This window comes from Mustela putorius, unplaced genomic scaffold (assembly GCF_011764305.1).
Source record: "Mustela putorius furo isolate JIRA1106 unplaced genomic scaffold, ASM1176430v1.1 tig00003845_pilon_pilon_pilon, whole genome shotgun sequence".
NCBI classification, from domain to species: domain Eukaryota; kingdom Metazoa; phylum Chordata; class Mammalia; order Carnivora; family Mustelidae; genus Mustela; species Mustela putorius.
The window spans coordinates 47,693,889-47,978,961 of record NW_025421998.1 but is presented as its reverse complement, the minus strand read 5'-3'; the positions used below and the strand labels follow the sequence as shown (position 1 = coordinate 47,978,961).

General features: G+C 35.4%; 1 protein-coding gene across 1 annotated transcript; it reads left to right on the top strand.

Annotated features, from left to right (window-relative positions):
* Positions 1–61,821: 61,821 nt before the first annotated feature.
* On the top strand, positions 61,822–274,136 carry AGMO (alkylglycerol monooxygenase). Its single transcript, XM_045089729.1, has 13 exons — positions 61,822–62,177; positions 63,603–63,733; positions 75,818–75,969; positions 194,358–194,461; positions 208,269–208,364; positions 231,764–231,830; positions 234,502–234,567; positions 234,659–234,738; positions 238,109–238,243; positions 240,396–240,512; positions 254,582–254,664; positions 266,969–267,074; positions 273,927–274,136. The coding sequence occupies exons 1-13, from the start codon at positions 62,055–62,057 to the stop codon at positions 274,134–274,136; spliced, it is 1,470 nt and encodes a 489-aa protein (XP_044945664.1). The 5' UTR covers positions 61,822–62,054.
* The last annotated feature ends 10,937 nt before the right edge of the window (positions 274,137–285,073 follow it).

Here is a 285,073-nt window from a genome sequence, read left to right as displayed (position 1 = left end):
ATTTTGAAACTTACATATAATAGATATGAATCCATTGATTGTTCCTAAGTTAAAACATCCAGAGTTTTTGATGTGAAAATAAGCTAAATAGGCTAATCCAAATGCTCAGTCCTAATAGACATTACCAGTGTAAGAAGTTAAGGATTTACTAATGTATTTTGTTTTGTGCATGGTTGCATATGCATTAGATATCTAAGTACTACTAATAACTTTATAATACTTTTTCATTTGTTCCCTATTGTAACCTAAAATGTTTAGAAATACCCAGAAACTCTCTCTTCCCACAAAGTAATTCGAAATAGAAATAGAGAAAACTAATCAGTAAAAATTTCCAAAACCTCATTATTTAATTTCATTTGCTTTAGAATGGTGAGATTGAAAAACAAAATGTGAATGATTTCCGTTTACTCTAGCATGATATATGGAGAGTATTCAAGAAATTTTTTAAAAATTACATTGTTTATATCATTTTTTCCTTTGTGTAATAAATATTATCACAGCAATTAGCAATATTTCTAGATTAACTGGGGGCGAAGACCATTTACATTGACACCTTCCAGGCGTAAAACAAACACTCTTCTATTAATCACTTGAATGAATACAAAGTGTATTTGTACTGATGACATCTACTTGGGTGGACTGACTTTCTTTATTTTAAGATTTAAATTCAAAACATCTTGACAAATAGGAGAAGTGGGAAGATATAAATCGAATTGAGTTCAATAGGGACAAAGTGGAGGATAATTCATTGCGGCAGGAAAATAATTTCCAGAAATAAGAGGAAAAGACTGCTTAAGAGTAGCTAAAGAGAGAGCCGACGGTTGTGGCCAAAGAGAAAGATAAAAGAATTACAATTTTGTATGATAAATGAAGTAGGAAAAAGTGATTCTGAATAGATAATGACAGTTAGGAAATGTGAGGCATTTGTATTGTGGACTTTATTAGAGTTGTGAGCTCTTCTAAAATGATGTAATGAAATTTGACTCCAGAGACCATGAAGAATCACTAGGCAGGAAGGACCACTGGCTGACCAAAAGGGGGCATCATTTTATTCATTATAGATTAAAATGATCACCATAAAAGATGCTGGAACATGTTTGCACAATGACAACACATCGACAAGTAAACAAGCAGGCTAGATTAATTTTAAGTAGAACTTGTCTTTCTGGAGTATTTTTGTACTTCATCTTAAAAGTGGTACATAGGTTTGCTAGATAATACCTCAACATCATTCTAGAATTAAAAATCCTCTGAGGAAATTTAAGATATTCTTATGTACTATCAGGTTTAATTTACTCTAGAAATGGCAAAATCTGAAAGAACACTACTTGTTTTTATTCTACACTAGGATCCTGACTTTCAGTGGTATCTGTTCACACAATGCCCTTTTCATGTAATTCTGTCTCAGAGCTTGTAGCTCTGTGGAAATTTATAATAGCATAAAAGTACCCTTCTCTGAAAATAGTATGGAATCATGCTTACAACGATTTTTCCAGCAGGATTCAGAGGTACGAACACTACAAAGTTTTTCCAAAAACGGATCCACATATTTTTAACCCATTATTAACATGACCCCAATTAACCCTTACTTCCCATATTTACCAAGGGTTGTCAGCCCATACTGTCCCTTTCAGGGACCTAAGACCTGAGTACCACTCTCCCTTTTTTTAAAAGAACTACCTGCACTTAAAAGAACACCAACACATTTTAATACACTCTTGAAACACTCTTTAATACACTCTTTTCGTGCTACTGGTTTCCAATAACCTTTTAAAAAATTACTAGCATAATTATAATGGCAAATGCTGATTTTCTTTTTAGGGAAGTTTAGAGGAAACTATGGAACTAAAAATCCGTTGCAAGACAGTAGAGTATTAAGTTAGTGACTAGAAATATTTACTATGTTTCCACCTAAATTTCTAAATATAGTTAGGCTGATGATTTTTAAGAATAGGTCACTTATGCCATGACTTATTTTATACTAAATTGTCATTAAGAAAACTCAGTTAATATTTGAGGTGAGTGGTATGTAGATTATAATGCTATCAAGCATGAATACTTAATTGGCGTAGTTCTTTGAACCATTTGGGGGATATTGTAATTATATTTTCTTGCAGCTCCTTTTGTTTTATTTTTTTTCAGTAAATTGAATCTATAAATAAAAATAAATTCATAGCTACTTAGAACTTAACATTTAGTTTGATACGTAAAACATCCCAAGTAATACACATATTAGGAATCTGCAGTATTGATTTGCAAGAACAAAGTGTTATAAAAGTATTTTTAGAAGTGTTATAAAAGTAGGGTTTCTTGTTATGTTTCCCTATTTCCTACCTACAGCTGACCAGAATACTGAAGAACAGCCCTTCCCATGGATGCCTCAACATTTCTGCTTTCAGTTCTTGCAAAATAACTTAGAAGTAGTAGACAAAGGGATAAAATGACTCCAGAAAAAAAGATCTGCAAACCTATAAATACATATTTCAGGATTTAAATACAGCTTTTCTTTAAGTAATTTTCTTATCATATATTTTTACAATATTCTCATGTTGACATTTAAAATGGTTAAACAGGGACGCCTGCGTGGCTCAGTTGGTTAAGCAGCTCCTTCAGCTCAGGTCCTGGGATCGAGTCCCACACCATGCTCCTTGCTCCTAGGGGAGTCTGCTTCTCCCTCTGACTCTGCCTGCCACTCTGTCTGCCTGTGCTTGCTCTCTCTTGCTCTCTTTCTGATAAATAAATAAATAAAATCTTAAAATAAATAAATAAATAAAATCTTAAAAATAAAATAAAATAAAATAAAATAAAATGGTTAAACATTTTAAGGGTACATTTCAGAGGGTAAACAGTTTTTCTTTTATATTTTATTTTTCTCCTCAGTAGCTTTTATTCAAATCCGGCTTCAAGCCATGGTCAAGAAAACATTGTATTACATTGAATTACATTGTATTACAAGGAAACAATCATTATAATACAGTTCATTACAATGTATTCAAGTAGTTCGGTGAATAATACAGTTCATTACAATGTATTCAAGTAGTTCGGTGAATTTCCATTAAAATTGTTAAAGATGGCTTCCAGGGGCACTTGGGTGGCTCAGTTAGTTAAGCTTCCAATCTTGATTTCCGCTCAGGTCAGGGTCTTAGGGTCCTGCAATTGAGCACCATATCCCACTCCCCACTCAGCAGGAAGTCTGCTTGAGATTTTCTCTTTCCCTCTGCCCCTCCCCCGGCTCCTGTGCATGCACATGCTCACTCTCTCAAATAAATACATAAATAAATAATTTTTAAAAATCTTTAAAAAATGGTTTCCAGAAAAAACTCCCCAAAACATGAATTTACAAATAAAAATTTATTACATCTGCTTCATATAAGGAGTGATACAGTGATTTGAGTATATCATAATATCAAGTGTGGGTTGTACTTCATATTTCTGTCCTTTATGAACCAATGAACTGTGTAAACATGTATTTGATTTAAATGAAAAAGAAATAATGTAGTTTAGGACTAATTCACTATCCTAAAATTATTTAAACTGATTGTGTTTTTTCATATGTATGATATTGATAGTTGAAAACATTAAATATTATTTTGTTTAGTACAAATATTAATTTTCAAACTATATCACTACTTGCCCAGTTTGATGAAATGTCACACCTACATTATATACTTAAAATCAGACTACTAATGCTGGTAAATAATTTGCACGGCTTTTACTTTCTTGAGGGCAGGGTTTAATTTTCTTTGGATTCGCAAACATTGTATCCTACTTCAAAGTTCTGATATTGCAGAATTGGTAGGGTAGCTCCCCCTTAGGCGGTTTTGCTTTCCGCAGTTACAGTAGGATCCCCGCAGCTTGGGGCCTGAAAGCAAAGGATCCGCCTTCTGAGGAATCATCAGAAGGTCGATAATAGACTTACTTTACCGCAGGATGCCTGCGTCACTCACGCCGGCTTGTGTCATGAGGTAGGCGCTTTATCATCTCACAACGTCACAAGAAGGGTGAGTACACTCTAATAAGGAACATGGAGAGACACTATATTCACATAACTTTTATTGCGGGAAACTGTTAAAAGTGTTCTGTTCTATTATTACTTGTTAATCGCTTGTCATGCCTAATTGTAAGTTGAAATTTTACCATAGTTGTGTATGCCCAGGAAGAAACAGCGCGTGTGTAGGGTTTGGTACTATTGCAGTTTCAGACACGTACTGGGTGTCTTGGAATGCAGCCCCTGTGGCTAAAGGGAGACGTATGCAAATCAAAGAACTTGTTCAAAATAATTTTACCTTACATTTTCTTTAAATGATGTTTCCAGATGGCCTTAGCAAACACTTCGGTTAATGTCGATTCAGTTCAGTTCGCTACTTCAGTCAACAAATATTTGTATACTAATTATATGTAATGCTCTCTCTCTCATTTTATTTATGGTGTTACTGATTTTTGTTAGCATATTTCTTAACCTTAAATCACATTTGGATTGATTGTGTATTCAGCATTTTTGTGTAGTTATTCAATCCAGTTCCGGTTGGTCCATGAAGAAACTCCCTTACATCCTCGGAGTGGTGGGTGAGGGCAGACATAGCTATGCTGGGATCATCTTTAAGACAGGAAGCACTTCACAAGGGCTGGCTAACATTTACGACCCACCATTTCTGTGTTTTCAACGACCATTTTATTTCTGCCAGCAGATTTTCAGGCTACTGTGGCAAATCCCATGATTCTGATCATTTATACTCCATATTTGGAAATTTATTTTCATCACTGATGTGGGAAATAAAGACAAAAGAAAAATCAGGGACTGCCTGGATGGCTCAGTGGGTTAAAGTCTCTGCCTTCCGCTCGGGTCATGATCTCAGGGTCCTGGGATGGAGCCCTGAATCGGGGGAACCTGCTTCACCCCCTCTCTCTCTCTGCCTCCTTGTGATCTCTGTCTGTCAAATAAAATCTTAAAAAAAGAAAAAGAAAAATCAAATTTCCTTACTACTTATACCCCACTGAGAAGTCCTTGAAACAGGCAGACTGACATTCCTCTAGGAACTCAGCTGCCTCAATGTTAATATTTTGCTAAGGGTAAGAGGCAATCTTAGCCCTACTCCCAGGATTATGTAAGTCTACTTTAACATATAAAGATTCTTTTGGAAAATCCCTTTATCTCTCTCCCCCAAGATACATTTTGGCAGTTGTCCCCCAAGCATATGACCCCCGATATACATCAGAATGGTCTCATGACTCAGGTTTTGTTAGACAGTAATAAATCACCTTTCTGCAACAATAGCTAGCCCCTTCAAATCCTGGAAACCGTAATTCCAAAATTTCTTAGAAACTTAACGCTATCCCTAACCCTTTCCCAACTTGGAAGTATGTAATGGGCCACTCCTCATAACCCCAATGCAGTTCTGCCCACAGATCCTGTCCCTATGCTTTAATAAAAGCACCTTTTTGCCCCAAAGATGTCTCAAGAATTCTTTCTTGTCATTGGCTTCAAACCCTAACATCTTTCCTATCACTAGTTATGATTTTATTGCTGTTTCTTTGAAAATACATATATTTTAAAAGCTTGTTAGACTATTGCATGGAATTTTACTAGATCATTGTTGGGTGCATGGTCAAAGGAGCGAGACTGATACAAAGCGAAGGTTAAGCAAAGCTTTATTTCATGCCAAGCATCAAGAATCAAACTGACCGGCCAGGGACGTCTCTTGCAAAGAGGCGACCCCTCCCTGCCTTACAGACTAACTTTTATAGAGCAAAGGCCATGTGGTTGGGCCTGGCCACACCAGGTGGCCAATGAGATTGTAACACAAAGAGAAAGCTGCACACTCGTGCTAGGTTCCACATGGGTGGCCAATTGAATTATAATTCACCCCATAGTAGCTATTTGAACTAGCCTATCACCTTGGTCAGAATTGGCACCCAAAAGGCGGGCCCACACTCCTTGATAGCTAGGGAGACAGTATGCACGCTTTACAGATTGGATAGTCTCCGCCTGACCAGACTCATCTCTGCATTCAGACCGTTATCTCCACCTGCCCTGCCCTGCCCTTGTATTTGGGCTTTGTTACCTGGGACCTGTTTACAGGACTTGATTTTTAAGTAAGTTCCCTGTGGGGGGAGGGCAGGGTCAATTTAACATTTACTGCATAAACAACAAAATGGCGTTCAACAGAGGTGGGGCCACTCTGGCTAAATAGGCCCTTACAATCTTAAAGTGTCTTCCAAGTCATTCTTTCAGAAATTTGAGTACACCTGTGGTTTTCTGTGTCATTCTTGCTAACCAATAATTCAGTTATAAAAGATAGTGGGTTTTTTTTTTTTTTAAGATTTATTTATTTATTTGACAGACAGTGAGAGAGGGAGCACAGGCAGGGGGAGTCGGAGAGGAAAAAGCAGGCTTTCCATGGATCAGGAAGCCTGACACAGGGCTTGATCCAGGATTCTGGGATCATGACCTGAGCCGAAGGCAGATGCTTAACGGCTGAGCCACCCAAGCACCCCTAAAAGATATTTTTAAAGATGTTCAAAATAATTGGTGAGTATGTTCAAGGTTAAAGAAGGACCATCTGCAGTTGGAAAATAGTGATTTCATGAATAAAGCTGTACAAAACAGTGATTCTTTGTCAAAGAACATTTGATGTTCTAGGTGGTTCCCTGGGCAGGACAGAAGAATTGGTCCTGTATTGAGTCCACTTAAACCTTTTGGGAAACCTGACTCATGAAAATAGCTGTCCTTGTTTTCTTTCTTCTGTTGTAATCAATTCTCTACACCGCAGCTGGAGTGGTTCCTTTAAAATGCAAATCAGATTAATAAGCGGTTCATGGTGACTTTGCAAATGTACCATTTCAAGTGAAAGCTGTAGTCCATAATGAAACACTTGTAGATATTTTAAAAAGGCAGTCAGATCCTGTCCCTCCTTTACACAAAACACCCATATGGCTTAGAATAAAAATCAAAACCCTTACCTGGGCCTCCAGACAGTCAGATCAGACCACAAACTGGTAACTCCTCTTGTCTGTCAATACTTCCTCTGTAGGGCCTCAGCTCCCATCACTCTTGCTTCCTGCCTACGCTTAGCCACCCTTCTCTCACATTTAGGTCTTGCATTCCCTGGTCCTTCTGCCTAGAATGCTTTTCCAGGCTCTATTTCTTCTTAGGCAACCCATGATCTTCTTAAACTTAGGCACTACTTATCTCATTCTACCCCTTTAAGGAATATTGCTTTTTCTTGTTAACTTTAGGTAACTTTCTTGTTAGTTCCTCCTCTTACTGATTTCAGCCTTTGTGAGAGCAGGAACTTTGTCAGCTGTGTGCATTGCTGTGTGTCTGGCATCTTGAACAGTCCCTGGAAACCCCAACCTTTATCTTGAATTTTTGTGAATTAGAAAAGGGCACGCCTGGGGTGCTTGGATGGTTCATTGGGTTGGGCCTCTGCCTTCGGCTCGGGTCATAATCCCAGGGTGCTGGGATCGAGCCCAGCATGGGGCTCTCTGCTCAGCGGGGAGCCTGCTTCCCCCTCTCTCTCGGCCTGCCTCTCTGCCTACTTGAGATCTCTTTCTGTTAAATAAATAAATAAAATGGCACTCCTGCCTCAAAATATTAGGATGCCAACACCTGATAACCACAGTGATCATTGTGAGGCACAGGACACCCCCTGGAGATATACAGTGCATAACATGCACAATTATGAACACTGACTCTGCTCTTGACAGGTTGTAGCGATCAATAAATATTTGTTGAATTAATCTGTTCAAAGAAATACCTGTAAATCTCAATTACTTGTAAAATGTAGCTCTGAAACATGTTTTTAACGACCATTATTATCCGGGTGTCACAAGCCAAAAAAAACTTTGGTTGTAGCCTTTGAAATAGTATGAAAAATGTATCATCAGATGAGACTAAATAGAAAAGTTAAGGAGAATAGGCTCTAACAGATGTTCACTTATGGTTTGAGAGAAAAGAGAAATTTTTCCTTTTGCTCAGATGTCTGTCTTGAAATTCTCACAATTTTTTGCAGACAGTTTGGCTGGCTTCCAAACATACATCGTTGCTTGTCTGGTATGAGGAATGCCATCTGTGCAGTATGGAAGTCCTTTTTCAGAAATGGACTGCTAATTATGCTCTGGGCAGGTGCTGTTAAAGTAAAATCAGGTGTCAAGCTTACAGTGGTCTAAAATGACTATGTTCTGTTGAAAAAGAATGGCATAATATTATAAAATGGAATTTAAGCATGGCATATAAGCATTCCATTTTGGGGTGTTGCAGAGGTCAGATCGCATAGCAAAATTATAAGATTTTCAAACGACTTCTACTATCGACAGTGGAATGAAGCTTTACATTAAGTATACTGGAAGATTCCCAATTATTTTTCCTGAAAAGTCCATGAAAGAAGAACAGAGAGATGGAAAGTATAGCCACCAATCCCAAAATATATACATTAATTTTGCAAAATTAGTCAAAATTAGATTTAAGTAATTATTAAATGGAACTCATTTTATTATCAGAATAAACATGCCTCAGTGGAGTTTTTTAGCTTCTTCCAGAACAAAATGACTGATTTATTTCCTTTAAATATATTAATTAAAAGGAAGTATTACAGGCTTTCACAGTTTTACCGTAGACTCATGGTGACACATTTATTTGATACAGTGCTAACTCATATCAAGCAAGGTAGAAAATCTCAGACAATTTTTAAAGTATGAGTATAGAGATGTCTACTACAATAAAAAGTCTTCATTAGCATTTTAAGAAAATAGATTTGTCATTGCTTATTGTGTGTGACCTATCTGCTATTTGCAATATAGTTAATACATTGTGTTATTTAATCCTTACAACATCTCCGTTAGAGTCAGTTAACTCATCTGTCCTGGGCTACAGATGAGATCATTGTGTTCAGTAAATCCAAGTGTCCTGCCTAAACTCACATGCCACCAAATGGCAGAATTGGGGCTCATAATTAAGGCTTTTGAGCCCCAAAGCCCGTGTTTTAACTATTTCAAAAGTAGCCCCTTTCCAAGGCAAGTATAAGATAGAAGGATTTCTTTTATTACCTCATCTAATCTCAAAGGAAAAGTCATTAGCATAGTAAAATCTTATAGTTTACATACTACTTGGTTTCAGCTAGAATTTCAGCCACTGTAGGCAGCACAAACAGGGCCACAAACAGGAAGTTTAAAAGGCTTCTTCATCATCATGAATTTAATGGGTCTGTTAAAGCCAAGGAACTTAAAGCAAGAAGCTTATTCTTATAACCACTTCAATTGCTCAGTTGTCTTATTTCTCATCCCACAGAGGATTAGAATTATCAAGTAAGACATGGGAAAGATATTATTGCCAGACACAGGCCTATGAACTGGATGCTTACATATCAAAGGAGAATACAGAAAAATAATAAAAGTAATTGGGAGCCATTAAAAGATACACTGAGGCGGATTAAGAATTATAAGGGTCTATTTGAGCAAGAAGTGATTCAGATGGGGTAATGCCAAACTGAAAGTGGTTAGGGGCATTCTACTGACAGGAGCTGGCCAGAGACCCTCTTATGGAGAAGAGAAGAAAGTGAAGTCAGAAAAATAATTGATTAGATACAGGTTGAATTCCAGTTGGCTGTTTGTGATTGGATGGCCTTAGCATTTTGATTTTGTAACCTGGAGACATTTACAGTCTCAGGGTTTCTTTTCCTTGCTGATGTGGGTGGCCACAGCATTAGACCCACATCAGTCTAAAGGCCTCGAAGTTTAAGTAATTTAACAGAGCTAAATTGCAGTTATATGAAAAAATCTGGATTATGGTATGATTTGGTTGTTCAGATGTGTTAAAAACAAGACAACAGGGCCCAGATGAAGTGCTAAGCCCTCTGTCAGCACACTGGGGTTTAATTACAGTTTCAGTTCTCCCAGAAATGGAATCGTAAACCGGTCAAAAAGGAAACACCGGATGGGCACTAGCTAGGTCATCTGCCTGATAGATCCCTGCCATCTCCTGAAGGAGAGTAACTTTGCAATAACAACCTGCTTTTTGACCTCTTGTAGCTTCCTTATTCCTGCTCCCTTCTGCCTATTAAAGTCTTTCACTTTGTATGTGTCCTCAGAGCCCTTTTTTATCTGCTAGATTGAATGCTGCCAGAATAGAATTAAATTTGATCAATTTGACTCTTACAAATTTTAATGTGCTCAGTTTACTTTTTTAATAGCTCTAGGGTCAGAGAAGGAAACCAAAGGAGACCCCCCGTGGGCTTGCAGGAGCAATGGGCAGCTAGACACAGGTAGCTGCTGGTGCCCTGAGCTCACTTCTCTTTCAGACCCTGGCGGTGGTGGGTAGGTCTCTCTCAGGCCCAGGCTCCTCAGTTTTTGCCTTTTGTGCATTCGGGCCTTCTTTTTCTGGACTGGATCCATAAGCTGGCCAGAGTCAGCATGGATCCAGCTTAGAAACCACATTGGGGGGGGGGGGGTGCCTGGGTGGCTCAGTGGGTTAAGCCTCTCCCTTTGGCTCAGGTCATGATCTCAGGGTCCTGGGATCAAGTCTCATATCGGGCTCTCTGCTCAGCAGAGAGCTGCTCCGCCCCCCCCCCCCCCCCCCCTCTCTGCCTACTTGTGATCTCTCTCTGTCAAATAAATAAATAAAAATCTTAAAAAAAAAAAGAAAGAAAAGAAACCACATTGGGTCTGGTGTCAGATGGGGTCCAACTTAAGCTGGAACTGGCTTCAATGTGAGGCCTCTGGTAAGTAAAATTTTGTCTTAAGGCTGAACAAGCTGTTTAACCTTAATAGAGGTGATCTTGAATTACACTGGCCACGGTGGGGAACTTTTTACCTAGATATGCTTATCCATTTATAAGGTGCCCTAGAGAAAAAGGGGTCTTAGTCAAGCACTCACTATAAAGGGTAGAGGGGAAATTATTTTTCCTTATGTGTAGTTTTTGGTGACTAGGATGATATCCACTGAAACACCCAACTTGCACCAGAGCCTGCAGAGGGCATCCTGGGAAAACTGTAGAAATCAACAAAGGCTGAGAATTCTTCCAAAGTCAGTTCTCCCAGACCTCTATTTGCGGTGCCAGGTCAAGAGAGAAGGGTAAAATTCTACATTGCTCGTTTCATATTGGCAAGCAAAAAACCATCAGTAGGGATCGGATCTTTGAATTGGGACTTGTGATTTTGCTTTCTGGTACTCGTTGGTTATTGATCTTTTCTCTGTCTTTTCATTTGTCTTATTTCCTGTCCTAAGAACTTGCTGCCAAATTAGGGCATGTGGGTTCTTGCCTGTGCAGGCAGATCACCCATTAGGTTGGTGGCTCTCAAAATATGGGCAAATAGAGTTTTGGGTTGCACTTCATTTGTGGTGAGGATCTAACTGGCTGTTGGTGGGGTGGAAGGGATGGCAGTTGTCTAAATCTTTCCCATGGTTGTCTTTGGGTGTAGCTCTGGATGTTGGAAGGGTAGCATCATTTGCACCTCTTTGGGGATGCCTCTTGTGTATGTTGGATTTTTCAATACTGACGGGAATATTTACTTTGTCTCAGCTGAAACTGGACAAAATACTTTAAAGAATTTTTTAAAGTGGTTCTATGGTCAGAAGCTGGCCAGATTGGAAGCTGTTTATATTCAGAACTCGATAGGAACTTTTTAAAAATTTCTTCTCCCCTAAATCTCAATGAAACTATGTACCCAGAGAAAAGGAAAAATATTCTGAAGCCTTTGTGGAAGGATTTACTAAAACATTACAAAGACACAGAGTTATAAATCTAGAAAATAGGATTCTCTTGACTTCCAACCTAGTTGAAGTCCTCTCCCTGATACAAAGAAGCAAATGGAGGATAATATAGTTGGATAGGTGAGTTACCCAAAATATCATTCAGATTGCAACCCAGTTCTTTGAGGAATTAAAAATAACTGTAGTTATCTAAACAAATAGAATATAAGGACAGAAATGCAGCTCTAGAAATAATTCAAAGTCTACCTGTCCTTTTTTTTTTTTTTAAAGATTTTATTTATTTATTTGACAGAGAGAGATCACAAGTAGGCAGAGAGAAAGAGAGAGAGGAGGAAGCAGGCTCCTCGCCGATCAGAGAGCACGATGCAGGGCTTGATCCCAGGACCCTGAGATCATGACCCGAGCCGAAGGCAGTGGCTTAGCCCACTGAGCCACCCAGGCGCCCCTCTCCTTCTATTTTTATGTTATTTTATTTTTCCTTCCCTTCCCCTATGTTCATCTGTTTTGTTTCTTAAATTCTACATAGAAGTAAAATCATGTGTTATTTCTCTTTCTCTGACTGACTTATCTCACTTAGCAAAATACACTTTGGTTCTCTCCACATTGTTGTAAATGGCAAGATTTCATTGTTTTTAATGACGTGTACACACACAACACACCCCACATCTATATCCATTCATAAGTCTGGACATCTGGGCTCTTCCCATAATTTATCTGTTGTTGATAGTGCTGCTATAAACATTGGGGTGCTTTCAAATCAGGATTTTTGTATCCTTTGTATAGATACCTAATGGTGTAATTGTTAGATTATAGGGTAGTTCTATTTTTAACTTTTTGAGAAACCTCCTCCATTCTCTTTTTCAGAGAAAATGCTCTAGTTTGCATTCCCACCAACAGTGTAAGAGGGCTTTCCTTTTTCGGCATCCTCACCAACATGTTTTTTCCTGAGCTGCTAATTTTAGCCATTCTGATGTGAGGTGGTATCTCATTGTGGTTTTCATTCATATTTTCGTGATAGTGAGTGATGTTGAGAACTTTTAGCTATCTCTGTTAGCTATCTCTTTGTTTTCTTTGGAGAAATGTCTGTTCAGGTCTTCTGCCCATTTTCTGACTGGATTATTTATTTTAGGGGTGTTGATTTTGATGAATTCTTTATACATTTTGGTTACTAGCCCTTTAACTGATAAGTCCTTTGCAAATATTTTCTCCCAGTCTCTCAGTTGTCTTTTAGTTATGTGGATTGTTTTCTTCACTGGGCGGAAGTTTTTTATCTTGATGAAGTTTCAATAGTTCATGTTTGCTTTTGTTTCCCTTGCCTTTGGAGACCTGTCTAACAGGAAGTTGCTGCAGCCGAGGTCAAAGAGGTTCCTGCTTGCTTTCTCCTCTAGGATTTTGATGGTTTCCTGTCTTACATTTAAGTCTTTCCTCCATTTTAAATTTATTTATTTATTTATTTATTAAAGATTTTATTTATTTTATTGACAGAAAGAGACGCAGCAAGAGGGGGAGCACAAGCAGGGGGAGTGGGAGAGGGAGAAGCAAGCTTCCTGCCGAACAGGGAGCCTGATGCAGTGCTCAATCCCAGGACCTTGGGATCATGACCTGAGCTGAAGGCAGCCGCTTAACAAATGAGCCACCCAGGTGCCCCAATTTTATATTTATTTTTGTGTATGGTTTAAGAAAGTGGTCCAGTTTAATCCTTTTGCAGGTAGCTGTTCAGTTTTGTCAATACCATTTATTGAAGAGACTGTCTCCCCCCCCCCCCAATTCGATTTTCTTTCTGCCTTTTTTGAAGATAAGTTGAGCATATAGCTGTGGATCCATTTCTGGGTTCTCTGTTCTGTTCCATTGATCTAGGTGTCTGTTTTTTCACCAGTACCATAATGTCCTGATGATTACATTTTGTAATACAGCTTGAAGTCTGGAATTGTGATGCCTCCCACTTTGCTTTTCTTTTTCAAGATTTCTTTGGCTACACTGGGTCTTTTGTGATTCTATACACATTTTAGGATTATTTTTTATAGCTCTGTGAAAAAAGTTGATTGTATTTTGATAGGGATTGCATTAAATGTATAGATTGATAATACATTCCTTTGGCTATTAGGGGTCTTTTCTGGTTCCACACAAATTTTAGGATCATTTGTTCTATTTCTTTGAAAAATGCTGGTGTTATTTTGATAGGTATTGCATAGAATGTTTAGATTGCTTTCGGTAGTATAGACATTTTTTCAAAATTTTTATTAACATATAATGTATTATTTGCTCCAGGGGCACAGGTCTGTGAATCATCAGGTCTACACATTTCACAGCACTCACCATAGCACATACCTTCCCCATTTTCCATAACTCAACCACCCTCTCTCAATGGGTCGTATAGACATTTTAACAATATTTGTTCTTCCAACCCATGAGCATGGGATTTTTTCCATTTCTTTGTGTCTTCTTTGGTTTCTTTCAGTAAGTGTTCTATAGTTCTCGGAGTATAGATCTTTACCTCTTTGGTTAGGTTTATTCCTAGGTATCTTAATTGACTGGAGTTAGATAACAAAAGCCCTTCTTGGAGAAACTTGCATCCTTTCTCTGTGCCTTTGAGGTGCAGTCTCCTCTAGGAAGCCAGAGCCATGAGATCGGTGTGTCTGTCTATATATTTATGTATGTCTATGTATATAAAACATGTGATTTTTTTTCTTACCTCCAGATGGTATTGCCAAAACTAATTTATAAAAAACTCGATTAAATTGGCTTAAAGAAAGTGATTAAGAATACTCTCAGGGTGCCTGGGTGGTTCAGTCATTTGAGCATCCAACTCTTGATTTCAGCTCAGGTCATGATCTCAGATTTGTGAGATAGAGCCCTGCTGGAGTGGAGTCTGCTTGGGATTCTTTCTCTTCCTCTCCCCCTGCCCTTCCCACTCCTGCTCTCTCTCTCTCTTTCTCTCTTTCTGTCTCTCTAAAATAGATAAATCTTTTAAAAAAAGGAATACTTTCAGAAATATAGAAACTAACCCAAATGTTTTTCAACTTCATATAGGCCAGGATAATCTTCAGTAAATAAAAGTTAAAGTTTGTTGTTTTAATTCAAACAGGCATATCTTTAGAACCATCAATATTGAATGTAATGTAGGCATACAACTTTTATTCTACTTAAGTTTACTGAAATTCAAATAAGTTCATGTTACCTCCATTATAGAATTTCTCATCAAGAAAGAGAATCTGTGATGGTAAGCATTTAGTGTCTTATAAAGCTTTCATGAATAATCTAAGCATAGTGTTAAGAACAAGTGAGTAGGGGCACCTGGGTGCCTCAGTTAAGCAGCAGCCTTTGGCTCAGGTCATGATCTCAGAGTCACTGACTAGAGCCCTGCATCCATCAGGCTCCCTGATCAGCAGGAAGTCTGCTTCTCCCTCTGCCTCTGCTGCTCCCCCTGCTCCTGCTCTCTCTTTCACTCAGTCTCTTCTCAAATAAATAAATAAATTCTTTTAAAAAATGAAGTAGATATAAATAATTTTATTAATAAGCTTTTCAACAATAATTATGTTTTGTATCTACTTGAAAATAGTTTCCAGAACCTTTTTCCTAATTTGAAACCTTATAGTTATATTGACATAAGTTAAATGATGAATATTCATTGAGTATTCATTTCCAAATAAGACAAAATGCTGAAGCATTAATTACTGAATGCAGGTTCATATACTTTGGGACTTCTTTTTACTAAGGAGCTAACGCTATTTGGGCCTACTAGTAAGCATGTTTTGTGTCACATTGGAAAATTTACTATGAAGAATATACTTCTAGAAATTATAAAATGCATTTATAAATTTGCCAATCCACAGAATGCTGGTATACCAAACAGTCCACAATTGCTTGCTTCTTAATTTTCATTAGGAATTAGGTTCTAATGGCTAAAATTTTACTCAGTATGTTTAATTAAAACTACTTAGACGTAGTAAGAGTGAAAGAAATCAACCGTGTATAAAAAGTCGGAAGGAAAGTAAAATTATTGGTTGTTCCAGAATGAAAAAAAGGGAAAAAAAAAAAACCTTTAGGACAAAAACTGAATGGATATAAAAAAGTTGTAGAAGGTTTGTGGAAAAGGAATCTTGGGAAAGAAATTTTATGTGATGTGATCAAGCTGGCTAAGATTGGAATAGATTTATTTGTTTAAAAATGAGTTTTAATATCAAAAGCACACTGGTGGGGCGCCTGGGTGGCTCAGTGGATTAAAGCCTCTGCCTTTGGCTCAAGATCCCAGGGTCCTGGGATAGAGCCCCGCATCAGGCTCTCTCCTCAACAGGGAACCTGCCTCCCTTCCTCTCTCTCTGCCTGCCTTTCTGCCTACTTGTGATCTCTGTCAAACAAACAAACAAATAAATAAATAATAAAATCTAAAAAACAAAAGCACACTGGTGCAAAACTAGAATCTGGTTTTCTCTCTGTTAACAAAGTTTTCTTAGATTATTGGTCTGCTCTTTTTTTTTTTTTAAAAGATTTTATTTATTATTTATTTGACAGAGAGAAATTACAAGTAGGCAGAGAGGCAGGCAGAGAGAGAGAGAGGAGGAAGCAGGCCCCCCGCCAAGCAGAGAGCCCGATTCAGGACTCGATCCCGGGACCGGGAGATCATGACCCGAGCCGAAGGCAGCAGCTTAACCCACTGAGCCACCCAGGTACCCCTTGGTCTGCTCTTAATAAGAAATTGTAAACAAATATTTTTCTTTACCTTCTAAGTAATCTGTCTGCACAGTAAAGATTTTGTGTTTTACCAAAATAATTTACTGCATTTCCCATTGTCTTCATCAGACCTCCAATTACTTAAGAAAACCCAGCCTTCTGTTGGAAGAGAGCTAAGTTTCATTCACAAATGTGTAATCTTCTGTTGTCTTTTTGGTTAGATCTCCAAATATCTCCTATTTGTCATTTTGGTTAGATAGAAAATTAAGTATTATTTCATAATGATTGTGTAGTCTTCTACATGTAGTTTAAAATTTTAACAGCAAAGTGAAGCTATTGTACTGATATATATTTTTAGTGAGTGATTCAGTAGCAAATAAGCCATAATACATATTTAACTAACATAACCTATCGCCCTCGGCACACAAGGACGACAAGAACCCTGGTTCGGATGCATCTTCTCTCTCTTCTTCCACAAGTCTACACACTTATATATGCTTACATGACCAATCAGCGAGCAGGGTACAGGAGGGAGCTAATCAGGCTGTGCACCTAAACGAACAACTTCGCTAGCAACCAATGCTGTTTACTTCCTCTTAGGGCGTTCCGCTTTGTCTCACGAGGCAATCCTAACCTGGCAACTAGCCAGGTGCCATCTTTTAATGGCGGAGGTCGCCCTGGCCAGGGGCCTGCCTCCGACAATAACCATTAAAATATGCAATTCAACAAAACTATGTAGAATAATAAACATTGCATTTTACCTAGCAGTCATTAATGAGTGACTACTTTTATGACAACATAGGACTGTTACCTTATCTAGATCCTGTTATATTATCTGTCTAGAGACTCTAGTTCAGTGACTTTGTTATGTGTGTTCCTTAGCTTATAACTGAATATTTAAATTAATTTATATTAATCTACTTTTCTCAGATAAAAAATTTTTTTAAATTTTTAATTTCTTCTAGAAGTTTATATCAAATTCAGTACCCCATGGTCCTGCTCTTATAGATTCAGTTGATTCCAAATACCAGTGGATTTTCCCAGGCTTCCATTGAGTATATAATTAGGAGCATTCCCACCTATGACATCATAGTAAGTTGTTGCAGGGACTACTTTCAGTAATCCCGGCCTTTTGATGTTTTGGGTAAACTTTAAAAAAGACAGAAACAAATTTGATTTATAATATAGTTTATTGTTCTTCTGTATCCAAGGAGGTAATACAGTGTCTGAAACCTGTCTCAAAGTTTTTAAGTTTTTTCGTCTGCACTTAGTTATAAAACAGCTTCCCCTAGCAGAGTGTTAATAGTTTTTTCCCCCCATTTTTAGTTATCTCCCCCGCCAAAATTTTATCAGCCACATTGCATATCAGGAGACTGGAAAGAACATTATCAAGAGAGAAGGATTCAGTCAGTTTCTGCTGAAATCCTTACCCTTTCATTGCGAGCCCCACCCACTCTCCTTATAAACATTTGGCAATTTGTGACATTTCTTTTTTATCTTACTGATTTATTATTTTATTAAATGTTCTTTTTGATTTTACAAGTATTTTTTTAATTTTTTATTTTTTATAAACATATATTTTTATCCCCAGGGGTACAGGTCTGTGAATCACCAGGTTTACACACTTCACAGCATTCACCAAAGCACATACCCTCCCCAATGTCCATAATCCCACCCCCTTCTCCCAACCGCCCTCCCCCCAGCAACCCTCAGTTTGTTTTGTGAGATTAAGAGTCACTTATGGTTTGTCTCCCTCCCAATTTTGTGACATTTACATACATTTACATACATTTACATACATTTAACATATAGAAGATGTTAACATATCATTGTGGCTTATCTCCAGCCACTCCCAGTGGCACCAGTCATTGGAGTCATGCTCTACTTTTTCCACGTGTATTTCCATATCTTTAAACCCTAGGGCATGGTTTTGCTCTGTTGCTAACATTTTAACTCATGCCCCGCAGTGGGTTTTGATTCTTTGTTTGTTTTTGTACCTTTCAGGAGCACTTTCCTGGCAGAATTCATTCCTTCTTTTGCTAGAACTCCCTTTCCTGTTAGTGTTTTCCAAGACTACCTCTGGTCCTCTTCAAGATACTCAGGCGCTGCAGAGTTTCACAGGTTTTGCTCTGCATTAAGGATCTAGCTGTCTGAGTGGATGACATGTGTATGGGTTGAAATCAAAGCAGTTGAACTGAGATTCAGGAACAGTTATTGATTGATTCTTACTCTCTTTTACCACTTTTCTGAAAATGGATATATTTTAATTAAAAATATATATTTTAATTAAAAAAAATTAGAGAGTGTCCAAATTAAACATTTGGCTTTTCTTCCAGAACCCATGGGTAAACTTTCTCCTTCCAGATTGCTTTATAACCCCTATTCTTACTCATTCTTCAGTGTATTCAATATAAACACTATTTTTAGATCTTTACCATACTTTGTTTACTATTTTGAATGAAATAATATATTTATAAGGTATATGTTTTTGTATTGAGGGTAAAACATGAATATTTTACTTTAGATAATTTCTAAGTGAATTAATTATTTTTACCAATTGTTTGCTTCCTTATATGGTTCAGGGCTGCTTTGTAAACCATTTTTCTCCATGGAAAACGTTAAAATTCCCTGGAAAGGGATTTTCATGTAAAAATGCTCATACAGTAAAAAGAAAGAAAATAACAGATTTTAATGTGGTTAGGGAAATATAAATTAGTAAGAGCTTGCAAACAATAGAAAATATAATTTTTTTTAGTTATGATTTTCTTTGTTTTCAAGTATTATTAGAACTTTGAATAAAACTTGAAATTGAGATAGGAATGTTTTCTGTAATGTTGCAAACTGAAGAGGGGAATGTATTTCCAGTATATACTGATATTTCAGTAGTGCCAGGTTTCCAGTTGAATGTGATAACTATAGTGAGATATAATTTTTTAAGTTGACTGAGTTTAATTAATTCTACTTGAAATATGTACAGTTAGGCTTCCATTTCACTTTTATAAATTTGTTTTTCCTTTATGCACTCAGAGAATTCATGCCTAACATGACTATTTGTGCATTTTAGACTTTCACCACATAAGCTATTTCCCATGAACGTTAACAGGTGGCATTCACATCATGCGTATTCAGGTTGCCCGGTGATGGCAAATGCAAAGAGTCGGGTCCAGACATATAAAAAATATTGTTTTCCTAGACACTTTTCCTGTAATAGGACACATCTCCACCTGGAACAAATCCACAGATACTTCAAAGTGTAATAAATCCCATCCAAACTTATTAGCTCTTTCATTTCCTAGACTGACGTCTCCTGTGTTATGTCCCACTCAAATTATACCACTGCACGTTACAATTCTAGGTCAAAATTGCATCTTCCTTCTGACTCCTTCTGTTCCTTCACACTTGGATTGATGGTAGATAGTTAATTCCTCTGTAATCTTTGCTTTGCCACTCCATCTTTTTTCTTATTACCTTGACAAAGAGATTCATTTTTATTAGATACCTGGGTGACTTTATCTTTCTCCAGAAAAAATTCAGGTTTGCTTCTGGCATTCTTTTAGGCTAGGAGTACATAGCCTTCATGGAGTTAGAAATGAGATAATTTGTCACGAAGTTTGTCTATTTAAGGATGATCTATTTCTGATTTATCCTTATTCCAGGGTATGACTCTTCGAGTCTCTCTTTATTGGAAACAGAACTCTAATGTTTATGCTTTTTTTCCCCCATATTCCACACCTACTCGCTTAGCCCCTTCAGATTATAGAAAGTTTGCTGAGATTTGATCCTGTCAGTCACTTCATTCAGCTCACTTAGCTTCTGAGCTGATGCTTAGAATCAGCTAGTGGTTTGATTACTTTGTTTTTCCTCAGGACTGAGGCTTATCAAGTCCTACCTTTCTTACTCTCTAGTGTCTTCAAACTTATTTTTTTTTTTATGGTAAGTGCACATAACATAAAATGTACCCTTTTAAAGTGAACAGTACAGGGGCGCCTGGGTGGCTCAGTGGGTAAAAGCCTCTGCCTTTAGCTCAGGTCATGATCCCAGGGTCCTGGGATTACGCCCTACATCGGTCTCTCTGCTTCTCAGGGAGCCTGCTTCCTCCTCTCTCTCTCTCTCTCTCTCTCTCTGCCTGCCTCTCTGCCTACTTGTGATCTCTGTCTGTCAAATAAATAAATAAAATCTTAAAAAAAAAAAGTAAACAGTACAGTGACATTTAGTACATTCATAAGGTTGTGCAGCCGTTCCTTCTACCTTATTCCCAAACAACTTATGGTCCCCAAAGAAGATCCTAAAACCATATGCCCTCACCCTCCCTGGAAATCATCAATTTTCTGTGTCTATGAATTTACCTATTCTGGGTATTTCATAGGAATGGAATCATACAATCTGCAACCTTTTTGTCTGACTTCTTTCACTTAATAGGTTTTTAAGATTCATTTATGTTGACAGTGCATTCATACTTCATTCATTGTTGTGGCTGGATAATATCCTGTTGTATGTATAGATGACATTTTGTTGACTTAGTCATGGATTGATAGACATTTTACCTTTTGATTATTGCAAATAGTGCTGCTATAAACATGCATGTCCAAGTATTTGTTAAGTATCTGTTTTCAGTTCTTTTGGGTAGATACCTAGAAGTGGAACTGCTGGGTCACATGGTAATTCTATGTTTAGTTTTTTGAAGAATTACCAAACTGTTTTTTACAGTAGCTGAATGATTTTACATTCTTTTTTTTTTTAAAGATTATTTATTTATTTATTTATTTGATACAGATTACAAGTAGTCAGAGAAGCAGGCAGAGAGAGAGGAAGGGAAGCAGGCTCCCTGCTGAGCAGAGAGCCCTATGTAGGGCTCAATCCCAGGACTCTGAAACCATGACCTGAGACCTTGACCTGAGCCCAAGGCAGAGGCTTTAACCCACTGAGCCACCCATTTTACATTCTTACCAGCAATGTATGAGATTCTGATTTCTCTACATCCTTGCTAACAGTTGTTATATACTGTTTTTTGTTGTTGTCTGAATAGCTGTTTCTCCAAATAAGATACACAAATGACCAACAATCACGTGAAAGGAAGTTCAACATTAGTCATTAGAGATTAAAATGTCTACTATTAAAAAAAAAAACAAGTCTTTGTCTTATTTTTAAATTGGGCAGTTTGACTTTTTTGTTGTTGTTGGATTGTAAAATTTCTCTGTATATTCTGGATAGTCTACACTTATAATATGATTTGTAAATATTTTCTCATATTCTGTAAGTCATCTTTTCATTTCTTAGCAGTGTCTTTTGATGAATGTCCTTTGATGAATGAATTTATCATTTTGATAAAGTCCAATTTGACTCTTTATTCCTCTTCTTTCCTTCATGTTTTGGATGTTGGATCAGAATCCACTGCAAATTCAAGGTCATGAAGAAACAATCCTGTGTTTTGCTATAACAGTCTTACGGTTTTAGTTTATGGTTTAGTTTTTGTTTAGGTTGTTAGTTCATTTTGAGTTGTTTCTTTAGTATAGTGTGTAATGTAGGGATTCAACTTTATACTTACATCAACTTTATTCTTATATATGGAGATACCTAGTTACCTTAGCACATTTTTTTTTTTTGGTAGTTTCAAGTTTTTATTTAAGTTCCAGTTAGTTAACATATGTCTAATTTTAGTATCAGCAGTTTTTGAAAGGCTTTTTAGGTTCCTGGGTGACTTAGTAAGCTAGGCATCCAATTCTTGATTTTGGCTCAGGTCATGATCTCAGTCATGAGATTGAATTCCACGTAGGTCTCTGCTCTCTCAGATTCTCTCTTCCTCTCCCTCCTGCTCACACTCTCTCTTTTTCTCTCAAATAAATAAATAAATAAATAACAAAAACTTTAAAAACAAGAAAAGACTGTTCTTTTCCTATTGAATAATCTTGACACTCTTTTCAAAAATCATTTGGATATAGATATATTTTTCTGGGTTTATTTCTGGACTTTCAATTCTTTTCTGTTGGTTTGTATTTATAGCCCATATTAGTATTATACTATTTTGATTACTGTAGCTTTGTAATAAGTGTTACCAGTTAGAATATGAGTCCTCCAACTTTTTTTTTTCTTCTGTCTTGTTTTAGTTCTTCAGGGCCCTTGTAATTCTATATTAATGTGAGGATTTTCTTTCCCTTTTCTGCTTAAAAGATCATTAGAATTTTGATATAGATAGTGTTAAATCTGTAGATTCTTTGAGTAGTATTGAAGTCTTTTTTAAAAAATTTTATTTTTTTTTATTATGTCCAGTTAGCCAACATATAGTACATCATTAGTTTTTGATGTAGTGTTCAGTGGTTCATTAGTTGCATATAACACCCAGTGCTCATCACATCACATGCCCTCCTTGACGCCCATCCCCCCATCCCACCCCTCCATTCTGTAACCTTCAGTTTGTTTCCCAGAGTCCAGAGTCTCTCATGGCTTTTTTCCTTCTCTGATTTCCTCCCATTCAGTTTTCCCTCCCTTCCCCTGTGGTCCTCTGTGCTATTCCTTATGTTCCACACATGAGCGAAACCATATGATAATTGTCTGTCTCTGCTTAACTTATTTCACTTAGCATAGTTTCTCCACGTTCATCCGTGTTGATGCAAATTGTGGGTAGTTATCCTTTCTGATGGCTGAGTAATATTCCATTGTATATATGAAGCACATCTTCTTTATTCATTCATCTGTTGAAGGGCATCTAGGCTCCTTCCATGGTTTGGCTATTGTGGACATTGCTGCTGTGAACACTGGGGTGCATGTGCCCCTTCTTTTCAAGTAGTATTGCTTTCTTAATAATATTGTCTGCCAATCTGTGAAAATGGGATGTGTTTCTATATATATTTGTCTTCTTTATTATTATTTTCAGAAATATTTTATAGTTTTCTCAAATAAGGTTGGTTTAAATAAACTTTATTACTTTAGAGCAAGTTTAGGTTCACAGTAAAACTGAGTGCAAAGTACAAAGAGTTCTCATATGCCACCTGCCTCTTCCCCAGCCCCTTCAACTCCCCACTATCAACATTCTCCCCCGGAGTGGTACATTTGTTACAATGGATGAACCTAACTTGATATATTTTCCCCATTCAAAGTCCATAGTGTATATTGAGATTCACTCTTGGTGCTGTACCTTCTGTGGATTTTGACAAATGTATGATGGTATATATCCATCTTTGTGGTATCATACAGGGTATTTTCACTCCCTCTGTGCTCTGCATGTTCATCCCTTTCTCTCCTCTAATCTCTGGGAATTCTCCATTTTGCCTTTTCCAGAATGTCAAATAGTTGGAATTATACAGTATATAGCCTTTTCAGATTGGCTTCTTTCACTTACTAATATTGAAGTTTTAGTAGTGTCGAAGTTTCCTCTAAGTTTTTGCATGGCTTTATAGCTCATTTTAGGTATTTAGTACTGAATAATCTTCTTTTATATAGATACATCACAGTTTTGTTTTGTTTTGTTTTACCTATTCTCATTTTAAAGAACATTTGGTTGCTAAAACTCACAGGTTTTAGCAATTACGATAAAGCTATGATAAACATCTTTGTGCAAGCTTTGGTGTGGACATAGTTTTTAACTCCTTTGGGTAGATATCAGAGAGCACAATTGCTGGATCATATGGTAAGATAATGTTTAGTTTTATAAAAAACTATCAAACTGTCCTCCAAAGTGACTGTGCCATTTTGCATTTCCATCAGTGATGAATGAGATTTCCTGTTGCTCCATATCCTCACCAGTATTTGGTATTGTCAGTGTTTGGATGTTAGCCATTCTAACAGGTGTATAATAGTATCTTGTTTTAACTTTCAAATACATCGAGTCTGCTTACAGTACTTGCTCACTTTTTCCATTAGATAATAAGCTACTTAATAGTAAGCTTATGTTATTACAGTAACATAATATATAGTAAACTTTGTATTGTTATAGGTAAATATTATTTACCCAATTTGTATCAGTTATATACTGCATGTATGTGGTATTTGGCTACAACAAGAAAACAAAATTTGAAAAGAAAATGGTATTAAGTTACTTTACTTTTCTAGTCAACATTTTCTTAGTGTTAGTTATGAGTTTACCAAAGCAAAACGAAGTGTATGGCAATGTCAAGTCTGAGCTGTAATAACAGCCTGAATGAAATTATAATGTATCTGAAAAATATAAGAAATAAGCAGATGATCTTTAAAGATTTTATTGTCAGGCATCTATTATAATGCAACATATTAAGGATTGGACTGCACTAAACCAACCCTAAAATACAGTGCCAGCTTTCTAAAAGTAAAATGTTTTCTAGTCACAGGAACTATTGGAATGATGGATAAATTTATTATCTCTATTTGTAGTGATAGTCTCATGGGTATGTACATATGACAAAAACTTATCAATTTTTGTGTTTTTAAAAAGTGCAGCTCAACTGGGTGTTATATGTAAGTGATGAGTCACTAAATTTCATTCCTGAAACCACTATTACACTATATGCTAATGAACTAGACTTTAAATATTTGGAAAAAATTTAAAAATACATCTCACTATATATTAATTTCATCTCAAAAAGCTGTTAATAAAAATAATTTAAAAACTGAGTTAGATTTATTCCACGCAAACCCTTTCTTTTTGTTTTCTTCTTAGATACCCTAATTGTCAAATACATAGTTTTTCAAAATGATAGACCAGAGGTAAAAGTAGAATTTATTCTTTTACACATCAAAGCCAATTATATCAGATGCATTCTAACTTTTAACTTTAGCTTAATTAAATCATTACTCAGGCTGAACTGGCTAGCCTGCACAGAGGCACTTTGAAATGAAGGTATTGAATGCTAAAAATAGGAATATTTAAGCAATCATATTGTTTCAAAGCTATATTATTCTGGTCTTACAGAAATCAGTGCATGTGCAGATGTACAGGTTCACTTGAATATAATCATACAGACTAGTCCTAAATTTAGAGAATTGTTCTTGAATCATGCAATAAAATCCTAAGTATGAGCATAAAATAAAGCTGGAAAACAGAGCAGAACTGTGTGCATTTGATAAAGAATGCCTATAAAAATCTACTGTTAATATAGTATTTAATATTGGGAAACTAGATACTTTTCCTTTAAGCTTATAAGGAGGGCATGTGTTGTGATGTGCACTGGGTGTTTTATGTAACTACTTCAAAACTACATCAATACATCAAAAAACACAAAACACTACTTCAAAAACCAAGGATGTACTATGGCTAACTGAACATAAAAAAAAAAAAAAAAGAAGAAGATAAGGATATCCCTTCCCTCTACTCCTACTCAAAATTGTCCTGGAAGTGTTAGCTAATACAGTAATACAATGAAAATGCATACAGAATGGGAAGGAAGATATAAACCTATCTTTTCACAAATGACATGATTGTCTATGTAGAAACTTTCAAAGAATCAACAAAAAACCTTGTAGGATTAATAAGCTATTAGCAAGTTTTCAGGATTATAGGCCAGTTTACAAAGTCATTTAATTTCCTATATATCAGCAATGAAAAATTGGAATTTGAAATTCAAAACATAATACTATTTACATTAACACCAGAAAAATAAAATAAAAAAATAAATACCTATCTTTATGAGGAATAGTATAAAACTCTGAAAAAAGAAGTAAAAGAAGTTCAAAATAAAATGAAATGTATTCTGTGTTCTTGGATAAAAAGACTCAATATCGCTAAGATTTCAAATCTTGCCAAAGCATCCTACTTAATATAATCTCAGTCAAAATTCTGGTAAGTTATTTTGATTTTGAAGGTAATATGGAAATAAAAAGGCCTAAAATAGCCAATATGGTGCAGAAGAAGAAAAATGAAGTCAGAGGACTGACAGGACCCAATATCAAAACTTAATATAAAGCTAGCATAATCAGAGAGTGTGGTATTGATAAAAGAATATAAAACTGTATCAACTGCTCAGAGCAGCCCAGAAAATAGACTCACACAAATACAGTAAATTGATCTTGGACACAGGAGCAAATGGCAGTTCAAAGGAGAAAAGACAATCTTTTCAACATATGGTGCTGGAGCAACTGGGCAACCATATGCAGTTGGAAAAAAAAGCAAAAACAAAAACAAATCTAGGTGTAGACCTATACCTTTTACAAAGATTAACTGAAAATGAATCATAACCTAAATATAAAGTGCAAAACTGTAAAATTTCTGGAAGATAAGCTAGGAGAATATCTGATATTGGATTTGGCAATGATTTTTTAAATGAAACCAAAAGTGCACTCTATGAAAGAAAAATATGATAGGTGGGTCTTTTTAAGATTAAAAACTTCTGCTCTGCAAATGACACTATTAAGGGAATGAAGATACAAGCCAAAGAGGGAGAGAAAATATTTGCAAAACACATATCTTACAAAAATTTAAAATTAAAAAAAAAAAAACACTTATCTTACAAAGAACTTCTTCCCAAAATATACAAAGAAATCATAAAACTCAACAAAAAGAAAGCAAACAACTGACCTTAGAAAATGGATTAAAGATCTGAACAGATACCTAAAAACAAGATACACAGATGACAAGCATATGAAAAGATGCTCAACATCATGTCATTAGGAAACTGAAAGATGAAACAGTGAGGTGCTACTATTAGATATAATATACACTTACTAGAATGACTAAATCCAAAAAAAAAAACCTGGCAATTAATGCTGACAGGAATACAGAGCAAAAGGAGTTTTTTATTTCTTACTTATTTATTTCTGGTGGAATGAAGAAATACTATAGCCACTTTGAAAGATAGTTTGGAATTTTTTTTATGAATCTAAACATAGTTTTATCATGCAATCCTGCAATCATACTCCTAGATATATACCCAACTAAGTTGAAAACTTTGTCTATATAAAAAGCTGCATATACATGTTTATACATGTATAACTATACGTATAAATATATACATATTTATAGTTGCCAAAACTTAGAAGTAACCAAGGTGTCCTTCAGTAGCTGAATGAATAAACAAACTGTGGTTTATCCATACAATAGAATGTTATTCAGTGATAATGAGTTGTCAAGCCACCAAAAACAAAACAGAACAAAACAAACTAAACCCCCCCAAATAAAAAGAAAAAAGAAAAAGAATTGGAGGAACCTTATATTCATATTGGTAAGTGAAATAAGCCTTTCTGAAAGGGCTACACACTGTAAGATTCCAGCCATATGACATCCTTAAAGAAGCAAAACAATGATAGAGGCAGTAAAATGATCAGGGGTGGCCACCAGGATGGGAGAGGAGGGAGGAGTGCATAGGTATGATAAAAGAATAGGTTTTTAGGCCTGTGAAACAATTTTGTGTGATGATGTAATGATGGATCTATAATAGTATACATTTTTTAAAACTCATAGAACTACAGAGCACAAAGTAAGTTTTTTTTTTAATTTTTTAATTTTTTATAAACATATAATATATTTTTATCCCCAGGGGTACAGGTCTGTGAATCGCCAGGTTTACACACTTCACAGCACAAAGTGAGTTTTAATGTAAACTTTGGATGTCAATTAAAAGAAATGAATAAGAAATAAAGCCAAATATAATTTTGTATTATTCTTAATCCGTATTCAAAGAATTTTGTTTTCATTTATTTTGTAGATTTAAATTTTATTTATTTATTTGACAGAGAGAGAGTGATCACAAGTAGGCAAAGAGAGAGGGGAAGCAAGCTCACTGCTGAGCAGAGCCCCAATGTGAGGCTCAATCCCAGGACCCTGACTGAGATCATGACCTGAGCTGAAGGCAGAGGCTTAACCCACTGAGCTACCCAGGCGCCCCTATTTTGTGGATTTAATTAGGCCTTAGTTTGTAATCTAATATTTGCATCTTTCTCCTGTGTTTGTTTACCAACGTCCAGCTAATTACTAATCTAATGCCCTATCTCAAGTTTTATTTCCCCCTATACTCTTTAACTGCATATACAGTTGTAGCAAATGAAGTATCATTATTTGCTTTACATTATACGAAAGTGTTCTAATTTTTTAGTCATCTTTCCAGCATATTCCCAAGGTTTCTACTCTGTCTCTATCCACATAAATACAGTCCTGTACTTATCTCGTGCTCCCTTTCTCTTTATCTCACCTGACTCCTGTGACTTCATGTGCCAGTTTATATAGTTCAGTGTTCATCATTGTCTTAAATTTAAATTTCTGTCAGGAATGTTTGAAAACTCCCCATAAAATTATTTCTATCTGACCTTTCCCCTCAAAATTCAACATGTTTAAAACTGATATTTATTATTTTTCAAAGCGATTACCTTACAATTCCAGTGAAATGTCCCTTCATTGTTGTAAGAACTTGATTTTGAATTGTTGGAATAATTATTTCAAATTTCCTCTTTCCCCATAGTTAAACTTGCATTTTTTCTAGCTCTTTCATCCATTCTTTTTCTTTTTTTTAAAGATTTTATTTATTTATTTGACAGAGATCACAGGTGGGCAGAGAGGCAGGCAGAGAGAGAGGGGAGGAAGCAGGTTCCCCGCCGAGCAGAGAGCCCAATGCGGGGCTTGATCCCAGGACCCTGAGATCATGACCTGAGCCAAAGGAAGAGGATTTAAACACTGAGCCACCCAGGCGCCCCTCATCCATTCCTTTCATCTGATTCCCATCATCACCACCAGGTTCTGACCACCTCATATCTGAGTCCATTGTTGAAGTCCGCTAAATGTCATTCTGCTTCTACCATTTATTCCTTCCAATCCAACTGTCAAATTCTGCTGAATTGATTTCCTGTTAGTACCATTTCCACACACCAGTTTTGCCTCATAAAAAGAGTTCATTTGTCATAATTGGGCATTTCATAGTCTTTCATAATTCAACAATTAGATACCTCATCTGATTTAGCTCCAGTACACAAATGCACCAGCCGCACCCAGCAAAATGCAGCTATTGATTTGTTTCCAGAACTTGCCTCCAAGACTTTAAGATACACATTCCCAATTGTTATATTTTGTTCCCTTTCTTACTCTAACCCATATGTCAATATCCTAACTCGCATCTTACCTTCTCTCTGGTCACTTTTCTCAATTTCTGTAGCTCTTATTGATTTTACTCCTATATTTTATGGTAAACCATCTTTTTATGTCCCTTTTTACCATAACACTGTTGCAAGTTCTAGTCTGGGATGTGAGGGGTTTATACTATCCTAGCCCAGATAATTGCTATGATTTATATGCTAGGGTACAATGTTTCCTACATGGAATGGTAACCTTGCAGACAGGAGAAGTCCGAAGAGAAAATTCATTGAATTTTGGAAAGATGGTATGTTTTGACATTTATTGATTCAAAAATGCTTGCTGAGATCTTACTCTTCATAAGAAACCAAACTAGGTCCCAGGATACCACCAATGAAGAACACGCTTTAAACTTTTTATTAATTATTGTTGTAGGCATACTGCATTATGCTTTTTTAATTTTGGGGGAGGGACCTTTACTTTTATCAAGTATATGCTTTGTAAATATTTGCATGGTTGGGAGGGGGGAAATCCCAGTACCTCAAAGCAGGAAGAACATTCATTAAGGAAAAAAAAACTACTTAAACTAGAGCCATGTGTCCTTCCCTTTGTGGTCATATTATGCCAAGGATACAGGCGTTTAACTCTGCTTTATACATCAACCATCAACACAAAGGAGTTTTTCCAGGCAGGCCACTGTCTGTGCCAAATTTGCCACAGTGAAATCTAAAGAACAGGCTTTCCTATGTTAAGAATTTATTATAAGCCATGAGGATAGAAGTCATCCAACTATCTCCATTTTCAGAGATCATAATGTCAGTATTTCTTTCTGCTTCCTCTAAATTACTTCAAAATAGGTTTGCACTTTGTGGTGATGCTAAAAATTAGTTAATTGTGTAAAATCATACTCCATTGTATCAGTTCAGCCAAAATTTCTTGGGATTTTTACATATGAATCAACAAGAAGCCAGTTATGCAGTACAATACTTGTTTTGAACAAGAGTTATAAAAAAAAAAAATGCCCTTTACATTTTTGTTGGAAATTAGCAATTAGTTCACTTTGAATTTTTTATATTGATACCCGCAGCCTAGTAATTTAATAAGGATTGCTAAAATTTAGAATGAATTGATTGGCAACCTTAATAATTACATGGGATTAAGTGTCTGCAAAGATAGTAATATCAACCTCTGCTAATAATCACTAGAACCACAATTATGTCAAACATAACTACAGAACTATGGAGAAAAAGAAGGGAAAAAAACCCTCAAGGGGTGTCTGGGTGGCTCAATTGGTTGAACGTCTGACTTTTGAATTCAGCTCAGTTCATGATCTCAGGCTGGTGGGATTGAGCCCCATGTCAGGCTCACGCTCAGCACAGAATCTTCTTGTTCCTTTCCCTCTGCTCCTGCCTGCTACCCCGTCTTTAAATAAATAAGAAGAATAGGCAGAACATGCAGAAAGTATATAAAATGATAGACTTAAATCTAGCTATATCAGTACTTATTTTAAATGTCAGTGTTTTGTGTACCACAATTATCAGGAAGTATTTGTTAGATTGAATGTAATAGCGAAGCCAAATGGCAGTGTATGGTTATAGGAAATATACTTTAAACAATATGCAAATAGATTAAAAGTAAAAGGATAGAAAAGAATATCTAATGTTAGCACTAACCAAAGGAAATCTGGAATGGTTATATTAATATTAAGCAAGGTATATTTCAGAGCCAAAATACAACCACTGCTAAAGAAAGCTATTTCTTAATGATAAAGAGTCTGCATTAAGATGAAATACCAGTTTTCCATATTTATCACCTAAATATGGTGATTTTGCACAGACTGCAAAATACATGAAGGAAAAACCCAATAGAACTGTAGGAAAGGAAACAAATCCATATTTATACTCAGAGATAGTAATACCACCCCCTCAAAAATAAATTGAATGAGCAGAAATCACTAAGGATGTAAAAACTTAAATAGCAACTTTGTTTAGTATTTATACACCATTTCACCAAACAACAGCAGAATACACTCCTTTTTTATTTTTTTCCCAGAGCATAGGGAACATTTAGATAGAGGATCTTGGAGGCTGTAATACAAGTCTCAATAAATGTAAAATTTTTCAAATTTAACAAAATGCATCCTTTAAACACATTGTAACTAAATTAGAAATCAATAATGGATCTCTAGAAAACATTCAGGTATTTGGAAAATAAAAAATACACAGCAATAACCAGGTATCAAAGCCTAAATCATGAAAGGAATAAAAAAATATTCTTAATAAAAACAAAAACAAGGGTACCTGGGTGGCTCAGTTGGTTAGGCATCTGCCTTTGGCTTGGGTCATGATCCCAGGGTCCTGGGATCGAGTCCCCACCTTGGGCTTCCTGCTCTGCAGGGGACCAGCTGCTCCCTCTTCCTCTGTCTGCCACTCCCCCTGATTGTGCTCTCTCTCCCACTATCTCTCTCTCCCTGTCAAATAAGTAAATCTTGAAGAAAAACCACACACACAAAAATAAAACATCAAAATAACATCTTTATTCTTAATGACATGTAATATTTATGTATAAATTTTTTTCTACAAATGCCTACTAGAAATAATTTAGCAATGTTGTGGAATATAAAACAAGATTAATTGTATTTTTATAGGCTAGCAGTGACAACTAGAAACTGAAAGTTAAAAAGGAATAAAATTTACAATAGCATCAAAAATTATGAAATAAGGATAAATCTGAAAAATTTATGCAACAACTATATGCAAAAAACTATAATACACAGTGGGAAAAAAAGAAGTCCTAAAAAAGTAGAAAGATGTGTCAAATTCATAGATCAGAAGGCTGAAGATTTTTAAGATATTAATCCTATCCAAATCGGTCTACAGATTCCATATAATACCAAATTAAAATCCTATTGGTTTTTTTTTTTGTAGAAATTGGTGTACAAATTCTAAAACTTATATTCAAATAATCTAGAAGAGGCAAAATAAAATTAAATAAGAACAAAGTTTGAGAATTAATACTACCTGATTTTAAAACTCACTATAAGTCTATAGTAATCAAGAAAATACATTGTTGTAAAGATAGAAAAATAAAGTAGTGGACAGAACACAGGATCCAGAAATAAGCTTACACATATATGGACAACTGTTTTTTAACAAAGAAGACTATATTTTCTCCACTGAATTTCTTTTGCTTTAAGGCAAATATAGTCCTTATAGTATATGATGCGGGAACAATTGGGTTATCCAAATACAAAAAAAAATGAAATGATCTATATCTTGCACAATAAACAAAAACAACAAGATATTTTGTATACCTAATATAAAACCTAAAACTAAAATTTGTAGAACACAGGAGAAAACATTTGTTTCCATGGCTTAGACAAAGTTTTTTTTTTTTTTGAGAAAGATTTTTCTAAATATAACACTGGAGGCATAATACATAAAACAAAAATGTTGATTAGCTGGACTTAGTCAAAATAAAAAAAATTCTGTTTCAAGAGATACTGTTAAGAGAATAAAAAGATAAGCGAGAGATGAGGAGAAAATAAATTCAAAACACTTATTTGATAAGGGATTCATCAAAATATGTATCAACTCCCAAAACTCAATTAAAAAAACAAACTAAAACAACTAAAAGAAAACCACAATTCAATAAAAAGATGGGCAAAATATTTGAACAGACACTAGAAAAATTAACACAGGTGGTGAATAAGCACATGAAAAGATATTCAACATTAATGTTCATTAGGAAAATGTGAAATAAGACCACAGTGTGATATCATTACATACCTATTTTAAAGGCTAAAGTTAAGAAAGACTGACTATACCAACTATTGCAATAGGTAGGAATTCACTCTTGTATACTGCTTGCTGGTAGAATTTTAAATTGGTACACTTACTTCGAAAAGTGGTTTAGCTATTCTTTTTTTTTTTTTTAAGATTTTATTTATTTATTTGACAGACAGAGATCACAATTTGGCAGAGAGGCAGGCAGAGAGAGAGAGAGAGGGAAGCAGGCTCCCCGCTGAGCAGAGAGCCTGATGCGGGGCCATGACCTGAGCTGAAGGCAGAGGCTTTAACCCACTGAGCCACCCAGGCACCCTGGTTTGGCTATTCTTAAAAAGCTAAATACACACTTACCGTATGATCCATCCATTCTGCTCCTAGGTATTTTCCCAAGAGAAATGGAAACATATGTTCATACAAAGATGTGCAGATGAGTGTTCGCAGAAGCTTCATTAGTTACAGCAAAAACTGCAAAATACTCAATGTTAATCAACAGATGAATGGATAAGTAAATTGTAGAATATCCATATAATGGATTTTGTTCAACAATAAAAGTGAATAAACGTGATACATACAACAAGTTGGATGACTCATAAATGCTGAGTGAAAAAAGCCATGATGAAAAAGACTGTAGCTCCTACTACATTATTACATTCAAAGAACATTTTAGAAAATGTAGACTAATTTGTAGTGATTGATGGGGTTGGAATTTGGGGGCAGAAATAGAATAATATAAAGGTCGTGAGGAACTTTGGGGCATGACAAGTGTATTCATTATCTTGATGGTGGCGATAGTGTCATGGGTATATAAATAGATATGAATAGTGTAGTTTAAATATATTCAGTTTGTGTACTAGATGATACCTCAATGAGGTTTTTTAAATATGTTGATCTGTGTTGCACTTTGAATCATTTGTCTGTGCATGCTTTTGCAATGATATGCATTAGTTATTGGAAAATACCTGTCACAGAATTAGACTCTCAAGCTGATGGTGGCCTATACAAATTTTCCAAGATGATGCTTTTTATTAGGAAGCTAGAATTATTGTTGAAGTGGCAGGCTTATTTAGTTCAGTTTCTTGAAAATGTCTCTAAGTACTATACCCTGATTAACTGTAATTTTCCCATTATTCCTTGATTTCAAAGATTTCCATGAAAAAAATGGATATTTAATCTCACAAGTCAATCACAAAAATTATTTTTCTTAAGACATCTATTATACTTCATGATGCAACAACAGTGTTTTGTGAGCAGTTCCCATTTTGCCAAACCCAATACTAAAAAGGTATGAACTCGAGGATTGAGATTTAATAAAATTAACATTTTTAACTTCTTGAGCAAGGACATTTTTCAGTGTAACTGTTTTTTTGTTGTTGTTGATTTGCACTGCCAGTCTGTTGTGCCCAAGAGTACAGTGATTCCTACCTAGCATAATTTGTTGTCAGCAATTTTACCCATTGTTCATGGGTAGTGTTCATTGCTTTTACACACAATGAAGAAGACAGATAATGTTTCAGAGCTATTGTGAAAATAGTTTTGACTTTTCAGCCCCTGAAAACGTCTTTGGGAACTGTGGGGTTTTGCACCCCATTTTCACAACTGTTGGAAATGATTACATAATTAAAGGCTAAGAAAAAAAAAACAGGTATTGTAAAGGCAAATAGTACAAGAAACAAACAAAAAAGAACAATTAAAAACACCTGGGAGAAAAAGAAAGGAGTAAATTATGTTCCAAATATGAAGCAAAATAAAATGTGGCAAGATTTTAAACAGTTGAGAGAGTATCTCAAATAAGAATGTCAATAACATTTTTCTTGCATAGTCCAGAGCTTCTGACATTGGAACATATGAAAAAGAAATGTAATTTTCACCTATTTTTTTTTACCCAGGAATAAACAGTATTTGTATAGTTGTATAATCCAGATCTTATTTATTTATTTCTAACATTTAAAGTAGACAAATCACATAGTACTTGGTTGGGATTGCAATCTAGATCAAACTGTTAATGTTATGCAAGAGAGAGGCTCACTAAGGATGCGACGTGGCAGTGGAAACCCGTTGGCTGGAAAGGTGGAGGAGAAAACCGACTTCTGAAAAATAAGAGGCAAGGGCCAATATTGAACAAGGAACACTGATTTAAATAAATTACTTAAAGTAACAATTATAATGCAGTATAAGCCTTTAGATAGTGGTTTTTAAAGAAGACTGAAGGAGTTTGATGGTATGAACAAGCTAAATCTTCAGTTTTCGGGGCAAGGTAATCAATAGTTAACTGTTGAAACTGATAAATCAATATTAGAGTTGAATAGTCTTGAAAGCCTCTAAGAATTAAATTAGACACAATAGAATCCTGTTTCTAGGAATTTGGACTGAAGTAAGGAGGAAGAATAGTGCTTTTCAACATTGTCTTCAATAGCGTTTTCTCAAATAAAAGCAATGATTAAATAATTATATAATAGTAATTATATAAATAACATTGTACACTAATGAGTATTTGATATATAGTCATAAAAATTATTTACATTTATAAATATGTACATGATATATATAATTAATTACAAAATTAAAATTAATAAGTTAATAGTTTACCTGTGGTTTAGCTCACACACATTGCTCATCTCTCATAATGATGCCTTAAAGTTTGATCTCCTTGAGTGTATAGCTTTTGTTAATTCTTTATATTCTAATGCATAGTACAGTATCTAGCCTATGGTAGGTGCTCAGTAAATATTGAGTACATGTCTAGCTGCCATGTATTGTTGTAGTCCCAAGGAATACTGTGACATCCTTTAAAGAATTTCATCTGATACCAACTTTACTTTTCTCCACCTGTCATTCTAGAGAATTCTGGTATACAATGAAACTATAGTCTGGTGGAAAGTTTCCTTTTTCAATAAATAGAAAGGAAGAAAGTAATGTTTTTTGAATACCTGCTCTTTGCCTCCTGCATCATTTTGTTTAATTAATCTTTACCACAATCATACGTATGAATTATAATAGCCAGACCATTGCAATCATCTTGCTTCTCCTGCTTGTCAAGTGTTGGGCAAAATGGAAGAGCGTCAATAAATAGTCATTGAAGAAATAGCATTGAAAGTTAAAATTATTTTAGTGAGAAATAGAGAAAACAAAGCATCGGAAACTTTAAGCAACTTTTTTAGAGTTATTCTAGAACTAGTAATTGGTTTGAAGTATATGCCTGGCCAAGCTCAGAACATTGAGATCTGTGTTATGTCCTAGTGTGGTACTGGGAAGCAGACTTCCAACTCTGTCTGGCAATTCAGTATTGTGGGTTTTCTTTTTTAAAGTATGTAGTTTTATTTCATTTCAAGGGAAGACTTTGTGTCTGACCTTTGAAAGATCTTTTAGAATAATGGTGACAGTGTCAGTTCCATCCCTGATTAACAAGTTAATTCTTTGTAGCTACTTTCCTAGACCATGCTACAACTTCATGAGCAGAACACTAATGTCATTGAGTACCTGATTTTCCCATAAAGAAACTTTCAGGAAATTGAGGTACAAGTGATAGTAACTGTTATATTTAACATTCTTACAACCTCCATGAATCTCATGGTGTGAATTTTATCATGTAGCGTGGTAAAGAATGAGATTAAATTAAGCTTCGATTTAGCATTGACTTCTATGCTTTACCAAGCAACTTTGTTCAGTGATGATGTCCTAATCCAGGCATATTCCATTGTCTGTTAAATATGTCCAAGCCATTTTTTTAAGGTATGACACATACCAAGAGGAAAAAAAAAACCACACACATACACACCTAACCTATGGATGCTGACCAAAATTTAGCTTTTGATTTGGCATTCTCTGTACCAAGAGTCTGTGCTATACTTAATAACCAGACTAATAATAAATGTCACACAAATCCCTAAAAATAGACTGCTGCCAGTTTTGATTCCAAATAGTTGGAAAAAGAACATGAGTCACTCTTTCAAGGATGTTCTCTTTTTTGTTAACTAGTTTTAGTATTCCAAGATAATGTTAAGTGATAGAAATAAATTGCATTGGCTCAGTTCTCAATAGCATTCCTATCCAATAAGTGGCTGCTGATTTCACATTGTTCTGTCTAGCTTCTCTTCAGCTTGCACTTTATGAGTTGTGTTTGCATTAGGTCCAGTATTCAGAAACCCAAACCAAAAGCATCTGGGGAGTGTCTGTTTTAAATTGTATATGGATCAGAAATAACTTTGGGGGCGTTTGGGTGGCTCATGGGTTAAGCCTCTGCCTTCAGCTCAGGTCATGATCTCAGAGTTCTGGGATCAAGCTCCACATCTGGCTCTCTGCTCAGCTCAGCAGGAGCCTGCTTCCCTCTCTCTGCCTACCTCTCTACCTACTTGGGATCTCTGTCTGTCAAATAAATAAATAAAATCTTAAAAAAAAAAAAAAGAAAGAAATAACCTAGAGAGGTTACTATAAGCCAGCTATTTTTTTTTAATTTTTTATTTTTTATAAACATATATTTTTATCCCCAGGGGTACAGGTCTGTGAATCACCAGGTTTACACACTTCACAGCACTCACCAAAGCACACACCCTCCCCAATGTCCATAATCCCACCCCCTTCTCCCAAAGCCCCTCCCCCCAGCAAACCTCAGTTTGTTTTGTGAGATTAAGAGTCACTTATGGTTTGTCTCCCTCCCAATCCCATCTTGTTTCATTGATTCTTCTCCTACACACTTAAGCCCCCATGTTGCATCACCACTTCCTCATATCAGGGAGATCATATGATAGTTGTCTTTCTCTGCTTGACTTATTTCGCTAAGCATGATACACTCTAGTTCCATCCATGTTGTCGCAAATGGCAAGATTTCATTTCTTTTGATGGCTGCATAGTATTCCATTGTGTATATATACCACTTCTTTATCCATTCATCTGTTGATGGACATCTAGGTTCTTTCCATAGTTTGGCTATTGTGGACATTGCTGCTATAAACATTCAGGTGCACGTGCCCCTTTGGATCACTATGTTTGTATCTTTAGGGTAAATGCCCAATAGTGCAATTGCTGGGTCGTAGGGCAGTTCTATTTTCAACATTTTGAGGAACCTCCATGCTGTTTTCCAGAGTGGTTGCACCAGCTTGCATTCCCACCAACAGTGTAGGAGGGTTCCCCTTTCTCCGCATCCTCGCCAGCATCTGTCATTTCCTGACTTGTTGATTTTAGCCATTCTGACTGGTGTGAGGTGATATCTCATTGTGGTTTTGATTTGTATTTCCCTGATGCCGAGTGATATGGAGCACTTTTTCATGTGTCTGTTGGCCATCTGGATGTCTTCTTTGCAGAAATGTCTGTTCATGTCCTCTGCCCATTTCTTGATTGGATCATTTGTTCTTTGGGTGTTGAGTTTGCTAAGTTCTTTATAGATTCTGGACACTAGTCCTTTATCTGATATGTCGTTTGCAAATATCTTCTCCCATTCTGTCAGTTGTCTTTTGATTTTGTGAACTGTTTCCTTTGCTGTGCAAAAGCTTTTGATCTTGATGAAATCCCAATAGTTCATTTTTGCCCTTGCTTCCCTTGCCTTTGGCGTTGTTCCTAGGAAGATGTTGCTGCGGCTGAGGTCAAAGAGGTTGCTGCCTGTGTTCTCCTCAAGGATTCTGATGGATTCCTTTCTCACATTGAGGTCCTTCATCCATTTTGAGTCTATTTTTGTGTGTGGTGTAAGGAAATGGTCCAATTTCATTTTTCTGCATGTGGCTGTCCAATTTTCCCAGCACCATTTATTGAAGAGGCTGTCTTTTTTCCATTGGACATTCTTTCCTGCTTTGTTGACTGTAGAGTTGAGGGTCTATTTCTGGGCTCTCTATTCTGTTCCATTGATCTATGTGTCTGTTTTTGTGCCAGTACCATGCTGTCTTGATGATGACAGCTTTGTAATAGAGCTTGAAGTCCGGAATTGTGATGCCACCAACGTTGGCTTTCTTTTTCAACATTCCTTTGGCTATTTGAGGTCTTTTCTGGTTCCATATAAATTTTAGAATTATTTGTTCCATTTCTTTGAAAAAGATGGATGGTACTTTGATAGGAATTGCATTAAATGTGTAGATTGCTTTAGGTAGCATAGACATTTTCACAATATTTATTCTTCCAATCCAGGAGCATGGAACATTTTTCCCTTTCTTTGTGTCTTCCTCAACTTCTTTCATGAGTACTTTATAGTTTTCTGAGTATAGATTCTTAGCCCCTTTGGTTAGGTTTATTCCTAGGTATCTTATGGTTTTAGGTGCAATTGTAAATGGGATGGACTCCTTAATTTCTCTTTCTTCTGTCTTGCTGTTGGTGTAGAGAAATGCAACTGATTTCTGTGCATTGATTTTATATCCTGACACTTTACTGAATTCCTGTATAAGTTCTAGCAGTTTTGGAGTGGAGTCTTTTGGGTTTTTCACATATAGTATCATATCATCTGCGAAGAGTGATAATTTGACTTCTTTGTCGATTTGGATGCTTTAATTTCCTTTTGTTGTCTGATTGCTGAGGCTAGGACCTCTAGTACTATATTGAATAGCAGTGGTGATAATGGACATCCCTGCCGTGTTCCTGACCTTAGCGGAAAAGCTTTCAGTTTTTCTCCATTGAGAATGATATTTGCGGTGGGTTTTTCATAGATGGCTTTGATGATATTGAGGTATGTGCCCTCTGTCCCTACACTTTGAAGAGTTTTGATCAGGAAGGGATGCTGTACTTTGTCAAATGCTTTTTCAGCATCTATTGAGAGTATCATATGGTTCTTGTTCTTTCTTTTATTGATGTGTTGTATCACATTGACTGATTTGCGGATGTTGAACCAACCTTGCAACCCTGGAATAAATCCCACTTGGTCGTGGTGAATAATCCTTTTAATGTACTGTTGAATCCTATTGGCTAGTATTTTGTTGAGTATTTTCGCATCTGTGTTCATCAAGGATATTGGTCTATAGCTCTCTTTTTTGATGGGATCCTTGTCTGGTTTTGGGATCAAGGTGATGCTGGCCTCATAAAATGAGTTTGGAAGTTTTCCTTCCATTTCTATTTTTTGGAACAGTTTCAGGAGAATAGGAATTAGTTCTTCTTTAAATGTTTGGTAGAATTCCCCCGGGAAGCCCTCTGGGCCTGGGCTTTTGTTTGTTTGGAAAATTTTAATGACTGTTTCAATCTCCTTACTGCTTATGGGTCTGTTCAGGCTTTCTATTTCTTCCTGGTTCAGTTGTGGTAGTTTATATGTTTCTAGGAATGCATCCATTTCTTCCAGATTGTCAAATTTATTGGCGTAGAGTTGCTCATAGTATGTTCTTATAATAGTTTGTATTTCTTTGGTGTTAGTTGTGATCTCTCCTCTTTCATTCATGATTTTATTTATTTGGGTCCTTTCTCTTTTCTTTTTGATAAGTCGGGCCAGGGGTTTATCAATTTTATTAATTCTTTCAAAGAACCAGCTCCTAGTTTCATTGATTTGTTCTATTGTTTTTTTGGTTTCTATTTCATTGATTTCTGCTCTGATCTTTATGATTTCTCTTCTCCTGCTGGGCTTAGGGTTTCTTTCTTGTTCTTTCTCCAGCTCCTTTAGGTGTAGGGTTAGGTTGTGTACCTGAGACCTTTCTTGTTTCTTGAAAAAGGCTTGTACAGCTATATATTTTCCTCTCAGGACTGCCTTTGTTGTGTCCCACAGATTTTGAACCATTGTATTTTCATTATCATTTGTTTCCATGATTTTTTTCAATTCTTCTTTAATTTCCTGGTTGACCCATTCATTCTTTAGAAGGATGCTGTTTAGTCTCCATGTATTTGGGTTCTTTCCAAACTTCCTTTTGTGGTTGAGTTCTAGCTTTAGAGCATTGTGGTCTGAAGATATGCAGGGAATGATCCCAATCTTTTGATACTGGTTGAGTCCTGATTTAGTTCTGAGGATGTGATCTATTCTGGAGAATGTTCCATGTGCACTAGAGAAGAATGTGTATTCTGTTGCTTTGGGATGAAATGTTCTGAATATATCTGTGATGTCCATCTGGTCCAGTGTGTCGTTTAAGGCCTTTATTTCCTTGCCGATCTTTTGCTTGGATGATCTGTCCATTTCAGTGAGGGGAGTGTTAAAGTCCCCTACTATTATTGTATTATTGTTTATGTGTTTCTTTGATTTTGTTATTAATTGGTTTATATAGTTGGCTGCTCCCACGTTGGGGGCATAGATATTTAAAATTGTTAAATCTTCGTGTTGGACAGACCCTTTGAGTATGATATAGTGTCCTTCCTCATCTCTTATTATAGTCTTTGGCTTAAAATCTAATTGATCTGATATAAGGATTGCCACTCCTGCTTTCTTCTGATGTCCATTAGCATGGTAAATTCTTTTCCACCCCCTCACTTTAAATCTGGAGGTGTCTTTGGGCTTAAAATGAGTTTCTTGGAGGCAACATATAGATGGGTTTTGTTTTTTTATCCATTCTGATACCCTGTGTCTTTTGTCAGGGGCATTTAGCCCATTAACATTCAGGGTAACTATTGAGAGATATGAATTTAGTGCCATTGTATTGCCTGTAAGGTGACTGTTACTGTATATGGTCTCTGTTCCTTTCTGATCTACCACTTGTAGGCTCTCTCTTCGCTTAGACGACCCCTTTCAAGATTTCCTGTAGAGCTGGTTTGGTGTTTGCAAATTCTTTCAGTTTTTGTTTGTCCTGGAAGCTTTTAATCTCTCCTTCTATTTTCAATGATAGCCTAGCTGGATAGAGTATTCTTGGCTGCATGTTTTTCTCGTTTAGTGCTCTGAAAATATCATGCCAGCTTTTTCTGGCCTGCCAGGTCTCTGTGAATAAGTCTGCTGCCAATCTACTATTTTTACCATTGTATGTTACCGACTTCTTTTCCCGGGCTACTTTCAGGATTTTCTCTTTGTCACTGAGACTTGTAAATTTTACTATTAGGTGACGGGGTGTGGGCCTATTCTTATTGATTTTGAGGGGTGTTCTCTGAACCTCCTGCATTTTGATGCTCGTTCCCTTTGCCATATTGGGGAAATTCTCCCCAATAATTCTCTCCAGTATACCTTCTGCTCCCCTCTCTCTTTCTTCTTCTTCTGGAATCCCAATTATTCTAATGTTGTTTCGTCTTATGGTGTCACTTATCTCTCGAATTCTCCCCTCGTGGTCCAGTAGCTGTTTGTCCCTCTTTTGCTCAGCTTCTTTATTCTCTATCATTTGGTCTTCTATATCACTAATTCTTTCTTCTGCCTCATTTATCCTAGCAGTGAGAGCCTCCATTTTTGATTGCACCTCATTAATAGCTTTTTTGATTTCAACTTGGTTAGATTTTAGTTCTTTTATTTCTCCAGAAAGGGCTTTTATATCTCTCGAGAGGGTTTTTCTAATATCTTCCATGCCTTTTTCGAACCCGGCTAGAACCTTGAGAATTGTCATTCTGAACTCTATATCTGACATATTACCAATGTCTGTATTGATTAGGTCCCTAGCCTTCAGTACTGCCTCTTGTTCTTTTTTTTGTGTTGAATTCTTCCGTCTTGTCATTTTGTCCAGATAAGAGTATATGAAGGAGCAAGTAAAATACTAAAAGGGTGGCAACAACCCCAGGAAAATATGCTTTAACCAAATTAGAAGAGATCGCAAATCATGAGGGGGGCGGGGGAAGAGGTTCAAAAAGGAAGAAAGAAAAAAAGAAAAAAGAAAAAAAAAAGAAAAAAGAAAAAAAAAGAAAAGAAAAGAATTAAAGAAAAGAAAACAAATAAGAAAAATATAAAAAAGAAAAAATATATATATTAGATAAACTAGTTAAAAAACGTTAAAAAAGAAAAAGGTAAAAGTTAAAAAAAAAATTAACCAGAAGTTGAGAAAAAAAACAAAAAATGAAAAAGAAAAAAATTAAATTAACTGCAAGACTAAAAAAAAATCACATGGAAAAAGCCATGAGTTCCGTGCTTTGCTTTCTCCTCCTCTGGAATTCTGCTGCTCTCCTTGGTATTGAAACCGCACTCCTTGTTAGGTGAACTTGGTCTCGGCTGGATTTCTTGTTGATCTTCTGGGGGAGGGGCCTGTTTTAGTGATTCTCAAGTGTCTTTGCCCCAGGCAGAATTGCACCGCCCTTATCAGGGGCCGGGCTGAGTAATCCGCTCGGGTTTGCTTTCAGGAGCTTTTGTTCCCTGAGCACTTTCAGTAGAGTTCCGGAGGCCGGGAATACAAATGGCGGCCTCCTGGTCTCCGGCCCGGAGGAGCCGAGAGCCCAGGGCCCCACTCCTCAGTGTGCCCTCAGAGAACAGCGCCCAGTTACTCCCGTCTGCCTGACCTCCGGCCGCGCTCCGAGCTCACCGAGCCTGCAACCGGTTCAAGGTAACACCGAGCTGCGAGCTTACTGTCGGCTCTGTCTCTGTAGCTGGCTTTCCCGTTCCAATACCTGCAAGCTCTGCGACACTCAGACACCCCCGATCCTTCTTTGACTCTGCGGGACCTGAGGCCACGCTGACCCCACATGGGCTTCGCCCCGGTTTAGCCTCTGGAGCGATGTCCCTCAGCGGAACAGACTTTTAAAAGTCCTGATTTTGTGCGCCGTTGCTCCGCCGCTTGGCGGGAGCCGGCCCCTCCCCCCGGGGTCTATCTTCCCGTCGCTTTGGATTCACTTCTCCGCCGGTCCTACCTTTCAGAAAGTGGTTGTTTTTCTGTTTCCAGAATTGCTGTTCTTCTTCTCTTCTATCTGCTGATGGATTTTCAGGTGTTTGCAATCTTTAGATAAGCTATCTAGCTGATCTCCGGCTAGCTGAAGTAGTCTCAGCCTGCTACTTCTCCGCCATCTTGACTTCTATAAGCCAGCTTTTAAAGTGGGCTAAGTTTCATCAAGTCTGATGAATATCATTAAGTCTTTTAGATATTTGAATATATCTCACCAAATAGAATGTAAAAAGTATTTAATGCAAAGCATTCTGAAGTTAGTATGTGGGAAATTTTCCTTTTTTTACTTTTTAGTTCATATTTTAAAATATTCCTATTGTTCGAATCAGACTTCACTATTTCAATTTTCACAACTTCCCTAGCTGTTCAGGAAACTACCTTCTACCTCCTCTTTCTTGCCCCTTTAACAGTCACTTTTTGCTAAGGCACCAAACACATAATGGCCCAACGGTGGTTCACCTGATTGTCCTTAAGAGGAGTGCAGGTTTCTCAAAGTTAGGTCTTTGGTTAAATGGTTAAAAAAAAATGATTTAAAAAAATGTTGTGCTTACTTTCAGCATAATTATCTTGACTTTGGTCACATTTTAAATTATAAATATGACCTTGAATAATAATTATAGACATGACCTTTCTGCACCCAGTTCCCTAATTTGTAAAATGGGATAATATATTCCTCATAAGATAGAGATTAAATAAAATAATATAATATTAGTCAAACATTATATAGTTATGTAACTATCAGTTTTGAAAATTTTTTGCTAGACTGATTAATTATTGAATGTCTTTAATTTTACTTAAAAATTAATACAATTTTTATAGAAGAAACTTTATATTATAAACATAAATGAATACTCTATAATATTTTCTATAGATGAAAAGTAAAAAGTAAAACAGCAAAAATAAATATCATTAAATATTTAACATTTAAGAAAAAAATTAATAGAAGCTTAAATGCAAATAATGAATATTTAATTATTTATAAATGCATGAATGAGAAAATTTCTTGAATGAATAAAGGAAACTATTAAATATCAGTTGGCTAGTAATTCAGCATTGGACTTAATATTGCTTTCTTTGTGAACATGAGCTTCTTCATCTATAAGACATTTCAGTGTTTTTACTTTGATATTATTTAGCATAAAGATACCCAGAGATATGTACATGTAGCAGGAATAAATACTGTATCATTACTCAGATTATCATTTAAAATTTTAATGGAAGCAGGGAGCCTTAGTGTCCACGGAGGAGAGGTGCCATATTTATTAATTTACCTCAAGATATGTTTATCCGAAAGACACCACATATCTATGTATTTGAAAATTTTCAGGAACATTCAGTGCTTCAGAGGTGAAATATGAAGTACCTGAATTGGTAAAGATGCTTTCTGAGAAAGATGACATCTAAGAAAATTCACAATTTTTTTCAGGAATATTACAAATAAATTTAAGAAAAAAATACTTAAATGGAAAATTTAAACAGAACTGTCAGATATCTTAAAAGTATATTGAAAAAGGTAGTTTGAAGACAGAAAAAGACTAGTACAAATCATGTATTAATGAATGTTACCATTCTAATTAACATAAAGTGTCATATTGTTTTCAGGTGTACAATATAATGATTTAACAATTCAATACATTATTCAGTGCTAATCAAGATAAGTGTACCAATCACCTTTATGTATTTCATCCCATCCTGACACCCATCTGCCTCTAGCAGTCACAAGCTTTGTCTTTTTTTTTCTTTGTCACTTCATTTGTTTTGTTTTTTAAATTCCACATATGAATGAGATCATATGGTACTTGTTTTTCTCTAACTTATTTCACTTACTGTTTATACCCTCTTGGTCCAACCATGTTGTTGCGAATGGTAAGATCTCATACTTTTTTTCATGGCTGGAATTATAGCCATATAGCCATTGTGTATATAAAGCACTTCATCCTTTTCCATTCTTCTATTTTTTTTAAGATATTTTAAAAATATTTTATTTATTCATTTATTTGAGAGAGAGAGAGCACAAGCAAGCAGAGAGAGAGAGAGGAGGAAGCAGGCTCCCCGCTGAGCAGAGAGCCCGATGCAGGGTTCGATCCAAGGACCCTGAGATCATGACCTGAGCCAAAGGCAGAGGCTTTAACCCACTGAGCCACCCAGGTGCCCCTAAGATTTTTTTTATTATTAGCCACAGGGGTACAGGTAGCACATACCCTCCCCAATGTCCATATCCCAACCACCCTTTCCCTCCCTCCCTCCCCCTGACAACCCTTAGTTTGTTTTGTGAGATAAGAGTCTCTTATGGTTCGTCTCCCTCCCAATCCCATCTTGTTTCCTTTTTCCTTTCCTACCCCCAAACCCCTACTTTGCCTCTCAAATTTCTCATATCAGGGTCTATTCTTCTACTGATGGACATGGGTTGCTTCCATGTTTTGACATTTTTAAATATGCAGGAAACATAAGGGTCCATGTATCTTTTCAAATTAGTGCTTTTGGGTTTTGGTGGGGAGGGAGTGGCGTTAATACATAGTAGTGGAATGACGTGATTATATAGTAATTCTATTTTTAATAGAATTTTTTTGGGAATTCCCATACTGTTTTCCACAGTGGCTGCACCAGTTTGGATTCTCACCAACAGTGGATTCCCTTTTCTCCATATCCTCCCCAATACTTGTTTTTTCTTGACTTTGATTCTAGTTATTCTGACAGGTGTGAGGTGATATCTCATTTTGGTTTCGATTTGCATCTCCCTGATGAGTGATGTTGAGCATCTTTTGATGTGTGTGTTGGCCATTTGTATGTCTTTTTTTGAAAAATGTCTATTTAGGTCTCTGCCAATTTTTAATTGGATTATTATCATTACTGGTATTGAGTTATATTTGTTTTTATATATTTTGGATCTTAACCCTTATCAGATGTATCTTCTTTGCAAGTATCTTCTCCTAATCAGTAGGTGACCTTGTTTTGCTGATCATTTTCTTTGCTGCCCAAAAGCCGTTTAATTTTGCTTTTGTTTCCCTTCCCTGAGGAGATGTATCTAGAATGTTTCTACAGCAGATGTCAAAGAAAATAGTGCCTATTTTTTTTGTTTTGTTTTGTTTTTATTTGTGTGTTTGTTTTTTAGGAATTTTATGGTTTCAAGTCTCATATTTAGGTCTTTGATCCGTTTTGAGTTTGTCTTTGTGCATGATATAAGAAAGTGGTCCAGTTTCATTCTTTTGTATGTAGTTGTCCAGATTTCCCAATGCCATGTGTTGAAGAGATTGTTTTTTGCCCCTTGTATAGTTTTGCTTGTTTCGTCATAGATTAATTGACTATATAATCATAGGTTTATTTCTCAGCTCTGTATTCTGTTTCTATTTTTCTGCTAGTACCATACTGTTTTTGATTGCTACAGCTTTATAGTTTATCTGGAAATCTGGGATTGAGACACCTCAAGCTTTGTTCTTTCTCAAGATTGCTTTGGCTATTTGGGAACTTCTGTGGTTCCATACAAATTTAGGATTATTTATTCTAGTGTGATGAAAAATGCTGTTGGTCTTTTGATAGAGATTGCATTAGATTGTAGATTACTTTTGTTAGGATGGACATTTTAACAATATTGGCTTTTCCAATCCATGAGCATGGAATGCCTTTCCATTTGTTTTGTGTCATCTTCAATTTCTTTCATCAGCGTTTTACAGTCTTTGGAATACAGGTCTTCTACCCCTTTGGTTAAGTTTATTCCTGGGTATTTTATTATTTTTGTAATATAATGGGTGTATTTTCTTAATTTCTCTTCTACTTCATTATTAGTATATAGAAATGCGTCTTATTTCTGTGTATTAATTTTATATCTTGCAACTTTATTTCATTTATTCTAATAGTTTTTTAGTGGAGTCTTTAGTGTTATTACCATATTAATGAATTTTAAAAAGAAGAAGTTCAGCAATGCTGCATACTTGTAGGAGACTCTGCTGCAGGTTGGAACTAATTTGAAACTAGAACTTGGCAGCTGTCCTCCCTTTGCTGTTGGGCTGGGAGGCCTCTGCCCTAATGCAGGAATGATCTGGGCTCCTAAATCACTGCTCACCATGAACACACACAGTAGGACATTGCATAGTCCTAGAGATAAGCAGGGATGCTGCAGATTATGTCTTAGTATGAAAATAAGATCTATGATGTTCAAAAATCCTATGAAACTGTGTATTTCAAACGTTCTCTCTTTTTCTTTCTCTCAATCTGTCATGAGCGAAAAGCTGATATACTCAGAATGTAGCTTAACTCTATAGAAACATGTAAAACTCTATAGAAAATGTAAAAAATGGCAACCTTTGCGGAGGTAATAATTTAGGAAAGATCACAGCTTTGACAATTGTGATAGGAGCAGGGGGGCAGTGATAAACAATGATGATTTCAATATTGACATGTCATATTCCAAATATGTATGTAGTATTCAAGTGAGATATTTAGGAGTCAGCTTGTATTCAAAGAAGACATCTCTAAGGAGGACATGTTACAGTATTCATGAAGAGTGAGAGGGATCCAAGGAGACTAAGAGGACATGAAAAATACTTAAGGAAGAGGCCAAAATAAGCTTAAAGGTGCTGAGGTTCATTTGAAAGACTGACAGAAAAATCACAGGGAATGAAATGAAGGAAGTGGATGCATGCAGTGAGGTTGTTGCTGGGATTGCCAGGCTCTGGTTCATGTTATTATACTCAAAGCCAGATAAGGTAGCCATGGGAATTTGTACTTTGTTCCAAAATCAATGAAACAGAATATAAAATTCTAAGGTGAAAAATGATTGATATGACTTACATACTAAAAAGATTTTTCTAATTGTTATGTAGGCAGTAGATTCAAAGTGTGTTGGGAAAATACCAGATAGGTTGGGTAATTATAATGGTGCAGGAAAGACAGAAAGGAGGCTTGATGGATGGTATCAAGAAGTCAGATTTGGAGGTAGATTTGAAGTATGATTTGGAGGCATGGTCTTCGATTTTTTTTAAACTGCAATTTAAATTTAAACAAAAATAAAATTTCAACTGGTAAGATATGTGTATTAATGTATGGTTTTTATGTAACTAATGAAATTTCATAAAATTATACTTATTTATATACTGATAAGAAATGTTGACATTTAGAAACATTTTAATTATCTTTTCTTCCTGATTTATTTTATTTTAAAATTCTGTTTGTGACCCTCTATTTGACTTGGCAGTTTGCAAGTAAGTCCAATACCAACTTGTTTGCTAGTAGAACTTACAGGAATTAATATTAAACTGATTATGGAAAGTAAGAAATAGAAGAATCAAGGTAGATTCCCAGGTATAGGCTGTTCAGTGAAATATAATAGAACTTCTGATTATTCCCTGGAAACTCAATGTGGTAATGGTGACATTTAGCATGTTACATAATGAACCGATGGATTAGTGTGAGTTGTCTGTCATAAATACAAATAAATGTGCTGTGAATATGTGTGTATAAATATTTGCATGGGTGGGTAGTTTCATTCCTCTACATACATTTTTAGGAGTTAAATGGATAGACCATGATGTAAGTGTATGTATAAATTTTTAAGGAATCTGCTTGACAGCTTTCCATCATGATTTGTTTCATTTTCCATTCTCATCAATAGTTAATGAAGGTCTGTATCCTCGCATTTTGTCCATATCATTACAAATACTGGCAATTGCCAGTCTGTTAAATTTTATCCTAGAATGGATAGATGTGTAGTGGTTTTAATTTGCATTTTCCTAATAACTAATGACATTGATTATTTAGGTGCTGATTGGTCATCTGAATAATCTTTGGTGAAGTGTCTATTCAAATCTCTTTTTAAAGTAGGTTGCTTTTGAGTTTTGGGCTATTTGTTGATCTTGGATCCAAGTCTTTTCTCATATATAAGATTTGTAAAAAAATTTTCCCAGTCTGGGTCGTCTTTTCCTTTTCATAACTTTGACTTCTGAGTAGTAGAAATTTTAAATTTTGATGTAATTCTGAGACATTGGGGAAGGTGCAGAAAGTAATGTGACTTTGGATATGTTTGTGTGAGGTGTCTTCCCTTCCATTTTGAAAAACCCTATGACTTAGGAGGAGTTTTTTTCATGAATGAAAAAAAAGCGTTAAGATCATGAGGGAACCAATTCATTCCTCGGAAGAGGGTGATTCATTTTCCAGCAGTGGCAATAAAAGTGAACAGTTATCTTTCAGATACTTCTGATTTCAAATGGGATACAAGGATTCTTTACTAGGTAAGAGCAAGAATACCACAGTGATTCATTATAGTTCAAACAAATTCTGATTGTGTGGTAGAGTCATCAAGCATCAAAGACAAAGTTATACATTCAGGTTACATCAACAACTTGGGACTGTCCTTTTCCAACAAGAATTCCCCTCCCCAGAGGAGGATTCCTGAACTTCCTGGAGAAGGAAGACATGGGGAGACCATGCGGAAGCATGTTTTAATAGCTTTTTTCTAAGGCCATCATTGACCTTTATTTGCTGCATCCCAAACTGAGGACTCAGATATCCCCGTTGGATATTTGAAGTGCTTAATGGCAAGGTTCCTTTCTTATCCAAAACACATAAGAAGTTTAATCTCCTTCCACCAGGAAGAAGGCTGAAGTAGAAGTCAACTGTGATTGAAAAATAGTGATGTGTGTTTATTTGGGGAGATAATTCTTAAAATCAAAATTAAATACAGTGAAAATTCACGAGTTTGGATTTGGATCATGAATTAGTTCCTAAACATCTTTAGTTTTTGACACTTGCATCACCAGCAGGCTGATCCCGATGGATATTGCCTCTTCTTAATTACAGTATGTGCTTCGGTGAGGATAATGAAAATTTACAGGTGTCTCCTGAGAATGCCTCTTAAAATGAAGCACTAACTAGAGAATTGCTCATTTTACTCATTAAACAATCTATTAACTTTTTTTTTTTTACCTCACAACAAGATGGAATTAAATATCTAACACCCATATACTCAATAAAGCTTAATTCAACAGAGAAAAATAGGTGATAAAAATTAAACAAGGAAAATATAGGCAGGAATTAATGTGGATCCAGGGGTGAGTTTGGTATGCTACTATTTGAATGCTACACACTGGCTAGATTTATGCCATAAATTTGGCATTAAGCTACATATTAAACCATCTGAAGTGGGAAACATGATTAGGTAGGTGATTCATAGCATCCATAAAATTAAACAGCACCAGTGCTGTTCAGGAGAAACACATTATTCTTGGTACTGAAACTAGGGAGAAATTCCTAACCACATGTCCTAGAGAATGATAAGACCTGGATTTATGTCTATGCTGAATTGCTTCAACTCTGCTTCATAAAAGAAGGTTCACAGGTCCTTTCATCAGCATACAGCAGTTTCTGTGATGGATATTTAGGTAAAGGATTTTGTCTGATCTGCTGGCATTAATAGAAACACACTTTCGTATGTAGTATAGAACACTAATCTTGCCTTTTTACTTATTTTGAATCATACATAAGTCTTTCATAGTGATTTTTCCCTTAGATTATGAGCAATAATTACCATGACCAAAGATAAGTGTCCATTCTTTCCCTAAAAGAGAAGTGGCCATATAGAGACCCTAATTTAACTAGCAGTCCCCAAAACAAGAAGTATATAATACATGTTCTACAGGTTATTCACAAGTGTGAGAGTAATATGAATTCTGCAGCAAATTACAATTGAGAAACTGCAACTTGAGCAAATTAAAATAAATTTATTTGCTGCTGGACTTGTCAGAACCTTTAAAATATTTATTACACATGAGAGCAATCTCTAAGTGGTATATGCATTATTTTGTATTTTCCAAACTTATTTTCCAAAAGAAATTCTTCTCTTTACAGAGAACCTCATGAGCTATTTCAAGAAATACTCTTGAGATCTTCCACATTCTTTTATTCTGCTCTGTGCAGTTGGGTCAACTCCAACATTGACTCAAAATCAATCCTATAAAGAGCGAGTCACATCCATTCTGACACTGATATGTGTGCAGCACTTTGAGTTGTTCTTTTGGCACTGACTACTATTAAAATAACAATGAGATGTATTAGCTTGATGGGATTTTAAAGAAATAACTTCTGAAATACTATTTGTTTTTTATGCTCTGAACTCAAGTGTATGCCATAAATTTCTTTAGAGATCATGTTCTACCTGATCTTTGCCTTCTAAGTTGTGGAAAGGACTTTGGCCAAAAGTAATAAAATCTGATCTAAGAAAATAGAGATTGATTTAAGTTTCATATGGTGCCAGTTTCTAATGAAAAGTATTAATACAAAGGATTCAAATACTCTTAGAGACAATATTAAAATTTTGGCAACAAATAGCTGTATTCTTTTTTTAAAAATGCCCTCAAAACATATAGGAATAAAAATAATGAACATTTTATTGTGATAATATATTCTCCACAAATTATACAGCCTTTTAGATATGAAAAACAAAAATAAGTCTGCATATACCAAGGGCTGGAAAGCATGTTGGGCAACTGAGCATCTCATACTGGTGGGAATACCATGCTAAATGGTACATACACTTTGGAAAACAGTTTGGCAGTTTGTTAAAATACATGCTTTCTATACTGTATCTTAAAATAGGAATAGGATAGATCATTTCCATTGCTTCTGTAATGAGACTATTCATAGTAATATGAAGATTATATTTTGTGTTTTCTGTATTTGAACTACAAAAATGTCATGCAAATAAAATCAATGTAACAAAAATGGTCTTCAAATTAAAATTAGGATTGTTTATGCATACAGACATGGTTGAAGGGTCTATACATGGAAATCATCCTTGTGTTTGGCTTGTAGCTCTTCTATTCTTGTCAGCACTTCTTCTTTCTATTCATAGCTGAATAATCATAGTTGAGCTTTCAACTCTAGATTTATATATCTAACTGCTAGACCCATCTCCACTTAGATGCCCACAGACATCTCGTATCATGTTTAAAGCCAGATCTCTCGGTTTGTCTGTTATAGTAAACAAAACTCTTCTTCAGTTTGCTTAAACCAAACTTGAAAGTACATGTTTCCTCATCCACTCTGTTAGTAAACCTTGTCAGCTTTACCATCAAAAGGTATCCAGAACCTTTCCATTTCTTACTATTTCCACTGAGGCCATCCTAGTGAAAGTCAGTCACCAATATGCCATGCCTGGACTACTTCAGTCACTTCACAGGGAAACCAGACTGATGATTTTAATACTTACCTTGGATTATGTGATGCTTCTATTCAAAACCCTCCAGTATTTTTTGTTGATATTAGGGCACCATTAGCCTCAAAGAATAACAACTGAAACACAAAAGACGTATAAGTTTAAATTTTGCTTATCTAGTACTCTAAATTGTATGAATTCTTGAATACTACATCTGAAATTAATGATGTACTATGTGTTGGTAATAGAATTTAACTTAAAAAATAATATTCTAAATTGATAGAGAGCTCTCCCAGGTAGTGATTCAGAGCCCCAAAATATCTGCCATTTTTAGGCTTTGTCACTCATCATGAGGCTTCCAGTTTTTAAAAAGTGCACCTAAAATTACACATAGACTGTGGACTCAGTTATGTAAAAAAAGAAATGTCTCTGAGAAAACCTTAAACATGGATGTATGTTAAAATATTAATAAGGCACTAATCTGATGGGTGGGATTATGACTTTTTTTCCTAAGTATGTTCTGCATTTTTCTCTATTTCTATAGTGAACATAGTTTTTATAATTGCAGAAAAAAATAAACTTTTAAAGATGGTGGTATAAGAGAAGAAATTGTCTCAAATGGTGAAAAAGAAGGATGTGTAGAGACGTATTAGGGACTGAATTGTGACTCCCCAAAATTCATATGTTGAGGCCCTAGCCCCCAGTATCCCAGGGTTTGGAGATAGCTAAGGTTAAATGAGGTCACAAGGGTGGGATCTGATAGGACTGATGTTCTGATAATGAAAGGGGAAACAACAGGAATGTGCGTCATTCTGAATGTGGGTCCCCTTTCTTGCATCCCCCTTGAAGTTCACCTTGATGTGTTATTATTAGCACTTAGTAGAAAGATGACAAGGTATTTCTCCAACCCAGTTTTTCAGAAGCAGAATTCTATCCTTCTGCTGTATTAGATAAACCCTGTAATCTGCAAATGGTTAGCACAGGTGATAAGAAATACAGCTGAGACTGCCTCACTCTAATAGGAGTGATTTTGGCCTCTAGGGCCAGTGACAGCTCAGGAGGATGGAACCATCTGAGGTGGAAGGGAGGATAGAATTTCTCACAGAAGAGAAAAGCCAGGGCCCGAGAAACTTTTCTGTAAACAAATTATTTTGTTGTTATATTGTCCAAAATCAAAAGGCAAATTTTTTTTTACTGAAAACCCTCCATAATGAGCCATCAACACTCCGCAATCTCCGTAAATAGAAATTACAGAAAGACTATATTAAATGGTCTTTTTGTATGACTGGAGTAGAGGAGGCTAAAGCGCAACAATCAAGAGAAGGAAAGTTGGCCAGAAATATTTCCAACCCACTAAAAAAGCATGCAGAGATTGGTAGAGACCGACCATATCCACATCCCCTCCACGACCTCTTTAGGTTGAGCTGATGAGATGAACCTAAATTCTGATATGCCATATATACCTGGAGGTATATTGCCAAGAAATAATCAATATCTTTTAGGGGTGGGAGAAGCATACAAAGACCTTTATTTATTCAAGAATAAACAAATTGGGGGGTGCATGAGTGGCTCAGTAGGTTAAAGCCTCTGCCTTCGGCTCGGGTCATGGTCCCGGGGTGCTGGGATGGAGCCCTGCATCGGGCTCTCTGCCCAGCAGAGAGCTGCTTCCTCCTCTCTCTCTGCCTGCCTCTCTGCCTACTTGTAATCTCTGTCTGTCAAATAAATAAAATCTTTAAAAAAAAAAAAAAGAATAAACAAATTGGGGATGAGGGCTGGGAAGGAGATTACCAAAAGTAGGTGAAGGACTTCTTACCATCCCCCAAGATAGTAAGAATAATTTTAGGCAGAACTGTTTTATGCACATAAAGAAGTTAAATGGGAAATAAATTTGAAGGGAAATGAAATGATGTGATAGGAAATACACATAATAGGGGAACTGAGTTAAGGGAAGAGTTTAAGAAAAAAAATAATAATGTAGAATTTAAAAAATTTAAATATAAATAGAACCAGAAGGAAGGAAGAAACAGTGAAGAAAAAATATACCAAAAGTATTGGTTTGAACAAATCAGTTAGAGAATATTAGAAAAGAAAAGATGAAAATGCTCAGAGACAATATGTGGATATGGAAGACAAATGGGATCTGATAAACAGATAAATCACATTTGTGAAGAAGTATAAAAAATAAATAGAACAAAAATAATAGGAAAAACAAAAAAGCAGAAATTTACTTTGAAGTAAAGGAAGGTTGAAATATGACCTTTAAGAGGCTTACTTCTTCTATAGGAAGAAGTAACACACCAAAATGATTTAATTTCAAAGGCACAAAAATATTCCACAAGCATCCAAGAGGCAGAACTGAGTAACCTAAGTGGGGGAAAGGCACACTGAATTCGGAGTTAATATTACTTTGAAAAGTTAAATGCTAAATGAAAATACATAATAGTATGTGGAGAGATTCTCTCCCCTTCTCTTACAATGAGCATCACATAAAAAAATTTTTTTAAATATTTTATTTATTTGTCAGAGAGAGAGAGAGAGAGAGAGAGCACAGGTAGGCAGAAGCAGAAGCAGGCTCCCTGTCAAGAGAGGAGCCCTATGGGACTCGATCCCAGGACACTAGGATCATGACCTGAGCTGAAGGCAGCCACTTAACTGACTGAGCCACCCAGGCATCCCCTAAAATTTGTTTTTTTTTTACTGGATTTGTAATTTTATAAATATTAAGGCTAAATATCACATGTAGAAGAGACTGTGAAGAAGATTTTTATAATTACTAAAAAAGTGTCATGTCCTGTATTAGTTAGGGGTTTATTGCTTTTTGGGGTTACTGCATGACTCAGTTAGTTAAGCTTCTGACTCTTGATTTCAGCTCAGGTCATGATCTCCAAGTTGTGCAATCCAGCGCCATGTCAGGCTCTACACTGACTGCGGAGCCTGTTTGGGATTCTCTCTCTCCCTCTGCCCCTTCTTTCCTCCCCCTGCTCGATCTCTCAATCTCTCTCTCTCTTTTTCTCTAAAACAAACAAACAGACAAACAAAACAAAACATCTCCAAATTCATACATTATTGGCTGTGAAAATGGATCTGAGTCTTTTAAGTATTTTTTCTATGCTAGCCAAGATGATATTAAGCTTTGTCAGAACCAGGCCCGGGACAGTCATTGTTGAACACACAATTCTGTGGGCATACTGGGCAGATTGTGCATTCCATGGACAGGGCAGAGTACAGTCTGATGGTCAACTAGTGAACGTGGTCCTCTCACTGACCTCTTCCAACACAATTTCCAGTAAGTTCCTCAGTCCAGCCCTGAGGGTAGTAGCTACTCCTTACTTCTGCCATTCCCATATTTTTTAGAGTTTCCTCAATTTTTATTAGGCACTTCCTCATTACTCCAATTCCCTATTATAGCTTACAATTCTTTTTTTATTTACTTGTGTGAACTAGAACTAACATACAGTGTTATGTTACTGTTATGGTATTGTACAGGTGTGCAATATAATGATTCAGCAATTCTCTGCATTACTCAGTACTCATCACAGTAAGTGTATTCTCAGACCCCTTTTATCTATTTTACCCATCTCACCACCCAACTCCTTTCCAGCAACAAACAGCTTTTTCTCCATATTTGAGTCTCTTTTGTCTTTTTCTTCTGTTTGTTCATTTCTTTTGTTTCTTAAATCTCGCTTGTAAGTGAAGTCATACAGCATTTATGTTTGCCTGCCTTACTTCAGTTAGCTTTATGCCCTCTAGGTCCATGCATGTTGTTGCAAATGGGAAGATCTCATTCTTTTCTATTTCTGAGTAGTGTTCCATTTGTGTGTTCATTTTCTTTATCCATTCATCTATGGATGGACACTTGGGTTGCTTCCATAATTTGGCAATTATTAATAGTGCTTTTGAACATTGGGGTGCATATATATTTTCAAGTTAGTCCTTTCATTTTCTTTGGGTAAATATCTAGTAGTGGAACTACTGAATCCTGTGTTAATTCTATTTTTTATTTTGAGGAGCTTCCACACTGTTATTCATTGTGGCTATGCCATTTTTTATTCCACCAACAATGTGCAAGAGTTACTTTTTCTCTACATCCTCACCAACACTTGTTATTTCTTGCCTTTTTTATTTCAGTCATACTGACAGGTATGAGGTGATATCTCACTGTGTTTTGACTTGCATTTTCCTGATGACTGGTGATGTTAACATCTTTTCATTTGTCTGTTGGCACTCTATATGTCTTCTTTGGAAAGATATCTGTTCAGATCCTCTGCCCATTTTTTAAAAATTTTTTATTTTTTATAAACATATATTTTTATCCCCAGGGGTACAGGTCTGTGAATCACCAGGTTTACACACTTCACAGCACTCACCAAAGCACATACCCTCCCCAATGTCCATAATCCCACCCCCTTCTCCCAAACCCCCTCCCCCCAGCAACCCTCAGTTTGTTTTGTGAGATTAAGAGTCACTTATGGTTTGTCTCCCTCCCAATCCCATCTTGTTTCATTTATTCTTCTCCTACCCACTTAAGCCCCCATGTTGCATTTGCGACAACATGGATGGAACTAGAGCGTATCATGCTTAGCGAAATAAGTCAAGCAGAGAAAGACAACTATCATATGATCTGCCTCTGCCCATTTTTAATTGAATTATTTGAATTTTTCAGTGTTGAGATATACAAATTTATACATATATACATGTATATACAAATTTATACACCTATATGTATAAATTTGTATATATATAAATTTGTATATATATACATACATGTACATGTTTTACATATTTATATATTTTATTATATATTTTAAATTTTTTAATATTATATAATATTTATTAATTTTTAATATTATTATAATATATATTCTTAAAATATCCTCTCTCTATATATAGGATTATAACTTGTTATTGGATATATAATTTCCAAGTATCTTCTCTGATTCAGGATGTTCCCTTGTCATTTTGTTGATGATTTCCCTTTCTGTGAAGAAGCTTTTTAGGTTGGTGTAGTCTCAATGCTTTAATTTTGCTTTTGTTTCTCTTGTCTGAGGAGACATATCTAGAAAAATATTTCTACAGACTATGTCAAAACTAACAATTCTTTGTATTAAGTTTCCCCTGTTCAAGTTACTGTGATCTCTCTTTCTTGACTGGACAGTCATCAGTATCATTAGAAGTCCCATATCAGTTTCATTTTTTAAAATATTTATTTATTTATTTATTTTAGTGTCCATTCAATACAAGAAGCTTCTGATGTCTTTTTGTTCTGATTTATTTGCAGATGAGAGCATAGTGCCTCAGGTTGTCATGTCTTGAGCTCTCATGGGATGCTTATCACTCACATCAGGCTCTTAAGCATTTCCACTTTAATTAGGTGAAGGAAGGGACTGCCAACAAAGCCCCATTGACTAGGAATCTTTGGATAGAAACCTGACAGAAAAGCATCTGGAACTATCTCTGGCTTTTTCTTGCTGATTTTGGTATAGGCTTTAATCCATCTCTTCTATATGTCTTGTTTCACCTGATGGGTTTCTAGCCAAAGCGTTTTATCTCTGTTGATTTTTTTTTGGGGGGGGGGATTAATTTTTGAGTAGAGATTTTATTTTTAGCCAAGGATTTTTTCACATATATAGGTAAGAAAAAATTATGGTAAGATATACAATGATATGTATACCTTCTGGTGAAAAATAAGAAGAGAAGAAAGACTGCCATCTGTGCCAGTACCAAAGAAGAGGAAGGAGGGTGAGAAGGAGGGTGAGGAGGAGGAGGAGGAGGAGGAGGAGGAGTTGGATAGGGGTGTCTGGCTGGCTCAGCTGGTGGAGTGCGTGACTCTTGCTCTCAGGGTTGTGGGCTTTATACCCATATTGTGGGAGAGATTATTTAAAAATAAAAAAAAGAATGGAGAGGATAAGGAATTGGTAGTTTGTATTGGCATCACTCAAATACAGAATGAGGTTTAAATGATGGTAATGTCTATGTTCATTTGTTCCACACAGGTTTATTGAGTGCCTGTGATGTCAATTCTTCCAAATCAATCCATGAATTCAATGAAGTTCCACTTAAAATGCCAATAGGATTTTTTTTAGGTTTATGTTAAATAGATCCATTAGAACAAATGTGAAAAGTAGTTTAAAATTTTTGAGAAACAAAACTCACAAATGAAAAGTTGTTCTACAAGTTACTAGAATTTATTATGGTGGTTCAGTGATTAAGACAACATGATACAGTACAAGAATAGATACATGCATCAGTAGGACAGAGTGGAGAGCCTGGAGATGGTGCAGACATGTCAAAGAATAGTGTGGAAGGTACGACTTTAAGTAATGGTATGGGAAGAACTGGGATCATCCAGGGTAGATAGGGAGGGTATAACATGAAATAATGACTTCATAGCATATACAAACTGAACTCCAGATGACTAAAGGAACAACTGAAAAGTCCTGGAAACATACTAGAAGAAAACACAGAAGGTTATTTTTGTAGCATTCTGGTGAAGAAAACAGTCATGAATAAGACCCAAAGGCAGAAGTAATAAAATGAATGAGAGCAGGAAGCAGGACACACAAAGTTACAATTGCTGTATGAAAACATATAGGTAACAAAGTTGAAAACAAATAAAGACTGAGAGAAAATTTGCCATATACAGGAGCAAAATACATATATATATATACATATGTAGAATACAAATACTGTATAAATCAGTACAGAAAGAAAATATAAAATCACATGCAACATATATTTAAAAATAAATCACACACAAAGAAAAGCAAATGACTAATAAGTATATTGCCAAGCTTTTTAAAGTCACTGGAAAAATGCAAATTAAGGCAAGATGTCATTTTTCCCAATGGGCTTAAAACTATAAAGGACTCATAGTAGCTAGTGTTAACAAGAGTGAAAGGCAATCTCGGAGGTGCATTTGGCAGCCACTCTCAAAGCATAAATTTTACATACCCTTCAATAACATAATTCCACTGCTAGAAATCTATTTAATACAAAACATACATAACTGTATGAGATATTTATACCATGATGTTCACTGATGCATTAAAATTATTAGCTAAAACTGAAAAACTAGACTTAATTGCACTGCAGTGGAGAAACAGGTGAGTAAATTACAATGGTGTGCTGGTCCTTGATTGGCTTTTTCCTTGGACGCATTCCTCCCCTTCTTCCCTCTTCCATAGTCCCTTCAGGCCAGAGACTTCTCCCAGGCTTTTCTTTTAACTGGCTTTGACTCACTTAGGCCAATGGGAAGTATTGTTGGGAGGTTGGTTGGCTGTAAGGGAGTAGCCATCATACTCTTTCCTAACTCTCTTTGCTTTGGTTATTGTTTTGGGGGTTTGTTTCATGGCCAGTGATCTTATTAGGCATATTGCGGTTAATACTGCCAGGCCCTGCACAGTATTAACACACCCTCCCTTTTTTTTTTTTTTTTTTGGTCCCTATAGCTTAAAGATGCTATGGACTTCCTATCAATATTAATCCCTAGATTTCTTTTTTGCTCTTATTTGATTTTTTACCTCTTCTACTGTTTCTGTAACTAATTCTTGGTATTAGTGTTCAGTCACTTTAAATACTTAAAATGATTTTGTATTCCTGCTTGGAATGTATACACACATACCTCTGTAGCTGGAAAAAAACAATAGTAAAAGAAATTTAAAAATGAAAAAGTCTAACCATATACTGAGTGGAGGGAACTTCTAATAAATTGATGACTCCACAGTAACTCAGGTTCTGCCACTTTTCCAGTGCCCACCTCCACAAACAAATGTCAGGTCTTTTTCAAGATGAAGCACCATACTTACTGTAGTGTACATTTCCTAACCATGTAACATGCATGCATAAAAGTGTAGTACAATTTTTATTAGGTCTTTATCTTCTTTTTCTTCCTTATGGATCATTACAAAGTTTTCAAGTACTATACCCAAATCCCATTTTTCTCATCAGCCTCATGGTTTTTATTGTACAGCTTTGAAAATTATACTGATTTTTAGCAGCTTGTATGTCATAAGGCAGCAGAACTGACTATTTATATACCAAAATGTTAATAGTGTCTCTTGTTAATATTTATCTCCTGGTAACAATTTATTTATTGTTTATCTGTAGTTTCTATTTTTTCTAAAATCATCATGTATTGATAATTTAGTGAAATCTATATAAACATGTTTAAAAGATGAGTTGGTAGCTAAGGGGTGATCACAGCCATTCCAGGTGAAGGGCTGAAGTTGTTCAGGAAACCTCCACTCATTCACTGATGATGCAATCAATGAAGTGCCCTCTAACCTCCCTGAAAGGCATAATCAACTTGTGCTCCTCCTGCAAAACACAGATACAGTTTTGCAGCAATATCTTGACAGCTTCTTTGATCAGAGAGTCCCCATAAGTGCTCAGAAAAATACAGATATGATTAGTCAAGGTTCCATTAAACATGGTGGATCATGTAACAAGCCAAATGCCCTTAAATTGGTTTGCAAACATTCAGAAGTTAATACTGTATAAGTCCAGAAATCTATAGGCAATAACCAGTGTGATATAGTCAGTGCTTATTGACTTTGAAGCTTAGCCTTACTGAGATTAGAGCACCCTGTCCTTTGAGGAAACAGGACTCTAAGAAGAAAAAAAACAGAACACAATGTGAATTTAAAAAAAAATAAATAAAGAAGAATTTTCATTTTGTGCTCTGAGTCTTGGAATAGCTGTCCACTTTTTCAGAGTGAACTTTCACTTGTTAGCACTTTTCTCTTCCCCTTTCTAAGGCTGTACCATGTTTTTGTTTTGTTTGTCTGTTTTTCTTTTTTTTTTTTTTAATGTTAAGTTACTCCACCTACAGTCAAACTCCAGTGTTTATCTTTGTTTTGGGCATGATTCCTCCCCTTTCCCTCCCTCCTGTGTCCTGCACCCACTGAACTCTGAACTCCTTCTTGGTCCCGGTGTTTTCCTGTCTCTCTACACAAACTGCTGTTGGCTGTGTTCTCCATGGAGCTCTGTTCCTAGCTGTTCTCTGACAAAGGGCTTGTTCTGTGTAGCACAGTTCTGGTCCTCTTTGTTCAGCCTCTGGCTTCAACCACTGAATCGCAAATATTCTCCAGCTGGGAATCAGACAAGGGCAGACATGAACCCAGAAGCCCAACAGGATGTTTCAGTTTCCCAGGGAATTCGCATGATGTTTTACATGGTGAAGCCCAATGAAACGTCATTCCAAACCCTGGAAGAGGTGCCTGATTATGTAAAGCAGGTGAGACTATATGGGAAGAGGCTACTGTTGCGTTTGTCTTAGTAAGAAGTATGTTAAACCCATCCTGGGGTTTTGTTCACATTTGTTCTTCAAATTATTAAATTCCAATAAAAATAATTCAGTTTTATAAAGGCATGGAGCCATATTAAAATTTCTACTTGAATTGAATTTCTGTACAATATCAAAGACCAGTTTCTCCTGTTAAACTCCTTTCCTTGGTTATGTCACTGCAAAATATGATAAAACTTTACAAAGTTTTCCTAGACACAGTGGTGTTAGAAATTTAGTTGTCAGAAGCTCAGTGTCAAATGGTTATATGACATCAGTAAACTCTGTAACAGTTTTGGTTTTAAAGGGCAAACTACCTCCCAGGAAACTATTTCCTCTTTAATTTGGTAGAGCAGTTCTGCAGAATGGATATAGAGCTGACGGAGTCCAACTCTGACTTCCTAAGTTTGAACTTCAACCAAGTTTTCTTTGAAATTCTGAAGTGTTCAGAGGCACTTTTTACTTCTGGTTCCTGGCTATGATTGCAAGTGGAAATATCCAGAATTAGAACTTGAATACCTAAGTTCCCCACCCTGTCAAAGTTGTTCCTATAACACTTACGAGTTCAGACCAGAAATAAGGAAAAAAAAAAAATGACATCAGACATTATGTTCTTGGGAGTTCAGTTTAGAAACCTTCAGCACTCATGACCAGCTTCCAAGTGAGTATAACCCATAACTTTTTCAGGATTTGATATTACTCCTTTCTGAGTTTTTAAGGACAAAATGTGATACTCCCATCTTTATAAATCATTATTTTTTGTATTATAACATCAAACTTTTTTCAGCATTTGTCATCCAGAATGGAGCCTAAAAATACTTATTATAGCACAGAGCTAAAACTGAGTGAATAAAACTTGAATGATGTTTTAAATACACATTTTAAACAATCATATTCTCTGAAATACTTGGAAGAAAATGTTTTGTTCCTACAGTTTCAATTTTGTCATTCCTGTAATTTTAATATGAAAAACTAGAAATATGTGTATCCTAAGTGAAGCCTTTTAACGAGAGTCTTAGTCATGGAGATAATAGACTTCTGATTATTGTGCTTATTTTAATTTTTTTTTTCTGGTCTAACTTGAAACCTATCCCTCCTAAGCTTATTATTTTCTTGACAGAATTATCATGGTTACATCTATGGTTATATTTCATTTCCAAATTGGATGACAGATTTTGAGCACCTGTTTAGTATATGTCTGAAATAATCAGATTTCTTTGCCTGTTGGGAGGAAGTGATCCTCTAGGATAAGTATATACCTTCTCCTGCTATGAGATGTCACCCTGGGCCTCCTACTTCTGGAATGACTAATCAGGAAATGTGGAAGAATTTTATACCAAGCACAATAGCATCTTTTTTGTGCCATTTCCTTTCCAGGCAACTCCATTTTTCATTTCCTTAATGCTTCTTGAACTGGCCATCAGCTGGATTCTCAAAGGGAAGCCATCAGGTCGTTTGGATAATGCATTAACATCAATATCAGCCGGCATTTTTTCTCGGCTTCCAAGGTGAGTTAGTTGGTTAGCCATGCTAAATGAATAACCTGAAATTATCTAAGTAAGATGGAAGAGGAACCCACTGTATGGGGAGTTCGTCTGTTTTCACATATATACATATATTCTCAAAGTATCCAGTTGCTGTCATTATTTAAATTCTTGATATTTCATTTACCATGGATTTGTTTTTGTATTCATTTTTAAAGATCCTACTCTAAATGTTATTTATCTTGATTACCAAGTTTATTGCTGCCCCCTTAAATTTTGTGCCCAAGGTTAAGTGTTTCACTTGCCTTTGCCTAGTCTGATCCTGAGTTATATAGTCTAGTTATCTACTAGAAAATTAATTTTGCCTCAGCCAAATTCATGTGCTGTGCAATTTCTGGTATAGATACTCTCTAATAAAGATCACAGAAAGCTTTGAATCACTGCGTGGTCTCCCAAGTGGTCTCTAGTCCTCTCTCTAATACTATCTCATTTTCAACAAAACATTTCTATAATTTGGATCTGGTGAAAATTCTTCATAGGTTCCATATTGCCTAAGGATAAAGTTTGAATTTTTTTTTTTTCCTGAACTGTAGAAGCCTTTGTCTATCTATGCTTACTTTTTCTCCCTTCATTCTCCTTACCCCTTTGCAATATTTGTTCCTTTCATACTCTACCACTTCCCATTGCTCAGATGTCATACATGCTTCCCTTTGCTTGGAAAGGGAAGCCATTACTGTGGCTAACTGATTCATTTCTCAGGTCTAAGGATAGACTTCTCTTGAAGAGTCACACTGTTCAGCAAATCTTCTCTGTCTTCCAACCCTACTTGAGGCATCACTTCACTGTGGTCCCATGGAATCTTGTGCTTACCCCAGTTGCAGAATTGTCACATGGCATTATGCTTACCTGTTATTTTACCCAGTCCTTCCTGATAGATTGCATGCAACTTGAGAGTAAGAGGGATCTTTCTTCATAATTTTAACCCCTATGCCTGGAATGATATCTGGTATATTCTAGATTTTTAAAAATTTAATATTTTTGTAGTGTTATGTTGGTAAGATTAGATGATGAAGGTACCAAACAGTGAATAATAAATGACCCACTACATTTTACAAAGAGTAAATTATAATGTAGGCAGAGGTAAAGCAATGCATGGGAGGCTCTTTAGTACATAAGGATTTGCCAAAGGGGCAGAAGGTGAATCTTCCCTTAGAACTCTGTGCTCTGCATTGCTGATGAATGTTCTCATTCCTACTTCCCACTCATTACCTCTTTTACTGTTTTAAGAGCTTTACTTCTGACCAGTGTTCATTGCTTTGGAATGTTTCTGAACCACCCAGTGGGAAACCAAGGTGGATTTTTTAAAAATAAAAACTTAAAGATATCTGAGAAAAGGTAGAATAATTTCATGTAATTGCATAAAATTGTTTAGATAGGGAGTAAACTTAAAGGAAAATTTCTTTCATAAATGTTACCATGGAAAAATAGGCTAATGGGTATAAAATAATAATAGTAATAATTCTGATAATCATCATAATAATAACTGAAAATCTGAAAATCTACTCATATGGTTGCACATTGCTGTCAGAACTAGAGGATAATATCCCAAGTTATTTGTAGTTAATTCCCCTAATATGCTAAATTGGAGTTTATAACTGTGCATAATTTTCTCTATTTCATGTCTCCTTTGATCAGACTTGAATAAGAAATACATTAAGCATACTGAGAGGATACATAGATTTGATTATTGAAAACTACCCAGTTGGTTACTGTAGTTTATTTTGAGGAAGTTAAGTGTACAGACTCATGGAAATCAGACAAGTGATGAACTTGAAGAATAAGTTGATAATTGAGAGGTGCCCTGCCCCACATTAGGGATCACATATTGTGTTGAGTTGGAATGAATTTATTAAGAACTCAAGGAAACATCAAGCTGACTCAATGCTTCAGCCTGACTTCTACTTTTTCAAGTTGGACTTTGGTCACAAGTGGAATTAGTTTATTCTCTTGCCATAACCTGATAACTACTAGAAATAGAAACTGCATCCTTAGCACAGTGTTTCTGTTCAGCAGTGTGATAAAAAGTTAACAGAGTTTTAACAGGTACCCCAGAACCAAATATATATGTGTGTATGTTTGCTATAAACAAACCCCCGATGCATAAGGGAGAAGGGAGAGAGGGAGAGCAATTCTAAATTTTGAAATGTGGATAATTTTGCAAGGGTTGCAAGGATTTGATCTTTTACAACCTTTTACCTAAAACATTTCAGCAAAGCAAATTATCTGAAAGAGAAATGTAAAAATATTTTCACTTATTTGTTCCTATTAAGCGTGTGCACATGCACACACACACACACACACACACACAGAAGAAGAGAAGAAAAGCTGATCCACAGGATCCACTCTACTCAATCCTCTTTCAGTGAAAGACAGGAAGGGGGATTTAACAGAAACTCTTAAAACAATATTTCAGCATCAAGGGGAATCCTCGTGCAAATCATTAACAGCTGAAGGTTAGATTAACACGGCATTGATCATATCCTCTCCAAGGGACTAATTTCATTTTCTACAGCAACAACAGGGACTTTCCACATCCTTAAAATACATAATTGGGAGAAAAAATGGTACTATACCATTTGTTAATCTGCTTGTGAGGAATTGCACTTAGGATAATAATTCCAAGTAGGCATGTGGTCTCTGACGAAAGAAGTTGTAGAAATCAAAGTGAAACCATGAACATGTTTTTCCACTTTGCCCTTCATGTAATTGAAATGCTGTATGCAGACTTTGAGGGAAAATAATGTTTGTTTGAGGATCTCAATTTCATCATTACATAAAATTCAAAGTATCTTGAAGATTAGTAGCGTACTTAGCATATTGATAGAAAAGATACATACTGTGTCTTTCAACTATTTATGTAAGGGAAAATATTTATCATAGACAGGATTCTATCTTGTTTATAAGCCTGTCAGACAGACCATGACCTGTAATAAAAGTCCATCTGTCCTAAGATCCAGATTCTGGGCAGACCTGCATCTGTTTTGCTCTTCTGGAGTCTAGTAGGCAGACTCTTCCTTGTTAGGATCTAGTTCCAAAGTTATAGACAGATATTTTTATTTATCATAGTTAAATGAAGTGGAGCATATGTAGATAATCTGCTTTTCTATCAATTACTTGCATATGTGACTATAAAAATTAAGCTTAACCAAATACTTACTAAATCTACTTAAAAAATGTATCTAAAACTTGTGAAATATCCTGCTACTGACTAAAATGCTAATGAGTGAAAAATAATCACATCTTTTTTTTTCCTGCTTATTTAAGCAGAACTCAATTTCCAATTCTTCATTAGAAAACCAGGACCTCAATTTGTTACTTCCTTCCAATGTTTCTGCTTCCATAAATTGCATCCTCCCCAGAGAAATTTTATTCCCGATATAAATATCTACAGTATGTTTGTTTTTAATGGGTTCATTTAGTTTGTTGAAACAGCAGATTATAAATCAAATTGCAATAGGTTGAGGGATAATTTAAGTAGGTAAATTTTCAAATAAGTTGGGGACACTCCACTTTTAATACATATGGGTCCTTGCCAAATTTTAGTATGGAGCTAGCTCCACAATGTTGAACCATACATATGCACCGTTTTACAGGCCATGACTGCCACGGAATTTTCCATTCCTGACAAGAAAGTTTCAATTCATTTAAAAAAAAAAATTAAAGAGGAGGAAATTAAATTTCTTTAGGATACTTTGACTCCTTGGGGTGGGATTGGAGAATAAAGGAAAATTGTATACTGGGTTTTTATATTAGACCATAGTATCACAGGCAGTAGTGCCTTTGGCGATGTCAGACTACTAACAAATCAGTGCCTGTCATTCTGGATGAGGACCTTAATAATTAGTTATTCATTGTCCAAAATCAAGGATAAATGCATTTATGTAATGTTAATAATGGTATTTTATTATTAATATTAACATCTCAATGTAACTTTTTATTAACCCCCTCGGTGAAGAAAATATATTTTTAAAACTTACTGGTTTGTTCATGATATTTGCTACGGAGAATGCTTCATTTCCTCTTAACATTTACCTCAAACTTTATAAATATACTTTGTCTTTGTTGTGAATTGTGGAACTTCAGAGATTGCTATTAGACTAACCTTCCCTAAACATGCGAGCAAGCTTCCTTGTACTTACTCAATAGAGAAATGGAATTCTTAAGTAATTTACTTCTTGCATAGTAAAGAATGTAGCAAATTTGTTTCTTCCAAATTTGCCATATTGTATTTATAAAGGTCTATGGTTTTTGTGGTTGTCGTAAAAGGAAATTAAGTGATTACTTCGTCAATGTAACATCATTCACAGTAAGAAATAGCAGTACAGATGTTACCTGTCTTTAGGAGGTAGAGGTTACGTTATGTATTCTGTTAATACTGAGCAAAAATCAATATTCCACTAGATGGAGCAAAAGTGGCAGTAGCTTTACAGATAGGGCACATTCCTGAGCTAGGTTTAAGAGATTTTGAAATAAATAAACAACAAAATTTCTTGGAAAAATCAGTATCTAATCGTTCAGCTGTATTTGTTTATAACTTCATGAAGCTTGTAAGGAGATTAGAATGATCCTATTCAAATATTCGTTTATTTTCTAATTTATAAGACAGGATTATTAGGAAAAAAAGATGTCCTACTGATTTTCTTCATTTTTGTGATATCTGGCCAAATCAGACAGTACACACAGCTCTAATGACAGTAATGAAATAGTAAAAATTGGCATATATCCAGGAGTACTGAGTAAAAAATTTCACTTCGAAAGTCACTTTGAAATTTTAAGTTTACAATAAGAGCATTACATCAAATTTCACTTGATAAATGATTAGAGCATGGGAGTATTTGAGAATTAGAGAATTTTAGGGCCAAATTTTCTCATATCTTAAATTAACACTGAGATTCTGAAGAGTGGACAACATGTTCAAAGTTAACTTTCTGCTTTTGGTGATGGGTACATTCATACTTAGATGACTTTGAGAACTGCAGAGCTTTGTAATTCTCAATCTTCCATTAATATTTATTCCAATGAACTGATCATTTTTAAGTCTCAACTTTATAAATTATAATTTATGAACTAACTTCATCTTTTTAAAAACATCACAATCAGTCCAGGGATAGCAATTTAGTACCTTGCCAGATTTTACAGTAACTAAACATTGGCAGGATAATTTTCTAGTTTTGAGAGAAATGTTAGTAAAGGGCTACCTTTCTTTTACCAAAGACTTACCACAGATGCAAGAGAAAGTAACTATTTGAGGAGAAATTATGAAGAAGAAAGACAATGGGAGGAAAGCCTCTATAATGCAGATTGTTGATTAGAGGATTCTCATGCCTCCTTATATTTAGGCCATTTTCTTTGTCTTGCATTCAAAGTTATTGAGTAAAAAGGATCTAGTATTTTATTACACAGAGTCCCTCTGCCTCCCAAAATTTCATCTCCACATGATAAAATAAGCTCACTACATTCATACATATTACATACGTCTCTTCCCACAGGATGGAGTTTAGAGAGTTGAAGTCTGAATTCCACAGAGTCATATGCTGGGGGTCAGGGCTGGGAGAGGATGGAGGAATTGGGAAGAAAAAGAGGAAGGAGCTTTGGTTTATGATTCAGGGTCTGGTGGGAACATTTTTGAAAATGTAGGTGCTATTTCCTGCAATCAAGGGCTTTCCAGAGCTTGATAATCATTTCCCAGATGTATCCCTTTGCTGAATCGTTTTTAGTTGTGGGTACTCCATGGCTGTTTTTTCCCATTTATGATGGAAGAGGATCATATTCATCTTGCTGATAGAAAGCAGGGAATTTAACTCCCACAGCTTTTCCCCTCTTTCCCTTTGCTTTGGGGAAGGTTTGGCTTCTTGCTAAAGTGTGAAAAAAAAAGTCTTGACTGTAGTATGTCAGGCATATTTCAGCTCGATTTGTGTCAACCCTAATAAGTAAGTTGACAGAGTAATGAATTGGGTGTCTGCTCAAGACCTGGCACCTGTACAGGAAATAAAAAAGTATTTCAATTGCAGGCAGGTTCTCTTTGTTTTGTAAGTGGAAGTTTTCCAGGGACCCTCTTTTATTAAATCTTAGTATCTTTAAAGCCTATTTCAATTGTCCGTGGAACTGAGAAAGGAGATAGCACCTTTTAAAAAAAGATTCTGAATGGATGGAACATTGATGAGACAGGTGATTATGAGTGCCCTGTTCACCAGTGTGTCCTCCTAGTCTTGTGTTGTACCAGCAGGCTCTTAATCTGAACTTATTGAATGATTCAGTGAACCCATAAATGGATCTGCTTTAACAGCATGTACTAAAGCTTAAGTAAAAAGCTATAGATTATTTCAACGTTCTGTTGTACCTTCTGAGTTTTATTTTATTTTTTTCTTTCTGGATCAATCTTTTTTAAAAGGGTTATTGAGTGGGACAATTCTGTCCTTCAAGAGATATTTAGACATTTAATTATAATAACTAGTTTGAAGGGCTCTATCTAGTAAATAGAAATCCAGGGGCGCAGCTGGGTGGCTCAGTCAATTAAGCATCTGACTCTTGGCTTCAGCTCAGGTCATGATTTCAGGTGGTGGGATTAGCCCTCCATCAAGCTCTGTGTTCAGTGAGGAGTCTGCTTGGACTTCTTTCTCTCTCATTCCCTCTGCCCTCCCCACTCCCTTTCTCTCTCTCTCTCCCTCTAAAATAAATAAATATTAAAAAAAAAAAAAAAAAGGAGACCCAGGGATGCTGTTGAGCATTCTACAATTCACAGGACAAGCCCTCACAACAAAGAATTATGTGGCCCAAACAGGAATAATACCAAAGTTTAGAATCCCTATTTTAGAAAAAATTATTAGATTTAACCAAACAAAATTGATATTATTCACCATTTTTTTACCTAAAAGTTGAATTTTTTATGGTTAGTCCTCTATTAATGGATAATAGGGAGCAATTTTAAGATTTCATAATTTGAGTAACTCCAGCGAACAGGCCCCGACAACAAAGAACAATCTTGAATAAATGTCAGCAATGACACTGTTAAGAAGCCATTGTCTAAATATATAAAAGTTGCCAACCAAGCTGACATGCTTTAAGATAAAATTTGTTCTATCCCCCACCTTGATAAATGTTGTGTATTAGTTTGTCATGATTGCAAATCTGCTTGTGAAGTTGCTTTGATATAAGAGTAAATTTCTTTACATTGAGGAAGCCTTGTCAGGACAGTGTCATTATAATTGCTGTGCTACTGAGTGCTTTCAATTTTTTTTTTTAAAGATTTTATTTATTTATCAGAGAGAGAGAGCAAGCACAGGCAGACAGAGGCAGAGGGAGAAGCAGGCTCCCTGCCGAGCAAGGAGCCCGATGCGGAACTCGATCCCAGGACGCTGGGATCATGACCCGAGCCGAAGGCAGCTGCTTAACCAACTGAGCCACCCAGGCGTCCCTACTGAGTGCTTTCAATATAAACATGTGATATAACAGATATGTAAACCTTAACTATCAAGAATTTGTGAGGACTTAAAGTCCTTTAAGAAGGAGAAATGAGAAAGAAAGGAGAAATAAGAAGGAGAACATAAAGAAAATCTTCAGCTTGCACAAGGCTACTTTTTGCTGACCTAAATCTCTCACTGAAGACCATGGAACATTTGCTCCTGCCATGGTGAGGCTACTCTTTGCTGGCAGTGGTAGAATCTGCAGCGGCTCCATAAGAGAAATCATCTTGCCTACCAACACTGGTGCCTTTGTTCTGCCAGCACTAGCTAGCAACAGGGACTTTCAATTTGTGCTGGCAGCTAGACATCAACTCATGGTTGCCTCCGCTCATTCTTCCAAGAATCAACCCATAGAAAGGTTTCACTAAATCTGGACTTTCTTTCTTCCATCTCCCCTTTGCTTAAAACAATAGGTCTAATTAATCTATCACTGGTTTGGAGTTTTTATTTCTTTATTGACTTATTAAAAAGCATGATCCCGTATGCTACTGGCTTGTGAAATATTATTATTATAAATTATAATTCCCACAGTAACCTACCTTAAATAAATTATTAGCAAAGACAGTCTCTGAGCATAATTTGCCATAAAGACAATAATAAATAACATTGATAACGAATTGGATTCCTCAGAGTTCCAGAACAGTGTGGGAGCCCCTGGCCCACAGCCTGTTCTATCTCATGACAGACCCCAAACACTTATATGTGAACATTCCAGGATGCTTGTCCTAGTTATATCTGCATATCTAAAAACCAAGGATTACATTGTCATGTCTAGTTTACATACCTGCATAGGTTGGCTCTGTGGAGGACTGGACCAGGAAGGAGGCCCATGTAGGTCCTACAAGCAGCTCAGAGCCCTTTGATAGGGATTCTGAAATATCCAGGGCATGGTCTGGGTTGTGACAGGAGTTCTGCCTAGGCATTTCCATTTGGTCAAGACTCTCACTCAGGGACAAAACTGCTTTTTCTAGCCATATAATTGTTGGAGAAGATCATTGAGAGAATGTGTCCACTGGATGATCCTTATACTTGGACTCGGGCAATCAGTCTCCTTATCTTCTCCCATGTCCTTGGAATGTATATTCTGTACTCTTCCCTCACTAGCTGCTGTTTTAAGGATGAAGCCTAAGAGAGAGTAAGGTGTTGAGATTGTCTGGACTGAATATATGACTAGCAGGCAGGTATAGAGATCTATTTACCTTGAGGCTGCCCAAGCCCAGCCTTCTGTGTAAGTTTCCTTGCTTATTAAAACTACCACCCACCATTCTGGAGTGGTTTGCCTTTTTCTTTGGTTTCTCTTTACTCTCCATATAGAGGGGCCAGCTTAAGAACCAACAATTATAAAATATTGAAAATTGGATTTTAAGATCTGATAATGTGTAGTCCTTTTAAAAAATGTAGGCATTTGACATTTCTATTCATTATTTGTATTGCTATTGTGAAGTAACACAGCATTTTATATTACAGATTAATAACTTGAGGCAGTCAACACATGAGACAACTTTAACATTATTACATCATAGTTATAGTCATATCATAAGGTCAAAAGTAGATTAAAATTAAAGGCTCATAACTTCAAAAGACTCAGTTACGTGCTAATTCATAGATACTCACTATGTAGAGGGCAATACTTCTAAAATGGTGAATTGTAATAATAGACTAATTTGAGTTTCTTCTTTAGCTTTTATTTAAAATTAGAATGTTTAGCAATTTCATCATTTGCTCATGGTCTATAAATGAATCTTTATTAAACAGAATGATTAATTTATTTTACACTTTAAAAAAAAGATTTTATTTATTTATTTGAGAGAAAGAGTATGTGAGAGAGCTGAGAGGCGAGAAGGTCAGAGGGAGAAGTGGACTCCCTGTGGAGCTGGGAGCCCGATGTGGGACTTGATCCAGGGACTCGGGGATCATGACCTGAGCTGAAGGCAGTTGCTTAACCAACTGAGCCACCCAGGTACCCTATTTTACCTATTAATGATAAATATAAAAGAAAAAGTCCATTTAACTAAACTTATAGAAGAGATGAATGATTATTTTTAGTTTAAACTTAAATTTGATCACAGATAATTTCAAGAGAAAATGCTACACTTAATAAAACTAAAGTATATGATGTATTTTTGAGGAAGTTCTTGAAATAATAATGTATAGAAACTTGGTAGCATAGGTGATAATACATATTCTGGTGTCTGCATTTTAAAAACAATTACTTCTTTTAACTAGTTTTGAAAAAAAATTTTTTTAAAGATTTAATTTATTTGAGAGAGAGAGAGTATGTGAGAGATAGAATAAGTAGAGAGGAGAGGCAGAGCGAGTGGGTGAAGCCGACTCCACTGAGCAGGGAGCCCAGCGCAGGGCTCCATTCCAGCACTGTGGGATTATAACCTGAGCCGCAGGCAGACGCTTAACCAACTGAGCCACCCAGGCATCCCTAAAAAAGCGGTTTTAAAAAATAGATGTCTAGTTGACATGTAGTGTTTTATATTTGCTTCAGATGTGTCACATAGTGATTGTGTAGTTCTGTAGATCATGCAGTGCCTACCGTGATAAGTGTAGTTACCATCTATCTCCATACAGTTATTACAGTATTATTGACTGTATTTCCTATGCTGTAGTTTTCATCCCCCTGACTTATTTATTTTATAACTAAAAGTTTATACCTCTCAATCCCCTTTACCTTCACCTATTTCACCCCCCACTCCCTCACAACCAATGGTTTGTTTTCTGTATTTATGAATCTTTTTAAAATTTTTTGTTTGCTTATTTGGTTTTTTAGATTCCACGTATAAGCAAAATAATGTAGTATTTGTCTTTTTCTATCTAATTCATTAAGCATTGTCCCCTCTAGGTCTATCTGTGTTGTCCCAAATGGCAAGATTCTATTCTTTTTATTGTGCTGTAATAGTCCATTGTATGTATTTGCCACAATTAAAAAATTTTTAATTTATTTATTTGAGAGAGACAGCACAGAGAGAGAGAGAGCACTTAGGTGGAGTGGGGACGGGCAAAGGGAGAGGGAGAACCTGACTACGCATTAAGTAGGTAGCCCCATGCAGGGCTCAATTCCAGGACCTTGGGATTATGACCTGAGCCAAAGGCATATGCTTAACCAACTGAGCCAGCCAGGTGTCCCTGTGTAGCACATCATGTTTATCCATTCACTGTTGATGTACACCTAGGTTGTTTCCATATCTTTTCTATTGAAAGTAAAACTGCAGTAAACAAAGGGATACATATATGTTTTCAGATTACCGTTTTCATTTTCTTTGGTGCGTTTCCAACAATGGACTTACTAGATCGTATGGAATTTCCATTTTTAATTTTTTGAAGAGGCTCCATACTTTGTTTTACAGGGGCTGTACCAAATTACATTATGTCAATACTACATGAAGGTTCCCTTTTCTCCACATCCTCGCCAGTACCAATTGTTTCTTGTCTTCTCAACAATATCAGTCTGAGGGATGCCTGCGTGCTTCAGTTGGTTAAGCATCTGCCTTCAGCTTGGGTCATGATCCCAGCGTTCTGGGATCAAGCCCTATGTCCACATGGGTCTCCTTGCTCAGCAGGGAACCTGCTTCTCCCTCTACCTGCTGCTCCCCCTGTTTGTACTCTCTCTCTCTCTCTGACAAATAGATAAGTAAAGTCCTCAAGAAAAAAAATAATAATAGTACTCTGGTGTAATGCGATACCTATTGTGCTAAGTAGGTTTTTATAATTTCTTTCTAAGAAAACATTATTCCCTTATATCTTGAGAGTTGTAATTTATATTACTATAAGAATCATTGAAATGCTATGAAAGTCCAACTTGTGATCTTAACTATAATATCTAAAAACATAAAAGTATGTGTATATGTGTATGTGAAAAAGAAAGAAGGAGGGAATAGAGAGAAATAGAGAATAGTTAACCAGAAGCAACTTTAGTCTAAAGGCAAATTTTATGGGAGTAACATATTTTAAGGGAGTTGGCATTTCTAAAGTCCCCTTTAAACTTTATACCTTTTATGCTTCCTTTAAAAAGCACTCTTATTGTACTCTTTATTAAGATGTGGAAATGAAAGTCACAGAAAATAAGTTGTAGTTTTGTCATATTTATGTTGTATGGCTTCAATGGAATTATTTTAAGAGACATTTAAAAAAGGAATGGCATCCTAAATTCTATGAAACTGAGTGTAAATAGTTGGCATCCATGATAACTATGAGGCAGCATGTGAAATTGGGCCTTTTAAAAGGCATGATAGAACAGTGAGAAAAAAAAGAAGATAGAAAGAATTTTATTTTTGTATTTGAATACCCTAAGTTTTTAAAAAAGATTTTATTTATTTATTTGACAGAGATCACAAGTAGGCAGAGAGGCAGGCAGAGAGGTAGGGGGGAAAGCAGGCTCCCCACTGAGCAGAGCGACCCATGCGGGGCTCAATCCCAGGACCCTGGGATCATGACCTGAGCTGAAGGCAGAGGCTTTAACCCATTGAACCACCAGGTGCCCAAATACCCTAATTTTTAAATGTTACCTAAAATGTTTTAACATGGTTTTACACTTAAAATGTGGTATAATCATTGTGTGTGAATTTTATTTTTCTAGCTTGTTTTCTAGGAGCCTCGAACTGACCACTTACATTTATATCTGGGAGAACTATAGGCTCATCAGTTTGCCTTGGCATTCTCCGTGGACTTGGTATTTAACTTTCTTAGGAGTTGATTTTGGCTACTACTGGTTCCATCGCATGGCCCATGGTAAGTTGAAAATCAAGGTTTTATTGATAATGCCTGTTGAATTGTGTTTTAGTCATAGTAGGTATTCAATAAATATTGAATGAATGAATAAATGAATAACATGGATTATTTTATAGCATATAAAGATTAATGGTGAAAGTTGAGTTTAAAATTTAAGTGGAAACAATCTGGTCATTTTTGAAAAAAAGTGCAATTATTAGAATACATTTTTCACACCACTTGTATCTAACTCGTAAAAAAGTTGAGAAAGGGATGGCTGTAACATTACTTTTTAATATACTGCCTTCCATTTTTCTTATTATGACATGCTTGGAAGAGTCTCCAGACTCTTTCACGTAATACAAGACTTCATATCACAATTATCAGTGATCATTCAGAAGAGCTCTGAATCCCAGGTAATGTGTGCTGTCATACATAAGCTAGAGTCAAGTTCTTGGCAGTAATTCCACATAAAAATGAAAATGCAATCATCTAGGCACTAACCATAATGCATTTCAGTATTGCCATAGTTTTGCAAAATTTCTCATCTAATTCAAAGCCCTCTTATGGTACTGGTTCACTGAATCTACTTTTTGGGACTCTTGGCTGTACGTTCCAAAGAAATGTTTTGTTATGAAAAGGGAAGTGGAAGAACAGAAAACAGTCTAAACCTCTGTAGGGCTAAGTAGAGGTTGGAGAATGATTGTAAAGGTAAGGGGAGCAAATGGTCTCTCAGGAGGAAGAAGGCATGCAAAAGCATTTCTGAAGGGAAATGAAGGAAAGTGCTAATTTTGAAAACGTACCGAAGAGTAGAACTGAGCATTTCAGTGGGTGGTTGGGTTGAGTGGGTGGGGAGGAAGGAAGGAAAAGGAAGAAATCTGGAATAATAATAAAAACTAAATGGGAGATGCAATAAGAGACCTGAAATCAGGGTGAATAACCGAGCAATGTGTGTAGGAGTATGGTGACCAAACATCCTTCCTCAAAGAGGATGAAGGAAATAGGAGCAACATAGGCAAACATTATGCTTAAGGCAGTGAAATTTTAAATGCAGCATTATTTTTGTTAAGTACTTTGAACATGTACATATAATGAAACTGTCACGAATGTTAATTCATTAAAACAATTTGAAGGGAACATACAAACTAGAAAAAAGTTACTTACTTTGTGTGTGTGTGATAACCTTTGTCTTGGAAAATAATAGGTCAGCCCCTGACATCATTTCCTTGAGTATAAATGCAAGAGGATACTCCCAAATTGAACATGACTAGGAATAAAATATGGTCATGTAGTAAACTTTGTATTTTATTTCAAAATAGTAGTTTTCCTCTGTAAAATAAACCCATTGGCAAGCTTCCTCATTTTCTATGCAGCAAATGGGTAATGTAGAAAGCATACATCGTATTATTTAATTTCTAAGACCACACTGTCCTGTACTCATATGTTTGCGTGGGAAATCTGCAAATTCGCTTAATCTTTAAAAGCCCATTATAAGAGGAAACAAAGAACCAACAAAAATATTACCAAGTATAAAACTTTTAAAAATATGTTGATTGTTAAGTGCTCTCAGTTAGGGAAGAGCAATAAAGTAAAATAATACATTAAATACATGGAATCCGGGCTGTTTAAAGTATGCTTCCCATTAGAAAACTTTGAACGAATTCCAGTGGAGGCAGGCATTAAAAAAAATCTGAGAACCTTCTGGAAAAACACTCACCACCTTGAGGCTATGAAGTCTAATCTAAGTTCAAAGGCTTTTGACTTGTGAAGGAAAGCTCATAGGAAAAAAATAAATTAGTAGTTGAATGTGTCAACCTTCAATAAGATAGCTGACTTTTAAATATTATGTGATAATGTAAAATATTAAAATGGATTTTTAGAGGGGCGCCTGGGTGGCTCAGTGGGTTAAAGCCTCTGCCTTCGGCTCGGGTCATGATCCCGGAGTCCTGGGATCGAGCCCCACATCGGGCTCTCTGCTCGGCGGGGAGCCTGCTTCCTCCTCTCTCTCTCTGCCTGCCTCTCTGCCTACTTGTGATCTCTGTCTGTCAAATAAATAAATAGCATCTTTAAAAAAAAAAAATAAAATAAAATAAAATGGATTTTTAGAAATCTAGAAATACACAGGAGTAAGAAAAACTTATAATACCAAATTTCTTAAGCCTCTTGGGTTACTATGCTCATACTGATTAATTAGTCAAATTTATGTAACTGAAGTTTAGAAGTTTGAGGACTTCTAAATTCTAATGTTGTCATAAAATATAATAAGAAAAAGCCCTCTTTTCCTACTTAATGTGTTACTTTCTTTTCACTACTTGCAATAAAATAGTAAATTAAAAATGCATTCCATATTTGTTGATATGTTAAATGCTATGAGTTTTGAAGAAACAATATATACTTTTTATTTTTACATGTATATAATCTATTTCTTTAATAGCCCAAATTACTTTTAGAGTTTTTGTTGTTGTTTTGTTGTTATTAATTTGCTTTGCATAAATGGAAAATTTTCTCACATTAAGGGTATGGAAAAGAGTTAATTCTCAAAAACTTGAATTTGATTTCTATTCCTGTACAAAAGAACAGAAGGATATTTGAGTCTCTTATGTTATCTAAATTTCATTCCCTTTTCCTCTGTGATGATGAGAAGTGAATTGCTAATTATGGTAAACTTACAGAAAAAGAGAGGAACACAAAAATTTCTATAGAGTGCCTTGACGTCATTAGAAAGAAATGTAAAATGACAAATTTAAATAGGTCTTAAATTAAAGGAGCTTCTGGCACACTTGGTCTCCAGTACAAAAAGATGCATTATTTATCTGTCTTTCCTATTAGTTATACTAACCATGTAAAAAATCGAGTAAAGGTTTTTAAGGGGACACTTAAAATGTAAATGATTACTACTTAGCAGGAGCAAGAATGAGCTTTCCAGAGTGCTGGTCATGAACTTTACCTTGTCTTGGGTGGTGGCTATACATGAGTGCATGTACTTGTAAGAAATATGTTAAGTTGTGTACTTAAAATTTACATACTTTATTTAATTTATCATACTTTATTCAGAAAAAAAGTTAAATTAGTAAGCAATCCCACCCGTATGATTTCTTAGTGAATAGTTTGAAGTCAGAGTGATACAATGGTTAATGTAATTCAGAAATAAGAACCAAGAAATTATTATTTGTGAATAAGCATAAATACCAGAGGTGGATCCTACAGATGTTTCTCCTTTGCAAGCTCACTTGATGTTAGACTTTGTCAACTTAAAAGATTGGAGGGATACTACAGAGCCAGAACAGCAGGGACTTTGTTCCATGTCCAGAGTGCTGTTTTTCATGTGGCACTTAGCAGATTGGTGCCCAGGGATCTTGGTAGTATTCACCCCATGGTTTAGTTATAGCCTATAACTTTTGGTAAGATCCTCTGCCCTCCAGGGGACCACATCAGAGGACTGCCTGTAATATACACCCTCTGGGGTCTGTATACTCTAGCAAGTCTTTCTGTCTCCACTAGAGTTCCTGTGGTAGCCACAACCTCTCCAAAGATGTCTGACTCTTAGACTTGGCAGTTAGCGGGGAAAGGAGATTTTCCTAAATTTATACATGCCTGCTTTGTTCATTCTTTCTTAGCTCCATAGGAAATAACTGTGTTCATAGGTGCTACTTCTGTACCACTGAACTACTCCCTGTTTCTTTCTTTTAGTAGTTAACTTCTTTTTTTAATCAATTCTTTATATTAACTCTTTATATTAATTCTATTATTATAATAATTATTATATTAATTATTATTATATTAATATATTATATTAACTCTTTATATTAATTCTTTTATCAATTCTTTATATTAACTTTCTCTTTTTCAAATTACTGGTGGGTTTTGTCTCCTGATTAGACTCTGACTGATAAAGCCAATCTCCCCACATATTATATAGGGTTGCAAATTGAAGTTTACCCTGACTATACCTTTAATATTCCATTCTGAGGCATTGATTACATACTTAGGCTATAATACAATTTAGTTCATTTCTGAAATAAGGATGTTCATCTGTAAAATTGCTATAATAAGAATCTATAAAGTCCCCTCAAACTCTCATTCTTTTACTGAGCAAGTAAACGGTATAGTTGTTTCTCTTTGTCACTTTCTGTATCTAAACAAGGTGAGTGATCATAATTTTTGTGTAATTAATTACATTCATTCCTGCAGTTTTATTGTAATTAAGTGGACCTCTGTGGATGACTTCTTAAACTTCAGGGTTTTTTCATTCCTTTGTGACTTTTAACAGAAGTTGAATTTAGACCATCTTCACTTCTACCACTGTTTATAAAATAAGTAGATGTATTGATTAAAAATAATTTTAATTTCTGATAGTGAGGACTATGGTCTCTATTGGAGAATAGGTGATTAAATTCAGCTACATTTATGATTCTTTATTAAAAAAATACTAGAGCATACCTAATTTTATGTAGTTATTTGCTATATATTATAATTCACTATTTTGAAAACACAGTGTGATTTCAGGCGTATTGGATCACTGAGGGTGATGTCCAGTGTGCACTGGGCTAAGTAAAAGTACTTCCTCTCACTTCTTCCCATGATTTATTACTTTATCTCAGTCCTTGGAGTCATCATCATTCAGAATATCCATGGGGGAAGCCTTGGAATTCCCATCAACTTACCTAAGACCCCCAGTTTCTCATCATTACTTTCTACTAAAAAACATCTCATCTATATCAACCATTTTCCTCTGAGTTCATTTTAATGAAAGACGCAGTCCTCTGCTTCTGATACTAAACGTTTGTCCATAGAAGCACTTAAAATATACTGAAATATTACCAGTACTCCCCCTCAGAAAGACCCATTTGAAGGAGCCTTCCTCTTAGAAATAGCTTATTTTTATCACTGGCATTTGTGGTCACCGTTAAAACCATGGTCTGAACTTCCTTTGATGTACTTAGATTCTGTATGTAAGTGATACATGAAGAACACATTTGAAACACAGATTTGGGCCCTCATCCAGGTGCTGAAAGTATGAATGCATTGAGATATCAAAGAGGCAAGTCATATACTTGATAATAAAGAATAAGAGTCTCAAGAATCTCCATTAGCCTATTTTTGAACATTGATACTTAAGTGTGGACATATTTCCAGGACACATATCCAAGAATAGTTGGGAGCATTAGAGGATAGCTACGGTAATATTTTTCAGGATTAAAAAGCTGTGAAATGAGTAATCAGAATGCAACTCAAGGTTAAAGAGGGAGTAGAGATTAACTTACAAGCTTTGGTCTCCTTCTGATGCTGCTTGAGACAGACAATGTGCCCTGTGTGCTAACTTAGTGCCAGGACTTTAGTACACTTGCCTCTCATATAACAGAGAGAGGATTGAAATTTGTTTCAAGAAATATAGGCATGTAACTGTAGTACAGCTATTTACCACACATATAACCTTGGGATTAACTTCTCTGAGACAGATTTTACTGGTTTTATTTACCTCTCAGTTTTGTGGCTTTTCTTTTCTACTTTTTGTTGTTGTTGTAATTTTATTTTATTTTTTTCAGTGTTCCAAGATTCATTGCTCATGCACCACACCCAGTGCTCCATGCAATACGTGCCCTCCTTAATACCCACCACCAGTCTTACCCAACCCCTACACCCCTCCCCTCCAAAACCCTCAGTTTGTTTCTCAGTCCACAGTCTCTCATGGTTTGTCTCCCCCTCTGATTTCCCCCATCTCACTTCTCCTCTCCATCTCCCAATGTCCTCCGTGTTATTCCTCACACTCCACAAGTAAGTGAAACCATATGATACTTGACTCTCTCTGCTTGACTTATTTCACTCAGCGTAATCTCTTCCAGTCCCATCCATGGTGATATACAAGTTGGGAAGTCATCCTTTCTGATGGAGGCATAATACTCCATTGTATATATGGACCATATCTTCTTTATCCATTCGTCCATCGAAGGGCATCTAGGTTCTTTCCACAGTTTGGCGACTGTGGCCATTGCTTCTTGAACACTGGGGTACAGATGGCCCTTCTTTTCACTACATCTGTATCTTTAGGGTAAATACCCTGAAGTGGAAGTGCAGGGTCACAGGGCAGCTCTATTTTTAATTTCTTAAGGAATCTCCACACTGTTTTCCAAAGTGGCTGCACCACCTTGCATTCCCACCAAGAGCAGAAGAGGGTTCCCCTTTCTCCACATCCTCTCCAACACTTGTTGTTTACTGTCTTGTTAATTTTAGCCATTCTAACTGGTGTAAGGTGGTATGTGTAATGTGGTTTTTATTTGAATCTCCACCATTGATGGCTAATGATGATGAACATTCTTTCATGTGTCTGTTAGCCATTTGTATGTCTTCTTGGAGAAGTGTCCATTATGTCTCCTTCCCATTTTTTGACATGATTACCTGTTTTGTGTGTGTCGAGTTTGAGGAATTCTTTATAGATCTTGGATATCAGCGCTTTGTCTGTAGTGTCATTTGCGAATAGCTTCTCCCATTCCGTGGGATGCCTCTTTGTTTTGTTGACTATTTCCTTTGCTGTGCAGAAGCTTTTGTTCTTGATGAAGTTCCAAAAGTTCATTTTCGCTTTTGTTTCCTTTGCCTTTGGAGACATGTCTTGAAAGAAGTTGCTGTGGCCGATGTCAAAGAGGCTACTGTCTGTGTTCTCTTCTAGGATTTTGATAGATTCCTGCCTCACATTGAGGTCTTTTATCCATTTGAGTTTATCTTTGTGTATGGTGTAAGAGAATGGTCGAGCTTCATTCTTCTATATGTAGCTGTCCAATTTTCCCAGCACCATTTATTGAAGAGACTGTCTTTTTTCCACTGGATATTTTTTCCTGCTTTGTTGAAGGTTAGTTGACTGTAGAGTTGAGGGCCCATATCTGGGCTCTCTACCAATCCATCATTATTCTATCATACAGAGTATTTTCACTAAAAATTCTATGTCCCTACTACTCACCCCATTTTCTCCCCTAAAGTTTGACAACCACTGATCTATTCATTGTCTTCATAGTTTTGCCTTTTTTAGGTTGTCTATAGAGTATGTAGACTTTTCATATTGGACTCTTCCACTTAAAATTATGTGTTTCTTTCCTCCATTTCTTTTATGGCCTGATAGCTCATTTCTATCGAACACTGAACAATATTCCATTGCCTGGGTGTACCACAGTTTACAAACCCTTTCACCTACTGAATGATATCTTGCTTGCTTCCAAGTTTTGGCACATTTGAATAAAGCTGCTCTGAACACCTGTGTACAAGTTTTTGTGTGAACATGATTTTTCAAATCCTTTGCATAAATACCAAGCAGTGAAATTGCTGGATCATAGGGTTAGAATATTTAATATTTAAATTTAATATTTAATTTAATATTTAATATTTAATATTTAGGTATTTTGTTTCTTTCTAAGAAACTGAAAAATTACCTTCTAAAGTGGCTATGCCATTTTACATTCCATCAGCAATAATGAGACTCCCTATTGTTCCACATCCTGGCCAGTAGTTGATGTCACAAATGTCCCTTCCAGATTTGAGCCATCCTGATAGATGTGTAGTGGCGTGTCACTATTGTGTATATTGCACTTCCCTGATTACATGATGTGCAGCATCTATTCATATGCTTATTTGACATCTGTTATTCTTCATTTAGGTGTGTATTGCATTCAAGGGCACATCTTTCACTTTGGTTGTTGTTTTCTTACTGTGTGATTTTTAATAGTTCTTTGTGTACTTTGGATAATAGTCCCACATTAAATATGCCTTCTGAAAATTGCTTTTCTTCTCACCCTCTTGACATCGTCTTTCACAGAGCAGAAGTTTTTAATTTTAATAAAGTATAGCTTGCCAAGTCTTTCATGGATGAGGCTGTTGTATCATATCTAGAAAGCCCTTGCGATAGATACCCAAGGTCATCTACGTTTTCTCCTATATTATCTTCTAGGAGGTATCTTCTAGTAGTTTTATAGTTTTGCACTTTAGATTTAGGTCTGTGATGCATTTGGAGTGAATTTTTGTGAATTCAAAGTCTGTGTCTAAATTGCTTTTTTGCATGTGGTTGTTCAACAGTTCCAGCACTCTGTGTTGAAAAGATGATCTTGACCCCATTGTTTTCCCTTTGCTCCTTTGTCAGCCATCAGCTGGCTATATTTATATGAATCTATTTTTGCACTCTGTTTTCTGATCCAGAATCTATCCAGCTATTCTTTCACCAATACCACACTGTCTTGATTACTGTAGCTTTGTAGTCAGTCTTAAAATTAAGTAGAGTCAGGGTACCTGGGTGGCTCAGTGGGTTAAGCCTCTTCCTTCAGCTCAGGTCATGATCTCAGGGTCCTGGGATCAAGCCCCATATGGGGCTCCCTGCTTGGCGGGGAGTCTGCTCCCCCTCCCCTCTTCTGCCTGCTTCTGCCTACTTGTGATCTCTGTCAAATAAATACATAAAATATTTTTTAAAAAATTAAGTAGAGTCAGACCTTCAATTTTGTTATTTTCCTTTAATATTATGTTGGCCATTCTGGGTATTTTGTCTCTTTATAAATTTAGGAAGTAGTCTGTTAGTATCCACAAAATAATTTTCTGGGATTTTGATAGGGAAGGCACTGAATCTATAGATCAAATTGGAAAGAACTGATGTCTTGATAATATCAGATATTTCTGTTTATGATTATTGAAAATCTCTTTATTTATTTAGTTCCTTTATTGCATTCAGTAGAGTTTTTAAGTGTTCCTTACATAGATCTTGTACATATCTCAGATTTATACATATTTTAATTTTTTGGATACTAATATATTTTTTTTGAGGGAGAGAGAGTGCGCGCACACAGGTAGTAGGGGAGACAGAGGGAGAGGCAGAGAGAGGATCTAAAGCAGGCTCCATGCCCAGCACAGAGCCTGACATGGGGCTTGATTTCACAACCCTCAGATCATAACCTCAGAAATCAAGTGTTGGACACTTCACCGACTGAGCCACCCAGGTGCCCCAATGGTATTATGTTTTTTAGTTTCAAATTTCACTTATTCATTGCCATTATAGGGAAACTACTGACTCATATATTAACCTTATATCCTGCAATCTTATTATAATTGCTTATTATTTCTAAGATTTTTGTTGTTATTGTTGATTACTTTGGATTTTCTACATATTCAGTCATCCCACCTGTAAACAAAGACAGTTTTATTTCTTCCTTTTCAGTTTGTATACCTCGTGTTTCCTTTTCCTGTTATCATTAGCTATGATGAAAAAGAATTTTTTAATAAAATAAAAATTACTAAAAAAGAGTAAGAAACTTAATGGTGAATTGCTATAGAAGATTTCAAATTCACTGAACTACAGCATGATTTTAAAAGATAAATTATATTGTGACTTCTCAATTCACACTAAATAAAATCAACATTTTTATTCTAATTTGAGTTCTTACATGACCTGCCCACACTGCCTCACATTTATGATACCTCTTATCACTTACAACTTTAATCCTCTTGCATGCATCTTCAGCCACAGTGACCTCCTCACATTTCTTATCACTTACAACTTTAATTCTCTCACATATACCTTCAGCCACAGTGACCTCCTCACATTTCCTCAAATGTGCCACGTATTCTCTGCCTCAGAGCCTTTGCACTTGCTATTCTGTCTGCCAGGTACTCTCTTTTCCCAGAACCATATGATTCATTCTCTTAAGAAGCATTAGGTCTATTGCTCAAAAGTCACATTATCACACAAATATTTAGGGTCATCTATATAAAACTGTAATACCCAAACCTATCTGACACTTTCTATTTCTCCTAACCTGCTTTATTAATTTTACTGCATACATCACATCCTGGCATTGTATTAGTAACCTTTGTAAGACTCTTGGATTTGACTAAGTATCACATGTGCCAATGAAAGTGAAAGTGTAAAGTAGGTCTTCAATGAGTATTTGTTACATTAATAAATAAACGTTACTCCTCTCCTAAAAATCTTCCTTGTTTCACATTACATCCATAATAAATAGGCTGTAGGGGAAAATGGGGAGTATAGCTGAGGAATGACTTACGAGTTTTATTACTGCCAGTCTACAGGATCCAATGTGACCAGAATCCTGACTAACTCCTCAATCCTTTTTTTACAGTTCCGCAATATTTCTTGGTATTTCTCAAATTTGCCCAGCATATTCTTTCCTCAGGTACTTTGAACCAGCAGGTTCCTCTGTGTAGAACTCTCTTTCCTCAGATATTACTAGCATGCCTTCTTTGCCTCCTTCAAGTTTTTACTAAAATGCCACCTATCACCTCTTATAAGTCCCAATAGAGGATTTACTAGTCTCCTGTACCCATCACACTTTATCCCATAGCACTCATCACTACCTGGCATTATATTACTATGTTTTATACCTGGATTTCCTTCCCTGTTAGAATGCAAACTTCACAAAGGAAGTAGCATTTTTCACTATTATATCCCCCATGATTAGAATTCCTAGTATACAGTAGCTTCTCACCTAACATCCAATGAACAAAGAATGCCTGTCTAGCTCATAGGGCTGTTCTGGGAAGCAAATAATAAAACATGATGTATTATTAATATAGAGCACTTCATCCAGTACCTAGTAGTGTAATAAACATTAATTCAATAATATTATTAATACTCAAATAGTGTTTACAATGTACAAATCATTTTCCTAACTTTATGCTCCTGTAAGTTTTATAAAAACCCTATCATGGCGCGCCTGGGTGGCTCAGTGGGTTAGAGCCTCTGCCTTTGGCTCAGGTCATGATCCCGGGTTCCTGGGACCGAGCCCCACATCAGGCTCTGTGCTCAGCGGGGTGCCTGCTTCCTCGTCTCTCTTTGCTTGCCTCTCTGCTTACTTGTGATCTCTGTCTGTCAAAAAAAGAAAAAAAAACAACAACCCTATTGTGTGTATAGTATTAGCCCCATTTATTAGACAAAAAAATTAAGACAGATTAACTTGTCCCAAATCTCAGTAAATAATTGGCAACACTAGGAACTGAATTCAGATAACCTGACTCCAGAATCTGTTTTTTAAAAAATTCTCCAATGGTTTTCAATAATAGTTTACTTTTAATTAATGTTGCTATTAACACTCTTACTAGCATCATCTACATCTTAAACAAAACCCCATTTGCTTTTTATCTACATTGCTTTGAGAAAAATTAATCAGTATATTCAGAAATATGGAAATTTAAGAGTTGGTGACAATGAGGACAGGGTTTCTTTTTTCAGTTTCCGAGTTCACACTATAATCATCTTTGTACTTCCCCTATTATTGTTATAACTAATTATTAATATCTGTCATTCATAGTAGAATGTACAGTCAGTGGCCAGATCTCTTATTGACAAATCTATCACTGGTGCCCAGTACAGGATTAGAATAAAATAGGTGATCATCAAATATTTATTGAAAAAAATAATGCAGGCATAAAAAGTTTATAACAGTAAAAAAGTCTCTAAGTTAATTGATAATATTTCCAGGAATCTTCACTTATAAACTTAGTAATTCACAGAGCAGTTTTTCTCATTGTGCTATTTTTAAAAATTTTTTAAATTTTTTATTTTTTATAAACATATTTTTATCCCTAGGGGTACAGGTCTGTGAATCGCCAGATTCACACACTTCACAGCACTCACCATAGCACATACCCTCCCCAATGTCCACAACCCTACCCCCCCAACAACCCTCCCCCCGGCAACCCTCAGTTTGTTTTGTGAGATTTAGAGTCACTTATGGTTTGTCTCCCTCCCAATCCCATCTTGTTTCATTTATTCTTCTCCTACCCCCGTAACCCCCCAAGTTGCATCACCACTTCCTCATATCAGGGAGACCATATGATAGTTGTCTTTCTCCAATTGACTTATTTTGCTAAGCATGATACGCTCTAGTTCCATCCACGTCGTCGCAAATGGCAAGATTTCATTACTTTTGATGGCTGCATAGTATTCCATTGTGTATATATACCACTTCTACCTTATCCATTCATCTGTTGATGGACATCTAGGTTCTGTCCATAGTTTGGCTATCATGGACATTGCTGCTATAAACATTTGGGTGCACGTGCCCCTTCGGATCACTACGTTTGTATCTTTAGGGTAAATACCCAGTAGTGCAATTGCTGGGTCATAGGGTAGTTCTATTTTCAACATTTGAGGAACTTCCATGCTGTTTTCCAGAGTGGCTGCACCGACTTGCATTCCCACCAACAGTGTAGGAGGGTTCCTCTTTCTCCTCATCATTGCCAGCATCTATCATTTCCTGACTTGTTAATTTTAGCCATTCTGACTGGTGTGAGGTGGTATCTCATTGTGGTTTTGATTTGTATTTCCCTGATGCCAAGCGATATGGAGCTTTTTATCATGTGTCTGTTGACCATCTGGATGTCTTCTATGCAGAAATGTCTGTTCATGTCTACTGCCCATTTCTTGATTGGATTATTTGTTCTTTGGGTGTTGAATTCGCTAAGTTCTTTATAGATTTTGGACACTAGTCCTTTATCTGATATGTCGTTTGCATATATCTTCTCCCATTCTGTCAGTTGTCTTTTGGTTTTGTTAATTGTTTCCTTTGTTGTGCAAAACTTTTGATCTGGATGAAAGCCCAAGAGTCCATTTTTGCCCTTGCTTCCCTTGCCTTTGGCGATGTTCCTAGGAAGATGTTGGTGCAGCTGAGGTCAAAGAGGTTGCCGCCTGTGTTCTCCTCAAGGATTTTGATGGATTCCTTTCTCACATTGAGGTCCTTCATCCATTTTGAGTCTATTTTCATGTGTCGTGTACGGAAATGGTCCAATTTCATTTTTCTGCATACGGTTGTCCAGTTTCCCAACACCATTTATTGAAGAGGCTGTCTTTTTTCCATTGGACATTCTTTCCTGCTATGTTGAAGATTAGTTGACCATAGAGTTGAGGGTCTATTTCTAGGCTCTCTATTCTGTTCCATTGATCTATGTGTCTTTTTTTGTGCCAGTACCATGCTGTCTTGATGATGATAGCTTTGTAATAGAGCTTAAAGTCCAGAATTGTGATGCTACCAACTTTGGCTTTCTTTTTCAATATTCCTTTGGCAATTCGAGGTCTTTTCTGGTTCCATATAAATTTTAGGATTATTTGTTCCATTTCTTTGAAAGAAATGGATGGTATTTTGATAGGGATTGTATTAAATGTGTAGATTGCTTTAAGTAGCATAGACATTTTCACAGTATTTATTCTTCCAATCCAGGAGCATGGAACATTTTTCCATTTCTTTGTGTCTTCCTCAATTTCTTTCATGAGTACTTTTTAGTTTTCTGAGTATAGATTCTGTACCTCTTTGGTTAGGTTTATTCCTAGGTATCTTATAGTTTTGGGTGCAATTGTAAATGGGATAGATTGACTCCTTAATTTCTCTTTCTTCTGTCTTGCTGTTGGTGTAGAGAAATGCAACTGATTTCTTTGCATTGATTTTATATCCTGACAATTTACTGAATTCCTGTACAATTTCTAGCAGCTTTGGAGTGGAGTCTTTTAGGTTTTCCACATATAGTATATCATCTGCAAAGAGTGATAGTATGACTTCTTCTTTGCTGATTTGGATGCCTTTAATTTTCTTTTGTTGTCTGATTGCTGAGGCTAGGACGTCTAGTACTATGTTGAATAGCAGTGGTGATAATGGACATCCCTGCCGTGTTCCTGACCTTAGTGGAAAAACTTTCAGTTTTTCTCCATTGAGAATGATATTTGCGGTGGGTTTTTCAAAGATGGCTTTGATAATATTGAGGTATGTGCCCTCTGTCCCTACACTTTGAAGAGTTTTGATCAGGAAGGGATGCTGTACTTTGTCAAATGCTTTTTCAGCATCTATTGAGAGTATCATATGGTTTTTGTTCTTTCTTTTATTAATGTGTTGTATCACATTGATTGATTTGCAGATGTTCAACCAACCTTGCAGCCCTGGAATATATCTCACTTGGTTGTGGTGAATAATCCTTTTAATGTACTGTTGAATCCTATTGGCTAGTATTTTGGTGAGAATTTTCGCATCTGTGTTCATCAAGGATATTACTCTGTAGTTCTCTTTTTTGATGGGATCCTTGTCTGGTATGGGGATCAAGGTGATGCTAGCCTCATAAAATGAGTTTGGAAGTTTTCTTTCCATTTCTATTTTTTGGAACAGTTTCAGGAGAATCGGAATTAGTTCTTCTTTAAATGTTTGGTAGAATTCCCCGGGGAAGCTCTCTGGCCCTGGGCTTTTGTTTGTTTGGAGATTTTGGATGACTGTTTCAATCTCCTTACTGGTTATGGGTCTGTTCAGGTTTTCTATTTCTTCCTGGTTCAGTTGTGGTAGTGTATATGTCTCTAGGAATGCATCCATTTCTTCCAGATTGTCAAATTTGTTGGTGTAGAGTTGCTCATAGTATGTTCTTATAATTGTCTGTATTTCTTTGGTGTTAGTTGTGATCTCTTCTCTTTCATTCATAATTTTATTTATTTGGGTCCTTTCTCTTTTCTTTTTGATGAGTCTGGCCAGGGGTTTATCAATCTTATTAATTCTTTCAAAGAACCAGCTCCTACTTTCCTTGATTTGTTCTATTGTTTTTTTGGTTTCTATTTCATTGATTTCTGCTCTTATCTTCTCCTGCTGGGCTTAGGGTTTCAGAAAGAAACCAGCTCCTTTAGGTGTAGGGTTAGGTTGTGTACCTGAGACCTTTCTTGTCTCTTGAGAAAGGCTTGTACTGCTATATATTTTCCTCTCAGGACTGCCATTGTTGTGTGCCACAGATTTTGAACCATTGTATTTTCATTATCATTTGTTTCCAGGAATTTTTTCAATTCTTCTTTAATTTCCTGGTTGACCCATTCATCTTTAGAAGGATGCTGTTTAGTCTCCATGTATTTGGGTTCTTTCCAAACTTCCTCTTGGGATTGAGTTCTAGCTTCAGAGCATTGTGGTCTGAAAATATGCAGGGAATGATCCCAATCTTTTGATACCAGTTGAGACCTGATTTAGGGCCAAGGATGTGATCTATTCTGGAGAATGTTCCATGTGCACTAGAGAAGAATGTGTATTCTGTTGGTTTGGGATGAAATGTTCTGAATATATCTGTGATGTCCATCTGGTCCAGTGTGTCATTTAAGGCCTTTATTTCTTTGTTGATCTTTTGCTTGGATGATCTGTCCTTTTCAGTGAGGGGAGTGTTAAAGTCCCTTACTATTATTGTATTATTGTTGATGTGTTTCTTTGATTTTGTTATTAATTGGTTTATATAGTTGGCTGCTCCCACGTTAGGGGCATAGATATTTAAAATTGTTAGATCTTCTTGTTGGAAAGATCTTTTGAGTATGATATAGTGTCCTTCCTCATCTCTTATTATAGTCTTTGGTTTAAAATCTAATTGATCTGATATAAGGATTGCCACTCCTGCTTTCTTCTGATGTCCATTAGCATGGTAAACTGTTTTCCACCCCCTCACTTTAAATCTGGAGGTGTCTTTAGGTCTAAAATGAGTTTCTTGGAGGCAACATATAGATGGGTTTTGTTTTTTTATCCATTCTGATACACTGTGTCTTTTGATTGGGGCATTTAGCCCATTAACATTCAGGGTAACTATTGAGAGATATGAATTTAGTGCCATTGTATTGCCTGTAAGGTGACTGTTACTGTATATTGTCTCTGTTCCTTTCTGATCTACTACTTTTAGTCTCTCTCTTTGCTTAGAGGACCCCCTTTCAGTATTTCCTGTAGAGCTGGTTTGGTGTTTGCAAATTCTTTCAGTTTTTGTTTGTCCTGGAAGCTTTTTATATCTCCTTCTATTTTCAATGCTAGTCTAGCTGGATATAGTATTCTTGGCTGCATGTTTTTCTCATTCAGTGCTCTGAATATATCATGCCAGCTCTTTCTGGCCTGGCAGGTCTCTGTGAATAAGTCTGCTGCCAATCTACTATTTTTACCATTGTATGATACCGACTTCTTTTCCTGGGCTACTTTCAGGATTTTCTCTTTGTCAGTAAGACTTGTAAATTTTACTATTAGGTGATGGGGTGTGGACCTACTCTTGTTGATTTTGAGGGGGGTTCTCTGTACCTCCTGGATTTTGATGCTTGTTCCCTTTGTCATATTAGGGAAATTCTCTCCAATAATTCTCTCCAATATACCTTCTTCTCCCCTCTCTCTTTCTTCTTCTAGAATCCCAAATATTCTAATGTTGTTTCGTCTTATGGTGTCACTTGTCTCTTCAATTCTCCCCTCGTGGTCCAGTAGATGTGTGTCCCTCTTTTGCTCAGTTTCTTTATTCTCTGTCTTTTGGTCTTCTATATCGCTAATTTTTTCTTCTGCCTCATTTATACTAGCAGTGAGAGCCTCTATTTTTTATTGCACCTCATTAATAGCTTTTTTGATTTCAACTTGGTTAGATTTTAGTTTTTTTATTTCTCCAGAAAGGGGTTTTATATCTCCCGAGAGGATTTCTCTAATATCTACTATGCCTTTTTCGAGCCCGGCTAGAACCTTGAGAATCGTCATTCTGAACTCTAGATCTGACATATTACCAATGTCTGTATTGATTAGGTCCCTAGCCTTCAGTCCTGCCTCTTGTTCTTTTTTTGTGTGTGGTGAATTTTTCCGCCTTGTCATTTTGTCCAGATAAGAGTATATGAAGGAGCAAGTAAAATACTAAAAGGGTGGCAAAGACCCCAGTAAAGTATGCTTTAACCAAATCAGAAGAGATCCCAAATTGTGGGGGGTAGAAAGGGGATAAAAAGAGGTTCAGGAAAAAAAAAAAAGGAAACAATTAAAAAAGAAAATGAATAAAGAAAAAAACGTAAAAAAGAAAAAAAATATATATATATTAGATAAACTAGTTTAAAAAATGTTAAAAAAGAAAAGGGTAAAAGTTAAAAAAAATTAGCAGAAGAAGAAAAAAAAATTGAAAAAGAAACAAAAACGTTTAAATGAACTGCAAGACTAAAGAATCATGGGGAGAAAGCCATGAGTTCAGTGCTTTGCTTTCTCCTCCTCTGGAATTCCGCTGCTCTCCTTGGTATTGAACCTGCATTCCTTGGTAGGTAAACTTGGTCCTGGCTGGATTTCTTGTTGATCTTCTGGGGGAAGGGGCCTGTTGTAGTGATTCTCAAGTGTCTTTGCCCCAGGCGGAATTGCACCACCCTTACCAGGGGCTGGGCTGAGTAATCAGCTCCGGTTTGCTTTCAGGAGCTTTTGCTCCCTGAATGCTTTCCGTAGAGTTCCGGAGAACGGGCATGAAAACGGTGGCCTCCCAGTTTCCGCCCGGAGGAGCTAAGACCTCAGGGCCCCACTCCTCAGTGTACCCTCAGAGAATAGCGTCCAATAACTCTCATTTCCCTGGCCTCCGGCTGCGCTCTGAGCTCACTGAGCCTGTGACTGATTCAAGGTAACCCCGAGCTGAGAGCTCACTCCTCTGCTCTGTCTCTGTAGCCAGCTTCCCCGTTCTAATACCTGTAAGCTCTGTGACACTCAGACACCCCTGATCCTTCTGTGACCCTGCAGGACCTGAGGCTATGCTGACCCCGTGTGAGCTTCTCCCCGGTTTAGCCTTTGGAGTAATGTCCCTCAGCAGAACAGACTTTCAAAAGTCCTGATTTTGTGCTCCGTTGCTCCACCGCTTGCCAGAAGCCAGTCCCTCCCCCCACGGTCTATCTTCGTGTCGCTTTGGATTCACTTCTCCGCCAGTCCTGCCTTTCAGAAAGTGGTTGATTTTCTGTTTCTAGAATTGCTGTTTTTCTTCCCCTGATCTCCCTGTTGGATTTGTAGGTGTTTGCAATCTTTAGATAAGCTATCTAGCTGATCTCTTGCTAGCTGAAGTAGTCTCAGCCTGCTACTTCTCCACCATCTTGACTCCTCCCTCATTATGCTATTTTAATATATAACATTAAATTCAGTCACAATTAGAATTGTTTAATAAATGAAAGAGGATAGAATTCTACTTAATTTGGCTTTTCATGAGTTAGAATGGCTGTGCTCCAATGTTTTGTTTGCTAAGGTATCATATACATCCAGTAAGAGACTTTTAGAAATTCTCCCTTTGAACAAAATTAGTTGGGATAAAATGTGCTTTTTCCAGATCATATTTAATTGAGTATCACAGCAATTAAATACTGAAGACGACCCCAAACATAAGTTTTTCTCTCGTCTGCACATTTTAAACACCTCTAAATCTCCACATAAGCCTTCATCTTGCTTTCTCATTGTTGGCATATTCATTAATCAATCCATTCATTCACTCATTAATTTCTACGTGGCTCCTGCACTCTTCAAGCATTTTTCATTGAAACTGCACAAAATTGTCATTCCAATAAAAATTCCATCAGAAAAAAAAAAAAAATCCACCAGCAATTTTCAAGAAGCTTGAACAAACAATCCTAAAATTTGTATGGAACCAGGAGATACCCCAAACTTCTAAGGAAATGATAAAAAAGGAAAGCAAAATTGGGGGCATCACATTGCCTGATTTCAAGCTTACTACAAAGCTTTGATCACCAAGACAGCATGGTACTGGCACAAAAACAGACACACAGACCTGTGGGACATAGTATAGAGCCCAGATATGGACCCTCAACTCTATGGTCAACTAACCTTCAACAAAGCAGGAAAAAATATCCAGTGGAAAAAAGACAGTCTCTTCAATAAATGGTGCTGGGAAAATTGGACAGCTACATATAGAAGAATGAAGCTCGACCATTCTCTTACACCATACACAAAGATAAACTCAAATGGATAAAAGACCTCAATGTGAGGCAGGAATCTATCAAAATCCTAGAAGAGAACACAGACAGTAGCCTCTTTGACATCGGCCACAGCAACTTCTTTCAAGACATGTCTCCAAAGGCAAAGGAAACAAAAGCGAAAATGAACTTTTGTCAAGTACAAAAGCTTCTGCACAGCAAAGGAAATAGTCAACAAAGAGGCATCCCACGGAATGGGAGAAGCTATTCGCAAATGACACTACAGACAATGCGCTGATATCCAAGATCTATAAAGAATTCCTCAAACTCGACACACACAAAACAGGTAATCATGTCAAAAAATGGGAAGGAGACATAATGGACACTTCTCCAAGAAGACATACAAATGGCTAACAGACACATGAAAGAATGTTCATCATCATTAGCCATCAATGGTGGAGATTCAAATAAAAACCACATTACACATACCACCTTACACCAGTTAGAATGGCTAAAATTAACAAGACAGTAAACAACAAGTGTTGGAGAGGATATGGAGAAAGGGGAACCCTCTTCCGCTGTTGGTGGGAATGCAAGGTGGTGCAGCCACTTTGGAAAACAGTGTGGAGATTCCTTAAGAAATTAAAAATAGAGCTGCCCTGTGACCCTGCACTTGCACTACAGAGTATTTACCCTAAAGATACAGATGTAGTGAAAAGAAGGGCCATCTGTACCCCAGTGTTCAAGAAGCAATGGCCACAGTCGCCAAACTGTGGAAAGAACCTAGGTGCCCTTCAATGGACGAATGGATAAAGGAGATATGGTCCATATATACAATGGAGCATTATGCCTCCATCAGAAAGGATGACTGCCCAACTTGTATATCACCATGGATGGGACTGGAAGAGATTACGCTGAGTGAAATAAGTCAAGCAGAGAGAGTCAAGTATCATATGGTTTCACTTACTTGTGGAGTGTGAGGAATAACATGGAGGACATTGGGAGATGGAGAGGAGAAGTGAGATGAGGGAAATAAATCAGAGGGGGAGACAAACTATGAGAGACTGTGGACTCTGAGAAACAAACTGAGGGTTTTGGAGGGGAGGGAGGTTAGGGGATGGTTGAGCCTGGTGGTGGGTATTAAGGAGGGCACTTATTGCATGGAGCACTGGGTGTGGTTCATAAATAAGGAATTTTGGAATACTGAAAAGAAATAAAATGGGAAAAAAATAACGATGGATTTATGTCATTATACATTTATCCAAATTCATACATTTTTATCATCAAGAGTGAACCCTAATGTAAACTCTGAAATTCAGAAGAATTTGTCACTGTGGTTGTATCAGCTGTACCAAATGAATCACTGTTGTGAGTTAAATTGATAATGGGAAAGGCCATTAATGTGTGCGGGCAGAGGGTACATTGGTAGTCTCTGTGCCTTCTTCTCAATTTTTGCTGTGAATTTAAAACTACTCTAAAAATTGAAGTCTTTAACTAATTGTATTTCCAATGAAATATATTGATTCTATATTTTTTTAGAAATATATTTGCTACTTGAAACAAAGTTCTATTATTTCAAAGTTCCTTTGTTCATCCTTATAGGTACCTTTCCAAATATTCCAAATGAATATTTAGTTTTTGAATATTTGCCTTTCGTTTGGTGCTTCAGCATTTTTCACACTCCAGAGTAATGTGCCATATTAAGATATGTGACAACTGCCGGAGAAGAGAGTGGAGTAGGAGGATCCAAAGCACACTTCATCCCACAAATACAACTACACCCATATCAGTGTAAATAATTCAGAAAAACAACCCAAAGACTGGCAGAACAGACTCTTCACAGCTAAATGTAGAGAAGATGCCATATCAAAGAAGGTAGGAAGGATAGAGAAACAATTGGGAGCCAAAGAGGCTACAGACTGTCTGCAGGAAGAAGAGACAAAAGGGATATGTAAAGGGGAGAGGAGCAGATCACTACATTAGGTACCCCAAGTTTTGAGGACCCACACTGAGAATATGAATCCCCATAACATTTGTGTTTGAAAAGTAAAGGGGCCTAATTTTGCAAGTTCTTATAGTCAATGAGGCTTAACAGCTAGAATTTTAAAAATTAGGGGCTTGGCTCTGGGAGAGCTTGAGGGTAATAGGAAAATGAGTCCCCACCCTTAGAGAAACAGGACAACAAACAGCCTGACAGAGAACAGCATAAAAAAAGCAGTTTGAATAACACCCAGGGAGGTTTATTAACTAATCTCAGAGCATGTGCCTGATGGGCAGGAAGTTTTTGGAGACTTTCCAAGAATAAAAGACCTAGTCTGTGGCATTCCCTCTTCCTCACCACCCCCCTACCCTAGATATACAAGGACACCTGAAGGAACCAGCGCAGGGCAACACTCTCCACCTAGCTGGCTAACAGCACAACCCACCCCTGCATACTTCTGCAGATCATGCACATGGAAGTGAAAAGAAAGCCAGGATAGCAATATTTATATTGGAAAAAATTGACTTTAAAACAAAGACTTGACAAAAGACAAAAGAGGGACACTACATAATCATTAAAGAAACAAGAAGATATAACAATTGTAAATATTTATGCACCCAACATTGGAGCTCCCGGCTACATAAAGCAGTTAATAGCAAACATAAAAGAAATAATATTAGTATGATAATAGTAGGGAACTTTAAAACCCCATTTACATCAATGGATAGATTATCCAAACAGAAAATCAACAAGAAAACAATGGCTTTGAATGACACATTGGACCAGATGGTTCTAACAGACATAGAGCATTCCATTCTAAAACAGCGGAATACACGTTCTTTTCAAGCACACTTGGAACATTCTCCAGAATAGATCACATGTTAAGCTACAAAACAAGTCTCAACAAGTTAAAGAAAAAACAAAACTGAAGTCATACCAGGCATCTTTTCCAACCACAATGTTATGAAACTAGAAATCAACCACAAGAAAAAATCTGGAAGGAACACAAATACATGAGGTTCAATAACATTCTACTAAATAATGAATGTATCAACCAAAAAATCAAAGAGGAAATTTAAAAAATTCATGGAGACAATTGAAAATGAAAACAAAATTATCCAAAATGTTTTGGATGTAGCAGAAGCTGTTCTAAGAAAGAAGTTTATAGCAATATGGGCCTCAAGAAGCAAAAAATTGTCAGATAGACAACTTAACCTTACACCTAAAGGAGCTAGAAAAAGAACAAACAAAACCCAAAAACAGTAGAAGAAAGAAGTAATAAAGATTAGAGCAGAAATAAACAGAATAGAATTTTAAAAAAATAGAACAGATCGATGAAACGAGGAGCTGATTCTTCGAAAGATTAAAAAATTTGATAAACATTTGCTCTGGCTCATCAAAAACAAAAACAAACAACAAAAATTTTTTAAAAATCACAAAAACAAAAACAAAAACAGAGAGGACTCAAATAAAATCAGAAATGAAAGAGGAGAAATAACAGCTAACACCACAGAAATACAAAGGATTGTAAGAAAATTTAAAAAATTGTATGTCATCAAGTTGGACAAGCTAAAAGAAATAGATAAATTCATAGAAATACATAACCTCCTGGGGCACCTGGGTGGCTCAGTGGGTTAAAGCCTCTGCCTTCAGCTCGGGTCATGATCCCAGGGTCCTGGGATCGAGCCCCCATCGGGCTCTCTGCTCAGCGGGGAGCCTGCTTCCTCCTCTCTCTCTGCCTGCCTCTCTGCTTACTTGTGATCTCTGTCTGTCAAATAAATAAATAAATAAATCTTAAAAAAAAAAAAAGAAAAAGAAATGCATAACCTCCTAAAAATGAATAAGGAAGAAATAGAAAATTTGAACAGACTGATACCAGCATTGAAATGGAATCAGTAATCAAAAAACTCCCAACAAACAAAGATCCAGGACCAGATGTCTGCACAGATTAATTATACTGAGCATATAAAGAAGAGTTAATACCTATTCTTCTGAAACTATTCCAAAAAATAGAAGAGGGGGGGGAAACTTCCAAATTCATTTTGTGAGGCCAACATTACCTTGATACCAAAACCAAGTAAAGACACTACAAAAAAGAGAACTCTCAGCCAGTATGTCTAATGAACATAGATGCAGAATTCATCAGTAAAATATTAGCAAACCAAGTCCAACAGTACAGGAAAAAAAATTATTTCCCATGATCAAGTGGAATTTATTCCTAGGATGCATGGGTGGTTCAATATTCACAAATCAATCAACACAATACATCAAGAGAAAGGATAAAAACCATATGATCATTTCAGTAAATTAAAAAAAATCATTTGACAAAGTACAACATAGATTTATGATAAAAGCACCCAGTAAAGTAGGTTTAGAGAGACCATAGCTCAGCAGAATATAGGCCATTTATGAAAAAGACATATCTAACATCATACTTAATGATGAAAAGGTGAGAGCTCTCCTCTTAAGGTCAGGAACAAGACAAAGATGTCCACTCTCACCACTTTGTTCAACATAGCACCAGAAGTTCTGCCACAGTCATCAAACAACAAGAAGAAATAAAAGGCATCTAGAAGGGTATGAAAGAGGTAAATCTTTCACTATTTGCAGATGACATGAAAGTATATATAGAAAACCCTAAAAACTCCACCAAAAAACTACTAAAACTAATAGATGAATTCAGGAAGGTCACAGGATACAAAATCAATATACAGAAAACCATTGCATATCTATACACTAATAAAGAAGTAGGAGAAAGAGAAATTAAGGAAACAATCCCATTTACAATTGCACCAAAAATAATTAAAAACCTAGGCATGAACTTAACCAAAGAGGTGAAAGATCTGAACTCTGAATATTGTAAAACATTGATCAAAGATATTGAAGATGACATAAACAAAGGGAAAGATATTCTGTGTTCATAGAAGAACCAACATTGTTAAAATGTTAGACTGCCCAAAGAAGTCTATAGATTTATTATAATCCCCATCAAAGTACCAATAGCATTTTTCAGAGAACTAGGATAAATAACACAAAAACTTTTATGGAACCACATGAAAACTTAAATAGACAAAGAAATCTTGAAAAAGAACACAATTGGAGCTATCATAATCCAGTTATGATATTATCATGTCATAATCCCAGATATCAAGATACACAGCAGAGCTTCAGTAATATAGTAGTATGGTACTGGCAGAAAAATAGACACATATGATCAAGGGAACACCATAGAAGGCCCAGAAATGGGCCCATAAATGGTCAATTCATCTTCAACAAAGGAGGCAAGGACATGCATTGTAAAAAAGACAATCTCTTTAACAAATGGTGTTGGAAAAGTTGGACAGCTACTTGCAAAAAAAAAAAAAATGAAACTGGACGACTTTCTTCATAGTACTCAAAGATAAATCATTGTTTAAAGATCTAAATATGAGACTTGAAACCATAAAAATCCTAGAAGAGAGCACAGACAGTAAATTTCTCTGACATTGGCTATAGCAACCTCTTTCTAGTTACATCTCCTCTGGCAAGGGAAACAAAATAACAAAACAAACAAAAATAAATAAACAAAAAATAAATAAACAAAATAAACTGTTGGGACTACATTAAAATAAAAAGCTTCTTCACAGCAAAGGAAACAATCAACAAAACTAAAAGACAACCTACTAAATGGGGGAAGATATTTGCAAATGATATGTCCAATAAAGGGTTAGCATCCAAAATACATAAAGTACTTCCATAATACAACACCAAAAACAAACAAAAAACTAAAGCAATTAATCTAATTTGAAGAAGAGTAGAAGACATGAATAGACATTTCCCCAAAGAAGACATACAGATCACCAACAGACACAGGAAAAAATGTTCAACATCACTCATCATCAGGGAAATGAAAATCAACTGTAATGAGTTATCACCTTACCTGTCAGAATAACTAAAATAAAAAACACACCAATAACAAGTGTTGGTGAGGATGTGGAAAAAAAGGAACCCTAGTGCACCAATGGTGGAAATGCAGACTGGTTCAGCAACTGTGGAAAACAATATGGAGGTTCCTCAAAAATTAAAAACAGAATTACCATATAATCCAGTAATTCCACTACTGGCTATTTATCCAAAGAATACAAAAACACTGATTTGAAAACATATGTGCACCCCTGTGTTTGTAGCCAAATTAGGGAAGCAATGTAAGTGTCCATTAATAGATGAATAAAGAAAATGTGGAATTAACACACACACACTTACACACATACATGCATACACACAACAGAGTATTACTTAGCCGTATAAAAGAAGAAAATCTTATCATTGGCAACAATATGGTTGGATCTAAAGGGCATAATGCTGAGTGAAGTAAGTCAGAGAAAGGGAAATAACATGATTTTACTGATGTGGAATTAAGAAAGAAAAGACAAAACAAAAATCAGACTCTTAATTATAGAGAACAAATGGATGGTTACCAGATGCAAGGTGGGTGGGGAGATCAGTGAAATAGGTCAAAGAGATTAAGAACATGCTTTTCCTGGTGAGCACTGAGTAATTTATAGTTTTGTTGAATCACTATATTATACACCTAAAATGAATGTAACTCTGTTAACTATACTGGAATAAAAATAGAAGTAAAAGTAAAAATAAATTTTGAAAAGATGTGGCTCTGCTTTGGGTTTTTTTATTTTGTTTTTGACTTGTTTGGTTTTTTGTAGGGTTAGAAAATACGACTTCCATATACAGATTTATTTTCAGGTAGGAGTTATTAAGATCATGTGTATAGAGAATTTGACAGTCTGAAAACTTATTCCTTAAAACTATGATGACATTGGATAAACTTTGGGGGTTTTTTTGTGTTGCATACTACAATTTGAAAGGCTCTACTTTAGATTATGGTAGTATCAACAGAGGTGATGGGAATTGGTTAGATTTTGGTTATATTTTGAAGCTAATGCGAGTAGGATTTGCTGGCATTTTTTATGTGAATTGTGTACGATAGAGGAAATTCATGAATGCTCCAAAAACTTGGCTGGTGAAAATGAGTGAATAGTGTCATTTATTTAAAAGGAAGATTTAAAAGGTAGACTGGGACATGGGGCTGGGGATTGATTTCCCAGTTTTATTCCCCCTATTTATAGAGAATAAAAAAGGGTCAAATAGTTAAATAAAATGCCACAAAGCCAGTAAATTTTAGTGCCTGTTGTCAACCCAGTTTTAGTCTCACTAAAGTTGTGGGTTGTGAAAGAAATGAGATTCTCTCATACATTACATTTGTAGTTTTGTGCAACGAAAGTATTGCAGGATTGGAAGAAGAATAAGATTAATGAAAGCAGGACTCATGGCTGAGTCTATGGACTTGGCTGTCTTTAAAACATTGGCCTACTGGCTTTGTCCCAATTTCGGAAGAGACCAGTAATCCTCTCTTCCCTCTTAGGACATTTGGACTCAGACTGATTTTCTTGGTTGAATGTTTTGGGGGATTTTTCTGCTTCAAGCAGTAAGAAAAAAGCAACAGAAATTTCCTCACCATTCTGAAGTCTGGAAGTCTGAGATCAAGAGGTTGGCAGGTTGGTTTCTTCTGAGGCCTCTCTTCTTAGCTGATAGATGGCCAACTTGTGGTCCCTGTGCCTGTGTGTGTGTGTGTGTGTGTGTGTCTGTGTGTGTTTTAAGATTTATTTTTTTTTAGAGATGGGCTGGGGAGTAGGGAGGAGGGGCAGAGGGAGAGGAAGAGAGGGGACCTCAAGCAGACTCCCTGCTGAGTGCAAAGCCTACTTGGGGTTCCATGTCACAACCCTGAAATCATGACCTGAGCTGAAACCAAGAGTCAGATGATAAACTGATGGAGCTACCTAGGCAACCTGAAGTCCCTGTGTTTTTATATCATTTTCCCTTTGTATATGCTTGTGTCCTAATCTCCTTTATAAGGGTATCAGTCATACTGGAGTAGACCCACCCTAATGATCTCCTTTGAACATAACTAACCCTTTAAAGGTCCTATCTTCAAATAGTCACTTTCTGAGGTACTGGGGGTTAGAAGTTCAACATATATATTTTAAGGGGACATAATTCATCCCATTAATAAATAAACTAGCTGACTGAGAAAACAATAATGCTCATTTTCATGAATATATAGAGAGCAGCTTTATTGGCTTAAGGAAGAGGCAGTGTTTGGTGGGGGGAAGAAAAGGCACATGTAGAGTCAATGAATGACACCAGGTTTCCAAATCCACTTAATCTTTCTAAAGCTCAGTTTTCTCATTTGTGAAATGGGAATAATTCTTTCATTTTTATGTGTTTATCAAGTTTGAATAAACAATGTGCTACATCATAGAGCAATTACTAAATACTAAAACTCTCATAGTAAAGATCATATTTAAAGTACTCCAGATTTATTCACTGCTTTTTCTAAAACTTTCTAAAATATTATACTATATTTTTCCATATTTGTACAGATTAAAAATTATGTGCAGAAGTTGAATTAAAATGTATAATTTTTGGACTTTAATTAATTTTCTAAGTTTTCTTCTATTTGCTCATAATCAAACAAATTTCTCATTTTAATCTCATTTTTTAACAAAAGTTTTTGTTATATAGTTTCTGGAATTTTAATTCTTTTATTCTGAAGGTACAAAGGAAAATGCTATAAGAAGGGGTACAGCAGTCATATAAAAAATGCATAACTTATCTTTCTTATTCCAAAGCATTTATAAGAAAAAAAAATATTGCAGGAAAAAAAGCACATGGGTGCAAAAGATAGAAAATGAAATCTGTACCTTCACTCATTCCCCAGAGACAGCCTTTGGGGAGGCTGTAAATACAATGTAATGAAGGAAATCTGGAACCAAATTGTCTGGATTTACACCCTAGTTTCCATTTTCTGGGTACGTTGAACAAGTTATGCCTCCTTTTGTTTTCTCTTACTTGCAGTATTCAAAAAACAATAGCAGACTCCACACTGGATCATTGTGAGGTTTAAATGAATTACAGGGCAGAGCCTGACACATGATAAGTTAAAACAAAAACAAAAACAAAAAAAACTGTTATGTTGTTTGGTCTCTCTTTTTATGTAATATATTATCTATAATATAACAATGTGAAAACTATTGTTTTCCTTAAATAGTAATTCATATACATTACTTGTTAAAATAATTATCTTTGTCAAAATGCAGTATTAAGTTTACTTATCCTCATACAAACATTTTTTTTCTCATTGTTACTTGCAGATAACAGAATTTCGTAAAGGATTTAAAAGATATATTACAAAACTGTATCATTGGGTATATGCACACATGTACTATATAATATAAACTAAAGTTAGGGAATTTTGATTATATGAAACATATCATGTGCATTTCTATTTATTAAATTTTAATGAAATTGTCTTTATATTTAATAAATATAATAAGATTTAATAAATCTAATAAGATTCATACATAGGAAAATGAACATTTTAGATCTCAACACAGATGTATAGGCAATAGAGAACACTAAAAGGCCATTTTAGGCTTATACTCATATAGACAAGTTATTAATGATATTTCTTTAGATGAATAGTTGTCATCTGTAATAAATAGCATTACAGAGAGCTTTTATTTTAAAATTGTTTCTTTTCCTCAAGTGAATGTCATATAATTTGACTTTTTTTTAGTAGGTTAGGCTTATCACACTGCTTTTTCCTTCAAACTTCAATGTTTTTATACCTTACACTTTTTTAAAAATAGTGAAAAATTTTGGAAGAAACAAAATCTAGTAGAATTTATACATTTTAACCACATTTTAAAGTTTCTTTTGTTGGCTTTTTGGCTTAATTAAATATTAATTTGACAATGGTTTTTTCCACTTAGAGATTGAAATCTCTTTTCCAGCACCTAGACAGTGACTTGGGAAAAAAAATCACTAAAACAGACTTGTTTGTTCTTTTCTTATGCTAGTAGGTATTTTTGACTGTCCTTTCCTGTAGAATTTGAAGGCTCATACTTAGAATGCTTTCCAAAATGTAGTTTTGTGTCATAGGCATTTTAAAAGCATGTGTATATTTTTTCTTCTCTCCAAATTCATAAATTTGATAATACAAAAAAATCCCACAGCTATATATATTTACAATATGTATCTTGTGTGATAACATTTTTCAACACAAGTGTTCATTGCTAGTTCTGTGCTTTGCAGCTATTTGAAGCATCACGGAGGACAGGTCCTCTGTTAAGTGCTTATACTGTGAGTTAAACAAATAGTACAGATGAGCCTCAGAAAAATACACCAGATGTGCAGGTAAGTGTTAAATCAATAAGAAATCTTATTTCCTAAGTACTAGATTTCATTAGCAGTGATTTCTCTGTCTTTAGAAATTTAGGAAAATATGTCATTATGTATAATTTGATGGGCTTTACCATGGTGATAATATTGCTTAGGAAAAAACTGATACTAAGTAAGGACATAGTGAACTGCATATAAAGCATAAAACCAAATGAGTAGAAAGTAGAAAACAAAGAACGTAAGTGAGTTTAAGTAGAGGATTATTTCCGTGGAGGCAGTGGTACATAAATAATATTTAAAGCAAAGACTCATATTTAAAATTTTGCTAAAAAGGAATAGTACCATAATCTAATTTAAATAAAAACAGATAATTGTTATGTGGGCACATTAAATAACCATCATAGCTTACTTTTTTCGACCAAATGTCAGTGGAAAACTGGGGATATGAAAAAGAAGATTTACTACCAATGTCAAGAAGCGAGATTAATATTTTATGAGAATGGGGATAAAAGTATTTCGATGTAATGAAATACATAATCGCAACATAACAGGAGCTCCCTGGAATGACCGTAGGTATTAGATATTGTTAATCACCACATTTTCACATCAAAAATTTCAACAGAAATAGCTAATGAATATCACTCTGAGGGGTTTTGCCAAAAGTTAGTGGGTAAAGGATGAGTACTGAATTTTACTAAAATTTAAATGTAAGGAGGTTGTTTTATAGGTGACAAGAAGTCTTGCTATTTTCAAATCCTGTAGGATTCCAGATTCTTCACCGGAATTAGATCTAGTAAAATAAAATATTTGTGAACATACTAAGGCCAAATAAGTGCCAAACCTTCTTGTCCTATTAGGCAATGAAAACCTGTCACTTAATGGAATGATATCAACAGTAACTAACATTTACTGAGTTCTCTCAGTGTTTTTAAGTGTTTCTCTACATTTTCATCTTTAATTTAAAAAAAGAAAAAACAGGAGATGATTTCTCTCCCCACACTTTCATGAAAGGGGAAATGAAAACAAAGACAGTTTAAGTAACTTGTATAACTCTCAGAGTTGATGTGCCAGAGTGGATATTTTGACCAGAAGCCATTGATTTCAGAGTCTGTGGACTTTGCTATTTTTTTAGCATCTTAGTAAAATTAAAATTTTTCATTAAATACAACATATATGAATATCAACATCTATGCAGTCTACCTGTTTTAGATTGTGTTGACATATATAAATCCTCAAATATCTTGGCAGGAAAGAAAATTTAAAGTTAGTGATTTGGTTGTTAGTGTCAAAATTTTTACTGAAAATAAGGATTAAACTGCATTAGGGGGCCACCTGGGTGACTCAGTGGGTTAAAGCCTCTGCCTTCGGCTCGGGTCATGATCTCGGGGTCTTGGAGCCCCACATTGGGCTCTCTGCTGGTCAGGGAGCCTGCTTCCCTCTCTCTCTGTAGGCCTTTCTGCCTACTTGTGATCTCTATGTCAAATAGATAGATAAAATCTTTAAAAAAAAAAAAAAAACCTGCATTAGGGTAAGCAGAGTAGGGATCCTCCTCTGTCTCCTCATGCAGTGTTACGCTCATCTTGCGGTCCTTGAGCCTAAAAGGTGTTTGTTGGCTGGTTGACTTGTGATGTGATACTTTTTGTGGCTGTGCATCAGAATCACCTTGGAAACTTAAAAAAAAGTTAATGCCTAGATTATAAACAGAACCTTTGAAATTAGAAACTCTGGGAGTGAGGCCTGGACTTAGTTGTGGTTTTTGTTGTTGATATTTTTTTAAGCCACCCAGTCTTTATTATTTTATTTTATATTTTAAAAGATTTTATTTATTCATTTGACAGAGAAAGAGCACAAGCAGGGGGAGTGACAGGCAGAGGAAGAGAGAAAAGCAGGCTCCCTGCTGAGCATGGAGTCAATGCAATGCCAGATTCTATCCCAGGACCCTGGGATCATGACCTGAGCTGAAGGCATACACTTAACCAACTGAGCCACCCAGGTGGCCCACCACCCAGTCACTTTAATGTGAAACCCACATTGAATAACACTGATTAGTCACTAAAGATATTGACAGAGGGAACAAGAAACATGCCAGCTCTTTTGGAGATGAATTGACAATAATATGTATTTAAATATTCCTAGATATAAGTAAATATATATATTCCTAGATAAACAGAGTTGTCTGTGTATATAGATGACTAACTAAATGTATGTTGAAATGAAATTCTGCCCCAGATACTTCATGAATTGCCCATTTTAAGAACTTTTTTTTTTTTTTAAGATTTTATTTATTTATTTATTTATTTGAGAGAGAATGAGAGAGAGCATGAGAGGGGAGAAGGTCAGAGAGAGAAGCAGACTCCCCAAGGAGCTGGGAGCCCGATGCAGGACTCAATCCTGGAAGTCCAGGATCATGACCTGAGCCGAAGGCAGTCGCTCAACCAACTGAGCCACCCAGGCGCCCAAGAACATTTTTTAAAATAAGATTAATATCTCTAAGAAATGGAAGAATAAATCTGTTACATCATCTAATGTTGAGTTCATTTTTTTAATTCCCCCAATTATGCCAAGAATATCTTTTATGAAACTTTTAATTAAATCAACTCAGTATTTACGAAATAGTTTTTTTGTCTTTTTATTTTTGGTACCCTTTGAGTTAAAACTGTCACCCGCCATTTATATCTGAAGCATCCAAGCCAGCCAGTTGCCTTGTAAAATGGTCTACATTCTAGATGCATCTTACAATTCTCTCCCAGTATTATTTAACTCCACCCTCTGACCTCTGAGTTATCTGCAAACTGAATGTTAGGTTTAGACTCCAGATTGATTAGACTCAGGATAAATATTTTTAGCAAGAATAGTTCATAAATAATATTAGGTATCAGATTAGGATTTCCATAAAGCCGGCTGCCACACCATTATGTAAGATAATGAAGGATAATAAAAGATGATCGCTTTAGCCAAAACCCATTAATTTCTCCCTTAATAAGAAATCAACATATAGGGGCACCTAGGTGGCTCAGTCAGTTAAGTGTTGGCCTTAGGCTCAGGTCATGATCCCAGGGTCCTGGGATCAGCCCTGCATTGGGCTCTCTGCCCAGCAGGGAGCCTGCTTCTTCCCCTGCCTGCTGTGCCCCTGCTTATGCTCTCTCTCCCACTCTGACAAATAAATAAATAAATAAAATCTTTTTAAAAATCAATATATAAGTATATATGTAATTTGTGTGTGAATGTCCATGAGATATGTGTGTATGTCTGTGTCATAAACACAAATTTCTGGAAAAAAAATTTCACCTCCAGATTGATTCAGTAACCTAAGGAAAATATGAATTTTCTTATTGACCATTATGAATTTATTCAGAGGGTATCTGGGTGGCTCAGCCAGTTAAGCATCTGCCTTTGGCTTAGGTCGCTCAGGTCATGATGGGTCCTCCAATCAAACCTGGTGTTGGTCTCCCTGCTCAGCAGGAAGTCTGCTTCTTCTTCTGCCCCTCCCCCTATTTGTGCTCATTCTCTCTCTCAAATAAATAAATAAAATCCTCAAAAAAATTCTAAAAGAATTCATTCAGTTTTCAAAATTAGCAGTTTTTGTATGTAATCAACAATTAACCTATACTTTAACATGAGTCTGTTCAATTCTTATCACACCTTTCATAATAATGATTTTAGCTTCCATTTTTGAAAACTGCCTGAATTACTATTAGTATTGGAGGTTGCAAAAATGGTTATTTTTTAAAAATGTATAATTCCTTTTATAATCACTAGCTAGCATTTTTCTGTGTCTTATGTGAATAGAAATAAACTTTGTGTATAGTTTATATAATTTCATATTGATACCTCAAATTCAATTTCAATATTTTAGTATTTTGCTCTTAAATTGTCATATTTGTGTTTATATTCTCTCTCTCTCTCTTTTTTTTTTTTAAAGATTTCATTTATTTATTTGACAGAGATCACAAGTAGGCAGAGAGGCAGGCAGAGAGAGAGGAGGAAGGAGGTTCCCTGCAGAGCAGAGAGCCCGATGTGGGTCTTGATCCCAGGACCCTGGGATCTTGACCTGAGCTGAAGACAGAGGCTTTAACTCACTGAGCCACCCAGGCGCCCCTGTGTTTATATTCTCTTAAACTGAAAATCTTGATTTATAAGATTATTAATGTATTTACCTATTACTTGCTTTGTTAGGTAGTACATAATAAATCCTTTATAGAAAAATATCAGACTAAAAATTTACTGATTGATGTTTAAGATTTCGGTTTTGTTTTTTCTTTAAAGCATATTGCATTATGAATGTAATCAGAGAATTCTTCCAAAAATTACTTGAAATAATTCTTTTCTCTGTTTGGCTATGGTAACAATTTGATATATGGTTAATTTGTTTCATTTATGTTCAAGTGTTTATATTCCCCTTTATTTTCATGGTACATAAAGTAATTCAGAAGCATACAAATATATTCTCAGAAATACTATTCCTGTCCTCCTTTCTTTTACCTGTTGCAGCCACACTACATAAGTAACCACTTATGTGACTACTCTTATTCTTCCTGTGCATTTTAATAAAAGTGTAACTACATCCACCAGTCCCCTCCCATGCACATAGACATACACAAACATGTATAAACATTTAAGACATAAATATTTTTAAGTATAAAACTTACAGTACATACATCGAGCTATAGAAATAATGGAATATAACACAATAGCAATACAAACACACACCATTAAATTTCTTAATCACAAGTCTCATCTATTTTATTATCCTTTTATTAAGAGATGTGTTAAACTCTTGCACTATAATTATACATTTAAAATTATTCTTCTGATTCTGTCAAGTGAGGCTAGGCTATTAGGTGTCACACATTTAGAATCATTGTTTTTCCTTGATGACTTGAAAATTTTAACATTATGAAGGGTGAGAGCCTTATCTTTTGAGAGTACAGATCTTCTACACTGGTGTTCAGGCTCCCTCTTTTCTATATTCAAATTGTATTTACTTTGTCAAAGAAAAGATGCTTACTTAATAACTGAATGGACAGTCTATGTCTGGTTGTGTGTGTGTTTTTTTTTTCTTCAGATGAAGTCTTTGTTCTTTCTTCTGTAGAAGCAAATGTTAATGGAGCACATGCCCCTTATCCTCCCATACTCCTTTCTCCAGGGCCAGAAGGAATTCAGACTGCTTATTTTTATACTTACTGGTATCCTGGGGAAAAAGGTAAAGAAGAGTTTATAAAACCTGGAGAAAGAAGGATGTAACTTTTTCAGATCTCCCAAGGGCTGAATCTTGGCTGACATAACTGACAGTTTTGGGACATACAGAAGGAAATGATGAGTTGGGCTAAATGTCCAGATGTGTGCTCAACAGATGTATAAGGTTACATTTGAAAAGGCAAGGAATGCAATACCTGTATCTTTAGAGAGGAAGTTGTAAATAGTAAACACATAACTCAGCTATCAACTGTAGTCTGATTTTTAAAGATCTTCAGAGTAACAAGTACTTTTCATCTCCTTAAAGCATTTTAGCAGTGCTTAAAAATGTTCTTATATATGTAAAATCAGTTCAAAAAAGATCATAAATTGAAGTAAATCAAATGGAAACTTATATTATAATTCTTGCTTTATCATCTTTAATATATGGTTGAGCATCTTTGATTAATATATTTTTACCATAAAATATAAATAGACTTTTTTTTTATCTTTACTCATCTATACCTGGGAATTTCTTACCCTTACTTCTTAGTATTAAAAATCTTCATAAACACCTTGCAAATATTCTGTTACCCAGACTGAGGAAAATTATTGAAGAAAAATAACACAATTACTCCATTTCTTTTCACTCCCATAGAACAATGCTATTTTTTAGCAGTTTACTTCTGAATTCTCTGAAGACCCAGGATGAATAATGTCTTAAAATATCAAGCAAGAAAAGTGGAGTCCTTTTTCTATGAGAGAGCTGTTGTAGCACTATACTGGAATGCTCTAGTGTAGGATAGGTACTGCCCTTGTTCAAATATTCATTCATGTACATCAAAATATTCTTTTATGTTGTACCTGGTTACCATGCCTTGCCTGCTCCTTAAAAGCCAAAACATACATCCATGGGAATGACAACAAGGCACATCCTTATTCGGGAATTTTAAAGGCCTCTGGGATTTAAAGATGACACTTCTTTGGCTGAGCTCCAACACACAACTGAACTGGGAAGAAGAAAGAAGGCCATTTGGGTTCTGTGTTTCCCTCCATCTCATGCAGTTCTGGAGAGAAAAATGATGTCCAAGATAGAAGTGTGATAACTTGCTCAGATAATGAGGTGTTAATTTGAAATGAATTAAATAGGCAATCTTTAACAAAGAGAAAGTTGTCTGTGAAAATTTACCTAAGGGTTGGACCAGCTGGATTATTAGTTGGACTACCATGTAGTAGTCTCAGGAGCACAGAAAATGTTTCTTCATATTGAAAGAAAACTTTAAAAACTCACAGCATTTCCTCTTCATCCTCTGTAAATGCAGGCAAGGGAGGAGCTACTTCTCTAGGACTTACCTTCAATTTCAGACAGGTGGTGGGAGGAGGAAGTGAGGAGGGAAACTGCAGAAAGAGGAGTCAAGCAGGGGTAAGATAATTCAGGCATCAGGGGCTCACTGACATCTTCCCTCTCCCAGGACAGCCTCTCAATCTAACAGAGATCTTGCCTCCCTTAATTGTGTTCGAGTGCAGAGACAGCGGGGAAGGGTGAGCAAGCTGCCAAAAAAATAGAACTATCTCTGGAAAAGTACCTACATTTCAATCACTACCTCCAAAGGCCGTAAGGGAGAGATGTTTAATTTAGTTATCCTTGCAAAATATACCACTACAAGTGTTTTTCTTCCCACATTGACATTAAGTAGCTATGCATATGGTACTCTTTATTTGTCAAGATACAAAAGCATTTTCACATATTCATATGCTCTTTTAAGACATTTGTTTAGTTTCTTTCCTTATCTTTAGATGCCTTTAATTTCCAGAGAGGCAGTTTCATCAAGAGGATAAGAGGAGAGATTTTAAGGTCAGACCGGATTTCAAATTCTAACTCTATCATCTATTAATTATTGTGGCCTTATGCAAACTACCTGATTTCTCTGAGTCTCAATTTATGAATTTTTAAAATGTGTGTTAATATCACATACCTCTCAAAATATGAGATTAAATGAAATAATGTGTTCAAAGGCTGGCATGTGGCTGTGATCACTGTTATAATTATTATTACTCATTTATACAGTAAGAATGTGGTGACCATTCCAAGAACTCCAGAATTTAAGACTGTAAGGGTTTTGTTCATTGTTTAAGATGCTTTGTCTCTCTGGTACCATACAGCTTCAACTTTTTCTTAACAGAATACTGTAAATGACTGCTTCCAAGGATATAACTTATATTCTATTACTTTATAAGAACATAGGAAGATGAGAGAAGGGGTCTTGTCTTACTTGTCTTTGAAAGGGTAACATCAAATACTACTTGGTAGATACTGTATATTTGTAAGTTCTCTGTGAACTAATATTCTATATGAATACTAATAATACTAATATACTAATAATTATACTACTTTACATTTCCATTTTATCTTTCCTTAAAGATTAAAATAATGCCTTCCCCTTATATCTTCTGGTCTTGAATTATTTAAGATATTTAATTTAAATGAAAAAATACGTTTTAAATGATTGCAGAAATGGTATTTTCATTACAGTGAAATAATTTAATATATTTTTACTTATGAATATCTACTCAGGAGAAGCAGGGTAGTTAGAGTTAGTGAGTCAGGACTTTTCCAAGTTACATTTTGGACATGATAAAGTTGAGATGCCTATTAGATCCTCAAGTGGAAATGAAAAGGAGCAAGTTTTATGTAAGATTGGCATTCAGGGAAGAGGTCCAGGCTGGAGGTATAAATGAACACATCTTCAGCATATTGATGGTATTTTAAACTCTGAGGGAGATTGAGGTGCAAAACAAAGAGTCTAGAGAGAGAAAAGTTTCCCAAAGCTGAGACTTGTAGCATTCCATTGTTTGTATTTGGAGGCACTAGGAGGAAGCAGTAAAGGAGACTGGAAAAGAAGCAGAAAAATCACAGGAGCGTGTGGTGTACAGTCCTAAAAGAAAGTGAAGAAGGTGTATCAAGGAGAAGACACTCATGATGAAGTGTGTCAAATACTGTTGAGAAATTCCCTGGTTTAGAAACAGTAGGCCAGGTAACTGGGACTAACTAAGGGCAGATAAAAACTTCTGGGTGAATACAGAAGCTGTCTTAATGTTTTCAGAGAGATATCCAATAATGAGAATTACTAGGCCAAATTTTGAAGGGAGTAAGGACATAGAAAAGTAAGGTAGCATCCCTTATTGTGTGGGCATCTGGTCGTCCTAAAGATAGTGTGAAGATGAGTGGTGGTTTGGGTTATCTTTGGGAGCAAAGGGGTAGAAGTTAAGCTAAGAACTCCAAGAGTCAGGGTCAAAGAGATACGAACCAATCTTGTCACTTACACACTCACCAGAATCAGAGGAGAATTGTCTTGATGCAGGGAAATACAGGATATAAAGAAATATAAAAGCAAAATTAGTCTCTAAAAGTTTGGAAATCACACACCAGCCCAAACAGATAATTATAGATAAAATGTACACCACCAGATTCATCCAAGGCATTTAAACCATGAATGTAGTTCAGAGTTATGTTCTAGATACCTGATGACAACTGACACAAATGCCTCTGGAAAAATAGTGATTCTTACCTGTGCCTCAGTTACGTTTTCCAAAGCAATGACCAGCACACACCAAAGAAAATCAGGCACACAATGAAATAGTAATTATATTTAACAACTAGGAGAAACAAGAGACAAATGAGACACCGTTGCAGGGATTTTGGACATCTATGGTATCAGACACAGATTTTAGCAACTATACTTAATATATTTTAAAAAGTAAAAGAATATCATGCAAATAAATAGACATATTAGGAAAATGGTTTCAAGTGACATTGCGGATTTGCAAAGAATACATAGAATTTCTAGAAATGAAAAATACAAAAATTGAAATTAAAAATGAAGTCCTTAGATTTGATAGCAAATTGCATAAAGCAGGAGAAAAAAATTCCTCAATAGCAGATCAAAAGAAACTCCACAGAATGAACAAGCATGGAAATTAAGGAAGAAAGGATAAATAACACAGAATGGAGCGAAAGAGTGAAATTTCATTTATGTTGAAGAGTCTTGTTTCTTCAGGACTCCTTAGTGCCTGGACCCAATCTTACCATTACTCCAAAAATTTTCTGAGCAAATGAAAGCATTATTGAAGTAGAAAAGGCCTTAGAAAATAATGTCGGAGGACAGGCCTGTGAAATACTGACCCCAATTGGTCAGTCTTACTAAATGGACGGGGCAGACCTCTAGTTTACATGTTTCTCGGTTGAAAAATATCAAACTTCATTGTAAGTGATTTGTAATGAGAGAGACTGATGCTAATTTTATTTGAGAAGACAACAGAAGTGTTTCAAAGAGCATTTAATAGCATGTTGTTCTGAGCATGCAAAGTTCAGATGAATGATGCGTACTACAATTGCAGAAGTTCTGTTTAACTTATTTTTAAGTGTATTCATTTCCTTTTCTTAATCAGTAGTCTCTGCTTGCCCTTTATTAAGTTACTTATTCTTTCAAAGCCCCTCTTTCTTTATCCAAAAATTAGAAATAATAGAACTCTCCCCTTTTAATTTATTAGATTGTCCTGAGCCTCAACAAATGAGGTAATTCGTGTCAGACTGGCAAGGGTTCTGCAACTGTAAGAACTGTTTCCACGCAGAACTCTTGAAGCTCCCTCATAAGAATGCTTGTTATGTCCATTTTTAACATTATTGATTAAGTTTCCTTTTGTTATTCGTCCATATTTTTCAAAAAAGCTCATGAGGAAGAATGCATTAAAACATTTTTAGGTTAAATTTTCATACATTATTTATATGACATAAAAAAATAGAAATATGCCCAAATATGTGATCAATTTTTGTTTGCTCTTCTGTTATAAAAACAGACATCACCATACTAAGTCCAGTCCAGTAAGAGAGTGGTGAGAAGTGTAGGGAATCTCCTGTTGCGTGAGATGTGCACGGGCTTTGGGTTGTGTTGGCATTCTTGTTGAGGGGCTTTCCTTGGCATTTTTATCTCTTCCCTTAGAGACTGGGTTGAGTTGGGTCTTGGTACTCGATTCTTTAATTCTTCATCCATTTTTAGTTCCCTATGTATGTTAACAGCCACTTCCTAATAGGATGTGTTAACAGGACAAAAGAGGGTTTTTACTGCAACAAGCAGCTGCCTTACATGCATTTCAATAGTTAACACTGTTTGTTTATACAACTAACTAAATAAATAAATAATGAGTATAGCATGTTCCAAAGAAAAGAGGAGTTTACTCTACAGATGGCAGCTCGCCTTCTTGATTCATTACAGCTGAATACAGATTAGTGCTTTTACCACTTCACTGATAATGTAAGAATCACTGAATACTTCTGTTAATTCTCCCATCTTTTGTTCATTTTTTGTCATGCATTTTAATTCTACATGTATTTCAGCCCCATAAGACAATGATCTTAAATGGTATTCACTTAGATTTACTCACTTTTTACCTTCCCCAGGGACTTTCTGTCCTTCCTGCATTATTATGTGCTCATCTGGGATAACTTTCCTTCTTGAAACTCTTTCTGTGCAGCTTTTAGCACAGACCTGTAGGTAATGAGTTCTCTTAGCTTTGGTTTATTTAAAAAGGTCTTTATTTCCATTTTTTATTGTCAATTTTTAACAAAGACAAAAACAGGCATCTAAGACCCATCCTCTGTGTGAATAGCCATCACCCATGACTGATCCTCCCCCTTTCACACCCATATCCACACCCACGATCAGTGTAAAGCATGACTTAGACATTGCATCAGTGCATTCATCTGACCAACTAATAATTTAGTATACTATCTAAAGAACAAGCCTTTCTTTCCCTTTTTTGTATATTTAGCTGGCCAATGTCACATATGAAAAATGGTTTAAAAGAATTGCTTAGGGGTGCGAGGGTGGCTCAGTCAGTTGACCATCCCACTCTTCATTTCACTGAAGTCGTGATCTCAGAGTTATGGAATCAAGGCCCAAATCATGCTCCATGCCCAGCAGGGAGTCTGCCTGAGATTCTCTCCCAGTGCCCCTCCCCAACCCCATGCCACTTCCACACACACATGCACTCTCAATCTCTCTGTCTCTAAAGTACATAAACAAAATAAATCTTTAAAAAAAAATTGCTTAATATCACAGGCTGTTCATTGTTCAAATTTCTCATTGTCTTATAAATTCATAACATTTTTACAGTTTAGTTTTTTTTAATAAGGATGCAGTAAAGTCCTTACCTTATGGGCGTTACTTTGTTAAATCTTACTTAGGAGTGCAAGGGCCACTTCTTATTGCCCTCCTTTTTTTCCTTGCAATTTATTTGTCAAAGGAATAGTGTCTCTCCTTCTCGTGTATATGCCTATCTGAGTTTGCTGATTGCATACCAGTGGTAAACTCTACCATAATCCTTTGTCTTCTCTAAGTCCTTATTTATTTGTTTGTTTGTTTAAATTCAGTTAGCCAGGGTATAGTACCTGTGAATTACTGATAGAATATAAAGGCTGGATAAGATTCAAGCTTGGTTTTGGGGGCAAGATCACTTTATAAGAGGTATTGATTTCTATTGTTAGGAGTAGCATGATGTTGTTGTATTTTCTCTTTTTGTGTGGGTAGCACTGAGAATCACACAACCAGTTCTTATATCAGTGTCTCTCCATTCATAATGGTTTTCTGAAGTTCTTCAGTAGATTACTCTGGGAACAATATTTCTTGACTTCTTGTATGTTAACAGTGTGTCCTTGTCTTTTATACTTGAAAGTCAGTTTATCTTTCTGTAAAATCGTGGGCTTAAACGTATCTTAAATATGTTCTTCCTTTTTCTTTCTCTTTCTTTTTTCTTTAAATGAGTAAAATCAAGAGTAGGACTTTTAATTAATTGAACAGAAATTTTATTTCCTTTCCAAGTGACCCAGTCAAATCTCTGGTATGTGAGACCATGATCCTTGTACTCATTTTATGGGAACCTAGTCTTCCTTAAATTTAGGTGGAAGGGTCTGCTCACAATAGCTCTTTCAATTTCACAACACCTCTCTTAAAAAAAAAAAATTAAATGTTAATGTAATATACATTTCTTATATATTTATAAAACATATTAACATTTTATATATGTGATTTATATAATGATATACATACCATTTTATAGTTTTATATTTTATACTTTCTGAGATGTTCTGGCTCTATTTTCTTCTCCCACTTGTACCTGAATCTTTCATTTCCTATGCTCTTACAGCAGTTTCTGTATCTTACAGTAGTACTGGAGTTGATATGCAAATGAAGGAGACTTTTTCAGGTACAATATTAGTACCAAACATTGCTTGAGAAACCTTGGTTTTAATTTTGTCCCACAAACAAAGATACAGGGTAAATAGTAAATTAAGGTTCAGAGCAAAAACAGTCAGAAACATACTGCCTTGTATTATTTGTGGTTCTCTAGCAAGTCTCAGGAGGGAATGCATGCTTTCCAGTCATCTGGCCGCTGAGAGCAGTAGTGTCAGAAACACGCTATCACAGAGTGCCAGTGGAAGACTGGTAGCAGCAGAGACTCAGGAATCCGACTCTGGGCATCTGAATCCCAGCTCCGTCACTTAGAATCTGCACAACTTGGGCAAGTTTCTTAACCTCTTTATGACACTGTTTCCTCATTTATAAAAATAAAGTAATCGTAGTTATTTACCTTTATATTATTCAAATGCAGTTCCTGGCATCTAGTAAATGTTCAATTATTAAAACTTCATTCAGTTCAGCTTCAGAGGTTTTGAGGTAAATTCAAGTCACAGAACTCAATTTCTTTCGAGGTAAATTTGGTAATTTGGCTTTACTTTTGAATGTAATAAAAATCAGACAAAACAGTGAAAATGGAAATGACATTCTGTCTCGGTAGTTTTGATATTTACAAGATTAAAATTGTGTTTCCTGTCTTTTTATAAATTTGCCACTGTGGTAGTCTAGACTTTGGCAGTTTGCCAAGTATGTAGGTGGATACTTCGTTTTAAAATCCTGAATTTTGTATCATGCTGAAGTTATTAAGCTTTAAAAAGTCACCAGGAAGCTCATCTGATAGTCATTTTTATTTTACTTCTTTAAAAACAAATATAGTTTATGCAGAGTTTTTAGGCTTTCTTTGTTATTAATAATCTAAACAAGAAAAATACTTCCAAAAATTATGAAGAGAGAAGAATTATGTGAAATATAAGTTACATACTGCATGGGGATTTAACATCAGTTCATTTTTACAGAAACAGTCATATTAATTATGTTTATATCAACTTCTCATCCCCCTCATACAACTCTGTAGCACAGGTAGCTGCCTGGTGCCTGTTTTTGTTTATTTTAGTACCATAAGCAGCTAATTGGAAGGAAGAATGACACAGTCCTGGTTCAGATGATATAGAAATAACATCTGCCTGCTTGGGTGAAGTGGCAGAGAGTAGTTTCAGCTATAGACTTGAGTAAGCACAGGTATCTATAAATTCTGCTGAATTATTGATTGCACTTCAACCAGACGAAACACATGGTAGCATTATATTATCTTCAATGAATACCAGGTCTGTATCTTATTCTAACTTGGTTGTATGGTTTATCCTGCATACTGCTCATAAATCCTAATGACCTTGAGAAGAACAAAAAGAAAAGTAAACAGCTTTTTCTCTGTTATTTTAAATGGGCAGTTTCTCTCTTATACTGAGTATAATGAAGGATTCTGTTCATTTCTATCTTCATTATGACCTGGCAAACTGTAGCAGTTTGGTAGGAGGGGATTTGATTTGAAGCATGGATAACTCAGAGATACAGCTCTGTGCCCATTGGGGATCACACTGGGGGAACTGGATTAATGTCTCATATAATAACCAAGAAATTCGAATTGACATAAAACTGAGGCTGTGGAACACATGATAATCCTAGAAAAACAACTTCAGAGAGGAAGGAATGCTTACTAATAATACTAGATATTCAGTAATCTTTTTTTTTTAAAGAGAAGAATATTGCACTGAGTATTTTGTATTTATTGAGGTAGTATTAGAAAATGATTACATCTCCATTTCCAGGTTGGGGACTTTTTTTCTGGAACCTATGACAGGATGTTTTCTTTTAGCCTTTTATTTTTTTTTCCATTTTACCTAGAAAAGGAAAATCTTTCTTGCCAGATTTTTTTTAACCCCGTCTAAGTAATAAAATTATATCTAAGAATGTAGTTATTAGAAAGTACTGCTATCTATTTAAAACTTACGGAAACACTTAATTTTTAAGGCAACATTAACGGGTTGAATTATGGAGCAATTCCTCCGGAAGTTCAAGTCAGAGGAATGTTATTGCCAAATAAATCCACTATGATCAGTTGAGCGACAGTGAATAGGAAAAGCACTTAAAATAATTGGACACTCAGGGGTACCTTTCCAAAGTCTGTTGTGACATGTTAGCTGTGTCACTCCCATTAAAACCAGTGGGGGTTTTGAGGTTGAAATTCATCTTTACAGATTAAAGCCTTCCTTCTTAACACGTGGCACTGTAGAAACCATCAGAGAAGCCTAGGGTTGGAACATATCAAATGTTCTGTGGAAAGTAGTGATACTAATTTCTCCCTCTCACATTTGTCTTTATACACTTCCTTAATTTTAATGCATTCAACTGATTATGAAAGAAGATGTATTTACACTAGAATTTATCCACTGAAATAATCAAATATATAGTTGATGTTTTGGGTCAGAAAATAAGTCCTGCCTTTTAAAATTTTCTTATATTCCATAAAGAAACATGTACTTTTTAGAGCTCAACTCCCTCTGCTGGTATTCAGATAGATGCCTGAATTTCTTCTAGGAGGGCTAGAGGGCTTGTTTACACAAATTGTGTAAATTGTCTCTATGATTGCTTTGGGGAGGATTACAAAATGAAAGAATGATTTTTAAGACTACAAAGAGCTGGTCTCCCTATGTAATATGAGAAATGAAAGTATGCTTATTTTACTTACTAGAAAGGAAAATATAATACAGTTCTTTTATTAATTATTTTTGAATTGGGGGCAAATGTGATTCATTTGCTATCATTGATTTTAGAGAAATTTTTGTGATGTTGTCAGAGAATAATAATCAGTGTTTACATTTCTTGCATGCCCTGATTCATGTAAGTAAAAAATGTTTCTATTGTAAGTCTGATTCATGGATACTTAGTTACAATTTGAGTGATATAATTCTGGAAAAATATTCAATAAATACTACATAGAATAAGTGAGTTTAGCCCCAAATCCCTGCTCTGTCACTTAACAATTGCATGCGAAGGATAATTTAACGTCTTTTATTTGCTTTGTTCATCTGTAAAATCATGGTAATAAACTTTGCTATCAAGGTTGTATGAGCAGTAGACAATGGATTGGATGTTTACAACCAGCAATTTGTTTATCTATTGTCTCTATCACAGAGTAATAGATATACCTTCTAACCTGCCTCAAAGAACTAAATGAATAAGTAAATTGAGAGAATAAATGAATGATTTAGAAGTAGTGGACCATGGTGGCTCTGATTTGTCCTGGTTAGTTAGAATCAATGCCTCAATTCCAAAAATAACACCAGCCATGGTGGGTGTAAGGCACTGGTGTGAATAGGCAAGAGAAAGCCTGTAAGGAAAGTTAGTTTTGTTATCATCACTTTATGTCCCTACATTTAAACCTTTAGTACTATCTCAGAGTCAGAAATATAATACATGACAGAATTTCAATTTGAACACATGTCTTCAGGCATCAAATTCAGTGGGGTTTTTTTGTTTGATTTTGGTTTTGTTTTGTTTTGTTTTTTCCTATCACGCTTACACTGCCCTGCCTGTTAGTGACTAAATGCACAAAGAAATTAACTTACTCTGTTTCTCTAAATATCTTTGCCTGGTTTGCTTTCCACATCTTTTGTTTCTGCCTACCATTGACTTACTACACCATTGTTTTTCATCTTACTTGCCAAACGAAGTCTTCCTTTCTGCAGTTCATCATTTATTCGTTAGAATAATTTGCCCTGGCATTTCCTAGGGTGGCCCTTACAGAATCCAGGGGAAGAGATGAGAAGCATCTCTTGCTTTATGAGGAGCAACACAGGATGCAAATGTTAGCCAGACCCTTGAAGCCATCAGTGACTCTCTGGAGAACTGACCTGTGAGCTGAGGACCACTGCTTTGATAATTTTAAGAGGCCCATTGTTTATTATAAATTGTCTTTTTCTCCAAGGTGACAGCAGCAGTATATATAATTATAAATTGCTTCCCAGCGTCCTGCCTCTGGCATTCACCCATGCAGCCAGAATGTGTGTTGGTGGTGGGGGTGGGTAGTGAAAGAATGTTTAGAGATGAAGGAGGGGGGGCAGGGTTGGATACAGACTCTTCTTGTCTAAAACTGTGTAAAAGATTGGGGAATTTTGGAGAGGTGAAAAAGAATAAACTTGGTCCTCTAATTATAGAATGTCAGTTCTAAAACACTTAAGAGATTATTTGATTTAAAACCTTCAGGGGCGTCTGGGTGGCTCAGTGGGTTAAAGCCTCTGCCTTTGGCTCAGGTCATGATCCCAGGGTCCTGGGATCTAGCCCCGCATCTGGCTCTCTGCTCCGCAGGGATCCTGCTTCCTCCTCTCTCTCTGCCTACTTGTGATCTCTCTCTCTGTCAAATAAATAAATAAAATCTTAAAAACAAAAACAAACTTCATTTGGCAGATGAGAAAATGCATGCCCAGAGACTATAAGCAGATTAATGTCATCCAACATCTGATACATGCTTAGATGTGTGAACTTCGACTTGAAACATTTTACTGCCTCTGACTTGTTCTTTCCATTTTATAATTGCTGAGTAGTTTTGACAAAACTGATTTCAAATGTAAAATTAAATTATAGTATTCACTAAATATAGAATTGATTTAGCTACCCCCACCCCTTTACCATGGGGAAAGCTTTTGAAACCAGGTAGGTTCTTCTGCAGTTCATTTTGATTTATTCCCTTTGGGATTATTTATTCTTGGATTATTGCATTTTGACAGACTTTGTTTTTCAGTTTTCCTATCTGCTGCTTTTATGCTTTTTACCCTGTCCAATTACACTCACCTTCCTATTAAACACAGAATTACTGTCTTAAGTCTATTCTTGATTTTAAAAATGCATGTGCTCCTGATACCGTACCTTGTCCCTATAAGTCTGCCACTTAATGCTCTCACTGTGTGTTGTTGTGTGTCATTATTTCATCTCGAACATTGCTCTATAAGATGCAATAATGGAGTTCTTATTTCTTATTTTATTTCTTATTTATTCTTATTTATTATCTTATTTGTTATTATCTTATTTATTAATTTAATTGGACCTAAAATCAGTGATTAAAATGATGGAGTCATTAGTCACATACATTATTATTATTATTTTATGGAAAATTTCAAATATATGCAAAATTGGAAAGAGTATAGTAATAAACACCATTACAACTCAACTCAATACCCTGTCTCAAAATTACCAACCTTCTGCCATTCCTCCTCTCACCCATCACAAACACAATCCTTTTTGCCTGAAATACAATAAAACCAATCTGAAACATTGTATTTCAACTCAAATATGTATTTGCAACCATATGTATTTGCAACATAACAACACTTTTGTTTTAACATAATAACAATGCCAGGGCACCTGCTTGCCTCAGGCAGTTGAACATGGGACTCTATTTCTCCTCTGATCATGATCTCAGGGTTATAGTATCAAGCCCTGAGTGGGGCTCTGTGCTGAGAGTGGGTTCTGCTTGAGATTCTCTTTCTCCCTCTCCTCTGCCCCTCCCCTCCCCAAGCACAGGCTCTCTTTCTTTCTCTAAAAATAAAAACTAAACAAACAACCAAAAATCCCCAAATAATAGCAATGTCATTATCACACAACATATAATAATTCCTTAATAGTCTAATGAACAGTTTTTTTTTTTTGCTTTTTGGTTTTTTTTAAAGATTTTTATTTATTTGACAGACAGACCACAAGTAAGCAGAGAGGCAGGCAGAGAGAGGAAGAAGCAGGCTCCCTGCTGAGCAGAGAGCCCGATGTGGGGCTCGACCTCAGGACTCTGAGGCCATGACCTGAGCCGAAGGCAGAGGCTTTAACCCACTGAGCCACACTGAGCCACCCAGGCGCCCCTTGTTTTTTTTTTTTTTTTTAACAGTTGATTGTTTGAATTAGAATCTAAACAAGGGGGGGGCACCTGGGTTGCTCAGTGGAATAAGCCTCTGCCTTTGGCTCACGTCATGATCCCAGGATCTTGGGATCGAGCTCCCACATTGGGCTCTCTGCTCAGCGGGGAGCATGCTTCCTCCTCCTTTCTCTCTCTCTGCCTGCCTCTCTGCCTACTTTTGATCTGTCTGTCAAATAAATAAATAATAATTTAAAAATCTTTTTAAAAAAAGAATCTAAACAAGGTCAAACAGTAGATTTGCATCACATGTTTTATATTCTTTTTATTTATTTATTTATTTATTTATTTAATTTATATATTTTCAGAAAAACAGTATTCATTATTTTTTCACCACACCCAGTGCTCCATGCAATCTGTTTTATATTCTTTTTAAATCTGTCTAACAGTCCCCCCCTTTTCTTTTCCATTTGTCTGTTGAAAAAGCATGTGATTTTTTAAATCTGGAGACTGGCCCATATTTAATTCTCTTAATGACACTTACCTTTTATTTTCTATCACTGTAATATTTCATAAAGCCATAATTAGATATAGAGAATTTATTAGGTTCAAGTTGAATTTTGGGAGAGTGGGAAAAGGGCAGAGGTACTTCCAAGATAGTGCTATCAACATTTAGGTTAACATATCATGACTGGTATCAGGTTGACCCATCTATATGAAGGTCCACATCAATCTAATGATTATAGTTCCTGGTGACAAAACTTTCTTAATTGATGATCTTATTAGGACTACAAAATGGAAATTTCCTAAATATATTATTTCTCCTGCATTTAATATTTATAAAGAAAAAGTTCCTCTCACTATATATTCAGTTAGCTAATCAGCTAGTGAATTAATTTAGGAAGGGTAGGGTAAAGGCTTGATTCTTTGCTGGTAATTTTCAGATTAATGAATTGGTATCTTTTTAAAAAAATTTACTTACTTGGCAGAGAGATACAGCATGAGAGCAGAAGCGGGGGTGAGGGGAGAATGGCAGAGGGAGAGGGAGAAGCAGGCTCCCTGCTGAGCAGGGAGCCCAATGTGGAGCTCGATCCCAGGACCCTGAGATCATGCTCTGAGCCAAAGGCAGGGGCTTTAACCCACTGAACCACCCAGGCGCCCTATGAGGTATCTTAGTAAGGATTACCCACAAGTCTGTTTTCCTCTTTGGAATATTATAATGAGATCTTGGCTTTATGAGCTTTCAGAAATGTATTTGTTGTGTTAAACCCTTTAGACTGATCATTTATTTCCATATTTAAATATCCTGTGACCTTTGATGTGACCTTGTTAGTCTGGTAACCTTTTATTTTTAGGCAAGATAAGCTGTGCTAGCTTCATCATGTACGTTTTCTGACCCACACCTGGGATTAGCTATTTCTTTAAAAAGTTCTGATTTAATTTTAGGAATCACACTTCACGTGCTTGGATGTACATTGCTAGGAGAGTGTCAATGTTTATACGCCATTTTAGTGGAAAGAACTATTTTTCTTTCATATGTGGAAAGAACTATAGTAAAGAAAGAAATATGGGGAATTGTAAAAAGTTGATGGGATTTCCTTGTCCTATACTTGGCTTTTTCTATGAATTTGGTATATTATTAGAATAGAAAGCAACACATACATACACACACACAAAAATATATGAATTTACACTGATACTTGCAAATAAAAATAAATATTATAGGTTATTGCTTCTTGGATTTTTAAAAAATATTTTTTACTTATAATGAAAACTTTGGTTCCTAATGACATTAAAGTAATTACTTATCTGCTATATTCTTTCTAAAAACAAAGTAATTTAATCTTGGACAGTTTTAAACGACTTTGTGACTCTTTTTGTCCTTTGGTTATGTCATTTAGGGAGAAACATACAAAATAGTCTATTTAAAATAACTAGAAAGAAGGCTTTTTTGGTATTCCATTAATAGGAAATTCAGTTAAGCCCACTTGTTAATTATTTTCAATTTTTAAGCCTTGCTTCTTGAAATTTTGAGCATGCTTATTACTTAAATAAAACATTTACATCTAAAGTCAAACTATAGAACAATATATATTCAGAGAGAATTTGCTTTCATATAGCCCATGTGTATACCCACATACTTCTCTCCTTCCCCATGTAACTGAACATTTTTATTAATTCTTATTTTCAAAGTTCAGTTGTTTCATTTGAGGAAAAAATATTTGTGTATGTGTGTGTTTACACATATAATCTTGCCTCCTTTTCTTTGCAAAAATTGCTGCAGTGAACATAATCTTGTACATTTTTTCATTTATTAATATATCATGGGGTCAGTTTGAAGAAGCATATCGAGATCTGCTTTGTTCAGTTACAGTTGCAAAATACATTGTGAGATGGATCATCGTGTACTCAGGCCGTTCACTATTGCCGGACATTTGGATTATCTCAGTCTTTGGCAACAATAAATAGCCTTGTCCATATATTCTTTATTATTTTTTTGGCAGTACATATCTAAAATAGTTTTTTACCGGGACCACAAAGGGAAAATGAATATGTATGTTTGATAGTTATTGCAAAATTCCATTACAGTGCGTTGATCCATTTTATATACTCATCTGCCTTGTATGAGAACACCAGTTTCTTCACAGCCTCGCCAAAAAGAGTGTATTATCAAACTTAGAAATACTGACCCATCTAATAGCATCTTAGTTTAATATTAATGGCATAGAGACACATTTAGAGCATCTCTTGATAGAATAAGCGATTCTGTATACTCTGAATTTTTATGCAAACATACCTGCCAGTGAATCCTTTCTGAAATAAGCATTTGCTTCAGACCTATGTTCAGTTCTGTGTAACACAGAGGGCACACATAAAGGGAGACCCTGGCACAAACTCTTTTACAGATGGCTGTTGTGGAATAAAAGCCTTATTTGCATTGTTCTCAAATTCATCACCGGATTGGTGGGGGTGGAGGGGGGGAGTCTAACCATTTTTGCATTGAAATTTTTATTGATCACTTCCTAGGTGACCATTGAATAATGATCCTCTTTGAAAAGATGTAAGAACTATGACTTAAAATTTTATGTTTTTTTCATTTTTTAGCACAAGAATAGGAGAATATTTGTGACTCTCTGTACCCTCATATTTTCCACTCTAAACACTTAGGATTCATGCAACTTCATCTCTTCTTTGAGGATGACATGACTTTTTTATCAGTCTGATTTTTTATTTAGTTACCAGAAATTTTTACAGTTTAGATAACTGTTGCAAAAGAGTTTAAAATTTATAAACAGTGCTGGGAAAATATACAGTAGAAGTCTTCAAAAAATATATTTCTCACTGTTTCTCATTTATATTCCAAAAACACGATGAAACAAGAAGCAGACACCCTTTATATGTTTGTACCTCTGATTAAATTAGACACTTGTGGTAAATCAGAATGTATTTTCTAAGTGAAGGAATAGGAAGCCAAATTGCTATTTGGGCTGGAAATTTTCTAGAGAAAAAAATAGCACATTGTTTTGATTTGGTCAATGCTTCAGTAAGTTTAATTTTCCAATTGACTAGAGAGATGCTGTAATACCTTCTACAAACATGATTTGTAACCTTCTAACCTCTTTTATTCTGAGCACACAAAATTAAACTATTTTTCATCTGTAACAAACTGCAGAAACGTAAGCATGGAAAAGCCATTCTTTGCTTCCTTTGTGTATGCAAGTGACTTAAACAATATAAATAAGCAGAATAATGTCTCCAAAAAAAGGCATTCATCAGTTTTCTGATGCAAAAATTAGAGTTATGCTCAAAACCATTAAATAGTCCTACTAGCTACCCTTTTTTGTTAATATACAAAGTAAATTACCACTATTACATTTTTCCACAAGAGAAATGCTTTTGCAAGGAAGAAGTTATAGCAACTTAAGAAGTCTTAGCTATTTTTTAAAAATGGTCTTTTTAGACAGCTTATATATATTTTTTCTGTAATGGTAGATATAGTTAACATTTAGATAGCCAAATTAAGTCTCTATAAGCTTTTGACATAGTATGTTTAATTAGTTTGATCTGATTCACTGAGGGCCAAGAAAACTTACTATATAAGTAGGCTAAGTGTATGTGTTTTGGGGGGAGGGCAATCAGTGTAGTAAATTTTAAGCGTTTTCTTACCACCAAATATTTCTCCTACCAAGCCTGATATGGTATCCAGAAAAAGAATTTTTTGGAAACATATTTCTTTTGTTCAAGGCATTAGTATTTAAATATATTTATCAAAATCTCAGTATAAGTTTCTAAAACTCCATTGCTCAAGTGCTACCAGCTCACTCTTTAAAATCTCCTAGAGGGGCACCTGGGTGGCTCAATGGGTAATGAAGCCTCTGCCTTGGGCTCAGGTCATGATCTAAGAATCCAGGGATTCAATTGCCCCTCCACCTCAATTGGGCTCTCTGCTCAGCAGGGAGCCTGCTTCCCCCTCGATCTCTCTGCCTCTCTGCCTACTTGTGATCTCTGTCAAATAAATAAATAAAATGTTTAAAAAAATAAAATAAAATATCCTAGAAATGTACTCAAGACCAAGAATATTTTTTCTTTGTTTTAAATGTTGATTTTTGTTAAAGTTTAAGTTTGGGGAACCACTGAGTTAAGGAACTATAATCTTCATATTCTTCTGTTAAACTGAAATTGCCCTATGGTTGGAAACAGAGTACATATTGGGATTGGGATTGACAAATCAGGTGAGTCACAGTAGTATTATTATGATTCTGGGAAAGATTTTTTTTGGAGTTCTTCTGGCTTCTCTGTGTTTTTATAAGTATCCTGTCTCTTTATGGTTTCTCTCCATTATCAAGACATGGCTTTAAAAAGAATCTAATAATTGTGAGCTTTAGAGTTAATGCAACTCAATATGAGTATACTCCCACTATTTGGGAATGTCACAGGAATAGATGTCTAATGGTTAAATAAGGACATGTTTTCTGAGGCTTCCCTGTCATGAGATACAATGCCCAATTTACCTGTTCAGAGACTATTTACCCCTTGATGATATTTGTATTTGCATTTATAGAGTGCTTCACTAGTTAGTTAGTTTGTTATTTTTAGAGTGAGATGTTGGGGAGAGGGGGAGAAAGGGAGAGAATCTTAAGGAGGCTCCATGCTGGATGAGGCTTGATTCCACAACCCTGAGATCATGACTTTGAGATCATATCTTGAGCCAAAATTGAGAGTCAGACCCGCAACCAACTGAGCCACCCAGGCACCCCAAGTTCTTTACTATTTAAAATACACTTACTCAACTATGTTTTTTGTCACTAAAAACAAATCCATGTGAAATAGGGTAGTTGTAGAAACAAAGACTCAAAGAGGTAAATGGGATTGGAAGACAATACAAACAAGTTTGAGGCTTCAGAGTGTGACAGATTGGGTTTCAAATCTTGGCTACATCTTAGAACCCTGAGCAAGATACTTACTTTTTCTGACCCATCTTTTCTCATCTGTAAGATCGGAATAATAGGGTTGTTGTGAGGAGTAAATATGTTAAAATGACTTTAACAAACAACTTGACTAAGTAAACAGGGGCTCAGTAAACAGGGGCTATTTGCCAAAGATGTGGGACTACTATGGCGAGAGTGGTGGTTCTTTGACATAGAGTTCATTGTTCTTTCCTCTTGAGCACACCTTAGATGCTTTCCATCAGATTCAGCCCAGATGTTACAGCTAGCAAAATTGCTGGGCAAGAATGGAATATAACATGGAGAAGTTTTGAAGTAGAAAAATAGGCTCATGGCTAGGCACATTTTGAGGGACACAACTTAAATACCAGTGAAGTTTGGGGTATCTGGGAATGTGATCATTAATAAAAGAGTGAGTGACTATGAATAATGGGTATTACTCAAGGGCTGAGGTAACCAGAATATGTCTTGCTAATTTCCTTGAATTAAAAAATACTTAACCAGGGGCACCTGAGTGGCTTAGTCATTAAGTGTCTGCCTTCAGCTCAGGCAACGATCCCAGTCCTGGGATCGAGCCCCACATTGCCTCCCTGCTCAGTGGGAAACCTGCTTCTCCCTCTCCCACTCCCCCTGCTTGTGCTCCCTTTCTTGCTGTGTCTCTGTCAAATAATAAATAAAACCTTAAAAAAATACTTAACCAGTATTTTATTACACATATTGTAAATCAACTGAAAAATGGAAAGAATTGCCCAGTGAACATCCACATAAACATCCACTTAACCATCTAGATCCTACAATTGACTTTTTGTTATAATTTGGTCACATATGTCCCTTTGTTCATCCTTCTCACAGCTATTGCATTAGGCAGAATATTAGCATTTTCACTGGTTTCTTAAGCCTGTATTCTTAAAAGACAACAAGATTGAGTAAGGTGACATCAGAACTAATAGGGGTTTCCATCACAGGACAGAAACCTTCATCTCAGGCTACCCATGTCTTATATAGTAGACAGTAAGCATCCCTTTCCTTTGCTATAAACGGAATCTCTATCTGAGATGTGGTAATTTGCCATTTTTGTTGATCTTGACTCTCAATGTGCCCTACAAAGCTTCTGTGCAAAGCCAGTCATTTATCCAATGGTAGAACAAGGGAGATGCTGATCAGGCATGCCTCAGTTATGTTTTGTCAAGTTTTTCTTGCTCCCCATGATATTACTTTCTTGAGATAGCATAGCAGTATGATCACATGGGAGCTGAAGTCTTTTCGCTCACCCTCAGGATAGGTGTGATGATATTTGTGGGGCTGCTCAGGCTGTGCAAGCCGAAATGTAATAGTATTTCTTTTTTAATATGTTTTCAGTGTATCATGGATAATATGGACTGAATGTGGCTCATGGTTCAGTGGTGGCTTCCCCCACTCCACCTCACCTCAATTCATATGTTGAAACTCTAATCCCTAATGTGATAGTTTTTGGAGATGGAGCCTTTGGGTGGTAATTAGATTTATATTAGGTCATGAGGATACAAAACTTATCATGATATTAAAGCCTATAAGAAGAAGAGAGAGAGCTCCCTATTTCTCCTTCTCCATGTACATGCACCCAGGAAAGACAATGTGAACACCCAGGAAGAAGCCAGCTGCCCACAACCTAGGAAGAGGTCCTTTACCAATATCTGGATCTGCCAGCACCTTGAGCTTGGACTTCCCAGCCCATAGAACTGTGAGAAGTAATGTCTGTTGTCTAAGATGCTCTGTCTATGGCATTTTCTTACAGCAACCCAAGCAGACTAAGTAGATGTGTTTAAAAATAGAGGTATTGGGAGGCTGTGAGTTATAGTAATTTAAAGTCAAAACTACTTTTCCCATACTGTGGAAGGCCTATAAAATCTCCCCTTCCATTGTAAAGAGAAATGGTGGAAGATCATGTTTGGTAAGACAACTTCGGTGTCAAATAATTCTAAGCAAACAATATTTTGATGACATAAGGCTAGAGGAATCAGAAACATATGGGTCACATTATCTCTAAAATACTTTGGAACATAAACATGAAGGAGAAGGGGTAGTCCCTGGAAGGGTGCCAAATCCTATTGGTACTGCCAAAGTGAAGTTAGTTTGAGAAGAAGAAGGACATTTTACAATTTCAGGGGGTAACCAGAGCCTATGAGTTCTGGAATTCAAGGCAATAGAATCTTAAAAATCTAAAGCATAGGACAGAATGCTGTGAAGTCAGTGTGTACTGGCAGAGGCATCAATGGTGGGAGATTTTACTTTTGCTTCTGAGTGTTATATTTGCCAAAACTTTTTTGTGTGTGTTTGGTTTTGTTTTGTTTTTCCCCTAAAGCAGTGAAAATGAGAAAGCCATACTTTGGTTATACTGGCATGGTAAATTTTCTAAGGTTCTAGGGTTATCAAATTCAGGGAAACACAAATTAGAATGTATTTATAATTAGTGACAGCTGCCTGTTCATCCAGCTTGTACATATTGGTTAAGAGACTTGTGAGAATTGACTGTATCAGTAAGACAGTTTCTTCAGGGCGCTGTGTTTGGTCTGGTAAGTTGTGGCTGTAATTCTATGCCCCTATAAAATGGAGCTCTAAAATAAAATTAAATTAAATTAAAAAGTAAAATAAAATACAATGGAGCTCTTGAGTTAAGGTCTTTTCCATAGTACTTAAGAGGACGTTCATGCATTAGGCATTTTCCATAAACTGGCTACTTACCATAAATTACCAAGACTGATGAGGAAAAAGGCGAACTTTCTCTGCTCAGACCCTCAAGCACAGTGAACATGCTTCTCCCACATGGCACTTTGTCCAGGAGCTCTTTTGCTAGATGGGCTGTGAACAGCTTCACTGGGCACTTGTGTAAACGTTCACTACAGCTGTTTCAGCTGATAGAAGATAATTAGTATAAACACTCTACAACATCATTTCATGTATTTATACTATAATTGCACATTTTAATTTCAGTCATTAAACATATTTAGAGTGCATTAATTTTAAAATGAAGTAATTACTTTAATTGTGCAGCATGAATATAATCCACCATAATGCACTAGATCTAGTACTAAATTCAATTTTAGTATATGCTTCAGGCTATGAATAGCTGTGTTCAAATATCCTGAACTTATGTTTTAATTTTGATAAGCCTCTATTTTTAAATCAGAACTTAGTTGAGGAGTGCCTCCTGAAAACCCTATCCTAGTCTTAAATTATCAGGAAATATTTACTTAGTCTCTATTATGTTCTGAAGGTATAAGGTGCTGTGGGACTTATTCATTGAACTTAAGGGCCTTAATTTAGTGTTGAAGAGGAAATAAGAAATACACATTACAAATAAATATCTGAAAAGCCATGCCCTGATCTTGATCGTTGTCCTGGGATTATGTAAGTAAATATCTTGGTCCTTAAGAAATATACAGGAAAGGATTTAGGAGTAAAGTAACCTGAGGCCTCCAAGTTACCAACAAATGGTCAAAAAATATTCCGTCATATGTGTGTGCGTGCAGGTGTGCCTGTGTATCTAAAAGAGAGGAAGGGAAATGATAAAACAAATGGAGCCAAATGCACAAAAAACTGGTGAATTTGCATAACAATTATATGGGAGTTCCTTGTACCTTGTCTGCAACTTTTAAGTAAGCTTGAATTTATATAAAAACAAACATAAATAAAGCTCTGCTATAAGCGTATATTAGAACAATTTGGCCATATCTTAATCTAGATCCTTCAAATGTTTATCATGAAATTTGAAGCAAAAATTTCACTCTTAAGAATCTATGTTAGAGAAATAATTGAAAAATTATTTATCGCAGCATTGACTATCATAGCAAACACTTCTGAAACATCTAAATATCTCATAGTAAGAGAAGAAAGTCATGAAGTCAGAAATGGCAAACTTCATTTAAAATGTAGAAGGCAGAGGAGCTGACAAAACAAAACAAAACAACAGAAACAAAAGCAGGAGAAGAAGGAAAAGTTGTAAAAGGACTAGAATGAAGACAGAGTTGTAGAAGCAGCGTCTGTATTGTCCCTGCTATGTCCTTTGTATTTCTTCCTTCCTCCTTCCTTCCTTCCTTCCTCTTTCATCTATGAATTCAGCATGTGCTTATTGCATACCTACTAGGTCCCAAGCACTTTATAAGTATTTGGGAAATAATGATGAACTAGGTAAAGAAAGTCCTTCCCTTTACTGCGTCTAGGATCTAGTAAAATAATGATAACAACCACAATAGAAGGAGGAGGTGATAAAGGTTGCTTAATTTTATAAAAACTTTGAATGTGAAAGAACATAAAGAAAATCAGAAGTATTTGTGTTCAAATTCATTCAGGGGGTATTCGGGATGAACGAGTAAGGAGTATTCAATGCAAGTACATTTGAACTGAAGTTCTACATGTAAACTTACTCTATTCTTGTTAAAAGAAAAAGATAATCTAGCTTTTCACAAGCCTAGCATCTAGTACTTTATGAAAGAATAGAAAATAATATAATAAAGGCAGGATCTCTTCTGTTCTTCATTTTGCAAAGGTATCTCCTTTCCTTAATAAAAGAAGCCATTTACTGAGACATTTAGATATTTATTCTAGAATGGAAATTCCCAAACTTTCTTGGTTTATGTTGCTCTTAGTGTCTCAGTATTTTTTCATAGTATCTTAGGCCAGGAGAAATATTCATCAGTTCTGCATACTAGGCGTTTAGGTCAAGTCAACTTAAAAGTATTTATGTCCTAACAACTTAGTAGCTGTTTGAAAAAATAAGACATATAAGTTGAAAACATTTATTTCATTCTTAAACAACCACAATTACTTCCTAATGGGATATTGTGTCTGCTGGGCACCGCACAGTTACTGAAATCTGGAAATCAGATTGTACACCAATGCTCTCATTTCCTCTCCTGCATTGCATTAACCGTGGTGTTTTATTAAGCCCCCACTTCACGAAGATAGGATGTCATAGAAATAAATGTAGTGCTTTGTAATGTTGGAATTGTGAACACTTTGAGCTAGTAATTTGTTTAGTTTTAGATAGACATCAAGCATAGCTGTGAAGGGCACCAGGGTACCTAAGGACAAAATTTGGGAACTGCAGTTCTAGAAGATTTTGTTTCTGGCCTTCCACAGAACTTGTGTAGCCGTATGGAAAATCAGGTCATTTCCACTGCCAGTGAGTGAATTTAGTAATAGTAGTAGTGGTGGTGGTGGTAGGATTGGACCTCAAAAGGACCAGCTATGGGGCTTGTAGTAAGTTCCATTTATTTGTTTTAGTGGCCCAGCAGAAGAACCTGGCACACAACTACACTTCTTTGAGTGTTGGATTCTAGATGTATATTAAGCAAGTCATTTTGATGAAGTTCTAAAACCTAGGTGAGGTTCGGTAGACTGAGGTCCGGAGCTGATGACCAAGAAAGAATTCTTGAGACATCTTTGGTGCAAAATGGCGGTTTATTAAAGCACAGGGACAGGACCCTTGGGCAGGAAGAGCTGCTGCCCGGGGTTGTGAGGGATGGCAGGTTATGTACCCTGCAGTTGGGGAAGGTGAGGGGAAGGAAGGTTTCAACATATGCTAAATAGGGCCTACAAGGTGCCTGCCTGGATACCGGAGACCTTGCGGCTTGATCAATGTTGTCTTTAGGCCAGACATTAACATCAAGATAGTTGGGAGATTTAGGTTTAGAAGAGATTTAACTTTATTTAGGGCTGAGGAACTGAGTTATTTGCCTCTGGAAATTTGTGCTATTGATAAGGTAACTTCTTTGTTAGTAGATCTCTAGGACATTTGCAAACCAAGGGAGACTCCTGTCTTGCAGCATTTTGATCTCTGCAAGTTAACTATTTGTTTATCATTTATGGCCATCAGGGGTGCCTGAGGAATGCTACACATATTATTGAGGGGGAGCGGATGGAGAGGGGGTACAAGGTGCCAGCTTTTGCTCTGTCCTCAGCCAGCCTCCTGCTCCCTCATCAATTTCGGTTCACAGAGTTTCAGCTTCCTCAAAATTTGAAACATATCTTGCTCCATTTACAACTCTAGAATGAGTATCCAAAAAGGTGTTACATTTGAAAGCACTTTAGAACACAGGAAATGCTCCTCAAGTGTGATGTTTTCATATTGCTACTACTGTTGGTATTGCCACTATGTAAAGCTTAATGGGATAGAGACTTTATTCTAGAATTGTGCTGCTAATATTTCTAGGTTTTGTCTAACTAGAGCAATTGGTGTGAAGCCAGGACAGGATTGCTCCTCCCTCCAACCAGTTTAAAGGTAATGGACCTTAGTCTCTCTGAAGTTAGGATTCAGAAAATGGCTAATTAGTTCTGCTGTGAAGATCTATAAACTATTTACTACAAATATATAAAAAATAACAAAAAATAATTGTCCTGAGAAAAGTCTTTCGTCTCCATCTTATAGATTTCCCTTGGTATGCTCTTTGATCCTCACAAATACAGAAGTGTGAATTTTGTATGAACTGATTATTGCTAGTCTTTAAAATGTGCTATATTGGGGCACCTGGGTGGCTCAGTGGGTTAAGCCTCTGCCTTCAACTCAGGTCATGATCTCAGGGTCCTGGGATTGAGTCCAGCATCTTGGCTCTCTGCTCAGTGGGGAACCTGCTTCCACCTCTCTCTCTCTCTACCTCCCTCTCTGCCTACTTGTGATATCTCTCTGCCAAATAAATAAATAAAATATTTTTTTAAAAATAAAAAATAAATAAAATAAATAAAACATGTTATATTATAATCTGTTTTGTCTTGGGGATATCACCCTTGGCTGCGCTGTAGCCTTAGGACATGGTAACTTTATTTTTTGTTACTAGTATGATGACATGATTTGAATGATTTAATATTGTTAAAGTTTTTAGAGCATTATATATAGTGCTTACTTTGTGGTATGGCACATAATAAGTACTATATTGAAGAGTTTAATGGTAAAAATATGAGTGAATTTACTTATTTTCAGTCTTGGAACAAACGGAGAACAAATAGAATAAATACTAGTATGAGATTAATTCAACAAGTCATGTTAAGATCATTGTGGGGCCAAGACTATTCCTCGGCAATTCTTCTCTCTTACCTCCCAGTATAGTTTTTGTTTTTGTTTTTATATTTGCACACATGACATTGAATAATTATTGCTTCCTTGCATGTTTGTCCTCCAACTAGACCACAACATAGTGGTTAGTAGGGACTTTTTCTCCATCATCTCTGTATCTTCTAAGGCCTGGACATACAGTAGTTGTTTGATACGTTTTTATTGATTGATGGACTGAGAAATTAATAAAACAGTAAATACATGTAATACAACCAGATTATAAGATTGAACAGATTAGAATCCTCAGACTTCTAGATGCTAAACCATCAGGACTCTCTTCTGTGCTTCCCATCTAACATAAATCCTAATGGTAGGTGACATTCTTACCAAAATATTGATTCTTGAGCTAAGCTATATTGATGACTAGTAAGTTATATTGATGACTCGTTTCACCAGTATAGCTGATTACTTAATGCCCTCAAGCATTTATAATACTCAATATTTAAATTATAAGACTTTTTAAACATGGGTTTCTGATGAACTCTAAGTTTATGGCAGACAATAGGTATTCTATATCTCCCCAACTTATTTTGTGTATGAAATAGTGAGATTATTTTTTTTTATTTTCATGTATTGATTTCCCTCTTCACTTGATTTAAATTCCTTATGGTTTCTGCATTTAGAATTGTCTATTACTAAAATGTTCCTTGCAGATTGTTCAGTTTATGGTGCACAATATTACTGTTTCATTGGTAATTGCACTGTAGATTATTATATGAAAAAAGATCCATTCTTTTCTTGAGGCATAAAACCAAGTTCCTGTCTGTATTGCGGATGTTAAAAATCCCAAGACACCTAAGGAAGAAGAGTGGGAGTATTAACTCTAGAAAAAAAAAAAAATCTTTGGCCAAATACCCATGAAAAGACTCTCTCATCACAGCACAAGGGACCAAGATTGTTAAGAATGATCTTTCTGAGAAAACTACTTTATGCAATTACAATAAAATATTGAGCATTTCTTTGGATTTTATGCACATTCCTTTCCAAGAGGAAATCCCAAAACGTTTTGTAAAATCTTACAAATTTATACTACCAGAAAATAAAATGAATGATTTAAATAAATTACCAACTTTTCAGGCACAATAGTTTAGTTCATTCATAAAATACCCTAAATGCCAAATTGGTAAAAGTGGAGTGAGTTTTTCCCATGAAAAATTATGTAACGTTTATAACTCAGAAGTCTATTTTTATATAAATCTAATATTTTTAAATCGCTTAGGGAGGACACCTAAAAGCCTAACAAAGATTATATTTGAAGAACTTACTAATAAGTATTCTCAAATTAGACCTCTTTCAGTTCAGAGTTTTGTAGTGTTTTAATTTGTGACCATCGTGCTTTGGGGTCATTTACTCATGATTCTGTTGAAATGTTTTATTTTGTTCAAATTCTTCTTAAAACTCGCCAACTTAATCTCAAAATGCAAACCCTATCAACCCTTTGAAGTGAACAGACAATGTGACGGATTTGTTACCTTAGATGACATCAGGTTGAAAGACCGCAGGAGTCTGGGCTACTGTGCCCAGTAGAATTGATGACTGCGCTCCTTGCAACTGGGGGCTTTGAATGTGCACTGGTTGTTAAGATAAACACAAAATGTTAGTGCCAAGAGACTTGGCCCAACAGAGCTGTAGATGGATGTTATTATTTTTATGAAGAAGGCCTCTGGTGATAAAACAGGGTTGACCCTGTTAGTGGGAGCTCCATAAATCTTTCCTGGCTGAAGGTTCCTGGCCGTGCAGGTTGGAGGGTGGACAAAAGAATCAAAAGATCCAGGATGTACTGTACATGTGAGGATTGCCTATGGGACTTTGCAATAATACAACAATAGCCAAGACTGCAAGGCACAGCTTTCAGTTCCTGCCTGCTTTCAACTGCTTCTAATAACAGTTTTAATTTTAGAGTCTTCTTTTTCTACAGCGTTAAAGAAAATTCTTAAAGTTATACCAATTTTTATCATCGTTTAGGGTTTTCTTCCTCCAGTAAAATGCTCCCCATGATTTTTACAAGTCTTAAAATAAAGATTAGTTATGTTACTGCTATGGCTATTATGAAAGTAATGTTTTTCAGTTATTTATGTTGAGCATGTTCAAGAGCCTTCCCTAAATTTAAAAACACTTGTTAAAAAGTATAGACTTCGCTTTTTTTTTAGAGCAGCAGTCATAGTTTGAGGAAAGAGTATGTAATTTGATGGAATCTTCATATTTTATTAGTTATTACAAATGAAAGTAAGGATAAATTAATTATGTTATACTGTTAACATTTCCCAAACTGTTCTATTTGAGTAGAAATCTTTATCTTTAATAAAACAACTCAACACATAATGTTTGTCAAATATTGTCATTTTTTTCTGTTGATTTACTTAAGTAACAAGTTATTAGTGCAAATCATATTTCTTTTATTGTTTACATATAGCATAAGGGTCACAATAGAATGTTTTTCTGTGAACCTGTTGTTGAACATGAAGAGGTCGAAGATACAGTCCTTCTTGCTGGTGGTTCTAAACTGTCCTGGGAACAGTTTGAGAGAATAAAATTTTAATGATCTTTATGTATTTATTAAGTACCTACCAACTGTTTAACACTATTAGGTGTTTTGTGATTTAAATGAAATATGTGATGTGAACCTTGATGATTTTCTAGGGTTAGATCAAAGCCGAATATTTCCCATTCTTTGTGAAATAGATGATAAAACACAGTCTGTTATATGATCCATGATAATGTTAAGAAGGGGCTTCTTTAAAATTTACTGAAAATTTTACTAAAAAAAAAAATCTACTTCTTTAAAATTTACTGAGTCTGATTGCTTAAAGTCCTTTTCAAAGGACTTCTCTACCATGAAGATAGAGAGTATGATACAGGTCAAGTGTCCCATAGTATGTTTCCCTGGAAAAGTGAAAGAAAATAAAGCAAAATTCTTATTTTGCAATATGGTATCTGGCTCTCTGTACACACTGTAATGATCAAAGAGTCAAAACTATTTTTTAAAATAATTTCCCTGGAAAACTACACTTCCAAAGAACATCTTTAATAATGAAGGCTAACCAGTTTCACTAGGAGTATGATATTTAAAAACTGCCTTCTATTTTCTGTTAAGCTGAAGCTCAGGTTGAATAGCTTTTGAAAAGTTGGGGAAAATATGTTCCACATTTCAATAAACTTAGTGACTTTATATCTTGCTCCCTCTGCTTATGGGCCAGCAATAAAATGTGCCGTTTCCTTTCCTTTTTAGAAACACAGCTTCATTCTAAATAGATCTAGGGGAAAATTATGTATTTATCATTAAAGAAGGAAACCACTGAAAACTTAATTTTGGATTCTTTTTTTTTTTTTTTCAAGATTTTTAATTTGTTAGGTCCTTCTCAGAAGCTGAAGTACTGTTTCCTGTGTCTTTTCTAATCCCATTGTAGGGAAAATATATTTTAGTTGTCACTGACATTCCAGGAATGTCTAAATGTTTTCAAATATTTTTAAGAGCTCTGAATATTACTTTGGAAAACCATGTCCATTTTATGTACTTTTTACCTCAAAATGTCTGACATCATTTGGCAAAATAATATCAATGTAAAATAAAAGATGTGATTATGAATCATACTGAAATAAAATACTAAAGTTTCTAATCAGTTTTCATAGTGTACAGGGAAAGAACAGACTCTTGTGTGGTTAGAAAGTTAGCAACTTATATATATATTTACATTTTTTAAATAGTCACAAATCTAAATAAATTGAGAACATGCTGTATAAACAGAATCACTGTCCAGTTCATCATATATCAAAATTATTAAGAAAGTAAAATGACAGTCTTCAACTTTATCAACTTAAGTATGTTATTTAATTTTATCTAATATATTCACCTATCCTCCAAATTAAATTTGCAAGCACAAGAGGTTATAAGATGCCACAGTCACAAAGCTATGACTTTTGACGTGCTTACCTGTGTCTCCACTCCATGGCGTCTAACTCCTATTATAATTTACATATCTAGTCATTTTGTGTTGTTTCATACTTATACTTTTTCATTTTAATTATTTCTTATAATTTACTTTGAATCTTTTTTTACTACAAATTGGAGCATAAAATACAATTTTATATTTAAAGTCTTTGTAAAAAAAAAAACTTTATTCGACCATTATTTTAAGTGTAATAGATTAGAGTCAGTTTTGGAATAAATAAATCCATGTTTTTTTTCATTAAGTCTTTACTTTGCTTCATTTATTCAGGCTGACTGGGGTTTGACAGCTCTTTTGTACATGATGGGAGGACTGGAGGAGGAGCCTGGTGGTTATCAAGAAAACAGGGCAGCAAAGAGAGACACTGTTGCTAGTGGTTCTTAGTTTTTGTCTCATTTGCAAATTTTTTGTGGAGCATAAGGTAGAGAAAATAAGTTACTTTTAGCAAAATAATTCTGTCCATTTTTTTCCCCCAGTGGGTAAGAAATTTTCCCCATGAAGAACATATTTTAGTCAAAATAACCATGATTTTTAAAATAAAATAAAATAAAATATAAAGAAATTTTATCATATTGGTTCAGAAATCCTAAATGAACACTGTGAATTTTGTTTGCCATGACAATAAAATCACTATTAAATAGAGGGTGTATTGTGCCTGGGTTCTTATAATTTAGCGTAAGTTTCCTTAAAGTAATTATAGCACTATTTCTTTTAAACTACCACATTTTCTCAGTCTCTCTATATTCAGCTTTTCCTTTTAGAAAAATTGTTTATTCTCCTTATATATTTATTTAGGATGGTTTACAAAAAAATCAGGAATCATTTGAATATTTTGTTCTGTCAAGCAAAATCTCCATTTGTTCACATTTACTAGATGTTGTCAGCTTCTTTGGCTTGTTTATTTCAATTCATGAAGAAGTATTTTTCATAAGCCCAGGGTCATAGGTTTGATCTTCACAGAGACAACATCATTTCCTAGAAATAATATTCTTTCTCCTGAACCCAAATCATACCCTTGGCTTTCTAGAGATTTTGTATTGACGTGGTCCTAGAGACCACTAAGCTTGGGTGATGTAGTCTAGATACTGAGCAGCACTTTTGGACCCCATATCTGCTTGAAAGTAACAGCAACACCTCTGTACACTTGAAGGGTGGTTTGTGTTGTCTACAGATGACATAGCGAAAGTCCGATGCATGGGTTGCATAGTGCAGTAAAAAAAGTAGTTGATTGCAATCATCTCTTCTGAATGTGAAATCCAGAACTGCTGCTGACAGACATTTCTTAACCCCCCAAACACAGAAATAGTACAAATGAAGTAAAGTAGAATAGAGCTTCTTTTACTAACACTACCAAAAAATGACTCTGTTAACTAGTAGCTTTAGAATATTTCAGACCTGGGAGCCCCAGATAAGGCCTATGTATAGAAGAAGAACTGATAGAGAGGAATAAAGCATGTTTTCCTGAAAAGGTAGCCTTGTTTGTAAACAAAGAATTACTCCTCCTCGATTATAAAAATAGTGAGAAGGAGTAACACAATCCTGGTAATGATCACGAGGGCACCGTGTAAAGAAAGTGAAGCCTGTAATCCGTCATCTACATTTTCTTCCAAGGCTGCCATCAATCTCCATCAGGCCCCAACTTCTTGCTTACCCCCCACAAAATTGGGAGAAATGTCTTTGTTATGATTTAAGAAATGAGTTACAATGTGCATTTGTTAACACTGAGCAGAGTTCCCTGACCGCCAAGTTACAAACCACCCCAGAGACCTCAACTGAACATGAGAAAATTGATGAAGCCTGTTCATGCGCTTATGACCACAGACACAAGTAATTTGGGTTTCTTGGTTCTGTTTCTATCTTCGGAGCCGACATTCTTCATATCACTTTTGTATCTCTTTTTAAAAACTTTCCTCTCGTTTTCCCATACTTAAAAACAAAAAAGCTTTTTTGTAATCACTTTTTTTTTTTACTTCTCTGTGATTATCATTGTCTTTTTAACCTGCCAGTCTTTAAAATTTTTTATTCACCTAGTGCATATGATAAATCTAGCTGAACAGAAAGCATAAGACCTTTTAAACAGGTTCGTCCTCAGTAACATTTTTAAGTAGATGATTTCTTTTCTCCAGGTCTGAGACATCTCATATTTTCACAACAGATAACTGCCCTATCATTTTCCATGTTTATAATTTCATTTCTTGTTTATGATGATATATTCTATCATTAAGAATATAATTTGGTGGGGCGCCTGGGGAGCTCAGTGGATTAAAGCCTCTGCCTTCGGCTCAGGTCATGATCCCAAGGTCCTGGGATTGAGTCCCGCATTGCATCGGGCTCTCTGCTCGGCAGGAAGCCTGATTCCTCCTCCCTCTCTGCCTGCCTCTCTGCCTACTTGTGATCTCTGTCTGTCAAATAAAATAAATAAAATCTTAAAAAAAAAAAAGAATATAATTTGGTATAACAGAAATTCTAGGCACAAAGTAGAGATGTCTTTTTTTCTGGAATATGAAAGTGTTTAAATTTGGCATTATTTCTTACTAGTTGGAAGAAGACAGGGATGAAAACATCTGGGTCTACATGCTGAGTTAGGACAGTTACTAATTTAATTTATTTAGGAAATACACTATATAGATTTTCTAATTGTTGTTTCCTTTTTTATAAGTGTTTGCTTGTAGGTACTTGTCAAACTAACCTAATTTTTAAATGTTTGCTATAAAATTGCTTATAATGTCATTCTATAAACTTTTTCTTCTAGCCTGTAAGATTTATAATGATATCTATATTTTATTTCTTATATGGATAATGCAGCCTTCCTTATATTTTTCTTGATCAATCATCAGTGGTGCATCAATTTTTTCAGTTCTTTCAAAGAACTGTCTTACTTTGGTTGAGTATCTCTATTGTACATTTGTTTTCTGTTTCTTTTATATTTGTTATTCTATTATTTCCTTCCTTCTCCTCTCTTTAGATTTAATTTAATTTTTTAACTTTTTAATATTTGTATTTATGTCATTGATTTTTCAAACTTCTTCTTTTTTAAATACATGTGTTAAGACTATAAAGTATCCTCAAAGCACAGCTTTATATGCATCTCACAATTTGTCATGTTTCCATTATCATTTAATTTGTTGGGACTACTACTTGCACCACTGTGTCATTTACAAGTGTATCACTTCATTTCCAGACGTTTGGGTGTTTTTTAGTTAGATTTTTCCTCTTCATTGCTAGCTTAATTCCACTATGTTTAAAGAACATAATCTGAAGTATTTCAGTCTTTTGAAATTTCTTAAACTTGATAATCATCCAGCACTTAGTCCAAAAATTGTGACAGGAATATTTGAAAAAAATTGAATTCTGGAAACCACACAATGAACAGACTTAACCTAATTTCTATATCCTTACTAGCTTTTTTGGTCTACTTGTCTTACCAGTAACTGAGATATTTTGTTTCCTCTGTTAGTTCTTTCATATTTTTTTTGCTTAAAATTTTTGAAGCTATGATATTAGGTATGTATAATTAAAACAGTTATGGTTTGTCACAGTTTGAACTTTTTTATCATTAAGACTATTCCTCTTCTTTGTTAGAGATGCTTTGTGCCTTTCCAGAATCACAGAAACTGTCCAGCTCTTCTTCATGTTAAGCTATGATGTTTTGGCAGACATTCAAGGACTGGGTGGTAACTCCCAACACTTAGTCATCTCAAAGTGTTCCCAAAGTTCTTTGCCACTGACAGATTCCACTGCACTTTACTAGACCCCAATATTAGGAACTGTGGGTAAGATTTCTCCAATAAAATATTTTGTAATAAGAGTTATTATCTCATTGGGTGCCTGGATGGTTTAGCAGTTAAGCGTCTGCCTTGGGCTCAACTCATGATCCCAGGGTCCTGCAATCAAGACCCACGTTGGGCTCCCTGATCAGCAGGGAGTCTACTTCTCCCTCTCTCTCTGCCTGCTGCTCTGCCTACTTCTGTTCTCTCTCTCTCTCTGTCAAATAAATAAGTAAAATTTTTTTAAAAAATTATCTTACTTTTTCTCTTATTTTCTTTTCCCTTTTTATGCCACTATTTCCCTTTAAAGCAGTGAAGAGAGACTGCTATAATCTAGAAGTAATATTTTTTGACCCCACAGTCCTGTAATGATGTGGCAAATAAATATTAATGCCGTAGCTCTTCCATTCTTTCTCACATCTAAGAACTTAAAACTGTTAGTGTTTCTTATTCATTAATCAAGCATCATGGCCAACACACACTTAATTCTTACCTATTTTAACCTTAGGTGGGACTTCAACCAATCATCATCACTTTTCTGTGGCAATAACAGGTGACTTTTCCAATAATTTTCTTCATATAATAACAAAGACAACTATGAAATATAAGACCCAAACTATAAAATTTTCTTACGAAATGGGAGGAATGGGATAAAGAAAAATCCATGCCAAAGTGTGCTGCACTTTGATGCTCAAGATGTCAGCTAATTTTGATAAGTGTCTGAATTAGCATAGAGCCAGGAAGAGAATTCCAGCCAAAATTAGGTCAGTTTAAAAACTCATCTAATCATACCCTGCTTGTGATATCCTATTACTGATTTGCTGCTTAGTGGTAGGAAATGCTACAAGTCCTTTTTCTATGAAGTTATATGATTTTATCCTTATCTTGCTTTCAGTGCTCTTCCATTCCCTGTCCCACCATGGCATCACCTACATTTTGAGGGCTTCTCAATCCCCCATTTCTACTCCATCCTCCATTTTAAACTTCAGAAAGTTAGAGTCAACTAACTCAAGAAATTTTTACCTTTTTCATAAAACTTCAAACTGGAGATGTCCTTCACAAAACTCTGTACTCATAAACCCATACTCACTCCCACATGACTAGACCCCCATACTTTAATATGGAAAACAGAGTAATCCTTTATTATATGTGCCAGCAATTTTTAATCACTTTCTAATTACTTGAGACCAATATTTCTGTCTCAGAAATAACTAGTAAATCAAACACTTCCATGCCTTTTTTATATCAGGTTCACCATCTTCTCAAGCTGTGATAGCTGTTTCTGATTAGGTTACCCTCTCTCCCCTTTTCTTACTTATTACTTCAATAAACTAGAATAATTTTCCAAAAAATAAACCCATTCATGTCACCTTTTTTGCTTAAAATCATCCACATACTCCTGGTTGCCATAAAATAGTTTAAAATCCTTACCAAGAACACATTCTTTATGATGTGGCTCTACCTTAGTCCCAGACCTGTTTCTAACCTCTCATGGCCACTCCTACCATAGATATATTTTTTTCAGCCATACATATATTCTTGGCCCCCTTACCAGAGAGGAAACACTCTCACATAGGGTAGTCCTTTGGTATAGATGGGATGCCGGAATGCATGATGCATGAGAAGGAAGGTGAGTGTTTATTTACATGATTCTTACTAAACTATGTTTGCAAGTGTTAACCTAAACCACCATAGCTTCTCATTTTCATCCCATGAAAGATGATGAAAAAAGATGCTAACCTCTTTCAAATTAGAATCATCTATACTCAGGGTAATATCTAAATAATCTAAAACTGTAGCTCTGGCTTATAGGGGAAAGAACATTCGATCAGGAGTCTGGAGAGCTTAGTTCTACTATGAAATTCAGGAATGTTACCTTATTTCTCAGTGACTCATTTCCTTGCAGGTTGTTTTTCTCTGGGCTTGTCAACTGTAGAATCCTATGGACATAGAATGATCTTCACATCATCTGTGTTTGTGTTAGATTCATTCCATCTTTCTGCACCTTCATTGGCTTCTTCCCTTTTCAGGCTATGCCTCATTTTACTTTTGTCACTTTCTACTCTTAATCACAAACATAAAAGGGGTTCTTATTTCAAGATGTCCCCTCTTTTTCATGCTAATGACATGTTTTAATGTCTATCATTTCTCCATAGTAAATAATTAAGTAAAACAATACATCCTTTCTTTGTCTATGCAGATTTTTATTTATTTTTATTTTTTAAAAGATTGTATTTATTTTTTAAAAGATTTTATTTCTTATTTATTTATGAGAGAGAGCATGAGTAGGGGGAGGGGCAGAAGGAGGGGGAGCTCAGTGAGGGGTTTGATGTGGGGCTCGATCCCAGGATCCTGAGATCATGAGCTAAGTCAAAGGCAGATGTTTAGCCATCCATGTACCCCCATCTATGCACATTTTTATATTGATTCTAATGAAAACTATGCATGAGCAATCATGTCTAAATTCTTCAGCCTCAAAGCTGTATCACTTGCAGGTGCAATGTTTGTTAGCTCATTTTTCTGATGTACCACAATATAAAGTTACTGTGCAAGAGTATGTTTCCAGTACCTATCCCAAATGATGAATGGCATGATAGATTGGGGTTCTAGGGCACCAAATATAGGATAAAGCTGGTTATCTGGAGTGTATGTTTTTGAAAAACTGAATCATCAACTTGAAAATAAAAGAGACCTTCTTGACGAAGTCAGAATAATTGCTTAAGATCTGATCTGATCTGAACAGCCTTTCCTTTAATGTAAGTAACAGACTCTCTCTGGCTGGCCCTGGAGTGAGAACAGGAACACGATCAGTGATGACAACACATGATATGGCTGGTGTCTGAGGTTCCCATCGTTATGTGTGATGTCCTGTTCAGTTCAGCAAATTCCACAGGATTTTGCACCCCATTGACTGTACTAGTGACAAGATCTGATATCTGTCAGCAGACAGGAAAGTCACAGCCATGTTGTATGCATGTGCTGGACTCACTCTCCCGGCTTTTGTAAAGTGTGTTAGCTGGTTTGCTTCAGTGATCACTTTACAGTCTGATCCATGGTGATATTGGAAAGGAAAAAGCAGTTAAACGTTTCTCCTATACTTCAGCATATTTTCAATGATATGTGAGAGATGTGGCCCTCCTTTTCCAAGATGCACCTTTTCCCAAATCGTATCTTTTCATTTTATGGACAAAGGAATTAAAGGCTTATGGGATTAAATGACACACTCAAGATCACATATCAAATTAGGGAATGTATCAGGTGCCTAAATTCAACTTTTTCTTATTCCTGGTCTAGGGCTTTCATACTCTTCTAAGCTTGTTTTCCAGTTAAGACTACATTATATCATAAGTTTCACAAGCTATATTATATCATAAGTATGATTCGACCACTGGTACAAACAGGCTGCTTCTTTCTTTCTTTCTTTCTTTTTTTCTGTACTCAAGAATGGATGGTAGGTAGCTGATCAAAGAGCATGTCTCTGTAGAGTATGTCTATTTAATGTGCATGGGGGAAAGGTGCAAAAGTTCACCCTCTCATATTTTTGAATTCCCTACAAATAAGAAAAGTGTGTGCTTGCAAGGTGGCCCCAAAATAAACAAATGTCTAACAAAGAAGTATTTCTAAAATTTGTCTGGCTATCAGAATCACCAAGGGTTATATGATTATTTATTTTTCTCTTCTGTTCTATATTTTCATAGTAATTCCCAAGTATTACAGCAGAGCAACAGAATCAGAATCTCTATTGGTGAGATCATGAATCAGATTTAGTTCTGAGTTGAGTCTGACTTTTAGTCAGGTTTCTGACTTAGAGTTCTTATGGAAGGGGATCTCAGCCGTCTGTGATTTTCTGTTTTAGCATAGCCTTTCCAACTCCATGCTGTGACTGAAACTGTTTAAGTCATGTAACACCTTGCAATAAAGTTTGGAAAGCTTGCTCTACATTGACAAGTCCATACAGTGAGATAGTAATGCTTTCCTGGTTTATTCATAAGGTGTTATTATCTCTATAATATGCAGGTAAACAGCCAGCAGGAATGGACAAGTGTATTTTAGGACTGAATCATACTTTAACCTGAGAGGCAGCAACATCATTCGGAACTGTTTTGGCTTTTTAAAGATGTGTAGAAGAATAATTTCAAACTTTGAAGTACCACACAGAAATTCTGGAGAAACAAAGCTTTAGGTTATCATCTATAAAAATTTGTCTTTACGGGGCGCCTGGGTGGCTCAGTGGGTTAAATCCTCTGCCTTTGGCTCGGGTCATGAACCCGGGGCCCCACGTGGGGCTCTCTGCTCGGCAGGGAGCCTGCTTCCTCCTCTCTCTCTGCCTGCCTCTCTGGCTGCTTGTGATCTCTGTCTGTCAAATAGATAAAATCTTTAAAAAAAAAAATACCGATAAAAAAAAAATTTGTCTTACATACTATTCATGATAATTCCTACGCTTCACAGTTTCAGGCATGGGTTCCAGTTAGGATTCTGACTTTCAAAGGAGGGTTGGGAAAGTGACCCAACAAATGTTTGTTATTTTTAAAAGAAGATAACTGTGGAAAAATGGGTAAACAACTCACATTCAGTTGCAATCAATTAAATTTGTAAACTGTAGGTATATTTACCTTTTCACTCTTTTAGACTTTGACTTAAAAATGCAAAATTGACTTAACCATTCTGTTGCCTTCGTATGTGAAAAAACCTGTTCATAGCAGTGATTCTGAAGAGGCGCAAAATTAGAAACAAAAGGCAGCATTACTTTTAAGTATCTGGAATAGCAAAGCAATACTATATCTTGTAACAATTAGTCAATTTGGAATGTAAAATTTGGAATCTGGGAAGGAAAAAAAGGTTATTTTACTGGCTCACTGAGCATCAGGGAACTGTTTGCACTTCATTGGTGTTTTAGATACCAACTATATAAAAATACTAAGTAGCCCACAAAAGTTGCCTAATTTTTTCTTTCAAAGTTTGTAAACTAAAAAAAAAAAAAAAAAAAGAATTGGAAAATATAGAATCTTTTCATATTCCCCTGCCCCAAGTTCTCATTCTTTTACGTTCGGTATATGCTACTTTGCTAAATGTAGTTACACCTGGGGACATGGTAGGCTTTCACAAGACAGAAAATCTATATGTGACAGTAATTTGATGAGCGTATATGCCATTGTCTGTGGGACAGGTTTTATAATCCAATTTAGTTACCTGTTTCTGTGGTATCCAGTTACTGTATTCAAGAGATCCTTTCTTATTTATATAGTGCTAGATGTTGTTTGTGTCCTTCAGTGCTTTATTTCAAAGTTCCATTCATTCCTTTAATCTGAGATTATCACTTTTGTTTAACACTATAAAGCAGTTTTGAGAACTTGACTTTTTTTTAAAATATAAAACAGCATTTTCTGTAATGCACGTTTATTGACAGAATAATGATTTTCCTGTACATACATACTTGATGCAATTCACTGAAAAATAAAAGCACTTTCATATTCTTGGTGGGGACGTTTTGTGCAGATGTCTGCTCCGGTGAGAAATAGATCACAGTAGTTAAGATATGGTCTCTAGACTCAGCATGTTAGAGTTTGAGTCCCAGCTCAACTGGCAAGTTACTTTACCTGTCCCTGTTTCCATTTCCTCATTTGCAAAATTGAGTGGATGATAACAAAATTAACCTAGAAAAGCATTTTTAAGAATTAAAATCTGGGGGCACCTGGGTAGTGCAGTTGGTTAAGTGCCAGACTCTTGGTTTCAGCTTAGGTTGTGATCTGGGATTGGTGAGATTGACTTCTGTGTCAGGCTCCAGCGAGGAGGGACTCCCAACTCAGTTTGGTGTCCAGAATCTGCTTATGACTGTCTCTCCTATAAATAAAGATGAAATTCCACCCTTTTCTTAAAAAAAAAAAAAAAAAGACTTTTTCTCTCTGCCCCTCCCCCCACACTGCATTCTTGTGTTCTCTCTCTCTCTCAAATATATAAATAAATCTTTTAAAAAAAATAAATTTTGTGACATGTAAAGGACTTCCCGTGGTACAAAATTCACCCATTTTGTTTACATATGTTTTACAATATTTGAAGATGTGTTTCAAATGTTTTAAATTCCAACGGACACAATTTTATCAGCAACTTCAAAGCTTGATAGATAGAAAAAGGATTCTTTGGTTCTTTCACACTTTACCCTCCTCTGGGAAACCACGCACTGACACAGAAAGATCTCTTCACAAAAGAAGAAAAGGATAAAACTCCACCACTACAAATCCAGATTTGTATTTTTCCCAATTTTGAAGAGACTCTAATTTGATGTATAAAGCTATAGAGATAATGACTTACTTCATGTCCAAAGGAAGATGAAGGCAAAACAACAATCTCCCTTATCCACGTTCCTGCCCACCACCTTAGAACTTCTTGTCAAAGAAATGCACGTTGGTGTATGAAGAAGCATTCCATGGAAAGAATATCTTCAGAGACTGAATTTTTCATGGATGTTGTAGTTTACTACTTTCAGTAAAATGTCAAGAATGATATAATCCATATGTGGATTAATGTAACCTCACAGAAATCTTTGAAATCTGAGATGCTGTTTTGGAAAACTGTTACCTTGGTTTCCACAATTCTTTCTTCATATCCTCTGCTTATTCAAACAGCATCAAACAGCAATTATTTTTGATACTTGAGGTCATCTTCCATTCCTTAAGGATAAAAGCAAAGTAGAAGTGAAATTAGATTTCTCCTTCAGAATGGATTCCCACTTTGCACATATTTGTATCAATAAGCTTCGACTTAAAGTGAAACTCCATAATTTACTTGCTCAAAAGTTTTGCACAAGTCCAAGTTGAATCAGATTCAACCTTTCACTGACTTTGGTTCTTAAACTCCAGTTCATTGCTAATGCTCTGTTATGTGATGATTACTTGGAAGCATTTCTACCACAGCGTCTGAAAATTGAAGCACACATGGAAAATGCAACCATTTATGTTTACAACTCATTTAAATCTTCTTTAAATCCTGCTTCTTCAATCTTTCTTTTTTAGCATATAGTCGTGTCTAGCTGAGTTGCATTAAAAATTCTAAATAAGGTGGAAAGGCGTTGATATTACAGTTAACGAACTTAATTTTTTTCTTGGTAAGTATACTTGTATACTTACAGATTCTTGATATTTTACATTGAAGAAAATTAGATTTGGCCATGTTAGTGAAATATGTGTCAAAAATATAGAGTTCAGTATGAAGTTATTAAAAATAGGATGGCAGATTTGATATTGCTGAGTCTTCTACTTGTGTTTGCTCTAAATGTACAGTCAAAAGTGACTTTTAGGTCTACTCCTAATCACATTGAACATGCCTAATTATTTTATGAAATAATTCACATAGAAAGCTGAAATACTTGGTTTGATAATATATTTTTACAGAATAAAAACATCTTTGTTTTTTGACATATGTGATGGTGTAGTGTATATGGCTAATATCACCACGACAAAGCTCCTTTACGTGTCCTCAAGAAATATGCTCACATTTGAGTTATTAAAGCACCAAATACATTTTTCAGAATAAAAGTATTTTTAAATCACATGTGGCATTGGGTTCTTACCATAATTTTATAATAGGACTATGTGACCTTTCTCAAGTCAGCACTACGTTTTACTTTCTTATGTATAAAACTGAGGGTTTAGACAGGGTGACATCTAAGGTTTCTTTCAGCTCTAAAATATTATGATTTTGGAGAGTTTCAGTGTGTTAAAAGGACCTCCCATATTTGGTTCTATATTTTCATTTCACAGAGGGGAAATGGGTTAAAATAATTTGCTAATTGCATACATCTGAGTTTAAGTACAGATCCTTCCTGTTAAGAAACGTATTTCCATTTGGCTTTTTGAAAATGTTCCTGGGATGTATAGTAAATGACTCTTTTTAATGAATTAATGAGAAAGTCAATCATAGTGTGGGACTTTTTGACACCATGATTATTGCTAACTTAAATGTGTTTTCTCTGAGCCAGAACTTCATCCCAAAAAAGACTGACGACGGCCCACAACACTGACTACTACTAGGGTTAGGGAACTTGAGATTTACTTAAATTTGGGGATTTGAGTAGTCATAATCCTTAACCTCAAAGAATTGAACATTTTCTGTAAGCTGCTAAAATTCAATACATCTTCCAAAACTTTTCAGTAGAATTTGTAGGCTCCAGCATTTTGAATAACTAGATCATCCAGAATCAGACTCATATTTATTCTTAGGATTCTTCTTAATACAAAATTACTTGTTTTTATGTTCCAGTTTCTGGGCAGCCAAGTCAACCTGCTAATCAGTCTATACTTCCACAACTTCCAAAACTGCAAACTGAACTGCTTCTTTTCCTCCTCAGAGATTTGCTGTCCCATTTGTTTTTAAGCTTTTTGAAGGGGAAAAAAAAATGTTGGCCTTACATAAGAGCTGTGCCTTGTGGAAGTTTTGGAAATTTTAAATTGCAGTCAAGATCCCCACTCACAGGTGAAACATTATCTGGTCATCTTGTCATTAGTGCTGACAGTTTTGGCTGAGGTTGAAGTTAAGAAAAATGCTGGAATGAACCTGGAAACAGTCATATGTTCCTCATCCATCACCTCATTAATCACAAAGTTAACATTGTCTCTGAAACAATGCTGCTTTATTGTGGGGTAATCCTCATTTATAGTTGGAGTTACTAAACAATATTCAAGAGTCCAGATTCTTCTCCATGTCCTGCCAAGTATAGTAGAGAAATGACAATCATGACATTATTCACTGATAATTAAAGCCGAAAGACAGATCCTGGGCAATGATCTCATTCTTAGAGTTATACAGAATGGAATATGCTTGTAAGAGGTTCCATGTAGACCCATAAATATTGTTTTGCCTTTTTTTTTCACTATTTGCATCATAGTTTATTGCTAACTATATAGTGAAGTCAGAAAATACTAAATTTAAAGCTTTATACTTTTAGTGTATTATCTCTGTTTACTAATGGCCATGATATTTAATACCTCTTCTCTAGCTTGCAAAGTTGTGAGATCATACCAATGTGTGATATCAATATAAAGAATTATGAAGAAATGGAGAAATGATAAAGATGACAATTGAGTACAATTCTGATTTATGTACACAGTATTCTAGAGGTATAAATATACCACTTAGGGAAATGTGTTCATCATAATGTGTTGGAGTTGCAATATATCATTAAATCCAGAGAGCAAATGTATCTTCATGAGTACTTAATTTTTACTCACAGGCAGCCAGTTGTCCCAGAAGGACATGGTTGTTGTTATTGTTTTTTAACATACAATTTAGGTCTAAGATTATGGATGTATTTAATTATTCATAAAAAATATACATGACATGCCATAGAGATGAAAGAAATGTGTTACCTATTCACTACCCACAAAGAAAAGAGTACATTTAAATAAATATTTGTGTTTATGGGTATACTAAAAAAGGATGTGAAGTTTGTTGTACTTTTTTTCTGTTAAGCTCTTTAAGCATGTAAAAGTAAATGTCAGTGTTCCTATAGTTGGCTGTCCTTGAGAATTAAAAAAATAAAAAACAATTAGAAAAAAAGTAACAAAATCTGTAAGTGATCTGAGATCACATAACTTTAATTTTGGTAGTATTTGTGTTAAAGAAGAAAAGCTCCACTTAGATCACATGAGACTTTATTCTGGACTTTTCCCATGTTTAATATACTATGACTTCAAATTGAGATTCAATTTGTGAAGGTCAGTCTATTAAAGTTCTAATAATGATACCCAGAGTTGCAAAATTTTAGAAATAAATCTATTATTTATTTTCGTTAAAAGAATTACAAGCCCATGGAACAGTAAAATTTTTTAAAAATGTTGAAAAACCTGAAGTTGTAATACTGCAATATGACTATGTTGACTATTAATGTTGTCTTCCCCTCACTTTCAGATTTTTGCTATTTACTCTTCAAAGCTGTTCCACATAGCTTCTGTTTCCAAAGGTCTACCAGAACTCTTCCTGTGAAGGTTAAATGTAGTCTCCTAATGATTAAATTATATAACAAATTTGCAGACCTTATTTTATTTACCTCTTTCCATGCCACCCCCATCTTTTGTGAATGTCTGCCTTCTATTTTGTGACACCTCTTCTGAATCTCTGATATTGACCATCCTTTCTCAGTCATTCACCCATTCCTCTTTTTCAACTTAGACCTTAAAAATTGCTTCCATTAGTTTTTTGTTATTTGTAAGTCAACTATTACTAAGTGAGATCACCCATTCTTTTGGTTTTCTTTAGATGCCTCTCCAAGTATGATGGGCAGGACAGTCATCCAAATCCTCACCTGACTTTTCTCTCCTGAGATCTAGATTTCTATTTCTGACTATAACTGTATCTAGTAGACATTTCTTCCCAGATATCTCCTAGCTTGTTCAAAATTAACCTGTGTTAAGATGGAATCCTTTCTCATCCTGGCTCTCCTCATGTTTTATAATCCCATTAATGATATCACCATCTCATAAGAATCTCTAGAACATTGATTCTTTTCTCTAATTCCCTTTCACATTCAACCAGTCACAACATCCTATCAGTTTACTACTTAAATGGTCTTGAGTCTCCCCATCACTTTTCATTCCTACTGTCCTATTCAGACCATAAAACACGAGGAGCTCAGTTCAACCAAGGGTCCATAGTGTCTCAGGTGATCAAACTTTAGTGAGTCTCTGACTCCTAGTTATTTAGTCAGATAACGAATAGTGTAATCTATTGATTTATTTGTTAAATTTAGTGGGTTTTTTAAAAAAGATTTATTTATTTATTTTAGAGAGAGAAAGTGCATGTGCTCACACATGAGTTGGGGGAGGGGTAGAGGGAGAGAGAAAGTGATGAAGTAGACTCACCAACTGAGCATGGAGCCCAGTGCAGGGCTTGATCTCATGACCAGGAGATAATGCCCTGAGCTGAAACCATGAATCTGATGCTTAACTGACTGAACCACCCAGGAGCTCCTATTTTGTTAAAAGTACCTTCAGGGTCCTTGGGTGGCTCAGGCAGTTGAGTGACCACCTCTTGTTTTCAGCTCAGGTCATGATCTCTGAGAGGTCATGAGAAGGAGCTCCATATTGGGCTCTGTGCTTAGCAGAGAGGTGGCTTCCCCTCTCCCTCGGCCCCTCCCCCACCTGTGGGTATGCTCTCTCTCTGTCTCTCTCAAAATAAATAAATTTATTCTAAAACAAATTAGTTTTGTTGTCTTTACATATGCTTTTACTTAGTACCTGTGTTAGACATTATGGATAAAATTTTAATTGACTTTCCTTAGCTATCGTAAATGAAGAAAATGTGATATCAGTTCATTATTTTATCAGAAGGTCCATCTCCCTAGCTTTTTATGAGAAAAATTAACTGCCCATTCATATATGAGATTTTCAAACCAGTCTTCCTATAGGCACAGCAAAAGTGATAAGATAATTAAAATAGCTAATAAAAAAGTTCTTTTTGAAATGTGATGGAAAGGTTTAAAGAAAACATTATTTTGAATAACAACAGTGGTGCTGTTACTGCCAGGAATACTTTCCCAAGCACAGAGCTAGCTGTTATAGAGCATGTGTGAGATCAGTCAAGGTCACCATGATTTTACATTGTGGTGACTTATCAAAACAAGTCATATTATCCTCAAGTCACACGCAAAGAAAACAACCCATAAATTCCTGCTTGAAAAGTGTACTCTAAATATGTTCTGAGCTTACATTTACATAAATTGAGAAGAAAAGGAAAACAGAAATCAGCCTATAATGCAAGTGGCATTCTTAGTATATTTCAGTTAGTATTGTGATCTTTTTATTGATAGAAAAATTGATATTGGATATATAAACAGCAGCATTTTAGTCATTTTCCTCTTCAATTCACAGTAATAGTTTTACAATATTAGAAAAAAATCGAATATTAAAATCACCCGTCTCTTATCCATTTAACACAATCCCCAAACCTGTGTAAGCTTCAGGTATATTTGACAAGCAAGTCAAATATAATCTCTTGTTGATAAGAATTCATATCAATAAATACACAGATATATACATATATTATTTGGATAAAATGTGTATAAATTATGCCTCTGTAATATATATGTATGTATTCAAAGATAATATGAAAAAAAAAACCCCATAAAGATAATATGAATTTATATCTCTGAGAAACTTTATCTTATTAAGGGTAGAAAATCACACACAGAAATTATATGTATACATATGTGTAATGTATCCATAAACACATGCACACTTATGTATATACATATATAATAAATGCATATGTATAATTGCTACATGTCTTCGATATTCATATGTATCATACATGTACATGTAATTATACAATTGACAGCATTACACATTTTCTCTACAGTGAAATTGTTAGGCAATATAGGAAATTGTCTTTTCAGACAGTCCATTTCCCTAGCCTTTTACAAGAAAAATTAACTACACATTCACATATGAGAATGAGCTTGCCTTTGAATCTTCATCAAAATAATTCTTATATAAAAAATACATCCTTGGTGTGGTCATTTTGATACCAGTGTCTGGTACTGTCAGCATTCAAGGCAACAATCAAAACAAAAAAAAACTTTGCATAGCGTTGACATTTATATGAATATTACAAAGGGTTTAACACTTAACAGTATTTTTACCATTACCATTTTGGGTTAGCAACTCTAGCCAGTACTTAAGATTCTTCTTGATGGGTTATCCCAAAAGTGTATGAGAATCTAATGAATTGCCCACCTTGTTCAGTCGGGAAGCGGGAGGAGAGCTGTTGTGAGCAGATCTGTTACAATATCTTGTTAAGTGAGGCAGAGGAAGAGTTACAAATGAGAAACAGACTAGTAGGTCTACTGAGGTCAAAGGAGAAGCTGAGTTTGTGTGGGAGGTGGCGGGGCCTTGCCGGGGTCAGGGGTGGGACACATCCTTCACATAACATCTCAGGGTCTTGCTGTAGCGAACGACGAACACTTCCTAAGACAAGGACACATAAAATCACTCTTCTAAATAATTAAATATCTCAAATACAAATTTATTTAACAAATCCCATTCCGCCTCAGAAATAATATCCAAAAAGTACAGATAGCTGTTATTTAATATGGTGCAAATACCCTGTGTAAAATTCTGGATTTTCTATTTGCCTGGAAGAGCCATTACAGACACAGTGTTGGGGTGTAAATATTTTCAGGAATCCTGCTATTATTAAATTTCCATGCACAGTTGTGAAGTTTTATTCATTTTGTGTGTATTTAAAATGTTTTTTATTCTGGTTTTTGTTTCGTTTTTTTGTTGTGTTGTTGTTGTTTAGAAAAGGAAGAGCACTTACTGTGCCTTCAATTAAAACCACTTTAATTAAGAAACACGTATGTTCAAACAAGTAAAAATACTATAACCATTTATATTGTCAGGACAAATATTGTAGCTGCCATGAATTAAGCCTAATGTGTCTGGCCAAGTTTTGCTCCAACAGAGTCCCCTTACTTTTAAGGCTTTAACATTCCAGAAATGTGCCCTTTTTCTGTTCACTGTGTTCTACTTGTCCACATGAAAGCAGGGGAGCCCTAGTAAATCCAATACATCTATTAGCTATGTAGGAATCCAACATTTCATTGTTGTCTGGATCATGCTTTCCATGTAAAATCGTCTGAGAAACTATTACATTGAATAGGATTTATATTCTTCCACCATTTGTATGTTTTTTAATTTAGTAGGACTATAAACAGTATTACCCATATTTGAAAATATTATTGCAACAGTATTTAAGAATCAACAGGGCCATCCTACTAAATGCAATTTTACACCTCTACTTTGTACTTATCTTGCTAAGTCATTACTAATCATTGTCCTCCTTTCCATTCCCAGGTAACTTTATCTGTTACAGTTTACATATTAAAAGACAGAATAGTGCATATAAAGTATGGGATCTGGATCAGGATTTTGTTTGAAACTGACTTGATCCTTTATCAAATGTTCACACAACACTTGAAATGGAAGTACTTAAAACTGCTTGAAATGCTTTACAGATACTAACTTATTTAATCCTGTAGCAATACTGTAGCAATTTCTTCTCAGATGAAGAAATTCTATCACAGAAAGTTCCATAGCAGAGCAGGAATTTAAACTTAGGCAGTTTAGTTATAAAGTCTGCTTTCTTAAACAATTCTATATTGTCTCTCTATTTTTATGATATTGGGCAATTCCTTAACCTTTCTCAGTCTGTCTTCATCTGTAAAATGGGACTACTTTTGATTATCAAGCTCAGAGACTTGTGACGGTTGGATGTGTAATACTAGCAGTAATCTTGCCTTGAGTGTTAACTGTTGTTATTTTTCACATCATTTTCCCTGCTGACCTTTTTTATTTCTTTAGAAACACTATGCCTCTGCCCTAATCAGAACTTTGCATGCAAGATGGAATTCTCTCCTTTTCCCTATCCCTAATCAGTCTGTGCACTGTCAGTGCATAGGTAGCTTTCTCAGAGGACCTTTCCTGACCCTCATACTAGTTGAGCACTCCTTACCCCTTAGTCTTGGCTCCCTAGGAGCCAAAACTTATGCCTTTTCACTTTGGCTAGATATTTTCCTAGGAAGTATGATCCTAGGGAAGTGGGAGTGAGGAAAATGAAAGACATTAAAGAAAAGAGATAGTAAATGCAAAGGAGTATATTACTCAGTTGGCCTCAGCTTCTTGACAAGCTGATTGCTCCTTCCCCCACTGTACCTTCTACGAGTCCTGATAAGCTCCCTGAGTTGTCCATCAGGGTTAGGAAGGGAAAAGAATTGATTCAGCTGGCTCTTGTTTCCCACTAATCAAAGGTGCTCCATGCAACTTTGATGCCTCCATTTTTTTTTAAGATTTTATTTATTTTTATTTGACAGATAGAGATCACAAGTAGGCAGAGAGAGAGGAGGAGGAAGCAGGCTCTCCGCTGAGCAGAGAGCCCAATGCGGGGCTTGATCCCAGGACCCTGGGATCATGACCTGAGCCGAAGGCAGAGGCTTTAACCCACTGAGCCACCCAGACGCCCCTAACGCCTCCATTTTTGTGTGTGCATGCCTGGGTGCCAAGCAGATCCATCATGGCTCTTGCTTTGAAGATAACAACAAATCCACAAGGTGAGAGGTTAGCGGTTTTTTGTAAAACCTTGAGCTAAGACCCAGTTCATAGGTGCCCTTAAGGCCCATGAGGACTAAGCAGCCACCACTGCTGATCTCTGAGTGTGTGATGGGTACTGTGGGTATTTGTGATAGCAGTTCAGCTTCATGAGTTCAGAAAGAGCACAGATAGGATATCACAGGTTATAAAACAAGGCGAGTGTGGAAGCTGAGTGGGGTGGTATGGACTTCAGGCCAATATACCCTGTTGATCACATTTGTAAATTCAGGTCTCTTTGCTTTACAGTTTTGATCATAGTTTAAAATTCCATATTTATTATTGAGATTATTTACATTAATGGTTGTGTCCTGCACTGGACTGAAAGAGTCCTTAAGGGTTAGGAAAGGAGCAAAAGGTTCAGATTCCCTAGAGTGGAGTCCTGGCCCCACTAACTGGTAACTCTTCATTTTGGGACAAGTTACTTCACTTTTCTGAGCCCCATATCTGCACTTATACATCAGGATAAAGATGTAAATGCTATGAATATTAAAAGAGACACAATCAGTAGGTATTAGCTTTTATCATGGTCATAACCACCATGATCATCGCACCCGCAGTCATCAGCACAGTGCTTGCTGAATAGGCTCCAGAATAATAGAGCATGAGGTCAGAGAGGACTGAGATTCAGTCTTTTCCATTCATTGTTGTACCTCCAACTCATGAAGGAGATTTAGAAACAGAGGTGTTTCAGTAAGTATGTTCAGAATGATTAGATAAAGGAGGGAATAAATGATGGTAAATGTTTCCATTTGTGTTCTTGAAAGTGTACCTCATACTGATTTAGGAGGGTTTTGAAGTAGTCCAGAGTAATTTTTGTAATAGCGAATCATCAATTTTTCAGTATAGTTGTCTTGGTTGACTTTTAGGAGACATACATAAAGAAAGAAAGATAATATTAGTAGTATAGATTGACTACTGACTATATGAAACAGCATTTCCTGTCCTAAAAATGAATACTTTGGGGCAAATTATAAAGTTCTTTGAATTAATAAGGTGAAAACCTTTTGTCTCTCTTGAATAGAAATGGATACAAATTGAAGTGTGCATTTTCCAATATTAATATATGCCTTAGTAACATCAAATTTCTGCTGTTTCATCTAGTACTGAGTCATACAGTTTTTTAGATTAACCATTGTGCCCTTTTTTGACGATGAGTCTTCCACAGCATTCAAATCATGAGGAGAGGTTGACATTCCACAGATTCTGTTTTTCTGTCAGGCTGATCATGCCTCATCACTGAATGAAGGGTACTCGCAAAGAAGGCATCACATTAAATATTGGCCAAGATCCTAACAAGACAGCTGAACCAAAAGACAGTGGAACTACATGCCATGGAAATAGTTTTTCACATTGTCATTTATTAGCTGGGATATCTTAGTGGGTTTATTTTATTCTTTGAAACTCAACTTACTCCTCTGTAAAGTAGGGTCACTAATACTAATCTCACGGTGATATTTTGATTACAAATGAAATAAAATATTTTACCTGTGTAATATCAGATGCAACATACCAACCTCTAATTAATGTGGGAAGATTTATTTATTCATTTTGATTTAAGATCCAAAACGGTGGGGGTTTTTTATATGTTTCTGTAAAGCAGCAGTGAGAAGAGAAGGGAAAGATGTCTCAGGAAGAGGGAGGAGCAAAGTTGGTCCCACTGAACCCAACTTAGTAGATTGGGCTCACAAAGACATATACACAACCCATCAAAATTACAGATATGAAGTGAGTTGGTAAAAAAAATGTGGTACATACACGATGGAATATCATTCAGCCATGAGAAGGGAAGATACCTTCTCATTTGTGACAACACGGTTGGACCTTGAGCACATTAAGCTGAGCAAAATAAGTAAGAGAGAGACAAGTACCATCTGCTATCACTGATACATGGAATCTTAAAAAAAGTAAACCTCTGAAAAACAATAAAATGGTGATTACCAGAGGACAGGGGTCTGTAGGGGGATAAGAGTGATAGTGTTTAAGGGTACAAACTTATAATGAAAAGTAAATAAGCCATGGAGATCTAATACAAAGTATAATGAATATAGAAAATAATACTGTGTTATAATGATGTAATGTGATAAATCTTGCTCCCTCAGCAGTCATATTATAATACATAAATATCAAAGTCACTGAACACTTCGTACTTACACTATGTTACCTGTAAAATCTATTCACCAAAAAACCCAAAAGTAAAGACAGTTTTTCTGGGGTCCTAATACAACAAAAGACCATGGTGCCTGAGCTACATTGTCTAATTATAGAAAGGGGGGGAAAAAAAGCCATGACAACGTGGATTCAGTGATGTGCGAAGTAGTCCTTTGACTTCTGGTTTGTGCTTGCCACTGGCAACAAACATAGAGGGCTGCTTTTTGCCAAAGTTCCCTCACTTTATGTTATTGATTACAACATAGTTATTATTTTCTATTGGAGATTTACTGTCCTAGGGATCCATAAGTCCATAATTGATTGTTTTAGCTTAGTCTATAGTTGGTGACTTCTTGTTAAGACAAAAACCTGCCTACCAATACAACACAATGCAGAATACTTGTAACTGCTTTCTTGTCTACCATCAGTACCACCATCTGAAACAACCAGGAGTCTCACTCTAGATTTCCTAGGCCCATTTCTCTGAATGTTTTTGTATTAGAGGACATTCCTCTTAGGTAAATCAGCTAACTCTTTTTGAGACTTCGTTGGCCAGTGCCTTTCATGGGTTCTGGAAGAAGTGTAATAATAGAGAAATTACCAGAAGAATTAGTAATTCACAAATATTGGTATGACTTACCTGTTTAAAAAATTTTATGAGTTTTTTTTTTTCCAGATGTACCATGCCACTTTAGAGATTAATTTTGCCTAAAAGTATTACCTAAAGTCTATATTTTAGACTGTATAATTATTTTAATATTTAAAAAACCATCAGCAGCCAAGTGCATAATTTATTTATGGCAAGTAACAAAGTAGGTCTGGTGAAGATCATGTGTTTTTGTAGAGGGAAGAGCTGAAAGCCTTTGGTAAACTCCAGTTTCCATTTCAGATCAATCAGAACAATGCACAAACATGAACTCTAATATTTCTACATTTATCTCACTTTTGCTTAAATAATCTATGAAAAAGGTCTTCACTAAGCGATCAGGATTGTATCTTTTCTTTTTCAAGCAAACAAGTAGAAAGATTAAGGAATCCCCGTGGCAATTATTGGAGCATATTATTGGAAGGGATTGATCCACAGTTTTCTCATGGATCAGTATACCAAATCATGCCCTAAAATTCAGTCAGCTCTGCTGAAATACTCTGAGGATGATTTTTCATTCTTGCCTTGCATCAGAGAGTTTCATCCAGACTTAGAACCAAAAACATTCAAATACAGTTTCGAGGTGTTTCTACTGTTGTTACAGCCACAATTGTTTGGAATGGTCATAGTGTTCCTATACCTGCACACTCGAACTAGAGTTTCTTCATTACCTTAACATTTCTGTATACTTCAGACAAATGTAATTATTCTTGCTTTCCTGAATGTTTCTTTTGTTTGTGTCCTCACTGCTCATTTTTTTCTCCCTATCTAGAATGCCTTCATTTCTTCTCTTCCTGACGAAGAAGCTTAACTCAAATTTGGTTAACTCTGCTGCTTTCCAAAATACTATTGCATTGTCCAGTTTCACACAGCTAGATAGAGGCATTGGCTCAAGGATTCCACTGAAAATATGCCCAGATAGATTTCTTGAAGAGAAGGGACCCTATCTGTTTTTTTCCCTTGGATCTCTGGTGTTGAACCTATTACGTGTTCAAGAAATACTTGTTCATTCTTCTCTTCAGATTAAACATAACTAAAGTAAAATTATAGAATCTTAAGGACAACCCAATTTATTATTTGTGTGTGTGTGTGTGTGTTGCCAGTAGGAGTGGGTGTAGAAGGTAGGTGGTAGAGGAAGCTCTGGTCTTTTTCCTTCAAACAGCTGTAGTGAAGTAAATACAGTTCAGCTTACTGGACTACAGTAGGGAAAGGAGATAAGTAAATATGAAGTAAGACTATGTAATTCACTTGTATTACACAAGTTTCTAGTATAGTCTCACTGTTTCTAATATGCCTTCTATTTGAGGTCCATGTCCATTGCCTCTACTTTAAAAAAAAAAAAAAGTGCCTCTCTCTGTAGTCTTACCTTTTGTACTTATTTGTTTTGTATATTCTGAACAATTCCTGTGTAATGGCAAATTATTACATCACAAATAGGCACACCAAAATTGTACCCAGTGATTCAGAAGTAAAGGACAGTAGAATGTTCTTCCCTTTCATAACTTATTCCAGTTACCTAAGTCATAGTAATCTGACGCTCCAGATGTTCCCATCCAGTTAACTTCATGCACATCCTATAGTAAGCTCTGTGAAAGTGACCTTTTCAGTGAATCTGACAGCCTGTCATCCTGTAATTTATGCCAGCTACATTCTACCCTTGGACTCTGAGTTTTAGAAGAATCCTTTGGAGGAGACAGAACTGACTACAGTTTGTAAAGTAGTTCATTTTCTTTCTTTTCTTATTTTCTTGGACTCTTATATAAACCATTATCATTCTATATTATATTGATTGGATATGTGAAATGTTCATATAGAATGGCCAGTTGCGTGATGCAGTTTAATTTCTCCCTGTACTTGTAGTAGAGTTCTATAAAGAGAAAATTACAGTATTTAGCAGTTAGTGAACGACACAGGAGGCAGATTACATAGTGTTGATAAAGATCTAGAGTTCCTACATGTCCTGTAACTCTCATGACCGTGATTGAGCCATGCCTATTAACTTTAATTTTAGTGTTCAGTAGTCAAGACTTATTTAGCTATAGGAAGTATGGCTTCTTTTAAGTTATCCTTCTGTATATTTTAGCAATTAATCATATATTTTAATTTGTAGAACTTCTCTGCTGATAATATACCATAGAAAGATATCTGTGACATTAGTATAATTGATTTTCCAGCAAAGTAATAAATCACCTTGAAGACTTATAATTGATGGGAAAATGATATAAAATACTTGTTTCATCTTTACAGGCTCAAAACCTTCCATCTTTTTCGAGAACATCAAGTAAATTAGAAAAAAAAAATTTTACCTTACAAAAATTTTATAATACACCAATGCTGACTGATACTTATTGAACTCACATAGTATGTTAAGAATAATTTAGGGTATTAGGGAATATATGCAATGATACATACATGAAATTACATACAATAATACAAAATAATACAAAAATACATACAATAATATATACATGAAATTAGCTTTCTGATATTCATTAAAACTTACCTTACTTAGAAATTCATTGTTGATGTAGGTGAGTCATACATATTTTGTGTCTCATTTTTACATTTGAAAACTCTTTACCTTTTCCAAGTAGGATTCTTCTGAGTCTAACTTAATATCACTCAGCCTTGTTTGTGGACCTGTGGTCATTTGCACAACTATTGTGAATTATTTGAAACATTTGTGGTGCATAAGTAAAGGAAAGGTCTTATTTCATTTATTTCAGTGTTTGTAATATTTGTCTATCATGACATTGAATCTCTAGTCCTTTTGCCAAATATAACCACAAAACAGGATTCTTATTTTCCTGAGAGTCCTGGGAATTTGTACCACACTTCTTCAAGTAAATACATGTGTAAATATGTGAATTTCTCAGCCCCCCAAAGACTCTGGTTTTCCTTTCTTGGCAAGGGAAGTGAATTCTAAGATCCTGAATCATTTACTGAGTATGCTTTCCTTCTGATCTCCCAGAGGTCTGATCAACAAAGTGCCAAAAGATATGCTCATTCTAGAGAGACCAGCAGCCCAGGTCTCTCTGCAGGAGGATTTGATGAATGTTAATGAAAACCCCTATTGCTCAGATATAGACAAGTAGAGCTTTGGTAAAATAGGCCCTCCGTGGTTATCCTAATATCTAAGTAAATCACCATGTCCTACAGCTTTTTACTGAAGCTTGTTGTGTTTGGCCTTAAGTGTAACCTATTTTGGTTGTTATTACTATCTAGAGGTGGTAAAGATGAAGTTGTGATATGGAGAGGAAATATGAGTAATGCAGTTTCTCTACAAGCTTTATTTAACATGTGTTTTGTGAAAACAAGAAGGGGCAATCAAGATAATTTTTACAAAAACAGGGTTAAAACGGAGTATTAGAAAGTTTTAAAGAAATATTGTGCTAGGGGCGCCTGGGTGGCTCAGTGGGTTAAGGCCTCTGCCTTTGGCCCAGGTCATGATCTCAGGGTCCTGGGATCAAGCCCCGCGTCGGGCTCTCTGCTCGGCGGGGAGCCTGCTTCCTCCTCTCTCTGACTGCCTCTCTGCCTACTTGTAATTTCTGTCTGTCAAATAAATAATTAAAATCTTAAAACAAAAAAAAAGAAATCTATTTAAAAAAAATATTGTGCTAATCTCAAAAGCATACAGTAATGTAACAATGAGACAGTAAATAGTGTAGCAGAAAATTCCAACTACTTTGAAGCAAAGACTTTTTGTCTGATGACCTGTGCTTTAGCTGGAGATATCCTCTTATCTCTGGGCACTTAAATAACAGTCATTTCCTTTGTTCAATATTGGGCTCCATTGGAGCAGGGACTACCTCTATCTACTTCAGTGCTGGGTGTATCACACAGTAGGCCCAGAATAAATGTCTATTGCACAAATTACTAGAGCATTGTTTATTATAATACAGCAAAGAAATTATACACTAATAAATCACAATCTATATTTTTTTAACTATTTTTTTAAAGATTTTATTTATTTATTTGACAGAGAGATCACAAATAGGCAGAGAGGCAGGCAGAGAAAGAGAGGGAAGCAGGCTCCCTGCTGAGCAGAGCCCACTGTGGGGCTAGATCCCAGGACTGAGATCATCACCTGAGCCGAAGGCAGAGGCTTAACCCACTGAGCCACCCAGCCGCCCCTTTTATAAACTATAATATCAATTATTTTAACTTTCTCAAAAATTCAGTGTGATTTCCAATTTAGAGTTATAAATTATTTCTTGTTAGTTCACATTTTATCTAGAATACTTTCTTATGGAAACTTATTTTTGTTCTAAGTATCTCCAATCAACTTCCTATAAAAGTTCCTAATTTTATGTGTCTGTTACTCTTTCTCTAATAACGTTATTTTCAAGTCATATCAATGTGAGTTGAAAATCTCTTTAAATTGGCATAAAGCCTAGGTCAATATTTAACTTCTCAGATCTCGTTAAATAGCATATTAAAATTAAAAATATTTTTAAAGCTATTTACATCATATCTATTTCTTGGTATAGCAAGTATAAAATTGAACACAACCTAATTTAAATAAGAGGAAATATTTTCCATAATCATGATGACTGTACTTTTCAGAGACTCTTTATAATGAAATAATTATTGGGAGAAAGTTGGTTGTAGATATTATCTATGAAAAGGTTTTAAAAAATGGGGACTTGCATCTAAGTTTTGACACACAAGTTTCACTAAAAGAAATAGTGAAATTAGATAAATAGCTATTTAAAAACCTCATGTATTCCTTTTGTTCACTATTATACCCCCAGGGCTACAAAGTACCTGAAAATCTTTCTGTAGCCACAGTGAACACTCAGGAGGTATTTATTTGTGAACAAATAAAATTTAATCTGAATGAATTAAATAATGAGTGAAAATTCTTAACGGATTCTAACCACTAATCACAATTTAAAATTCACTATTGCCCATGCATTATGGAACATTTTCTCCATCTGATAGAATCTAGAATGATTAAGGAGACACCTCAGGCTTAAACAGTAATTGTTATAGTTTGCCTTGTGGAATAGCTTGGTACATAGGCTTCTTGTTCTTCTTATTGATATTTTTCTGAGTTTGAACTGGATAAGATTATACATTTTTTAAAAAACATTACTTTGTTTAGAACCATTATAAATTCTGTGGACACAAGTTATTAAATTCATGGCTTGGTCAGTATGATTTTTTTTCCCCTGAAATGACTAACAGTCACATTTTTGAAAAAAAAAGATCAATCCTAAATTTTACCCATCCCTTAAAAGTTGAAAAAGAATTATTTTAGGATTCAGAAAAGTTCATTCCAGGACCTTTTATGATATCTATGCCTCCCTGGGGAGAGGGCAGGAAATGAGAGCATTCTGAACATGACCACTCTTCCCCTCCTCTCAGCATCCTGAGGCCATGCAAAGGGTCTGTGTCATCTGAGAACTCCCTCAAACCCCTGCCCGCAAGCACCTTTTCTCACTGCACATTTACACTGTTTTTACATAAATGAACCCTTTCAACTAATTTTATTGATTTATTCTTTGAAAAATAAAAACAAATATTTTTTTAGCCAGAACAACCCATTGGATGATTTTATTTGCATTGGCTAAACTAAGTTAATCAAACTGACAAAACTAGTGTGTGTGCATTAGATGTGGCTTCGATGACTAGAATGGATGTTTAAAAAGAAAAAAAAAATTAAATTTTTATGGTATAATTTTAAAACAGGACACTTATATGTGAGAAGTGTTGCAAATGATCAAATATCTTTACAGGGATCCATTATGTATTAGATTGAAGTATGTAAAATTGCTGATATTCACCTGCTTCTTACCTGAAAAAAAAACAACACACACACACAACAAAAAAAAACCCTGTGTGCTTCAATCTGACATGTGATGCTAAATAACTCCCAGTGTAGGCTGATGTTTCATAAAGTCTGGAGTTATGTTAAGCTAATTAAAAGGAGGAAGAACATGTCACAGGGGTGATAGAAGGGAGTGTCCTCTTTGGATTTGGAAGCAGAAGTTCAGGGGTCCACACTTGGCTCTATTATTTAATGATTGTACAGTCATAGGCAATTCACTAATCCCTTTAGTCTTCAGTTTTCTCTTAGATAAAGCAGAGATATTAATAACACCCTCAACAGTTGTTACAGGGATTAAAGGAGGTGACGTATGTGAAAGTACTTTGAAAACCATAGAGAACCATAAAATCCAAGATAATATGCAGACTTCTGTTTAATACTGTCTAGCAAAAGTAAGATGAATAATGAGAAAAGCAAGAAAACTTTTCTCTTATATAATAACTGATTCCTTTCACAAAATGAAAAAAATGTAAAATATTATACTTATTGCTTTATAAGACAGACATCCCATGTGCATTTTTAAACTATGATATCTGCCAATAAAATTCCCAGGCTAAGCCATTCCTTTCCTATGAAAGCAAGTCACACCACTCCCAAGCTTCATGCAAACTGTCAGTACCATCTAAAAATACTCCTGCATCTTTTGAATTAATGCTTCCCACTTTGACATTACAGTATCGTTTTTATATACTCTCTTAGTGCTTTGCTCCAAGCATGATTTTATTAATGCTCATTTTTGGTACAAGACAAAAATCTTTGCAAATATTTGTTCTTGTTTTTCTTTGGAACTGCGAGAGGAGACTGCTGGCTGTTAAAGGAGGGACAGGATGTCTTTTTTGGGCTGTAGTTGTATTTGGCTTGATCCACTGAAGGAGAGACGGTGCTCTTAGGTGCCAATATTTGGTTTAGAGCTCACAGCAGAAAAATAGCTACTTTGGTAATTGAAGTGATGCTTCCTTGTAGGCAAGAAAGAGAGAACGCAGACCTATGAGCCAAATAACCTTTTTTCCCCTTTCTTATCCTACTTCTGAATACTCTGTAAATTTAACCCTATTTTACTTCATTACAGACTACATAATTAAATAATGATTTTGAGTATCACCAGCAGGTTAGATTTTCAACATTTTGTGTATCTGTGCTAAAGAGTAAAACAGCAAGAGAATTATTTCTGTATTACCTATAGAGCTAGCTTAAAGTGTACAGATGACAGGCACAATTTGTCCCTCATAATTAATTGTGTATTCTGCATAAAATATAACTGTCACTCTTGATAATTGGAGTCCAAATATTAATGATAATACTGTTACTATATATCCATGAAAAGCTAGTCCACTGTAGCTCTTTTCTAACACATCCAAAAGAATCGATAATAATTGATATAAACATTAATTACACATTATGTTTGTGACAGCTGTGATAAGGTGAATATTAAGCCTGCATCAGAGTTTCTCAGAGTGTATTTCACAGAACAATTATTCTACTTTTTGCAATTCTAGTTGGGATTTTTGCAGGAACATCATCAAATTGTGAGGTAAGTTTAGGAAGCACAAGTTTAAACAAAGTTAAGTGTGTGTTTCTTTACTCTGACCCTTTGTTGTCTTGATAAGCAGCCTGTATCTCTAAGGGGAAGGGGGATGTACATTTATAAAATTACCTGACTGCTGAATGGTTGGTAGACTTCAGAAAACTTTGATTTTGAAACATAATATGCAAAAGGAATCGCTATTTCAAATTCCTTGTTGAAAAAATTAATAGTGTCAAAATAAAAATCCCAAACTTTCATTGGAACATCAAAGTTTATTTTTTAAATGACTGAATATTGTTTGTTACAGCATTAAGTAGCATGAAAAGATCATAGATTGCTTTACCAGCTTATAGTACAAAAATGTGGATATTTGCTTTTACTTCAGCATGTTGACCTGACCACTTGCAGTCATCTCTCTGCTTCTTTAAGAAGCCTCCTGAAAATTACAGTAATACAATGGACAAAGAAAGCCATAAGCCCTAAAAATATTGAGCCATAAGTGGAAGGTACTGCACCAAACTTGAAAGCTGAAAGTTATTGGACAAGAATCTAACAAGTTAGCTGAACCAAGAAGACTGAAACCTAAGCTTACAGAGTATGAGTCCAAGAAAAAAGATAATCTGTACCAGAGAACCCTAGAAAGTCTCAAGAATTAGAGATAGTAAGAGCATGTGAAAGGGTGGATAGCTGGTGTTCAGAACTGGAGGATTAGTTGAAATTCTATAGAAGCACTTTGTGATCCCCAGAAACCCAGAACACCTGAGCAAACTTTATTCCCTTATTCAGGAAAAGACAGACAGCTTACTTTCTGATTCCTTTTTCCACTGGATTCGAGAATTTCTTAAATTATTATAACCTCTGGACCAAGAATAAAATGATTTCTCCCAGACCTGTAGGTTTTCAAAGTGTCTGAGAAGGATGGAGTTCAAACTAAAAAACAAAACAGCAGTAGCAACACAAGAAAATTGGGGAAACAGAGACATGCAAGGAGCAGAAGAAAATAATTTTAAAATCCTATCATAATCAATATCTTTAAAGAAGGAAGTGTAGGTATTATTTATGAAACAAGAATAGAATGCTATATAAAAGAAATATAGAAGAAAAAATGAATTCTTAAAAATAAAATATATGAGAACAGAAATAAAAATACTCCAAATATGGTTTGGAAGATAAAGTTGAGAAAATCTACTAAAGAATAGGAAACACACACGCGCGCGCACACACACACACACACACACATATGGAAAGAAAATTTAAAAAATGAAAAAAGCTAAAAAAAAGAAGTGGGGGGCAGATTAGTCCAAAGGTCTAACGTGCAATTAACTTTAAGGCTTTATTTTTTAGAGCAGTTTTAGGTTCACAAAACAAATAAAGAAGGTACATGCAGAGATTTCCCTTTTAACCCTTACCCCCTCACACATGCATAGCCTTCTCCATTACCAACATTCCCACTACAGTGGTACATTTGTTACAACTGAACCTACATTGACACATTGACACATCATAATCACTCAAAGTCCATAATTTACCTTCTGGCTCATACTTGGTGTTGTACATTATATAGGTTGGACATATGTATGATGACATGTATCCATCATTATACTATGCAAAGTATTTTCATTGCCCTAGAAATCCTCTGAGCTCCATCTGTTTATCCCTCCCTCCACTCCAGCCCCTAGCAAGGCAACCAGCGATCCTTTTACTCTCCGTAGTTTCGCCTTTTCCAAAAAGTCATATAACTGAAATCGTAATACAGCCTTTTAAAATTGGCCTATTTCACTTATTAATAAGCATGTATGTTTCTTTCATATATTTTGATAGCTTGATAGCTCCTTTCTTTTTAGTGCTGAGTAATAATATTCGACTCTTTGGATACACCACAGTTTATCCATTCACCTACTGAATGATATTTGGTTTGCTTTGTAATTTTTATAATTATAAATATCCATGTGTAGGATTTTTGTATGAGTATGTTTTTAATTTCTTTGGGTAAATACCAAGGAGTGCAATTGCTGGATCATATTGTTAAGAGTATGTTTAGCTTTGTAAGAAACTACTAAGCTGTCTCCCAAAGTGGCTGTGCAGCTTTGTATTTCCACCACCAAAAGTGAAAGTCCCTGTTTTTCCACATTCTCACCACATTTGGAGTTTACAGTCTTCTGGATTTTGACCGTTTTAGTGGGTGTGTAGTCTTAGTTTATTATTTTAATTTGCATTTCGCTGATCACGTGTAATGTGGAGCATCTTCTAATATGTTTATTTGCCACTTGAATATGTTCTTTTTCGAGGTGGCTGGTAAGTTCTTGGGCCCATTATTTTCTTATTGCTGTGTTTTAAGGTTTGGGTTTTTTTTTTTTCTGTATTTTTGACAACTGTCCTTTATCAGATGTGTCTTTTGTAAACATTTTCTCTCAGTGCAATTTGTCTTCTCATCCTCTTGACATCAAATACTATGCAATACCCATAGTTGTCTAGATTTTCTCCTATTACAGTGACTTTTTAGACACAACACTGAACTCTTGTCTCAAAAATTTTATTGATTTATCTATGGGATGATAATAGTTGTTATATTTTAAGGTATTAATAGAGAGCCTTTCAGCAGCAGAATTGGGGGATTAATCAATGATAGATAAATAGGGAAAAAACAAACTTCGTATAAACAGGATGGAAGAAGAAAATTTCATAATATGCTTCAATGCTCAACAGCATATAACATTTTCAAAGTCACAGAATACACACATTTAAATTTATCAAAAATAATGATTACAGCTCTATTGGGAGGAAATGAAGAGAGGAAGTTTGTGGTGTGTATGTGTGTGTGTCTGTGTGTGTATAAGTGCCAGTGTAAAGAGCTAAATTTTATCTATTGTAGCAGGCAGGCAGTCAGTAGATAGTGTCTAAAATATTTTAAAAATAATAATGTAAGAATGTCATTTAAAAATACGGAGGTAGGGGCATCTGGTGCCTAAGTTGGTTAAGTGTCTGCCTTTAGCTCGGGTTATGATCCCAAGGTCCTGGGATTGAGTCCTGCATTGGGTTCCCTCCCTCCCTGTCCTGCTCCTGCTTCCCCTACTTGTGCACTTTCTCTCTGTTCAAATAAATAAATAAAATGCTTTTTAAAAATATGGACATAAATATCAAAGAAAACAGCTAAAGCAGTTGAAAGTGGTTGCCTCTGGGAAGTAAGAATCAGAAAGCAGGAAAGATGGGTCAAGCATTGATGTTTTCCTTTACAAGCATGATGAAAAGTATAACTTTTAAAAATATATAACATGCATTACCTTGGTAAATATATAAAAATATGTAAGCCAAGAAAAATATGTAAGCCATGAATATCCACAGCTCAGAAGAATCAAAGTTCTCAAAATGATGGTAATTATTTATATTATTAGGTTAAATATGCACTAAAAACAGAACATTATAGGACTATGAAAATGTTTGAGGATAATGGAAATGTTTATCATATTTTATTTTTGTATGATCATAGACTAATCACATACTAAGAAAAAACTGGAAGGATACACATTAGGACATTAACAATGACCGTCTCTGGGTAGAGAGAGTATAGGTGTCAGTAATATTTTTCCATTTACTTTTTTATTTTTCCAATTTACTCCAGTAAACATATTTACTTTTGTAATGAGAAAAGTAATGTTCTTCTGTGTACCTACTATGCATAGAGGCTAGAATAATGTTCTATTTGTTTCATCTCCTTTAAGTTCTTTAAATATACTGTTGTTGTGTATTTCCCTGAGATTCAGATTGGTGGCTCTATTGAGAAAGGTCTCAGCTTCACAAGTAGTGGAGGTGGGATGAGAGGCCAGCTCAGAGTGATCCAAACCATTTGGCAGAGTCTTCAATGGACCCTGCTGCCAGAAACTTCCTGTATGGACTGCCTGGAGCTCTTCTTTCCACAGGCTTGAGCTCTAGCCTACAGGAGCGCTTTTGGTTTTCCAGATGCTCTATCCACATTTGGGTCTTTCCACCTTTGCTATTTTCCTTTGTGTGACATGCCTTTTTTACCTGGAGAAATCCTTCAAGACCTGGTTTGAATTTTCCCTACTCTATGAGAACATCTCTGGTTGCTTTCTCATCTGTCTTCATATTTCAACCATTTGTTAGTTTTTACAGTCAGCCTTCTGTTGTATTCTGTTGGGCTGGGTCTGCTCTCTCCACCTATGAATGTCTGAAACACAGAAGGCATTCATCCTTTGATCTACAGTACTTAACACAGACATAGTTTCATTTTGTTTCACTTAAGTGGAATGGTATATAACTGCGCCACCCCTAAAGGTTTCTTCTCTCACTTTACTCTTCCTCTACCCCTGTGAATTTTTTGTTTTAACTTGAGATATAGTCTTCATGCCCTTTGAAATAAAATTTACCCTTTCAAAATGTAAAATTCAGTGACTTTTGACATATTCTCAAGGTTGTATAACTATCATCACTATCTAATTCTAGAACATATTCATCAACCTAAAAGAAATCTCAGAGATTAGCAGTGACTCTCCATTCTCCCTCCCTTCAGACCAGGGCAAACACTAATTTAGTTTGTTTCTATGTAGTTGCCTGTTGTGGACTTTTCACATAAATGGTGTCTGGCCTTCTTCATCTGGCCTCTTTGACTTAGCATGATGTGGGGCACCTGGGTGGCTCAGTGGGTTAAAGACTTAGCATGATGTATTTAGGTTGAGCCACACTGATATGTCCACATGTACCAATACTCGATTTATTTTATGGCTCAATAATATATCATTATATGGATATACCACATTTTATTTATCTCTTTATTAGCTGGTAGATATTTGGCTGTTTCCACCTTGTGGATATTATAAATAATGCTGTTACGAACATCTGCATGCAAGTTTTATGTAAATACATATTTTCTTTTCTCTTGAGTGCATACCTAGGAGTGGAATGGCAGACTCAATGTGGTAACTCTGTTTAACTTTTGGAGGAATTTTAAACTTTTTTCCAAAGCAGCTGCCCCCCTTTTACATTCCCACCAGCAATGTATATGTTCTAATCTCTACACAGTGCATTTTCATTAATTACTACCTACTTTTTTTGATTATAGCAATCCTAGTAGATATAAAATGGTATTTTATTATGGATTTGACTGGCATTTCACTCACGACTGATGACATTAAGCATTTTTTCATGTGTTTATGAGTTGCCTGTATATCTTCCTCAGAGAAATGTCAATTTAAACACTTTGCTTATATTTAAATCAGATAATTTATCTTTTTATTGTTGAGTTATGAGTACTTTACATATTCTAGAAGTAAGGCCTTTATCAAATACCATTTGAAAATATTTTAATTCCGTGGGTTGTCTTTCATTTTCTTGTGTCCTTTGATGTACAAAATTCTTTTTACTTTAATTAGGACCAATATATCTATTCTTTTTTTCTCTTTGTTTAGGCTAGGTATCATACCTAAGAGACTATTACCTAAACCAAGGTCACAGAGAAAAACACCTTTCAAACATTTTATAATTTTAGCTCATACATTTAGGACTTTGATCCATTTAGACTTATTTTTAGTGTAGGATGAACACAGTGTTTTACAAATAGAGAGTGCACAGATAATATTTATTGAAACAAATTGAGTTGAGAATGAGATGACTAGAACATTGTCTTCTAATAGAATTTTATTCTACTGGGAAAGTATTGAGCTAGAATTGTCCAGGTGGTAGATGAAAGATAAATATTTAAAAATGTCATCCACATCCAGTATGATATATGGGAAAGTAATGAAATTCTGGAGGCTGAGATTATAGTTGATTTGTTGAGAGTGTGATTATTATATGCAAAGTATGGTGAAGCATATGGCTCACTGTAAATTGTTATACCTATTTGAGAGATGATTATTTGTAGTATTAGTCTAGATTTGTCATCAAATTGCTTTGTCCCTTGGGCAAGTTATTCACTCTATCTGCAGCTCCACTTTTCTTCTCTATGTGAAAATGTGATAATATCCATGGATTGCATGGCCTATTGCCTGGCGGGAGGAAGAAAGAAAGAAGTGCAGAGCCTAGGAGACACACATATGTCATATAGATACTCCGGAAAGCACATAAGGAGAAGGTATACCAAGAAGTAAGCATACCCTAGAAAGATCATCCAGTGATATAAGGGGTTGGTGGACCAGAATATTTAGTAACTGGGAAAACAAAAAATGCTATTAAGAAAACATTTTATGCAAGTTGTGTAATACACATCAATGTAGAGAGACATGATTTAATTTTTGGTTTTGGTACAGCAAAAGTAAGTTATGAGATCCATGTACAAAATTAAGTAGGATATTAATCCTTAACTGATAGTGAAAAATTAAGAGGCAAGATATGAATTCTTAGGTAATAACACTGTAATAACTCTATAAGATTTAATACTTGGTTACTGACATTCAGTTACATTTTTTTCTTTCTCTCTCTTCTTCACTTCCTCCCTTCCTTCTTTCCTTCCTTCCCTCCTTCCTTCCTTCTTTCCTTCCATCCTTCTTCCTTCCTTTCCTCTCCTTTTTCCCTTGTTAAGATTTTCAGTTATAAATTTTACAGGCTAATGGTACCTACCTACCTCCTTTCTTTCTTTCCTTCCATCCCTCTCTCCTTCCTTCCTTCCTTCCTTCCTTCCTTCCTTCCTTCCTTCCTGTGTTTTTCTCTCCCTTTCCTTTGTTCAGATTTTCAAATATAAATTTGCCAGCTAATGTTATTGGAGCAACTGTTCCCTACCAAATAGGAATCAGCCTGTTAACAGGCATGAGAGTGTTTGTGCAACTGAATATCAAGTCCTATTAATGCACAATAGTAAGTCCTAGTAATATAACACACTTCTACAAACATTTTCCGAAATACCATTGTTTCTCTAATGAAGAAACTGAATATATATTTTGTTTTATTCCAATAAAAGAAATGCAATGACTTGTGTTAGTTTTTACTAGAACTCGAAGCATTTAAAGTCTTGTACCTTTTGCATTATTAGAAAAATCTTTATTTCCTCATCTAGATTAGAGTGTTGTTATGTTCATAAATCCTTTTGAAAGTGAAAATATGATCATCTCTAAGGGCATAGTTCCAAGAGGTCAGTGGTTTACAGAAGGAGAGCTCCCCAAGAGGTCCTTGGAGAGGGAGGGAGGGAAGGAAGGAAGGAAGGGATTTTCTGAAAAATGGAGAAAGATTTAATTATCTCAGTATTCTTTCGTGTGGCCAATGTCATTCTAATTCTTCAAAAACTGATAATTCATGAGTTGGATTTCTCTATTAACCAGAATACGTAAGTATACACAACTCCTCATCGCCTGTTTTAAGAAGAGTATTTGAATTACTCTTATCTTTTTAAAATACAGGCAATACATTATATTGTCTTCTTTGAAATTTATAGTTTCCATTATAGTGAAAATAATTTTGTATCATGTTGGTTTTCTTCTCCATTAAAAATTATGTATAACTGTCTGCAAAATTGCTTGCTTTCCCCAACAAAGAGGCTACAAGAGCCAAACTAAAATTTTAGGTAAAAAGAGATGAGATTTTTATTTCCCTGATGACAAGTGATGTGGAGATTTTTTCATATATCTGCTGGTCATTTGTGTGTTGTCTTTGGAGAAATATTTATTCATGTCTTATGCTCATTTCTTAACTGGATTATTTGGTTTTTGGGTGTTGAGTTTGATAAGTTATTTATAGATTTTGGATACCAGCCCTTTCTCTGATACTTCATTTGCAAATATCTTGTCATCAGGGAGATACAAATCAAAACCACAATAAGATACCACCTTACACCAGTTAGAATGGCTAAAATTAACAAGACAGGAAACAACAAGTGTTGGAGAGGATGTGGAGAGATAGGAACCCTCTTACACTGTTGGTGGGAAAGCAAACTGGTACAGCCACTCTGGAAAATAGGATGGAGGTTCCTTAAGATGTTAAAAATAGAGCTACCCTATGACCCAGAAATTGCATTACTGGGTATTTACCCCTAAGATGCAGTTGTAGTGAAGAAAAGGGGCACCCACACCCCAGTATTCATAGCAGCAATGTCCATAATAGCAAAACTGTGGAAGGAGCTAAGATGTCCTTCACCAAATGAATGAATAAAGAAGATATGGTTCATATATACAATGGAATATTACTTAGCAATCAGAAAGGATGAATACCTACCATTTACATGGACATGAATAGAACTGGAGGGTATTATACTAAGTGAAATAAGTCAATCAGAGAAAGACAGTTTCCATATGGTTTTACTCATATTTGGAACATAAGGGAGAGCATGGAGGACAACATGGGAAGGCAGGGAAAACCGAATGGGAAGAAATCAGATAGGGAGACAAACCATGACACACTCTTGACTCTGGGAAACAAACTGAGGGTTGCTGGAGGGAAGTTGAGGGGGATGGGGTAACTGTGTGATGGGCATTAAGGAGGGCAGGTGATGTTGATGAGCACTGGATGTTATAAGCAACTGATAAATTATTAAACACTATATCAGAAACTAATAATATACTCCATGTTGGCTAATTTAATAAAAAAAAGAGAGATGAGAGTTTTGACAAAAACATACTCTGCTGAAATTTTTATTTTGTTTTAGTTATATATGATGCTAGATAATTTTTCTAACATATTTAGCTTCATTTCTCACTGAAGTAAAATGTTGTAATTGAACAACATAACAGTGAACAATTATCTATTACAGTTTTTTTTTAAATTTTGGTTCTAATTTTATTTTTGCCCCTTCCAAAGTATTGCAAAAAAAGCATGTATTTAATTTTTCTTGTTAGTATTTCATGTTTTGATTCCTAAGTATCTATTTTAAATAAAAGTAAGAAATTTGCCAAGTGGGTTGGTTCCACTAAAAGAGAGTGTATTATCAGCCAGCAATAGGCCTTTCAGTAAAACCAAAGAAAATAACATATATTCATATGCCTTTTATTGCTAAGAGCACATTTTATTGTAAAAGTGCACTGAGACCAATAGCTTAATGCATTAATGATAATATCGGACACTGTATTTGCTTTGTATGTATGTATGTATGTATGTGTGGCTGTGAAGAGAGTAACCTAAATTAATAATCTCATTTATGTAAATATTCACTCTGAAATCCACAGAAAGACTTGTTTCTTTCTTTCTGTTTTTTTAAAAATACATTTAAGTAAATAAATACTTTTGTTGAAATTTTAAGACAGCTGCACAAATACTTTGAGCAAAAATAGTATTTTCTGTAAATTTAATTAATTAAAGTAGAACTTTAAAGTGTTCAGTTGGTAAACTAGAGAATATTGGTGATATTTTACTAAAACTTCTGGAAGTTTTCAAAGAAAAATTATGTTTCCTATTTATGTAAATTAAATTGGAGAAAGTTGAGCAAAAATTCATTTACGTGTCTATGTCATAAAACTATGTGTTGTAAAATATGAGAAAGGGACTTTTAAGAGGTGATGAAGTGTTAAGAGGTTCTTTTTTATTCAAAAGAAGTGATGTTTGAATTCCATTTTCCTTCCTTAAATGGAAAAATTTTAAATTGTTTATATGTTTTGGACTTCATTTTAAGCATTAGCAATCCTTCCTAAAACTGCACATAAAATGAATTGTTAAATCAAATAGTATTTAAGTCAAATGCTATTTTAAACTGTCAATTTTCACCTTTTTTTTGAAACAAAGTAGTGCTTTGTAAAAGTAAAAATATACATCAATGCACGTGTTTTGTATTTGTTTTAAAGGAAGGCATACTGTAAGAATTGTTTTGCATTGCTTTTATATATATATATATTTTTTTTTAATTTTTATTTTTTATAAACATATATTTTTATCCCCAGGGGTACAGGTCTGTGAATCACCAGGTTTACACACTTCACAGCACTCACCAAATCACATACCCTCCCCAATGTCCATAATCCCACCCCCTTCTCCCAAACCCCCTCCCCCCGGCAACCCTCAGTTTGTTTTGTGAGATTAAGAGTCACTTATGGTTTGTCTCCCTCCCAATCCCATCTTGTTTCATTTATTCTTCTTCTACCCACTTAAGCCTCCATCTTGTATCACCACTTCCTCATATCAGGGAGATCATATGATAGTTGTCTTTCTCTGCTTGACTTATTTCGCTAAGCATGATACGCTCTAGTTCCATCCATGTTGTTGCAAATGGCAAGATTTCATTTCTTTTATATATTTTTAATAGAGAAACTTACTCTCTTAATATGCCTGAACACTAACCTTCTAGGAAATTATTATTTTAACGTTCAGGCAGAGCCTCAGCCCTACCCTTTTCTGAGGTTTTAACCTGACTAATCTGGCCCCAGCTATATTGTTCTTTCCCTGATCTCCTTTACGAGCAATGTTTACACGACTAATATGGCACTAGTGGTTTCCTATTTTCCATTTTCTTTTTCATATGAATGTCGTCATCTTCTCTGTCTAAAGAACACACTTTTTAAAGCAGTCACTATGCATCACTCACCTGGACGTTCATCTCATGCAGAGCTGGTGACATTTACCAGTTTCAGACTTCAGGCAAGCGTATGGTCTCAGAGACCAGAAAGGTCTGGATTTAAATTCTGGCTCTCCCACTTTGTAGCTATGATCTTGAAAAGTTTTTCCTCAATTTCCTCTTCTTTAAAATAATAATAAGAAATCATTATTAAGATTAGCAAAGATAATCTCAAAAACATGACTACCTCTCTAAATATTTTGGTTTTTCAATGTATGTTTTTTACTTCTCTTCTGAGCTACCTTCATCTCTCTTCACAATGGCTTGCAAGAATCTTTTTTGTTTTTTGTCTTTACTTCCCCTGCCTCCTTTATATTTTCTTTCTTTCTTTTTTAATTTTTTTAATGGTTCCTTTTTGGTGTCCCTAATTTAAAAACAGCATAAAAGACCTAGAAGAATTTTATTTACATTTTAAAAAGTCTTGGCAGTGACCTAGGCAGAAACTAAAAAAAAGCAAAACCAAAATACAACTTATGCTTCCTAGAGAAATCACTCATGGTTGTTAGGATCAGTTTGAGATCTTATGCTTAATGGTTTTACTTGCAAAATATTGAATGTTTATTTCAATAAATAGTTCAAAGAATTAGGTCATTTGCTTAAAGAATGGATATGATAGGACCAAGGTGGTAGATCAAATCACCATGCGGTAAGTTGGTTTCAATGGATTTGGTGCCTTTAACTATATTTGTAAACTAAAGCAATCAAATGAGGAACTTCTTTATCTCAAGCAGAATCCAACTCCATCTATAAAAAAGAACAGTGCACATTCTCTTCCTGCTTGATATTGTGAATGTAGCCACATTTTTTTTCATGAAAGGCAATACCTTAACTCACTCATATCAATGGAAACATTGGGAACTCTAAATGACTGCCATGATCACATCATGACATTTTGAATGTCTTGCTTCCACAGTGTCACTTTTTTCCCCCCACTAAGGAGCTCAGTGTTTCTTTAACACCTGTTTTATGTCATTTTATATAAATTCCTCTCATTTTACTTACATTGCAAAGTGTTCCCTCCTATTGCTCTACTCTCCATAGGGGTGGAGGTATAGCTGGAACATGTTATACTGTGGAAATGACTTCTAAAAAACCACACTGACAATTGTTATTATTAATACAATTGATCACTAAGCTCTTATGTCTGGAAAAAGAGGGTCAAGACATGTTAAACAGATCCAGATTCTGCCAGGTGATTGTGAAGATGAAATTTTGGTGAAAAGTGTTATGGTAGAGGAAATTTTGGATCTCTTTCAGCATTGGCTAGATAAGTAGCATTAGAACCTGTTGGCTAACTTATTATCCATTTATCCTCTTTAGTCCCACGGTTTGTTGCCTCAGCTTCCAACCACTAAGTTTTGAGTATTGTGGGAAAGGTTTCATTGGCATCACTTATTGCCATTAAAGCACTTCCCTTCTGAATGTTGGCTGCCAAAGTATGTGGTATCCTGTGGAGCAAGAGGATGAGGACACAGATTGCAGTGAGGCTGAACAGTTTGCACTTCCTAGCAGTGACACCAGACATCAATCTTTCCTAAAGACAGCCGAGAACACATGAATATAAGAACTCTTTAAAAAGAACAAGTGAGGCATTATCCAACCAAAAAAAAAAATTCCACTAAAGCATTTTTCTAGTAAGTTTCTCAAGGATGAAAATGCATTGAAATTACTTTATGTTGTCATGTAGGTTGTTTCAAGAAACATTAAATCTCTGTAAGGTAAATATGTACAAGATTGAAATTCTTGATGTTATAGTGTTTGAGAGTCATTAATTGCAACTCAAAGTGTGTGTTGCATGTTTTACATGTGCACATCAGCTGGCCTTACAAAAGAATACTAATTTGGTCACAGTTAATCTGTTTCACATGGTCTGCAACATCAAACGTGACATCATTATAGGAAACCACTTTATGCAACTCTGCAACACTAGGAGACTTTTTTTTCTTTTTTTCTTTTTTTTTTTTTTTTTTTTTTTTTTTTTTTGGTTATTTGACAAGGTTTCAGACAAGTTGATCACAGGAAAAGAGAGAATTACTAGGAGGAACATATTAAGATCATTGTTCTGATCTATACTAATCTGTTGTGTTATCTAATATATTTATGGCCCCTCAAATTTACAATGCACTACAAAAAAATCACAGATCAATGAAAATTACTGTGGACTCATGGGTGTTAGACTCTACTGAGAAATATCCAGTATGAGCTGTAGACTTAGATATTTTGCTTCATGTCCTTTTACTTTTAACCAATTTAAGTCATCTTCACTGCATGCAGAGTGACTTTAAAAATAATAGTTTTTTATACTAATATCATTATAAAATATTTCTAATACCTTGTTTTTGAAATTATATTTAAGTACAATGCTACTCCTAGAGAAGAGAATTTTTTTCAGTAAAAAATATTGTTCTTTGTATTTGACTAGTAAGATTAAGACCAGTTCATAGTACAACAACAGCTATTTGGAATAACGGAAAAGAAGGAGAAAGGGTCATGCATGGAAGCTTTGACTGACTTCTTTTGGATTTTAGTAACAAATTGAGTAACACCACAGAAGAACCACATGGATAGTCCTGTGTTTTGGCCATTTTTTTAGTTTTCTCTTTGGGGATTTTAAAATATTCAGGAAGTTTTGTGTAGCTATATTATTTTGTTTTTGCTTTTATTGTTTGAGGCTTCTGAAAAAAATATGAAAAAGTGATATATCACATTCATATTCTCCCAGCCTCAAAAATGTATCAAAAATATATATTCAAGTAGAGATTAATTTTGTGATGGGATAAGCTCAAGTATAAGCAGGTGGGACAGCTTTAATGGTGACATTCTGCAAGTGGTTAAGAAATCGAAAAACAAAGTCTGTTCAATAAATGGTGCTTGGAAAATTGGACAACTATGTGTAGAAGAATGAAACTCGACCATTCTCTTACACCATCTACAGAGATAAACTCAAAATGGATAGAAGACCTCAACATGAGGCAGAAATCCATCAGAATCCTAGAGGAGAGGGGCACCTGGGTGGCTCAGTGGGTTAAGCCTCTGCCTTTGGCTCAGGTCATGATCCCAAGGTCCTGGGATCGAGCTGCGCATCGGGCTCTCTGCTCTGCAGAGAGCCTGCTTCCTCCTCTCTCTCTGCCTGCCTCTCTGCCTACATGTGATCTGTCAAATAAATAAATACAACCTTAAAAAAAAACAAAAAGAATCCTAGAGGAGAACATAAACAGTAACCTCTTTGACATTGGCCACAGCAACTTCTTTCAAGCTATGTCTCCAAAGGCAAAGGAAACAAAAGCAAAAATGAACTTTTGGGACTTCATCAAGATCAAAAGCTTCTGCACAGCAAAGGAAACAGTCAACCAAACAAAGAGGCAACCCACAGAATGGGAGAAGATATTCACAGATGACACTAAAAAAGGGGTGATATCCAAGATCTATAAAGAACTCCTCAAACTCAACACACACAAAACAAATAACCATGTCAAAAAATGGGCAGAAAACATGGACAAAACACTTCTCCAAAGAAGACATACAAATGGCTAACAGACACATGAAAAAATGTTCATCATCATTAGCCATCAGGGAGATTCAAATCAAAATAACATTGACATACCACCTTACATGAGTTAGAATGGCCAAAATTAACAAGACCGTAAACAACAAGTATTGGAGAGGATGTGGAGAGAGAGGAACCCTCTTCTGCTGTTGGTGGGAATGCAAGGTGGTGCAGCCACTTTGGAAAACAGTGTGGAGATTCCTTAAGAAATTAAAAATAGAGCTGCCCTGTTACCCTGCACTTGCACTACAGGGTATTTACCCCAAAGATGGAGATGTAGTGAAAAGAAGGGCCATCTGTACCCCAATGTTCATAGCAGCAATGGTCACAGTCACCAAACTGTGGAAAGAACCCTATGGAAAGATGCCCTTCAATGGATGAATGGATAAAGAAGATGTGGTCCAGGAGTATTATGCCTCCATCAGAAAGAATGAATACCCCACTTTTGTATCAACATGGGTGGGACTGGAAGAGATTATGCTAAGTGAAATAAGTCAAGCAGAGAGAGCCAATTATCGTATGGTTTGGCTTACTTGTGGTACATAAGGAATAACACAGAGGACATGGGGAGATGGAGAGGAGAAGGGAGTTGGGAGAAATTGGAAGGGGAGATGAAGCATGAGAGACTGTGGACTCTGAGAAACAAACTGAGGGTTTTGGAGGGGTGGGGGTGAGGGGGTTGGGTGAGCCTGGTGGTGGATGTTATGGAGGGCATGTATTGCATGGAGCACTGTATGTGGTGCATAAACAGTGAATTCTGAAATTTAAAAAATGAAATAAATTTTTAAAAATCAAAAAACACTACTACAGGTGGATGGACTCCAAGTTTGTTATTCTAACTTCAAGACCAGAGGGGCAGCAATACACCATATAAAAATATTTAGTAATTTTGAGGAACTAGAGGAGAATGTCCTTTAGTATGAAAGCTATCTTACTACTTTAGAATTTGACATGTAAATACAGTTTTTAAGTTTCTTCATGTGCTCTCCACTGTAATTTTTCTAAAATGACAAAACTTTAAAAAAAGAATATCTTCCATTTTATTATTTACTACCTAGTAATAATGTTCTTCTGTGTTACCTTTTCCATTCAACATTTTTCTTCATAATTTCTCATATATATGAATGTTCTTATTAGTAATAAAACCAACTCTTAGGCCTTCTTGCTGCAGTGTATTAGAAGAAAATATCACAGGCTTATGTGAAGTCATTCATTTTAAAAATTTTATTTATACAGAAATATTGGTTTTTGTCCTGATTATATGATCAGCCCTGCATAACTATCTAAAGAGAGGTCAAAAGGATACAAAAAGACACTGAGATCTGCTTCTTCTTTGAGGTTCTTTGGGGCTATTCTCTCTCCTTGCCAAGATGATGGTGATACCATTTAGAAAGAAAGAACTACAGGGGAGAAAACAAGACAATGAAATAGATTCAAAGCATAATGTGTATGGAATTTGCCCCAAAGGAATTCAGACCCAGAAGTCAACAGAGACCTATAGACTGAAGTATTTGGAAACCATCAACTTTTGAACAAGTGGTTATTGAAGTAATTTTAGGTAATAGCACACCATGAAAAACAACAAGTGTGAAGAGCAAAAAAAAGGGTGAATAAAAGGGAAGAGGTTGGGGAAATGCACCTGGCCTGAAAAAAGAAAAAAGAGAATGGGGAACAAGGGGAAAGGAACGCCAAAGGAAGAGGTTTTCAAAACGGATGCAGTGGTCAAATATTTCAGAAAGTTCAAATAGAATGACAACTAGAAGAAGTCTAGTTTTGACAAGAAAGAGGCCAATAAGGATTTTGGAAAGAATTAAGTGATATTAAGAATGAGCTTAAGAATGAATGAGAGGTAAGGAAGTCAATAAACTGCTCTTTTAAGATGTTTGAAGGACAGATTAAAGAAATGGAAGGTCAAGGGATCGTGTTTTACAAAGTGGAATGTTTCATTATGATTGAAATTAGAGAGAAGGGATCAGTATAAAGGGAAGGTGAAAATTTAAAAAGTATTGATTTTACTAATGAAAATACATATATTTAGTAAATAAAATAGTGTGACTTGTCTAGTGATTATTCAGATGAGCCAATTTTTTTATAAATGCAGGTTTAATCAAAAAAATATGTTGGTGTCTACTATGCAAAGACACAATGAGGTGCTGTAGAAAATACAAAGATGGACAAATTAATCTCTCTCATTAAGAAGCCTATAAAATAGAAGAGGATGCAAAATAGTAGAGTATTTGTGATGTTAGAGGCCTAAGAATAATAAAGATTGTATAATAATTGTGGCCAGGAGAGCAAGAAAATGACATAGGCAATGGTCCTTGAGAGATAAAGAATATTTTGACAGGTCCTGAAAAGATAGGGGACTGTGTAAGTGCTGAGGGTGTTCACACCCAGAGAATGCAGGGAACACAAGAAAGAGAAAGGGGAAACTACGTGCTTTTTTCATGTAATATTCCTTTGTCACAAACTGTTAATCTTCTGATTTTACTTTAGTCATTTCAAATATGTAAAAGCCAGTCTTAGTTTGTTGGCTCTACAAAGCAGGTTGTAGGCTGGATTTGGCCCATAAATCAATGCTGACCCTTACACAAGACTATGAATAATCTAAGGGCAACATATTGTATACATAGATGTCACACAGTGAATATTTCCTGATAGTACTGAGGCACTGAGGACTCAGAGCAGGAGAGCAGGCATGGATTATGAAAGAAAGGAATCAGGTGATACAGTAGATTAATGGGAAATCCAAAGTGGAATCTCACTGGCAACAGGAGGGAGGAGAAAGTCATGATCAGAGGAACAATAATCATATTACAAGTTTAGAAACAGAAATTATGGGCAGAAGACAATGAATTCAGTTAAGAAACAGCATTTGAGGGCACCTGGGTGGCTCAGTGGGTTAAGCCGCTGCCTTCGGCTCAGGTCATGATCTCAGGGTCCTGGGGTCGAGTCCCGCATCGGGCTCTCTGCTCAGCAGGGAGCCTGCTTCCTCCTCTCTCTCTGCCTACTTGTGATCTCTCTCTGTCAAATAAATAAATAAAATCTTAAAAAAAAAAAAAAAGAAACAGCATTTGAGTTTGAAAGTCATATAGCAAAGGGGCCATGATTAGGGAATCTAAGGGGTAGACAATGAGTTTACTGCATTAGAACAGGAGGGCATATGCTGCCACATAACCACTTCCATCTTTCAGTGCCCATAGGTCTAAAAGTATTACATGAACCTCTTTTCCCAGTATTAGTGGGACAAAATAGTCCTTGGCATCCTCCCAAGTCAGACATACATTCAGATTTAAGGAGTACTTTGAGGGGAGCAGAGGAAAGGACAAAATAACTTGTCAGAGTAACAACATTCAGTTCCAAGATGTTGTCAACAAGTGGTAATAACAGAGTGAGGAACAACAGTTCCAGTGTACAAAAGAAAATCCTTCAGGTATAGACTGTGTCCTCAAAAACCTGACAACGATAAGCTATATCAGAATGACATCATTCACAAAGAATGAACTGACTTGTTCCAATTGGAACATTCAGTTTGGGTTCAGTCTGTCACCTACATTGGACATCATAGCATTTCTTGTATGTCCAGTGGTATTGAAAGTTTCTAACATAAAAATCATACTCATTTGCCATGACACAGTAAAGACTAGTTTGAAATAGTAAGGTCAATAGAAAGCTCTTATTGACAAAGAGTTACTGGTAGATTTTTGTTGTTGTTGGAAGGTAATCTACATTTACTCATGGGATTTATCTGACAGAGAGAGTAAAGACATATTGCAACCACTTTCTAACTAGTGGCTTCAGTGTCATTTTTCCTGGTTTCCTGTCTTTTCCTGACAACCCCTGGTTGCTTTGCCTTCCTATTCACTTCTTACGTTGCTCTCTTTTTAAACTTTGGAGGTTATTTGTTCTTAGATTCTGTGACTTGTAGAGAAAAATTTTATAAATCATTGCTCCCAATATAATACAGCCGAAGTTCATTGTATCTCACCACAGGTAAGCATGCTGAAAGAAGGAGTATCACAGAGAGCTTGCCAATCCTAGCTAACTCTGTTGACCTAAAGAGAGCTCTTCTCCCCGATTTCTGCCCCCTGCTTGTGCTACTTGGGGTATTATGAATGCCAAATAGATGTCATTAAGTACTCTGGAAAATTTTTTGCTTTTATGAATTTATGAAAGTGTGTGCCTTTCTTAGAATCTGAATAAATTTTAAGAATCTCATAATAAAATTACTAATTTCACCAAACTCAAGTCATGACATTAATGTGGCTGCTCACAACCAGGACCCTTAGGCAGTAGAATTTGGTTTTATTCAATGCATGAGTAATTTTCATGAGATATAAACATTGTCAAATTTGTAATTATTTTGAAATGTAATACTGTTAACTTTTATTTCAAAGGATTTTTAGCTAATTCTGCTAACTTTTTCAGGTAGGGATAGTTTCCTTATGGACATGGCCAATTTTCCACATAGGTTGAAAGGTATGGGAATCTCAACCAAAAATATTTCTTCATTGGCCTCTTACATTTCTGGAAATTTCCGTATGCGTGCCACTTAAGAGTCTCTTAGTTCAATGATATGTTTTCTACTGAGTGTGGAAAAGCTCTTTCCATGCCTCAGCAGTGATATAAATCAGGATGCTGTAGCAGATTACCCAGCCCATGGTGTAGGGCCAGAAAAAGATAAGTTCCAAGTGAAAGAAATCTAGGTGATTACTTAGTCTTGACCAATATCTACACACAAACTGACAAGGAGTAGAAAGTATAAATGGAGAATGACAGAGCTTAGAGAAGGAAAAGGGTACATTGCCTTATTTATAGCATTACTTTCAAGCAACTTTGCATATAACCTTGTAACAGAATGGACAGTAAAGTTATGAGAATGAAGTCAGGGATGACTCCAGGTGGCAGAGGCAAGAGAGGAAAAAGACACATGATATGTTCTGGATTTCCTATAACCATCTCTTCTAAGCAGTCATTTCGGAAGTTTAGTGATAATAAAATGTATTATCTTGAGCTATGCTAGTTGAAGTTTGCATTTAGAAACATAGGTAGCAGGAAAGAAAGAAAGAAAGAAACGAACAAACAAACATAGGTAGCAGTTTGCCCAGTGTGCTATGGAGTGCTTTCCCTATTGAAGTGAGTCTGTAGGAAGAACTGAGTACTGGAGAACATAGCTTTGTATTAGGTCAATGGCATTGTTGGTAACCACATCACATTCATTTGTACTGAGAGCAAAACTTATTAATGGGGATGTAGTAGAGTTAGTTCATTGAGTTATAACAAATCCCAGTGACTTAAAGCAAGAAAGCTTTATTTCTCACTCGCATTCTGCTTAAGTATGGGTGAATGGAACCACCCTCCTCCATGCTATGGTGTAGAAATTGAAAATCCTCCCATCTTTGTCTTTGCATATAGAGCCCAGGGCACCAGCGTCCTCTGCTGAATATTCTGTATGTTGTTGGCAGTTGAAAGGGAAGGGGAACAGAGAGAATGGAGGAGGCACAGCTGTTCTTTACCTCATCCTGAGGTTACACACAGTATTTCTACTCATACTGCATCACTGAGAATCAGTCATGACACCCACTGAGGTGCAGTGGGGGTAGAAAATATAGTTTCTGCAACTAATAACAAAAATAATTAATTTATAACAAAAATAATTAATTAGAATAACAATCATTACTTCCCGTAGCAAATTGTTAGATTCCATTGTGTCTCCATGTCCTCATCTATAAAATGGAAACCATACAATTATCCTTTTATCTTCTAGCTGTGAGTAACATATGAATTAGTACATGTAAACTTAGTAGCTGTGAGTAACATATGAATTAGTACATGTAAACTGCTTAAATATTGCCTAGTACATGCTAAGCACTTTTATAGGTTCATAATCATTGCTGTTAATATGATTTGTATTGTAACTCTTATTAATCAATCTCATCTTTGAGTAAAAACAGGGAGGGACCTTTATGACAGTTGTAACCATTGAGTCGAGTAGGCAATGATCAAAAGTTGAATTGCATGAGATACTGTGAAATTTCATTTTAGTAACATTGTCAGTGTAGAAAATAAAGGAAGGTAGAGAACTGGTTAGTCACTCCAACAGAATAAAGGTAATGCCTTCTTACATTCCATAGAAGCCCTGGTTATAATACTCTTTAAAGAGTTTGTATAAAATGTCGACTACAAAGTGATGCAGAACATGTGCAATTTACACAGAATTATGTATATTTTAAGGTACATAAAACCTTCCGGGACCAGTCAGTCCTTTCTATACCTTTTTAAAAATTTCTGTTTGGTTGCGGGTTCTTGGAGGGATTTTCTTTTCCATTTTGTGCTTCTATCTCTTAGAATACCTAAACAAATATTTGTACATAGTAGAGATTTAATAGATTAGTTCTAAATAAGTCTTTATTTTTTAAAATCTGCAATTAAAATGTAACCTTATTAAATTTAATCTTAATTCTTAGACTTTCCCCAATGGATTTAAAAGAATACAATGGACATAAATGTGGAGGTATCAAAATTCTAAAATTTTAAAATTACATTTCTTTTTGTAATGCATGAGAATGTGGTAGGTAGTAATAACATACTTATCAATATGATTTTAATTAACTTTACCATTTTATTCAAATAAGTATTACATTATTTTTTGCTTATGCATTGTAGAGAAACAGAAGTTTGGGTTGGAAAAATAATGTAAATTCTTAAGTTTTTTTTTTTTTACTTCATATTGAAAAGCTATATCTTTTTTTTTGTTTTTGTTGTTGTTGTTGTTGTTTTGTTTTGCCTGGTTTAAATTTGAAAATAATATAAACATATAAATGGAGAATTCTCATTCTAAAACTCTACATGATAGACTTTAAAAGCTTCCATTTGAATATATATATTTTTGAAAAATATTAAAGTTTCAATTCCTAGAAAGATTAGAGTAACTGTTTAGTGTTTGTGACAATTTTAGTGACATCACATTACCTCCTCTAAAGAAATGATTTAATATCTACATGTTGCCAACATTCAGATAAGAGAAAAATTTGGTTGGTTATATATCTGAACAGTTTCTCTGATGCTGAACGTCTGGATATATGCAAAATGTGTTGAACAAAAATGTGGAGGTCCAGCCAACGTGTCAATTTTATTTTCATTGATTTGACATTTTGAGATATACTTAGTAATTTGTGTTTTGGTATTAAGTGGACAAAGAACAGATTATAATAAAATACAACAAAGAATATCAGTCTCATTGAATGAATTGGTATTGTCATCAATTTTATCATCATAATTTCATATGCTGTTATAGGAAGAGTATGAAGTTGTATTAATAAAATTGATGATATTGTAATTCATTCAGTGAGTGGAGAAAGGAAAGTAAGTGAGGGCATTTTCATTGATTTTCAGTAGCTGTTATATTTTCATTAGACTTTAATAGCTTAAGTCTGTTCCTAACTTTATATTTCCTTAGCTCAGTAAACTTCTTGAAATCATATTTGGAAGAGATCAGAAAACTTTTAAAGATTTTTTTTTCATCTTAAAAATGGGAAAGTTCAGTGTTTTATAGTGTTAGATTTCTTGTTAAAGGGGATAGACAGTTGTCCCTATCCAATATTGTCACTTAATAGTGCATTTTGAATTCCTTTAATGTTGTTTACTTATTGGAAAGTATCATCCGAGGCTCAGAAAATACTTGGACCCATTTATTATCATTACTAATGGGAAAAAAGAAAAATCCAACAAGGGTGTGAATATATTAAGTAAATTGTTGCTGAAAGAGAAGGAGAAAAAAATTCCTTTCTCTTCTTTAGTGAAACAGTTTTTCCCTTCACCCTTTCTATTTCATTTTCATTTTTATTACTTATAAAATTAAAAATTTAAACCAAGCAATTCCATGAGAATATTTACAGCTCTCATGTTCCACAGTAACAAAATATGCTAAATGTTGCATAAAGTGTCACTATCACCCTTTTCTGGATGCCAAGCATCACTTACATTTTATAAATATGCCTGTTACATTTCTGCCTTCATAACTTGAGGGCTTTCCAAATTATAAGTGAAGACAACATCATCACCCTCCAACGCTGCCCCAAGGCTTTCTGACCTGTCCACCAATAAAGGTTAAATAGTTATCCTGTACCTGTGAAAATTTCTTATAGACCTATGCTTATGTCTCAGATTAATCTACAGGGTTATTCTCTCCATCCATAGATGACAAAGCACTTACTTAGACAAGAGACTTATTGAGATACATTTTAAATGTATAAAACACATAGACTCTATTAGCTTCTACACACAAATTTCTCATCATTCTGAAAATTTTCTCCATAATAAACTCTGTTCTTTGTTATATAGCCTGAAAATGTCTTTTTATAAAACTCTCAAATATTTATATTGGGTTTTATCCAAATCAAAACTTTTGTTCCTCATAAGACACCATTAAAAAATGAAATGTCAGGCCATGGCGTAGTAGAAAATGTTTGCAAATCATATATCTAATAAAGGACTTATGTGAAGAATATATAAGATTTCTGAAAGCTCAATAGTAAGAAAACAACTCAACTAAAATGCGAGCACAAATTTTGAATAGATAGTTCAAAGAAAATATGCAGATGGCAAATAAACACATGGAAGATAATCATAGTCATTAGCCATATTTCAGTGAAAATTAAAACTTCAATTTGATACAAATACATAGCTTTTAGAATCCCATGAGATAAATGAATTAAAAATAAAATTAATAATGCCAAGTGTTTCCAGAGATATGGAGCACACAAACACACATTTTATATTAAATTTTGACCAAATTGATTGGTCAATGTATTAATAAAATATATTATATATGTTATATAAATCTTTAACACTGGGAAGTGGCATAACTATTTCTAACTGTATCATTGAGAAGACATAATAACATACCATATGCTTGTATAATCAATAATTTTCTGGTAGGAAAATAAAATTGTTATGTACTACAACTTATAATTACATTAGTTATTTGATAGAAAAGATGTTTATTCTTAAAATACCATTTTTTTCCTCTTTAATATTTGTTTTTATCCCTTAGAACAGATAATTCAAATATCAGAGAAAATGAACATATTTGTAAAGGCAGGACTAATTTTTCATTTTGTTTGCAAAAGAACTATTAAAACAATTTTTTATAAAATGTATTTTTATACTCACTTTGAAAATGATTTACTTCAAGTAAGGTGCATAAACTGTGGGGGGAAAATCTTATATTTTTTCTTGTTTTTCCTAGTTCTGAAGAGTGGCAGAGGTAAGGCAGTAGGATCCAGTTACTGTTCCCTGTTTATACAGCTGTACTTCATTGAATGAAGGCTTGTGTTACACACAGTTTGTGATAGGAAGTAAATGCTTTTAAAACAACTGAAGAGATAGGTCTTTAACCTCCACCTTTGTGGATTCTTTGTTCCACCATTTAGCTTCTGTGGAAGTTATAGGAAGTAATTTAAATATATGGTATTACTCTCTAATTGGACCTCATCTGATTAGCTTATCCTCTTCTGAACTCATAACATGGATGCCTTATGATAAATTTTTAAAGCAAATCCCAAGAAGTCCAACAAAAGGGACAATGAATTTTTTTGTAATAAAGTTTTTAAGTAATAGGCCCTAAAATGTTTAATAAAGGGTATGTTCCAAAGAGAAAGTGGTATTTGGATTATTTCCAACCTTTTAAGGAGTTTTAAAAGACTTAATGAGATTCACCAAATTTATTACCTGTTAATAAACTCCACACAATAGTGCCATAGGATTCTTGGTTTATCTCTTTTATTTGTAGCTGTATAAACTATTCAGTAAAGCAGAGATTAAGGTTCTAGGCTATTTCAAGGATTATACCTGGGAAGTTAGAGATCATTGTGGTCAAGTAGTTTTCATTTGTGTAAGAGCAATTTCTTTAATTGCTTGGGTAAAAATATAGGGTCATTACTAGGAATGATTAAAATGTCAACCAGTCAGGATCTAAGTTACATATAAACTTACGGCTTATGAAAATACTCGCCCACCCTTGAAAATATATAACTTTGGACTTCTGATGGGGCCCTCTATTCGTAATTCTGTTCATAGTCTTTCCATTTTCACAGTATTAAGTCCTTATATCTGAATTATCATCTATTTACCAAAATTCTTTTGCAGATTTGCTTGGTAACTCCCTGCATAGATTGTCTAGAGAGCATTCATTTCCTTAGTGAATGGCAGAGAAGTCATCCAAATTGGTGGGAGAAGGAGTTTGTTTGTTTGTTTATATTTATATAAATTTACATATTTATATCTCCCTGATTTTCATAAAATTCTCTAACAAATTATTCTACCATGTGCTGGGTGTTTTAACTACTAGTATATGGCAGCTGCAAAGACCAATAACCAGGGCACCTGTGTGGCTTAGTTTGTTAAGCACCTGACTTTTGATTTTGGTTCAGGTCGTGATCTCAGAGTCCTTAGATCAAGCCCAGAGCTAGGCTTCATGCTGGATGTGGAGTCTGCTTAAGAGTCTTTCTCTCCCTTTTGCTCTGCCCTTCCTCCTTTCTCCCTCCCCCAGCTCATGTGCACCAGTGTCCACGCTCTCTCTTTAAAAAAAAGGGGGGGGGAGGGGGGAATAACCCATGCAGTATTTCCACTCTTAGAGTCACTGTTCAGTCCCCACGCATGCCAAACTAAAAGATTTAATTTCTGATCTATACTGGCATGGATACAGTGATCATGCCACAGAGTTAATTTTATCTCCTTCATTTGCAGCAAAGAACACAGTAATAGTTTAGCTAAGAACATACTGTCTTTCAACTGAATAGACTCTAGTATGGTATCTGTAATTCTGATAAAAAAAAATATTCACAAGATGAAAGATGTGGTCTTGTTCTGTACTTAGGAGGTCAGTATAGTGGCATATTGTAGAAGAAACAACTATTTCTTTGGGATGTAAATGAATTGCAAGTCAGTATGTGGGAAATCTGCATAATACTTGATGAAAATAACTTACATTTCCTTTTTTATTATAAAGATGAACAGCAATTATGTGGTAGAATTTTAGAAATGGTAGTGTTTGGTAAGGTACAGGAAGAGCTGTATGTATTAGCTAATTTATTTCTGTAAATAAAAATGAAATGTTATATGAAAATGTCCAAAAAAAATGAAATGTTGAGTCTTAGAACCAAATATTACTCTGCTTTGCCTTTTATTCCAATACACAGATTTTGAGACTTCTTAAAAAGCCATCAGGAAGGAATTTTTGTGTAATATTTCATTCCAAAATTTATGTACCAATTTCTCCCATCACATTATTCTTCCTTAATTATAAATATATTATCACATACTGAAAAATCATCACTATCCATTGACTGTATTGTTACAACATTGACAGTTAGCTTTTATGATTTGTCATAATACAATACATTAGTAATTGTAGATTTTGGAAGTCATTTTAGCTTCCTGGATGCATTTAATTATATCATACACACTATACATACTTATTTGCTATGTTTCAGTTTTCTTATTTGTTTGTAATTTATGCCCTCTGATTCCAAAAGTCATCTGAAGCAGCTTATTTTAATTATAATTATATTGGCTAGGTTTCTCAGAGATGTTCCAGATTTTTCTTCCTCACTTAACAAGAGCTGCATACACAAGTGAAAATGGAAGTTGCTTTGTTCTTATTCTCATGGCTCATTTCAAATTATGTGTTTTGCAGAGGTTAATATCATGTGGGCTGGACACCAAACCCACCACAGTTCTGAAGACTATAACTTATCCACAGCTCTGAGACAATCTGTTTTGCAACTATATACTTCTTGGGTAAGTTGTATAAAATTGGATAAAGGTAATTATATAATACATTCTTTAAAGTCTCAATTGTTCCTGTTTCCTCCAAGTTAAGAAAGTATTTTACTAAAAGACTTTTTCCTCCTTCTATAAGGCAAGACACATATGAAGCAAGTGATGTTTTGTAATGGTGGTCTTTTGTTTGATAAAACAAAGCGTAACAACAAAAAACAACTTCACCTTGAGGTATAAAGCAAAGTGAGAAATTTGCTATTTTTTTAATTTACCATAACTAACGAATGATATGTATCTCAGTTCAAATATATGCAAAGTTTTCATCTGAAACTTTTAAAAGCGGTTTTTGAAAAGCCAATACCCATTTCTGCATGCCCAAGTGAAATTAATTAAATTCTTTGCTTTTCACTTACGTATTAAAGCAGTTAATATGATGCTCAATAAAAATTTTTGCTCTAAAATATTTTTGCACAAGGAAAGAGCAGACTAATGAAAACCAGAAATAGCCTCTAGTTTGAAGTTTCTTCTGATTCACTGGGCAAACCTGACCCACTTGCTAATAGCCCTCATTTGTGATTGTCACTCTTTGGATCTCCATAGCTATCCAGACTACTGCTGCTAAGAGGCATATTGAGCTAGAAGGTCAGAGTTTTCGGGGCATCTGTCTGGCTCAGTCCACAGAGCATCTAACTCTTGATTTTGGGGTCATGAGTTTGAGCACACATTGGGTTTAGAGATAAGTTTAAAAGAAAAAGAAAGTCAGAGTTACCAATGTGTAAGTGCTACTAACCATAAATTATAATTATCTACAGAGGATCATAGGGGAAGGGAGGGAAATCTAAAGGGGGAGAAATCAGAGAGGAAGATGAACCACGAGAGACTAGGGACCCTGGGAAACAAACTGAGGGTTTCAGAGGGGAGGGGATAAGGGAAGGGGGTAACAGGGTGATGGGTATTAAGGAGGACACATGCTGCAATGAACACTGGTTGTTATATGTAACTAATGAGTCATTGAACACTACATCAAAAACTAATGATGTACTATATAGTGGCTAACTGAACATAATAAAAAATATATAAGAAAAATAAATACCAAAAAAAGTCCCTCAAAAAAATGATAATGATCTAACTTTTGTATGGTTCCTTATAGTTTACAAGTACTTCTAGATATCATTTATTGAATACTTTCTGTGTGCCAGTCTTCTAAGATCACTTTATGCATTAACTTATTTGATCTTCATGACAACTTTAAGACACAGGTACTATTATAACTCTCATGAAACTGAGTTTGTAGTTCAGTCACAGAACTCCTAAAAGGGAGGAATGAATTTGAACTCATTCAACCAGGCTGCAGGATCCCAGATCTTATCTTCCACACTAAATACTCTTATGTCTCTACATTGTTTTTTACTTATATTACAATGTTAGATCAAGTGTTACTATTATCAGAGAACGGAAGGTCAGTGAGGTTAATTACACAGCTAGAAAGTGGCAAAGCCCCATATTTGAAACCATGTGCCTCATAATCTATAAAAATACGTGTACTGGCAGGTGTTGGAACCCAAACAGCAGCATAGGCAAAAACAAATCTATAAGCCAGTGATGGTACAAATATATTTTCTGAAAGAGATACAAAACGAAATCCACCCCTCCACCCCCATACCACGTGTAAAGGCTTGTGTTAATTTCCTAGGGCTACCATGACAAAGTAATACAAACTGAGTAGCCCAGAGCAACAGAGTTGTGTTGTCTTGTAGTTCTCGAGGCCAGAAATCTGAAATCAGGGTGTCATCAGGGCCGTGGTCCCCCGTGAAGACTCCAGGGAAGGAACTGTTCTAGCTCTGTGTCTCTGAAACTTTTAGTTTGTGATAGTTCCTTGGCCTTTAGGAGCATAATGCCAGTCTTCACATGGTCATCTCCCTGTGTCTACATCCAGATTTCTCTTTTTTATATGTAAGGACATTGGTCATTTTGAATTAAGCCCACCCTACTCCATTGTGAGTACATCTTAATTAATTACATCTATAAGGACTCTATTTCCAAATAAGGTCACATTCTGAGGTATTAGGGGATAGGTTTCAACACATGAATTTTGAGGGGGGGGACACATTCAATCCATAACATACTCTAAGAAACATAGGTGGAAATGAAAGAATTTATATTATATTATATATATTCCATCTCCTTACAGCTTGTGCTGGAACTCTGGATAATTCAACATGAGGAAAATACTACCTCTCTCACAGTTGCCTAGCTCAAGGCTGGTCTAGAGCTCTAGTGAATAAAGGGAAGAGGCCCCTAATGAGGGGAGGTATACTGACTGCCCTCCCATCTTAAGAAATAGCTTCATTAATATAAACGTATTATCCTCTACAAAACAGGTTTGAATATGTGACTGTTTAAAATAATAATCTCAAAAATCTTTATTCTCTCCTGAGTTATAAAGATTACTTAGCATAAAGATAACTCAAGCCTCCAGTGCTTACATTTTGGGGTAGAAAACCTCCAAAAGGAGACAGAGCTATATTTGAAGTTGCTCCAGGAAAATCAAATGCAGTGAGTGAACTGGTTTTCTGAGGAATTACCAAACAAAAATTTTTGTCAGAGCATCACAGACTTTTTAGAGCTGTCAGAAGAAATCTGGGAGACAATATATTTAAATCACCCATTTTAAAAGCTACAAGATGAATCTCAGAGGAGCCTGCTACATCATACAGTATTGAACATTGCTGGTTGGAATTTGAGTCCAGACATCTGACTTCAAGTTTATGGTAATGTCTATCCTGGTTTCATTTGTGCTGTTCCCCCTATTAAGTCAATGCACTCAAAGTTACAGATTAGTGAAAACCTAAGTAAAATTCAGGTTCACACCTATTTATTGCCAGTATAAATCCCTTTTACAACCTCATATCATCTTGCCAACGACACAAATATGCTGAGTAAGGAAATGAGCATTGGGAATGCATGAGAAGCTGCTAATTTAGGGTAGGGGAAGGAGTGGGCGATTTTCAGTGTGGGGAATAAAAGGTAGAGATTATGAATCAGCCTAGTTTTTTTTTGTCTAGCATTTGTAGGTCTGTTAGAAGATGGCATAGGTGGTTTAAGTGTCTGTGATGGTTAGCAATCTGTAATAGGTCTAGGTCTTTCTGGACATTAAAATCAAAGAACATCATCAGGTTTTTTCATTTTCTTTGAGCCTTTTTTTTTTCCTTCTTTGAGTCATTTTTAAGATTCTTTTCATTAGTGCTCATAGGTAAGGTATATAACTTGGTAGTTAGGTAACAGTATATCTTAGAACAAATAATACATGTCTTTGAAGAGAAAATTAATTTGTAAAATGAAAAGCATAATTAATCTCAAAGTGTTTTTCTTTGATATTACTATGAAAATTAGGGTAGCAAACCTGTCATTTGAAGTAGGTAAGATGAGAATTCAGCTTTTAAGAATCTCTAACCATACTTTTGTTCACTTTCTTTAAAGCCAGTTTTAACCTTAGGTTTAACATTACTCATCCTAAAAGAACTGCAATGGATGGAGTATCATTTTAAGTGATATATACTGAAATAGGTGGTTTTGCATGGTACTTCAGTCTTAAACATCATAGTCTCTCCAAATAATAAAGTGAGTCTAGATCCATGGAGATATATATATATCTCCTGTTATATATAACAGTGTCAAGATTAACATTTCATTTTCTTCCAGCTTTGTTTCAGATAAAATACCTGAATGCTATAGTTTATATTCAAAGCATAGCTAGAGAAGTGCGAGAAAATAATAGAATGGGGTTTGTCAAAGGGTTACAAGATCTAACTTGAAGGAATTCTTAATGGCCAAAATCTGGAACAATTTGAACAACAGAATATGTAACACAGTGTGGAGTTACAATCCAAAGTATAAAATAAATATCTTTGAAACAAGTCCATACTGATGTAGATAGATGATTGAATAACTAAATAAATAGGGACAAATATATAGGAGATAAATTCCTTTGAAGAATTCCATAAAAATTCCAGGTAACATTTGTAGATACTTCCCTGCCCCAGAAAATAATGCTTAATGCCCCCCTTACCCAGCCCTTTGATTGTAGACTATACTGAATAACTCCTGTACAAAGAATAGAGAATGTATAAGAGATAATAGTGATGTAATGGGACAGATGTTAACGACACTTGTGATAACCATAGCATAATGTATAAACTTGTCAAATCAGTAAGCTGTATACTTGAAACTAATACAACACTGTGTGTCAACTATATTCAGATAAAAACAAACAAAACACACACACCAAAAGGAAAAATAGACAAAGGGTGAGGTGGGCATGGGAGATAACTTCAGAATGGAGAAACTTGGCAAACATAATCTCAGATAAAATTAACAATTCTACAAAATACCTAACCTAGTACTCCTCAAAAGTATAAAATAAAACAACACAAGGGACATCTGAGAAAACTGTCACAGATCAGAAAAGGATCTGAGACTATGTAATGATGCATCCTGGGTGGGATCCAAAACCAGAAAAAGAACATTAGGGGGAAAAAAGCTAGTGAAATCTAAATAAAGTGTGAAGTTTAGTGGAGTTTAGTTAATAGTAATGTACCAATTTGTTTCTTAGTTTTGGCAATTCAGTATAATAAAATGTTAATAAGAGAGACTGCGTAGAGAGTATGTAGCTACTCTGTACTATCTTTGCAACTCTTTTTAAAAAATTATTTTTACTAACATACAATGTATTATTTGCTCCAGGGTTACAGGTCTGTGAATTCTAAGGCTTACACATTTCCCAGCACTTACCATAGTACATACCTTCCCCAAAGTCCATAACCCAGCAACCCTCAGTTTGTTTTGTGAGACATGGTTTGTCTCCCTCCCGATCCCATCTTTCTTCATTTTTTTCCTTACCTAATCCCACTACCCCCTGCCCTGCCTCTCAAATTCCTCATATCAGAAAGATCATATGATAATTGTTTTTCTCTGTTTGACTTATTTCGCTCAGCATAATACCCTCTGGTTCCATCTACATCGTTGCAAATGGCAAGGTTTCATTTCTTTTGATGGCTGCATAGTATTCCATTGTATATATATATATATATATACCACATCTTCTTTATCCATTCATCTGTTGATGGACATCTAGGTTCTTTCCATAGTTTGGCTGTTGTGGACATTGCTGCTATGCCTCTTCGGATCACTACAGTTGTATCTTCAGGGTTAATACCCAATAGAGCAATTGCTGGGTCATACAGTAGCTCTATTTTCAACTTTTTGAGGAACCTTCAAGCTGTTTTCCCGAGTGGCTGTCTTTGAAACTCTTTTACAAATATAAAACTATTACAAAAATATTTATTAAAAAATATAACTACGTGTACATACCTATATTTTCCCAGAGCCATGGTGGATGGTATAACAACTCTAAAAAACCAAAACCAACCAAACAAAGCCACTTAGAACTAACAACTGTAGTCATTAATTTCAGGGACGCCTAAAGCATCCTAGAGAACAGTGATTCAGCCAGTACTATTTTATTTGCTTAAGGATTTTATTTATTTATTTATTTATTTATTTGTTTGTTTGTTTCGAGAACACGAGCTGAGGGAGGGGCAGAGGGAGGGGAGATGGAGAATCCCAAGCAGACTCTGCATCCAGCCCTGAGCCATGTGTGGGGCTCAGTCCCACAACCCCGAGATCATGACCTGAGCCAAAAGCAAGAGTCAGACATTCAACCAGTTAAGCCACTGAGATGCCCTCAGGCAGTACTATTTTAAAATAGTTCTGAAGTAACTCTTTTTTCTCCATTCTTAATTCCTCCACCCATCACTCACTGTTCCCTTTCCACAATGCTGGCTCTGAACAAGCTGAATTGCTCTATAGCTTTGAGAAAGGAATTTCATAGACTCCCTACCACATTCAGAGGTGGTCAAAACCTGGTCCCTCTTGTGTCCCCAGTCTCATCTCCCACAGTCTCCCACTGTCTCCTCATCTTCAAGTAACAATTTTCAGTTCCTTAAATCTACTATGTTATAGTGTCTTGTTATGCCATTGCAATATCCAGTGACCTCTGCCAGGAAAATTATTGCTCGCTTGAGTGTTAAATCCTTCAAGACTCAATTCATTCATCTCTACAGATGCTTTCCAACTTTGCCTAGGTTGCTTTTTTTTTTAATCCCATAAAAACCTTGCATATCACTATTATAGTATTTATTATTTGCATTATTGCTTTTCATGCCAGCCTGTAAACTTTAAAAGATATTTTTCTCTAGTATCTCCAAAGTGCCTGATGCAGTCAGTGCTTAATAAAGGTATAGTACATAAACTGAAAGAAATTTTGAAGTTTTATGGATGTCATATATTTGACATTATGGATGTCACTTTTCTACGTTAAGTAGGCTAAGTCCAGTATGTGAAATAATTTAAATCTGTCATTCATGTGAGTGTTTTTTTATTTAAAATATCTCCAAAAATTATAGCATATGTAAGTAACTTATTTATCTTTTTGAATAAAATCTATTTTGGCATATTTGTTTCATATATGAAGCTATAGAATAGGAAAGAGTAATCTCTACATTTAGTAAGCTGAGTATTTCTCTTAAAAGCATGAAAATTAATGATACATGCACTTAGCTTAAGTAACTAGATTGGCTAATTTATTTTTAGCTCTGTAGTGTATCTCAATCTTTAAAATTGTTTTTGCTTTTTAGGTTAGTGTTATAATCAATCTTATAAGAATTTATAAAATGTGTTTATGGTATATTAGTAGTCTAAGAGGTACATTTTTCCACCATCAGAGGAAAGAAATACAGTTATAATATCAATTTATGAAAACTTTTCTTACCACAAGTTAGGGAACCTGTAAATATATGGTGATATTATTTTTGAGCATAGTAATTTAAAAATACATACTGATTACATTTAAGAAACATGAGGGAACAATTTACCAGAAATAAGGAAGTCTGAATCCCAGATAGCTCAGTTATTAAGTAGCTTTGCCACTCTGAATCAATTGATTAATGTTTGTATCTCAGTGATTTTGTACATGAAATGGGATAATTAATATTTGCTCTGCCTTTTTCTATTGTTATTTTGAAAATTACCTTAAATGACAAGTGTGGAAATTCTTTGGACTATATCAAGTATGACTCACATGTGTAATATTGTTTTTATATTACATATAAGACTTCAGAGGAACCTTTAGCGAAATCTCAAATCTTTTATTACATTGTACTTTCTGCCAAACTACATAAGCAAAGACTGTCTTTCAATATGTGGGAGTTGGAATTACACAAAGACAAATGTGAACAAGTAAAGACACAGAAACTAACAACTTTGATGTACTGCAGTCAAATACATTAGGGATAAAATTCTCATAACTCTTATGTCACAGATGGAAAGCATGCCCTGAGCTCCCCATGCAGAAAAGAAACAAAACATCTCTCAGAACTTTGCCTCAGAACTACAAGGCATTTCTCGCCACCATCAACCACCATTCAAGACAGCATATAAGACAAAGTTCATGTCCACATATTAAATAAATGAAGTCCTTTGCTTGTTTGTATCTTGACTAGTCTGAGCCGTGATTCTAGCGTGCATCAGGAAAATGGAATTATTCTGTGGTGTACTAAAATCAATTTAAGATTTGATAAAAATAAAAAAATTATCCTCTGATATTTGGTGTTTCATTTTACAGAAATTTGATAGTCATTTGTAGTTTTTATGCTGAAGGACAAATAAAAAGATTCATAGTAAAGAGCTCTACATAGGACAGCATTATCTTCTTTCTACTTAAATAAGAAAACTGGCTGAAATATTCCACTCTCTTTACATATAATTATTCTTATTTTGAGACATGCATCCATTCATTTCTTTGTTTTCCATATACAGTCTTGATTGGCAGAGCTGGTCATGATGGCACAGGTAGGAGATATGAAGAGAAATAGGACATGAGGTTTGTTCTTAAGGTGCTTGCTTTCCCTGGTGGGATTCCAGTAAGTCAACAGCCATTATAAATACAAGTTGTTAAGGTTTTGGAGAGAAGCCTCTGCTTTGGGAACCATGGTGGGTGAAGGGGAGCATCACAGAAGAAATGCTTAAGCGCAATCTGTAAGAAGAATAAAATTTTGCCAAGAATGGGGTTTTAAATGGAATATTATGTAGGAGGAGCACGTCTTTGAAAATACAAAATTCTGGGGGGGGGGGAAGGTATAATAAACTCAGGGAATTGCAAATAAAGTGTATGGCATGTGTATTAGTTTCCCAGAACTGCCATAACAAAGTGCCAAAGACTGGGTCTTAGAAACATATTGCCTCATAGTTCTGGAGGCTAGAAATTGGATATGAGGTTAGGGTTGGTTCCTCCTGAAACCTGTGAGACAGTATCTGTTCCATGCCTCTCCTAACCTTTGATGGTTTCCTGGCGATTTTTGGAGTTGTTGCTTGTAGATACATGATACCGATCTCTGCCGTTATCTTCATGTGCTATTTTTCCTGTGTGTCTATCTGCCTCTGTATCCAGATTGCCCCCGTTTATAAGGAAACCTGTCATTTTGAATTAGAGCTCACCCTAATTACCTCATTTTACCTTGATTACCTCCTGAAGAATCTGTTTCCAAATAAATTCACTGAAAAGTTCTGAGGTACTAGGGGATAAGGCCTCACATATCTTCTGGGGAAACATATTCAATGCATAAAGTTTGAGTAAGGCTAGAATATAGGATGTATAAGAAGGTGGAATGAACAAAGGGGAAAATGGATAAAATCATAGAAATGGGAACAGAAGGCTGGGCCTAGATTCGTTAAAATAAGGACTTCTTAAGTAGAAACACAAGCGCTTATTCCAAACATACAATTTATGTAGATGTGTTTTAAGGATAGAGATAATAAGTACATTCTACCTGTGATCACAAGATCTGGTTCTATGTCATGATATATTGTGTAGATTTTAGGAATGTGGGACGGTGTGCTTGATGATTTCATCTTTAGTTCCTCAACTATGAAGGAAATTTTTTTTCTCTAAAGCAACATTATAAAAATAAATGAGAATCATAGAAGTACAAATACTAGTAGTGTTAAACTATTTTATTAAAATAAGATAGACATGAATCCTGAAGCTCCATTTTATTTTCCCATTTCATTCAAAGTAATTAGACACTTAACTTGAACCGATTTGCTTTGCAGCTTACTTGTGGACGGCTCTCCCCTCTCGACTGCTGCTTGTCCGAAGTTTGTCATACCTTACTTACAGCTTTATTTCCTACTCTGTCCAACCTGAAGTGCATCATTTCTTTGACTCTGGAGAAAAGCCCGCTGCCTTCTGTTGCATCTGCCCTGAAATCCCCAAGCTGTGCTGGAATCCGGTCACCTACCTACTTCCTTCCCACAGCCAGCTTGTGAGCTCTGTGGGCTCCCTGCAGCAGCAGCTGGCAGCTTGTTGCCCCTCCATGTATGGCTTCCAGATGGAGCCGAGGGATCAGTGCTGTTCACCACGCTGTCCTCCCTACCTGGGAGAAGACCTTCCAGAATTCTGCAGTCTGCTCAAGGGCTCTTCTCTACTCATGCTCCTTGCTTTCAGCCAATGAACGTATTTAAATCTTCAGAGAATATGAGTTTTTCTGGTTTTCCCTTTCTCTGCTTTCTTTTTAGATATATCATTAAGGTTAGTGAAGTCACAGGTGCACACACTTTCTTGTATCTAGTTTTATGAAAATGTTCACCTCTTTTCTGCAGATCTTATTCTTAAACTGGTGACACTGCTCCTTAGTTCCTTGGACTGTGACTAGCTACTCTTTTTTTTTTTTTTCTAACATATACTGTATTATTTGACCCAGGGGTGCAGGTCTGTGAATCATCAGGCTTACACACTTCACAGCACTCACCGTAGCATATACCCTCCCCAATGTTCATAACCCCACCACCCTATCCTTCTCCACCCACCCCCCAGCAACCCTCAGTGACCAGCTACTCTTGACATCTGTCCCTCTTCCTTTTTTTTTTTTTAAGATTTTATTTATTTGACAGAGAGATAGAGAGTACAAGTAGGCAGACAGGCATGCAGAGGGAGAGGGAGAAGCAGGCTCTCTACCAAGCAGGGAGCCTGATGCGGGACTCGATGCCGGGACCCTGGGATCATGACCTGAGCTGAAGGCAGACCCTTAACTGACTGAGCCACCCAGGCGCCCTGTCCCTCTTCCTTTTAACTGGCTCTTTCTGAATACACCAAAAATGTATTCTTTTTTTCACATTAAAAAAAAAAGAAATCTTCTTCCCCATCCATATGTTCTATTGAAGGAAAACCCCCAACTCTCTCCTTCCTTCTTCTTACAAAAAGAGAAGTAATTCCTACCTCTATTTCAACAACTCTTTTGAGTGATTTTTAAACTTAGTGAGGTCTGGATTTCAGGCACACTGTTCCTCTCATCCAAACCTACAAATCCAGTGTCATTTTTCAGTCCAGTCGATATTTGCATGATGTATATTCTTACTCAACAGCTTCCTTGAGATATACCTCAAGGACTCTAACACAGCATTCTCTAGGTTAAACTTTATAAACCTCTTCTTCCTCCCGTCTGCCGTCTTAGTGAACATCACCCAGCATACAAGCCTTCAAATCTGGGTGTCTTCTGATACTCCTCTGTCCCTCTCATGTCCTCTGTTTGAATAGTTAACAAAGCCTTAGATTCCTGGTGCATGTCCTGCCTCTGTATCCCCATGGCTACTTCTATACTTAAATGTATGCAGTTTTTCACTGGGCTAGTGAAATAGATTTCAAACCTATTTTTTATATTTCTCATAAGTTTAAAAAAAAAATGTTTAACCACTCTCTCACAGCCTAGGATAAATCTAGTCTTCTCAGAATGGCATTAAAAGTCCCCCCTCTTGGTTTTGACCGAAATCTAATTTAATCTTTGTTTTTGCTGTTGTTTGGCTATGGTGAGTCATAGACCCACTAGAGACTAATGAAAGCTATAGATGATTTCTTCAGAAAACGTCACCATGCACACAAGCTTATACTTTGTTGTAGTCATGTCGAGGGGCTTCACAGTCTCCGTCCCCTCTGTCCATGAATCCCATAGTTCAAACCAATCTCTTGGCACACTCTCCAGCACTTTCAGCAAGGCTGAGACACTTCCACTGAATGTCCTGCTTGATAGTCCCCTTCACACAAGCCCTGGCTGCGCCATTCACTTGATGAGCAGAATAAAACCCATACATCTTCTATCCATTAGCCTAAGGTCACCTCTAAACCTATCCTGGGTGATTTTTTTCCTTTGTGAACCGGTTATGCACGACGTCTTTTGAAAGGTAACAAAATAACCTAGGGTAGACAGTCAAATTTAAAGCTAAAGAGCTTTGGAATCAGAATGACATGAGTTGAATGCATAGCAGAAATGGTTATATTTAGTAAGCAGTGTAATGTCCCCTGACCCAGATATTGAGAGTTTTAAACTTTGAGGAAGAAGAAATTTCTTCTCCCAAAGTAGTATCATTTCTGGCTTTATGATGGAACGGACCCTTAAGTTGGCTTTAAAAACTGCAGAGAATTTGGAAATGTGAAGATGTGAGGTAGAGAAGATGAGCGAGAATTTTCAGACCCAAACCTTTGCTAAACTGCTTTTCATTCTAGAAATTAGAAGCTTGGTTGTATCATTAGATTTTTTTAAGGTACTGTATTAATCATAAGAATATAACTTTCACATAGTTCATGAGACTTATTCCTTGACCAATATATTTATTTCTTACTAGAAGTTTCCTTTTTTGAAATTCATGCTGAGTTCATTTTTCAGTTTTTTGCTAATTATATTTACTGATTTGTAAGATTTGGGACATTGATTTATCAAGCCTGTTTTTAGGAAAACTAATCCTATGGGAAACTCATGAAAGAAGTATTTGATGGGCTACCACCCTTGTGCGTCATATTAGCATTGTAAAGGCTCTAAGAAGTTCTGAGAAGAAAACTTCAGTTATTTAAGTCATTACTTCACAACTTAGTTGAGCATAGAACCACTTTCCCATAACAGTGGTTATTATCTGAAAGGACTATTTCTCCACACTTTGGGGAATTATAATGAAATATAAATATTCATGTAGTATGTGATTTCTTTCCAAATAAAACTATTTAAGCATCCAAGATAAGTTGTTTTATATTTTTATTCACATCTTAAAGATTCCAGAATATTCCTTAACTTAAAATGCTTTTATCATAAGGTATATATATGTTTCAAGTACTTTTTTTTTATTAACCTGTTGTAAGAGAGCTTTTGGAATATATTTTAAAAAATAAAAATAGGAGCGCTTGGGTGGCTCAGTCAGGTAAACACTGACTCTTGATTCAGGCTCAGGTCACGATCTCAGGGTGATGAGATCTAGTCTTGCATCAGGCTCTGCTCTCAGTGGAGTCTGCTTTTCACCCTCTGCCCCTCCCCACCTTCGCTGCTTCGTCTCTCCCTCTCTCTTTCTCTAAAAGAAATAAATAAATAAATCCTTAAAAAAAATTCAAAATAGTATCACAGATCTTTTGGAACCAGAAGGATGGCTAAGTGTCACATGGTTTTCTCCTTCACCACTCATTTGAGAAAACTAAAGCCTAGAGAAGTTTAAGAACCCTGTGAACATCCTGGAGAAATTCTGTAGTAGCACTAAAACTTCAAATGAATGTCTTTGAAAAAGAGCCCAGTGTTCTTTGGTTGCTCACTAATCCAATCCATTGCTGAATAATACATTTATAAATAATAAAACTGATCTTGCTTGTGATGACAGTTGAGATTTTTCATGACTTAAGATTCAAAACAAAAACTAGAAGGGTTTATGTAAATGTCCAATTTCAAATACATCATCACAACTAAACATAGTTGAAATGATATTGAACTAACTAAGAACAAAAGCTTTAACAATAATTTAGAAATAAAATTTAATATTCAGAAGAAATGTTTTTAAAAGAACTAGTTTTTTAGAAATATTAATTCCATAAAATACAAAGTATGAAGTGAGAGTCCTTTCATTCTTATTTGTTTGTTTAGCATTTCATTTAATGAAATGTTTTCTTACAACATAAAATCACTCTTGGAGATCAAAGTCATTAGGAAAACACAGCAGTTTGTGTTTATTAGTTGGTTCTAACCAGTTCTGCGGTTTAAGCACAAGTTGTTTTTCCAAGGCAGAGGCATTTCCGTCTGTTAGGAAATACGGACCTTTAAAATTTGTTTCCACTATGGCATCGTATCATAGCTTCTTCCTTACTGACTCTGAAAAATTTAGGGTATCTCTTGCTCTCAATCAGCCAAATAAAAATATGGTTAAAAGAGAAAATGTATCCTATTCTCTTGTTATAATTGTATACCAAGTTACTTTTTTAATTGTAATTTAATTTTATTACTAAGCATGCCAGGTCATAATCCAGTTTTTAGGAGCTGTTGTGGTATAAAGGCTTATGCTCCTTTTTTAAATTTTTTTTTCTTTCTTTTCTTTCTTCTTCTTCTTTTTTTAAAACTTAAAGTGATTATTTGTGTGTATAAGAAAAACCTCTTTACTTCCAGGAAACACATCCAGCCTTTTCAAGATTAAGGAAACAACATACCACATATGCTATTTTAATTAGACAATATTAAATACAAACTAAAAGTCTGGAGGACTTAGTTCCAATATGTCTGTAACTTTATCACCACATGGAAAATTAACATTGCAAAGTCAAATATGGGAATAAAATATACAGGGTAAGGTATATTTACTAAAGAATAAGGTATATTCATGAAGTTTATACTCATAAGTTGAACCATAGTAAAAGTGTATTTTATATTGAGAATTATATGTATAAATTTTAAATTTTTTGATTTTTCAGATATTCTACTCTCCCCTGGCCCTCTTTATACCACCTTCAGTATATGCTGTTCATCTTCAGTTCAATCTTCTCTACCAATTTTGGATCCACACAGAGGTAACTCTTCTTTTTTTTTTTTTTTTTAAGTTTTATACCTAAGTAGTTAGCCTGAAGAAATGTCCTGGAAATCCACTAGCAACTGATTTATTGTGTAAGAAAAATCTTTGTCTGCCTTCTTTAAGGAGAAACATCTGTTCATTTTTATTCCTTTTTATTGAATATATATTGCAAAGTTTATAAGAAGCAATGAGGCCAGTTGGTCTCAATTAAATAAAAAAATTTTTTGAACTATTAAGTACCAAAACATTCTAATACTATATTCAGTACAATATCTTCCTGTATTACAGTTCATTAAACGTTGTTTACCAAAAGATGTTGAAATTCATTTCAATTTCAAGATATGAATTTATAACTATAAATATTTATATTACATAAATATATGTAATTTTACATATTTAGTATGTTATTTATAATCATTATTTTATACTATAATTTATTATAAGATAATAAACAATAGTTATATGTCAGTATTGATACATTTTACTGTACATATTTATACATACACGTACATATATCAATCAGCGGGAACTCCTTGAAAAAAATTTAATGCTTAAAGAAATTGTGAAAATATCGTTTAAAATCTTGCTTTAATTTTAGAGTTTAGGTTTTATTTAGAGAGTGTTCAAAATGTTTAGCCTTTTTTTCCCCCCAGAAAAATGAAAAAATATAATTTCTTGGGTTTTATGTGGTATCTCAAATCATCAGATTTGAATGTTTTCAGATAGATCGTTAAGCAACTGATTGTTTTATTAACTATGGTACTGTTCTGGTTGTTAAATACCAAAAGTCACAGGCCCAGGAAAACTTACTTATAAACATGAGAACCTCTCCAAGCATTTCACATTTGTTGCAAGCTTTTTGAAGTTCTGTAGGAAACGTGTTGACAGGTGTTGCAGCTGGTTGAACAATAGCGCAAATCACAGCTGCATTCGATACCAAAGCTTGATACAACAAAATGCATTATTTCATTAATCTGCAGTATTTCATGCTACTGCTCTACTTGGAATAAGGAGACTGCTACTATGACTTTGGACATATGAGCCGTTATTTGAAGACCTGTGGTGAAACAGCATTGCGTTTTATGGCAGTTGACATACATCAAACAGTCAATAGGACAACCATCTGAAAGAGTTGTTGAGGCCAATTCTGACTGTAGAGGTCAAAGACCAAATTTGTTTAAATCAGTAGAGGAAAGCTTTCTAATGATTTACATGGAGGGGTTAAAGGAGAATTACATTTTTTATAGCAGCTCTGCTACAGGTCAAGCCACGTGTTGGGTCAGGTATTAGTTTGGACACAGAACAATGGTGCCTAAGTAACTTCCGCCTTTTCCTGTGCCCCTCTAAAAGGTCTATGAGCTAGAGTTTCATCGCAGTCTGTAAAGGGGCAGTGAGAGAAAGCCAGTGGTGAGACATTTCTTTTAAACTCAGGACCTCCAGGTGGCTTCATTTCCAAGCTCAAAAGCAACACATTACAACCTTTCACTTGTCTTGTACCTCATATTTTTGAAAGTACTGTATCATGTATAATTACTACAGTTGAGCTGCACAGGAAGCAGGAACACCCTTTCTGCAATTGAGGTTTGGCTTTTGAAATTTTAAATTATATTATTAGGTGTGAATACATTTATAAGATGTTTTTAACAGCTGTGCATTTAATTACATTTATTATTATAGACAGCATAGTACCACTCATTTGAAATAACAGAATCATGCAGGAAGTAGAACCAAGAGATTTGTAGCTGTGGCTGTTTCCGGGATGAGTGAAATCAAGACCTGAAGTGGGAAGAAGGTTTAACTTTTAAAAATAATTATTATTATCATGTAATTGCCCTAATTTTTTAAAGTTTAATACACAGAAACCATACTCCACTCACAGAAACCCTATGTCAGCCATGGTACACATGACAGTGGTGGCCAAGGAGCCCTGATTAGTCCTGAATGGAGGTTTGATTCTTTCAGTTGTTTCATGGCTACTGACAGCCGTGAAATCAGTTTTCACTCTGAGGGGGATTTGGCCTTAAGGAGGTACTGATTTTCTCAGTGGAAGGATGAGTTCATTCATGTCAGTCTATCAGGGTAGGATAAGAGAAAGTAAAAAAAAATAATAATAAAGCAGAACAGGAACAACATGCTTTTTGAAAGACTGTATGTGAGAGAAAAAATAGACCCTAAAACAAACTAAAGAGTTTATAATGAAATTTTCTGTTTACTTTTGGATTACTTTGATGAAGACAGAGCAGTGTCCATCCCCTTCCTCTTTTCTGAAAGTTACAAAACCTTCTGCTATAAACTGTACTCTGCTGTTTAATTTTTGCCTCCGTTTTTGTTTATTGTTCACTCATCTAAAATATCTGCAGCACAGAGTCGGTGAAGCTCTTTTCTTCTGAGTTTACTGAAAAATACTTATTATTTAATACGTGTTTTAAAGTTAAGAGCTGTGGAATGTTGTCATTTCATTTGAGATTATAGATAATATTTCAGCAGTAGTTGATTCACACAGTAATAGTGGCATCTAGTAATAGATATTATAGATAATTATAGATAATATTTCAGCAGTAGTTGATTCACACAGTAATAGTGGCATCTAGTACCTTATCATTATCTGTTACCTTTGATTTACTATTATCGTTCATGTACGTATCAGTCGATGCTTGTGCAGAGAAATATAAAAGAGAAATAGTTATTTGGTATTGAAGATTTGATCCCATATGATTCAAGGATTTTTATAGTGCTGAACTAAAGCTCCTAAATGAAAAATGGTGCAGTCATAACAAAATGAGCCATCTTATTATTATTATTATTATTATTATTATTTATTTATTTATTTGATAGAGATCACAAGTAGGCAGAGAGGCAGGCAGAGAGAGAGGAAAGCAGACTCCCTGGTGAGCAGAGAGCCCGATGCAGGGCTCGATCCCAGACCCTGAGATCATTACCTGAGCAGAAGGCAGGGGCTTAACCCACTGAGCCACCCAGGTGCCCCTGAGCCATCTTTTTATGTACTAATATGGACAGATACCCAAAAAAGTAACAGTGTATAGTATACGCTAATATTTATATTAAAAAAGGGAAAACAGCTATATGTTTTATATGTTCACAGATGCATGAAATGTTTCTAGAAGTACAGGTGTGTAGCCAACTCTTTTCTCAGGGGAGAGATATTTGGATAGACTAGGGAGAAGGATTAGATTAAGATATTAACATTAATCTTACCCATGTCAGTGTGGGCAAGGAGCTCTCTCTTTGGGTAATATTTCTCTAATAAGTGATGATGTTGTGCAGCATTCCAGGTACTTATTGGTCATTGATGCATTTGCTTTAATAAACTGCCTGTTTAAGCTTTTATCTATTTTTTATTGACTTGTTTGCTTAAGTGACTTGAAATTCTTTATAGATTCTCATTATAAATCACTGTCCGATTTATGCATTTCAATTATATTTCTCCATCCTATAGCATGCTTTTTTCATTTTCTTTTAGATTATTTTGAAAAAAAATATTGAATTTTGAAGTTTAATTTATCTTTTTTTAATGGCTAGGTGGTTTTTCTTGTTTGCTGTATTTTCTCCATGAACTCTTTATCATTTTTATGAATACCCACTTCTGTGCACCATTTAAAAGTAGAAACTTTCTTTCAGCCTTTTGATTACCTGAATCCTTTGTTGAAAAGAAATTGACCGTATGTGGTCGGCTCTAATTTTAGGCTTCTGTTCTCTTCTATTGATTTCTTTCCTCTTATCCCAATCCCTCACTTTATTATTATAGCTTAACAGGAAGACTTATTTGTACAATTGATAAAAAAAATTTTATTTAAAAATTCTCCATGACCTTCTTACTTTCTTATTGTGTAGTCTTTGAATGGACAGTTTTCTTGCTTTCACTCCTTTGTTTATACCATATATTTCTCTCTCTCTCTCTCTCTTTTTTTTTTCTCTTTGCCTCATGGCTTGGAGTACACAGGTTATATATTTTTGGTCAAATTTTGAAACAAACAAACAAACATGGCCAGTATTTCCTTAAACATTGTATTTACACCTTTCTCTCTCTCCTCTCTTTGGACTCAAAATGCCTGTTTATTAAACTCTTCAGGTTTAATTACCATTTACCTGCCCTCTCTAATGTAAAAATTTTAAGCCCATTCAGTGGATTTCCCACATCAGATATTATGCCTTAAATTTTTGAATTTCCATTTCTTTTTTGTCCTTTTTATTTATTTATTTATTTTCAAAGCTTGTCCTTTTTATTTATTTATTTATTTTTCAGTGTTCGAAGATTCATTCTTTTTGCACCACATCCAGTGCTCCATGCAATACATGCCCTCCTTAATACCCACCACGAGGCTCACCCATTCCCCTACCACCCCCAACCCTCAGTTTGTTTCTGAGTCCCCAGTCTCTCATATTTCGTCTCCCCCTCCGATTTCCCCCATCTCACTTCTCTCCATTTCCTCTGTGTTATTCCTTATGCTGCCCAAGCAAGTGAAACCATATAATTGACTCTCTCTGCTTGACTTATTTAACTCAGCATAATCTCCTCCAGTCCTGTCCATGTTGATACAAAAGTTGAGTATTAATCCTTTTTGATGAAGGCTTAATACTCTTCATACAACTGTCCTAATCAATATGACACACCTATAGAGTAAGTATCAGCAGAAGTTAGAGTGTAGGAGAACTGCAGGAATGCAGTGTGCAGAATTAGAAAGCATAAGAGATACGTAGTGGAATTATGAAGCTACATAACTGAAGAGACAATAAGAACTGGAAGTTTACAGAAATGTGGAGATAGAGAAAAGAATAGGAAAATGTAACTTTACGGCAGCAAAAACAATAAAGCGGTAGCAGAATGACCTGAGATTTAGATCTGACTTCTTCATACAACTAATAGAGTGGTTTGCTTATGGTGCTTTTATAGCCAACATTATGATTTTCTTCAAAACCTTATGGAGTCTACCAAGACCCAGTCTTGTGTAAAAAATGTGGTTTTAGTGCGCCTGGGTGGCTCAGTGGGTTAAAACCTCTGCCTTCGGCTCAGGTCATGATCCCAGGATCCTGGGATCAAGCCCTGCATCGGGCTCTCTGCTCTGCAGGGAGCCTGCTTCCTCCCCTCTCTCTCTCTGCCTGCCTCTCTGCCTACTTGTGATCTCTCTCTCTCTCAAATAAATAAACTCTTTTAAAAACAAACAAACAAACAAACAACAACGTGGTTTTAAGTACATTTACCTATTTCATCTTACCATTTTATTAAACCATTATATATAAAATATATAACATTTGTAACATGAATTCTAAGTCATGATTTCAGAGAAATAAGTTTAGTTTATCTCAGATTTCTATAGCTGTTATTTTGTTCTTTGTATTAGAATTATTAAGCTAGTTGACAAAGCTTTTTCATTATATTAATTAATATTTATTTTGCATAAAGACACTTGGGAAGATATTCTTGAATATTTCACATACTGTAATTATTAAAACCTAAATATGCATATCATAACACATAATTATTCATCTCAAGTGTGTTTTATAAAACATAGTAAAAGTGGGGCACCTGGATGACTTTAATTAACTCAATTAAACATCTGCCTTCAGCTCAGATCACAATCTCAGGGTCCTGGGATGGAGCCCCAGGTCAGGCTCCCTGCTTAGCAGGGAGTCTGTTTCTCCCTCTCCATCTGTCCTGCCCCTAAGCTCATGCTCTCTCTGTGTCTCAAATAAATAAATAAAGTTTTTTTAAAAAACATAATATGGACATTGGGGAGGGTATGTGATTTGGTGAGTGCTGTGAAGTGTGTAAACCTGGTGATTCACAGACCTGTATCCCTGGGGATAAAAATATATGTTTATAAAAAATAAAAAATTAAAATAAAAAAAAAAAAAAAAAAAAAAAAAAAAAAAAAAAAACATAATAAAAGTAGGGTCACCTGGCTGGCTCAGTCCATAGAGTGTGGGACTCTTGACCTCAGGATCCTGAGTTCCTGCCCCGTGTTGGGTGTAGAGTTTACTCAAAGAAAGAAGGAAGGCAGGAAGGCAAGAGAGAAAGAAAGAAAGAAAGAAAGAAAGAAAGAAAGAAAGAAAATAAAAAGAAAAGAAAGTAACTATTTACATAATGTAAACTTGTGTTTTCCTTTTGTGGCCTCAGGAATTATATTGCCTGAAGTCCTGACTTCATTTATTACTATTACTGTGACCTTGGACAGTTCAGTTTACCTTCCTGTGCCTTAGTTTCTTCTTATATAAAATAAAGATACTAACAATACACAGTATTGAGTATTAAAAAAGATAGTTCATATTCTAATCTATAGATGTTTGTAGTACTTTTGTTTTTCTTTTTAATCTTTTCTGTAAACTAGATAACTTTTATTTTATGTCACTTACTAACCATTCCTAGCCATCCTTATGATTATTCATGTACATTTTGTACTTGTGATTTTAATGCAGTCCATATTTTGGTTAGTATGAATTATTAATATGAATAAATGCAGTTGGATTTTAGATTTAAGAAAATAATGCACAAATTTACTTTAGAAAAATATATACCTTTATGAGCTTGAGATTCTGATCACAAAATGCATTGTTCAGGTTTTTTTGTCATAATCCTTTTTTTTTTCTAATTCAGGAACTAGTCAATGTAGAAAATTATGAAATTTGCCAAACTCAATATATCTTTTTAAATATTTCAAGCATTATATCCCACAGACATCCACTGAGTGCCTATTTCATTTGTAGTCTTGCATATAGTAACAAAGACAAAAAAAAAAAGAGAGGCTGGAACAATGAGATACAATATTCTGGATGAAGGAAAAGTAGCTCAAAAGGTATTTTTAAATGACTGAATGTTAGAAGACTAAACAGTTACAGTTATCCCAAGCCACAAATTCTCAGCTACTGATATTTGTCATTTGTTTGATCTGTCCCCAGGAAAAACTTGAAGAGATGACATTTCTATTTATTTGTCTCTTATTTACTTCATTTTACATGTCATTTACTTATCCAGAACTCATGTTTTCAGAAAGTATTTTAAGCATTTTGTCAAATACTATCTCACTAAATCTTCATAACAAGTTTATGGAATAGTTAATACTGTTGCCTCAAGTTAAGTATACTAAGTAACTTGTACTGCATCATAGGACTGGTAAGTGTCAGAGCTGGGCTTTGGACTGAGTAGTGAGGCTCCAGATTCCTTGTTCTCATCCATTTCTGACCACACTGTTATAATAGCCACCATGTATTAAACATGCAATATATGCTAAGCAGAAGATTTTCATTTAATTCCCATAAAGTAACTTGAATCACTAAAGGTCAACTACTTTTGACTACTTAAAGACTTTTATAGTTTGTAAAGAATGAATATAATTATAAATAACCTCAGTTAATGATGCTTTATTTTAAGGGTACCTGTAGAAGTACAAACTATCCCAGAAAGTTAATAGACAATTTCAGAAAACTGGAAATTTTATATTCACCAACTTTGTGGCAAACACTATCCTTTTTCAAAGCTAAAATATTGAGATTCTGCAGTTTATATAAGGTAACCGAGCTGGCCTCAGAGCATATTGTGTTTTGGCCGTTACCTACTTATTACCCTTCCTCTTCACTCTATTTATTTGGTTATATCTCAGTGTACCATGATGGGAGGCAACAGGGTTCATAAATAACTCACATTGCACAATGAAAGAAGTTTAAACCTATTGGTTAGTTAAGAGAGGACTTTGTAATCTTGCCTGGATCAAATTACTGTGTGACCTTTATACACATCTGTTTGTCCCTCTTAAAATGTAATCTATCCTCAGAGGTTAGTCCTACTGAAAATCCTTTGGTGATGTTCAGTTGCTTGATGAGCGAAGTCTAAATTGCTTTAATTTAATGTTTCTCTTGCACTGCCTTCAAATAGATTTCCTGTGTACATCCTGTTACTTTCCATTCTGTGCAATTCATTCCGAGTTGACTATTTTCCATTTCCCAAATACATCTGCTATGTAATTATTACTGTTTCTCTTCTTTCATATTTTCTACATTTTGCTTTTCTATACATTCTTTAAGGCCTCACTCAAATCTTCAGAAAGCATCTCTTCTATCAAGAGTAAGTACTTACGTAGCTCAGACCATGTATCGGTCACTGCTAAGTATTTCATAAGATTTGTTTATTTAGTGATGCCTGGGTGGTTCAGTCAGTTAAGCATCTGCCTTCGGGTCAGGTTAAAATCTCAGGATCCTGGAATGGAGCCCCACGTGGGGCTCTCTGCTCAGCAGGGAGTCTGCTTCTCCCTCTCCCTCTGTCCCACCCGCTTGTGCATGTGCTCTCTCTCAAATAAATAAAAAAAAAAACTTTAAAAATAAGATTTGCTTATTTAATTATCATACAATCCTATTGTCCCCATTCAAAGAGAAGTTGAAGTATATAGAATTAAATAACTTGCCTAAGGTTGTAGCTAATTAGTAGTCGATATGTGATTCAAAACCTGGTAAACTATTTTCTCCTTTCCTCCTCTGAAATCTGGTATCAGTGATTTTACATTTCTTAGAGATGACCAGATTATGTGGAACAACCCCAATATATGTCTGTTTTCCTGGCATAATTGTTAATAGCTCATCCTTTCCTCTCTTTGAAAGTATTACATACTCGTTTTCCTCCTAAACAGCTCTTGATCTCTCTTAACCTTTCCATTCTTTTATCTCACCTTAGCTAATGCTCCTTCCATCAGTTATATAGATGGCTATGATAGAATATTATTCTCTTCTCTTCCTACAGACTCTTCTCTCTTCCAAATTTTTGCATACAACAGCCATGGTGGTGATTTTAGAAACCCAGTTATATCAGGCACTGCCAACATGAGTACAAATACCCACAATAAGAAGTTTTGAATGGCTTTCTGCTGCCTCCAGGACAAAATCAAATACCTTAAATTCATGAATGGATTTCAGGGTTCTTAGAACATGACCCTGCTTTACTGCTCTGTTCTCATCCCATTAGTCAGATGCTCCAGCCAAACCACATTTCTTTTTCTCTCACGTACTCCAAACGCTTATTCATTTTCTGTATTTATATATGCTCTCTTTGTTGATGACCTTTTCCAAACATTCTTCATAATGCAACTCAATTACATTCTTCATAATGCAACTCAATTACCACTTCCTTATGAATGTCTTTTTTTCACCTCCTACTTAACTCTGTAAGTGCACTTTTCTTTTTTTTTTTTAATTTTATGGTGTTTTTTTTCAGTGTTCCAAGGTTCATTGTTTATGCACCACACCCAGTGCTCCATGCAATACATGCCCTCCCACCACGAGGCTCAACCATCCCCCCCACCCCTCCCTTCCCAAACCCTCAGGTTGTTTCTCAGAATCCACAGTCTCTAATGCTTCTTCTCCCCCTCTGATTTCCCCCAATTCACTTTTCCTTTCCTTCTCCTAATGTCCTCCATGTTATTCCTTATGCTCCACAAGTAAGTGAAACCATATGATAATTGACTTTTTCTGCTTGACTTGCTTCACTCAGCATAATCTCCTCCAGTACCATCCATATTGATACAAAAGTTGGGTATTCATCCTTTCTGATGGAGGCATAATATTCCATTGTATATACGGACCATATTTTCTTTATCCATTCGTCCATTGAAGGGCATCTTTGCTCTTTCCACAGTTTGGTGATTGTGGCCATTGCTGCTATGAACACTGGGGTACATATGGCCCTTCTTTGCACTACATCGGTATCTTTGGAGTAAATACCAGGAGTGCAATTGCAGGGTCATAAGGAAGCTCTATTTTTAGTTTCTTAAGGAATATCCACACTGTTTTCCAAAGTGCCTGTACCAACTTGCATTCCCACCAACAGTGTAAGAGGGTTCCCCTTTCTCCACATCCTCTCCAATACATGTTTAATGACTTGTTAATTTTGACCATTCTAACTGGTGTAAGGTGGTATCTCAGTGTGGTTTTGATTTGAATCTCCCTAATGGCTAATGATGAATCCATTCCTGATTAAAATGCTTCAAAGTATAGGGATAGAGGGAACATTCCTCAACTTCACGAAATTGATCTGTGAGAAACCCACAGCGAATATCATTCTCAATGGGGAAAAGCTGGCAGCCTTCCCTTTGAGATCAGGAACACGACAAGGATGCCCACTCTCACCACTGTTGTTCAACATAGTAATAGAAGTCCTAGCAACAGCAGTCAGACCAACAGAAAGAAATAAAAGGTATTCAAATTGGCAAAGAAGTCGTCAAACTCTCTCTCTTCACAGATGACATGATACTTTATATGGAAAACCCAAAAGACTCCACTCCCAAACTACTAAAACTCATACAGCAATTCAGTAATGTGGCAGGATACAAAATCAATGCACAGAAATCAGTTTCTTTCTTATACACTAACAGTGAAAATATAGAAAGGGAAATAGAGAATCGATTCCATTTACTATAGCACCAAGAACCATAAGACACCTGGGAATAAACCTAAACAAAGACATAAAGGATCTGTACTCGAGGAACTGCACTTTTCTTTTCATTACTGCTGTGTTTATTTCCATTTCCACATTGGGAGTTAAGAGTAAGCTCTGTTGGGGGATGTGAATACTGTAACATATTGGTTCCTGCTTATGAAAGCATTCAGTTAATAATGCTGAAGTTTACTTCTTATACATCTATACTGTATTTGTTACTAAACTCTGTTTCTCCCATTATTCTGAGTTCCTTGATAACAAAAAGTAAAACATGGCTTGTCTCTTATGAGAACATATGTTTGTGTATATAAGTACATATATTATATACATATGAACTTTAATAAATACACATAGTAGTGTTTAAATACTTATATCTCTTGTTGATAATAAGTAAATAAGTTTGTATGTTTATACTTATTTGCACTTATATCTGGGGTACAGCTATGCTGTATCTCCCTAATATAAATTTTTAATGGTTATGATCATGTATCTTTTAGAATTTTAAGGAATTTTTGAGGAAGAAGCAGTTATATTTTAAAACAAATGTTTTTGAAAAATACTTGTTATAACAAAAATCAAATTTCATGCTTCTTGTCTATCAGGTCCTTATTTCAATAGTTCGTAATAAGCCTTCCATCATGGAAATAAGCTGAGATATTTCACAGCACTTCTGTCTGTTTACTCCCATAGTCCCTGTTATTCCTTTCTGAATTTCAGGTTCCAGTTCTCTCTTCTTCCTTCTTTAGAATTTAATTTACTTCACTAGTTTCATATTGCCTCTAAGTAATTACATAGTCTGTAGCTCTAACGCTAATTCTCTTACAGATTTAAGGTCAGTGTTTCCAATGTGTCATTTAATATATTCACAAGAGTACTTGGCAGTACACAGAGTTAACATATTTAAAATGTATTTCATTATGACTCAAGTCAGAGGCTCTTCTTTACTTCCATTGCTACTTCAGGTCAACATCATGGTCAAATATTGTTGTTTCCAAAGAACTCTTTGACCTCTTTGTAACCTGTCTTCAAGTCCTATACATGTTCTCTCTAGAAGTGATCTTTTGTTGCATTCTGTAGTTACCTTTTAAGATAATTCACCCTTAACTTATTTATGTATAATTTTGTAGTGTCTTCCCAAATGTATTAGATATGCAAATCTCTTTGAAATTCATATATTTAAAATAAAAATAGTTCTTGAGTGCTTACTCTCTGCCAGACAAAGAGACTAATTGGCCTGAATTGGCATCACTTGTTACTATCATATTGAGGATTATGTCCTCCTTCAAGAATCTGTTAGATTCTACTGATTCTTTCCTAAAGGGAAAAAAACTTTGCATAAAAAAATAATTTTAGGGGCACCTGGATGGCTCAGTGGGTTAAAGCCTCTGCCTTCTGCTCAGGTCATGATCCCAAGGTCCTGGGATCCAGTCCTGTTTGGGCTCTCTATTCAGCAGGGAGCCTGCTTCCCTTCCTCTCTCTCTGTCTGCCTTTCTGCCTACTTGTGATCTCTGTCTGTCAAATACATAAATAAAATCTTTAAAAATAATAATAATAATTTTATTGAGCTTCCCAAAGCTCATCAAAAGACTATCTAAAAATTCATAGATCACTATTTTAAAATGTCTGTTGTGAAAGTAATGGAATTTGAGGGTTTCCAGCATAAGGGAGAAGTTGGGAATCTACTAATAGAATTGAAAAGAAGACTATTTTAAGAACAAGAAAGTAATAAGACATAATGTCTAAGAGTATAGGTTGTGTAATCAAAGAGAAATCTATCCTCTGTTGGAGTTTTGTACACTCTTGTGTTTGCAGAACCTAAAAGCATTCCCACATAAGAGAATCTTAAGAAATGCTTGCTGAAGGATGGGTGTGAATATTTAGTAAAGTTATCTAAATTCTCTGACTTTGCTTTCTAATCTTTAATGAAGGTAATCATACCTACCCCATAAAAGTGCACTGAGGCTTAATAAAATAACATATGTTAGTTGTATATAGTCAGGTAAATAATACCAGTTATTATGGTATCTATTATGAAAAAAGTCGTAAGACTACATATTAGAATTGGTACATAAGGTCAGAGTTGGATGGATCACATGCATGTATCAGAGTTATCTGGGTGCTTACTCAAAATATAGAATAATAATAGACCTCTTCTAAGAACCATAAAATATACATAAATCTCCTCTGACCAAGGGTAGGAATCTGCAACTTTGATATTAGGAAGCTTGAGCTCCATGAATATGGGAGCTCACAGTAAACGTCTTAAAGACAAAGACTGTGTTTTATTCATCTTCTTTTTCCCATTGTCTTGAACTTGAATGACCATCAACAACTACCTTTTTTTTTTAAGATTTTATTTATTTATTTGACAGAGAGAGACAGAGATCACAAGTAGGCAGAGAGGTAGGCAGAAAGAGGGTGAAGGAGGCTCCCTGCTGAGCAGAGATTCCTGATGTGGGGCTAGATGCCAGGACCCTGAGATCATGAGCTGAGCCGAAGGCAGAGGCTTAACCCACTGAGCCACCCAGGCACCCCAACAAATACCTTTTTGATTAACAATTGAATTGATCTTATTAATTAAACTTTTTACAATATATGTATATATTGGAGAGGATAGGGAGAAACAAATTCTCATACCAAAGACTTAGATCAGAGAGTACTGAATTGTGTTCCTTCAGATTCCTGTGTTGTAACCATAATCCTGAATATAATAATATTTGAAAATGGGGCTTTTAGAAGGTAAATGGGTCATGAGAATGAAGTCCTCATGATGGGATTTGTGCCCTTTTAAGAAGAGACATGAGAGAGAGGATACAGTAAGATTACTGTTATGAAACACTAAATCTCAATCTTGAAGGACCTGCTAGCCTCCATCACTCTGAGAAGTAAATGTTTTTTAAGCCGTTCAGTATATTGTGTTTAGTTATAGCATCCTGAACTAAGACAATTGTTTTGAAAATAGGGCAGATGAACTTGAGACAGATACTTGTAGCATCTAATCTACTGACTGAAAATCCATTCTACATTTATAATAATAATCAAAGTGTAGTTAGTTTTAGAATGAGTTATGTATTTGGAGCATGTTTTATAAGACTGCCAGGACTGGATATTTAAACAAGGACTACTTGACCCTTCAGTTTATTATCTACTTTTTTTTTTTTTAACATAATGTGACTAATGATAATAACGTGGTTCTTTTTTTCTCTGAGTATCCAAGCTGGTAATATAAAACTTGTGTTTCACTAGAATGAAGTTTTATATTGTTATGCTTATGAATGCTTCCTATTTCCCGTCTGTCAATTTAATCTGTGTTGTTAAAAAGAGAAAGTCACCTGGAATCTACCTCTTTTTGAAGGAACACATTCAGTAGCTACTTGCGTGCATTTTTCCAAAGAAAAATCAAAAGTGTTATTTAAAATGTAAGCCGAGACAAATTCAAATAAAATGCTAACTTGTCTAGCTCTTGTCCTCTTGTTTGAGGAATAATGCAATCATAAGTGACAAGAATCACCCTTCAAGATAATTTATTATAAACGTGGTCCTTTAAAACTGCTGTTTATTGTATAAACATAGCCTAGTCTCATTCTTCTTAAAACTAAGCTTTTAACTCTTTAACCCTATGGTATAGATTCATCAGAAATTTACTCCCTATGAAGCTCTTCATGATTCCAACAGTCCTGATTCCTCCAGATTGTTTTATTTCCAAACTATAAATATTGTTTTTCACTCCTCAGTGTGGAAATTCAGCTACCTTCATATTACATGCTTACTGAAGTAGAAAGCTGCCTAATCAGATAGGAAAACATTTGGCTGTGAATAAATCAGCATTTGTCGAGGATTTCAAAGTGTGAACCTAGGCAGACAAGCACACATCCTAAGAGCTCTGCTTTCTCTTGCTTCCCTGTAGAGAAATCAGAGGTTAATATGGCTGCCGCCACCATCTGTCTAAATACTTGAGTGTGTCGTCTTGAATTAACATAGCAGAACTAGTGGGGGAGGTCATTAAGATTTTATTTTTACATTTCATCACCAGATGCTCTACAATATAAATTTATCCATAAATGTTCAGATTGATTAAGTTTTTAACAAAGAGAACAATGAGTGTTTAAAAATCAACTAATTCAGAACAAGAAGAAAATTATTTTAATATGTTAACTTGTAGTATTCATGGATTCTATTCTTCTTTTCCTAAAACTTTAAATGAGGAATTGCTATAGAATTTCTTGGTAGTAAAAAACGTATTCCTATATATGTTCCAACCAATAGCAATGGAATTGTCACTCATTGTAACTTTAAGAAATAGTTAAATTACCTGTAACTAAATTGTAATTTCCATTGTTCTATTTCATGATCTCTCAAAAGATCTTAACACAGGACTTTTCATAAACTGAGCACTCAGTAAATACCTCTTAAATAAGTGAACCTTGCACAGTGACTGTTGAAGAAGCTCATGAACAGAAGAGAGCTCTCTACAGTGTTCTCCTGGGGCCATCGGTGGGATTTTTTGAAAAGCTGCACTCTAGGGGGCTAGATAAAAGCATATATTTTTACTAAAGGTAATTCTTAGCTTTTGACCTAGAAAAGAATTCAATTTGCTTCTTATTAGGTAATCTTATGCCATTTATAAATTCAAATGGGTTGTAAGTTCAAATACCTGTACTGTGAAATGGTAACGGAAAAGAAAAAAATGAGTGCTTTTCTCATCCTTCTCAAAAGCACACAAAATTTTTGAAAAAGAAAACTTTTTATAAAACCTTTTTTTCTGAAATAGCTCTACCCTTCCATTGAAGAGTCCACTAGATGTAAATGATCTTCCTATAGGAAGTGCCTGTATATCACTTCATTTCCTTTTACTTCTAAAACCTAGTAAATCCAGGAAAATTCAATAAATCTTTGCAGAATGAATGGACTGGCTGACAAGAAACTACTTGGTTGGCTTATTATGCAACTATCTTTTCCTAAGAAACTTCTATAAAAATTTATAAATATAGATTTTAGTTATCAGGAACACTACTTCCAATGCTGATAGAAAATGCTTTGTTACTCTGAAAAAAAATAAATTAAAAAAAAAGAAAAGAAGAAAATAATGAAATGGAAAGGAAAGAAAGAGAAAAATGTCAGCACAATGGGCTAATTTACTTTTACCCTCTAAAAAGTGGAGGTGTAAAGTATATAAAATAAAATAAACTAGAAAAACAAAAAAAAATGCTTATTGGTAATTTGGTACTTAAAATAGCTGTTAATTGGGATTCAAATATATATTTAGTATATAGGTAAATATATTTAATAAGGATAAATTTATATGTATACATTTCTATATTTGTCCTTCAGATTTTCTGTCTGTAAATACAACTATAATACTAGACTATATATTGAAAGGTCATGGAAATATTTATAACTGCTTACTTTCCAAAAAGACATGCATAAGCCTATAGTTATTGTAAAGCTCTTCCCAAATAAAAGATTTTCCAAATTTTTTATTCATAAATGTACATGCAGACATGCTTAGTTGATAGTTAAAAGAAGGAAAGTAAAAGAAAGAAAAGAGGGAAGGAAGGAAGGTAAATTACCATGAAATAAACAACTGGTCATGGTATAATTATTAGTCCATTTAATTTTAATTTGGGTTTGTACTGAATCTTGTGACTAATCTACTTGAAAAGTCTGCCGTTTTCAGACCGTATGTCAAGCATATCATTCTTAGTTAAATATAATGTGACAATGATTTGTCTATCAGATAATAAATGTATTAGGAACAGGCTTAGTATTTCCCTTAAATACTGACTGCAGTGAAACATGGAGGCCCACAGTGGTATCAGGGTCCTGGAACATCAGTCATGAATAATGCTATAAAGAAGTTTTGACTTGTTAGAGTTAATGTCATCCCTATAACCTATGCTCATCTGAATGCAGGCATTTTCCTGCTATGGAGATTTCATTTCTCTTCACCCCCAGCCCAGTCACTCCTCAGCGTCTCTCATATTGTAGGCACATTCATTGTTAATAAGTGTTCTGTAAAACACATGCTTCTTAGGACATATTTTCCCTATTATGATTTTTTCCCTCTCAGACAGGAAGCATGAATATTTGTAAGCATGTCTTACTTGGAAAGAAATTTATAATTAACTATGGGCTCACACTTTATTTCTGAGAAGTAAGAGGTTAAAAATACTCCTATAGGTTTTCAATAATATATTCCAGTATTTTTAGTACCCATTTGCAGGTAGGAAAACCGAAGGGTGGAAATATAATGTGACATTCCTAGTAGTATGCTAAAATTTGACAGAAGAATAGAATTGAGATGTTTCTTTCAAAAATGGATATAGAAAGTCTCTTCAACATCAATTGTCAGAGTGAGTGAGAAGAGGCAATTTTCTGAGCAGTTCATAAAAACAAGATTATTTTGTTTTGAGTTAACTGAATTTTTGTTAAAAGTAAGTGGGGCCTTCCAACTTGTGCCTTAGTTAATCATTTCTGCACTCTTATGTGAACTACAAAAACCTAAACAATCAATATTTTCCAATCAGAAGAATCAATGAAAATAACTAAGAAATGTATAGAATAGAATATGTTAATTTTATAAGAAATAATTTCATTAATTTAGAACATTTATTTAGAACATTTATTTTGATGCTTTATAGAGTTCAATTCAAAGTAATTTTTCCATTTTAATTGGAAAGACCTACAGAGATATGTTTTTCAGATTATAAAGGGTAATCAGAAAACACCTGAGAGCTACAGTGTGGAAGGAATTAATTACAACCAATTCATAGTAGACATTTAATTATTTGATTTACCACATGTACTTACTTTATCAATTTCTAGGGCAAAAATTATTCCTGCCTGATAACCTAGAAAACAATGGAAGTTTCACTAACCTTTAGGTCTCTAAGTCATTCAGCTCACTCAAAATGTGACAGCAGGGTAAGGGGGAAGAAGGGTCATAAGAACTCTCAAAAGCCATTTCAGAATCATTTGGTGATATGGAAACTGATATGGAGATTTTATATCTCTGGCTCCTTTTAACTGAAACTGAAGCCCTCATAATCCTGTACTGAGAGAACATAAAAATAGTTCAAAAAACTTACCTGCCAATTATCAGCAGAATTCAACTATCCCATTATCTGCACTCTGGTTTTCTATTTTTCTGTTTTCTATCTGTCTGTCTGTCTATCTGTTGTTCTATCTGTTTGTTGTTACTGGTGGTTGGCCCCTTCATTTTATCTATTTATCTTAATTTTCCAATTCACTAAATCATAGGTCATGTTTGGATTTGCTCTCTGGGCTTTAAAGGCCAAGGGTACTCTAGACTCATGTTTTGTCTCTAGTCTTGGGAATGACCACTAGGCTCATTCCTTAATGTACCCCTCCCTCCAATTTCCAAACTAGAAGACAGGAATTACACAATGCTTCCCTCCAGAACTGGAAAAAGATTGAAGTACAGCAAGTCATGTATACCCATTGAAGAAGAGGGCATTCTCACCGTTGGGGTACTGTTCTGTGCATTGTAGGATGTTTTGCAGCATTGAAACCCACTACTCACTAAATTACAGGAGCACTTCCTCCAGTGTGACTGTCAAAAGTATCTCCAGAGATTATCAAAAGTCCCCTGGAAGCACAGTCATCCCCATTTAAGAAACACTACTATAAAGGCAAAAGGGTTGGGAGGGCTGTGAAGTGGATTTATCTGCTCAGTACAATCTTGTCGGGCAGTCATTCTGTGCAAGGCCATGTTGCATGTGCTGTGAGAACCTTGAAGAGGAGCAGGGTCCCGTTTCTGTCCTCGCTGAACTTTCAATATTGTAGAGGAAGTGAATACAAATAACTGGAAATCGGAATAGCAGGACGTAAAAATTACTGATGTCTCAATATGTATTCAGAAAAAGGCAAACAAAATTATCATTCGAAAAATCAAGGAGAGTGTTTCAAAATGTATGTCGGACTTGAAGGAATAGCAGAATTCCAACAGGTCGAGATGGGAGGTTAAGGTCTCTGAGGCAGAAGAAAGAGAACATTGGAAATTGGTCTTGAGGGAGAATTTGAACAGCTTTGAATTTGACGTGGTTTATTTAGTTTATTCAGTTCATTATGAGGACCCTTTCCTTCCAGTTCACTTTATTTTTTTTTTTTTTTTTTTTTTTTTTATTTTTTATAAACATATATTTTTATCCCCAGGGGTACAGGTCTGTGAATCAGTTCACTTTATTTTTGATGAGGACCATGACATGATGAGAAGATGGCAGTGTCTATGGGCCCTGTTCTCTTGCTTTTATATTTAACTCCTTTTCCAACCTCTGCCATAAACTGTAGGGAGAGAAGTGAGTTTGTGACCAGTACAGCATAAGATCCAGAGCATTTCTGCTGGATAAAATTTAATCAATACAATGATTGAAGCTTATTATTATAAAATTGTTTTTATTTATTTATTTATTTATTTATTTGTCATCTGATATACAAGAAATGATCCTTTTGGAAAACAATGCTTTCAAGAAATAGGCAGAAGACATATTACTGTTTCCAAAGTTTGGCTGAGAAATTAGCATCCAAGTTTTAATAGTATGGAAACTGAAAACACTCCTCTTATAAATAGGAGGGTCAAAGGAAACAGTCTAAAGACCTTTGCTTGGAACATTGGTTTTTAACCTCTGAGGACTCATTTACTCCTTTGAGTATATGATAAAAACAGTAGTTTCCTCCCAGAAAAATACCCATCGGTACATACTCAAGAAAGTTGGTATAACACTTAAGGGTGTTCTTGACTTTCTGAAGCCCATTCATGGCCTTTCTAGGCATCCGTGGTTCTCAGGTTATAGAACTCTGACAGAAGACGACAGCGTACAAGACTTAGACAGTGCTTTGTGGACCTATGAAAGACCAGAAGTGCCTAAAATCCCATGAGAGGGCAGTTTAGAATCTGAAACATCTAGGTTCCTTATAAATACTTGGATTTTTTTTGACTAGGATGTAGTTAAAAAAGTACTTAGTTATTGTCCATGAAACTTCTAAAAGTTTAAATTACTTTTATTTGATGGAACTGTTTCTGTATCTCTTAGAAACAGTATAATAGAAAAATAAAAAGAATCCTGAGTTGAAATCAAGAAGATTTTAGGGCTTCTTCCAAGCTGTTTGAACTTGGACTAGTAATTTAACTTCTCTGAGCTTCAGTTTTTATGCTTTTTAAAAAATAACAAAGTATGGGACTGTGTGGTTTTTAAGTCCTCTGTTATAAAATTCCACCATTTAAATTAGCTTATCTAAATGTTAAGAAATAAGACAGAAAAATAACTTTCTAAAAATGACAATAGCTGCAATTACTTCCACAGTAACATATTTTCAGGAAGTGATTCAAAGCTAGATGTGGTTGAATTGCTAAATGACTGAATTTGCAAAAGTGGGTGATAATTAAGTCATTATGCTCAACCCGTATTACTTATTGATGACTTCTCCATGATTTTGAGTCAGAAGAGTTTTTTACAAGAGAGGTTCTAACTGGGCTGTCTGAATGATGAATCATTCCCCACCGAGGTGGTCTTCCTCAGCTCCAAGGTACTCATAGGCAATACCAGGAAATTTGACTGTGGTTGCCTGTGTTGTACTTGGCTTTTAACTTTAAAAGGGGGGGGGGCGCTTTCAATACTGATATCACCATGGTTCAGCCTGTAGGAGCAAAAGATTTTCTTGGAGGAAAATGGCTTGACATTAAATATATATATATATATGGGCACTCCGCCAGGGCTCCAATCATATGAATGCACTCACCATTTGTGTGGCTTTAAATCTGGCTGCACATATGCCAGGACCAAGGATCAGAAATGCATGTGGGTAGCAGAAGCTGGTCAGTGTAGTCTCCTCCACCCCCTTTTGTTGTCTGTTTTTGCAACATATGTTAGGCACCGAAGGGACAAAAAAGGATGAAATGGTTTTCTCCTTTTCCATCTGGTTCTCTGCCAGAGATACAAAGCCCGAACAGAGCATCAGATTTCAATGTTCTGACTGCTGAGAAACCCCACTTTCTTGTTCTCTATCCATCACCATTCTTCTTCTTAACAAATATTTTTCCACCCAGTCCAAAGCAATGGAGTCCAGTAAAATACAGGGCTATTTCTACTTACTCCCCTCCCAATCCCTGGTCATTAATACTCCCATTTGTGGGATAATACATTTGTGGCTTATTTGATAGGAATGTAGTCTGATGTAAGTGCTATATATTCATAGTATTTTGAACTCCTAGAATTAAAAAAAAAAAAAATACAGATAGTTCTTTGGGTATAAATAAATTCTGTTCTGCGAGTTACCAAAAAGTCTGTTGTTTGGAGCCCATAGGGTATTTCTCGTGGAAATAATTTTAAAATGGTGATAAAACTCCAAGATAGAAGACAGAATAGGAGGGGGAATGGGGGAAGGAGGCAAAGAAGAAAGGAGGGACGGAGGGAGAAGGGGACAGAGGCTAAATCAATACAGGACACAAAATATTACACATCCTTTGCACGCAAATATTTGTCTGCTCCATAATGGAAACTAAAAATCCCTTAGAAGCTTGGCAGCAGTATGGAAGGCAAAGACTGCTTCTTTCAAGTGCGTAAACAATGGGTTCAGTAAGGAGATGGTGGTGGCACCTGCCCTCTGGAGAGCTACAGGACTGCCAGGTGGCAATGTTGCTGCAGCTTCTACCTCATGAGGGTATGGGACCCCACAAGCTGGGGACAGTGTGACTACTGCAGCTGTTCACATTTGCAGAGCAATTTTTAACTGAGTGTTTTAATGTCTGTCAGACATTGCCAAAACATGATTAAATCCCACTGTATAAGGAGTTGCAATCTAGAAATTTGTTTGGGACTTAAAGATCTATTAAGCCTAACAGCATTACTGTGTATTACTAGAGTAGTAATTGCTTTTATGTGAAATTTTATCCTGAAATTTTTCAAACATTCAGAAAAGTGGAGAAAATAATAGAATACATTTATATATATCCATCATTTCAATTAAAAAATCATTATGATTTTGATTCATTTTCACTGGTTATCTTTTTTTTGCTTTTTCTTTATTCATTGCCAAGTATCTTTTAGCAAAACATAGATCTCATGTCATGTATACTTCAGTTATACAGCTCGAAAAAATATTACATCTTCCTACACGATGACAATTCCAACATAGTTTGCAATAAAAACAATATTTTTTATTGTGTAATAACCCATATATAATCATTGTCTTAACTCTTCTTGCCTATAAAATGTCTTTTTTTGTTTGGTTTGTTCAAACCAGTATTCAAAACAAGATCACCACACTCCATTTAGTTGTTATGTAACTTAAGTATCTTTTTATCTTGAGCAGTCCCATTTCTGCTTCTATCCCGTACCACTGACCTGTTGCCAATTCATGTTGACGTCATGATTATTAGGGGATGTTTTTTCCCCTTGAGTGTCATTTAACTCATTCTTGTATTCCTCGTATGTCCTCTAAGTGGAAATTAACTCCAGGGGTGAGTAATTTCTTAAAATACAACAGTGTTTTGATTTTTTCATTAGTAGGCTCTAATAAATCCATTTAGATATAATTAAATATTCTATTATTTCCCATGATTGATGGAATAATAGTGTAATCAAAATTAAAAGGGTTCCCGTATTGCTTAATGTTGATTATATAGTACACCAAATGTCTTATATGTGGTCTGCTATTCTTTTTTATGACACCAACCTGGTTCCTACACTCCTTACAATTTGCAGACTCTGGCATGGGGATCCTTACTGAGAAATGTTGAGAGAGAACTTTAAAGAGTTATAGACCACATTATGAAGGGTCCTTAACTGCAAAGATAAACACACAAAGAACAGGCCCCTTCATATATTTGACTTTTAATCATGCCTCTAACGTGGCACGAAGATGGTGCATCTACAGGTAAAAGATCACTTGGGATTATACTCGAATAAGCAGCATCACCCTAATTCAGTTGTTAAAAGCTGTTGCTACATGCTGAGTATTGGGTGAAACCAACTCTCAACTAACCAGAAAGCAAATGTAATACTATTGTTTTCCCTTTCCCTAGTTATGTGCTAGTTATCATAAACCAACAAAGACACAGCTGAAAGGTGAAGAACATGAAATGACAGGGGACCTTAGAGAAGTGAGCCCTAACAGTGGTGGTATATGAATACCGTGCTGCTTATAATACTCAGAATGTTATTGTGTAGATATTTTTTAATATTTCCCTTTTAAACATGAGGAAACTGGGTTATGAAAACCTTAAATTGAAGCACCTGGGTGGCTCAGATGGTTAGGTGTCTGCCTTCAGCTCAGGTCATGATCTCAGGGTCCTGCGATCCAGCCCCATGTCGTGGCTGGGCTCCCAGTTCAGCGGGGAGCCTGCTTTTTCCTCTCCCTGTGCCTTTCCCCCTGCTGTGCTCACTCTATCTCTCACACTCTCAAATGAATAAATAAAACCTTTAAAAAGAGAAAAAGCTTCAGTTGTTTTCCCAAGATCACATAGTAATAAATGGAGGCTCTTAGAACTGAATTTAGGCAGCCTAACTCTCTCTTAACCTGTCTACCACTATACTGCCTCTTAGTATACAGTTAGAAACTTATTTATTTCTTTATTTGAGAGAGAGAGAGAGCATGGGAGGTAGGGGAAAGAGAGGAAAGAGGGAGAGGGAAAGAGAGAATCTTGAGCAGGCTGTACGCCCAGTGTGAGCCCAACGCTGGGCTCCATCTCACGATCCTGAGATCATGACCTGAGCAGAAATCAAGAGTTCGACACCTAATCCCCTGAGCCACTGAGGCACCCCACAGCTTATTGTAATTTTTATGTGTATACCAGGAAGTAGAGAAACTTCTTCTGACTCTGAGACCAACCTTGAAACTTGAAATATCTCTTATACCACATGGGCTTTTAACATGAATATATGTAGACATTTATTGATACCTGTGTGTATAAATATAAATATTTCTTTTGTTTTAAACAGGTCATCGATAACCTTGGTCCTTTGGAACTGATTATTAATACTCCTAGCCATCATAGGGTTCATCATGGTAAAGAAATTCAATCTTTTTTTCTTCTTCATTTCCTTAAAAACAGTATTATTTTGTACCTTTTCATCACAATTATTCAGCGTAGTCACCATGCACTATATAAATAGGTATCCCTTCACCTGGACAAGTCTCATTTCCAAAGCAAAGATTGGAGGGAAAACAAACAAACAAACAAATGATGACAAAAACAAAACAAAACAAAAAACAACAACAAAAAAAACCCACCTTCCTTGAATTTTCCTTTTTCTCTAGATCTCAGTTGTAATGGAAAATGAGTTAACCACCTGAGGAGACGCACACTTTCTACATTGAAGGTGTCAGTTGAAGGTCACTTCCTGACCCAGTGCTGAGTTTCATTCCTATACACAGCCAGAAAGCCTCTGGTCTTGAAAATTGTTGGGACTTCAGGAAAGCCTAATAAACAGCAACTCAGTTTCTTGCTGAAATTCTGTAAAGTGCATTAGCCTGACAAAAAAAAAAAAAAAATCCCGTGGGCTAGTGCCTAAGTTTTAAAGACGGGATAAGACTTAATAGAAATGTTTGCATGTGTGCACCAAAAGACCTGTAGAAGAATGTACATAACAGCATTATTTGTAATAGAAAAAATAGAGATAAAATTAAAATGTTTATCACAGTAGAACAGAGAAATTGTAGATGATGCATGTAATGGGGAATTATGTAGCAATAAAAATGTCCAAGCTGTTGCAGCTTGGGATGGCCAGAATAAATCTCACAATGTTGAGAGAAGGAAGACGTAATAAAATAGTAAATATTGTTGTAGTTCTTTTATAAATTTCCAGGCACCATAGGCAGCACTCATACACTGCAGTCCTGCTTCCCTAGGGACAGGTCCCTTTCCTCCTGGCAGGAAGCAGATGGAAGCATAAGCCTCACCCTTCCCCACCAAGGACTGGAGAGGGTGGAGTCAGGCTGCATATGCTCGGTTTCCTCTTCCAAATTCCTTAGGCATTTCCTGGAGCACCTGAGTGGCTCAGTTGGTTAAGCATCTGACTCTTGATTTTGGCTCAGGTCATGATCTCAGGTTATGAGATCAACCCCATGATGGGCTCCTCACTGGGCAAAGAGCCTGCTTAATATTCTCTTTTTTCCTCTCCCCATCCCTACCCCTGCCCATATTCTCTCTCTCCCTCTCTAAAAAAGAAAAAAAATAATCCAAACTCCATAGGCATTCCCCAGCTCCAAGGAGACTGTTAGTGAGGGGCTGGAGAGGCCAAGGGTTAGAGACTGTTCCTTTATGTAAAATTAGGAAACATAAGGAATGGAGAAGAGTAAGTTCACATTGAAGAAGAAATAGTTGCTAGTGTCCTCTGTTTGACTTCAGGGCGCCTTCCCACTCATGTTGTTTCGTATCTGGGTTTCTCAGCCTCAGCATTATTAAAGTTTTAGACCCAACAGTTCTTCATTTGGAGGTGAGAGGTTAGGGGTGGGACTAGCTGTTATAGGATGTTGGTTTCTACATACTAGATGCAAATAATATCTGCCTCTAGTTGTGACTCTCAGCTGTCTTCAGACATTGCTGTATGTCCCCCGAGAGGCAAAATGTTCTCCATTCCCAACCACTAAGCAGAACCACTGCTTAGCCCACATATGGCAATGGGTTTATGTCTGTGTAGCCACCCCCACACTGCTTGGGGTGGTTGGGGGAGGTTGTCTCTTGTGTCTTCACTTTCAAACATATATTTGCTTGTATAGAAAGCATGTGAAGAAATGATACATAAAGACAGTTGAGTTTGTTGGGGGCAGTCACTTGATGGATTAATATTTTTTTTCCTTTGATTTGCATGTGAATATAGTACTACTTAAGCAACTTTTTTATTATTAAAGAAACTATGCCCAGCTATTTCCATTTAAATTGTAATTTGAATACTTTGGAGCAGGAAAACTATGTATGTTTTGTCTTAATAAAAATAATCAAGGGTAATTTAATTTTCACTTATGTTTTTTATGATTTTTTTTTAAATTGCCTCACTTCAAGTAGAAAATTTTCTTCATGTAAAACATGCAGAGAAAAGGGGTAGAGATAATAACTCACTTAAAAAATGCAAATTAAACACATATTATTTATCCTATTTCCTATTGCCTTTGTTTTGTGGGCCATTTAATCTTTAATTACTATTCTTTGATAGTCTTAAAGTAAAATTACTTAGAATTTATCCTAAATGTCTAAAAAACTAGAAAATTCTTAGAATTTATCCTAAATGATAAAAAACTAGAAAATTATGAGAAAAAAACATTTTTTAAAAAATATGGGATAGGTTGGGTTATGGACATTGGGGAGGGTGTGTGATATGCTGAGTGCTGTGAAGTGTGTAAACCTGACAATTCACAGACCTGTACCCCTGGGGCTAATAATACATTATATGTTAATAAAAATAATGAATAAAAAATAAATTAATTAAAATATGGGATAATTGTAAATATATGTAGTTTTAAGGTATTCTTTGCTCTTTTTAGTAAAATTAACAAAAAATAAATACAATAAAACCAGCTTATTAGCAAATAATTAATATTGTCAGTGAAAAGAGATTCCTAGGAAAATCATTTTGTTTGATGTCTTAATTTTGTGAATGGGTCCTAAAATACAATAAAATGTTTCAAAAGCATAACTTCATTTTTCATAAAAACCCTTTTTTAAATATTTATTTTATAGGCAGAAACCGTTATTGCATAGACAAAAACTACGCCGGCGTTCTTATTATATGGGATAGAATTTTTGGTAAGTAAAATGTATATGAATTTAAAAATAGTAACTTAGCTCCTTAACTTATAGAAAATCAAAGATCATATCCTTAATGTTTATCTTCCAGGGACATTCGAGGCAGAAAATGAGAAAGTTGTATATGGTCTAACACATCCCATTAATACATTTGAACCATTCAAGGTGCAGGTAATGTAACTGATTTTATTCTTTCTGAATTGATTATATCCTTTCATAAATCTTCTAGTTAAAAGAACAATCAGTTGTCGAAAGGTGAAAGTACATTACACTATCCTGAAAATAAGGTTTTTTAACCATAAATAAAGTCGGAAGTAATTCTGGCACTCCAAAAAAATCTGAATCGACTTGGGCAAAATGCATTTGAAAACAGCTCATTAAAAGAGCTCATTAAGAACTCTTAAATATATCTACTACTGAGAATTTTTTTTAAATAGCTCTTTAGCAAACATATTTCTTTCTCAGAACAAACCTGAAATATATTCATGTATTCAGAAGGAGCAGTAGTAAATGCATAATTAAGGCTGATACCACAGTAAGAAAAATATTTGCTTCAAGGCTGCATGACTCTGGTTAGAAATTCAACATGAGGCTTTTGCCCCTACTCTTCTTGGACCTAAATGTCAGGAGCTATTACAAGTTGGTTAGGTCTACGCATTACCTCACCTGCTAAGACTCATTGCACTGGACCAGTTTTCGCTTAGACATGTGGTATTGGTTGTTCACTGATCTCAATGGCTGGCACTAGAGAAATGAAGAATGTCTGTGAAGCTCCGATCCGTCAGCAACAGATCACCACAAGCACTCCTGGGGTTAGGAACTAGTAAATGAGAAAAAGATAAGAATGCTTGAAGAAACTGAAGAGGTCAGTCAGTGACAGCTCTGTACAGGGGACCAGGTTTACAACATTCAGTAAGGGAGGAAATTTACAGGTTCATGTGCGGTCTGCTTTTTGAACCTTTTTCTTAGAAGTTTTTAAGAAATTTAAGATAACAAAATAAAGTGACATTTATTGAACCTTTACTATGTGCAGGGTATTGCTAACTGGTCCACACAAATGTCTAATGTAGCCCTTACTAAATCCTTATAAAACAGGGATTCTTTTTATCCTCATTTTTTAGAGGATGAAATGGAAACTGCCAGGATTTAAATAAGTCAGCCAGCTACACAGAGCAAGCTTAACCAAGGAGGATTGCAGGCCAAGCCCAAGACTTGCCTAGCTCCATAACTTTTGCACTGTGCTACCTCATTTCAGAAAAAGCTATCACAAATTGCTTCCATTTTTCAAATGAAAGATATTTTTATCTCACACTTGAGAAGAGAAAAGTTGGTTATTTTCTTCCTCAATCATAGAACACTCCTCTCTCTGTGTCTCTTTCTCTGTCTGCTGGGCATTACTAAAAATATATCTCTCAGGAGAATTTTAAGAAATATTTCACAGTACTTTCTTAATAAGTAACTTTATAGAATTGAAATTAACTTAAAAATAACACATTGAGAGCTACCTCTTCACTTGGTCTAGTCTTATCTCTCTAATAGGGATATTAAAAAGGAAATAACCAACTTGGTCTCTGTCCTCTGGAAAGGAGCCTTTGAAACTTCATGTGCATATGAATCATAAGAGGATTAAAGTGCAGGTTCTGTTCAATAGGTCTGAGGTGTGTCCAACATTCCATATTCCTAACAAGCTCCCAGGAGATGCCGAGCCTGTTGTTCTCTGGCTGATCCTTTAAGGAGCAAGGCTTTGGGAATATACACTTCTGCTGAGACAAAGGGGATCATATATGAGACAGACTGGGAGACTGAAAACTGTACAACAGGGAGTTAGATGATTAGTATTTGGAGGGACCCAACATTCAGACAGCCACAGTATTTATGAGCGGCTGCTGAATCTGTGTAAGGTTCAGCGAACCAGGCCTCTGCCCTCCTCGAACCATTTCCATATCACAACCGTGTCTGAGGCCTAGGCTTCTAGATGCTCTCTTACATTGTCAAAATGTCATATGGGCATATAGTGTTAATCAGGAATTCTTGAACCTACAAAAACATACACTTACTTTCACTTGTATTCCTTTGTATTCAGCTAAATTTCTCACCTTTCCCTCAGAGGCATCAAAAGCAAGTAGGATGACCCCCACTAGTAGAAGATGATTTCTTCTTCCTCTTTATTAGGCATCGGACACTCACTTTGCTCTCCATTGGAGTCCAGGAGTTTCTGGGCATTGGAAGGCAATGTTATTTTAAAATGTTACCACATATTTCTCGTGGCCTGTGTCTAGAACAAGAGCAGTGAAATGCAGTCAGGGGTGCCTGGGCCACTCGGTAGGTTGAGTGTCAAACTTACGGTTTCGGCTCAGGTCATGATCTCAGGGTCCTGGGATTGACAGAGCCCTGCGTCCACCTCCATAATCAGCAGGGACTCTGCTTGAGGTTCTCTCTCTCCCTCTGCCCTTCCCCCCTCTTGTACTTCTGTTTCTCTAAAATAAATAAATATTTAAAAATAAATACAATGCAGTCAGTTTTCAAAATAACAGAACAGATAAATATACTAATATGTGTTACAGCTCCTAAGCACATTATGTTTTATATTATAATTATTTTTTATTATTAAGACCCAATGTGAATTTCCATTTGACAGTTCCCTTTTCCTAAAATCTGCTTCACTAAAGCCTACATTGTTCATTAATTGCTTCAGATTCCTTATTGTAATCTTTCAAACAATTTTGAAACCATTTTTATAATCCTAGCAGTTTATACTCTTTAAGAGACAATGAAAATGCCAGTAAGACCACAAATTCTCATAGAGCCAAAACTTCTTTCTATATTATTTTATTACTTCACTTATAATAGAAGTCAGCAGTAGAGTCTATAGCTCTAGGACTGTTTTAAATCCTATGATGCATTACTATCACATGTATGGAGTACATAGCGAGTTACCCTGATAGTAATATTTACTGGGTACTTCTCATGTATGAGCATAATTTTAATTTCCGTACTTGTCAAATATACAGTGTTATTTATGGAATGTGGATTCCTGCTATAAGCCTCAGAAGTGACTTTGAATATTTCTCCTCAATTAGAGCCATGATTGTCTATAACTCAATACAGTAAATAAGGGGTGATTTTTTAATATGTAATATGGTTCCTATTCAACATTAATATCCATTTAGCAAGACTTTAGAAATTAGACAGAGATGCTGAGTGCATAAACTGCTAAGTTAATTCCATTGGAAGAGACACAAATCCCTTTTTCTATTTTGCTGATTTTCTAAACAGTTGTCCTCTTTTTTAATTTCAAAATTATAATTCTGTGGAGCTTTAGAAATATTAACAAGAACACACTTAAAGGACACAGAATGAATAGAATAAATTGCAATATGCAATTGCATATTAATTTACATTAACCAAATTATATGTAACCTGTATATTATAGAACAAAATATAAATTGCATTGAATAATAAATGAATGACCAATTATATACTTCATATTTTTGTTATGTGTTTTTCTTATTTTAAATAAGCTATATTTTTATTCTTCTAGTTCCACCATTTAGTTTACATATGGACTACATTCTGGGCCACACCTGGATTCTTCAACAAGTTTTCTGTCATATTTAAAGGACCAGGATGGGGTCCAGGTAAACCAAGACTTGGACTGAGAGAAGAAATCCCAGAGGTAAGTAGAGTTCATATTGGGGATGGTGAAGATTAGTGTCATACTGCCAGGTCTACAGTCAGTCTGTATGTATGTTAACTTCATGCAGATCTGAAAAAAGATGTTCCCTTAGGCAGATACAGTCCTAGGGCCAATAAGAATGGTGCCTTCTCCCAGGCAGACACTGCCTCTTACTGGAGAGCATGGTTTGCAGGGCAAAGCAGCAGAGGCTGGTTTTCAGATCCACTCAAACCTGCAGCAGAGATACTTTGTGTAATGCAAAAACTGTACACACATATTCACTTGATCACAGAATCCTAAAACACTAGAGAGGAGGGAGCCTTAAAGGTGATTCAGTGTAGCCTTCATTTTGTTCATGAAAAAACGTAAAAATGGTCAACATCACTAATCATCGGGGAAATGCAAATTTAAACCACAAAGAAATATCACCTTATTCCTTTTAGAATGGCTAAAATAAAAAAGACAAGAAATCACAAGTGCTGGTGAAGGTGTGGAGAAAAGGAGACCCCCCCACATGCTGTTAGTAGGAATGTAAGTTGGTACAATGAATGAAGGCGCCTAGGAGATACAGACTTCTAGTTAAGGAATGGGTACATCACAGGAATAACAGTCACAGCATAAAGAATATAGCCAAGGATATTGTAATAGTGGTATATCAAGACAGATGGTAATTATACTTGTGGTGAACATAGCATGAGGTATAAATTTGCCAAATCACTAAGTTGTATACCTGAAATTAATGTAATTATACTGAATTTAAAAAAAGAAATGAAGTCTCTAGAATGGAATATTTAAAGTCACACCAAGATGATGTGGCTATTAAATTAGACCATAATTTTATCCATTCTGTAGTAGATTAGTAGAAGCATTAAATTCAGACTTCACATTAAAACCCGAAAGTAGGTGAAGTGGAGATTTAAAACACTGGAAATTCAATAAGAAATTCAGTATTAATCTGGAATTATTATAGAGATGATAAGAAGGAATTTCTTTCTAATCCTTAGGATATATATTGTGATTCCTTATGGTAACTGTCATTATTAGTAACCTAAAAGCAATAGAAAGACTAAACTATTGTTTATGTCAAAGATAATTGTGAGCATAAAAATTAGCCCATAAAAAATTAATTAAAATAAATAAATAAATAAATACAAAAAAAATTAGCCCATATTATAAGGAAATAAAATCAGTTTTTATATGAATATTGTTGTTTTTCAAAAACCTTGATCTAAATAAGAATGTTCTGTTATCCAGTAATGAAAGTGCTATGCTGAAATTTCCCAGATGTTTTTAGTTTTGTTTCATAATCAATTTTGTATCAATAAGCTAACCTGATGTATGTGAAAATAATTTCCTTTATCAGCTCAGAAAATTTAGTTAGCTATGATCCATTTATTATTTCTTCTATTTTTTAGTAGTTTATCGAAAGTGAGTATTCTAAAGTAATATTTGTGCCTAAATTTGCATTTAAAAGTAGAACTGTGTTTCTGCAAAATTCTATAGTTTAGGGAAGTTTTTTCCAATAAAGCAGTATTTCCCTTTGAGGCATGATTATCTTCATTACTGAACTAACCTTCCATTTTTTCTTTTTCTTTACTTTCATGTATAATCATGGACATATTTATTTCTTCATATTTTCATATTTCATATTTTAATGTTCATTTTAGTTATTTATCATCAGTATATACAGCTGACTCAGTTCTTATACTGGTTTATTATAAAGCATACTAAATAAAAAACATAATGGTTATGAAATAAAAAAACAAAAACAAGAAGAGAATGTTAGATTCATTTTGGAGGGGAAAAAAGGAATAGCAAAGCTTTTTTTTGCTTTTTGCATATCTCCTCTTAGTGTGAATTTCAATGAGGGCAATAAACCAAGAAGCAAGATGAAGAAAAGCCTTCTTGGGGTGCCTGGGTGGCTCAGTGGGTTAAAGCCTCTGCCTTTGGCTCAGGTCATGATCCCAGGGTCCTGGGATTGAGCCCTGCATCAGGCTCTCTGCTCAGTGGGGAGCCTGCTTCCTCCTCTCTCTCTCTCTGCCTGCCTCTCTGCATACTTGAGATATCTGTCTGTCAAATAAATAAATAAAATCTTAAAAAAAAAAAGAGAGAGAGAGAGAGAGAAGAAAATGCTTCTTTCCTGTCTTCCTAGGTCACGGGAGAAGAAGTACCATTCTCATCACCAGTGTCTTATCTATTAAGGATCTATGCAGTTGTACAGTTTGCTTTGATGCTAGCATTTTATGAAGAGGCCTTTGCAGATAAAGCTGTAAGTGGTATCTGTTTTAAATATCTAGGAAATTTCATGAGAAAATTATGTGTCACTTTGTCTGAAAATGGAAATTAGCTTCCCATATTATAGCTGTGCTCTATTTTATTCTGTAATGTCTGCTTTAATGTTGGCAATATGTCCTGTTTAAAGAGGTAAGTTAATTCTCCTAGACTATTAAAGTTAATGGATTATATCCAAAGTGTTCCTGTGAAGAATATCTATCAAATGTTTTGCTAAAGATCTTGATTTGACTTTAGGGAAGCAAAATAAAAAGTCTTCACTGAGAATTTTTAACCACAAACCAGCCCTCACTCAGGGATAGGTCCAGGATTTATACTAACTGTTGATTTATAAATCTAAATTAAGAATGTAGTTTAAAGGGTTCTCAGATTAGGTCTCACGTATCTAATAGAAACCTGTTCAAAGCATGCTTGGAGCAATCCCCTTAAACTCAAGTGTCAGAGTATTCCCACAGATAAAGTCACAGTGATGATGAACTTAGAGTTGAACAGCACAGAAGCACACTGGGAAAAAGCAAGCCATCATGACAAAGCATTAGCAGAAACAATAAACAACGGAATCAAACTCTCAAAAACAACAGATGCTGAAAATTAAAGTAAAGCATAAATTTAGTAAAATTAGTATGTTTGAGGAGGCCAAACATAAAATTAAAAAGAAATTAAAATTATGAAAAATTAAGAAACAAAACTATTAAAATTCATAAGGCATATTTAAAAATCTTCATGTTAAACTTCTAGAACACAAAAATGTAGTAACAGACCTGAGAAAGTCAATGATTTAAATAGCAGTGTAAAGGCAAATTAAGAGAGAATTAGTGGATTAATAAATAGAATAATCCATTATTTTAAAAAATGACCCACTATATAGTGCTAACACATAATGAGATAAAAACAAAACATGACAAGTTATCTTCAGACATAAAGAATAATGTGTAAAAGTCCAAAAAAAAAAAAAAAAAGATGTGAGAATCTAAAAAAATCTGAATGAATACAAATGGGATTAGTGGATAGTGAATTCAACCAAAACAAATTTAACTTTTTTAACAGAATAAATCTGTGCTATTTATAGATAGGTATTCATGAAAACTCCATAGTTACAGATATTAATTGATAATATATGCAGAAAAAATATATCTACCATAGGGTTACTTTTAATAATTTAATATGTAAACCCTAAAGCATCATTTTAATAATTACATACCATTTTAATAATCCTACTATAGTAATTCCACTGGAACAATTATAGTTATTCCATAAATCCTGTATAGTGAATTATAAGAAAGAAGTCTTCTTGAAATAGAGCACTGAGTGTGTTAGGTAGGACTCACTGGTTGCATATGAGAGATACTCAATCCAGGGTAAATGTATTAACTCCTATAACTGAAGAGTTAGTGACTATTTCTTCTTCAGACAGTGCTGATCCAATGAGTCAAATAATGTCATCAGAAACTTTCTCATTCTTTCCTGCAGCTATGCTTTTCTCAGTTCAGATTCTCCAACAGACTTTCAGCTTTCATGGTGGCAAGATGGCTACCAGCAACTCTGGTTTTAAATACTGCCAAACAAAGAACCCCAGAAGTGAAGGTTCCAAGTTAGAGTCTAATGTTCTGGATATCACTGAACCAATCAATGTCATCACTCTATGAATGGGAGAACAGGGTCAGTTCCACAGAATCCTCATGATCAGAGAGAAAGAAAAGAATGTCTTAAAAGAAAATTAATTAGGGCGCCTGGGTGGCTCAGTGGGTTAAGCCGCTGCCTTCGGCTCAGGTCATGATCTCAGGGTCTTGGGATCGAGTCCCGTATCGGGCTCTCTGCTCAGCAGGGAGCTTGCTTCCTCCTCTCTCTCTGCCTGCCTCTCTGCCTACTTGTGTTCTCTCTCTGTCAAATAAATAAATAAAATCTTAAAAAAAAGAAAATTAATTAGCTGATAGTACATAGAAAAAGGGAAATAGATTTGAATAAACAAAAATAACAAATTTTAGATATTTATAAATCCTTCTTACTAAAAATATGTGACTTCAACTTGTTTTCAAAAAAATATTCTGTAAACACTTACAAAATACGTAGTAACAGGTAAACTTTCCTGTGGGATACACTTACTTAAATTATCTATGGCATGTGTGTCTGTTAGATATCTTCTGCTCTAAGAAACAGCATATCCAGTTAAGTGTGTCTTAAATAACTGGAAATTCAGGGGCAAGTGTTTCTGGGATTGGTTTGTTTATCAGTTCAAACATGTAAGCTTCCAGAAAGGCTTCCCTATCATTCTCTTGACTTTCATTGTCATAACATAATGACAGCAGCTTCAGAGTGCTGTACTCACAGGCTGTGACCAAAGGCAGCAAGTTCACTTCTATAGAATCTTACAAATTACATTTTATTTAAGAAGGAGGAAAAAAAAGGCCCAGAATATTTCCCAGCAAATGTCCTTTCATGTCTCATTATTCAAGATGAATTCACATGTCCACACTGAACCAATAACTATCACCATCTCATGAATTAACCATGAATGAATTATACCAAACATAATTCATACCCTGGGGATAAAGAGTTCACTTTCCCCCTGAACACATTTCTTCCTTATACCTGGATAAAATCAGCATAGTACTAGTACAGAAGAAATGGGGGATATTTCCTGGTTGGGCAGCCAGTAGTATGTGGCACAGTGTGTCCGACTAAAGAAAATAGGTTTACAGAAAGTTATTAAAAACATTACTAGATAATATATTAAAGAAAGCCCATTTTAATTTTTAACCTTATTTAAAGATTTTACTGATTGGCATTATTCATAAGTATTTGTGGATTTTGCATTTAAAATTAATAAGCAAACATTGTTACAAGTGGTGACCCCGTTTTGAAAGATAGACAAGTCATATGTGCTCTCTGGCCAATGACAATGTTTTTACAAAAACTGTGGTAAAATATTTAATAGACTTTTCTGATTATGATAGGAAACAATGAATTAAATCCTAGTTCCCATTTTGTGAAGTGAAAGTGAGAAATAGATTACAGTGTAACCAGAGATTCTTGAGAATAGGATGGTAGGAAACATATCACCTCATTGTTTGCTCTTTCATATGTGCACTACAATTAATGAAGCCAATTGCATGTTGTGCTGGGTTCATTTGCCTTTAGCTTCAAAATGAGACAAAATTTGAACTTAAGAATATATTTCAGGAGTGGGACGCCTGGGTGGCTCAGTGGGTTAAGCTTCTGCTTTGGCTTAGGTCATGATCCCAGGGTCCTGGCATGGAGCCCCAAATGGGGCTCTCTGCTCAGCGAGGAGCCTGATTTCCTCTCTCTCTTTGCCTGCCTTTCTTCCTCCTTGTGATCTCTCTCTATGTCAGATAAATAAATAAAATCTTTAAAAAAAAAAAATTTATTTCAGGAGCAAATCTTTCTTAAAACAGCATGAACTAAATCACTCTTTTTTTAAAATTAACATACAAAGTATTATTTGTTTCAGGGATACAGGTCTGTGATTCATCAGTCTTAACACAATTCACAGCACTCATCATAGCACATACCCTCCCCAATGTCCTCACCCAGCCCCCTATCCCTCCTACCACCCCACCCACCCTGTCGCCCCTAGCAACCCTCAGTTTGTTTCCTGAGATTAAGAGTCTCTTATGATGGTTTGTCTCTCTTTCTCTGGTTTTGTCTTATTTGATTTTTCCCTCTCTTCCCATATGATCCTCTGTCTTGTTTCTCAAATTCCTCTTATCAGTGAGATGAGCCAAATCACCCTTAGCAATGCATGTGTAGACACTAAACTACCATAATGTTTAGACTAAAACTCAGGTCTTATATTAGTAACCTATCACTGATGACTTTGTTAAACTACTTTGTTGTCTCAATTTTTTCACCTAAATAATGACTGAAATATGCATGTATTCATGAGTTTCCATGGTTGAATGAGACCAGAAGAAAAATAAGTTCATCTATCTAAATATCTAACTAACTCTTGATAGATGGATCAACATTGAGTACAGTTTGCATTATTGAATTTTTTTAGTTGTACTAAGTAAAATACTGAAATAAACTATACCAATTCATAGAAACAAAATTAGAAATTTATTCATTTTTGTTTTGAAATAGAAACCCTTAACATTAAGTTTACCAAGAAATTTGATGGTCTAGGCATATATGCTTCTTGGGCAAAAATGTAGCTAGAAACAGTGTCTATTAAAGGATGCAACTTATAGTAGGATTTCACAAGATGTTTCTGCTGCCATACTAAACAGAAACTCCTATAGATATATTGACAAAGAGAAACACCAAGTGTTGAAATCCTTTTCAAACTGGAATTATAGTTGGAGACAGCTTCATTCCTGACACAAATTAATTTTGAAAGGTGTATTTGCTTGTTTCCCACACATGTTTTTCTTTGCTAAAAACATGCTGTGCAACTAGGAAAAAAGGTTGCTTATTTGTAAGATTCTGTAGTGCCTTTCTAGTCTCAGGGATGTTTAAAAGCATATGAAGACATTAACATCCAACAGAAATATTTTTTTTCCAGATTCACTGTAGCCAGTAATCACATAGAAAAGTTGTGGCTGACTTGTAATTGGGGGCCCTGCTGTGGTCCCACAGCCTTTTCTGTTTATGCATATACCAGAGTAGATAAATACTTACTTGTTTTATGTGTGCCAGTTCTGTATAAATAACTTTGGGAGTCAAAAAAGCAATTTGATGGCCACCACAAAGGTGTAAAAGGCACATTCCTTTCTTACAGAAACTTGAAATGCATACATTTAAATATATAGTGTTTAGTTTAGTGATATGACCCACAGACTTCTATGTTGATTTTGGTTTAGTAATGCTTGGGAAATCAATTCCTTAGCTGCTAGGGTCCAGTTCATGGGGTGATATCATGAATACACGTTTGAAATGAAAATACGGACACACTAGCATGTTTCCAAAGTAAAACTGTAAAGGCAATGCTGTCCTTTTAAATAATAGACACACTCAGGAGACTTTGAGTATTTCACAGTCTTATAATAGAATGTGTAGTAAAGTTACTACAGATAGTTTCAACACAGATTATTTGATGATATGTTTCAAGTTAATGAGGCATCTGAGAATAATATCCAGTATAAATTTGGAACAGATTTTTATAGTTTTGAATACCCCGTATGCTGTATTCTGTAAAATATAATGGGTACTGCAATTTTGTAACTAATGTTTTCATGTTGACATGTTTTAACAAGCCCTGAAAAAAATCAATATATTGTACTCTCATAACATAGTATCACTTCCACAAATTAGATCTAGCTTAGGTTTTACCTGAAATCTCTCAAGTCAATATCCAGTGTCTCCTATTTTGTTTTTTTTCTCCAGTGCAGTCCATTGAGATTTAAGTTAATTTCCTAAAGTATTTAGGTCATCACCAAAGTTATGTGAAAAAAAGGAAATGTGAGCCAAAATGAGCATCAGTTATAACCAAAAGCCATAAAATAAATGTAGTTAGTGTGTACTGTAGGATATTTTAAAAATCTACCTGTCTATAAGCATAGGTTTCAGGAACTCAGAAAAGTGATTATCATAAGTCCCAATAAAAAATATAATTTTTTAGAAGATTTTACTTATTTGAGAGAGAGTGTGAGAGTGAGCACAACTGAGGGGTGAGGCAGAGAGAGAGGGAGAAGAAAACACCCTGCTGAACAGTGAGTCCAATGGGGGCTTGATCCCAGGACTCTGGGATCATGACCTGAGCGGAAGGTTTACACTTAACTTACTGAGCCACCCATGTGCCCTGAAAAAAATATAATTTCTGTATGCTATATTGAATAGGATATTATACATTAAAAAATCATTTACATAAATAATGAAATATTAACTGAAATTAGACATATCTTCATGTTTCTAGTATTGTCCCAAACTTTGATCACTGTCAGGCAGCTCCTTTAATAATAATACTAAACACAATCTTAAAATTGCTTATAATTTGAATTAATGTCTCATTTTGATTCATGAAAAATATGTAAAAATTAGATATTTGAACTCAGCTTTGGAGACTCAAAGTCAAAATGCACAGTTCTGAGAAGTTGTATTTTTTCTCATTAAATCCCATTAAAAGTAATCTCATTAAAAGTAATGTAAACAGTGGCACCTGAATGGCTCAGTTGGTTAAGTGTCCTCTTTGGCTCAGGTCATGATCTTAGGATCCTGAGATTGAGCCCGGAGTAGGGCTTCCTGCTCAGCTGGAAGCCTCCCACTCATGCTCCCTTTTTCTCCATCAAATAAATAAATAAAATCTTAAAAAAAAAAAAAAAGGTAATCCTCATGAAAAGAAACTTTGTCTTTTTGAGACTGTCTTTTAACACCTCCTCTTTTCTTCTGTATTTTGAGAAATAGCTGAAAGCTACACAGCTTATGTTTTTACTTGTTTCACATAGCAAAAGTTGGTGTACAGACTTCAGTGAGATCTTGAAGTGACTACTGATAATTTAGAGTTGGTTCATTGACCCCGAAAATAGTTTTACTGAATATCCAAGAAAGACACAGTGTCAAAATGGATATCTTCCAGCAGAAACTGCTGTTGGACCTCAAGTTGAGATTGTTGTCTCTTGGATTGATTATTATCTGATAATTGAGGCAAGAATCTTCTGTGTTCTCTACCCAGTGCCCAGTGAGCCATGAGGTTATCCAGGCTGGCTGGTGAGAACATGCACTCTAGCCTGCACTTTGTAAACTCTCACGTTGCAAGCTGTAATCCTTCTCTGGCCTCTGAGAATTTTCTCATATGCATGACCCGATGTACTGGACTTCGTGGGCACTTTCTGCAGATTTCTGGAGTTCTCTCTGTGCAGCACTCGCCTACTTGGTTTTTTTGTCTTGCAAACAGTAGCCTCTTTGGTTTCTGCTAAATCCCAGCTCTTTCTCTTCAACTCAGGCTCCCTGGGTTCCTTCTGTTCTGTGGCAGGAAACTCGCGCAAGGAAGTAAGCTTGGGCAGTAGTAGAGGTCCTATCATTTATATTCCATTTTCTGGGAATCACTGACATTTGTTGCCTTGTGCCCAGTGTCTTGAAAACAACTGTTGTCAGATATGTATTTTTTTCAAGTGGGGGTAGACCAGCTATTGTTTTTCTATCTTGTTGGGAGCACATTCATTTTTTTAATGGAGTGGAATCAATCATAGCATAAGTACAACTGTAAGTTAACTGTTCTTTAAGTATTTGGTTAAAGTTTTCACAATGCAAAATTTTGCTTTTATTTCTTAGAATTTTTGTAAAAATGCAGTAATTCATACCAGTTTGATGTTTCTGAGCAATACAGTCACTATTCTTTTTTAGCCAATATATCTTCTCCTTTGATATATTTAATTCCTTTGCTTCTTATTTGTTTGTTTGGAATTCTAGAAAATGTTCATTCTAATCACATTCCTTTTTATATGCTTCAATAGTAACCACCTAGGGGGTTCTGATAATTTAAAAAAAAGAATATAGTCAATATGGATAGTTTTTAAAAATATTTTTCTTATTTATTTATTAGAGAGAGAGAGAGAATGAGAGAAAGAGCATGAGGGGAGAGAGGCAAGTGGGAGAAGCAGGGAGCTCAATGTGAAAGTGTATCCCAGGGCTCCAGGATCATGACCTGAGCTGAAGGCAGTTGCTTAACCAACTGAGCCACCCAGGTGCCCCTGGACAGTTGTTTTTTGTTTTTTTGTTTGTTTGTTTGTTTTTGTTTTTTGTTTTTCTTAAGCATTTTCTTATGTCAAGATAGATTTTTGAGATTCATATGTAAAAATTACAGATTACAAATTGTATTATAGTATCCCCTGGGGTTCTGTTCCTGTGTCTGTCATAATACTGAGAAGAATCTTGAAGCCTTAGGTTTTAACATGACAAATCCAGCAGCTCAAGGCATCTGCAACAGCAGGATGACACAGCCTCTTGGCAGGTGGGACAGTAAAGCCAATCCACTGCCTTCACATCGGAAGTCACTAAGGTTTAAGTATTTTAAGGATACTTAAGGTTTAAGGATTTTGACCTCATTTTAAAGACATTTGGGAAGATAAGCATTTTGACTAAGCATAATGACTTTAGTAGTTCTTCGTAGACACCTGTAAGAGAAACTCCTCAAAATCTGTCTTGCTATAATAACAAAATCTAGACATTTTCATTTCTAAGTCCTTTGGGAAAAAACATAGAAAATATTATCATAGCGTTTTCAACAATACATGAAGTTTTTTTTTTTTTAAGATTTATTTATTGAGAGAGAGGGAGAGAGCAAGAGTGCAGGTGGGGACAGGGACAGAGGGAGAGAGAGTTTTAAGCAGATTCTGTGCTGACCATGGAGCCCAATTTGGGCTGGATCTCATGGCCCTGAGATCACAACCTGAGCTGAAACCAAGAGGCAAGTACTTAACTGATTGTGCCACCCAGGTGCTCCAAAATACAGAGTTTTTTAAAAAACAAATTGTTTATATAGACGCATACTATCATTTTATGACATTATGTATGGGGCTGACGTTTCCCTTTGTGAGATCTTTGAGGTAGGGAAATAGGAAAATTATTTATGTTGATCAACAGAGTTTCTCCAAAATGGTGAAGAGGATGATATATCCCCATTCAAGAAGAAAAGGAAGGGTGCCTGGATAGCTCGGTCAGTTAAGAGGCTGCCTTTGGCTCAGTTCATGATCCCAGGGTCCTGGGATTGGGTCCCACATTGGGCTCCCTGCTCAGCAGAGAGCCTGCTTCTCCCTCTTCCTCTGCCTGCTGCTCTGCTACTTATGCTCGTTCTCTCTCTTTCTGTCAAATAAATAAATAATATATATATATATTTTTTTTTTTTAAAGAAGAAAAAGGCTTTCTTTTTTATATCGGTGAGCAAAGAAGGACTCCCACAAGCTCATTGATTAAGTAAGCACTTTGCAACAAACATGTAATTCTCGAGTTCGTATGTTGTTAGTGTTGCTTCCTGAGGTTTTTGTTTTTTGTTTTCTTTTTTTCCCCATCTCCTTAAAAGAAAATTGCACAGAGCTGGAGTTCTCAGGCATCCAAATTTGGATAATGAATCCTACACTAGGGAACTTTTATGGAAATAAGGGCAACTGAACTGCTGATTCGAAAGATCATTTTTTATTTTTATTTTTTTAAAGATTTTATTTATTTATTTGACAGATCACAAGTAGGCAGAGAGGCAGGCAGAGAGAGAGAGAGAGGAGGAAGCAGACTTCCTGCTGAGCAGAGAGCCCAATGCGGGGCTCGATCCCACGACACTGGGATCATTACCTGAGTCCAAGGCAGAGGCTTTAACCCACTGAGCCATGCAGGTGCCCCTGAAAGATCGTTTTTAAAAAGGAAAAATAATTCTTTCTTGATAAAGCTTTGTATGGTTATAGCATTCATCATATTTTTTTGTGTGTGATAAAGACTTAAAATGCATTCAAATGTTAATTCAGAATAATGCCCTTTTAGCACTTTAGGGCAGCAGTATTTTTTTTTTATTTGCTATCCATTGATTTATTTGTTTTTAATAATTTTTTAATTTTTTATAAACATATAATGTATTATTAACCCCAGGGGTACAGGTCTGTGAATCGCCAGGTTTACATACTTCACAGCACTCACCATAACACGTAGCATCCCCAATGTCCATAACCCCACCACCCTCTCCCTATCCGCCTCCCCCCCCCGACTCCCCCTCACTTTGTATTGTGACATTAAGAGTCTCTTATGGTTTAGGACAGCAGTATTTTACATGAAAGATTTACCACGAGTGGATGGTATGAAATGGAACTTAACCCAAGGAAAAATAAAATTTTGTTATAATAATACTAATAAGCTTTAAGTCCTTTCACGGATTGTTTAAAACACAGGAGTCAAAGTATCTTTAATGGTCAAAGTCTATACATCGTATTTTATGGTTTTTTTCTTTTTGTTGTAGTGTTGCTGGCCTATGGACACATCATCAGGGATTAAAATAGTATTTTAATAGGGATTTTGTAGGGATTTTGTCTTTCTTGCCCACTCTCTTAAACTCATACTTACCATAGTGCCTAGCACATGTTCAATAAATATTGAGAATGTGTAGAAATTAGATATGACTAATTGATTACATGCTTTAATTATCTTATCCAAGAATGATATATGGAAAACCTTAGAAGTTACATAGAGGAATGGACTCTGTAATGTATGTGGTCTATATTGAATTCCTCCTTATGGTAATCTTAGCCTCTTTTAAACTCAAACATTTTAAAAATAATCCCATTCTTTAAGGAATTAAATATTAAAATTTAATATTTAACACATTTAACATTTTGAAACATTTGGTATGTAAATATTAAATTATTAATTATAAATCATTAACTTGCTTAATAGAATTTATTTTTAATTTTAAAGAACTAAATATTGATAGTAAATTAAATATTTATGTTATATTAAATTATTGATAAACCAATTAATATAAATTATTAATATTAAGGGCATGGGTATTTAAACACAGATATAAAATATTCATTCAATTGATTGATCTTTGAACAATAACATATTGAGTACTAACTATGCACCAGACAATGTTCTAGGTTTGAGATGTAACAGTAAATAACAAAATATAACCTGTAATGGGGCTTACATCCTAGTGTGGGACTTAGAGGGAGGGACAGACTGAACAGAAAGAGAGTGCTCAAGCAAATGTACAATTGTATAGAAATGGTAAGTGGGTAAATGCATAATTGCACAGAAGTGATGTACAGAGAACAAGATAATAGAATAAGGTTATAGTTAGTTATGGAAAAGTAATGTTTTACATATGACAGACAAGGATGTGCATTTGAATGTACCTGAATGAAATGAAGGAACGACCCATAAAGATCCTTGGGGAAAGTTGCCCCAATGGAAGGAACAGTAGGTAAAACAAACTTGAACGGGAAGGATGCTTGTCTTGTTCAAGGAAGAACAAAATTTGTGATATGAAAGAGAGATTACTAATGGGACAGTATGATAGTGGGGTATGTTATGTATGGGCCAGAGTAAGGACTTCGAGTTTTATTCTAAATAGAATTTGAAGGTCCTGGAATATTTAGAACATAGTAATGATGTGATATATGATGTATGTCTTAAAAAGAGTCAGCGTTCTGGCTATGAAACTGTGGGTGGAAGGCCATGATAGGTAGACATGCAATTTTAGAAGTGGAGACACAAGTTAAGAGAGTGTATCAGGGCACCTGTGTGGCTCAGTGGGTTGGGCCTCTGCTTTTGGCTCAGGTCCTGATCTCAGGGTCCTGGGGTCAAGCCCCGCATTGGGCTCTCTGCTCAGCAGGGAGCCTGCTTCCCCCTCTCTCTCTCTGCCTGCCTTTCTGCCTACTTGTGAACTCTCTCAGTCTGTCAAATAAATAAATAAAATCTTGAAAAAAAAAAAAGAGAAAGAGAGGAGTATTTCAGTTGTGGTGGAGATCATGTTGGGTTGGAACAAGTTTTTTTGTTCACAAAACAGCTGTTTGTAACAAATACCTTTATTTTGGATGTACTTGCAGTAGAGTGCCAACATTTTATTTCTTATGTATTAGAAGTAGACAATGAGAGGAAGAGTCAGGGAGGAGTCACAATTTTGTTTGTTTTGCTTGTTTTTTGTTTTTTGTTTTTGTTTTTTTCGGGATTTTTTTGCCCCAGTAACTAAAAAAGTAGATGTGCCATTCTAAGAAAAAGAAACCTGAAAGTGTATAGTGTGGAGGAAGGAAATACATAGTTTTAGATGTGTGGTAAGTTTCAAATGCCTTTTAGCTAGGTAGAGGCATTGACTAAGTAGCTAGATAGACACACTAAGTTGGTTTTCACTCTGACTCCAGGAACCAGGAAGCAATTTGCACAAGAGTTCCTTTTTCTTTCTCTTTCTTTCTTTCTGTCTTTCTTTCTTTTCTCTTTCTCTTTTTTCTTTCTTTCTTTTTCTTCCTTGCCTTCTTTCTTTTTCTTTCTTTCTTCCTTTTTTTTTTGTTAAGAGATCATAAAGTCCCTAACCAAAACTCAAAAATATTTTTTATCCTATCTCTGAATTTCCAGTGATATTGGAAAGAGTTAATGGACCCCTTATTTTATTTCTTTTTTTTATTGTAATTTATTAAGGTTAACCTAAGTACCATTTGAAGAATCATTATAGCCTGGAAATAGTAACAATGACATTCCTATCGTAACTGTTGGTTGATTTTGTGCCAAGCACTCTTCTCAGTACCTTATTATAATTGCTGCCAAACTCATTTTATTACAAATATACCAAACACATAAAAGAGCCTTGGAAATGCCAAATAAATTGCCTTTGGTTGCATGGCTCATAGATTCAGTGCATAATTCCAAATCCTATATTCTTGCAGAACATTCGAAATCATGCAGCAGTTTTTGAGCACATATCATTTCTTTCTTTCATATGCATTTTCTCCTAAGAAATCAAAATGAAGCAATAGTGGTGAAAGCAGCATTTTTCTTAAAAGACAAAATGTTTCCCTTCAGCAACCGTTAATCTGCTCAAGCACACCTAGTTACTTCACCACCAAGAAACATCTTTCTGGTACTTTTGCTGAACTGTCCCAAAGCAGCCACTTCTGAATTCCACATACCCCAATAGCATTCCACTAAAACATTTCGGTGTCCACTGAGCTTTCCCTCTTATATATGATACCTAGCTTGGTCCCTAAAATCCCTAACATTCTGATACTTTTTTATTTGTATTTTTGATAACTCATCAATACTCATCTACTAAACTGTTACTTTGTTTTAAATCCCTGTCAATTCTGGGTGCCAGCCAGGCATATGATGGTGAATAAGGAAGTGTAAGTTTGCCATGAGGTCTGGGTTGATTTATAAGGAGCTGTGGAGCTGGGGTGCTGGATGTGAGCAGTAGTTGCAATCAGTAGCTTTTGCTTATTGTTTATAACTTTGGACAGATGCAATTTTTGTAGGTGTATATATTAGTTAATAGTGAGTTGAAATCACCTCTTGTTATTTTATTAAAAGCAAAGAGAAAGAGTGTTTGCATCATGTATTTTAGCCACTTTGTTATATCACACTTAATGAGAACACTCTTTCTGTACGGCAATCACTCAGGGAGATACGTATCCAACTTATTGCTTTACTGATCAACTTTTAAACTAAAACAGTATTCAACTGACCCTACATACTAGCTATGTAACCTCGGCTTTGATCTCTGCCCCTTTCTGTTTTAAGTTTGTTGCTCAGATTTATCCACCATTGTCATATTTTGAGGTAAGGAAGGTGTATTTTGATTCTCAGAGGCATCATTTATTTCTGTGTAATGATGAAAAAGTTGCTTAATCCTTTCATTCCTGGTTTGTTTTTTCATATATGAAGCAGATATAATGATACCTTATCTGTAAGGTTGTAGAGACTATAAAAAGAATTGAAGTATATGAAACACATAACATGGAAGCTATAAAAGACTAGATGGTCAGTAAGCATGATTATTAAATTTTATAATGTAAACAAATAATTTATAATTATGTTGAAGATATGTTGTCCTGTTACAGTAATTCAACATGTACATATGAATCTATAGATTTTGACATGTACATATGAATCTATAGATTCCACCAAATGTGAGTATGTATTTGTACAGTATGTTCCATTTGTGTGTTTGCACTCATAAACACATTCTCCTTTAAATACTTTCTGTATTAAAAACAGCTTTGGGTTTGAAACCACAAAGAATTGGTAATATTAAAAATAGCTATTGGAATGTGCTATTTATTCATAAAAATGTAAGTGATTTCTCCATATGTGGGGACATAGGTGTTTCTAAGAATTATGAACATCAAAACTATAAAGGAGAATTTTTAGAAAAAACACTTTAAGCAAAATATCTCTCTGGAAGTGTCTAATTCATTCTCCAAGTGTCCAGCAAGATAATTAAATGACCTTAGGAAAACCAAAATGTGCTGTGTATTTATTTACCCTTCTTGAAAAATGTCAGTGACAAATGGTGTAATATAAAATAAAACTGGAAGCTAATTTTCTTAACAGCTTTAAATTCTGATACTCTTTTTAAGAACTCTCCTAAAGAATTTATTGGTCTCTTTGTTTCCTTGACAGGCACTGTCACAGGTCACACTCCTTCTGAAGGTTTGCTTCATTATCCTGACATTAACCTCCATTGGATTTCTTCTGGATCAAAGGTAAGAAGCGAAATTCTTTCATTTTATGTAATTTTATAAATGTTGTTTTAAAAGTATATGTGAAACTCTGATATTCATCAAAGATTTCTTATTAAAAAGTAAAGTTGAAACTGTAATTTCACAATATTTTAAATTAAATAGAGTGGCAGTTTATCTGATTTTTTAAATCGAGGGTGCGTTTTAAATCTAAGCCTTTTAAATGCCATTTAGTTTTTCAAGGTTATTAAAGAACACCTATATATGTAATGAGTAATTTGGCAAAACAACCATGACTCTGAGTACTTAACAAAATATGAAACATATTTCAGTACTTTTCCTTTGCCCTTGAACACTTCACAGTATATGCCAGAATGTATGTACTGTGTGCTTCAAGTTTATGTCCTTTCCCTCACATGGTGTATTTAAAGAAACTTGTATTCAGTACTACCCTAGCCAGAAAATATATTTACCTGCACAATTTTAAAATGCTTTTATGGCAGGAAGTATATGGAAAAAATAGCTACTCACTATTGCTTAGTATTTATCAATCACTAATATTAATACCAATACCAATATTTATGCACTTAATATGTGCCATGGAATATGTTATTAATTCTTACAACAATGCTCTAAGATAAGAATTACTATAAAGCCCATTTTACAGATGAAGAAAGTGAGACAGACAGATAGTGAAAAATAGAACCCAACACAAACCCAAGAAATGCAACTCCTGAATTCACATATTATAGAATTTACAAATATTGTAGCTTTGTGAAAAACTGTAAACAATTAAGTCATTCTTAAGATTTTATCTTTGTTATAGTATAATTGTTCATCAGGTAGGTAACCAGTAGCATTCCTCTCAAGAAATTGTACAAATGAAAGTCTAGAAAACGTACACTTAATTTATATCGATGGTATGTCACTTTCCCAAAGAAAGCTTAATGGATGTTCTGGAATAGCCGCAGATTTCTGGAGTTTTATCAGGATTTAGATCATCAAGTCAGAAATGAACATCAGCTCATTTAGTTAGTTAATAGAACTGTTAGAATATTTACAACCTATAAACACTTAGTGTAGAGTGATGCATCTGATGGCATTTCACATAATTGTAAGCAAACTGTGTAGAACTTCAAACTTAACTTTCTCCAATACTTTAAAGGTTGTGTTTATTATTTATTTTGTTTGGCTCTCTATCCCTACTTTTCTAGACTAAAAATAAAGTTCAATCTGAGCCATAAAAAGAGAAAATGGAAAAATGAATCACAGTTCCCTCTGCAATTATTACCCAGATCTAGAGAATCAGGATCTCACATTTTAAAGATCGCAGTTCTATTGGTTGCATTCCCTTACAAAAAGTAGCAATAAGCTAATAGCAATAGTATAGTTTCATTTTCTTAATGAAGATTTTTTTTGTCCCCATGCGTACAGGTAAACAGGCCAAAAAGCAGGCTATCAATTTTGTCATAATATATCTTATGGTATTTTAAATCAATCTTATTGTATATAATTAGTTTAAAATCTAAACTGCCTCTGGCCTTATTTGGAAGCTCATACTGAGATATAGATAAGTCATTCCAATCCAGTGCAGTAAAAGCCAAAAGAGAAGGGAATGATGTTTCTATAGTGCTGAAAGAAAAATTACAGCCAACCTATAATATTATATAGCAAAAATAAAAGTGAAGTAAAAGGTATTGATACAGACTTCTACAGGAAGCTTCACATGTGATAGTGAAATGTTGAAAATTTTCTTTTGAAATTGAAAATGAGTTGGATATGCTATTATTTAACATTCTGCTACAAATAATCAATGGAGGAAGGAAAGAAAAAGAAATAAAAGGCATAAGGATTTGAAAGAAATTAATAGCTCAATTAAAAATTAGTTTATATTAATTAATAAATATAACTAATGAATTAATGAAAAAATCCAAAGAATTTAGTGGAAAATTTTTCAAATTAATAGATGAATTTGGGGAAAATTTTAGAAAAATGGCTATCAACTACATTTTTATGCACTAGCAAATAAGAAACTATATGCAATTGCAAAATACATTAAAAAGTAAGAAAAAAGAAATCCTAAAAAATGAATAGACTGTGGGAATGTGGCAGCAGATTAAGAAGACCCTAGGCTCACCTTGTCTAAGAAATACAAGATAACTATCAAATCATCCAAAATACCCCAGAAATCAACCTGATGTCTGGCAGAAAAAAACTCCACAAATAAAGGTAGAGAAGAGGCTTCGTTGAAGAAAGTAGGAAATGCAAAGATGCAGTTTAGAAGAAAAATGGTTGCTGATCCCTGTAGTGGGGAGGGAAACATCATGGAAGAGAAGAGTGAGAGACAAACTAACACACAGGGAAGTGTATAGGGAAAATAAATCCCATAGCAATTGGCTTGGAAACTGAGAGGGGTCAAATTTTATGTTTTTGCAATGAAAGGGGCTTAAAGCATAGACTTCTAAAGATCAGCAAGTTTGGTTCATTGGGGCATTGGTGCTGCTCTTTGGAAAAAAGGTAGGGCTGACAGCTTGAAGACATAAAGCCTGGAAACAGCAATCTGAAAATTGCCTAGGTCACACAGTAAGGAGGTTATTTGTTGTCCCAGATAGGCAGCATCCTTGGAGAGACCCCACTGGGAACAAAGAAACTGTCAGGTGCCATTTCCCTCCATTGCCCCTCAGTATAAGAACAGGACCACCTGAGAGAAGCAAAGACACTGGTTTTCCAACTTACTTAAACCAAGTCCTACCCGCCATGCTTTAGTGAGCCCCTCCTTCCAGCTTAGGTTGCCCCAGTCCCAGTGCTGTGGGCCTTCTGCATAGAAACCCAGCCAAAATCCTTACTCATACTACATCTCCCAACCAGAGAGTTTTGTGACATCTCATTTCTGGTGACACTGCTAACAGGTTTTACCTCCCAAGCACACTAGAGCACACCTGGTTTAAATACACCACATTCAGGCCAGGGACCATACACTGCCTATAACAGGCAAAGAAAACCTCTAAAGATGACTGGCCTGAAAGAAAATATGGCTAGAACAAAACAGCAGAGCACATGCAGCACACACTGGAGATATTTCTGGAAGTACTAGACCCTAGAGAACAAGGGGCACTACATGGCGGGGCACTACAGGACCCTCACTTTGTAAGCCCATTACCCTCAACAACAGGAGACATAGCTGACTTCTTTAAAAAAGAGAAATAGGCACAGAGACTTAGACAAATGAGAATACAGAAAAATTTGTCCCAAATGAAAGATAAGGACAAGGCCATGGCCAGAGATCTAAGTGAAACAGATATAAATATCATGGCTGTTGGGGTATTTAAAGCAATGATCATAATGCTACTTGCTGGACCAGAGAAAAGAGTGGAAGACACAACAGAAAAAAGAACCAGTCAGAGATGAACAGTGCAAAAATGAGATTAGGAACATGCTTGATGGAATGAACAACAGGCTGGAAGAAACAGAGGAACAAGACCTTAAAGACAGAATAATAGAAAGTAATCAAGCTGAACAAAGAGAGAAAAAAAATATGCAAAAGGAATTTAGACTTAGGGAACTCAATGACTTCATCAAATGTAATAACGTTAGCATTTTAGGAGTCCCAGAAGAAGAGAAAGAAAAGGAGGCAGAAAATGTATTTGAAGAGAAAGTATCTGAAAACTTCCCTAATCTGGGAAAGGAAACAGAAATCCAGATCCAAGAGGCACAGAGAACTCCTAGAAACAACAAAAGCAAGACACCAACAAACAAATACCAAGACATATAATTAAAATGGCAAAATGTAGTGGTAAAGAAATAATTTAAAAGCAACAAGAAAAAAGATAGTTACTTACAAGGGAAACCACATTAGACTATCAGCAGATTTTTCAGCAGAAACTTTCCAGGCCAGAAGGGAGTTGCATGATATATTCAAAGTGCTGAATAGGAAAAATCCACAGCTGAGAATAATCTATCCAGAAAGGTTATCATTCAAAATAGAAGAATAAATAAAGAGTTCCCCAGACAAAAACTAAAGGAGTTCATGACCTCTAAATCAGCCCTGCCAGAAATATTAAAGGGGATTCTTTGAGTGGAAAGGAAAGACCAACCCTGACAGTACTAAGGTAGGAAACATGAAAGTGGCAAAAATGAATATTTTTGTAAAATATCAGTTATGGACCACACACACACACACGTAAAATATGCCACCAAATACTTAAAATATCAGGAGGAGAGGAGTAAAGAAAGAATGCGTTCAAACTAAAATGGCCATCAACTTGACACAGATGATATAATATGTAAGAGAAATTATATACAAACCAAATGGTAACCACAAATCAAAAATCACTAATAAATATATAAATAAAAAGAAAGAGATCCAAATATATCACTAAAGAAAACTGGCAAACCATTAAACAGATAAGACAAGAAAGGATCAGAGAAAATCTTCAGGAAAAAGAAAACACAAAATAGGTAATAAAATGGCAATAAATACATATTTGTCAGTAATTACTTAAATTTAAACGGACTAAACACTCCAGGCAATAGACATAGAATGACAAAATAGTGACAAAATGGATTTTTAAAAGAGAGACTCATCTATAGGCTGTTTAGAAGAGATTCATTTCAGTCCTAAAAACACCTGAAGATGGAAGTGAGGAAATGGAGATACATTTATCCTGCAAATGAGTGTCAAAGGAAACCCTAAGTAGCTATACTTATACTGGAGAAAATAGACTTTAAATCAATATTTTAACAAGAGACAAAGAAGGGCCCTATGCAATAAAAAAGGGATAATCCAACAAGAGATAACAATCATAAATACTTATGCACCCAACGTGAGAGCACCCAAATACATAAAGTAGTTAAAGGCAGTAATTGATAAGAATATAATTATAGTAGGGGATTTTAATACCCCCACTTACATCAGTAGGTCATCTAAGTTTAAAATCCATTGAAACAGTGGCTTTGAATGACACACTGGACCAGATGGGTTTAACAGATGTATTCAGAACATTCCATCCTAAAACAGCACAATACACATTCTTTTCAAGTGCACATGGAGCATGTTCCAGAATAGATCACATATTAGGCTGCAAAACAAGCCACAAAACACTGAAAAAGATTAAAGTTGTAAGTTTTCTGACTACGATGCTATGAAACTAAAAGTCAACCACAAACCAAAAAAAAAAAAAAAATCTTAAAAGTACACAAATACATGGAGATTAAATAAAATGTTAATAGACAATAGATAGTTGGACCAGAAAATAAAAGAAGAAATCAAAAATTACATGGAAAGAAATGAAAATGAAAACACAATGGTTCGAAACCTTTGGAATGAAACAATAGCAATCCTAAGAGAAAAGTTTATAGCAATACAAGCTTACCTCAGGAAGCAAGAAAATCTCAACTAAACAACTTAACACTTAAAAGAGCTAGAAAAGGAACAATAGATAAAGCCTAAAACCAGAAGAGGGAAGGAAATAATAAATATTAGAGCTGAAATAAATGATCTAGAAACTTAAAACAATAAAACAGATCAATGAAACCAGGAGCTGGTTCTTTGAAAAATCAATAAAATTGATAAACCTTTAACCAGGCTTACCAAGCAAAAAAGAGAAAGGATTCAAGTAAATAAAATTACAAATGAGAGAGGAGAAATAACAACAAAACCATAGAAATACATAAAATTATAAAAGAATATTATGAAAAACTGTATACCAACAAATTGGCCAACCTAGAAGAAATAGATAAATTCCTAGAAACATATAGCCTACCAAAATGGAAACAAGAAGAAATAGAAAATTTTTAATAGACTGATAACCAGAAAAGAAATGAAATCAATAATCAAAAAAACTGGAGAAAATAGACTTTAAATCAAATAACCAAACAAAACTCCAGGACTAGATGGCTTCTGAGGAGAATTCTACCAAACATTTAATGAAGAGTTAATACCTATTATTTTCAAACTATTCCAGAAGATAAAGGAGAAAGGAAAGCTTCCCAGCTCTTGCTATGAGGCCAGCATTACTCTGATGCCAAAATCAGATAAAGACCCCACCAAAAAAGAGAAGTACAGGCCAGTATCTCTGATGAACATAGATTCAAAAATCTTCAACAAAATAATGGAAATTGAATCCAATAATACATTCAAAAGATTGTTGCCTAGCATGAAGTGGGGTTTATTCCTGGGTGGCAAGGGTGGTTCAGTATTCACAAATTGATCAGCGTGATATATCACATCAGTAAGAGAAAGCATAAGAACTATATGATCATTTCAATAGATACAGAAAAAGCATTTGACAAAGTACATCTATTCAAGATAAAAACCCTCAATAAGATAGGAATAGAAGGAACATACTTCAACATCATTAACGCCATATACAGAAGACCCATAGCTAATGCAATCCTCAGTAGAGCAAAACAGAGCTTTTCATGTAAGGTCAGGAATAAGACAAGGATGTCCACTCTCACCACTTCTATTCAATGCAGTACTGGAAGTCCTAGCCACAGCAATCAGACAACAAAAAGAAATAAAAAGCCTCCAAATTGTTAAGGAAGAAGTAAAACTTTCACTATTTGCAGATGATGTAATACTGTGTATAGAAAATCCTAGACTCCACCAAAAAACGTATTCAGTAAAGTCAAAGATATAAAATTAATATACAGAAATCTGTTGCATTTCTATACACCAATAATGAAGCAGCAGAAAGAGAAATTAGGAAAACAGTTCCATTTACAACTGCATCAAAAATAATAAAGTACGGAGGAATAAACCTAACCAAGAGATGAGAGACCTGTATTGTGAAAACTGTAAAACACTGATGAAAGGAATTGAAGATAACACAAAAAAATGGAAAGATATTCTATGCTCATGGATTAGAAAAATTAATATTGTTAAGATGTTGACTCAAAGCAATCTGTGCATTCACTGCAATCCCTGTCAGAATACCAATAGCTTTTTTTCTTTTTTAATAGAACTAGAACAAAAAATTCTCAAATTTATATGGAGCCACAAAAAACCATGAAGAGCCAAAGCAGTCTTGAAAAGCAAAGCTGGGGGCATCACAATTCTGGACTTCATGTTATATTACAAAGCTTTAGTGATCCAAATAGTATGGTACTGGCACAAAAATAGACACATAAATCAATAAAAACCCAGAAATAAGTCTACAATTATATGGTCAATTATTCTTCAACAAAGCATGAAAGAATATCCAATGGGGAAAAAACAGTCTGTCTCTTCAGTAGATGGTGTTGGAAAAACTGGTCAGCTATATGCAAAAGAATGAAACCGGACCACTCTCTTACACCAAAAATAAATTCAAAATAGATTAAAAACCTAAATGTAAGACTGAAACTATAAAAATCCTGAAAGAGAAATCACTTCTCTGACATCGGCCATAGCAACTTTTTTCTAGCTAAGTCCCTTGAAGCAAGGGAAGTAATACCAAAAATAAACTGTTAGCACTACATCAAAATAAAAAGCTTCTGCACACGGGAGCACTTGGGTGCTTCAGTCATTAAGCATCTGCCTTTGGCCAGGTCACCATCCCAGGGTCCTTGGATCAAGCACCGCATTGGACTCCCTGCTTGGCAGGAAGCCTGCTTCTCCCTCCCACTCCCCCTGCTTGTGTTCCCTCTGTCTCTCTCTCTCTCTCTCTCTCTGTATCAAATAAATAAATAAATAAAATCTTAGAAAAATAAAAAAGCTTCTGCACGCAAAGGAAATAATCAACAAAATTAAAAGTCACCTATGGAATGGGAGAATATATTTGCAAATGATATATCCCATAAAGGGTTAGTATACAAAATACATAAAGAACTTACAAAACACAACACTCAAGAAACAAATAATCCAATTTAAAAATGGGCAGAAGACATAAACAGGTATTTCTCTAAAGACATCCAGTTAGCCAACAGACACATGAAAATATGCTTATCATCACTTGTCGTCAGGGAAATGAGGATCAAAACTGCAATGTGATACCACTCATACCTATCAGAATGGCTAAAATCAACATCAGAAACAGCAGCTGTTGATGGGGATGTGAGAAAAAGGAATCCTCTTGCATTGTTGATAGGAATGCAAACTGGTGCTGCCTCTGTGGAAAAACAGTAATCGCAGTACTAGGTATTTAACCAATGAATACAAAAATGCTAATTCAGAGTGATACATGCACCCCTATGTTTACAGCAGCATTATGTACAACAACCAAGATATGGAAGCTGCTCAGGAAGTGTCCATTGATTGATGAATAGATAAGGAAGATGAGATATATAGATATATATAGATATATAGATATATAATTTATAATATATATTTATATATAATTTATAATATATATTTTATATATGATGTATAATATATTATTATATTATATTTGTTGGTATATATATGCATATATATACATATATGTGTGTATATATATATAGCATATATAGATTAGAATATTATTCCCACATTTAAAAAAAATGAAATCTCGCCATTTGCAACAACATGGATAGAATATGTGAAATGCTAAGTGAAATAAGTCAATCATAGACAAATACCATATAATTTTACTATTATGTGAAATTAAGAAACAAACAAATGAGCAAAGCAAATAAAAGAGAGAGGAAGTTAAAGCAAGAAACAGACTCTTAATTATAGAGATAACAGTTAGTTACCAAAGAGGATGCATGAAATAGGTGATGGAGATTAAGGAGCACACTTGTGATGAGCCCCAGGTGACGTGTGGAGTTGTCAAATCACAATATCGTACCCATGAAACTAATACAACACTGTAGGTTAACTGAGATTAAAATAAAAACTTTGAAGAAATGAGTAAAAAATCTCTTTAAAACATGATCAAACTATTGAAATATTATGAAAAATAACTAAAGAACTAAATAAATGGAGAGATAACTATATCCATAGATTAGAATGCTCAGTATTATAAAGATTATGACTTCTCACCAAATTTATTTATATATTTAATACAGTTGAAATTAACATTGTAAGAAATTTCTTCCTGGAATTTGGTAGGTTCTTTCTAAGATATATGTATATGGAAATGCAAAGGCCCTATCATAGCCAACACAGTCCTGAGGTTAAAAAAAAAAAAAAAAAACGCAGTAGTTGCTCTACTGGCTGTCAAGACTTATTATAAAGCTACAGTAATTAGACATGCTTTACTGGCACAAAGATTAGAACAGAATTTAGAAACAGATCTATTCATTTATATTGACTTGATTTGTGAAAAAGGTGTCCCTGCAGAGCTGTGGGAAAAGGCTGTCTTTTCAATAAATGGTCTTGGAAACATTGGATTTCCACATAGAAATAAGAAAAATAAACTTGACAAATATTTCACACCATAAAAAGTTAATTCTGGGGTCAGCGCTTATGGATTTAAAAGTGAGTGGAAAACTAATATAGATTCCAACAAATAGCATAGTAACATATCTCTATAACCTTAGAGTAGGTAATAATATCAAATGGTACACAAAAATCCCTAGTCATAAAGATAAAAGTGATTAATTAGGCTGTAATTAACATTAGGAAAATCAATTCTTCAACAGTTTACTCTCATTAAGACAGTAAAAAATAAAACCCTCAAATAGAAAATGCCATTTGCAAATTTTGTGAATAGCAAACACCTTTTATCCCAAATGACTAAAAGTATTGACAATCCCTATTGAAATGTTCATACACTGAAGGGAGAATTTATATTGTGATACCTAATTTGAAAGACTGAAAATTTTACTAAATTTGAACATGTAAAAGAATGTTTGGACAGCATTTTTTATGATAAACAAATGCTGCCAACAATCCAAATGTCCTTTAAGAAGTGAATGGATACATGGATATTGGTATATTTACACAATGGAACACTCTACAACAGTGAAAAGAATGAACTGCTACTACATGCAACATCATAGTGTATCTCATTAACAAGAGTAAATGAAAGATGTTAAGTACAAAAAAGTGGTGTACAATATAATCCCATCTGTTAAGAGTAAAAAAAAAAAATTCAATTATTTTAAAGAATTTATGCTAATGTGGTAAAATATTAATTTAAAAAGGATATGGTGGGATGCCTGGGTGGCTCAGTCGGTTAAGCCACTGCTTTCAGCTCAGGTCATGATCCCAGGGTCTTGGGATCAAGTCCCACATCTGGCTCCTTGCTTGGTGGGGAGCCTGCTTCTCTCTCTGCCTCTGCCTGCCACACTGCCTGCTTGTGTGTTCCCCCCCACGGCCCCTCTCAACAAATAAATAAAATAAAAATAAAATAAAATCTTAAAAAAAAAAAAGATTTAAAAAGGATATGATTACCATTAAAAGGTAGCTATTCTTTCCCAGGTAGAAGGAAGGTGGAAATATTGAGGAGGAAAGAGTTATCTTTGGTGATGCTGACATTGAGTGGTAGTTACAAGATTGTTTATTTGTTGAAAGTCATCAAACTGCGTATTTTTTTAATTGTTTTTTTTCAGTGTTCCAAAATTCATTCTTTATGCACCTCACCCAGTGCTCCATGCAATACGTGCCCTCCATAATCCCCACCACTAGTCTCACCCAGCCCCCCAGCCCCCTCCCCTCCAACACCCTCCGAGTCCACAGTCTCTCATACTTCTACTCCCTTTTCGATTTCCCCCAACTCCCTTCTCCTCTCCATCTCCCAATGTCCTCTGTGTTATTCCTTATGCTCCACAAGTAAGCAAAACCACGTGATAATTGACTCTCTCTGCTTAAATTATTCACTCCGCATAATATCCTCCAGCCCCATCCACGTTGATGCAAAAGCTGGGTATTCATCCTTTCTGATGGAGGCATAATACTCCATTGTATATATGGACCATATCTTCCTTATCCAGAATTTTTTTTCTGTCAGAAATTCCCCAGATATTGATTTAAAAAAAAAAAAAACTAGTTTATACTAACTATATAGCATTATTTGAGAAGGTAAAAATTTTTAATATTTTATTCACAGAAAGATAAGTCATGTTACTTGAATGCAAACAAATCATAAACCATTACCCTGTTTTAACTGAGTTTAAAGTACTTCATAAAAAGTGTTTGCTTTTTTGTCTAAAAATATTATATTCAATTTTAAAGAAACAGCCATATTATTAGATGCAGAAAAAATACTTGAGTTAAATAAATATATTACTTTAGATTTTCTTTATATTTCTCTTTATACCTCTATTTCTAAATTAAGTAAATAATATATCTGTTTTATGACATTAATTCAAGAATATTTTAATTAGAAAATTCACCTGTCATAACAGTAGTATTTATCTGTTACAAAAACATTTATCCAAGAAATATTAGATGAATATATATGAAGTTTATTTTAAGCTGATAAAGTAGCTATTCATTCCTGTTATTACAAGATAATTTATAAATGTTTATCTTTACATGACATCAAATACTCTTTTTTTTTTTTAATTTTTTATTTTTTATAAACATATACTTTTATCCCCAGGGGTACAGGTCTGTGAATCACCAGGTTTACACACTTCACAGCACTCACCAAATCACATACCCTCCCCAATGTATGACATCAAATACTCTTTCAGATACATAAAAAACATGCTTATTGGGGCACCTGGGTGGCTCAGTGGTTTGGGCTGCTGCCTTCGGCTTGGGTCATGATCTCAGGGTCCTGGGATCGAGCCCCGCGTCGGGCTCCCTGCTCCGCAGGAAGCCTGCTTCCCTCTCTCTCTCTCTCTCTGCCTGTCTCTCTGCCTACTTGTGATCTCTGTCTGTCAAATAAATAAATAAAATCTTAAAAAAAAAAACATGCTTATTTAACTTAGAGTTTGAATTTTAAGAATACCATATGTACAAAAATATTCGTCACAAAATAATTTTTTAAATGTCTATAATTGTTCTACCCATCATATAGGCATAATTACATATAATCCATTTTCCCAATATTTCAGAAATTGACAATTCATGATATTAGAGTGACTAACTGTATTAGTCCTCCTTACAAGTCATTTTTTACGTGAATGAAGTATAATGCTATTAGGTGAGTGACGGGAGTCTTGTCCACCTTAAATCCTAGAGATTTAGTTGTTTAGTATTTTATTAGTTGAAAGTATGCTTCACCCTAACTCATCAAAGCTCAAACTGAGCAGTACATTGATGAAGAACAGATTTTCTTTTAAAAGATGCATTTTATTTCTCAGTTTAATGGCTGTTTTCAAACAGCTTCAGAGGCACATGCTCTTCAAATACATTAAAATTCTGTGTATTTCTTGAGAATTAAAAGAAATGTGTATCACTGTATCAGCTATAACATGTAAACATATGAAGAGTGTGTTTAAAGCTAATACATATTAATGACATTTATTTCAGACCTAAGGCGGCTGTTCTGGAAACTTTCCGTTGCTTGGTATTCCTAATGTTGTATAAATTCGGTCATCTGAAGCCTTTCATTCCCTCTTTGTCATTTGCTTTTGAGGTAAGACATTTGTTTTAGGAGGCTATAGTGTGATTATACATCTATTGCATATTTAATCCATTCATTCAATAATGTTTTTGTTTATTTTGTGACTAGTACTTGTGGGAAACTTAACCTATCCACTTACTTAACATACCATATTAATTGTGTCACCTGGTGCCAGTTAATACTGTTCAGTTTCAGCTTTCTGGTTTTTAAATTTGCATTGATACCATTAACTTCATAGAATTGTTGGACAAGTTATATTGCATATGTTTGTAAAGAAAAATTAGGCCACATAGTTGGTTTTTCAGCAAGTAAAAAAATTACAGAAAGTTATTGACAGAGATTCTTCCATTTGAGATTTTTCTTTTTAGGCTTTTAAGTTAAAGATTTGATTAAAATGCCTTATCAGTTATCCACAAGAGATGATGATGCTATAGAAATAAAACTATTGATATTATTGAGATTTTTTCTACAGCTGAAAAATATGATTTGACCTTCTGTGATGATTAAAACTTATCTTCCCAGAACTTCCAAAAAGTTGGGGGTATATGTTTATTATCTCAGGTCTTACAACTGTGAAAAAATTTTTATTCTCATCACTGAACTTTTAATGGACATGGTTTTGTTCTTTTAATTTAAGGGTTTTATCATTTAACTTGGGTGCTGAGCAGCCTGCTAACATACCCAGAATATGCAATATGTCACCTTATTTAAACATGAAATGTAAACGCAAAATGCTGCTAACATCAGTGGAAAGACTAAAACAGGTGCTTTTATAATTTAGTAGCAATAGTAAATTGGAACAAACTCTTTGGAAAACAATTTGGTGCTACCATACAAGACATATGAGTATAAAAATGAAGGAAGATATATGTATATATATACACACAGACACACACATAAACATAATGTGTGTTCCAGATATATATATATATATCTGGAAAGATAAATTAGAATTTAATATATCGTTGCCTATGGGAAGGCAAATTGTGTAACTAGGAGAAAGAAATATGGGAAAGATTTTAACATTAAGTTAATATTCTTTAACACCTTTAAATTTCTGCACCACCTAGGGCGCCTGGGTGGCTCAGTGGGTTAAGCCGCTGCCTTCGGCTCAGGTCATGATCTCAGAGTCCTGGGATCGAGTCCCGCATCGGGCTCTCTGCTCAGCAGGGAGCCTGCTTCCCCCTCTCTCTCTGCCTGCCTCTCCATCTACTTGTGATTTCTCTCTGTCAAATAAATAAATAAAATCTTTAAAAAAAAAAAAAATTTCTGCACCACCTAAATATATTTCTTATTTTAAAAGTCATGTAAATTTAAGAAATGAGGAATAAAATATTAGTATCAGGATACTAGATATCATCCATCCTAATACATTTTGCATTTAAATAGGCACTAAATAAAGTTTATATGATGGGTACTTATATTGTTTCTTGAGATTATAGCCTAAAAACAAAATGAGGAAATGTAATTTACACATATTTAATGAAATTCAGAAATACACATGCCAATAAAATAAAATATTAAAATCAAAGAATAGCATTTTCACACTCTAATGAGGGAAGATATAATTATATGTATGAAAGAAAATAATTCCACTAAGTGAATCTTCTCTTGGGTATACTATGGTAGTTTATCTTAAATGCTCCAGAAGCAGAGAATGTGGGTTCTTTAAGGTAGCCATGGTATAAATAAGTGGGAATGTAGGGTTATAGAATGACATTGCATTTGGGGTTCTTTGATGATAGGATAGTGGAGAACAGTGTAGTATGTCCAGCTTTTGAGTGTGATGAATTCTAGTGGTGAGATGGTGTCCATTTACTTATTTTAATCAATAGGTGAACATGAGTGGCTAAGACCTGAGCTTTGAAACCACATTGCCTGAATTTGATTTCTAACTCAGAAACTTACTAGTATTTTTCAGCTTAAATATTATTTGTCTTGCATTCCTTGTCTATAAATGGCTGAAGTATTAAGGTCTATGTAATAGAATTTTGAGGATTAAAGGAGAATCTGCGTAAGAGATTTAGCACATTGTGTAACATACAGTACATGCTCAATAAATATTAGATGCCATTCTTATCATTTTATATGAAATGAAAGATCCCATGGATTAATACTTTGGTTTGCCTCAGGATCCAAAAGTCAAGTTTGAGAACAACTGTCACAGAGGAGCAAATAATGTTGGACCTAAAAGTCATGATTATGAATTCTTAGACACAAGACTCTGTGCCTCACATTGTTTACCTGTAAAATAGGTTTGATGGAAGTTAATATGCACTGAGATTTTATGGTGTTCTAAATGCCTTACTTCTTTTACTTCATTTAATCTTCATATCAGTGTAACGGGAGTGTAGCTACTATTATTTTTATAATTAAAAAATTGAGTTACAGAGAAGTTGAAAACCTGTCAATTAACATAACTAATAAGTGAACAAGTCAGGATACAAACTCAGACAGTTTGATACTGTAATTCTTAATTATCTAGCAACATTTTCTTCCATGTAAGATAGCAATACTCAACCAACCTCAAGGAATTTAGATAAAAAATAGAGATGCAGTATAGCAAAGCTACTTTGAAAAATGTAAAGACAAAAAAAAAAAGTTCTTGTCAATTTGACTGCAAAAAATGTTTTGAAGACTAGTGGCTTCAGTGTTACCTTTGAACTATCTTTAGTTTATGATTCAAGGGAGGGAAGACAAAATGGCAAAATCTTTCTGGCTGCTCATCTACTCTTTCCAGAACCTGTCCTGTCCAGGCACAAAGGCCACCAATTCTTCAAAAGTAAATATTGACTGTGATTTGCCAAGAAAACATTTCCTTAACATGGTGTGTTAATACTATCTGCTTACATGGTTTTGTGCAAAAATTTAATGACACAAAGGATAGCACATAGAAGCACCTGATACATTTTGGTTACTATCCTTGTTTGTATTACTATTAGTACTTCATAATTAGATTATAATTGCTGCTATTATTATTAGAGTATTATCATCATCATTATTATTTTAACCATTGAATTCCCATTGGTAAAACTGAACAAGTCTTCTCTGACCAGAGGTCAATAACTATATGGTAAAGACTGGGCAAGTATTTCCTTATCTACATTTTACCTGTGAACCAACCTTTTCTTCCACTTCTTTTTAGAGTTCAAGAAAAGTATAAATTACTAGTCATCAATTTGTATGTTTTTTAATTTAAATTCAAAATTTTAAAAAACCTAGTTATCAGTTCTTAAATTTTTTTTTTTAAAGATTTTATTTATTTATTTGACAGAGATCACAAGTAGGCAGAAAGGCAGGCAGAGGGAAAGGGGGAAGCAGACTCCCCGCCAATCAGAAAGCCCGATGTGGGGCTTGATCCCAGGACCCTGATCATGACCTGAGCCGAAGGCAGAGGCTTTAACCCACTGAGCCACCCAGGCGCCCCCAGTTCTTAAATTCTTAATTGTGAATTTCATATTTGTGTTTTCTTTACATTAGAACTTTATGTAAATTTTTACTATTTATCATAGTATTAATAGAACTAATTCTTTGCCCCACATAAGGAGGATAAAAACCTAATAAATATGGCCTCAGTGACTACATTCAGTAGGAATCAGGGGCAATTATGTTATAAGGACACAATGTTCTCATCATTTTTCTTTGAAGCTATCATTAGAATCAGTGTCATTGAAGCAGTTAATCCCTTCTTTTATAAATCAGTGTTGTATATTTTGGCAACATCAGCTTGTAACCCTGTGACTTTTCTCTATTTATCTAGAAGGCTTGTTGGAAGTTTTTCTGTTATACTGCTTCATTATGTAAGTCAGATGCCATAGATTTGCACAGTAACTGTCCTTCTATGTTATGCTTGTACTGCTGGCTGTACCTACAGCTTTAAACAAATATATGCAAGCACACACGGAATGGAAAATTGATCTTCAACTTTTTACTTAGATTATAAACCAGGTAATTACAATTCTGAGTCAGAAGTACAAAGTAGAATTTAACTTTGATCCTGTGACCAGTATGTAGAAGATTTATTCCCTTTAGCTTCTGTCCACAAGAATCTGAAGAAAGGGAGTGGTGCTTGGACTATTTATAAATAGAATTAACTACTATAGAAATGCATAGTTGTTTATTTAGTGTGTGCAGTGGTTAGTCCATACCTTTGCATATTTCTTTAGCTAGGTCAGTTAATATTTTGACCACCAATTCATATACTTTTTTAAAAAAGGAGATTATTTATTTGTTTGTTTGTTTGGAGATCATGAGCGGGAAGGGGGTGTGGTGCAGAGGGAGAGGGAAAGAGAATCTCAAGCACTCTCCACACAGAGCAGGGATCCTGATATGGGACTTGATCCTGTGACTCTGGGACTATGACCTAAGCTAAAATCCAAGAGTCCCATGCTCAACCTACGGAGCCACCTAGGTGCCCCAACCTTTTTCTTCTTTTACTTGCTTTGTCATTCATAGGAAATTTTTTAATTTTAAAAAATTTATTTTTTCTTTAAAGACTTTATTTTCTTGATGGCGAGAGAGTGCATGAGACAGAGAGTGCATAAAAGAGAGTGAGCATGAGTGACGGGAGGTAGTAGCAGAGGGAAAGGGAGAAGCAGACTCCTGTTACAATAAGTTATATCACTAAATGCTCTTTCAGTGCATCCCAAATATTGTTCTTTAATTTCTCTAGGAGTGTATAGTTTATAGAGGTGATTGGACAGGAAATGGTACTCTATGGAAGTTGATGGGAGTTAGAAAGGATGGGGCTTCTGGGCTCCTGGGTGGGTCAGTGGGTTAAAGCCTCTGCCTTCAGCTCGGATCATGGTCTCGGGGTCCTGAGATTGAGCCTTGGATCAGGCTCTCTGCTTAGCGGGGAGCCTGCTTCCTCCTCTCTCCCGGCCTGCCTCCCTGCCTAGTTGTAATCTCTGTCTATCAAATAATTAAATAAAATCTAAAAAAAAAAAAAAGGAGAATTTAAAAAAAGATGGGGCTTTATTGACCCAGTTGTCTATGTTATGATTCTGGATTTTTTTTTTTAAGATTTTATTTATTTATTTGCGAGAGAGACAGAGATAATGACAGAGATAGCAAGGGAGAGAGCACAAACAGGGAGGAGAGGGAGAAGCCGACTCCTTCATGAGTGGGAGTCTGACTCAGCGCTCAATCCCAGGACCCTGAGCACATGACCTGAGCTGAAGGCAGACGTTTAACTGACCGAGTCACCCAGGCACCCCTGATTTTTTTAAACATTTTTTTTAAAGATTTTATTCATTTAATTGACAGAGATCACAAGTAGGCAGAGAGGCAGGCAGAGAGAGGGGGAAGCAGGCTCCCTGCTGAGCAGAGAGCCCAATGCGGGGCTCAATCCCAGGACTCTGGGATCATGACCTGAGCCAAAGGCAGAGGCTTTAACCCACTGACCCACCCAGGCACCCCTATTTTTTTTTTATTTTTTTTAAGATTTTATTTATTCATTGAGGGGAGGAGAGGAGCAGAGGATGAGGGAGAAGCCGGTTCCCCACTGAACAGGGAGCCTGTTGTAGGGTTCAGTTCCAGGACCCTAGTATCATGACCTGAGCCAAAGGCAGATGCCTAACCAACTGAACCACCCAGGTACCCCTCATTCACAGGAAATTTGATGGAAAGACAATCCCTTCTTTCTTTCCTTCATTCATTTCTCACTAATGGCCAGGATAGACATTTTTTTTTTCTACTAGCTCATGTGTAATTTGTTCTTTCTAAGATGTGCCTACGAAATTATGGTTGATTTCTTTTTCTTGCATCAGTAGCTTTAAAAATGTCTAACCTGATAAGCCTTTAAAGGGGAAGATAGCAAAATCAAACATAAATAGCTATATTTGACAAGTATATATGTATATAAGAGCATGGGAAATACTTGTTTACAGATATTTTGATCCTGTATCTCTTTGTTTCATGTAACTTTTTAGTTAATTGGGAAGATAATTAAGGTACTGGAGAAAGAATTGGCTTTGAATTCACACAAATCTGTCATTCCCAGCTCTGTCATTTGGTTGTGTGGTCCTCAGGAAGTTACCTAAAATAACCACAGCTTTGCTCCCTAGCTTTTTCCCCTCAGCAAAAAGAATTAAAATGCCCTAGGGGTTGTTTCGATATTCAAAAGACTAAAGGAGGTAGAACATAGTGTGATACCTGGTAAATAAGTAGTGAGTATTATTTATAATAATTATATCCATATAAATTATAAACACACATACATACACCAACTATACAGACACATTTAAAATAATGTTTTTAAAACGAGGGCATTAGAAGCAATGAACATATGAACCTGAAAATATCTGCTTATTAGTGGCCAAATAATTTGAGTTGATTTCAGAAGAACTTTTGGAATTTGAAGAATGGCTTTAAATTTAGACCTCAGAAAAATTCTAAAATCTGATTTATAGTTTTTAGTTTGTGTTATTCAAACATCACTCCTAGATGGTAAACCAACTTGTATCTGCTGAAGGTGTGCACAAGAGCTGAGTGGAATTTGAACAGTAAGAACTTGGGGGGAAAGGTGGAAAGCACTTGACTTAAGGGAGAGTACAAATGAAAAGTCCAGAAGCAGGGGAGACCACGGACTGCTCAAGTGATAGCAGGTGCCTAGTAACAACAGCCCAAAGTGTGGATCCTGATAGGAGGTAAATGCCTATGGAAGATCGAACCAGCTTGCCTAATACTTTCAATGGTGCAGAAACATTTATTCACACTTACTGGGACACCTGGTCCAGTAAAATCAGAGCAAAACCTTGTGTTTGTGGAGATTAGCTTTTAATCAGTGTATTAATTTTTGATTGCTGTGTAACAAATTACCACAAATTAAGTGGCTTAAAACAACACACATTTATTATCTAACAGTTCCCGTGGGTCAGGAGGTCAGGCACAGTTTTGCTCAAAACTCTGTTAGGGTCTCAAGAGGCTGCATTTAAGGTAAGTCTTGGCCAGATTGTGTTCTCATCTGGAGCTCAAGGACGGAAAAATCCACTTCCAAGCTCATTCACGTTGTTGACAGAGCTCATTTCCTTGCAGCTGTATGACTTAGGACCCCAGCTTTTTGCTGGCTTTTGAGCAGAGGCTGCTAGCAGGTGCCGGAGGCTGCCTGCAGGTCCATGCCATGTGGGTACCCTCAACATGGCTGCTTACTTCATCAAGCCTGCAAGGAGAACTTTTCTTCAGGAAGGGCTCAACTGCTCTGCTTAAGAGATTTTGCTGATGAAGCTACATTCCTCCAAGATAATCTCCTGTTTTATCAAATGAAAACAACTGATTTCAGGTCCTAATTTCAGCTGCAAAATCCCTTCATCTAGACTGTATTCTGTTGGCTAGAAGCAAGTCAGAGCCTCACCCACACTCTAGGGGAAGAGATTGTACAGGCTAACAGACCGTGAACAGCAAGGATGGGGATCATGTGGCCACCCTAATCTCTGTCCGCCACAGTTGGGGAGGATGCACACAATAACTCAGACAAATACTTATACACAGATATATGGCTTTACTCAGATATATGGCTTGGTAGATAATGATAATGACCATGTTAAAAATAAATCAGGGTTGGAGGAGGCAAAAGTTTTCAGAACATGGTACCCGAGAAAGGCTGGTAGCATTTCAGTTAAGACCTAATGGGGCAAAAACCATATGGGTTCCTGTGGACGGGCAGGTAAAGGCAACATCAAGTGCCAAGGTGCCAAGGTAGGGTGTCCGATCATGCACATGAACGTGTTTGCAACTGAATAAGCAAGAGGAAAAGTGGTAGATAATACAGTCAGAGCAATAATGGGGGTCAGACCATATAAGCCCTTTTGGTCATTGTAATTACCACTTTACTCCAGGTAAAATCACCCCCCTGGAGAGTTGGAACAGAGGACATGTATGAACTGACTTAGTGGCTGAATTGAGGACAACAAAACTGGGGTATTGGGAGAGAACGCAAGGGCAACAGTTAGGACACTATTGTAAATGTGAAGGTGAGAGGTTAGTGTCCTAGAGAATGTAAGAAGTAGTCAGATTCAGGAAGCAATTTTAAAGTAGAAAAGGCAAGATTTGCTCACAGGTCAGATGAGAAAATGGAAAAAACAAATAAGAGTTGAGAATGACTACAGTGGTTTTGATCTGAGAAAATAAAAGAATGGAGTTACCATGAACTAAGATGGGCAGAATCTAGGAGGAAAAGTTGAAAGTGGCCATGGCTCTCCAAATTCAATTATATTTGATGGGATTTTGTTTATTGATTTCATGGTTATCTTCTTGCTGATAGGGTTCTTAATCTGTTTTGCACAAACAGTTCAATGCAGAGAAGGTAAATGGGAAGAAAACACTGACATTTCATTAGTGGTTGTGCTTATGTATTGTGACTCTATTTTTTTTTCTTTGAGATTTTTGCATTTTTTTTTAAGATTTTATTTATTTATTTGACAGAGAGAAATCACAAGTAGATGGAGAGGCAGGCAGAGAGAGAAAGAGAGGGAAGCAGGCTCCCTGCTGAGCAGAGAGCCCGATGCGGGACTCGATCCCAGGACCCTGAGATCATGACCTGAGCCGAAGGCAGCGGTTTAACCCACTGAGCCACCCAGGCGCCCCAGAGATTTTTGCATTTTTTAATGAACATATATTATCTTTAATTCCATATCATGAAGTCTTTTTTTTTTTCAGCCAACTTTACCTGTTCAGAGTTTTGTAATAGGAGTTAAGATGAAATATATAAAAGATAGGTCTGGACAACCAGAGAGAAGTGAGAGCTTCAGTTAGATGCTTGAATGCTGTTGGCAATGCCAGGGGGCAGCATAACATGGATGGGATGTGCCCCCACCAGCTGTGCTTCCAAGGCTACTATTTATAGGACATATCACCGTAAAGTAACTGAAATGATGTCATAAAACCATGATTTTTTTAAATTGAGACTAATTTTTTAGACCAATTTAAGTTTTTCAGAAAAACTGAGGGGAAGGTAGAGATTTCCTATCTACCTCTGGCCCCCACGCATGCACTGCCTCTTCCGTTATCAACATCCTCCACCAGAATAGTGCATTTGTTACAACTGATGAGCCTAGCTTGACACATCAGAGGCACCCAAAGCCCATAATTTTTCTTATGGTGCTCTGTTGGTGTTGAAAATTTATAGTTTGGACCCATGTAAAGTAACAAGTATCCATTATTATGGAATCATACAGAGTATTTCCACTGCCTTAAAATTCTTCTGTGCTCTGCCTAGTCATCACTACCTATACTCCTTAATCGCTGACAACCACTGATCTTTTCACTGTATCTATAGTCCTGCCTTTAGTCATAGAGCTGGAATCAGTGAGTATAAAATATTTTCAGATTGTCTTCTTTCACTTAATAATATGCATCTAAGTTTTCTTCATGTCTTTTCATGGGTTCATAGCTCCTTTTTTTTTTTTTTTTTTTTTTTTTTTTTTTGGTGCTGAGCAATTTTCCATTGTTTGGATATAACACAGTTTATTTATTCATTCACCTACTAAGGGACATTTTGGTTCCTTCCAAGTTTTGGCAATTGTGAATAACAATGCTATAAATATCCCTGTGCGGGTTTTTGTGTGGACATAAGTTTCTATTTCCTTTGGGTAAATACCAAAAAGGACCACTGCTGGATCCTAAGAGTATACTTAGTTTTGTCAGAAATCTCCAAACTGTCTTCAAAAATGACTGTACCATTTTGCATCCCTGTATAAGAATTTCTTTTGCTCCATATCCTCACCAGCATTCAGTGTTAACAGTGATCCAGATTTTGGCCATTCTAATAGGTGTATAGGGATATCTCATTGTTTTAATTTGCATTCCCTGTTGACATAATGTGGAGCATCTTTTTGTATGATTGTGTGTTCTTTGGTGAGATGTCTGTTAAGATCTTTGGCCCATTTTTTGAAATTCTGGGTTTTTTTTTTTTTATTGTTGAGTTTTAAGAGTTCTTTGTATATTTTAGGTGATTTTTCTTCATCCAGTGTGTCTTTAGGAAATCTTTTCCCCCAGTCTGTAACTTATCTTCTCATTCTTCTGATATTGTCTTTTGCATAGCAGAAGTTTTTAATTTAAAAAATTCAGCTTATAAATTATTTTTTTGATGGAGTGTGTCTTTGATGTTGTATCTAAAAAAACATACCCAAGATCATCTATGTTCTTTCCTATGTTATCTTCTAGGAGTTTTATAGTTTTTCACTTTTAAATTAAATCTGTGATTTTTTAGTAAATTTTTGTAAAAATTATGTCTGTGTCAGATTCATTTGTGTGTATGTGAATGTCCATCTCTTTCAGCACTTTTCTTTAAAAAGACCGTCTTTGCTCCACTGTATTGTCCTTACTTCCTTGTCAAAGATCGTTTGACTGTATTTTTGGGCCATTTTCTTGCTCTCTATTCTGTTCCATTGATATAGCTGCCTTTTCTTTCATGAATACCATATTGCCTTGATCATGGTTGCTTTCCAGTAAGTCTTAAAGTCAGTCCACCAACAGTGTCCTTCTCCTTCAAAATTGTGTTGGCTGTTTTGGGTCTTTTGCCTTTTCACTTAAACTAGAATCAGTTTGTCAATATTACAAATAAACTTACTGGGATTTTGATGGTGACCATATTGAATCTATTTGGAAGAACTGACAATATTGAGTCTTTCTATACCTGAATGCAGACTATCTCTCCATTTATTTCGTGGGTGTTTTTTTTTTTTTAAGATTATTTATTTGAAAGACAGTGTGGGGAGGGAGGGGCCAAGGAAGAGGGAGAAAGAGAATCTCAAGCAGACTCCCGCTGAGTGTGGAGCCCATGTAGAGCTCTATCTCACAACCCTGAGATCATGACCTGAGCCAAAACGAAGAGTTGGATGCTTAACCAACCCACTGAACCACCCAGACACCCCTTCCATTTATTTAGTTTTTCATTTCATTCTTGAAGTTTTATAATTTTCATCATACAGAACTTGTATATACAGTATTTTATTAGATTTATTGCCTGAGTACTTTTTTAGTTTTAATGTAAATGGCATTGCACTTTTATTTTCAAATTCCACTGGTTTGTTCCTGTTATATAGGAGAATGATTGACTTTTTATATTAACCTGTACCCTGCAACCTTATCCTAATCACTTATTAGTCCCAGCAGTTTTTTGTTGATTCTTTCAGATTTTCTACATAATCATGTCATCTGCTTAGCTTAACAAGAAAGGAACAGAATGAGGAGTTTTTAACTTTTTATTTGTGTATTTATTACTAAACTAATCAGGAAGCTTCAGTTAAACTATATCCATATGTAACCTTTCTGGATATACCATCATTTATTTAAATTTTTACCAATAAATATCATAGGTAATTTTAGTTTAATAATGCTACAGGTAGGGGCGCCTGGGTGGCTCAGTGGGTTAAGCCGCTGCCTTCGGCTCAGGTCATGATCCCAGGGTCCTACGATCGAGTCCCACATCGGGCTCTCTGCTCGGCAGGGAGCCTGCTTCTTCCTCTCTCTCTTTCAGCCTGCCTCTCTGCCTACTTGTGATCTCTGTCTGTCAAATAAATAAATAAAATCTTTAAAAAAAAATAATGCTACAGGTAGTATTCTAAGTGGTTTGTAAATATTATTTCCTTAAATACTCATAGCAACTTTATAATGTAGATGCTACTATATGTCACATTTAACAGACGAGGAAATTGACAAGTTGCCCAAGGCCACAATCCTTTATATAGGAGAGACAGGATTCCAACCCAGACAGTCTCGAACCTGTGCCTTTAATGTGCTATACTGTGAATCATTACTTGAATTTTTTAGCTACTGTTATGTGTCAGTGTTGGTGTTCTTTTTTTTAAGTCTGGATTCATTTAGTTGGAAGTGATAGAAAATTCAATAAACACTGGCTAAGAACAAAAGGGATTGGCATTCTTTAGAGCCTGGTCCTGGATCTTGCTTTCTTTCCTGTCCACCCTTACCTATTTTTCTTTCTTTAAACACCATCAAGGTGGAGATGACTCCCAATATTGTATCCCCGATCGGAACTCTAACCTCAGATATAAACTCACACATTCTGTTACCTATTTAAGATCTTCTCCTGAATGACATAGGCACATTGCATATACAAATGTGAGCTCTTAATGCATTCTCCTACATATCCTATTCCATCTCAGTAGACTTGCATCTTAATAAATAGGCACCACAGACACTTCCATTCATTTCATATATCTAGGAATCATTCTTGTTTTACCTTCTCTTTTGCCACCCATCAGCAACTTCTGTGGCTTCTACTCCAAGATACTTCTTAGACTTCATCCCCTTTGTCACATCTTAATATAAAGCACCAGAATGTCTTGTTAGGTCTGCTACAGTATATTCCTAAATATTCATTCACCTTACTCTTTTTTTGATACTCTCCAATACATTTTATATGTATAACATGATAAATGTAATTTAAAATGCTAAATAGCTTTAGATGGCATTTAGGATAAAATCCAAACCCTTTACCATAACCTATAGGGCCCTCAGTGAAATATTCATAGACATAGTCATTTGCCACTAATGGCTCTTTCCTCAATTTTGGAAGTTATGCTAATAAAAAGAATATATGGATAAATAAAATTACAGCTCTAAAATACAGCAGCTTACTTTATTTCTGATAGAGTCATGAGAAAAATTGTGTAACTTTTTTCATTTGCATAGTTAGGAATTTCTTGGAAGAAACCTACTTCTACAGAAAAAAAAAAAGAATAACTGTGATATATCTGCAGGTCACTTTGATTCATCTCAATATTTTTCTTTAATTACCTCATCTTTTAAAATTTAAATATGCTTATTTTAAATGGAAAAGTTTTCACTATAATAATAGGAAACCCTAAAGTTAAAAATACCCAGAAATAGAAATACCCAATTTAAAAGGTCATAAGTTTTTGAAATAAAAATACTAGTAAAAATAATAACCGTAACTCAAAAAAATCATATCTGAAAAATTGAATCCCTATAAAAATGTCATTAAATGTGATTATTCAGCAATATAGGGATATTTAGCTTTAATGTGGTTGTCAGAATCACTTCTAGCACTCACATTTCCATCCTAATTCCATCCCAAAAGATTCATTTGAATGAGGTCAAAACAAACAAGTGAAATCAAGATAAGTAAAAAGGAAAAAAAAAAAGACTTTGTGCCTCAAACTAATGTTACACTGTATATTAATTAACTGGAATTTAAATAAAAACTTGAAACTAAAAATAAAATAAAAAATAAATCACATGATCAGAAAAAAAAAATTAAGATAAGTAACAACCTGAAAACTCACAGAGAGGTGCTTCTTTGTCTCACAGGCCCTGATTGTGGGTCTTGGAGATCAACCTTGAGGACACATTCGGTGTGAAAAGATACATATACTTGGTCTCCCAAGAGATGGATATCAGGTATATTCCTTTCAGGGTACCAGAAGTCCCTGCTAAGTAATGGAGAGTAGTGTTTAGATCTTAAAGACCTTGGGAAGGAACTCAGTTTGGAGTGCAGAAAATCCCACCTGCATCCAAAGAAGATACCCTTGGAAGGATCTTTAGCAGCGTGTCCCAGAGTTCCGACTGAAATCATATTGAGTACCACCATTAGTATGTATCTTAACCTTTAGGAAACATCCTAAAGTTGTTTTCCCATGTGGTTATAAAATTTACCATTACCAGCGTACACATGCCCTCACCAAAGCCAGAATTATCTTAACTTTTGTTCATCTGGGGATTAAATGTCTCATTGTATTTCTAATTGCCATTTTCCTGTTGACTGCTGAAGTGAATCATTATTTCATCTTTATTGGCCATTCATATTTCTTTTCCTGTGATGGGCTTTTTCATGTCATTTACCCATTTTTCTATTTGGTCGTTATTTTCTTCTCCTTTTTAAAAAGTCTATATACGAAGAAATCCTTTTTCATTTTTATTTGTTACAAACCATATTCTCTCAGTGTGTAGTTCGTCTCATTGCCCTGGGATTGAACTCAGGTGGATCTCATTTCTACAGAATAATGCCAAATAACAATATACTGCTTCCAGTATATTGTTATATGAAATAACAATATACTGCTTCCAGTATATTGTTATATGAAGTATAATAGCATATGAAGATGGTATTACTAAATCATTCATTATAAGTAATTCAGATAAACATAAGTTTTTTTCTATATGGTGTTCGATATATCTAGCAACAATTCCTTATCTAACCATCAGTATGTCTACATAACTCCTGAACAGGGCTATGAATCGAGGCTGTAATTATGCAAAAATATGATGCTAACATATAATTTGAAGATTAATTCCACAATCATGGCTCCTTTAGCAAGATTGTGAACTATTTGAATTTTAAATACATGTATCAGGATTTCCCCCATCCTTTTGTAGGGGAGAGTACTCAAATTTAAAGTTTATCCAAAATTTACTCTGTGGCATAGCAAAACTGCTAAAATGTATTGAAATTCTTCTATATACATGATGCTGTATTGCTGAAAATATATTTTATATGACATAAGAAATTTTTATTCTAAACAAAATTCCAGAATTCATGGAATAGCATAAAAGACACAAATACTGAGGTTTGTTGTTGTTTGTTTTTTTTTTTTTAGCAAATTTCCTTTGAGATTTTGTCATGTGTTCATAAAATAAAGCTTTGTCACTTTTTCCTTAACCTTTAACTCAATTTAAGTACCATTGCCACTTTTAAAATATTTTGTTCTTTCACATTCCCTTGTCATATTTTTAGTATCTAAAGATAATTTTTTCAAGGTTTATCATAATATAAAATTAAGGAGCCCCTATCAGGCTCCACTGAGCATAGAATCTGGTTGGGATTCTCTCTCCCTCCCCCTGTGCTCTCTCCGTTTAAAATAAATTAATCTTAGAAAAATAAAAATACTGTTTTTTTTCTTTAAATATTTTAAATACATTTCTGTCAGTTTAGTTTTTGTTTATTTACTTTGCCTTTTTTTTTTCTTGTTTTGGCTGTTCTTGTTTGAAAACAGGAAGTGATTTCTTGCCTAGAAGAGCAAACATGTTGAATGTAGTTTAACACTGCAAACTGTTCACTCTGTTTCAAGTTCTGTGCAAAGAGTTTTATGTGTGTAATCTCATTCATAATGCACATGTATCTCTTATTTCATACCATGTGCTAACCTGTAAGAGTGGATAGAAAATAACTAATGTAGGGATACCTGGGTGGTGCAGTTTTTTAAGCATCCAACTCTTGGTTTCTACTCAGGTCATGATCTCAGGGACATGAAATTGAGGCCCCACATCCCCTCAATGCAGAGTCTGCTTAGGATTCTCTCTCCCTCTTCCTCTGCCTTCCCACTCGTGTTCTCTCTCTAAAATGAGTAAATAAGTCTCTAAAAAAAGAAAAGAAAAGAACGAATGTTTAAGTGAGAAACAGGCTAATAGGTGAAAATGAGTTATTTGAGGTGATTTATATGTGGGCCTTTAAAAAAAAACCTGTCCCTATTACTTTTTCTTGCTATGAACAACAAACAAAATACATGGTAACCAAAATGAAGCAATATTAGAATATAGTACTGTTTTTTTTCTTTAAATACATATTACATATATGCATATATATAATTATACTAGATTATATAAATATATGTGTGTGTGTATAGCCACATTAAATTTCCTGAAATGTATTGCCTCATGTAGGATTTTAAAATATTGACTCTACATACAAGAAAACATTAATGATAGTTTCCTATGTATCATCTTTTCCTATTAAAATGGCTAAAATTAAGAGACATAGATATATCTTATATTTGTACAACCAACTCTTTTCTCTTGCCTTTATTTGAAAAGCCCCTGCATGGGCATTCACTAAGAGCAGATGCTTTGGCAAATACTTTAGGCTGAAGGAGATTTTCACCATTAGGTGCTTTCTTCTACGTTTTATTATTATGTATATTATAAAGAACACAAATTTTATACATTTCTGGTTAGTTCATACTGAAGTCATCAAAACATAGGTGAAATGTAAAGGAGAATTTTACATTAAAAATACTCAGTGTTGGTAGAGGGCACCTGCGTAGCGAAGTTGGTTAAACCTCGTACTCTTGGTTTCCACTCTGGTGGTGATCTCAGGGTCTTGGGATCAAGGCCTATCAGGCTCCACTGAGCATAGAATCTGGTTGGGATTCTCTCTCCCTCCCCCTGTGCTCTCTCCGTTTAAAATAAATTAATCTTAGAAAAATAAAAATACTGTTTTTTTTCTTTAAATATTTTAAATACATTTCTGTCAGTTTAGTTTTTGTTTATTTACTTTGCCTTTTTTTTTTCTTGTTTTGGCTGTTCTTGTTTGAAAACAGGAAGTGATTTCTTGCCTAGAAGAGCAAACATGTTGAATGTAGTTTAACACTGCAAACTTTGTAATTTTGAGTGAGGTCTAAAATGGATACAATCTCTATTAATTACATTGTTTATATAAAAATAGGAATTCAGGTATGTTAGAAATCTAGCTCTGTGCATGGCCAATTCCTGACCACTGAACCAGTTTCCATCCTGTCGGCTCCTATCCCTCCATATTTTCACGGATGTCCTTTAATCTGACTTATTTGTGGGTCTAATCTGCCAGTGCCAGCATGGTAAATTATGAGCAGCAGCTTAAGGTAAACATCATTTACTCATAAGAAATTGTTTCCACATCATCTCAGTTTTCTGCTTGGCATTTAAAAAAGAAACTCTGTCCCTTTTTATAATCACCTGTCCTACGTTTGAAATAATAAAGAGCCCCGCATTTTGCCTGCTCCGGTCTGAGTGTGCCGCGCGTTGTGCTATGATTTATGACCTGAGCATCCGACACTCTCCATGCACTAACAAGATGGCCCGCTGCGTTTGAAATATATCCCCTAAATGAAAGCAAACACAGCTTTGTGATAGAAAGCCCTGTCAGCAAGCAAGGAATTAAACACGTGCAATTTATAATTTTTAGTCTTTCTTTTTGCTTTGCCTGTAAGAATGGCTAAAATAGGTTAAAATCCATAGGTGGACAGGATTTCACATATTAGATGAGAGCTCTAAGGGGAATCCTGACCTTGAGGAAAAGGCTCAGGGAGATTTGGCAGAACGTCAAGGTGGTTTCCACTAGGACATGACAGGGACTCATTATGGGCTTGCCGTTGCCTGTAAGCCGGTTTCACTACCATCAACTACGAGGCCAGAATGCCTGGTTCCAGATGCTTTTGCCAATTGACCGTAAAATTGCTATGCATTTCTGGCCAAGCCCGAGTTTTTAAAAGCTCCCCTTCTCCTCCCCTCAACACCCTAACCCCCAGTTCCCTCTAAAAAGCTGCTCATTATTCTTCCTTTGCCCCCTGATCTCAGCAGAAGAAATACTTCTGGAATCAATTAGAAATGTCTGCCCTTGATGAGGTTTGCACGTGAGTTTGGAGTTGGGAGGCTTTGATAGTGTTAGCCAACAGCTGCAGTTTCAGGTGGTAAAATCCAAGAAGGAATTTTCCAGGGTTTATTTACCATCATAAAAAATTTTTAAAATAGGCAAGACATGTCGGGAGACGGTCTTACATGCCTTTGAAAGTGAGGTTAAATTTGGATTATATATTTATTTTATCCACAATGAGCAAACTGGAGATCTCTGATTGGGGAAATCTTACCATTGCCTTAATAGATTGTGTCAAATGATTATAAATACTAGAAACAGGGGTCTCCTTTCCAAAGGTTAATGGTAAAAGAACATCTGTTATTTTTCCTGTCATATTAATTGCTCAACAAGTGGATAGTCAAGATTAATGGGAATCAGAACCCATTTTCTGAAAATAATGTGAATTATTCTGTGTGATATAGTTGCCTACTCTTTCTCTCTAGCTACATATGCATATAAGATTTTTAATTAAAAATTACAACAGGAATTTTTTTTCTTTCTAAATATAGCTATTTGGTAAGCTTTTATTAATGCTTATTTGAGAAGATGCTATAAACTTCTTTCTATATTTGTATGTCCTTTTAAAATACTTCAGCTGTTGTAGCATAGAAATGACATGATTTTCCTGAAGCCACATTGAGAA

Bases quoted from the DNA above. Each gene is read 5' to 3' on its own strand.
- AGMO (XM_045089729.1), top strand. From the start codon at position 62,055: ATGAACCCAGAAGCCCAACAGGATGTTTCAGTTTCCCAGGGAATTCGC. The intron at 240,513-254,581 runs GTAAGTGGTATC...TTTCCTTGACAG, and splicing joins AGGCCTTTGCAGATAAAGCT to GCACTGTCACAGGTCACACT. The intron at 254,665-266,968 runs GTAAGAAGCGAA...CATTTATTTCAG, and splicing joins GGATTTCTTCTGGATCAAAG to ACCTAAGGCGGCTGTTCTGG.